This window comes from Labrus mixtus, chromosome 6 (assembly GCF_963584025.1).
Source record: "Labrus mixtus chromosome 6, fLabMix1.1, whole genome shotgun sequence".
Classification (NCBI taxonomy): Eukaryota; Metazoa; Chordata; class Actinopteri; order Labriformes; family Labridae; genus Labrus; species Labrus mixtus.
Genome location: NC_083617.1, coordinates 24,522,568 through 24,763,908, shown reverse-complemented (window position 1 = coordinate 24,763,908; position 241,341 = coordinate 24,522,568). Strand labels below are relative to the sequence as shown.

At 44.6% G+C, this 241,341-nt stretch overlaps 5 protein-coding genes and 2 long non-coding RNA genes across 17 annotated transcripts; 4 read left to right on the top strand and 3 right to left on the bottom strand.

Annotated features, from left to right (window-relative positions):
• Nucleotides 1-48,286: 48,286 nt before the first annotated feature.
• Nucleotides 48,287-163,383, bottom strand: LOC132975829 (signal-induced proliferation-associated 1-like protein 2). 5 transcript variants are annotated; one of them, XM_061040653.1, is made up of 22 exons: nucleotides 163,242-163,383; nucleotides 121,578-123,359; nucleotides 113,685-113,818; nucleotides 111,034-111,222; nucleotides 102,827-103,001; nucleotides 102,111-102,214; nucleotides 100,395-100,552; nucleotides 99,263-99,839; nucleotides 91,258-91,532; nucleotides 81,829-82,083; nucleotides 74,230-74,376; nucleotides 72,063-72,166; nucleotides 71,204-71,292; nucleotides 69,634-70,001; nucleotides 67,191-67,493; nucleotides 64,784-64,837; nucleotides 63,295-63,430; nucleotides 59,064-59,283; nucleotides 56,404-56,535; nucleotides 52,833-52,950; nucleotides 51,399-51,477; nucleotides 48,287-50,105 (listed from the first exon to the last, which is right to left on the bottom strand). In XM_061040653.1, the coding sequence occupies exons 2-22, from the start codon at nucleotides 123,082-123,084 to the stop codon at nucleotides 49,959-49,961; spliced, it is 5,271 nt and encodes a 1,756-aa protein (XP_060896636.1). In that variant the 5' UTR covers nucleotides 123,085-123,359; nucleotides 163,242-163,383; the 3' UTR covers nucleotides 48,287-49,958. The 5 variants fall into 5 exon arrangements, with proteins under 5 accessions (XP_060896636.1, XP_060896637.1, XP_060896640.1 ...); XM_061040654.1 differs by lacking the exon at nucleotides 163,242-163,383 and adding an exon at nucleotides 138,902-139,346; XM_061040657.1 differs by lacking the exon at nucleotides 56,404-56,535 and having other exon boundaries at nucleotides 163,242-163,382.
• Nucleotides 163,384-164,798: 1,415 nt separating this feature from the next.
• On the top strand, nucleotides 164,799-167,628 carry map10 (microtubule associated protein 10). Its single transcript, XM_061040648.1, has one exon. It carries the CDS (start codon nucleotides 164,820-164,822, stop codon nucleotides 167,277-167,279), a length of 2,460 nt encoding a protein of 819 aa, XP_060896631.1. The 5' UTR covers nucleotides 164,799-164,819; the 3' UTR covers nucleotides 167,280-167,628.
• A 2,293-nt stretch (nucleotides 167,629-169,921) lies between these two features.
• Nucleotides 169,922-175,448, top strand: ntpcr (nucleoside-triphosphatase, cancer-related). 2 transcript variants are annotated; one of them, XM_061040647.1, is made up of 5 exons: nucleotides 169,922-170,027; nucleotides 171,301-171,463; nucleotides 171,550-171,652; nucleotides 173,097-173,309; nucleotides 174,712-175,448. In XM_061040647.1, exons 1-5 carry the CDS (start codon nucleotides 169,994-169,996, stop codon nucleotides 174,787-174,789), a joined length of 591 nt encoding a protein of 196 aa, XP_060896630.1. In that variant the 5' UTR covers nucleotides 169,922-169,993; the 3' UTR covers nucleotides 174,790-175,448. The 2 variants fall into 2 exon arrangements, with proteins under 2 accessions (XP_060896630.1, XP_060896628.1); XM_061040645.1 differs by having other exon boundaries at nucleotides 173,097-173,315.
• Nucleotides 175,449-182,261: 6,813 nt separating this feature from the next.
• LOC132975828 (uncharacterized) lies at nucleotides 182,262-220,326 on the bottom strand. Of its 3 annotated transcripts, none has more exons than XM_061040650.1 (34): nucleotides 219,686-220,326; nucleotides 218,832-218,921; nucleotides 217,542-217,685; nucleotides 213,219-213,365; nucleotides 212,495-212,686; nucleotides 210,872-210,955; nucleotides 210,544-210,662; nucleotides 210,335-210,449; nucleotides 210,166-210,243; nucleotides 209,918-210,033; nucleotides 208,230-208,392; nucleotides 202,568-202,713; nucleotides 202,268-202,364; nucleotides 201,069-201,218; nucleotides 200,669-200,818; nucleotides 199,936-200,192; nucleotides 198,744-198,879; nucleotides 198,170-198,364; nucleotides 197,590-197,742; nucleotides 195,867-196,084; nucleotides 194,611-194,794; nucleotides 194,364-194,519; nucleotides 193,764-194,144; nucleotides 193,456-193,575; nucleotides 188,570-190,519; nucleotides 187,972-188,106; nucleotides 187,807-187,881; nucleotides 187,638-187,724; nucleotides 187,456-187,547; nucleotides 187,238-187,323; nucleotides 185,796-185,859; nucleotides 185,495-185,700; nucleotides 183,976-184,131; nucleotides 182,262-183,875 (listed from the first exon to the last, which is right to left on the bottom strand). In XM_061040650.1, the coding sequence occupies exons 1-34, from the start codon at nucleotides 220,184-220,186 to the stop codon at nucleotides 183,607-183,609; spliced, it is 7,212 nt and encodes a 2,403-aa protein (XP_060896633.1). In that variant the 5' UTR covers nucleotides 220,187-220,326; the 3' UTR covers nucleotides 182,262-183,606. The 3 variants fall into 3 exon arrangements, with proteins under 3 accessions (XP_060896633.1, XP_060896634.1, XP_060896635.1); XM_061040651.1 differs by having other exon boundaries at nucleotides 202,268-202,361; XM_061040652.1 differs by lacking the exon at nucleotides 193,456-193,575.
• LOC132975841 (uncharacterized) lies at nucleotides 185,065-193,864 on the top strand. 4 transcript variants are annotated; one of them, XR_009673317.1, is made up of 5 exons: nucleotides 185,065-185,179; nucleotides 186,922-187,105; nucleotides 187,278-188,134; nucleotides 190,295-190,507; nucleotides 191,952-193,462. It is a non-coding gene; the product is annotated as an uncharacterized LOC132975841 (long non-coding RNA). The 4 variants fall into 4 exon arrangements; XR_009673316.1 differs by lacking the exon at nucleotides 185,065-185,179 and adding an exon at nucleotides 193,745-193,864 and having other exon boundaries at nucleotides 186,841-187,105; nucleotides 191,952-192,032; XR_009673315.1 differs by lacking the exon at nucleotides 185,065-185,179 and having other exon boundaries at nucleotides 186,841-187,105.
• LOC132975843 (uncharacterized) lies at nucleotides 194,413-196,664 on the top strand. Its single transcript, XR_009673323.1, has 3 exons — nucleotides 194,413-194,538; nucleotides 194,701-194,766; nucleotides 195,874-196,664. It is a non-coding gene; the product is annotated as an uncharacterized LOC132975843 (long non-coding RNA).
• Nucleotides 220,326-221,144, bottom strand: LOC132975839 (protein myomixer-like). Its single transcript, XM_061040676.1, has one exon. The coding sequence runs from the start codon at nucleotides 220,567-220,569 to the stop codon at nucleotides 220,342-220,344; it is 228 nt and encodes a 75-aa protein (XP_060896659.1). The 5' UTR covers nucleotides 220,570-221,144; the 3' UTR covers nucleotides 220,326-220,341.
• Between the last annotated feature and the right edge of the window lie 20,197 nt (nucleotides 221,145-241,341).

Genomic DNA, 241,341 nt, shown 5'->3' with positions numbered 1-241,341 from the left:
CTTAATGCCTTGTGTCCACAAATCTGTTCTTTGATCATGCTTGTTAAATTGTCCGTGTTACACAAAGACAACACACTTCAAAAAGACACATTTGTGATGAATCCGATTGGACAAATATTTCCACTTATTGTGTATTTAATTCCTAATAAGAAGAATAACCAGAGCTCATGTCAGACTGCTCAAAAATGTTTCCTCCCTGCAATCGCTTTAAAAGCTTAAGCTCACTTCTCTGCCCAAAAAGCCTCGGAGTAACGAGATCAAAGTAAAGAGAGAGGGAGTGTGACACGCCATCAAACCTCTTTAAGGAGATTTACAGCATCCACGCTCCTCTGTGAGACTTCTCTGCCAAACCTTAAAATACTGTCTTTAAGTTATTGTAAAGAGATGTTTGTGCTGCTGTCTGTGTGTGATATTAGGAGGAATGTCACCCCCCTCTTTGTTTTTCAGCATCCAATAAAACTGGAGGAAGCAGAGGATTGATTCTTTCTCCGATGTCCGGGCAGGAAAAACATATTGTTGATGATTCCTCCAGGGAGAGAAACTCCATTTAGATCGACGGAGGAGGAAAACTTTCCTCACCAAGCTGGACACGGGTTCACCTTGTAACGCTCCTCGGGGACGTGGCTGTCACTGAAGGCTGAAATATCATGCCAGCTCTGCCATCCCTCCCACTTAGTGTGAAAAACAGGCAGGTACCTCGGCGGGGGGAGACAGGATCGATACCTGTGATGGATGGAGCTGGCTGACTTTAGGAGAGGGGGAGACGGGTGACGGAGGGACGGGAGGTGAAGTAATGAGAGCTCCTGTGAGTGATGGGGGGGGGGTGGGTTTCCTGTCGGGGTGGGAGCGGTTCGGCCCTTCTAAGACTGAGTGGAGGGTCCGTCCTGGGGAGGGCGGAGGTGATGTGAGATGTTTCTCAGCAGCTGTCTGTCTGTAGAGCAGACTGCACCCACAGAGAACAACCAGCACCACATGTGACATACAGCACTGTGGGATATGTGGAGGTCACTCTCTGGGTGTGCGGCCCCGACGGTGAAGTCCAAAGTTTCTGATTGTTTTATCCTCTGGTGTCTTTGTTCTCCAGATAAGAACTTGTGTCTTATTTGAACTCAGTTGAGTTTAAAGTTAAGAAAACACTCAGAAAACAGTCCAAATTGAGAACACATGGCTAAAAACGGGATCGCAGGGTCTGCAGGAGAACGATGTCAAACTGACTTGCAGAGTGTGGCTAGCGTTAGCAGCGCTAGCAGCAAAAATACAATCTTTAATTTAATGTAAACAGGTGAGTTGTATAAAAATGTACCCCCGCCCCAGTTGGGAAAAGAGAAGATGACTATAAAGACCAACACAGACTGTAAACATGTTTATTTCTGCTGTAAAGATGGACATTTTAACATGGGGCTCTATGAGGACTGACTCACTGCAGGAGACAGACTCTAGTGGACACTGGAGGAACTGCACTTTTAAGCCGTTTTGCAGCTTGCTCTTCACCCTCAGGGGTTTCCTTTATTTCTGTGTCTTCAGAGGAACCGTCCAGAAGGCTTTCTTCCTCGTCACCTCGCTCTCAGTCTCTCTCCGTGACAGATTCAGTCGGTGGTGTTTTCCCCGCAGATGGCTCGGTGGCGCTGATCGTGCACTCTGGTTCACTGGAGACTGCACGGCGACGTACAGAGAGGAAGGTCTTACAAAGTGAGAGTGATAGTAACACTATCTGGACTGTGAAATGGCAGCATGCGATGTGAGGAATGAATGAGGCAGCGCCATGGCAACAAAAACAAAGAGGGAGGCAGCCGAGCTAAGACTCCCAAGGCGACTGTTCGTGCTCTTTTCCTGGATTCCCCTTATCGCCAATAACAAGATGTTCAATGAGGCTGACAGTTCATGAATGCTGCAGGGTTCAATTGATTTTTATGCAACAATTTTACATTTACTACGAGAATAAATGAGAAAAAACAACACTCAGGCTGTAATTTCACCATTTTCCCTCGCAGATAATTCCCAAATCAGATACATCTTCGTTTGGATGCAAAATTAATTAGATTCTGTTGGAATAATGAACCGTTTCTGTGAGTGTGTGTCTGTGTGTGTGTGTGTGTGTGTGTGTGCGCTCCCCTTAAATAGTTCTTACACTTTTTCAATTAAAAACTCCTCTTCACATTTTTGTAATAAATTGAGTCGTGAGGACGATAAGCATGCAAAAGAATCTAAAAATATTTTTGCAAAGAGAGCAGAGACTAGGGAGGAAAACTGGAAACTGGAAGTCCAGTTCTTTTAGGCAGAGGTAGAGTTGATTTGAAGCGTTCCCACCGTGTCCGGGACCTCGGGGTCGCCTGGAGACGGATTCCCCCGTGGGTCCACAGAGGGCTCCTCAAGTTCACTTCCTGTACTGCGGGAGGACGCTCTGCTTTTGGGAACCCTCCTGGGGAGACACAACAAAGTGACCCCGTGGCTCTGCAGAGGAGATGTCAGCTCCGTCTCTCTGCCAGCTCTGTTTTATTTATCTGCCAGCTGTATATTAATGAACCTCAAAGACTTCAACTTGCTGTGCCCGCTGCATGTTTGCAGTTTGCTTTCCTTTGCCCTTGAAACTACTGCGGCCTTAATTCATAACATTTCGTGATGTCCCCGACAAGGTCGGCGAGGTACACGAGGACAAAATGCAATTTGTATTTTTTCATGCTGCTGCAGATTTTTATTTTTATTTTTAAAGGGTCAAACTGAGGTTGTTTCAAGAGATTCTGTTTTCACCAGAGTTCCTCAAGGACTTTGTATTTGTTGTGAATAACCAAGACATTCACACCAGTTGTCATCTAACGACTGAAGAGAAACTTTCTCAGCTGATGAAAACTCTCCGTCTTTTTAAAGTTGTGCTGTTTGGTACATTCACAGCAAAGCAAGAACATCATACGCAGGCCTTCTTGCAGCTGCTCAAATGTTCTCACGCTTACTGAGAAACATTGTATTACTTCATGAAAAGTTTTTTTTAAAAATAAATTCCCACTTAAAAGGGGGACATATGATCCCCCTTCTCCACCTTTTCAAACAGTCCCCTGTGGTCTAAATGAAACATCTGTGCTTTGGTCAAAATATAAAATGAATCGAGCAACAGAGGAGGTTTGTGACCCTGTATAAACCAGCTCTCTCAGAATGCTCTGTTTTGGTGTGTGTGTCTCTTTAAATGCAATGATTTTTGCAGCAAACATGTCAATGTCTACAGCTGTGTTAACGCCTGAACACAGCAGAATGAAAACAACCCATAACGCCCGTGCTAACATGCTAATGCTAGGCAGGTTAAACAAGCTAACACTAGCTTATAAGCAACAGAGCTGCTGCTGCTGGTAATTTTCTTCTTCGGGAAACACCCGATAATAATCCTGGTTATCAAACCGTGTTCGAGGTTGTGAACCACACTGACCCGCATTTGACCTCAGAATCAATCCAGCTGTGCCTCCAGCTCAGCTAATAATTACAGTCAGGCACGCGAACCTGCAGGGCGGACGTACAGTTCACTCTGAATACTAAGCAGATTATTTATGTTTTAAGCTTTTTTCTCCGCCTCGTCTATTTGATCAAATATCTTATTTTGTTCTCTGCATGAGCATTGCACGGATTAAAAAAAGCATCCACACGTAATTAGTGGTGTGACAAAGGTCGTGGAGTAATGTGTTCTCCTCACATGCAATCACTTTATGAGTCAGTGTGTGACCCCGAGGTCAAACAGAGGTTAATACGGATTCACATGGTTTAGGACTGCGTTACTGTTATTGACAAGGATCCATTTACATGTATTGTGTTTAATCTGTAAATATTCAGCACCAATTTAATCTCTGGATGTGCTGTCTGTGTGTTTGTGACCCTCCTGTTGACGGAGGAGTCTTTCACCTGTCACAGTCCAACAGATCACTCTCACGCTCGCCGTTTCTGTGTGTCAGTGACCCTCGGCGGTTTGGACAGTTGTGAAAGTTATTGGAGCAAACTCTAATATATGAAGAGAAACCACTGCGGGACAAAGAAAACACTGTCAGGATGATTCAATCAGACGTGCCTTAATTAGGACGATAAACCTGTGAAGAAGTCCACTGTGTTGGTTCTATTTAAGCGCTCGCGTTGATTCTCTGAGACGCACAAACGGAGAAGTATGTGTCGTTGTTTTATCATCTGAAATCATGTTTCAGAGCGGGAGATTATAAAGTCAACGTCAGACTCGGGAGAAATCAGAGGCTGGTTTTAAAACATGATATTCAGTAAATAAACTCAAATCAGTTTAAAAAGCACACGTTTGGTTTTAACCTCTCCACGCTGTCATGACACAATATGTGGATTTGTATCCGAGATGAATATTGATGCTTTCATTTAAATTTAGCTCCCGTTGCTTCGAGTCTGCTTATCAGGGTTTACCGCTTCCATTTCATTCATTTCTGATTGTTGTCACGCGGCTGTGAATCCAAACATTTGCAGCTGTATCATAGGATTAATAAAACATTAGGACACACACGTTCCAGTGAAACAGCAAAACATCTCAGTCCGACTTTAAGTTGTCGGCAGTGAAACGCTTCACAGTCTAACGGGCGTCAGCCCCCTCTCCATCACTGCCTGTCCATAAGATCCTGTCTTGGCGTACATATTGCAGCCTGTGTGTGTGTAGCATGTCTCAATCACAGTGTAAAACTGAATTTCCCATCACAGGAATAATAAAGTTCATCTCCTTCTTTATCTGTACGTCTAAATTAGAGCGCAACTGATATGGAACTTTTGGGGCCAATACCGGCATCGATATTTGTGAGAGAGAAAAGCCAATACTACCGGCAGTGGACTAAAGTATAAGAGCCACAGCCACAGCCCTCTTTGTTGAATCCTCTTGGACTTAAAGGGGACATGTTATGAAAAATCCACTTCTACAGTTTTTTTGAACATATATCTGGGTAACTGAGTTTCTACTGACCCACACAATGTGAAATAAACCCATCCAGTCCTTTGTTTGTGGTCTGCATAAGTCTTACAACACAGAGAAAAATGCTCCGTTTCAAATGTGCTCTCCTTGTGATGTCACAGTGGGATTCTGGTAAAAGAAAAAAATCCCCTCCCCTCCCCTGGTATCTCCACCCATGGACTCCACCCCCAGCCTAGAGCAAAACTTTTGTGCATGTCCGCCATTTTTATTCTCTCTTCAGAGGAGTGATGTCTACGGGGAAAACTCAGGGGGGTCATTGCATTTAAAGAGACACACACACCAAAACAGAGCGTTCTCAGAGAGCTGGTTTATACAGGGTCACAAACCTCCTCTGGTGCTTGATTCATGTTATATTTTGACCAAAGCACAGTACAGATGTTTCATTTAGACCACAGGGGACTGTTTGAAAAGGTAGAGAAGGGGAATACTATTTCCTCTTTAAAACAAATAAGTTGTCAGTTGAAACATTGTTTTATGGCGTTGTGATGGAGATGCAAACCGCTGCTGCGCCGGGTTCAAGACAAACTCAGTCGATTCAATCGAGCACATGGCCCGTGTCAAAGCCTCGGACAGAGAGAGAGATGCTCCATGAAGCAACCACAATAACCTGATGATGCTGTTAACCGCAGACTTGAAGAGGAGAGAAACCCGTTTACCTGATTGCTTTGCCACAATGCACATATTCACTCCTGCCTTAAAACCGCCTTCCTTCTCTGGTCCAATCAAATCCAGACCATTCAGGACCAGAATCTAAAGTTAGAAGGAGGACATTCTGGCTGCTGCATTGTTGTCAGAGAAGCCAGCACTTCAACATAGCATGTTTCCTTAATGTCTGATCATATAGTAAGGTCACTTTATCATTTCACTCTCTACACATCTTAATGATTGGACCTTTAACTTTAAACCCAAACCTTAAAGTGCTTGGAATTAGAATGAACAGAATTCTCTCCAAGGACGTCTGGTACTGTTATGAAGATCATTTAATTCTCCAGTGTGGGATCAGTTTGACCCAGACGCTGACCCCTTTCAGCTGGATCGGCCTCATAAACCCAATCAGGTGTCAAATACGGGTCAGAGCCGTAATCGTTTTATGTAAAATACTTCACATTAATAACTTTCTGCCAGGTCACAGAGGTCAGGTTCATATCGTTATTACAAAATGTTTCACGCTGATGATATATTTGTCCAATGTTAACCCTTAAAAGTATCAAGTATTCTGCATTCCTGCTTTGATATAAAGGAAGGAGTGAACTTAATGCTTCGTTTTACGTGTCTGTAGATCTGTAGATATATGGACGATGCCGCCTGGTGTCCAACGCGAGGAAGTACATGTCTTTACGGATGGATGGTAACCTGAAAAAAGCTACATTAAGCCATGGGGGCGGGGCTAAAGACTGTATATTAAGTATATCTAAGCAGATTTACAAAGAGTTAAAACTGAATAAACAAGTTCTGTTTAATCGTACAAACTCGCTTTACAATCAACGTCAGCAACTGAATCTAAGGAAATAGCCTGTTAGCTTGTTACAAGTTACATTTTTAACGTATACTCAAGGCACATTACGGACCTAAAAATTAAGTCTGAGCTCAACTTTTTATAACCAGTCACATTAGAACATTATTTTATTTACATGTTAGCAACGATTAGCAGCTAACTGAGTCTGTGAGAATCAAACCTGGACTGTAAGCTCGTTCACTGTTTGTCATACACTGATATATTTGTGGAGGCCCGTGCATGGGGACGGGATCATTGTTGGTGTTTTGCAGAGGAAACAGCGGGCTGGCTCTTTGATTTTGGCTAGCTTCCTTTTTGGTTTATCTGCTAATAACAATCCATACTGAGATTTTGGCAAAAAGTCAGTTATGTTCAACAAGCTTTCTGAGGTCCTTTTTCTAAAAAAATAACAGCTCAGGTCAGCTACCACCTCAAGTAGAGTCTGAGTTTGTGGGAAACACAAATGTTAACGTTCACTTGTTTGCTAATGCATGACCCAGAGGCACTGACTGGTTAGCTTTGATAAGTCAGTGTATGCTACCTTCACTCCTCTCCAGCTCCACCCTGCTGTCCAAATACCTCAGACTCAAAATGCCAAACTGGAGGCTTTAAAAAGGCAGTGGACGAACCAAAAGGTGATGTCATGGTGGCTATGTTCATAATTGTAGTTGGCTTGTTCTCCCTCTCTCTCCTGGGTGCCCTCGTTTCACCCTCCTGCTGCTGCTGTGTGAAATGTTTTTGACTAAACAATCAGTGAGGCTATAAAAGCTGAGTGTGTGAACGCTGTGTCTGGGCAACAATACGACTCTGTGATCTCTGATGTTGTTGATGTGCATACAGTGGAAATGATAATAACAGGACATCTCTCCTCCTCTCTATTCATGCTTAAATACATTAACTGTTAACTGAGAACATTAGATTTGAGGTTTGGTGGCACCTGTTAGGAAAGACTTGATGAGAAAAATGGGTTTCAGTTAAAAAGGTGTCCTGTTACTGCCATCACAGCAGCAGCAGCATTTCCAGAAATAGTCTCGTCGTCTCCTTCTATCCATCAGCGATGTGGTTGACTGCCTCGCTATAAGCAATTACCGCTCCAATTGGGCTTAATGACACTGAGAGGAGGCAGAGCTGCAGCCTGGGAGCAGCTCGTGCTATTTATACATCTTTAGAAAAAGCACCTGACGCTGCTTCATCAGAGCTGCGGGGCTGCAGCCACCGCCACTGCATCCTGTTTGCAGCCAGTGATTGGCTCAGGTGTGTCTGAACAACACCATGACCTACTTCTGTAGCTGCTGGACATGATTGTGCATCGAGTCAACAGCTCTCAGTGTCATCACTTTAATCTGCAGCATCACTCTGAGAGTCACTCCTGTGTCATACTGAAGGAACACCTCAGAGATCGGCACTCACCAGCTGTTTCTCTGACTCTCAGAGGCTTTCCCCCAAAACAAGCTCGACTCCCATAAGTGTTTTTATACAACTCATTTATGACAAAAAAAAAAGATTCAGCATGAAACGTACTGCTACAGAATCTAAATCTCTAACATAACGAAGAAATACTTTTAAAACATGCATAAGAAAAGTCGCTAAAATGTCTTGATATCAGATATGCAGAAGTGAATAAAATCTGCAGTTCCTGAAGTGTCCACTTGAGGCAAGAAATCCCCATCAGGCCCCATATTAAAACGTTGATTTTTACAGCAAAAATAAACATGGTTACATCCTGGTTAAAATGTATTTGGTATCAATAGTTCATTCAGTCACTGGTTAAAAATACGGAGGGGGAGGCTATGCAGACATTTGCATAATCGCGGGCTTGCCCAAGCTGACCCACTGGTTGGCTCGCTCTACCTCTTTATCCAGGAGGCTTAAGGTAGCACTTGGATTGGGCCCAAAATATCCTCTCCGGTCTCCAACAGAGACTCTAACCTCGAACTTAGGCCCGCCTCACCTCCACCTCTCTGTCTGTTTCTGGATTGATTTTAAGTTAGTTTTGAGTCCAACATGACAACCGCCTTCGTAACACCTCTACAGGAACCAATGGGTGAAGTCACTGAGGCTACGTCCATGTTTTATACAGTCTAGAGTCGACATAGGATGTAACAGAAGGTTTACAGAGTAATTCACCAGTTTTGTTTGTTTACTGCCAAAAAAATGCAGTTTTGCAAACACTATCCCTCTGAGGTTATGATGAATACAGAACAAGTATTTTTACAAATCTGATGCAAAGTGGATCCAAGCTCGAAAGCGTTTGCATGAAAGAGTTCCACCATAGCCTTCTACTGGTCTTTCATTCTCTCTCATATACGTTGTTTATGTACTTGACCGGAGCAGGGTTTGTATTTAGGGAATAAGTTTAGTTACATGCTGACATAACTTCTAGGAGAGAGGGTAGCACCAAAGCATCTCACATTAACAAACTGTAAATCTGTCCAAACTTGAGTCCTGCTTGCGCTGCATTCAGCTAATTCTTCTCCTGTTAAAAATATTCCCCGTGTTGGTGTGTGTCATCCATCTTTGTCCTTCACAGCTGGCTGCAGCGTGGAGACACATGACAGCTTCAGCCTGAGTATCCACAGTCTGATTGATATCTCCATCGTCGCTCCCGCTCAGCCGTAATGGAAACGAATGACAGCACGAGCAGAGTCTCTGAGATTTGATGCTACATTAGTTTCTACCAGCAGAGGTTTAGCTCCACTTCCTGTCCACACAGGATTCATTTCAGCAGCTCCTCTGCCTCTAACATGACCACACTTGCTCCTGTGTTTTCATGAACACACTCTGTGGAGGGCATTTTTATCATTCATCCCGCTCGGGTCGACACAACAAGCTTATTATGCTGTGGGTTTGAGTCCTTGTCGTCGCACTCTCTGTCTTCTCTCATGGCATTGGACTGAACTCAGAGAGAAAGAACCTGTGGGAGTGAGAGCAGCTGAGTCATCTCTATTTATTAAAACCCCTTTGTGGTGATGGTTTGTCATATTTAATTAAGTACAAGGTGAAACTGAAAGGCGTCTCTCTCACAGTGACAGACCACAGAGGAGACATACAGACCTCTAAACTCCTCTTTAGGTATTTAGTATTTTCATGTCTTTCAGCCTGTTGTTCCCATTATGTGAGCGCTCTGTTTGAAACCTCAAGATCTCAAATTTGGTTGTTGCCATCTTGTTTTTGTGAAATAAGAAGTGACCATATTTGGATAAGTTGAATAGCCTGAGTAAAACCCATCTCCAGCCAGGTTGAAATGTCACTATTACCCTTTTCACTATAGCAGAAACTCCCAAAAACTGCTGGAGCTGATGTGAGAACGCAACAGGATATAATCAGGAGAATTCACCTCGGGCCAAAAGGTGGGGGGAGTGATGTTTGTATACTGTGACTACTTAACGGCTGGAAGCGATTGAATCATGGGTAGCCTCGGGTTCTGTCGAGATGTGCTGCCTTATTGAAATGAAAGCAGAGGCTAACCTTGTATCATATGCTTCTGAAAAAATGCTAACAGAACAAAACATTATATTAATTAACTTCTCACTCCATGAGCGTTATCAGAATACGAGGAGCACGTTTTGGTTCTTTATTATTTGAGATTTAAAGGGGGTATCTCCATAGACAATTATCTCTTATCAAATAATGCTTCCAGTCATGGTAGGAATCTTCACACCCGTCACTCGTCAAATACGGGTGTTTTTTCTTTGCAGTGGTGGGTGAATTTTACTCAACTTACTGCTCATGGTGGCGGGTAAATAAAAGTAACGTGACAGAGTGATTTCTGACAAAAAACAACTTATTCCAGGGCAGCTGTGGCTCAGTAAGTAGAGCCGGTTGTCTTACAACTGGAACCCCATGTTCGATCCCGCAGCTCCTAGAGCTTCATGTCCGATGTGTCCTTGGGCGAGACACTTAACCCCAAGTTGCTCCCACTGCTTCGTATGTGGCGTGTGAATGAGTATGAATGGGATTAATGACTTCTGATGGTCACATTTACCGTTCTGTTCTGACTTTATGAGCGGAGCCAGGCGGAGCCATTTCACTTTTCCTACTACTACTCCTTCACTGTGTCCAGCTATGATCTACAGTTTATAAGAAAACTAGATAATGATCTGTACAGGCTGTAAATCTCACAGTCATTTCCCACAGAGGTCTGCAGTGATTTATCTCTGTTGGTAGAAAAGGTGAAGCTGTCAGCGATCTGTGATCCTTTAAATATCTGTCGCTATGAAAAACAGCAGAAATAAGAGATAAGGAAAGGCCGGCATCCATCATCATATGGACATTATTAGAGAAACACGTACAGAGAAACTGATTTCATTTGAATTCTTTTATATGATTACATTATCGGGTAAATTCTGAGACTTTCCGCTCGATTAAAACCACAACAGACAACAGATTGCAGATTTCCCAATATGCTCAGAGGACTGTTGCTTGTCTTTCACACTTCCAGTTCACACACTCCGATTTTCTCTGCCAATTACATATTATACACCCCCACCCGACACACACACACACACACATACACACACACACGTTATCTGGAATCCACTGCCAACCGGTCACACTCTAATTTATAATCAGTCCAGAGAATTTCCTCTGAATCCGGTCTTTTGTAGGGTGGCAGGAGAGACACGATGTGGAGCACACGCTCTGTGAAATACCAGCGCGATGACACGCTGACATTTACCTGGAAAGATGCGTGCAGCTCTGGAAGCTTCTTGCTGTATACGTCTCTCTGGCTGCAGCCGTATCTGATTGGTGGTAAAGATGTCGAGTCGAGGAAATAGGAAGTAAAGAGACTGTTTACAAATGTCATGCTGGTCCTGCCACACTTGTAAAAGATAACATTGCAGGCGCTCAAAGAAGGGCCGACTCCCACAACTGGAAGATAATGGAAGTTGACTTTTACAAATGTGAAGAGGTGATCTTTATGTTGAGAATAACAGCAGAAACATATTAAGGAGCCAACAACTTCAAACATTTCACTTCAGGTCCTCACAGATCCTACAAATACATTCAAATATTTAAATCCCACAGCGATGGCTTTGGTGTTATTGTGATCTGCACCCTGGTCAATCGTCTTTCCAAACTGTCATCACAGCTTTGCAGCCGTATCCACTCTGTAACATCTGCATCGATACATGTGTTCACAAGGAGCGCATTACGATATATTGCTGTATTTATATTTTGATCACATCCCCTTGACTACATGCAGCTCATCTTGTGTCATTCCGAGGGGATCATTGGGGGGGGGGGGGGTATGGTTTTTTTAAAGTCTATTTTGTTAAATGAACAAACATTCATCTCATCTTCAGTTTCACCTTCAAGGAGCCTGGAGAAGTTCAGCTTTGTTAACACTGTCATAAAGTTAGGAGAGGAGCCACAGGCTGGACCTGAACCTGGGCCGCCCGCCTGGAGGACCACAGCCTCCATACATGGGACTCGGGCACTAACCACCGCGCCACCAAAAAAGCAGTTTTTGATAACTGAAAACAAAGATAATTAAACATTGGTTGCCTTGAACTTCTCTTCATGTAGTTCCCATGCAATCAAAATAGGTATTGAAATATTTTGATCATCATCATGACAACCCTCCTCTTTACTTTTACCTTTTCAAACACTCAAAATGTTTTGCATCATCGACTCTATAAATAAGTTGTTTGGGTAGATTCTTGTTCCCTTTGACCTGCTTGCTTTCCCCGGCTGCATTCTTTGCTTTCTCTGTGTGGCAGCATAACATCTACTAATGCACTGACCCTTCAACCCTTGTTCCTGCTCGCCATTGTGCGCGAGCGAAGGCTGATGCCCGCCGGATGGAAGGACGCTCCATGCAGCGCAGAGAGAAAAGAGCCCTTTCCTTTCAGCAGAGGAACATGACTACACATAAGAGTGCTCCGTTTTTTTTTTTTTAGTAGCTGAGTGAATCATTTTCCATTTCCTGTGGGAGCTGGTCGTTCTGGTGAGTGTGCAATCTGGAGTGCACTGAATCAGGATGAAATTATTATCAAATAAATGCCGAGTCTGTGCGATCTAGGGGGCTAACAACTGTGAAAAAGTTAAATTTGATTGACACAAATGCTCGGTATGTTCTTTTCTTCCTCCCCTTCGTCAGGTTGTTGTTGGATTAAACCTAAGGCACAAACTGTACTCTGTGACCTGTTCACACCACAGAAGGTCGATGCACCACCGGGGACAATGGTAACACTTATGTATTGTTGCTTAACGCTCTCCCCAGGGCAGGTAGGTGTGCATGGAAGCAGCCTGTATGATATATAGGCTATCTGGGTTCTGCTGACAACTGTGGGTGGTTGTCCCTTAATACAGTGAATTCTTTATCTCTGTGTTTGGATCCACAGGGCAGTGTGTCTCCTTTTTATCACTCTCTAGAGGGAACGGTACAGCGTGGATTTAAAGCTGCCACATAGAAAGTCATCTTTGTTAAGCAGACATATTATGAAAAATCCACTTCTACAGTGTTTTTGAACATATATTTGGTAACCTGAGTGTCTACTGACCCACAAAATGTGAAATAAATCCATCCAGTCCTTTGTTTGTGGTCTGCATAAGTCTTACAACACAGAGAAAAATGCTCCGTTTCAAATGTGCTCTCCTTGTGATGTCACAGTAGGATTATGGTAAAAAAAAACAAAAAAACTCCCCTCCCCTGGTATCTCCATCCATGGACTCCACCACCAGCCTCGAACAAAACTTTTGAGCAGTTCCACCACTTTTAGTTTCACTAGTGAAGGAGTGATGTCTACCGGGAAAACTCGGAGGGGGGTCATTGCATTTAACATTTAAAGAGACACACACACCAAAACGGAGCGTTCTGAGAGAGCTGGTTTATACAGGGTCACAAACCTCCTCTGGTGCTTGATTCATGTTATATTTTGATCAAAACACAGCACAGATGTTTCATTTAGACCACAGGGGACTGTTTGAAAAGGTGAAGAAGGGGGATAACATTTCCTCTTTAAAGACAACAGTTTTTGTAGCGCTAAGAAGCCATTTTCACATCTGCACTCCAGATAATATTTAGATAAATATGGGAGGACTGGTCCGGGAGAAGTCCAGGCGAAACATTTCGTCCTCATATACTGTTCCTCTGGGAAATATCCAGGAGTTTTTCAGGACATTCTTGCAAAAAAGCCCTCATACTAACCATGTCATCCACACTCACAACAACATTTCTGACAGTAAAAGTCGACGGTGAAGTGACAGACAGTTCAAATGAAGCAGCAAATGTCACGTCTCTGTCAGACAGGCAGAAGATTTCAGCAGATGGTCTCTTTGTGTTCAGCGTGTTCGTGTGTGCAGTCAACGTGACGTCCTTCTTTTTCTCTCTCCTCCGTCGTTCCATCAGAGTGAAAATGTGGCTGATTATAAAATCAAGAAACAAATGTGCAGCATTCAAGTCTAACTGTGACCATGATGGGTTGGAGTAAAGGTCAGCCCGCTGGCAATTTAGTCCAATCAAGAAGTCCATTTTCTTCACAATTCAAACACTGGAGGCTTTTTATGATAAAAAAAACAAAACATTTTGTTCTTTCTCTTTAAGCACAACATGAGAGTGTTCTGACTCTGTGTGGGCTTCGTTAGACAGATTTAATTGGATTAAATGAATGAGTGGAAAGTCATTTAACCTCAGCCCGGTTTAAAGACAACAACGTAATCACAGCATTTTATCCTTGAGTGTTATAGGTCGCTGGAAGGTCAAACAACCAAGAAAAACCCACAGACTGTGAATATTCATGGACGAAGTCTGAGTGAGGTCACCTGTCTGTTCCTGCAGGGGGCGCTGGAGTCCCATCGATGGGGGTCTCCATGCTGGAAATGCTGTCTCAGTCTAACTTTCAGTCAACCTAACAACAGGCTGAGAGCTGGAGCTGAGGAGGGTTTTAAACTTCCTGACAAACCGTTACACCGTGCCCACCTGTCAATCATGTCAGCTACACGCCTTATTGTGAATAACTCTTATCCTTCATCAAATCAAAACTGATGAGTCATCAAAACGTTCACCCCCCCGTACAGTGTGTGTCGATCGAGACATGAGCTAATCACACCTATTTGGTGTTTTGAACCAGGCTGTAAACATGTTAATCTCTGCTTTTTTGAATGGGTGTGTATGTGACTTCCTGTACTTCTGCAGCCGGCCTCTAGTGGACACTCAAGGAAATGTAGGATTTTACACTTCTGCAGTGGCTTCATTTATCAACACTGGAGGTTGCAGCGTGGAAAATCCTCACAGAAAGTTGCTTATTTTTCAGTAACTGGAGTAATGAGTAAAGAGCCCGATAAGCAGCAGGTGCAGGGGATGAAAAACAGAAGACAAAGTGGTCGAGTTCAGCTAAAAAGAAAAACAGCTGACGGAGATCATTTTTTTCGCTCTGTGTTGCTCTGTCAGGGTTTTTTATTCTTGCTACATTCTGTTCTCGGCCGTCAGAGTTTGGTGGCAGCCATGTTTCCAGCTGAAGAACCGAGGCGTAGTAAAGCAGATGGAGGATTATATTTGGCCTAATTGCCTCCGCCCTGCGAACACATCCCCATCTGCTGAGAGGGGATCCTTGAGGCTTTCTCCTCCTCAGCAGAAGCCGGTGCTCCTCCTCAGTGCTGCCATTGTCTGGATATGACTGATGTGCAGACTCTGACCTTCACCTCGTACACACCCAGCCCGTGTATCTTGATTCCAAACAATAGATCTGCTTGCCACAGCAGAATAATTCAACGTGATATCATAATGGAGCACGAGACATCCAGAGTCGATATAAATCTTTCAATATTTAATATAAATTCTGCAGGGATGCAATAAGGCACGTTATTAAAGGCAGACTGAGACACTGAAGTCTTTGCATGTTACACTTTGGAAAGAGTCTTCACTGGATGCCTGGGAACATTGAGAGTGATAGCAGATCCCCTCCGCTGTAAATGTCAGATTACAGATTCATTTATTATTCTACTGTTTAACCTGCAGAGGATTAACCATGAAGTCGCACCTTTGTTAAGATGATGCATATTTAATAATTAAAGAAAGTGAAGTACTTTCTTCCAAAGAGACTCACGCCAAGCCTGCTGTGCTGCTCTGAGTCGGTTATCCCTCAACCGGAAGGTTGATCCTGCAGCCGATGTGTCCTTGGGTAAGACATTTAACCCGGAGTTACTCACGCTGCTTATGAGCAAGCGTATGAATGTGTCTAAATGGAATCTGAAACACTTTTACAACAAAAAAAAAATGCAGACTGCGGTGACCTCCACGTCGGGGAATCAGAGTTATATGGGAAGCCACTTGGCAAGTATATCCGAGAAGCTGGAGGCTTTTGTTTTATAAACAGCAACTTGGAGGCTGTAGCCATAGAAACAAGCTGCAGCACAACTGTCAGCGAAGTGATGTTTCAGCAGATTTGGAGTAAAGAGTGAGCGGAGAAGTGATGACGAAGTACACGGTGCTTTGGATAGATGTCGCAGAAAGAGTGTTTGAAAGGCCTGACCTCACAAAGGTCAAAGGTCCCCTCCATTAAAAATGAGTTTTGGTTTCGAGGAGATGTTGCTGTGATCGTCTTAGGAGCAGGGTTTATGATTATGGCATTACAAACATGACAATGAAGCATGAGACAGCTTGTGTCTACAGTACAGGTTTAACCTTTTTTTATATTCACAGGTCCTTTGAGAAGGTGTGGAGGGAATATGCATTTTGTAATGAAACTTATTTTAACCTTCATGTCTGATGAGGACAAAAATGACTTGATGGAGAAGAAACACCGATGAGTGTTTAGAGCATCACTGAAGCATGACCCTGTGTGTGTGTGTGTGTGTGTGTGTGTGTGTGTGTGTGTGTGTGTGTGTGTGTGTGTGTGTGTGTGTGTGTATGTATGTGTGTGTGTGTGTGTGTGTGTGTGTGTGTGTGTGTGTGTGTGTGTGTGTAACTTTCATCAATAAAGCCTGTCTGCTGAACAAATCTGGGGCTTTCCTCCTCCCTGAGCCTTTTTGGTCTTCACTCTCTTTCTATGTATGTGCGTGCATGCATGTGTGTGTGTGTGTGTGTTTGCATGTGTGTGCTCATATCAGGGAAAACTATTATCAAAAAACCCTTTGAGAAACATATGGTGCTCCATTTTCCTTACAGATACAGATACCTCCCGCTCTAGTCCCGTATGGTGATTTTTGCCTCGGGGTGTATCAGTATTGTCCTGTGAATTTTGCCGAAGGCGTCTGATTTCGGGGTGATTAGCAGCGCCGAGGGAGAGGGGGACTGCATGCGTGTTCTACCCTGTGGACATACAGGTTTCATGGGGAAAAGTAGCCTCGAGGGGGGATTTACAGGCAACTGTGACCGACAGCAGATTCTGTAGCCCTCGAGCAACATGAGGAACAAACAAAAATCTAAACACAAAGCTGCTTTTAAATGATTTATTGAGCATTAAAAAGCCGCCGATCACTCGCATATTAACTGTACTCTTCTCGGGAGTGGACGGTAGATTTCCTGGGGGGGTTACAGGACTCATGAGCTCATAGAGCGATGCACAATGGGCCACTTCACTAAAGGCCAAAGCATTAAGAAGCACCCGGGTGTGGATGATGACAGACAGGGAGGAACGAGGGAGCTAAAAGCATCCCTCTGCAATCCACTGGTAGCCCTGGAGTCGTCCTGCTGCTGCATTTTCACACAAGACAACTACACAGAGACTGACCTACATACAGGAGTCATCAGTGTCTGAGTAAACACTGCTATTCTCAGAGACGATGGATTTGAATCAAGTCTTGTAACAAATGAGCTGTGGTCTCTGTCGCACTGATTGCATTAAGTGCTAGGAATGACAGAAACGGGGCCCAGTGGAAGAACATTTGCATAAAATGGCCGACATGTCCGTGTGAGCTCCACATGTGATACTAATGTGCTTGATTCTGAGCCCTGGAGCTGTCGACAATTTGTCCATCATCTACATACAGAGTGCCTCCACATGTGGGTCTCTAAGGGGGCCAAGGTGAGCAACGAGTGGGTCCATGAGAACAGTCATCTTACCCACTTACACCAGCACAGTCAGTGTAAGAACTAAATCTTCACCATTTAAAGGAGCAAGTGCTGGCTTCTCTGACAACAATGCAGCAGCCAGTATGTCCTCCTTCTAACTTTAGATTCTGGTCCTGAATGGTTCTGGATTTGTTTGGACCAGGTTTTAAGGCACCCCCCACACGGCCGTTTTGGATGCCCACAACAGGTGTTGCAGTGATGGAAGCAGGCAAGAGAAGTGGTTCAGATAGAAGTGATTGTACTCGACCTAAAAAGCTTCTGCATGTTTCTAATAAGCTCCATGAGCAGAAACGTGTTCAAACTAGGATCAATATTGGAGATGCTTTTGAAAAATGGAGAGAGGTTAGAACACAGAAAGGTTTACAGACAGATGCAGAGCTGGATAAACACTGAAGCTTCAGAGTCCACCACATGACAACCTGTGTGAGCATCCACTCTAGAGAGGAGGGGGCGGGGGGAGACAGCTCTCTATAATGTCTTAAATTTGGACTGCAGTACCCATTTTAAACACTCGGTGTCAGAGTTGCATGTTGCTTATTTAAACTACAGCAGTGGACTGTTTCATAGCCTCTGTCGTCCAGATGTGGTCACTTCTGGCGCCAAGAAAACTAGATGGTGACGGCCAAAATATGGAATCAAGGCTTCAAATCATTAACAAATCAGTGTACGACCTTGTTAGTGGCAGCTTCCACTTGATCTATAAACAGTAGTACAATACAATGCTTTATTGTCCCCCAGGGGGAAATTTGTTGTTACAGCTTTGCACAGTTGGTACATGATGACATGGCACATGAAGAAAACAGAGAACAAACAGGAAGAAACACACAACAAAGCTCTTTTTAAAGTGTGCCCTCTTCCAGGTCAGAGTCCTGTATCTCCGACCTGATGGCAGAAAATAAAAGAATTGAGTGGGTGGGAAGGGTCCTGGGCTGTGGTGAGTGCTCTGTGAGTCAGTGCTTTGTAGTTGAGGTGTGAGAGGTTTTGGGTAGGTAGGCCAGCTGAAACCATCTCTGCTCTGTAACTACCTCTCAAGACGGTACAGAGAGAGGATCACTTCGTCCCCTTTACACCTCTGCAACATTCAGATTGAAAGCAAAACGTCACTGGGGCATAAATATCGTGGCTTGAAACGGCTGTCTGAACAGGGCCAATGAAAAGTCTAAAGCAGACATGTATCAGAAAGGGAACTGTATCAGTTAACTTGATGAGCTGAACAGCCAATGGATCTCTATTTTAATCATGAAAAGGCAAAACAGGAAACAAAAAAGAAAGGATTTAATAGGTTGTCCTTTTCAGACTTTTTGGGGCTAGATATTTAATCCAAGGGGTTGCAGGGGGGTCATTTCAGGACAGACATAAGTGAGTTTATTGGTAGGTTTCTAAAAATGTTATAGGTTAAACATAAATTGCCACAGGCTACTTTGTCTTTTTTCCCCCTGTGATCCTCCCTCCTGACATTTGGCCAACAAAATAGGCCCCCTAGGTGGTCGAAATGTCAGGGGGTGTTTGTTGTCCACTGGCAGCTCGTATCTTACCGGTGTCAGACCCACAAAATATATTGGCTGAGAGACCACGGCTCCAAAAACGCTGCTGAATACCTGTAATATACTGTATATCCAGGGTATTCTATTTTTTCTTTCTGAATGCATTTTCTGTTGAAAATGTCCAACTTTACAGCTGCAGTTCCTCCAGTGTCCACTAGAGTCTGTCTCCTGCAGTGAGTCAGTCCTCATAGAGCTCCATGTTAAAATAAACATGTTTACATCCTGGTACAAAAACAGTTTGGGTCTCTAGAGCTCATTTCTCTCTTCAACTGTACAGGCTGAATGTTTATACAACTCACCTGTTTACATTATATTAAGGCTTAAAGGGATGTAGAATTAGGGGGCGTGGCCTCTTTGAGTCATAGGTGGGAGCTGCTAGCTGTCACCTCAGCTAATTCAGTCCCTGACCTTTAACCTCTGGGTCGTGTTTGTGCTGTTGGAGCCTTTTGGAGATTTGTTCCTGTAAATATCAGACTAATAATCTGTCTCTCTCTGTGAGCTTTATTGGACTAACAGACCGTCCAAGGTGTCTGCTCGCTCCACCCTCAAGTCACAATTCAGACACTTGGTTTAAAAAAGAAAAGAACAAAACATGGTAAAGTTATGTGGCAACTGGTGGCTTCAAATAGGCGGTCGACAAACTAATTTATGCAATCTATGCTACTAAACCTTATTCAGTCTCAGATGGCTGCGGTTCATAGAACACCGCTGACAGTAGTCATCATCAGAGAGCGGGCTCCTGGACTCAGATCAGTTTTGACACACTGACACCAGGCTGCTAATCTCCATGTGTCTGCAGCTTCAAAGCACTGTGTCCAAGGTTATTCTCACAGCTGAGCCTGACATGAGCTAAAGGCTACAGTCTATCCGAGGAGCTCTCCACCATGACATACTGCGTTATGAAACTGAGATGAAATGGATTTGTCAATGTGAAATGTCACTATTGTACCCTGAGGATTAATGCCACACAAGGCCTGGCTCAGTTAACAAAAGGAATTAAACCCCACACTCACAACAGACACACACAGACTTCTGATGTTAAGTAGTTGTAGTCAAAAGGTCAGTCCTCATTATGAAACGAAAAAGGAGAATCTGGAATGTAGAGCTGCAGAGTAAAGTTGTCAACACTTTCGAAGCTTCAATTAATTTTGAGAGGCTGTTGTTGGAATCCGATCTGATTGGTCCAGAGTTATTAGTTAGCCTGCAAGCTTCACCTCAGAGAATAACAACATCCTACAGGGTCCCTTAAGACTCAATTTTAATACCACTTCTTTTAGACCCATTACAACTGCCACTGAGTTTCTATCTATGCTGATGACATAGTATTGGAAACTAATTCACCACCATAGTCTTAATTCTGTCTTTGGGTTATCTGTACTTTATTCTAACACTGAGTATGAATTAGATAGATGAGGCACAGGTATTATTATCCCAAATATTTTGCATCCATTTGCAGAATCCAATCACAGTAAAAGTCAAAAGCTCTGTAGCAGACCGCTCTCTGCATTAACGTTGTCTGTGGGCCAAGTATTGACGGCCACATGTGTTAAGGGTCATCAGCTGTTTATTGGCTGCAGAAGTTAAGTGCTGGCTCTCGATGGTCTATTTATGGCTACAGGAGTTTTGGCTAGAGGATAGAGAATCTGCAGAGGGAGTTCAGCCTCTAAAACAGTTTTAATAATTATAATAATATGGCCATAGCATTAGCTACAGAGGTATCATTTAGCTTTTAATTCATAGCTTTAAGAGCTTTAAGGCCACTCTCAGCTTAATGTTGCATCATGCTAGCTCCTTAAGCTCTGTGTAACTCTCCATTAAGTGAACAGTGCAATGATTAGTTTTCAGCTAGCTTTGGCCTCCTCCTCTGATTCTACCTCAGATGATTTGAAAACATATGAAGCAGCACAGCGCTGATCGACCTATGCGGAGTCACCCCCAATTTCCACACACTCCGTACACGCCACGGTCCGTCAGCGCAACAATTTGCTCCGTTGGACGGTGCTTGTCCTGCTTCACCAGATCTTTATCTGGAACGTGAATGCAGCTTGACGCATGCCTGCAGCATACTCCGTCGGAAATAGACTTGCAGTGTATTTGAAACGGAGCAAAGCGTAGTTTCGCTGCTGGCACGCTCTGGAGACGTTCTGCGACTTTCGCTGTGAAAACACAATGATTGACTAGAGTGGCAGCGAACTACGGCTCAGTGCGTGACTTTGACGGACTGCAGCGCTCACAGAGTATGTGGAAATTGTGGGTCAGACAGATGTCGATCAAAACCACCAAGCCCGAAAAAATTTAGCTCTGTACATCACAACAAGTTGAGCTTTTTTCAAACTGGGTTTTCAAACACTAATCACACAGCTCTGTGTGGATACTTTATGATTCTAAAAGTTTAAATCATATCTGCAGTTTACAAGACACATTTCCAGAGCTTTAAGTCAATTAAGTTTTAAAAAAATCTCAATACTCTCAATGTAGCGACTAGGGTTGTCAAAATAACAGAATTTTAAATTTCAATTTGATGCTAGTGAAATCAAACGATATTGATACCTGTTTGGATACCACAGCAATAAAAGTAAAAGTCCTAGGCATCCCATAATGGGAAATTTCTTGTTTTCAATTATGAAAAGTTGAGTCGTCTGAAAAGTTTCAGAGTCTCAGCACAGTGGAGATCAACACAGAGAACATGACTGAAACTTTACTGACTTATTTTGAGTCGTTTTAGGGTCAGATACGGCTGTCTGACACTCCTGGATTAAATCGATTATATGTCATGTACATGTTGTGTACCTGTGCTTGGGCTTGTGAATGAGCATCTGTACAATACCATGCTGAAGCACACCTCTTCCAAACGTGCCAGGGCCGCGGGAGTGTATGGTGTTTGAATATATAGAGCTCTCACAGTAACAACAACTAACAAACTGGACTTTGGGGGTCAAACGAGCTTGGGCACGGTACAGATTGCCTAATGTGAGTGTGTCCCAAATATCTGTATTTTCATACTGTTATGGTTTTATCTTTTGAAATGGGAACTTTGATTTCAGTCTAACTGCAGCTGATAAACCCAAACATGTCCAGACTACAAACACTTTTCACATTTAGAAAGAATAAAGACCTAAATGTTCATGCCATTAATGAAGGAGTAGTGCAAAGGCTCCTTCCTATGAACTCTGTAAAAATGGAGATTTACTTGCGACACATAAAGTTTTAAATTGGGTTGTTGTTTTTATAAAGCCTGCAAAAACTGACACAGCATTACACACCAGTGAGTCAGACTGGGAGGACTGGGTCCACTGTCCTGAGAGCAGAGGAGACACCAGAAGGGGTCACTCTGCCACCATCACTGTGCTGGTTAAAGCCCTCTTTGTGACAAACAGACTCTCATGCAGGGGAAAGTCGTTGCGTCTCCATTTGAGTGTTTGTCTCCTTTTAAGGTTTTCTACCAATCTCTTCGGCTGCTGCACGTGAGTGAGTTTTGATCAAAATGACAGCTGAGGATTTATAAAATCAAACATCTGTCCCCATGCTTAACAGAGACATGAAGTACAGTACAGATCTTTACCACCACAGGTGTCTGAAAGAAACTGGAGCACCATGTGTTTTTCTGAGGCTTTGTGATGATACATTTTCATGCTGCTCGTCCTCTAATCTCTCTCTCTCTCGCACACACACACACACGCACACACACACACACACACACACACACACACACACACACACACACACACACACACACACACACTGTCTCTCAAGCACAACACTCACTGATATTCCAATCATTTCTCTTCCGATTGCACTCCACTTGGCTGCACCTGCTCCGTCGTCCTCTCTCCTGTTTCCTACCTTGGGGGAAGGTGAGCGACGAGGATCGGGCAGAGGAGAGGGCTCTGATTTGTATTCATTTGTGGGCGATCTCAGGGGAAAGAGCGAGCGAGTCGGAGCGAGTCAGAGAGAGAGAAAAAGAGAGAGAGAGAGGAACTGTGTGTCTGCTCACCCCCCCTCACCCCACTCCTCACCATGAAAACCTCTGCAGCTTTACAGAAACAGGAACCATCCAATCAATCGAGCTCTCCCCACAGGCTCGTCCAATCAGCCCGAGACCTGACACACAAATTAATCACTTCACCATCTCCAACAATTGATGGCACCATGTAGCTTTCAAAGGAAGAGCATGGGGAGAGGGGCACGCATGGGCGCAGAGGCCCTCTTCACCCCTCAGCCTCATCCACTCCCCCCCCCCCCCCCTCACTTTACACACACCAGCTTCACACTGGTTGTTCAACATTTCATTTCATCTCATCGTTATTTTCTGTTTATAACAACTCGACTAATATTTCTATTAGACCTCGATCAGACCTCTAGATCAGGCTTGTAGTACTCGCTCGGTACTCAATCGGTCTTGGTCTTGTCTTGGAATCTAAAGCATTTTTGCTCGGCCTTGTCTCAGTCTCAGACTGGACGGACTCCATATTTTAAAAGAAGAAATAACTTTAATTAATTCATAATTAGATTTTTATCCCCCATGTTTTAGCCACAACCTTCCCGGAGTTACCGTCTGACACGCCCGCTGCACATCCATGATGATTTTTCATTGATATTTATGGTCTTGGTCTTGACTTGGTCCTGATTTCTAAATTGTCTTGGTCTTGTCTCGGTCTCTGAGCTCTCTGGTCTTGGGGATTCAGTCAATCATTAAAATAATGGAGATGGTATCGTTTAAAAACACGTTATCAAAACATATTAGAGTATGGAAAATGAAGACAACCTTAGATGGTAAGCAGGTGTTTTATCATCTTTACTTAGCATGTTAGCATGTTAGCATGTTTAAATGGTACCAAACCCTAAGCACAGATATGAGGCTAATGGTTTTCTCCGTCTGACTGTAAATAAGATAAAATGCACAAATTTGTAATGAATAGACTCTCATCTTCATCGACTCGAGTTTACCTCCATGAACGCAGATCTTCAAAGAGACTTTGATCAAAGTGCAGTCTTTGAAACTGGGGGACAGGATAAAGGGTAGGGTTACAAACTCAACACACACACGCGCCACCAGTGACCGTTCCTTACATTATTGCAGTAACATGTGTTGCTGCATTAAGGAGCGGGGGTAATTGTGCCTGGGAACAGCTTAAAGGGTAATTGCGCGCGGTGTGCAGGGTGTCCGCAGACGGCCCCCGCGGGCTCCAGAGGGGGTTTAAGAGGTTTGGGGAGGGGATGACTGATCAGAGCTTTGAGGCTGCTTCAGATCTCCTCTTCATCACCTACGCACCCCGCTACCATCTGACAGTGTGTGAATCGAAGGCTGACCTGCTCTGGATCTTCCTCCCCCTCCTCCTCCTCCTCCCCCTCCTGTGAGATCTGAACTCATTAATCTCTCAGACGTCTTCCTCTCTGCAGCGGTAGCAGCGGTTCAGAGCCGCGGCCCAGCAGGTGTGAGGCTGTTTGCTCTTAACATAACTCGGTCAGAGAGGGCGGCGGACTCGATGACATCAGCGCTGGACTCAGATGAAAGCTTGATGAGACGCGGCGGCTAAATGTGTCCGCGAGAGGGATTAGCCTTCTGACAGGAGGACTCAGTTACACCTTCTCAGCATCAACATGGAGACGGTCCGGGTGGAGGTGTCTCGTTCCGTAATCCACCAGCATGCTGCCCTACACGCACATACGTTTAGAATCTGCATTCATGTAGCCTGAATGTGAAACGCTTCGTCCTGGTTCTCACTGACTGACAGTGTGATTATACCTGCGGCCTCTGCGTGGGAGGACAGCAGACAATTTGAGGAGAAAAAACGGCCTTTCAGTCTGTTTCTGCTCCCTCCAGCCTCGTGAAAAACCCTCTTGGCTTCAGGATGTGAGCGTTTCTTAACGTCTTTAAAGATAAATCAGACGAAGGTCTCACTGAGTCTTTGTCTTTGAAAGATGGAGATGAATGAGAAGCTTTTAAAGGGACATAAACCAGTCAGTGGTGACACAGAGAACCTAAACACTCGCTCTAAAAAGTCATATCAGAATATAAATGACAGCGTTACGTAGACAGATGGCTCTAAAAAGGAGATGTTGTGTTTCTCTGATGCCAAGGTGCTGAAACATTAAAGACATTAAATATATCTGGTGGTGTTTGTTCTCAGATCACACACATCGTGCTGTAAATGCTGCTAATGATTCTCATGTGCAGACTCAGTTCACTGATATGTGCCAACAGAGCGGCATTTAGACGACAACGATGTGATGAGAACAAAGGAACATCTAACATGTCGGCTGTCAGAAGGGTCCAGTATGGACAAAGAGGATAAACCTCAAACAGGTTCAACTGAGTGAGAAATTCAAGATTCAGCGATGTCATATTGAAACTTAAAGACTAGCCGTCATTCAACACCGAGCATAAAAAACTGAATGAATGGAAAGAGATACTAAAATTAGTTTTTCACTTTTGGTCAGAACAACTTCATTCAGTGTACGCCAGGCATCGTAACTAGTGCCCGACTGATTAATCAGCCAGCCAATAATTCCGGCCGATATAAGCTTATCAAGTGCAAATTTTATCTCAGATATTCACTGATATTACAAGATTTATTCACCAGTCAAACAGAATTTCTTTTGAGTTTCATTGTATTTCACAAACAGTTCTCTGTCACCAGCAGAGGGCGCTATATAGATTACAACAAGCATCATCACCCTCCAGAGTGTCAAGCGGTGATGTATGTACATGCTCAGTTACTTTCCAGTTGAGTGACCATCTTGTCTTCATTATAAATCTTTTCCACAAGTGTTTGATAACTACATCTGAGGGATCAACACAATAAATATCTATCTCTACAGATCGGTCTGAGAAAGATATCAGCTGATATATCGGTATCAGATTTTTTTCTCTACCTAATATCGATATCAGTCCCAAAAATGTCATATCGGTCGGGCCCTGGTCGTTACAAATTGGAAATGCCTCCTTCATGAATCAACAACTCACAACATGTAGAGGTTTTAATAAAAGGGTTGAGCTGCTGCTGACGTCAGGACACAACTCCTTTATTGTCTTCACATTTTCTTGGTGATATTTCTTTAAATCAAAGGAAATATGAATCACATGGAGCTATCTTAACTTACTTTCGTTTAGCAACAATAAGCGCTGATGAGAAGCGCTCTGAAAAGAAGTCTGTGGACGCCGTCTGTGCAAAAAAGTGCCGTCTGTGGACACGGGCTCTTATTGAGGATGTGAGTGTGGAAATGGACGAGTAGCACTGAAATATCATCTTACTCGATACTTGTAGTGGCTTGATCTTGCCTATCAGAAGTTTGAGCCACTGAGGGGCTGATAGCCTACCGTACTTAACTGACGCATTGTTTCCGTGTTCGTGGCAATAATTCAATCAACTGCGTGCTGTCACACTCAAACGGGTTTATCTGAATCGTTCATTTACAATACATATTCTGGTCGTCTACATACACTTATTCCATTATAATGTAAAACAAAAGCCAGGATAAATGTTCCATTCACGATACATTTCAAACAGCGGTCAAAAACTGTGTGCCTCTCACGGTAGGCTGCTCACCTGTCCGTGATTAACCCTTCCTCTACTTGTAACCTTACCAACACCAAAGTGAATATGCCACCTACTGTGACTACAAGGAACTACCACAGAGCACACATACATACTGAACACACAAATGGCTCTAACAATACTTAAAAGCGTTCACAATCACTTCAGACATTGAGAGATGGTGATGCCAAAAAAAACAAACCAAACTGGTCTTTTGTTCAATGAGACCAAAAACACCCTCTTCCACTTTTTGTTTTAGGTCAGTGAAGTAATGTTACACATTCCTCACCTGCTCAGGATGTTACTGTTTCAAAGCATCTTTCAATCAAACCAACACCTGGATCTCAACTGACCCGTAACTCCAAAAGTGACAGATTCCCTCGGATGAAACATCGAGACACTCAGACGCACGAGTCAGAGCTGACTGAAGCTTCTTTCAGAATAAAGACCTGTGGTATGTTCTTCACCTGTATGATAATTTCACCTCCAGATGATAGCTCCGCAGCAGAAGATTGAAAAAGAAATCTATAAAAATAACTTTAACATCGGCTGCTGAGAATTTCAGGTTTGTGCGTCTGTTCTTAGAAAAATGTTCTCCGTGAAAATGTTCCTGCCGCTTTGTGCCTTGAAGACAAAAGACTTCAAATGTGCAGCCGAAGAAAACATTGGCTTTAAGGCCGTTACATAACTTGCTGACTCACTGACCTTTACTCAACAGACAATGAAGGGAAGAGTGCTTTTTCCCATCATTACCGACCGAATCCACTCAGAAACTTTCTCTTTAAGGATGAGATCTGAACTAACAAAGTAAACAGTTACTGAACTTCTTATTTCTAATTTTTCTTTACACGTTAAGACAAATATTCACACTTTCTTCTAGAGATGCACTGATGTGATTTCTGATTTTTTTTTACCCTACCATTGCTGTGCTGGGAAACATAGCGACACAGACCAGGCTGGTTGCCCACCTTTTCTCCCTCATAAGGTCGTGACCATACATTTAAAGAAACAGTGGTATATTGTTCCGTAATTAAACCTTGTGGAGCGCACTTTTCAATGAAAGAGTCCTGTATTAAAGTTAACGGGTGACCTGCGGAGGTGGGCAGTACGACTCGCGGGATGTGGGTCTGTAGGCTACTTTAGGCTACCGCACTGTAGCTATAGGAGAGCAACCACCACAAAACACAAACAAACGGAACTAAAAGAGCAACCGAAACTAAACAGAAACTGCACATTTGAGACTTTCCTGAACACGATAGAAATCGTCACGCAGGAAGAAGATTTAAACCTTTTTCGCTCAACTTCTATTCTGATTTTACGGTACAGCAAAAACAAACGGTTTTTGGAACGTTTCTGTAATGGAAATGATTTTATGTTCATGTAAAAACCCTGGTTGTTCATTAACTGCACCAGGTTACCATCTCTCATCTCGCTCAAACTACACTCCACTGGAACGAAATCAGCTACGCTTGTGAGGAACGGCCGTCACCAGTAGCCGCCTAGCAGGCTGAAAACGGCAGATTCCGGTCACATGCTGATCTATCAATGCACCTTTACTTTTCTTCTACTCACATTTTTTTAATAAGGTTGGCTTAGAAGTTTTGACATGAACAGTCAAGCATTTCCAGCTTGGAGACCGCCATTCCCTGCAGGAAGAGATGGGTGATGTCACTCAGGCTTTGTCCAGTAATATTTACAGTCTATCAGGACGATGCAGCACTGACGGGACATAACAAAAACAGCCTTATAGAACACTTTTAAACTGTTTTCCTCTCTAAACTCAAAATGAGCTGCATGTATGTCCAGCGTCACACACTGAACTACACTACATGAACACAGAGAGAGAGAGAGAGAGAGAGAGAGGGAGAGAGAGGGGGAGAGAGAGGGGGAGAGAGAGAAAGAGAGAGAGAGAGAGAGAGAGAGGGAGGTCCATGTGTTCCTGTTTAGTGACCTGTTGTGTTGACACATCTGAACCATCCTGACCCAAATGTGAAGTGATGTAAAGGTGAGTGCATCGTATCTGTGGGCCTCCTCTGCCATTTGTGTACTCAAAAGCAGAACACAACAACAAATCAGCAACCATCAGATGTTTATTCTCTTCCTCATTCACCGGGTTCAAGTCTGAGGAGATGTGTGTATTTTTCTGAGACGTGCTGTGGAAGACACCTTTAAACTGGTGTTTAAAATTTAGTTACCTTTGGAAGACTCTGCAGATATGACTTTCTTTGACATATTTCCCTCCCTATCTCCCTACATTTTTCAGACAAGTGAGTAAAACCTGTGGAGAACCTTGTGCTGGTTGTGCCTGTTTCCAATTCAAAACCAACGTAGTTCAGCGTTTTCAGCGCTCAACGTCAGCTGTTCATCGCTGCTGCGCTAACAGCTCTCTCAGTTGAAAACACTTCAACTTTTGGAACAGTGCAGCGCTCATCAATGTCACTTCTCCCTCACCAACCAATCAAAATTAAGAAGGGGCGGGACTTCTGATATCATCTTTGCGGTGGAGGAGATGCTAGTGGGAGTAGTGGAGGGAATAGTTTCCAGGTGTCGAGCTGCTGCTGACGACTCCTTCACATCGTCTTCACGTTTACTTGCTGACATTTCTTTGAATTTAAGTTAATATTAAACACACAGAGCCGAAACACACAAGTTAACTTTCGCAACCTAGCAACAATGAGCGCCGATGAGAAGTGCTCTGAAACTGAGGATGTGGGCGCTGGCGGTGCCGTCTGTGGACACAGGACCTGCATCCTCTACTCCTTACATTTTACAAACGGCTCTTCCCTTTAGCTTTAATGCATTTAAGGTGATTCATTGGTGACGCTGTTTCCCAACCTCGAGACTGATTTCAACCTGAAAAGATGATTCCTTGGTGTCTCCACCAGGTCGTATAAAACAGGACAGACATAACCTGAAGACACCCGGGGTAAAAAAACATGTGAAGACAAAACAGACGTTGGGAGAAACTGGAGCGTGGAGAAGAGAGAGGTCTTGGGAGGTGATGTCTCTGGGCGACAGGGAGAACTCGGAGCCAACATGGCCGACTTATGTCAAGCAACAGATTCAGAGCAGAGACAGCTGACGGTATAAAAATGGACAGCACACCTTGGTCCTTTTCCGTAGTATCGAATTGAAGCTGGAACATCCCCTGTGACGGGCGCTGACATATTGCACCGGTGACAGCAAACAGAAACCAGGACACAAAGTTAAGGTGATTTCAGTTTAAAAGTCTCCAGATATGGAGGTTAGCTTGAGTTGCATTTGCACACAAACACCCGGTAACGTCCTTCAGAGACACTGTGAGTACATTTCAAAGCTGCCCCTGATCAACAATACAAGTTACTATTTTTACTCAAGTATCCGTCCTCCCAATCGAGTAAAGAGAGTGTGTGCAGTTTAGCCACCTCTGAGTGTTGGTAATTACTGTTTTATTCATCAGGAGCCAAAAGCAAAATGTCTGCCATCGAGGAACGTGCCTTCAATGGCCGAGCTCGATTGCTTTCTTCAGTTTGTTTGGCAATTCTTCAAGCAACTCGTCCTCCCCCTGCTCCCTCTGTTATTCTTTTCATGCAGTTTTGTCCTTCTCTGCCTGTTAAGGAACACATAAGACCCAGGGTCATTGTGTTTGTGCAGACATCAGCTGATTTCTGCTCCGCCTCAGGCAGAGAGAGAAAGAGGGAGAGAGAGAGAGAGAGAGACAAAGGGAGAAAGAAGCAGAGCGAGTTAGAGAAAGAGCAAAGTCATCCAACTCAAAGTGTAAACAGGCTCAGAGTTTGATGCTTCCTTCCATCCTGTGTCCTTGAGTGGATGTCTCCTCCTCCCTCCCTCCTCTGTGTCTGTCGGGCTCTTAGTGGGCTGCAGAGGAGAAGTGTGAGTGAAGCCGGATCACAACATGACACACTGGTGAACACGGACTCCTCTTCCTAACTGTCTCCATGAGTTTCTCTCTCCTCTCGTTCAGCGAGGTGCTGAGTGTGCTGCAGTTTAAAAATAGTTAGCGATGGGTGGACCCATTTATTGGCCTCCTGCCTGCTATTCCTGACCTCATTACATTACATTAGCTGCAATATTATGTAAACTCATTATGTCTTTATAGAGATCACAGTGAGAGAGAAACAGAAGAAGATTTAAACACAAAACCTGCAGAGTTGTGTTCAGTAAAGTGGAAAGTAAATTAAACAGAAATGTTTTTTTATTTATGTTTTCTTTTTTGCAGAGAGCTTGAGACACGGTTAGAACCACCAGTATGACTAAGGTACTTATCCAGTTAGCGTTCTTCTACTTTAGCAAAAAGACAAACAGAAAGCTGGCTCTGACTTTTTCTAAAGGTACAAAATCCACCTTCAACTATTCAGACTTCATTAAAGGCAGGGTTGGTAGTTTTCGTAGTAGAATGATTTTGAACGTAGCAGTGCTCCGTCTGTTTCTGTCTCTGTCTCCGTCTATTGTGGCTCGTAGAGATAGCCACAAACATCCGATTCGAGCACAAGACCTTCAAAATCCCCTTCATCCATATCAGTTTGAAGTTGAAACATCATTTTTCTGCCATTGTCGGTTCTTCTCATCTTTCTCCACAGAGCCTGTTAGCATAGCTTCCAAGCAAGATGGCGGACGTTGAGTTTAGATTCTGTCAGTGAGGTCCCACCCACTGATCTGTGATAGGCCTGTAGCTTCAGTGCCCCCCCCCATGGGCGGGTTGAGAATATGAGGAATGTAGCGATGTAGTGTCACCCCCTCCGATGACGCAAAATGACGATTTGTGCGTCATCGGAGGCTGCTTTTCAGAAAAGAATTACAGAGCTATCCCATCTCAGGGAAAAATGAGGGAGGGATGCACGACCACTCAAAGTCAGTCACCTGCACACCGTCTAAACTGCACAAATAAATCGGCAACGTTTGGGCGCCTAAGTTTACAACGTATTTGTGCAATGTAGAAAGTGTTCAGGTGATTGTTTGGAATTTCAGACCTATTGAGAAGAAAAAAAAATAGTGCCTAGGACTTCTATTTTTGGAGCTTGGTACCCAAACAGGTATCTATATCATTCGATTTTTACTAGAATCATATCAAAGTTTAAAAATCTGGGCACATTTATGAGCACATAAATTGTGAGCTTTGGTCATGTGTCGTAAAGTGTGAGCTGACATTCCAACACGACTCTAAAACGACGACAGTACAGTGAATGTCGGGCTTTAGAAGACACAATTAGATAACTATTGTCAAACTGCAAACTGAAGAGGTTCTCACCTTTCGACAGCCAGGCTAGCTGTTTCCCATTGTTCCCAAATGTTATGCTAAAGCAAGCTAACAAGCTCATGCTAATGTTCAGACATGAACGATGTATATATTTCCATCCCACTCTTTGCTAAAGGTAACCGCGCTTATTTTCCAAACTGAGTTTAGAGAAAGCGACAGAGCAGCCATGACATCATCCTCCTCGTTTCTTTTATTAAGTTACTGCAGAGCTCTGATGTTTTTCATCAAAACAAGCAGAAGCATCTTATTTTCTCTGTAACTATAATCTGCTTCAGATCATCATAAGTAAACTGTAGTGACAGCTTTAATACAGAAATGACCAAAACCACTCTCAGTCTGCTCCATTTGTCTTGATCTGAGAGTTTGAATGGCGAGAGAGAGAGAGAGTTAAAATCAGATCAGTTACATAGTAATGCCGACTAATACTCCTACCTTCATGCCTAAACGTAACAAAGCCCCCATGAGAAATCTGAAACAAGTAAATACAACATATATCGTTAATCAGCCGACCAGAATTAAAGCAGGATTATCCTGCCAAAGCCGCACAGCTTACACACTCATATTTTACACAAGCATCTGGAAATGTGCCCAAATATGAGCAATTACGTCGACACCCAGCACTCAGAAGTGACGTTAAGCCCGCAGAAGAATTCGCTAATAGGTCTGAGAGGAAGGGCTCGGGCTGAGTGAAAGGAGCTGGCAAAGAGCAAGAAGTCAACTCAAGTAACCATGACCACATTTAATCAGCAGCAGGCTCGCACACAAAGACAATAAGCAGTTCATTAGAGTCTGCTGAGGCGGCGGTTTGAAAAGGAAAACAGTCACACGCCCAGCAGAGAGTCAACAAAAGAGCCTTCTGTTTGTTCATACGCTGCCTAAACTTCCACAATAGACTCACTGTCAAAAAGATCGTTCATGACAAGTACAAGTACACAGAAATTCTTTAGATTCCCTCGTTTTATTTACTGTTCTTAACGCCGATAAGATGGTTTCATTACAATAGTTTACAGACAAAATATTTTACACAACAGGCTTTTACAGCTTCTGAATTCCTGCACCAAACTTTGAATCCCTGTAGCTTCATGACCCTTCACCTTCCCTTCTCCACTTTGGAAAATATTGTCAAAATGCCCGAGGAGCTCTGGAGGCTGCAGCTTTTATGATTTTTTTCTCTCTATATATGTCTGAGCCGGGCCGTATTGATCTGTATGCTGCTGCTAGCCAGACGCGCCTCCCCAAAAGGACAGAAGACAAAGAAACAAGACAGAATATCCGCTCTGTACTGTACAGCCTGGCTACCGGGCACATTCCCCGCCTCCGTCGCCGTGGAAACCCGGCATCAGCTGAGCCTGCAGGGTGACAACAAGCCTGATGGAGCAGGAGGAGAGTTGGTTTGTGCCCTGGCAGCAGGATTGGTAGACAGAAAAAGAGACCTTTCCATTCTGTTATCACAAAAAAGCTCTCTGTGCAGTAATTCAGCAGCTGACGGCGCCGTCACACGGCAGCAGAGTCCAACTAAAACAAGCATGAACAGTCTGGATCACAAGATTATTTGCCTCTCTCTCCGTGTTTGCTTTCAATGAGATGTGCCATTCACACCTTTCAATTGCTATTCATTTCTGCTATCACTCACATCTCCTGCACACAATGCAGCACCTTTGTGTGCAGAATTAGAGCCATTGTGTGTGCAAACCTTCAGCCGCTGTATCGTGATCTCTCATCACTCTGCCTCTGTGCACACAGAAATTCATTTCAGCTCTTTTATTACAGCACAAGCATGCTCTACCATTACCTGCCCTTTTTTTTATACAGCCAAAGGGAACAAATGAGTACTTAGCAGAACTATAAATATGTTCACACAATGCTGACACATGTGAGCTCCTGATTAGAAACACTCCTGTTAGCTGCTAACAAGCATCGCTGACGTTTCAGCTCCCACAGATAACTTGAGACTCATTCTGACATTATAACAATACTGCCTGTATCTCTTCGGCCGGTGCTGTGTGCCAACATTTAAAGCCTTACCCACATTCTCACTGTGAGTTGGTGTTCTGGTGGTGAAGCCTCGTGGGAACTTGTTTGTGTGAGTTGCAGGGCAGACGCCCAGGTCTGCTGGAGCGCCAGATGGTGCTTCATTAGATCTTGTGTTGTGTGTTTGGTGTGAAGCGTAGGAGGAGCAGGGCGGATGTTTGTTCCCATCACCAGCCAGACTTTAAGTCTGGTTTCATCCCTTTATAAAGCCTGCATGTCTCTGAGTGCCTGGCAGACAAAGTGATACTACAGTGAAGTGTGGAGGGAAGGCATCCTCTATTGTTTTGTACATGCTCACTTAAAGAGGAGAAACATTTATTCTTACACAGCAAATCCCTTAATGTGACGGCAGCATGTTAACCGTGCATCACCATTAGAATGTGCATCTTTAAAGACAATGGAAATTTGGTTTGAAATAGTAAAAATGCACAAATGACATCAGGGTTGTGATCAGTGTCACGATCAGATGGAGCAGCAGGAGCCTTGTGAAAATTATTAACTTTAACTGAGTTACAAAATGCTTTGCTTTGTTAGCATACACATGCTACGCTAGCTGAGCTACCTCCATTTGTCTGGAAGATGCTAAACGATGCCTCTGTGCAGTTAGCTAGTGCTGTAATAGAGCTCAACTGTGTGGTTCAAGAAGTCTCCATATCCGATTTGATTATTCACCATGATGTCATAACCATCACATGAGCTACCTGAGTGTGAAACAATAGTTAACACTCCTGTAGGAGACACAAGTTTGTCTGATATTAACCTCGTTCTAAGAGCAACATGGTTTATTCACAATAGCTGGGTAAAGAACTACAGTACCCACGATCATAGAGCACCACAACAACGTCTCTTATTGGTTGAGCTGGCTGTTACCTTGGCAATGTTACCCGCAAATGGATAGTAACGCTAGCAGGCTAGCTAGTTAGCTAGCTACCAGTAAATGTACTAATAACCTTGTTGTGCTGCAGCGAATGTTATTTATATATTCAACAACACAATCAACAAGATAGTACAACACTTTTATTTATGGTATAAACACGGTGACAACGACAAATCATTTAAGAAGAAGCGGGATCAATCGCAATGGATTGTGGGATGTGTAGTTCATTGACTCCGGATGAAAGTGATGTACACAGTCTTGTACCTTTGACTTTTTCTTCAGTTTTTTAACGCTGTTTTTGCTCCAAATCAAATGTACTATAGTCACGAGTATTGGGGTGGCTGGTTGTCATGGTTACAGGCTTCAATCTGTTGATATAAGGAGTTAATGAAATGTCAACGGAGGATCTGAACGGGGAAATTTACTTCCAGAACCAGAGCCGCCGAAAAAATGGGCGGTCACTGTTGAGCTCTTTATAGAACTCCCTCCAACAACCCCGCTGCTGAAATACAAAAATAAAAACAATGCATGGTTACATTTTAAGAATAAATGTCCACTTAACTAACCATGCCTAATTCAAACACAATATCAGAAAGTCCTCCAGGAACTAAAACGACAAACATTCAAATCTGGAGTGAAACTAACTAACTTGTTATTATTTATAAACTACATTGTTAGAAGGCTAATGTAGAGAAAAAGACTGAGCAGCCAAACCTAAACGTTATGTTTTGATCTACTGACTATGTTATTGAGAAGAACTTCAAGCATCGACTGTTTATAAGTTGATCACAGGATTACTGCACGTGTCTGTTAGAGGATCCATGACAACAGGAAGTGTTGTCAGTAGCAACAGTGGATGGCAGACAGTGGAGGACGGTTGAAGTTTTAAAGTCAAGAAAGGGTCACAGTTTTCAGTACAAACACAAGAGAAGAGTTGCTGCAGAGCGATGCATTCTGGTCTATCAAGGCTGCGTTTGTTTGATTTGACATCGTAGAAGTTCTTCAGCTCTTTTTGGGAAAACACCTCGAACGTAACTGAACCCAGAAATGCAAAGTAATGAACATCAACAACCGCACAATCTCAGAGATGAAGACGGAGAACATGATGCTTTTTACCAGCTGCAAAAGAAAATAATTAAAGTTCCACGTCATTTATCTTCACAGGAGACATAAAACGTGACATCTGACATAAATTACTAAAAATCACTTAAATTTTAACTGCTGTACATACTGTACCAACCCGTTCATTTGTGCTGGTGTGAAAGCTGTCAATCAAAGTGTGGACCAAACAACCACACAGAGACCGCTTGAGAAGGTGGGTCTCTGTCTGCTTTCATTCAGACTCTGCAGTTAGTTTGTAGTAAGAACATGAACTGACCTCGATCAGACCTAACTGCAGGAAGTAACCACCATGGGCTCTCTCTGTTCATCATCACTGAACATTAAAGACCACAGGCAGACCTGACGGAGCTTTAGACATAGTTTGGGGGGATGAACAGGTCCAGGGGGGTATTCCATCAACGTAGCTAAAGAAAGTCAAGCTCACTTGAAAAAGTCAGACTGAAATCTCCATCTCCCAATTAAGCCTCATGTCGTTCCATGAATGCAATCCAGCCTTAATTAATCAGGACTGACTCAAGCCAGACTTGCATAGTCTCGCTTTGTGCATGCACCCGAGGTTTACAAGAAGCCCAAATGAATGGATGAATGAAAAGACGATCAAAAGACTCATGTGGAGGGGAGAGCACCGATTTTTTCAACAGCTGAACCAACGCTGCTGATTGAGGTGTGCGAACAATGTACAGATTGTATAACAAAAAAAAAGGTAAAACTGCAGATAATAATAAGCCAGGGAGATGACATGGTAGAAAAATATGCAAATTATGCATGTTTCAGTTTCAGGTGCATTTGACTTAATACTAGATACTTAATTTAATTCTTTAAAAACGTAATTCATGCCGAGGGAAGTTGAAGTATCCAATAGCTGCTTATACAATCTAACTCCTGCAACAGTTCTTACACTCATGGTTTAATGATCATGAACTGATTTCACATTCTCTATCACAGTGGAACATTAAACATGAACAATTACCAATGATCCACATTACTGAATATTGACTTTAACGTTATTAACACACTTTTCTTAACTGGACACTAAACTTCCCATGAGCCTTTGCTCCACAAACTGTCCGGTCTCAGAGCGACTGTCCACTCGGGGTCTCTACAGTATAAAACCTTTACACAGATTAAAATGACACCTGTCCCATATCAGACCTCTGTTACAGCTGCACAGCAGTATTTATAAGGTACAGCAGTGTCTGAATGGAGGTGGTGCACATTGAGCCTGTGCATAGCCTACTTTAAGGTAATTGTTGTAATAGGCCAATATTATTATTAAGTATGCAACAAGAGACTGGACCTTTAAAACAGATGTGCAGCTGAAAATGATATGAGTCCTTACCTACATACGTTTTTTTTTTGGAAAATAAAATGTAAAATTCAACAGTGGTGTAGTTACAGTGAAATGTCAGTTTTATTGTCACAATATTTCTCAAAATAATAAATAAAAGGAGATGCCATTTACAGTATACATGGGGATGTGAATTATATATTAGGCTTTTTATAAAATCATGTTCTTTATAGGCCTTTTTAAAAAAAAAAATCTCAAGTGTAGTTGCAATAGACGTGTTGCTTTTGCGATATAATTAAGGTTTTTATTGATGATATATTTTGAATAAAGCTGAGAGTTTTATGGGCTTTATTATTATAATAACATGACATGAGTGACGTGAGCACGGAAACTCACCTGACTGAACGGTCTTTTAGGAGTCTTTTTCTACCCGTCGGATATGCTTTGACACACGACTAAACTAAGTTCGACTGTTAGCCTGGTCCGGAGCAGACTTGTTCACAGCATAAGTTACCATGGTAACTCAGCGAGGATTCATATAAGCTACGGTGATGGAACGAAACTCCCACTTAAATGAACCAGACTTATCGAAATAAGCGAGGATTGTTCTTTATCCTGCTTCATGGAATGACCCCCTGGTTCAGGAGGACTAACGTGGTCCTGGTTCAGGAGGACTAACGTGGTCCTGGTTCAGGAGGACTAACGTGGTCCTGGTTCAGGAGGACTAACGTGGTCCTGGTTCAGGAGGATTACAGTGCACCTTCTCCTCAACTGTCTTAATAAACGCCTTCAACATCTGCAGTACATGGGGCGCTGCATAGCCTAGCGGTTATGTGGGGCGCCCCATGTATGGAGGCTATTGTTGCAGTGGCCGTGGGTTCAAATCTGACCTTGACCCTTTGCTGCATGTCACCTCCAAACCTTTCCTGCCTCTCTTCAGCTGTCCTGTCCAATAAAAAAGGCCCAAAAAATAAGTACAAATAATCATGATAACAACTCCAGAACACCAACATACTATATTCAAACTGTCTCATTTGCCTCCAGTGATAAATGTAAACAATATAAAATCTGATGAGCAGAGCCGACATCACACCGTGTAGTCGTCTGTTCATTTAGAGACTGTTAAGAGTGTTTGGAGCAGCCACAGCCAATCAGGAGTCCAGTAGTCTTTCAGGGAGTTTTTGGAGCGACCAATCAGAGAGCATTTTCCTCGCGCATCACACATTTTGGTCCCTTTGTAAATGTAAAACGTAAGTGTGAACACAGAGCATATTGAGGTCCCTATGCAACAATGGAACAGACAGATCCATGATTCAGACCAAAGCAAACGATCTATATGTGTGAAAACTCCATTCATTTGTTTAAGGTATTTAAAATAGATGGAGCGACTGAGTATGCTCCCAACATGAAATGCTTCATGATAAACTGAGTAGACATTAATATTAATACACAATGTAAACTTAGTTATACTTGCATTGAATTAAAATAGTTATTGCAGCTGCACGAGAAAACTTCTTCTCATTCACTCTCTGAAAAAGGTAAACAAGTAAACCCCATAGGTGCATGTCTGGACTTTTTGTGTCGTCTGTTTGCAGAGGCAGAAAATTACAGCAGAGGAGACTGACAGGAGGACGGTTGGAGGCAAACAGTGTGATGATTTATGCACACACGCACACACACACACACACACACACACACACACACACACACACACACACACACACACACACACACACACACACACACACACACACACACTCACAGACATTTTTTCAGTCCTGGTGAATCATCTCAAACTCTCAGCTAAACATATCAGACATACAAACTCAGGGAAGAATGCAAAAACACACAGTGGAGTTTGTTCTAGCGTTGTGTAAACAGAAAATAGATAAATAAAGTATTAGTGACACATTTCAGCCTTTGGGCCTCAAACCTCTAACAACAAGCAGCTTTGCATTGTGGGTGGGGTGATAGAAACCTGACCTCGCTGCGTGCAGATGTCGTGGTCAGAGCTTCTACAGCTGCTCTGGCTTGCACTAACACTCAGAGTAACTCTTTCCTCTCCCCGGCCCATTTGCATCGTCACATGGTGTGCAGATAGAGGCTGATGATAAGAGACTGCATGAGAAAGGGCGCAATTACAGTAACCACAAGCTGGAGGAAAGCAGGTGCCAACTGAAAAAAAAAAAGTAATTCCCCCGCCCCATCAGAGCCTGTTTTTGTTCCCGGCTGGAGACCGTAAAAAATTCAGCTGCAGAATATTCAGGATTGATGCTTTTCTACAGAGGGATGTAGAGAGAGAGAGAGAGAGAGAGAGAGAGAGAGAGAGAGAGAGAGAGAGAGAGAGAGAGAGAGGAAGAGGCCGAATGGTACCTGGCTTTGTTGTTTTAATGAAAATGCTTCTGCCTCTATCTTTAAATAACCTCCACACTTTGAGTCAAGAAGCAAAGGAACGCAAAGCAAAGAAGAAAATGGTATTAAGGAAAACAGGAACTAGTATTTCTGTACGACACAGAGAGGCTGACCAGAGGAGGGGGTGGGTGGTTTGTTAAATGGAGGTGTAGTAAAGCTGTGTCTTCTGTTCCTCCAGGACCTGCAGACGGAGAGCTGACTGGCTCATCTTTGACGTATGGATCACCAGAGCTTTGCACTTATTACACACATCAATTACACAGGCCGAGCGCTGAGCACTTGTCAAAGGGTTATGTGGCACCGGGGAACAAAGACGAATACATCGTGTGAGTCGGTAAATAACACACAAACACACAATAGTACACTAAAGGATACGAGCAGCTATGTGTGTGTGTGTGTGTGTGTGTGTGTGTGTGTGTGTGTGTGTGTGTGTGTGTGTGTGTGTGTGTGCGTGTGTGTGTGTGTGTGTGTGTGCTCCTGAGATGGAAGGTCGTTCATCTTTAACAGCTGTTTTATGTAAATATATCATGAACCTAATTGTGTTGTACATTATCCATTAGTATATAATGGTGGGGGTCAGAGGTCAGCCTAAACATGAAGTGTGTGTTGGGATGAAGAATTCTTTACTCATGTCTTTATCTTGTTAACAGCTTCACATTGAAATCAGCCACTAATCTGTTGTAGTACTTTGAATCGGTCTCGGGATCAAAAGCATTTTTACTCTGTCTTGTTTCGGTGTCAGAATGGGCGGACTCCAAATTTAAATCAGGGCCGGTCAAGACCACCACTGATTGGTCTGAATTTCTAAAATAACAACTAACTTCAATTCATTCATAATTTGGTTTTCATCCCCCGGTTATGATCTCAACCTTCCTGGTGTTACGGTCTAAATGAGTGACGCCCCCTAAACACAAGATGATGATTTTTCACTGATATGGTCTTGGTCTCGACTCGGTCTCAACCCCTAAATGTCTTAGTGAGGTCTTGACTGCAACACTAGTATTAAGCTCTTATTGTGATTCTGTTGGACTACACGTAGAATTGATATAAAGAGAAATATTCTCATAATAGCGCCGTATAGAGGACTCTGTTACTTCGTCCACTACTTCCACGTCATTCTTTTTACATCACGTCTTACCTCAGGAGACCCTCCGCCCCCCTCCTGTCTGACAGGGATAGTCTCCTGCTGTGAGGAGCATGTGTGAACAGCCAGGTCAGGAGGATCTCCGGAGCAGTCCTCCTGAATTATCGTGATATTTTCAGGAGTGCAGATGTGAAAACAGCTAAACACACTAGTTATGTGATGCTGGAAGGGCTTGTTATTTTACTGTAATTTTATGGATTCATAAAGGCAAACATATCCTTTATCATAATGGGTTATAACGATGCAGCTCTGTCCCATATCATAAACACGGAGCTGTCGGTGGGAGGAGAAGATGTGCATTAATTTGTACTTATTGAACCGGTTAATGAACTATTCAGGAAAACACCAACATTCAGCGTTTGCTTCATTGCTCCTGGTGAACATCCAGTCCTGCTATTAAGCAGACTAATTAAAATCACAAATCAAAATCTTCTGCTTCTCCCGTTTTATTAGGCGTCATAGATTAACGTTTATGACTTTTGTTGACACTCTGAATAAGATATAAATGTCACCATCTGGCATGTGGAGCGGGAGACACTAATCCCTGATTCTCATCTCTGTTAGAGGATATGAGGAAGCAGAAACACACAGAAATCCCTGAGGTGGTGACAACAGGAATCAAGTTAGATATCAAAACAGATACGAGAACATTTCAGAGACTAAACAAATCCATCAATTAATCAATGTGTTTTTTTTCTAAGATGGCTCTGTGGAGAGAGAGGAAGGAGAGAACTTTTGGATATAAGCTGGTGAGGGAAAAGTACCAGGCCCTTTGTTACAACCACTAACGAGCTAACAAGCCAGATAGCTGCTAATTGTTGCTAACATGTAAATAAAATAAAGCTCTAATGTGACTGGTTGTTAAAAGTGGAGATCAGACTTGTTGGACGGTCTGTTAGTCCAATAAAGCTCACAGAGAGAGACAGATTATTAGTCTGATATTTACATGAACAAATCTCCAAAAAGAGCACAAACATGGCCCAGAGGTTAAAGGTCAGGGACTGAATTAGCTGAGGAGACACCTCGCAGACAGCTAGCAGCTCCCACCTGTCACTCAAAGAGGCCACACCCCCTAATTCTACATCCCTTTAAGCCTTAATATAATGTAAACAGGTGAGTTGTATAAACATTCAGCCTGTACAGTTGAAGAGAGAAATGAGATCTAGAGACCCAAACTGTTTTAGTAGCAGGATGTAAACATGTTTATTACTGCTGTAAAGTTGAATATTTAACACATGAACATCTTAAAACAGAATTCTAGGTTTACCAGTTGGAGCTAAATTAAACTCAGAGGACTGTCCAGACTCTTTTTCTTATTAGGTCACAAGATTATTTAATGTGTGGAAAAAGAGGTCACGGTCTTACTGTAAGGTAGCGACCTCCTGATGTGACATTCATTACATTTGACATCTGTTTAACAGTTTAGAATGGAGACATCTGCTCGTCTTACAACTCTGGAAAGAACGAGGCGCATTGAGGTGTGACGGACTGAAGTCAAGAGTAGACTTAAATCAAGTAGATCTGAAATCATTCTTTACTCTAAAACATGTTTTCACTAATGATTAGAATGAGAACACAGTAATGGGAAAGAAGAGGGCGCCGGTGGCCTGGTGGCTGGCCCATGTACAGAGGGCGTAGTCCTTCAGGCGGGCGGGATGGGTTCAACTCCATGAACTGTAATTAACAGTTTAATGTCAGGTTGAAGGTAAAGGCCGCTCTCCTTCCTGAGCTCTACGTGCAAACAAGAAAGGCTCAGAGCCACTTTTTCGTTTGACCTTCTGGTGTCTCCTCTCACACAGAAGATCGATTACTTCTCCAGTTAAGCTTTTATTGCTGATGATGGGTCAGTGGGGGTTGTTTGTTATTCGCTTCTATCCGCCCCCACTCTCACACCTACCATTCACCTTGCAGACATCAATATTCCCATGACCCTCTGAAACAACCCCTCCACTCAGACACAGGGGCCAGGCCAGACTAACCCAACTTTGCATAATCAATACCTTCAATAAAGAAAAGGGAAAAGTCAGCGTAGAGATCTTGGTTTGAACCCCTCCTTACCACCACCCGCTCGACCACCCGCCCCGCACCTTGAATGCCTCCTGTTTGCACTGGAAGCAGCCGATTGAGAATCGATTGCAGGACCCGCTCTCGCCCCGAGGCTGAAAAGGACAACAGACAAGGACATCTCAGCAAATAAAGATAATTCAGCAGGCGCTCTTATCTGTTTGTTCCTGTCTCTTTATCTAATTTGGCAGTGAAACAACACGCAGAGAATACAAGACATGAGCCTCCTTTTATCCCCTCACTCACAGCACAGGGGCTCTGCGGAGGTTTTTGTCTCAGCTGGATGTGAGAGTTCGAGTTTTTCTGCCTGAGCTGACCTTTCTGGAGATGGTATTTTTTTCTCTTTGCCTTTTCTGATTTCTACTGAGGCCAGGCAGGCAGGCAGGCAAGTGGCTTATGAAATGTCGCCCTTCACTAGGTTCAGCTGAGAGGGTGGTCACCTGTGACTTGACTGACAGATAGTGACTACCCGTGGGGAGCTGGGAGGCAGATGGGGAGAGAGATGACTCTCTGAAGGTTTTTCTTTCCTCCCCCTCCCCTCCCCTCTCTCCTCCTCTCTTCTTCTCTTTCTTTTGTTTGTGTGTGAGATGCAGCTCCCCAGTGAGTGAGAGGGAATTTCAAAGCGCCTGCAGAGGAGAGATGAGCTGCACAGATAAGCAGTTCAGGTGAGCGAGCTAATCCTGCCGTTACACCTCACAGAACCACAACACTATTGAGATTTCAACGACCAAAGGCAAGCCTGTTGACTTTTTGTACATCTGCAGAGTCTTTTATGCCTCATACCAGACTAGTGCTCAATTATTTATACATGCTCATTTCTGTAGGAAATGTAAAATGTGTTAAAGCAAAAGAAAACCCAAAACCCACTGAGGACCCAGATTAAAATGTTACTAGCTAACTTTAACCACATTGGATTTAAAGTCCACTTGGTTAAGGTTGGACATTAATTATGTTAATGTTGAAATTAATTCTGCGTAACAATCATAGCAATGGTCACATAGAACGGCCTTAAAGGAGCAATATGTAACTCTGACCCCGAGTAGTAGAGAGCTGTCTCCCCCCCCCCCCCCCTCTCTAGAGTCGATGCTCACACAGGTCACCATGTGGTGGACACTGAAGCTTCAGTGTTTAGCCAGCTCTGCATCGGTCTGTAAACCTTTCTGTGTTCTAACCTCTCTCCATTTTTCAAAAGCATCTCCAATATTGATCCTAGTTTGAGCACGTTTCTGCTCGTGGAGCTTATTAGAAACATGCAGAGGCTTTTTAGGTCGAGTACAATCACTTCTATCTGAACCACTTCTCTTGATGATCGAACCCGAGGAGTACACACAACAACCATTCTGAACACTGCACTGCACAGACAACATTTCATATCGTTCCAGGTAATTCCCTGCCAAGCCAATTGCTAGATCCATAAAACAGAAACACATAATCTCCTCTATTGTTTCAAGAAAGTGATACTGATATTTGATATTTTGCCAGCAGTTACTACAGACTGACCTTCACATACAGTCGATATCTCCCCCCTCCCTCTGAGCTGTGCCAGCTGTGCTTTGGGCACACTGAACACTAATTCTGGGTAATGTGATCCTTACTGGGGTGGCACTCACAGCAGGGGAGCATCTGCTGTGGGACTGTGGAAGCATGACAACTGTGTCCCAGTCACATGCTATTACATTTGATGAGCACAGACTGGATGACCGTCACTCCTGAGCCGTGGAGAGACTCCAGCGTTTATTCCGTCAACTGCTGACACGGCCCAAATATTAGAAATCAATACAGGGTGCGTGATTGTAAGCTCTTCCATCTGGTTAGAAGAGATTTCAAATGAATTGGATGGGGTCTAACTTCACTGCCTGTCAGCATATTTTGAAGGCTAATAAAACTCTACATGTCATTGTAGTATTGGATTACATTTTCTCCCTCCTCACTCTCTGCTGCTGACCCGACCTCTGTCCATGATACTCCGCCAGGTTTCGCTGATGCTGAAACCATTTGGCTCCTCTCTTTAGCGCTCAAACTCCTGATCGCATCCTCCACAACAAACCCTGGAATCCTCCTCCATCTGAAACAGGCCACACTTTCGCCTTGTGCCAGCATGAGCTCCCATCTGCTGTCCTGGCAGCGTGCATGCACATGTAGATTAACTATCTCATCTCACTGCACACCGGCCAAACCCAGAGCTCGTCCACACACTAATGCACAAACACTCCACACGTCCACACACACAGGGATTTGTAGTGTGGAGTTGCAGAGGTCAAAGTAAGCCTTGTAACATAACCTTCTTCTTCCATCATGAAGTGGTCGACTTTATTTAAACAAGTTCAGAAAACAACTTCTGGATTTAAGGTCCCGCACAAACAAATACGTGCAACTACTGACTACATAACTTAAAGCAACAACAACTTGTCCACATTAAATGGTAGTTTCAAAGTTGATTTAGTAGAACAGCAACTTTAAACAGGCGGAATTGCATATCTCTCATGTCCACAGAGCGCCTCAATCTAAGTTTGGCAGCGGGCCGCAGTTGTCTCTCAAGAAGTGTACAGATTTACGTTACTAGCCAGTTAGCCCGTCTCTGTACTGTTTGATACAACGGCTGAGGCTAAGAGGAAGAGGAGGGAGACGGATGAAGCTAAGAAGAGAAAGAGAGAGAGAGAGAGAGAGAGTGAGCGAGAAGCAGAGTGTCCATCCCTGCAGATATAATTCAGAACAGACTGAGACGTTCTTCGGTGGCCGCACAAGCGCACCTAGTCAAATTCCTACAATGTTGCTTGAAACATTTTTCTTGTATTTTGTGTGTTAGAAAGTGACCCAAGGAGAAAAATACTATTGCCTAAGCAGAAATGTTGTTTTCATTTAACCATCAAAAGGTGATAATATGATTATATTTCAATATATTTTGTTTCTTAATGCTCTGATATTAAACTGTGTAAAGCACTGGGGGTTACTAGCCCATGTATGAATGGTGCTCTAAATCTATATTTACCTGGCATAGCCTTGATCTTCATCTCAATTTAACCTCAGACACAAACCTTGCAGATGCAGAAGGCATTGAAAACAACAAGCTAGTAGTGGCTAGCTTCAACACCCTTCAAAACAACAACAACAAATATGATTAGGCTACTAAAAAACAAGATGTAAAGATGAATGAATGTTTGTAAACATTGAATGCAATCTGAACCAAACTTTAACAAAGTAACATCAACCAAAATACTAATCCAAGTCCCCACAAAAAGCATCTGCAGAGTTTTACTGTATCTATGAGTCCGCCAAGGTAACCATGGAAACCACAATGAGCAGTCACTGCTAAGCTAGCTCTTGCCAGTTAGCTTCAGCTAGTGTCGCTTGTTCTGACCGTCTCGGTCTCCATCCCCGTCATCATCATTATTCGCCATGTATGGCACACAACCACGGCGTCCTCCATTACGTTAGCAATTAGCATCCTCATTTCAAGAGTTAGCAGTTCGTTAAGCCTCCACTCTCCCTCCATAATCAGACAGTTAGCTCTAAAACACTAGAACACACAAACTCACTGTCATTCATTTAGTTTATTGCACATTTACCGTAAATCCCAGGATCTAACATCGTAGAGTAATTGTTTGTTTGTCTTGTTGTATTTGTACATGTTAAGCTAGCAGACTGGAATGACACAAAGCATCAATCAAAAATTGAATAAACTACGGAAACTGATGCTTTTGCTTTTGTGATTAATTACTAAATCTAAACTTTAAGATAATTTTGATTGTTTACCTTATTTTGATCCATTTGATTAAAATGTCTGTATTTGTGGATGCAGTGCATTGTTACTTACTGCTGTTAAAAACCTGTTGTGTAACATTTTGTGTATGACGTTTATTTTTTTTTAAAAGAGCAACAATTAACGGAAATGTCTCCAGTGTCCCCAGAGAAAAATAATATTATATTTTAGTCATTTTAGTAATTACATTAAGTAGATCTGATCATAGTAAGCCACGGAAGTCCCAAAATTTATGAACAAATAAAAACAAAGAGGAATTTTCCGTCTACAGGAAACAAAAAAAGAGGAAGAGGCGTTAGCGTTGGGACACTAGCAGACTTAATGATGATGACGGTTGGAGGGCCACCCTACTTATTTTTGCCTAGGACCCCAACAGAACAGAATCTCCACTGTGAAGATCCTAGATTGGAGCACTGTAGCAGCTGAGCAGAAACTTAATGCTGGGAGTTGCAAACAATCCCCAAACAAAGGCTTCTGATTAATTATTCAGTGAGTCCTCTGTCGTCCCTGTGGTGAAATCCACATCTGTCATTTATTTAAAAAAAACAGCAACTCCCAGAGAATCAAGTCACAAACACATTATAGCTTCCTGTTTCCAGTCTAAAGTCTTAGCACACCTGCTGTTTACAAAATAGAGGATGAAAAGATTCACAGAAAAGGTTGTTATCTTCCTGCGGGAGCTCAACAAATGTTCTTTCTTAAATTAGCATGTGTGTGTGTACGCCTGGAGAGCAGGGATGAACTGGCTGACAAGAAGTCCATCTTTTATTCCACCTGCAGAGCTGTCCTCTGAAACCTTTAACTAGATTTTTATATCCTATTTTGATGTCTTTTTCCGACATCTTTAGTCCCTCTGATGTCGCTCTATTGCAGTTGTGACCAAAATAATAGAAGTTATCAAAGTGATTTAAAGGGTAGATTTGTAAATAAGTTGTATGTATAGACCCTGTACACATAAAGGTTAGTTTAGGGACATTTAGGTGAACTTCAGGGGGCGCATGTCCTTGAAAGAGCTGCCGGGGTGGACATGTCCTAAAACCCACCTCAGCTCCAGCTCTCAGTCTGTCGTTAGGTTGACTGAAAGTTAGGCTGAGACAGCATTTCCAGCATGGAGACCGCCATGCATCCCCTGCAGGAACAGACGTCACTCAGGCTTCGTCCATTTATATTTTCAGTCTATGGGCAGAACGCTGCAGGGTTACTAGAGGAGGGCTGCTCTCCAGTGCGGGGAGAAGAGAGCCTATATGGAAAAGATTTCAACGGCTTACGTAGAGGCTTGAAGCTTATGAATTGTGAAATTCTTGGTTTAATTTTGGGGAACTATCGAGTGATTTGCAGAACAAGCCATTTAAGGCCCTCTGCAGACTTATCCTGGGATTACACCAACATACCTCATGAAGGTAAATGGACTTGAGCTTGTATATTTCTTTTCTATTCTTCTGACGACTCAAAGCGCTTTAACACCGCAAGTCACACCTACACATTCACACACTGATGGTAGAGGCTGCTGAGTAAAGAGTCCATCAGAAGTAACTCATCCATTCATACATATTCATATGCCACCAACAAAGCAGTGGGAGCAACTTGGGGTTAAGTGTCTTGCCCAAGGACACATCGGACATGGAGCTGCAGGAGCTGGAGATTGAACCCCCAACCTTCCGGTTAATAGACCACTGACTCTATCAACTGAGTCACAGCCACCCCATGATCTGAAACTTTGCCCACATTTAGTTTAAAATGGAGATCAGCAGAAAAGGTCAACTTTAAAGAAGGCAAGGAGAAACATCACTTATTTTTCCAACTACATTTATTTAAAAAAAAACATGAACAAAAAGTAGAACAAAAACAAGTAAAGCAACCAGTGTCCCACCCGGGAGGAGACCGTTTACAGAGAGAGACATTTTTAAAAGCATACAAACCAGCAAACTGTAATCTAGCAGCATCCAAATGTTGGAATCTCCAAAAATCATCATTTATATATTTAAATATATAGTTTTGTTGCCCTGGCAAGCTACACACTTTACAACATACACAGAGCTGTATCTCTCCTTAGTGCAGAACCAAACAAATACCCTTAATAAAATAAACAACTTTAGGTTAAATAAGCTTAAATTAAAGTGTTAAATACAAGACACTTCTGTGGCAGATATGTACACAAATAAACACATTTGGCATTGTAAGTGTGGTTCACTGGCGCCTGCTCTAATGCTCTAGAAACCACTGCATAAGAACACGTTTAGCTGTGATAACCTACGCACACTCACGCACGCACACACACATTCACACACACACACGACTTTATATCAGTGAGCCACAGACAAGGCATGTGTTTATAAAAGAGAAATAAAAGCAAAAAGAAACAATCCATTTACAACCGAGAGTTTTAGGCACAGTCTGTTTCCTGTTTTATAAATACACGTCAAGTACGACTGCTTCTCCACAGGAACTCTACACGCTTGTGCTAACTTCGTTTTTTCTTTTTCTTCTTCTTTTTTTTTTGAACACAGTTTCAAACTACCACTTTGTTATTGCTAGGACATTGTGACAGTGAATGGAAACTACTGACAAACGTGTGTAGGGAAAAGCACCTTTAAAAAACACCAAAGAATTACTGCTGTGTGACCCTACATTACAACACTGAGGAAAAAAAGGAAAGAAGTGGAATCAACCAATCAATGACGACGTGGCCCAGAGCTTCAGAAACGTGAATCACTTGTGACTTTGGGAATCCAGAAAGAAAAGGGTCTCAGTTGAGCTACATTCATTTTTTACCTCCCGCTGTACGTTTCAAGACCGCCACATGTGGATTCCTCTTGGTGCAAGCAGACAGTAAGTACCACTTCATTTAGTCCAGTACATTCCTCCCCTCCTCGCCCCTCCCCCCCCTCCCCCTCTCTGCACAGAAACAGCTGTGTGACAGTGTGCGCAGTATGATACAGTACAGCTGAGAATACAGTACAGTAGACTGACGGGACATACGTAGGTAGATTAAATGTTGACTACAGTAAATGAGCTTTACATTCCACTACTGTAAGAAGATCCCAGGGACTCCAGCGGGGGCCCCTGGGGGCTGCCGTGCTCGATTCCTCTCCCTGGCGCTGGAGATGAGGAGGTTTCCCAAGAGTCTCGTTTGCTGGGATGGAGAAACCGTTAACGTCAGAAACAGCCCTGCAGTTCAGACTGGAGAGGATCCCAAAAACAGAGGTACAGATCAGGGTTTCAGTTCCACCACACAGGGCTGCACTAGAGTCTCCTGAGCCGGGGCTTTTTTTAAAGAGTCTGGGGGCCGGTAAGGGTTCCTTTTAAAGTTCGGATCGTCTGGGAGTCTTAAGTAGAATTTGAGTGGGAGCCCAGGAGGAGTGAAGGCCATCTCTGTTTCTCTCTCTCGCTGCAGCTTTCTCTCTCTCTTTCCATCTTTCATTCAGCGGCTCTCTCTCTTGCTCTCTCTCTCTCTCTCTCTCTCAGGGTTTCTTGTCAATAGAGTGAAAGAACCACTCTGTGAACTTCCTGAGCTGAGCCGCCGCCGTCTGGCTCTCCGTCTGGAGCCGCATGTTGTCCTGTCTCAGGTGCTGCACCTCCTCCTGCAGCATCGCCTTGTCCTCCTTCTCCTGCAGAGACACAGAGAGAGGAGCTTTAGTGTCATTGCATATAAGAGTACAACCAATCTTAGCAATCCTGTTCAGCAGTAAAACTGGTCAGGAATAAGTGTTTATATACCTCTAGCTATATGCAAATGTAAATCCAGGTGACCTGGACTTAAATGGAGAAGGGTTGTCAGCGTTAACACAACAACCATAATGAGATTATGGTCAAGAAATGAAAGCAAAAATTGCATTCATTTCCACATCACCGCACCGTAGTTAAGTCTTCCTGCAGAGATGGAAAATAACAACACCTGTACGCCTTTAACAAACTCTCAGACAGCTCAGCTGATGAGTCCAAAGTAATATCCACCTTATGACATCACACATTGACCTTTGTTACCGTCCCTTTGAGCTGTTTGGGATCCCTAACCACTTCCTGTTTCTGAGCTTCATGTCCTAACCTACACTCTACAGGAAGGGATTTAAAAAAAAAAAGTAATAGACCAACATGGTACCCCGTGCACAGCCAACCTACGTTCTTAGGGGTCGTCGGTTGCAGGAACAGACTATGAAACAATAAATCAATAAAGCGTGGTACTTTACTGTCACTTTATCGTGAGAGAACAAAGCGTCTCGCCTGTAGCTTCCTTGGGTTCACCCAGGACATTTTTCAGGAAATAAAGTACCTTTGCTCGAGACAGTAAAAAATCCAAAATAAAGCGTGACAGACAGTTTTTAAACGCTGAATAATGGAATTTCAAACATATCATTAGAGGTGAATGAACAGTTACTGAGTTTTATCAGTCAGCCGCAGGAAAATCAATATGGCACTTCTGTACTTGTCTTGTTATGGAGGGAGGTCAGGGATGCACACGCACACGCGCACACACACGCACACGCACACGCACACGCACACACACACACACACTCAACAACAGGACATGAGGAAAAAATAAAAGAACACAGAGGAGGTTGATAAAAGGACCGCTATTACGAGAACATCCGCCTCTCGTCAGCGTTGTGTAAAAGGGAGGCATTAACATGGCAAAGCAGCCTTTTCTCTGCTCTGATAAAAGTGCATTTCCTCCCTCTTTTAAGCACATTAGTGGGGGAGGGAGGGGAGGGGGGGGTGTTGGGCTGGGAAACAATAAGGAAAGGAAGCAGGATATTGAATTAAGTGGATGAGTTTGTATTACACAGACCTCGGGGTGCACATTACTCAATGCTTATTCTCTGGAGCTGGGACACACATCTGGGTTCGCTGACAAAAAATAAGTATAAAGGTGACAAAGACGTAATAAAAAAATAGTTCCGCACCTTTCTGAGGTCGTGCTGCAGCTGTCTGAGGATCACCTCCAGCTGGTTCACTTTGCCGGTCAGCGTGGAGGGAGAGCTTCTGTCAGGGAACAGAAAAGAGGATTTGTTAAGAACTCTACTGTAATAGAATAAAAACACAAAGTCTTCCTCCAAACAGAACCTGGAAGTGAACATTTAGGTAAACCCCTAACCTCTTCAGTTACTGTGGCCTGTCTGTTTGTGCAGGGAACACGACATCCTAAGTGTCAGAAACTTTTAAGAGGCATTAACACGTCAAGCAGCGTTTCCATTTCTAGCAGGAGAAGCTGGATTTTGTTCTCTGAGAGGAGGATTGTTGGCAGCTGATTAGAATCACCTCTGCTTCGCTACCAGAAGTCAATACTTGCACTAAATGCTGGCAGACTTAATTTTTCAAGCTGATTTTGTTTAGAAACAAGAAGCATATGATCAAATATGATATAAAAGTTAAAGGGGACATGCAAATCCAGTTGCAGCCTTGAAGGCAAGACGTGTTTTTAATATAATATGAAAATAAAAAGGTAGTTCCAATGTTCCTTCTTTGAGATCAACCTTTGATGGTTAAGATACTAAAGAATATTTCAGAAGCTCTTTTTCAGACTGCTTTATTCGCAACGTGCCGTAACTGAGCCCCGCCTTCATCACGTCTTTGAACATCCATGTTAATTCCACAACGGCGTCATATCTGTGTCCCAGTCTGTGAGTTTACATGCTGGCTCCACTGAAAACATATCTCCTCTCTGTAGACGGTACAGAGGTGAGATCACATCGTCCCCCCATTACGCCTTTTTAACATTCATACTAAAGGTGAAACATCACAGACGTAAAAAACGCGGTTTGAAGCGGCAGTCTAGACAGGACGGATGAATTGCTGAAAAGAATATCAACAGTCAAATATGGACGAACTAAATTTGTGATTTTTCAAGCCAAAAGATGAAAGACGTTCTTGTTTGGGTCTCAAATCTGAAGTTTACTCCATTTAAAAAAAAAAAAAAACAAATAAACATTTTAAAAATACAAATCTATCATCGTGAACTGTTTAACTGCTCTCATATCTGGCAAACCGAGGGGCGTCCAAAACGGCCGTGTGGGGTGCCTTAAAACCGCCTACCTTCTCTGGTCCAAACAAAGTTAGAAGGAGGACATACTGTCTGCTGCATTGTTGTCAGAGAAGCCAGCACTTCAACATAACATGTTTCCTTAATGTCTGATCATATAGTAAGGTCACTTTATCATTTCACTCACTACACATCTCACTGATTGGAACTTTAAACTTTTCACGACCATGCAGGGAGCGGGACAGAGCTGCGACTTTATTGTAAACTCTTTTGCTCCCTCTAGGATGAAGTATGAAGCTCTCTGTTCCTCACTGCTGATTCTTGTGTGTTTGTGTTTGTGTTTGTGTGTAACACCTACTCTGCTTCCAGCGCTGCTCCCTCCGCCTCCACCACTCGTCTGGTCAGCTCTCTGGAGATGTGCAGAGCCTCGGCCCGCTGCATGTCCGTCATGGTGCAGAAGGATGCCACGCGCTGGTCTACAGACAGAACGGGAGACGTCACATGGTCATAATCTGCTCGCCTTCAGCATCAAAACAAGGACGAGTGTTCAGCAACGCATTTCATGGTGACAACATGCAGCTAAAAGGAGCAGAACAACACACGGCATGCTTCACAGACAGGATGAGGTGCTTCATTCATGCTTCTTATGAATCAGTGCTTCAGTTTAAAGACAATCGTCTCACACAGAGAGATCTATACGCAGAACAAAAGGAACAAGGTGGTACACAGAACATTTCTCGACAGATAAAGTCGCTCCCTCGGGTGTAGCTCCGGTGCCCCGCCCCCCCTGAGCTTCCTCTGACAGCTGTTTGGCTCATAATGGTCTGGATCCCACAGAGCTGAGAGGCAGCAGTCATGCTTGTTTTACCATATCAGGCCCTTAAGCTCGCTCAAAGCCCCATGGAAAACCCCAAAGTTGGCATGTTTCACTTGGGGACTGCTCAGTTTGAAGGCGTAATGCTCTTTTCCTTTACTCTCTGCAGCCCTCGGTCTGAGACAGAAGATAGAAGAATCTGCATATTCATGGAAAAGATTAAGGAAACCCGTCCATTCATTTAGCCCCCAAATGAAAGCTAATCCACCCCAAGACAAAAGCTGAAGGAGCCTTCAAGTTTCTTGTTCAGACGCGGCGGGGGACGGAGCTTTAATTTACATATGAATGAGAGATTTCTTTCTCATATTCGATGGCTGCATCGGAAAGATTAAAGACTTGGAGGAGAGCAGGGGATGCAGCTCGTCGTTTGTGCGTGGCCTGATGTCCAGATTTAGAGCACGAACAAATAAAAACAAACAAACAAAAAGATGACATGACGATCAATTTCAGTAAACGCTCTCTCTTGTCTGCGGAGAATATCAACACATGCAGCAGTTGACAGAAAGAGATTTTAGTGATTGAACTAAAATCTTTTCACTGCTTTAATTCATCAAAGCATATTTTGATAACTCCGTCTGATTCTACTCTCTAAACCTCGGGATGGCAGAGTGTTTAATGTAGATCCAAACCGTCTTCTTGCCTCCTGAACACAAACGGTCTCTCAGGACGCACATGAACAAGGTTATGGAGCTATAAAAGCTTTACGTCTGTGGCAACCTCTCTCTCTCTCTCTCTCTCTCTCTCTATCCCCCTCGGCTCCAAACAGAGCGGGTTAAACACACACACACACACACACACACACACACACACACACACACACGTCATAATGTCAGCCTGGAGCCACTTTCTGCTCGGCAACAGGGCTCCAGTTTACACAGCGCTTTTTCTGGGCCAGCCTGCGTGACAACTGCCTTCTTGCTGCCAGTCAGACTCTGCATCATCTCCACTGATTCCACTTCTTTTTAAATGATTTGCTGCCGGCGATGCAGCAGCAAACGTATCAAAGAGGGAAGCGCACAGCGAATTCATTAATTATGACAAATGAACGGTCACATGCTACGCTGCTTGCTCACTGGTCTCGGGGTCAGAGGCAGTTCAAGTGGAAAGAAAAAGAATCTCGTGGCATTGTGAGCGTTTCCGTGATGTATGGGAAACACGATGGCATGAGAAGAACTTCAACCGGGAGATAGATGAACACAAATGATGATGCTGACCATGAAGTGGTTATGACATGTCCATGCTAATTAGCGTAGCATAAAGACGGCGGCTTCATTTGTAATCTGAAAGGATCCAGCTTCTTCATCGACCTACATTCAGAGTGTCAACAAGAGGTCAAAGGAGGAAAAACATGACCCCTGATTATCAACCCTGAGAGCTCAATGGTGAAGAGGCATCACTGCTAAGGCGAGTTCAGACCCGAGATTCACAACGAGACCGATCAAAAGTACAACTCCTGCACGTTCCTGCAACTTCAAACCAATGCAACAAGAAGAGATGGTATGAGCTCTGCGTCTGAGCCACTGTTCTTCAGATCCTGTTTATCTGTTTCACTGAGCGCGGGGAGGAGCGGGGTCATCCATCGAGCTGTGCAGAGGTGTGAATGGGTTTATCTGTGCTGAAGAGCTGAACTGCTTTCAAACAATAATAAAGTAAGTATTATATTCCTCTGCATCATTCAGTCCCGGGCTAACACGACTGTCACTGCTCTCTAATCAGTCGATGAACCGGTGAGGAGACGCTGATTTGAAAAAGGAGCAGCTGACAAAACCGGCTTTTTTAAAAATCCTGTTGAAGGTTTGTGTGAAAAACACCTCCAACAAACTGAAGTGTTGTTCTCCAACATTCTGTCATTTCCACCAGCTGATCGTTTGAATCTGTCTGTACAGCCTCACTTTGGTAAGAGCTGATTGGTCGTTCAAACCAATCAAAGACTTGATTAGCTCACCAGCTGCAACATTTTCCTTCAAAGGCTAATCGTCTGATGGTTATATATTTTAGTTGGGAGAGATGGTCATCTTTTTGAGGCTTGTAGCCAGAAGTTAGTTATAAAATACTCCTGCCTAGGATAGTCACAAGACCAGAATTTTAAACTTTGATTCTAAAAAACCAATCCATATGAACACCTGCTTTGATACCACGGCAACAGAAACACAAGTCCTAGGCCGCCATAATAGTGTCATTTGCAGACAAACTCCTGCACACTGTCTAAATTACACAAATATATTTGCAAAGTGTGAAACCTTGCTAACTTATTTGTGTAATTCAGACAGTGTGCTCTCTCCCGATGCTCGTTGGAAGTTTTTCTTTAAGCTTCGTCATTTAAATAACGGAGATCATGTCGAAAGTAAAGAACATTTTGATTTTGATAACCTTAGTGTTGGCCAAGATTTCCTTTTCCGCACGTTGCCATCGTTTACAGTCTGACAGCAACATGCAAAGCGAGATAGTTGTAGTAGCTGAAAGACAACGTCTCAGAGTGGACTGTTAGCTGTGCTCGCATGCAGATATCTGATAAGAGACGTTTCTTAAAGCTAACTCGTTGTTAGTGGACTGCCGATGTGTAGTGGGTTTCTGCTGCAGAATGCGACACTTTTGCTCTCCACTCCTTTGAGCAGCAAATCCTCTCTGACCCGCTGCTGGACGACTTTACTCGGACTACACACACAATCAGAACTAAATCAGGCCCAAACCTCTGATGCAGAATCTGTAAATAAAGTTCTTCAACAGTTTTATTTCATCAGAAATCTTTGGTCTGATCTGGGCTTCAGAACTCTCCCAGAGTGACATCTTGCAAACGTTAAGAGTTAGGGTGCTGAATGGGATCACAAAGGGGCTCGGAGCACAACAAAGAAGGATTCCTACAAGTTCTACTGCAGCACTTAGGAGACACTAGAGGAACCACACACACAAAGAGCACACAAATCTACAAGCTAAGCAAGCTAGCACTAGCAGATTATTGACGTACAGACACACACAGACGCTTAGCAGCTATAGGAGGAGGGGGGGGGGGGGGGAGGTTACACGAGGCGTCAGCAGCTTCAGCCAGGCTGGTTACCTTCAAAGGCTCGTGCTGCGTCAACCAGGTGAGACCAGTCCAGGCCTGAGGCAGCGTCTGGGAGGGGCATGAGGCCCGGGTCGCTGAACTTGGACCTGTCCGCCAAGGAGCCGTCAGAGAACCAAAACTCACCTGCAGAGACAGGCGGGCACTCCAATCAATGTCTGAGTCTGGCCGTGAGTTCAGGGCTAATCTCTGAGTCACCCATCAGAGCAGAAAGGAGGGGGCGGGGGAGGAACTGAGAGGCGTAGAGGGGGAGGGCAGGGAGGTTTCTTCATACTGATCATTGTTACCTTAAAGGAGGATATTAACCAAACGCCCTGAAAGTTTGAGTCTCCACTAATTAAAGTACCTCCCATCAAATCATACCTGGACTCAAATCCAGCTCTGCAGGGATGCAGGGAAAACAACAGATCCGGCTACAGCTGACAAACTATTTAACTTTATGGTCTGTATATGTGACAGCAAACAACCATCTCTGCATAGCACTCGCCTGGCGCTGCTGTCTGAGGGGTGATAAACGACTTGTCTAAGTGAATGTCTTCATGTTTCAATCAATATCTTCTTTCCCTCCTCTCCGTCTCCCCCGCCTCCCCTCCCTGTCAGCCCTGAAAGACAGCGAGTGCAATAAACAAGCTCCCCGTTCTGCAGAGAGGCGTTTAGAAAAAGCACGAGTGGAGGAGTGGAGAGGAGACAGAGAGAGCTTGAGGTGATGCTGACACTCTCTGTTCAATTTACGCAGCGTCTCAGAGCCCGAGTGATTCACTGTTTACCAAATTGGACTGTTTCAGTCAGAAAAAAAGAGAGCGCCTGTGTTCTCGACTACCCTTCAAAACAATCGGGAATCCATCAGGCTGACAGCCAGAAGAGGCTAAAGGGAGAAACATCTTTTCCAAAAGCCATTTTCTATCTAACAAACGGCAGCCGGAGACGGATGAGGAGCGGTATGGAAATGAGACAGGCGGGACAGAGAGAGGGGGAGACAGGCAGGGACGTATGAGTGAATGAAACATAATGTGTGACAGACGTGGTGACTCTCCTGATGGAAAAATAGGCATGTTCATGTCACAGATGTTACAGAGCTGCAGCGGTGCAGGCAGGACACATCACAGCGCTCATCACAGATACATATTCAGAGGAGAGGCAGCAGCCAGCGGTGACAGGTGTCTGCTTAATGCAGACGCACCGACAGGGCCCAGAGCAAGCTGCTCTCTCCGCCTCGCCCAGGTCCAATTAGCTGGCTGCATTGAGGAGTGTTTCTGGAGTGAGTACCAGTTGTGCTAATGATATTGGTAGGACACGAGAGGCTCTTCAGACGAGTGTCTACATCCTGGCTCTTATCTGGTGCCACGGGGGACGGATGATAATCCAGGAGCTTCACGTTGAGACGGTCCGCCTCCCCGTCTCTGAGAGATCTTTTAATAAGAGTTCTGATTGCTTTTCTTGAAACGAGCTTCTCTGCAGAATCCTTTAAGAGAAGTCAAGTCTGCGCTGTTTACACCTGGTGTTAACATGTGATCTGATCTGAAGTGGACAGGTGTGTATTATTATTGATTGTATTATTAAACAGGTGTGCACTAAGACAGTGCGGTTTACTTTTGCATGTTTACGACTCAATCAGACCCAAACTGGACTAGGTGTTCTGAGCATGCTCCACAGTCGCCATGCTGCACTTCGACCCCGAGGTGAAAACCTTTAAATGTGTGGAAAAACCCAGCATGGCGAGTGCTGGAGCGAGGACCACATATTTTTTTGGACAGACGAGGAGACGCAGTTTACGCTGTGTCAGCCAGAATGTGCAGAGCTGTAGAGCTGAACATGTTTACAACGTTCCACATACGACCAGTGTGCTGCTCGCCTACTTGTTTTGTCGATTTGGTCAACAGGAAGACGATTTATTTTGTCACACCCGTGCATTTAGTTTGGACATGTCTACTTCTGTCTTCTTTCTTTTGCACAAATTAAAACACTGAACTGATGTAATGACTGGAGAGGTCAGAGCTCACTGTCGCAGGTCTGAGGTCTGTGGTTTTTGACACTTTGCATGAACAGTGATCGACACTTTCTACTATCACATGTTAGCTGATATTCAGCGTCAGAAGCTTTGGGGGAAACCCTGAAGTTATGAACACTAATATGAGAACTGTTTGACCCTCACTGCTGCAGTTACTATACTCAGCTGTAGTCGGTCACAGTCATTGACTTCAGAGGAGAAGAGTGTTTATAACATCTGTCAGTCCGGTTTACAGAGACTCACATCTGCAGGGGGGTTCTATAAACTTCTCTTTCAAACAACATGATAATAAGGGAACATAAAGCTTGACGATTTAAGACACATCCAAACGTTCTGAAGTATTTATCCGCTCTCTCTGTCTTTCCTGAACAAGCTCGCTTTTGGCTGTGAGTCTGCATCACCTTTTTTCATCTCATTAGGTTAATTTATCAGCCAATGAAGGTGACATGTTACCTGTTTCTGAGCATGTAGAGCGTTAACACGACCACTTAAAGACACATCTGGAGACACGCTCTTGTGCCAGGTGGAAACAGCTGTACGTAGATCTGTCCACTTATTTTAAGATCAGCCAGGCTGCGTGTTGACACCGGGTGTAAACAGGCTCAAAGTGTTTCTCAGCCGAGGGAGAGTTAGCGTCTGTACTTACTGCGCAGGTTTGACGCCCCCTGGTTGTGGACCATACGTGGAGGCAGCGTGCTGTGGTAAGGGGGGGTGGTGCTGAAGAGGATGTCGTTGGGCATGGCCTGGTCCAGCATGGAGCTGTGGGAGCTGGCGTAGGACGAGCCCTTACGGTTACTGCACACGCTCTCGTCTGACAGCGTCCGGTACAGAGAGCGCCTCGGGGACAGACTGTCCATCGCTGACACCTGAGAGGAAGACAGGAAGAACAATCTGTCAGGAGTGAGAGATGATGGAGCTGAATGACCTCCAAACAACCAGCATTGACCCCGTCGTCTGCTGCTTCCTCTCCTCGACACAGCAGGTCTACAGACGGGAACATCGGGGAGCGTTGTCAGGAATCAATTACAGACTCTGCTCTGAGGAAAATGCAGATGGATCGAGCACAGCTGGAGAGTCTGGCAAAGCGGGAGAGACGGGGGAGAGACAGGGGAGAGACGGGGGACAGGGTGTGTGGAGGTGGTGACAGAGGTCACTGGACCGAGAACAGCTGAGAGTCATCGAGCTGAGTGTGAGAAAAGACAGCGAGACGAGAGGACTCAGCGAAACTCAAGGTTGTTGAGATATAAGAATTGTAAACTTTGATACGACTCAAGTAAAATTCTAACGATATGGAGACCTATTCAGATATCACAGAAACAAAAACAAGATTCAAACTCACCGACCTCCTACACACTGTCTACATTTCACAAACACGCTGCCAACATTTTGGAAAAAGCTTCGGCCCTTTTGGCACTGCCAGCCTGATCTGCGTCGCTGTGTATCCTCACATCGTGCAAGCAACAATGAACAGAGGTGAGTTTTCAAACATTTCAGGTCACTTCAGGCTTAGCCTTAGTTTTTGTTTTATATTTTAAATATCTCAGGGATCACAGTCACTAGCACCTTATTCACAGTCTGTTATGGACATTTTACACGGAGAACAATGGGATGTAGGTGTGTGTGTGTGTGTATTTGCTTGCACGACTGTTGTATGTACAACTACATGACAATAAAGCTTTGAATTTAATTGAATTGAATTATGTGCAGTGAGCGATGGCGGTGGCTTCACTCTGGGTAATGACGGCGTGTTTGTCAGTATTTTAGACCCGTATATTGGTCGCACTTCTTAGAGGACTAAAAGGTACCGAGAGTGCGTCCTATACACCAGATATGATGGTATTTTATCTGATCATAAAACAGACCCAGTGGAGCGTTTAGTTTGATGTTTTTATAATGATCTCATACAAAGATCGTTTCTGCTTCGTGTACACTCTTCAGAGAGGGTTCATATAGAGGTCAGGGTAAGGAGATGCAGAGGTCAAAGGGCAACACGAGGTCGCAATCACAAAAGCTGCTGAGTGTTTGAAAGCAGCGTCCTCCTGGAGGGGAAGTCGTCTGTGAACCATCGCACAGAATAACGCTGCAGAGATTCTCCACTTCATGAGACGTTGGTCAGATTTTTGACAGAAGATCTCTTGTTCAAACACACAAACCCACAAAGACCGATGCGATCCATCACTGTCCTCGTCAGCTTGCATAAATATTGCACTAGTGACATCAAAAACACCACTAATGATATACGGGGGCAGATGGCCAGATGAGTTAATGTCTACCTACGGCTTCCAGCTGTAACCCAAACTACACTGCTGTCCCCACGAGCCAACACCCAGCCGTCTCACTTTCAAAGACGGATCCCCCCACAAACCCCAGCGTGCAAACTTAACAAACATCTAAACGCCGTCTTTAAAAGACACACGCGCAGGAATCCAAAGCTGCACACATCCACACTGAACATCTCGGAGAACTTAACAAGCACGTCTCTTATTGCACTTTTACAAGATTAGACCTCATGAGGTTCTCGCCCATCAAAACAACTTGAAACGGGATTTGCTGCTCTCTCATGTCGAGCAGAAATAGCTCTGATTTAGAGCTCCAATAAAGGGAGTCACGGCAAATGAAACCGGTTAATATTTTTTTCAGGAGCTGTGCTATTTATTTCATCAGCAGCATCAAACCCTCTCTCTCTCTATCTCTCTCTCTCTCTCTCTCTCTCGGCACTCTTTAAGGGAGCCATGCTGAGCACATTAAAGTGAAAATATTTGATGTATCAAACCTGCGAGATTTACGACTATTTCTGTCTGAATCCACCTCAGCTGGCAGCGACTCTCAGCGTGAATCTGGCTCTAATGTGTCTGAATTCTTTAGTACAACAGAAACGCTCTTATCAGTCCAAGCAGCACTGACAAACGCTCAGAGATTTTTTTCCCTGATTTCCCTGACTTTTTCCCCCTCGCCGCCCGCTCTGAACAAAGACAACAACCAGCGCTGAAGAACCTTTGACGGGCCACTGGGGAGGATGTGTCGGACAACCACCTATTCAGCCGCTCTCTTCTCTCCCACAGGAGGATCAAAAAGAGGAACGTTGTGGGAGAATACGCTGTGAACTGCCTTTCCTTTTACGTCAGACACACAATAGTCCGCCTGTCTGTGGAAGGACGTCTCAGCAGACACGGTGGCTGGCGAGGAAAATCTCCCTGCACCTGCTCGCCCACACAAAGGCATCGGATGACCGCCGGAAGTGACACACGCATTAACCTTTAGCGTAGTAGAGTCTGTTTAATCACTTAGGAGATGAAACCAGCCAGACTGCATTAAATGAGGAACACATCTCGGATGTTTCCAACATTGTCATTACTGTAATTTGATTCCTGTCCTTGCCAGCCGATGATTGAAAACATGCAGTCTCCGAGCAGAGCAGTATGCTTTCATTGGGATCAGATGTGTGCACTGTGCGGTGTAATGTTTGGAGCTGTGCCCTCTCTCATGCATCTCTCTCTCTCTCTCAGATTGCTTTTCCACACACACTGTATCATCAGACATGAGAGCACGATTACAACAAAGACATCGAGCAGCACTCTGCACCTTTGTTCTGGTTACTGCGCTCTGCTTCTCTGTGGGAAACAAACCTGCGCCCAATGAAGGGAAATGACAGCGGGCCTGATAGACCGGCTTTTATTTAGATGCACTGGTGCTGGCTCTATTGTAAGCGCAACATTTTCTATACAGTAAGATCAGTGCTCAAGCAGGACAGCCTGATAGTAGCTTCATGTTGGGGACGATGCCCGCCCATGCCAGAGGACATGCCCGGCTGCAGCAGGGATAAAGTGCATTTATATCAGAGTTGAGCAGCATCCAAAAATAGACGGTTTGTACGTCCCCAGGGTCGCTTCTTGGTGGATAATGGATCAGGGGATTGGAGGGGAGGGAGGAGGGTTGGCGTGTGCAGGACTGAAGATGCAATTAATAGAGTCTGCAGGACCCAGTACATCAAACATCGATGCACTCCCTGCCTTTAATCCTTGACATCCCGACTGAGCAAACCCAGCCCTGCTCCAAATTAAATTAGCCAAACACTCGGTGCCAGTCAATGGGGACTGAAAGGGTTTTGTGTTGGAGGAGATCAGCTGATAGGCAGCAGATGTTTGCCTGACACGACTTGTTTCCCAGCAAGAGGTTATCTGCTGCCAGTCTGGACTTGTATATTCTTGACCTGTTAGTCGGCAGGATGAAAGAGCCTTAAGGGATAGTTTGGAGGGAAGTCGGCTTTCTTATCAATACACACATTTTATTACCTACAGTAAATGGCAGTCAGCAGAGCAGCTGGCTGGAGAACAGACTCAGTGCATGCTGTATTTAGAATAAGTGACCATCCCCCCTTGTGTTCAGAAAGCCCTCTCTTTAGGCACTTTGTTATAAACGTTCATTATTCTCCTCAGAAGAATGATCACTACAGCCTCGATGTTGTCTCAGCGTTGATGTTTACACTCAGTGCAGCTAGCCACAGCTGAGTGACATCACTCAGCAGAACACTCATACGGGAGAAAAAGCCTCTTTTATAGCAGATATTAGTAAATGTGAAGCCAGTATGTCCTCCTTCTAACTTTAGAGACACAGCTCTCTACAATGTTTAGAATTTAGACTGCAGTACCCATTTTAAACACTAGGTGACACAGTTACATACTGCTCCTTTAAATATTCTAAATTGGACTTAAAGTGGCAAAAGCATGTTTTTAAAGCCTCAGCTTTACTTAGCTTAGTTTTTTCCCTCTGTACTCCAGTCTTCTTCTCCGAAAGCAGCCATGCTTAATATCACGACTGTTGATAAGAACCTTATGCTATTTAAAGGTCAAACGGTAAAACAGTTACAGTGACCTCACCTTCCGACTCCCGTCTTCTCCTGGAGGACTCCCCGGCAGCATCATTTTCACATACTCTTCCTTTGAGAGTCTCTGCAGTGAATTTCCGTCCCGCTCTGCAGCTTGACTCCTGCAGGCCTCCTGCACGTACAGCTGCCTGCAGACGACACAGAGGGCACAGAAAAGCACAACTCATCAGAGACGTATTGAAAGACACAATCTGCGAGGGCCTTCCAACTCTGGTCCAGCTATTTAGAGAAGAATGTCAGTATCACACAGAGGGTTCAGGGGGATCCGTCTTAGCATGCCGACAGCAGGTGCCTCCCTGCGCCATGCTGCTCAGGTGAACCAAGGACAACAGGGTTAGGAGAGAGAATCTATTTCAAATCCCAGCGTGTCACAAATCACTCGGCTAAGCTAAAGATGAAAGAGTGTGAGGAGAAGCCAAGCACTGTGAGAGGAAAAGAGAGGAAGGAAGGAAGGAAGGTAGGAAGGAAAAAAGGGGTTAAGACAGAAATAGCATCCAGACAAAAAGTGTACACCAAGGATTTGAGGAAGTGTTCAAACAACAACAACAACAACAGAGGAGTCATGAGAGCTGTTACACAAGGCCGGAGAGGAGCCACACCAGGAGACATGTTTGTTTTCGGTGTTGGAGGCTGTCTGACGAGTTTCTTCTTGGGAGCATTTACATGATTTTGAAGGTGCTGGGTTGTGAATGAGACTGACCCGGCTGTTAGACCTCTGCTTTAAGCGAGCAGCCTGAATGCTGCTGGTGTTAGACGCCTGCAGGGGGAACAGGATGGCTTGACGTTTGGACAGCAGGTCTGTGAGATGGTGACCTCAGAGACACTACGGTTACCAGTTCTTTTGCAATATGGCAGTCAAGTCCGAAATATATGTGTGGTAACGGCACCAGAGATACCAGAAAGTTAAGAGAAAGGGAAGAGAGGAGGGATGCATGGAGCAATGAACCCAGACTGGGTTGCTTTCTGCATGAAACCCCGTCTTTGTAACTATCACAGCTGAATCACCAGCGTGAGCAGAAAACACAAATTCATTTATTTTCAGTGGGAAGCGGGATGAAATCTTGGCATATGTTAGTGATATGATGACGTGATTCTGTTTGATGCATTCCCAGAGACATGCTCCGATTTTATTTACAGAAATTTTAGAAATTCACATAAAAAGGATGAAATTCACCATGGAAACATAACTACAGGGATCAGAGGGTATGTGGGTTTGAGGGTCTAACAGGAGGACGTATCGTGGCTGGGGCACAGCGGTGGGATTCTGCAGGAGATACAGCAGATATGTCAAGAGCACTGATGCACAGCTAGCCGTCCTCCACTCTCAGCATGTGCCACATGGCAGGACTCACACTTCAGACGGGTGGGGCAGTGGTCTGAGACAGAGGGATAAAGAAGGGGTGGGGGGGTGGGTTTGTGTGGGGGAGCAGGCTGGGTTAGATCAGGGCCACCACGGGGGTTGACTTTGACTGACTGTGTACCTTGAACGCTCAGACAGCATTGTGAGGAGAAACGCTAACAAGCTCTCGGCTCCTCTGGAACCAGAAGCGGAAGCAAAGAGAGAGAGACAGCGAGGGGTTAGGAGCATGGTTACACATCCTGCATCACACACTCAGCGTCAGAACGAAGCAGAAAACTTTCAGGAAGGAGGAGGAGAAACTTCATTATGTGAGAACAATATCTGTGAGTAATATTAGGCCATTCATCATGAGGTGCGGGTTATGTAAGATGAAATAAAACTGCGGGAATATCAAAACAAACTGAGGGGAGGGTAACTGAATTACGGAGCTTTTTCATAAGTCTGCAGGAGACGACTTCGGTGTGTGCGATCAATCACGGAGCACTTTAGTGGAACATTTCACAGCATAAATAAAATTACTGAGGAGCTAACTGAGGGGTTTCTCTCAGGGTAAAGCTCACATTCTCCCCTCCAAGATCTGCCTTGAGCCTGCACACACACACACACACACAGACACACACCTAGACTCACACTATCAAAGCTGTGTTTCTCTTCCAGCATCAGCAGCTCTCTGTTCTCGACAGCAGACATTTAATCATCAGACAGATACAGTCACATAAAGTCTGAGGAGAGAGTATACATTATCCCTGGCTGAGCGACTTACACCTTCCTCCTCCCCTGTGAAATATCTGCAGGCTCTTTGCTGTGCTGTTTGTCCTTGGGCTGCGTGTGTGTGTCATCGCTGTGTTGTTGTGCTGTTGTGTGTGGATGCTTTCTTGGCTCCCAGCAGAGATGCTGATCTGGAGGAGGCTCAGCCCAGCGGTCCACGGGGACCTTGCTTCACGGGAGCGATCAATAACCACAAGTGACATGTGCCAAGTGTATTATGTCCGCGGCTTCATTGAGCTTATTTATTTGGTGGCTGTCGACTTCAATCAGGGCCAGTTTATGCACACTGGGTGGGCTGATGGGGAGGCACTTGTATCGGAATGGATCTAGCTCGAGTGCAACAACAATAAAGCTGCGTTTCCACCTAAAGAACCAGGAACTTTTAGACCGCTGAAGGCACTAAAAGGTTCCCCCAGCACATTGTTGTCTGCATTTTGAACCGAGGTCTAAAGACTGAAGATGTTCAGAGAGCATTTCTGATATCTAGACTCGAGTATCAGCCGATTCAGAGAACCCCTCAGACACTGTTATTGTTAAATAAACATGCAAAGCAGTGTTGTAAAAACTCTGATCTATGACATTTTTCTCCAATCAATAAGAATCCCCTCAGCTGCAGAATTCTCTGACAGCGTATTAACACACATCACCTGAAATCCAGTGTGATTATTATTGTTTACCTCGTGCACTCTCTCCTGTTATAAAACCCTGTGCTTACTGGTGTGTAATGGTGAAAGTGACAGGCACGTCCTCTTCAGAGTGTTATAAATATTAATGCATGGTATGCCAACGCATCCAGAACGTTGAACTACTTCTGAATGCTGCGTGACCAATCAGAAAGGTTCAGCCCGACCTGGAAGTCCCTCAAATCTCTCAGAAAGAAATGTTTAATCTGGTCTATACGTCTCAGTCTGTTTTGTCTCCCAGAGGGGAAATGGTTTAAATGTCTTCCTATGTGATGATTGTGCAGTTAGTGTGCAGCTCTTTCAGTCCCATCTGTTTTCACCATGAGGAGTTTTAACTAACTACCTGCATGCTAGTTACGCTCTCAGCCTGTAACGTTGATAGATGAAGTACGGACTCACAGTAGACATGGTCACCTCCTCTGCTCACTGCTCAGAGTCTTTACAATCTAACCAGCGCTCTGCGAGTTTGACTTACTGAACTGTACTCCACTGTTTAAATGAAATGCAGGATCATGAAAAGCTGCCTGAAGGTGGCACCCCCGCTGATATATATCACAAGAAACAGCATGCAGCTGCTCTCAATACAGATTGAATGGGGGCAAATGTTGGATGTTGTCAGGTCTCGTGCAGAGGGTGATGGTGGCGGCTGCACTTGTGGTCATGATGGAACAGGCCTCAGCATTTTAAACTGGTATATTAGTTGTACTGGTGTATAGGATGCAGCTGACTTTTCAGCTTGAAAAAAGGTACTAAAAGTACGCTCATACACGGAGGTTTAAGGTACAACAAGGACCAAAATAAAGTCCCTGGGAATCAATCTAGACCCTGGTTCCTGCAGTGGAAACACACTTAGGACTTCCCAAAGTCCTTAGTCTTTGGAGAAAGATTGTGAAGTAGAAATGCAGCTTTAAGCCTGAGAGGAAGTGGCTCTAGAGTAGGAGAAGCAGCGCCGAAGAGGCCTGTTAGTCCAATTAAAAGTGTCAGTTAGCTTAGCATGTTAGTTTAAGTTAGAGTTGTTGTTTTGGAGTATCAGAGCATGTTCTTCTCGTGCTCTCTCTCTCTCTCGCACACACTCACCCACACTCTGAAATGTTTGGAGGTCCCTCAGTGCTGTGGGATTCTTCTTCTTCATCATCAGCAGCCGTCTTCATGTCCCCGGGGAGATTCCCCCCCTGCTGTGAACGTGTCTGTCCACAGGCCTCTGAGCTGAGCACTGGACCCTGACCCAGCTCTGCTTCTGCCTCTGCCTCTGGATCTTGATCTGGGTCTGGATCAGGCCCTGAGCTGCTGGTCTGGGGGATGGTGTACACCTTGGAGGAGTCAGCGGACAAACAGTACCTGGCACCGCGGGCCAGAGGACTGCCCGAGTGGTGCGAGCCACTGAGCAGACAGCAAAGAAACGAAAGAATAAGGTAACTCAAAAGTGATCAAAACGGATGAAAGTTCAAAACTAGGGTTGTCATGAAAGCAGAAATGCAAATTTTGATATGATTCAAGTAAAAATCAAATGATATCGATACTTGTTTCGATACCACGGCACAAAAATTTGAAGTCCTAGACCTTCAATGTTGGGACCTTTCTTGTTTTCACGTTTCAAAACCTGCAAAATTCTGAGATGTGTTCCTCTTTGATGCAGCTGTCTTATTTAATAGATTCAGTTTTTGATACAATATTCATTCAGATAAAGAGGATTGAGTCGAATGAAAGCTCGTGGTATCGAAAGGTATCAAAAACTTGGACAACCTTAGTAAAAACAGAGAAAACATAAAACATGAAATTGTGAGAAAACCCTCCACAACGAGAAATAAAATCAGACGTTCAGCATGAAAACTAGATCAGAGACGATGGTTCAACATGGAGGAGTACTGAGAGCTCTTGACTTTGACATCATTTCCTCCATGTGGAGTAAAGTCAAGCTCGCCGACCTTTGACCCACATTCTGATGATGACTCACATCCAGCCCGACACGCGCACACTCCTGCTGAACTTTGTCCTTTCAATAGTAAGTCAAATATCAACTGTCAAAATGGATTAAGGGGGTCAGCGCTTTCGAAACACAACGCAGCGTGATTCTTACTCACTCCCAGTGGCACAGAGGCAGATTTACTTATAGACATTTGGAAATATATACATGTAGAAGCTCTCAAAGCATGAAACACATACTTAGAAAATGATATACAGCAACCCCAAGGCTAGATTCCAGGCATCAAAGATGTATCATAAGTGGCTTGACTAATCATTTGACTTTTGTTGTAATGGTCAGAAATGCTTCAATGGCAGACAAAAATGGATGTGTATTAATCTTAGAAATGTGATATTCCAGGTACAACTCCAGGGTGCTAGTCACTTGTATCCACACATCTTAAGATCCCTCAGAGATGCCGAGGAGAATCAGCGGATTAATGGATAATGAAATCACTCGTTAGCTGCAGCCGACGTGTCTTTGTCTTCTGGAAAACTTTCAGCCTTCACCGCGCTCTCTGTAAGCACCCTGAGACGACCGAGGTGGCTTTAGCTGCAGGCGCGACACACTCTGTTTCCATATTCATGACCATCTGGGCCACACCCTGCACCGTGTGCTCCTGCTGCTTCACTGTTTGCTCAGATGACACTCGGGTGTCAGAGACCATTACATAAAAAGGCGCGAAGCAGCGGAGTAGTCAAGGTGATGGCATGGTGCTCTCTCCTCCTCTCTGAATGACATCCTGGAGTGGACAGCTCCGACGCCTCCCAAACGGGTCAATGATCTGAACAGATTGCGCTAACATAATCCTGCATGGCACAAACAAATAGATACCCGTTCTTTACCGCAGAGGCAGACTGTGAGTGGCTGCGGGGCCAACCCCTCTGTCACACCTCCCCTCTCCCCCAGATGGGCCCCGGTCTGCTGAAGAGGACTCGGACGACGGTGCCATGAAAACCCCCCGTGATGCTTTGGCCTCACAGCAGCCCCACCCACCGGGTCCCGCACAGCTGGAAAAGTCAGACTGAGGGGTCAGCAGAGAGGAGCCCGGCTGGGTGAGAAGGTCAGCTAACAGCTAGCCACCATCCTTTTGTTCTTTGTTTGTTCAGCAGTGGTGCTTTATGGGTAAATGTGTGTCCACAGGTCTGATTTCTCTTAAACCAACGAACCACCTCACTGACTTTAAGCAACAGCAGAATAATGTGTTCACCATAAAAGACGGAAGAACTTCAGAGTTAGCGTTTGGTGGGGAAAAAAACAAACATCATAAATGATCATGGTGAGTGTTCAGCCTGCAGAGCGGCTTCAATGCTGCTTTGGATCCAGACGGGGTTGAGGTTCTGGTTTTATTATGATCTTGTGACTTAGCACGCCACAGTTAGCTTTAGCGTGTTAGCTTAGCTCGAGGAAATCTGAATGTTTCTCTACACAGTCGTTCATGTTTTTCACTTTAGGTTGAAGCTGAATCTCTTTCAGAAGACGTCGTTATCGACCTTTAAGGGGGACTGTGAAGGGAGAAAAACCTATTAAAACACACGTCCTGTCTCTGCACTCTACCTTGAATGTGATGAGATCTCGCTCAGGTCTCCGATGCTTCCCTCTGTCACATGACTCGACATGATGGCGGAGGCGTAGCCCTGCGGCAGGTACAGCTTCCCATGATCCTCCTCCGACATCCCGTCCTCCTGGTGCTCCCAGGGGTGGCCCTGCTCACCGACCCGGCCCTGCAGCAGCACCCGGGCCCCGGGCGCCACGCAGGGATTAGTGTCGATGCCGCTGTCCGTGGACGCCCCTTTGATGTAGGTGAGGCCCAGAATCTCCGGGTCCATCAGGTCCCCGGAGCCAAAGTGCTTATCGTCGCTGTTACTGGAGGCGTTGCTGGAGAGAGTGTTGCTACTTGAGTGGCTGGAGTTTTTATCGCCCGTCTGCGGGAGAGAGAGAGAGAGAGAGAGAGAGAGAGAGAGAGAGAGAGAGAGAGAGAGAGAGAGAGAGAGAGAGAGAGAGAGAGAGAGAGAGGGAGAGAGAAACAGAAATACAGTGAATCAGACGAGGGCAAACTGCAGGTTTAGTTTCTTACTACGGTTGTTTTAACATCCTGGAGGGGAGGGAGTTGCCTCATCAGGATACGATACATGTTTGTAAGACTCTTTTGTCTCGAGGGCCATGAATCTGTCACGCTGGTTACCACTCAGTACCTTCATATGCACAGGTAAGGCTGAAGCTCGATCAGGCCATTTATCCACACAAAAGTTCCTTGCTGAATGTCACAAGATTTTGTTTCAGGGAAAATCAAACTTTAGATCTGCCTAACATATCTGTAGACCCGACAGACACGCCCGACTGACAGGGGTGAAAGCATAACTTCATTAGAGAAACCTGGGGATTATGACCTGACATGTTCTCTTTAGTTAGCTGTGCTTAACAACTCCCAAATCATTGGAGCTTCTGAGAATATCCCATCGCAAACAGCTCCTCTGATTTTAAAAACAAGCTCTGTGCATCAGGGAGGAGAATACCAAAAGGATGGTTTACATTTTTTATCCTCTGCCTCCAGCTCAAAGCTCTGAAAGTTGTTCGCTGCAGCGCTGCAGCCTCCAGCACCAAAGGAGAAATGAAAGACGTAGGGAGAGGTGGTGAGTTTGCAAAAAAAGAAAAAAGAAAAAAGAAAGACACACAAGAGGTGGATAAAGAGAAAGCAGGGGATGAGAGCTCGACACTTAATATATTCAACCTTCTAGGAAAATGTGTCCTAGAAAAAAGTGAGAGACAACGAGAAGCGGTGATGAGACGAGACGCCCATTAGCATGCTGATGGAGGCAAAGTGAGGAGAGCAAAGAGCGTCTGCAGGCGACGACACGAGGATGAACACTCCAATTGAACTGCTGGTTGAGGCAAAGCCAATAAACAAGGACAATCTGACCTGCCTGTGATTCAAACACTGATGAGGGTAAACCAGGTCTGTGTGCATTTCTACTCCCAACACGACAGACACACTGCACAGGCTGCGTTCAGCTCTTTAAAGAGCTCCAGTGCCCTTCAAACAAGCTGACAATGGATTTGAAAACACCTTTAAATGTCATGAGGAGGCTGTTTTTCAGACGGGGATTAGAGGAGGTCAGATCTTTACCCTGGACAGCTTGTTGGGAGAGTCTTTTCCTCCCTCTCTCTGCTTCAGAGGGTTCAGGATCTTGGTGGAGGGGATGTGCCATTTGGCCTCTGTGGAGCGCGAAGAAGAAGAGTGTTAGTTATGATTAGACGACATTTTTATTTATTCATTTATCCACTCAGGAGTCCCTCGGGTTAAAACTGCAGAAACAGTGCTTGTTCCTGAGGTCGACTCACATAATATGTCAGATATCGAGGGAGCACCAAATAATCCATAAACATCAACAACACAAAAAGACGAGATAAAAGTGATAGTGAAGTCAAACCAAACAGCATTAAAGATCAAACGATCAGAAGGAAACCATGTCAGTTAACTTTGCTTAGTTATGTAGGTCGAGCAGTATTTCAAAATAAAAGCGCCCGGGGCAGAGACGGGCTTTTTAGCTTAGTATTCATAGAGCTCTCAAAAGTATAGGGGGCGCTATGCTCCTGCTCGGGTTGTCTGACGTCCATCTTACCGTATAAGAGCGAAGTTTGGATGTCACCGGAACTGAATTGACTGATATTAAAGGGTTTTTCAAATCGTTTGTCAAACAACCGTCCATGTTAAAATTAATAGAATGAAAATTAAAAACGGATTATTAATGATAAACGTGTTAATGGACGTGTGCCCAGCTCTGGATCCTTGCTAATTTCTGCAGATAAGAACATACATCAGAGTATCATCGGCGTACATAGATATTCTAGCCTTTTCCAATACTCAGATCATGTATAAGTATTGATGAAGGAGAGCTGCTTTGGGAAATCTGCATTGTAGAAATGTTATATTGGAGGTTACAATTAGACAGTAAACACTGATTTGCATTGAACATCAGACTCACCTGCAGACCGGGTCCTCTCTAAGGTGGGCTCTCTCTCCCTGTGCATCTCGCCATCTCCCCCCTGGATGTCCCCCGCCCGCTCATGGAGAATCGGAGAGGGACACCTGGAAGATAAAAAAGGGCTGTAAGTTATTCTCTGTCAGTATTCCTGTCGTGGAGAGGCTTTGATAGATTTACCACACATGTACAACAATTAGCTCAAGATCGTTTAAGGTCGAATCACTTGAGCTTTTAATAGAATAAAGAACGACGCAGACGAGAGACCTCCTTTCATTCGACTTAGCATGCCGGGCACTCTCCTGCTCCTGACAAAAGACAAAAGAGCTGCAAATCTTCTAACGTGTGTCTTAATTAAACCATAAAGACTCATTAAAGGTTACAGCAGCAGAGCAGAGGCCACAGCGTCTCTGACTGGAGATCAATCCAACAGTCGACGTGTGTGTGTTGTTCTGCATGGAGGCAGCTCTGACGGCGCACAGCGATCCCTGAGAGTTCACTGCACTTGTGAGGCCTCTGACAGGAAGCCAGTGGCGTGGAGCTAAGCCTCTTGTCATGGTCTGTAACCGCTTACAGACAGACAACGGTCTCTGATGGATTCTGCTCAAGTACAAGACTTAACCTGTCAGATATAAAGACTCAGCTGCCCTGTAAAGCATCCGACAGCGCAGTAGCCCCATCCCTGATGTTTATTTTGTTATTTGGCCTTTTACTAATTTTAAACATTGATTTCATAGATTTTATTTTCTTGTTGTAATGTCTCGCATCTTTACTATGGTCTTGATTTTTCTCTCTCACTTAAACATCTGTTTGTTTCTATGTAGAGCGAACAGAGTTGTATGGTTATTTAAAGGGTTCTGTGTAAAAAATAAAGTTTAAAGGAGCAGTATGTAACTCTGAAACCTAGTGTTTAAAACAGTTACTGCAGTCTAAATTCTAAACATTATAGAGAGCTGTCTCTCTCCCCCCCTCCTCTCATGAGTCGATGCTCACACAGGTCACCATGTGGTGGACACTGAAGCTTCAGTGTTTATCCAGCTCTGCATCGGTCTGTAAACCTTTCTGTGTTCTAACCTCTCTCCATTTTTCAAAAGCATCTCCAATATTGATCCTAGTTTTTTTCTAGGCTTTTTAGGTCGGGTACAATCACTTCTATCTGAACCACTTCTCTTGCCCGCTTCCATCACTGCAACACCTGTTCACCTGATAACTGCTCTCATATCTGGCAAACCGAGGGGCGTCCAAAACGGCCATGTGGGGGGTGCTTTAAAAGCGCCTACCTTCTCTGGTCCAAACAAATCCAGAGCATTCAGGACCAGAATCTAAAGTTAGAAGGAGGACATACTGGCTGCTGCATTGTTGTCAGAGAAGCCAGCACTTCAACAACAGCATGTTTCATTAATGTCCGATCATATAGTAAGCTCACTTCTTACTGATTGGTCCTTTAAAGGGGATTCTGAATTCTGAAGAGAGAACTATACTGACGTGAGCTTTAACGGATACAAAACTGTGAAAGTTTCATGACAGAAAGAAGTTGTTTTCGCTGAAACTACTTTGACAGAAGATGTAAGGTCTCTGTTTACTGAGACCTTTTCCTGCTGCAGATTTTTTAAACTTCTTTGCCAAAAAACTTTAATTGCTTTCTCCAAAATGACAGAGCGGTTTGCCAAAGTGGCCCTTCAGTCGCAGCAGCATTTATGAAAGGACAAGACAGAGTTCTTTATAATCTCTTCGTCTTATCCTGAAGTGCTCAATCAAAGTATAATGACCAACATTACGTTTGTTTCTTCTTTAACAGCTTTCAGACTGAATGACTACATCCACAAAGAGCTACTTTCACTCTGAATTCTGATGAATGACTGGAAACTTAAATAATGCACATAAAAGAAATCTCATTCAGGAAACTCATCATCATCCATCATGTGGCTGTTCTGGGCTCTGGATGTGGTATCAGACCGTAGAAAGATTACTTTCTGCAAAAAATAGGCGGAAAGGGCCAAAAAGCACGCTGATGATTTGGTCATTTCAGGAAAAATTGGTGTCATTTTGCAAAATTGCATGTCCTCAGAAATAGAGCAGGGCCTGATTGTAGCTGCATTCATCAGTGAAAAAATCAGCCTATTCCTGGAGGGGATCTTTGTAAAGAAGTAACACCGCTGTGGTCTCGTACCCGTCGTATCCCGGCTGCTGGGACCAGGTGCCGCTGCCGCAGGGTCCCGGATCACTGGAGGACGACTGGTTACTGGGGGAGCTGCGGTAGTGCTGGTCTCCTTTGTTGCACGAGGTGACCTGAGGGTTCTCCATGTCCTGCATCATCCTGCACAAACACACCAACAAAAGATACACAGCTGTCAGAAATGTTTTTTCCCAAATGATCGAGACTTTGGCTGGAGCAGGCAGCTGAATGGATTAGAAGACATCCAAATATTTTTAAAAAGAGGACAAAAAAAGTTACACAATCCCCACGCTGACATTTTCTAATTCTTTGTTTTGTCCAGCAAACAGTCCAATCACTGTGGCTCCTTTCCCACTTTTCTCTTTCTGATTTCTGACTCTGTCCTGTCTCTAAATAAAGGCATAAAAACCCCAACGTGTGCTGCTCAAGATGGGCAGCAGCAGTTAAAAGTTTCAGAAAAAAACAATGAGCAGCTTTACATAAAAGTCTAATACCTTCCATCTACCAGAAGGTCTTTACCTTATTTCAAAATAAAAGCAGGGTTCAATTCAAACAGCAACGCATAATAATGCAATTTTAAATGTGCAATTAATCATGGTAGACTATTGAAATTGACTGATTAATCGTGATTAAAATGTAATCGTTTGACAGCCCTCGTTTTTGTGTTTAGGTTTGTGCCTTGTTAAAAGAGAATTTCTGTCCATAGTGGGAAGGACAATAAAGTTGTTTTATTTATTCTGTTTGTCAGCTTTCTATTGCTGAAAATCTGGAGCGGCAGGAGCTCGGTCTGTAGGGACTTGTGTCGGGAACTGGAGGGTCACTGGTTCAAGTCCTGGTGTGGACCAAGTCTGGAAATTGGTATGGTAGCTGGGGAGGAGCACTACAGAGTTGCTCTTGAGCAAGGCACTGACCCCCCCTAATCAGCTCAGGAGCGCTCGTTCTGTGCAGCCCCCCCCCCCCCCACTCTGACAGCTCTCCATCAGTGCATGTGTGTGTAAGTGTGTGTGTGTGTGTGTGTGTCGGCCTGTGTGTGTGCAGCATGTTCAACAGCAGAGTGTAAAATTGAATTTCCCCTCTCAGGATTAATAAAGTAAATCTTCTTCTTCTTCTTACTTTAAAGTTGATAGAGACTTTGAGTTCTGACAGTTTCCTCTCTACTCTTTCTTCAGTTATTTACTTAAACAAATGTGAACTCGCCGGACTCTCCTCAAGCTGAAATTTCCGACCAGAAAAGAGAGAAAACGTTCCCTCTCTGTCCGCCGCTAATGAGCGCGTGATTGGCTGACAGTCCCGTGAATGGCCCCTCGCTCCGTGGATAATCTCTGAGAAAACGTTGGAACTGTCGGAGAGGGAGATGGTGTCTCTTTCTCCAAAGACAAACAGAAACAGAGATTAGTTCTGCTAATAAGTCCGAGGATGTGATCCAGATGGTTAAGTCCCCCGTGTGAGGACAGAAGCCGCTCCTGAGTGTCGGAGGATGTTTCAGTTTCAGATTTATGGTCTTGGATTTTATTTGAACACGTTTACATTTAAAGGAGCTTTTGACACTTTTCAATGTTAACTTTGTAGTGAAGTAAGTTAGTAGTGTGACATCATAACAGTGTGACATCATAACAATGTGACACAGTGTAGCCCGCCAATAAATTCAACTAGATTTTGAATAACTGATTAACAGTTTTGGAGAACAATGTGAAATACTCCCTGGGTCCGACCTCTTGGACGTAAGATTTTCCTGCTTTTTCTGAACGTCTGAGGTGCTGGTTTGACAAAAGAAGTGATGTCAAAGACGTCAGTTTGGACTCAAAATGTGTCGACAATTTAGCGCCAACTTTCTTTCAGCTCATGAATAAAGAAGCTGTTTTATCATAAAAGATAATCAGTAGATTCATTGATTTAAAAGAAGTGCTGCTGCCATCGTGTAAGTAATGGTGCGTTCAATTTGATCTCAGAAGTCAGAAAATCTGAGTTGCCAGTCTGATACGTCATCAGGAACGCCTCCCTGAAGTCGGAATTCAGATTTGGAAACTCAGAGAACCTTCAGTAGCATGAGCTAAAATCCAATATGGCTGCTCCGTGCAGCAACAGTAATGTTTAAGCTGAAACTATTCTATATATCAAAGCAGCTTAGGCCTCTTTTAGTGTAATTAGATCAATCACAGCGAAAGTATCGTTCTATCTGTGGACATGTTGTTGTGTTATGTCAGCGTGCAAACTATTACATGTTGTGTTGTTATGTCCAGGTATAAGCTCACAAAACAAAGGTTCTCCTAGAGGCGTCCATGTTGACTTGTTGCTAACTCTCAACTGCCTCGACTGATCCTGAGACGAGACATTCCTCCGCTTACTGTTACTCGGTCAAAAGGGAAAAAAGTTTGCGGGATTGGGTCTCGAGAGGAAAATAAAGACTGGATTCAGGTTCTGTCTGCTGCCCGGAGGCCTTCCTTTTCTAACCGACACAGAAGAAGGTCGTATGACGGGATGGGAGTACGAGCGGATGGATTTAACATTCAGTCTCTGAAGCCGAGCCGAGCTGCTAACTTAAATACTTTGCATTCTTGTGGTTTTCTTCTGGATGTCTGATTCTCTTAAACGATCTGAAGATTGGGTGTGAGTGATCTCCCCTCTTCTTTTAAACCTCTGAATCCAAACAACAGCTCAGAATCAGAGGCCTAACGGAGCGTTCAAAGATCAGAAATGTGCAGACAAGGTTCATAAAAAATGATCCAGGAGAAACGTTTAAAACAAGAAGCCCGAGATGAAAAGGTGACAGATCCCTCGCGTCGAGCCTTCCAGCTTGGTCATCAGGTTTCTTTGTCTGGACCTCCATGGGAAACTCACTAAACTGTCAGTAAGTCGGCCTCAGACACATCATCCAACACTCCGGCCTGATCTCGACATTTCCTCCTCGGCTGGAGTTTAAGTCCCTCCAGCCGAGTCCGGGCACTTAAATGTGAAACTGCAGCAGCTGCTTTTTGTTCTCCTTCCTTTTCTTCTTGACATAATGTGAAGTTCTGAAGGGAGGGTGTGTGTGTGTGTGTGTGTGTGTGTGTGTGTGTGTGTGTGTGTGTGTGTGTGTGTGTGTGTGTGTGTGTGTGTGTGTGTGTGTGTGTGTGTGTGTGTGTGTGTGTGAGAGAGGGGAGTGCAGGTTATTGAATATAATTTCTCTGTCTGCGTTGCAATAACACTGCAGGCTGCAGAGCTTAGCGGCCCGTCTCAGCTAGCTGCAGAGAAGGTGTCAGATTTTATGATGCCAGGTCTGGATTCAGGACGGGATGAGGTTTTGTCAGATGGCCCCCCAGCAGCCTCTGATATGAACTCCAACGACACCTGTCACCATCCAACATGTCTGACCTGAACTCGGTTTGATTCAACGGTATTATGAATCATGAGGAAATTGTTATCCATCGGCAGCCATCTTTTAATCAACTTTAAAGGCAACATATTATGATAAATCCACTTCTACAGTGTTTTTTACAATTTATCTGGGTAACCTGAGTGTCTACTGACCCACAAAATGTGAAATAAACCCATCCAGTCCTTTGTTTGTGGTCTGCATAAGTCTTACAACATAGAGGAAAATGCTCAGTTTCTAATGTGCTCTCCTTGTGATGTCACAGTGGGATTCTGGTTAAAAAAATACTCTCCCCTCCCCTGGTATCTCCACGCATGGACTCCACCCCCAGCCTAGAACAAAACCTTTGCACAGGTCTGCCATTTTTATTCTCGCTACAGAGGAGTGATGTCTATCTGGAAAACTCAGCATTTAAAGAGACACACACACCAAAACGGAGCGTTCTGAGAGAGCTGGTTTATACAGAGTCACAAACCTCCTCTGGTGCTTGATTCATGTTATATTTTGACCAAAGCACAGCACAGATGTTTCATTTAGACCACAGGGGGACTGTTTGAAAAAGTGGAAAAGGGAGATAATACATCCTCTTTAACCTTTGATCTTTGTGTCATTCACTGTTTTAACTCCTCATCCGTTTTTAAAAGGTTGATTTTCGGACGTTTCATGCCCCTATGCTACAGACAGGAGAGTGGACAGCGCCAGAAATCAAGGAGAGAGAGAGTGCAGGAAAGGAGCCACAGGTTGGACCCAAACCTGGGCCGCCCGCCTGGAGGACTACAGCCTGTTTTTTTAAGGCTTTTATTCTGATATGCTGTCCTGTCTTAAGCTGAGAGTACTTTACTTCCTGTGTGCTTTTATTTTTTGAATAAAGTAAGGCCCTTCCTGTAGAGTGAATGTTAGGACAGGAAGTTAAGCACAGAAACAGGAAGTGGTTAGGGGCCAATGTGTGATGTCATAAGGTGGATTACTTTGGACTCGTCAGCTGAGCTGTCTGAGAGTTTGTTAAAGTGAAATGAGACATTCAAAGATGCAGCAGTGTCCTTCTTTTACATCACTGAGACTACAGGGAGACACTGAGGACCACTATCTACGGTGAGCCTGAAGGGACAAAATAGAATGAGATTAATCACCATTCTTCCTCACACTGAATCTCAACAAACTAGAGGCTCCTTCAAATCGCCAAAGTGCCTCCTTCTGCTTCTAAAAGTTGAATAATCTCCAGATCAAGTGTATTTAAAGGTTTTAAAGGTCATCCGTCGTCGTTTTGATCCCATCGCTGCGATGTGTGTTTCACATTAACAGAGACGCTGTGTGTATTTATTCATGAGGCGCCGCAGTGTGGCTTCATTTAATATTTAAATCTTCAGACACGCTGACGGGATCAATCAGGATCGAGTGTTAATTAAAGATCTGTGCGCTTCAACTTCAAAGAAAGGGAGCCTGTAAATATTGATTTGGTTATTTTTGCTGCTGCTTCAGATTTGCCTTTTTTCTGCACTGAAGAAGTGATGATGATGATGATATCTATATTTCCAGAGTATTTGTTGCATAACTTGTTATGTTGGATGCATGTATATAAATTACTCTCTTTGTAGCAGGTAAAAGAGAGAGAACTTTGGTAACTCAGGATGCGTCATGTTAGAGTCCTTTAGTCCGAGCAGGAATCCAGCAAATCTCCCTGAGGTGAAGGAGGCAAAGGAGGCAAGGGAAGTACAGGAGGCAAAGGAGGCAAAGGACGGAAAGGAAGCAAAAGAAGGCAAAGAAGGCAGAGAAGCAAAGGAGGCAAAAGGAGTAAAATTAGGGAAAGGCGGCACAGGAGGCATAAGAGGGAAGTGAGGAGGTTGTGATGAGTGTTTTGCCGATGCAGCGCTTAACCTCAGTGTAGAAGGGGAATGAGAAGGTTTTTTCTAAACCGCCTCCCACGTGGCACAGCAGCTACAGTACGCAGGACGCACTGCCATGTTGACCGGCGCCCCTCCTTTACCTCTGAGGGTCCTTCATGCTCAGCGTGTCGTATTTTAAAGCTCAGCGTATGTTGTGGACTCCCTGATCCATGTTCAATATCTGAACTCTGATGAAGGGTATTGTGCAGTCTTGAACAATATGTTGTCGTTGTGGGCTGTAATGTGCTCGTACCAGTCCTTGCTGTCGTGTGTGTGTGTGTGTGTCTTTGTCCTTTATAAATAAACCTGCCTATGATGTCACATTTTACTCTCTGCACAATGCTCCCTTCAAAAAGCAGGAACACAAAGCCTCACTGACTTAAAGCTCAGCTGTCTGTTAATTAAAGCAGCAGTCACTTTCTTCTCTCTAAAGATAGAAACACACCAACGCCGTGGCTGCGCACGTCTCGTATCGAGACGAGCTCACCAAAAGGATGCACAGATGTGTGTTAATCGGTTTGCTCCTTACACAACATGGATGAAAGGCGTGAAAATAACTCTGTCTGTCTGAAACGAGCTCCAGCAGCTGCACTGTGCTTTGTTCCAGGTGAAAGATTGGGCCCGTCGTTTTTCTGACAGTGTTTGGAACAAATTCAATCATGATTTCAAAATGTTCCAACAAGTAGAGCTTCTCCGTCGTCTTTCCGCGTTCGGCCTTGCAGCTGCAGAAGCATAGCTGCAAATGCTTTTGTTGTGCATGTCCACACAACATGAAATACAAATAATAAGCAGCTCCTTCTCGGCTACAGTATGACATTGTGCTTTATTCTCCTCCTGTCCTCTATGACTCCCGCCCTCCCTCCCTCTCCTCCCGCTCCCTCAGGAGTGCTTCATATCGCAGTCCAGGAGAAGAGCTCTCTCTTTGTTTCTGCAGTAATTGGACGAGATGAGCCGAGCTGTGTCGGTGTCCCCATCACCTCCCCAGCAGGGGGGGGGGGGGGGGGTGGGGGGGGGGGGGCAGAGAGGAGGAGAGGAACGCTCCCACAGCCAGAGACTCTGATTAGGCAGAGAAGGCGGCCATTATCCCGGTACAGTCAGAACAGGAGACACCGGGCGGGTCGGTGTGACACTCGGGAAAGGTTATCACGACTGCTTGAGGGTTTCATTAGAAAGAACAAATCGCTGCTTCAGGTGGCCGGATGGAGACGTCCAAACGAGACGCCGAGCAGGACGGGAACAAAGTCTGACGGCGGCCTTATCGTCTGAAGGGAGATGAAAGCGGAGCCGTGAATTCACCGGACTAAAATGCTCCATTTGTATGGATGCAAATAAAGGAAGACAATAAGCCCCTCTCGGGGTGACGCTGCAGCTCGCTCCTGGATGAGAAGGACGAGAGTTCAAAGATTTCTCCTCAAAGGATCTGAGCTTTCGAAAACTGTCTCGTAATCATCAAAATCTTTCTTTTTTACTCCATTTTGTGTCCGTTTTATATTTCATACAGCTGTCAATAAATGTGCATGTATAACAAATAAGTCCAATAAAAGAGGAACATTTTCTGGCTGCTTTTGAGTGTCAAACATTAAACTCTTAGTGCACAAATTGAGTGTTCAAACATCCTGCTGAGTAAAATGTGGCTGCTGAAAGCTGCAGTGGGAAGCTTTGTCAAAGTGTTAACACCAAAGCAGAGAAGTAGTTTGTTTGATGACTTTTAGCGTCCAAGTTAGATTTTATTACCGCTCTGTGCATGACACGATGTGATCTCCATTTCTCTGGGTCTGAAACTCTGATGACAGGTAAACAAGTGAGGGAGGAGACGAGTGCGTCTCTCGTTCCCTGGTTTGACTCTGACTCCCAGCCGTTTGCTTCTTCTTGGGGTTCAGCGTCTTTCCCAAGGACACATCGGACATGTGGCTGCAGGAGCTGGGGATCGAACCCTCGACCTACCACTGAGCCACCGTTGATTTAAAGAAGCTGCAGGGATGTAGTATTTTCTTTTACATGCATGTAAAGCACGTCTTGTTTGAGCTCTGTGATAATTATTGTCTATGTTACAGTTTTGATGTAGTTTACTGTCATACTATCACTCTGTGCAGGACAAGGCATCGTCGTTATCATGCTACCTACTAAGCTACACTTTTTAGGGGTGGGTTCCAACCATTCTGGGAATAAATAGGAGACATTTCATTTCTTTTTTAATGTGAAACCCTGATGACAGGTAAACAAGTGAGGATGGGGACGTCGGCTCTGCTCAGTTTATAGAGAGTGCGTCTCCTGTTCTTGGACTCTCTTCAGCTGTTTTGTGAAAAGAATCTATGCAAAAAGAAATAAGGAGTGGTAGAGGCAGGGACGGTTGCTTACCTGGACCCGTCTGGTAGTTTTCTGTCGAACGAGGTGCTGCGTGGGATGGCCGCCTGGTGCTGCTGGAGGATCTGCTGGCACTGCAGGCGGTCGGGTCCCTGCGTGGGCGAGCCTCGGGAGAGAGGTGCTCCGGCAGCCGTGGGCACCCGATGCCAGGTGGTGTTTCTCCTGAAGGGCGTCTTGTACTCGCAGGGTGTTCCCTCGCTGTCGACCTTGTACTCCACCATGGGGATGCGGTAGAGCTCGGAGCAGCCCCTGAGAGGGAAGAGAGGGAGGGGGGGGGGGAAGTGTCAGAAGAGGTGACGTGATGAAAAGAGTTTTAGAGAATGTGTCAAATCATTCTGCTGATTTAGAAATGATTGTGGTTTTTCTTCATCTTTACAACTGTCAGACCAAGCCTTGGCTTCCATAGCAGTCAGATCATGAAACGACCTCCCTGACCCTCATGATATACTTTTATTTTTAAGGTTAATTTTTATGCCTCTTTTAGAGACAGGAGAGAGAGAGAGAGAGAGAGAGAGAGCTCGGACCTGAACCCGGGTCGCCTTCCCGGAGGACCACAGCCTCTATACATGGGACGCGCAACAACCACCACACCACCCCCCAAACATGAAACACACTGAAATGAATCTATCTATCTATCTATCTATCTATCTATCTATCTATCTGTCACCCAGCTCTTTAGACCTTTTCTCTTTTCAGGCCACAGTGTCAACATACTTTAAATATATTACAACAAACATGCTGGTGTTAAATAAAAAAAGACTTCTTCCTGCTCGTCTGATCAGACGTGGACAACAGGTCGAATCAGAGCTGCGTCTCCAGCAATGGTCTGTTCTCTATTTCTTGATCAATCAATCTCTATTTGTATAGCACAAATGTTATCTCGCTACACTTTACAAAGAGCAGGTATAAGACCTTACTTTGTTATATTATTCATAAAGACCCAAAATGAACCTATCATGAGCACTGAGCATGAATTTGAATTAAAGGAATACGTATTTAATAACCAAAAAAATCTGCTTAATTAAAGCCTTTGTCATCATTGCATCATCATGATCACAGTAACTCATAAATAACGCATTGATTTTGCATGCTTATAATCAACTAACTACATTTAGACTCTATGGGATCTTGCTTTAAACAGGCAGGTGATTATTAAACATGGCCGAACCTGATGACCTCTGTATAAACTGGAGGATAGAGACTGTGCAGCCTTTGTGTTACTGTGAATGAACACCAATGCAGTTGAGAGAGGTATATGGGCATGTGTGTACCTGCATGTGCTGACATGTGCAGGGAGGGGTGTTATGGTGCAAACAGTAGGAAACACTTCAGCCATTTGAACCAGGCTGAAAATCTCAGCTCCGTCCTCGTCAGCTGTGAGTCTTATCCTGAGTGCCTCCACTTTTCCTCCCTCCATCTCCGTCCCCATTAGAGCGAACAACGATCTCAGGATGGACACGGCCTGTGATGTCATTTCATGCAACATTAATCTGTGAGGGGGGGATTTGTGTGTGGGGGTCTTACAGGGTGTTGGGTCTGAGTGAGGATGCTCCCCTAGATCTTCAAAAGTATCTCAAGCGTGACCCAAAGATTAGAGCGCCCTCCACCTCCAAAGTCTATTTTCCAGGGTTAGGGTTAGCAGTGCATGCTTTGATGTGGTCGTATGTGTACACACAGCTGATTGCAGAGGCCGTGGTGGAAGGGGGGGGGAGTATTCCTGTTCTCAGAGACCTTCTCATCAAACTGGGCCACGGGCGGCTGGCCTGTTTACAGCCCGCCTCCCACCAGAGCCGCTGGTGTTAGAAGATCTAAGCACAAGATCGTCTGTCGCTTCCTCCTCCTCCACCGTGTCGCCCGTCTCTCACATCTGGTCATCCACAAATTGATCTCATCCATGATGAAAGACCATCAATGGTACACTCTACATACTCTTCAGGTTTCATGATTCATTTACTGAACATATGTAGCATGCATCACTGGTTTGATATGTGGGACAGTGAGAATATTGAGAGGCATGACAGCATCAGAGGATCAGAGACGTAAAATATAAAACCATGGACGTGAACGGTTTCTTGTGTGCCTTGAAGGAGAGATTTGGCATTTTGGCTTTCACCCTGTCGGTTTTCTGTCACCAGACGTGAACATATTTGGACAAGAGGTCGGAGCCGGAGAGAAGGAATGGGTTTGCAAACACCAGTTTGTACTTGTAGCTGAATTAGCTGAGGTGACACCTAGCAGACAGCTAGCTGCCCCATCTGTCACTCACAGAGGCCACGCCCCCTAATTCTACATCCCTTTGAGCCTTCATATAATGTAAACAGGTGAGTTGTATAAACATTCAGCCCGTACAGTTGAAGAAAGAAATGAGATCTAGAGACCCAAACTGTTTTAGTACCAGACTGTAAACATGTTTATTTTAACATGGAGCTCTATGAGGACTGACTCACTGCAGGAGACAGACTCTAGTGGACACTGGAGGAACTGCAGTTCATGGTCATTTGCATTGGCTTCATGTCCTGAATAAAATCGGACTGTGGAACCTGAGCTCTTAAAATCCCTCATAAGAAAAATACGCTTACAAGAGTGTTAAATCCTCCACCAATGCTGGTCAATTGTTTTTCTAAGAGAGCTGCTGACCCACTCATTACCTTGATTAACTGTGTGTGTGTGTGTGTGTGTTAAACCTCGCTCACAGCTTGTCAACAGGAAAAGGTCTCTGCTGTTCCTTTCTCTTTGCATCAGAATTTAAGATCTGACGATGATCTTAATTTTCCTCCTCAGAGGAGAATATTTAAGGCTCAGCTAGGAATCCTTTTGGTCTGCCGACTGTGGAGACGGCTTCTTGTTTGTCGTGTGTAGGAGCATTTAGACTGGCTGTGTATAAATCATGGAGTGCGAGCCTGAAACGAGTGTTTGGTCGACAGTTAAACTCGAGCTGGAGTCTGCGAGAATCCTCCATCAGGGTAGCAGTGAGAAATAAAAGAGTCTGCTCTCTTGCTGCTGAACTCTATAAATGAAACCATGGTGGTCAGAATAAGCTTATAGAGACTTAAAACCAACATACGCTCAACTAAAACACATCTACGTCTGACTTACTGGGGAATAATTTAGGAACACAACCTCCACCACTGGTTGGGTTTTGCAGTATTTATAAATGACAGCTCCTTCAAACCTCTGCTGCTGGATTCTTAACATGCAAGAGTGAACAGATGAGCCGAGCTTCAGCTAACCATCAGCGGCTCCCAGAGTCTTCTGGGACTGCTTTTAAACTTCTCTGATGAAGTTTAAAGTTTTGATTTTATTATTATGTCATACATATATATATGTAAGCCCCGCCCTCATGGACTTACACAACACCATGAACTTAAATCCAGGATCAGTGGAGGGTGTTTTTCATAGGTAGTAGTAGGTACTCTCCCACAGCACAAGAGGGACTTAAGTGACATAAGTGTGCAGTGATTGGTCCACCAGAAGAGCCCCGCCAGTGCCGCCAACCTCCATTTTTAAATCCCACTGTAAACGTTAGCTAATAACAATCGATAAAAACCCCTAAAATCATAATACATGGAAAGAAACACGGGATAATGGAGCGACAACGAAGTCCAGGCATGTTTGCTTATGTCACTTTAAGGTTCATATCAGCCGTCACCATGGTGACGCAAAAGCAGACAAAAAAAATAGTTTGATAACTCAACCCTCTCGCCTCATTGGCTGATTTTTTAAACTTGTTATAAGGAACTCAGGCCTAATTGTTTGCTTTTCATATCGTGATATGTTAATCTGGATTGGTGAGATAAATGGCTTTTATTAAAAGCTATTTTCATAATCATTTAAAATCTTAAATAAAGAGCTGGTGGCAGTTTGTGGCGTGTTGGACGAGAACAATCAGCTCCTTCAGCCGACGTTTCTTAAAGAATCACAATAGATCAGAGTGACGGCGGGACCTTAGACCTCGGCCGGAGAGCTGTCGCTGTGATGACAGGCCAGAGACTGAGCCACATGCTAATCCATTCCCATCGTCAGCGCCAGTGTGGCAGCAAAGAGCCACAGAGGGGCTGACCTCCTGCCGCCCCGTTCAGACCGCAGAGACCAGGTTCATTTAAAAAAAGAAAAAAAAGAGAAGGTGAGCTGAGGAGTTTAAAGACTGTAGAGGAGAGGGAGGTTGAAAAGAAAAGCTTTTCACTGATTTCTTTGGAAACTGATCCAAAGGAGCGAGAAGAGGAGGTGAGCACGGGGGAGTGACAAGGAGAGAGTGCAAGGGGGGAGAGAAAAGAGGAGAGCTTGCGGGGGGATTAATCTGAACTATTTGTGGTGCAAGTTCTGTGAGTTTTTGGGGGCGAGCTCGGCTCTTTTTCACAGGGTGTCGGCATGAGAAGTGAGAAATCCGGCTTAGCTTCAGTCCAGATAAAAATCCATGATGACAAGTCTGATGACACTTCAAAGTAAAGGTCACAAGTGGACATCTGACGTCCACGGGGGACACTCATTATCAGCGGGGGGGGGGGGGTTACACACACACACTCAAACAGAATCTTTGTCATTATCAGCTTAAAGGTGCATGAACATAAAAAATAAAAAGGATCCATTTCTAATTTCACAGACTCTCATTTGTTTCAGTTTCTGGTTGAATGTTTTCTCATAAACATCCAAACTGTGTTTACTCCTCCGTCTCTGACGACCTAAAATATACGATCCCTGCATGCTCTGCACCGTCCCGTTTCACAGAGCTAATCTTTTTCATCTTCTCCTCGTTAGCTGGATACCCAGGCTAACATGTTGAACTTGTTTAAAGCCTTTTTAGAGCGATGACTGAAAAGCCTCTTCTATTGCTCTCTGCTCCAACCACATCCTTCCTGCAGTGTAAACAAATACAGCAGCAGGTTAGACTAATATTAGAGGCATATCTCCGCTGGCTTAAGGCTGAGCGGGCTAAAACCATTTAGGGCGTAAACAGCTTTAACAGAGTGTCTGCAAACAGTGCTAACAGGGCTCTTCAGGCTTCTCCTGGTTGTATATATTCCCATTCTTAGTTTTGATATTTTTAGTCCTTATTTACTTTGTATTTAATATTATATTATGTTTAGAGTTGCTAATATTGTGTTTTTTGCTCATATTGTGTGTTTGGACAACCTGCTGCTGTAACGCCACAATTTCCCAGTTTGGGATCAATAAAGTAATTCTATTCTATTCTATTCTATTCTCCTCTTCTTGCAAACATCATTTAAAAAAACAGTCGACCCCTTCAATCCTCGCTGAAAAATCAAACGGCAATCTGACGTTTTAAAACCAGTAAAGAGGACCCTCTCTGCCTGCAGCCCCAGCATGAGCTTATGAAAACATTTTTCCTTGTCACAGTAGCAGTGTGGAGCCGGGCCACATTGTCTGGAGGTCATGAGACTCTTGTCCATTGTTGTTAGACTAACCCCCTTCTCTGTGGCCACAGGGGACTGACTGGGGGCGTCCGGGCCCCCGCTGAATTCCTTTCCTTTGAGATAATAGCGGAGAAACTGGAGCACTTTATTGTTGACTGCAACACTTTAGAAAGCTCAAAGACGCAGCGGCCAAAAAGAGTCGAGGGTCCTCGAGATTCTTCACCTAACCTCTCACCTCTCGGTTTGTTGGAGCCTTGGGAGAAAATTCACAGGACCCCGAGACGGAGAGGGAGTCTTTTGGTTCTCATGGCCTGACAAAAGAGAAAGCGGGTTTTTCAGAGACTCCCGAATTTGGCTTTAAAAAAGTGAAAATGCAAAGATGAAAAAGAACGTGAGAGGTTCTATAGTCTGAATATAGACATTTCATCTCTTCACGGTTATGTAAATAAGACCCCACACAGCAGAGAGAGAGAGAGAGGGTCACTGTGGACTTTGGTGGCTTTAAGTAAGAAGGTGAAATCTCCCAGTGGAGATCAGCAGCTCGGACCAGTATAGACTTCTGCTGTAATACCTGCTAATCTGCCAAATGCATGTGCTAGCGACACCATATATGGGTCAAGCTTAATGCATAATGCATCAAAGAACCCATTAAGGACATACAGCATGATATGATGAATCCTTATGTGCACAGTGTAATGCAGCATGAGCATCTATGAGGCCGTCTTTAAGCGCCTTCTGATGCATCCTCACAGTGCTGCAACTGAAGCCGAGCCAGATGTCTTCAAACTGGCACACACACACGCCGTCAGAGAATCCCCCCCCCCCCCCCTGAAATCACTCCTCCAGGGAGCCGGCCGTGCCATCATCGACACACAGAACCGGTTCTTGGAAGATGTCCGTGTTGTCTGCTTTCTGCCTCCCTGAGCAGCGATTATGATTTGTATCATCGTGTATCATCGCAGATCGAGGTAAGAGGATTAGACGCCTGTTCTGCCAGAGAGGCTGCTGTGTTGGATTCACAGACGAGCAGCGTTAGCTCACCATCTGGGGGAGCAAATATGTTCGTCCCCCCGGCTGCCAGGCCTCGATTCAAAGTTTGAACACAGTTCGACACGCACATACTACACCAGCTTTGATATACAGACACAGGAATACACAAAACGCCCGGAAATTTGGCTTAAAAGGGTAAAAACAACAACAAACATATCACAGATGAAAGTCTCCATCCACAAACATCAGAGTATGAAGAAGCATTCTTTTAAATATCTAACTCAACTGATTTATCTTTCTGGATTTTTTTAAAAGCGGCTCACACTCGATTATTGACAGCTTCAATGTTTACTTCAAGAAAACATACATAACGTACATAACGTCGTAATACAACACATGCACACTTTGTTATTATGAAGCGTGCTCAGTTTACAAACAGGCGGACGAGAGAGAGAGAGAAAAAGAGACGCGCAGTCGAGTCCACGTCTGCACATCAGAGAAAAAAACAGAGAGCATGACAGCTACTTTACTGACTTTGCAGCTTATTTTAAGCCATTTTAATCAGACACAGCCAAAAATAAATAAAAAAATAAAATATACGTGCGGACGCCCGCACATCGGAGAACAACACAGAGAACATGACAGCTACTTTGTGTCTTATATTGAGTCATGTTAATCAGATACAGCCATGAAACTCTGGATTTCTCCATAATGAAGGCTGTCAGCGTTGTGTACTCGCGTGCTTGTGCTCATGCATGAAGTGTACCGTGCTGAAGCACACCTCTCCGAAGTGTGCCAAAGCCAAGGCAGTGTACCGTGCCTGAGCAGCGGTCACACTGGTCAAACGAACTGGACTTTAGTGTTGAAGCGTGCTTGGGCACGGTACGGCTGGCCAGTGAGACCGCGCCCTAAGAAGCCACACATAATATTAAAGGTCACATATTCTCCTCCTCTTCATCCAGTTTAAATAAGTCTCAGAGTTCCCCAAAGCATGTCTGTGAAGTTTCTTGATCAAATACAGGATCAGAGTGGATTTAGAACATGCCTATAAACCCCTCTATTTCAGCCCTGCTCAGAACAGACTGTTTCTTTGTCTGTACCTTTAAATATGTAAATGAGCTGTGTCTGATCACGCCCCCTCTCTGGAAGGGCTTGGGTGTACTTGGTCTTTCTCGCTCCATGTCCTATTGTTTATGGTGAGAACGCAGACTCAGAGGGCAGAACAAACACCTAGCTGTGGGAGTGTCACCCACCTGGGGGAGGGGTCACTGCCCTTTGTGATGTCATGAAGGGAAAATCTCCAAACGCCCCGTTTGAGCACATTTTCTGAAAAGTGGAGCAGGCCAAAGACGGAGAGGATGGACTTTTCTCATCATTTGGGGGTTTGTAGACAGACTAGGCTTAACTTTATAACCGCACATTCATCCAAAGGTGAAGAGAGATTATAATCGAGTTAATGAGTCAACAACAGGAGGATCACATTGAAATGAGAAAGAGAAGGAAGTCGAGATATTCTCTCTGCAGACTGTCGAGTCATTCTGCTGAGGTTTTCTGACACAAAGTGAGAGGAGCGTTAGCTCGGACACAAATCTGTCAGCCTGAAGCAAAACCAAAACAAAGCTGTCGACAATGTGAGCGTGACAGAGTGATGGATGTGAGCGCTCCGTCTCTCACAGACACAACGAGCAGCTGTGTTTCAGAACCAGAGATTCACACACAACTTCAACTCTTCCTCACTGAAGAGCTCGTCTACAACATCTTTGTATAAAATACAGCGTGATGTGATTCAATATGACGGAGCCTCTCCACGGGGGTGTGTCTCTAGAAAGCCCAACACTCCCCCACTAATGGCTGAAGAGATGATCTGGCGAGGTTAGAAAAAAAAAAAAAGCAATCTGGAAATGAGAGCTGTCGGACAAAGAGAGCGAGAGATGAGCCATTAATCAAAAGCACTCCTCTCATTATCATTAGTGAGAAACGCTGACTGCCCGTGTCTGTGTGACTCCACAGGCCTGCTGGAAGTTTCTCCTGCAACAACACCACGTCAACACAAAGAGAGAGAGAGAGAGCTAAAGAGACATAAAGAGAGGGAAAGAGAGAGAGAGAGAGATAAAGAGAGGGAGAGAGAGACAGAGAGAGATAAAGACAGGGAGAGAGAGAGCGATAAAGAGAGGGAAAGAGAGATAAAGAGAGGGAGAGAGAGCGAGAGGGAGAGAGGGAGAGAGGGAGAGAGAGATAAAGAGAGGGAGAGAGAGATAAAGAGAGGGAGAGAGGGAGAGAGGGAGAGAGGGAGAGAGGGAGAGAGAGCGAGAGAGAGAGAGCGAGAGGGAGAAAGAGGGAGAGAGAGAGAGAGAGCATCCTCTCTGGAGGGAGAAAAACAGAAACCTCGGTGCTTCTACAAAAACAGAAAGTAAGCATTTCTTTATGCTAATCGTCTCAGACAGGAGAGCAAATGTCAAACTCATTCATCACATAAAAAAAAGTCTTCTATTAGGAGTTCATACAGTTTGGAAAGAACAAAAATCTCTGTTTCTGCAGAGAGTTCAGGAACACGTTCTTTACTTTTTGCATTTATTTTGACGGTTTCTTTTACGTCTTAACTCAAATGTCTCCACATTTTCAAAACAAGCCGAGCTTCAATGCATTTCTTTTTTCTGCAAACTGCACGTCCCCGACTTCACAAAAAAACAGAAGACACAGCACAAAAAGAAGACCTTTTCTTGGTGTTTTCACGAAGGCACATCATGAAAGACGAGCAATAAGAGGAAGACAACGTCTGGATGCTTCAAGAAGTGAAGAAAACTCCTTCAATTTTCATACTGTGAAGACTTTTCAGAGCCTGGATGGAAAACTTTTAGTGCAAGAAACCAGTTACAGACCAACTCTAACTTCACCAGAGTCTATTTTAAAACACCTTTCTGTAGTTCTGCATGAACAGATCTAAAGTTTGTCTTCACCTCCTGTGAACTAACCGCAGCTTAAGGAACGCCTCTCATCGTCTGTAGATTTTCATTCAGGTGTCAGATTTCAGATGAAAATCAGTAAACAAACGTGTGTTTACCTCCTTGGTGTGCCGTCCTCATGCGGCTGGATGATGACCACTTTGACGCTGACGGACGTGCGCAGCAGGTCGATCATTTGCTCGTGTGTCAGAGTGGCGACGGCCACCTTGCAGATCTCCACCAGCCGGCTGCCCTGCCTCAGCCCGGCCTTCCAGGCGAAGCCGAAGGGCTCCACGTCGGCCACGATGCCTTCAAAGTTCACGTGGAAACCGAGCTGCCCGAGGCTGTTCCGACGCAGGGTCATCTCTGACGTCTCACAACCTCTGGTGGTGATCTGGAAGAGAAAGAAAAACGTTTTATTAGAGACAAAAGAGGACGATTATTCGGGGCGCTGGTGGGGCAGTGATTAGAGTGCACGCCCCATCGGCCCAGGTTCAAATCCGACCTGTGGCTTCTTTCCCACATGTCATTCCCTACTCTCTTACTCCCTGATTTCAGACTCTATCCACTGTCCTATCTCTCATCTTCTGTACAAACAAGAAAAGTAAAGAGGGAAGAACTGGTAAAGGAGAGAGGACGGTTATAAGATTCTCTGATGTCGTGTTTTGTAAAACAGTCATGTTTTCTGATAGATCTGAGCAGCTTTTCTAACAGAAACACACACGAGGAAAAAGATGAAAGCAGGAGCGTGTTTGTTTGGCTAATTCAGAGAAGCGTTCCAAATGGAAGTTAATGAGAGGGCACATCACAGAGCTAACTGAATTAGCCTCAGCGCTGCACACAGACAGCTCGACACACATGTCCGTGCACACATGAATACACACCTGTCTATAAGGAAACACTAACTTTAGCAGCTCTGTGGGGGTTGTGAGGGGGGATTAGGATCAAATTGAACGCCGAGATACCGATTTGTCCACAGGACTAAATCTATTAACCCGGGTTCACTCATAAAAAGACTCAACGTTTATACGCCTACGTTTAATCTGCATCAACATGCAGCTGATGAAAACACTCGTTCACATCCTAAATCTTTTCATCCTCTCGTTGCCGCTCTGGACTCCGCAGCCACAGACTTGAGACTTCACCCATTGGGTTCTTGGAGGACGGCCACGCTCGTCCAATTGCGTGCTTGGATGAAACTAAAAAGTTGGTTCTGGTCCAATCATGTCCCTGCATGCAAATTAAGTCGCTCACTTTGCTCAGCGGTGGCTAAGCCGCTGCTTTAATGCATTTCAGGTTCAGCTAAAGTTCAGGCAACCCCTCTCGCTTCAGCTGCAACATTTCAGTGAATCACGCAACCAGCAGACAGAGGTAAAAAGAGCAGAAGCAGCTCATCCAGAGTTCACCCTGATGACATGAAGTGAGTGAGTTTATGTAAGGCTGTGGGTACACTGCAGCACCGGTCGTTTTTCCTCTTCGCTTTCATGTGACACCGATGAGAAATCTCACACTGCATCCAATCAGCTTTTAATCAACCGTCTGATTAGTCCCGCTTTAGTTGTGGGTGAGTGCCTCGGCTCGCCTCGGAGTGGCAGCTGGTTTCAGGGACACATTAACTCAGACTGCAGCCTGTCAACACTCGGCCAGATTCTCACACAGGCAGAAATCCAACCCGCTGTGAGAGAGAGAGAGAGGAGGCCGAGACAACCGTGATGGAGCCCGCAGTGAGACACCTCCCTCAAACTTCATTAACTGAGGACAGGAGACGGGCGCTGGTTCTGGTGTGAGAGAACAGGAGAGGAGTGAGAGAGTCTACCTCAAATTTCACTTTTAACAACGACTCAAACTATGACGCAAAGCAAACCACAACTATGATCGTAATAACTATAAACACTGCACAATGTTCTCTTTGCCTATCAATATGTTGGTTCCTGTTTCCTGTAACCTGCATGGGAGCACAGCTAGCATTCCTGCTAATCCCGTCATGTTTACAGCTTTACAGACTGTTTCATGGACTCTCACATTCATAGTCTGTGGTACATGTGTCCGGCTGACTAACATGTTTCCTCACACGTCTAAACGATTGTTGTTAGTTAAACTAGAGCGCTGCCCCGAGGAAAACGAACGCCGTCTGATGTGTTGTCATGTGGAGTTGTTGGTGTTGACCTTCAGTCGGAGTCTGACAGTCAGAAGACGATCTGACAACGACGACACGCTGTCATTAACGTCTGAGTCGAGCGAGTTAACGAGGAGAGAGGAGATGACGGTGAACTCACAGATGACACAGCGATCCTTAAAGATGCTGATTAAAGAGCGTACAGTGATTGGACTTTGACATTTCCAGACTGAGCGTCATGTGTGAACACAAACAGATGAATGTTTCTCTCTTCACCTGGAGTTTCTCCTCCAGCCTCCTCGTATTTATTCTGCAGAAAGTCAGAGTGAGCTGATGTGAGAACACAGCAGGATATAATCAGGAGAATTCACCTGGAGCGAGTGGGAGGGGGTGGTGATGTTTATTCCCTGTGATCACTGCACGACCATAGACTGTCTGCACGCCACCTCTACCATCTCCGTGCTCTAATGAACCTGCTGAATTATGTTTCCTGTTCTCCAGTATGTTCTTCTCCACTCTTTAGTTCACATTGAGATTCTGTTCAACTACACGTAGCATTGATATGAAGACACATATTGTCATTATAGCGTCATATAGAGGGCTCTGCTGCTTCTTACCTCAGGAGACGTGCATGAGACAAGGCTTCTTGACTTTCATGTCAACCTCTTTTTTGCATCATGTTTTGCCTCCTGAAAGTCTTGAATTTTTCAGGAGTGCATGTGTGAAAACAGCTGAAGAGACTCAGATTTCTTTATGAAAGGAACTAAAAAGGAGAATAAAAAGCACCAAGCCAAGACGCCTTGTCTCATAAAGGCTGAACACCCGGCCGCCCGGCTCAGCGACACCCTGGAGAGCTCGACGTTATCACAAAGCTTTTAGTCGAGCTCTCACATGAGGCTCCTCTGTGTGCGTTTCTGTGGGCAAACTGTTCCCTCTGGTTCACATGACATCACAGTTCCGGCAGCCTGTAAATCCTCCTAATGAAACACGACTCGAGTCGACGTTGCGGACACCTTTGGGACAAAGTTTGCACCGTCAGCTCGAACCCGACTGCGCCGACTGCTGCAGCTTCACCGTCTCATTGTGAGCTTTAACTGTAACAAAACTCTCTCAAATCCCCGGGGGTGAGAGGACTGAACATGTGAGGGGATATTAGCATAGTGAATGAGGAGCCGATGTCCTTTGGCTAATCAGAAATGCTAATGTATCCTGCTCTGTCCTTTCTCATGATGAGCCGAGACGCTGAATGACATCCGTGTCCTTTAAAGATGAATTATGGTAAATTCTTCAGAGGTGACTACTTTCTGGGCTCTTTGGGGGGGAAATCATCTTTAAGCGTGCAAGAATCTCAGTCTAAACTCCTCAAAATGATGCAGTTTGCTGGTGTTTTGATCACAGAATGGATGCTAACACAGATCATATCCCGGCTTGTTTCTCTTTGGGAGAACTAAAGACTGTTAGAAGTAAACCATGGAAGCAGAAATAAGGCCATGCACAGCTCAGGCTTGGATTTCAGGAATCAAACTCTCTCTGTTTGATGGAAACAAAGAGCTGCCTGATTAGAGGTTCAGTAAACAAACCGTGGAAACTCAAGAGAGGAACAGCAAGCTTATACAGGAACACAAGCAGCGGAAAGAAAAGGCACGGGATGCCAGTTCCCGGGCGGTGGAGGAACCAGGTGTTTTCATCTATTTTCTCAGAGCCACCTGACCCACAATGCATCTGAAGCCAAAGGAGTCGTACAGATGGAAAAAGCAGGAGTAGAAAACGGGGATAAGAGGAGAACATGGGCTGAGTGGCTGAGCTCTGTGTCCTCTATTCTTAGTCTGTCTGCCCCCAAAAAAGTCTCTGTTTCCTCTCCTCGCCTTTAAAACTGGGTTACTGTCCTGTTTAAGAGGCCTCCTCCCCCTCCTCCTCCCCCTCCTACCTGCACCCAGATATCTGAAACATTAAGAACACTTCAGATCACATTATCGTTAATCTACGAGTCCCATTTCCACCAAAAGTCCCAGAAGCGTATTTTTAGGACCTAAAGGTTCTTCAAGCCTCAAATGAGATGTGAAGACCTTTAAAGCAGACGGGGGGTGGGGGGGCGCTCTTAAACAGGACAGCAACCCAGTTTTAAAGGCGAGGAGAGGAAACAGAGACTTTTTTGGGGGCAGACCTAGGTAAAACCTAGATTACATCCCTTTAATCCTTTAGTGTTTCAGATTGATAAAAACTGTCAGAGCTGCATAACTCTCTTAAAACATGTAAACCGAACACACCTGCAATCCTGCATTGAGGTCCACTGCAGTTGTTCTCAAGATGTTGTTGTCTGAATGTGGAACGACTGACATGACAACCCCGTTTTCAGAGCATCGTTCCAATCTTTTATGGACTAAAAAAAAAGAATAGGCCATCGCTAACTGAGACTGTGATTTTGTGAAACGACAGCTGATCAATGTGTTCAATGATTGGCCAGACTGAGATTACTACTTTCTCCAAAAGATACAGAGGATCATCAATCAACTGAGTAACCAGATTTAGGTTTTTACGGCTGGCTTGCAGCCTGATGTCCTCAAGGGAAAAACTTGCCGCCTCCTTCTCTCTCCAGGTAGATGATTTACCTCCTTACAGGCAATGCAGGCTTCATTCTGTGCTTGTCATATGTTGAAATAAGATGTCGATCTGAACGAGTCAGAGGAATGTGGCTTACATTACATGTACTGAGATCATTTCAACTACAAACATAGAAATACACTCGCTGAGACTTGAAGTTATTCTGTGTACTTTCTGCTCCGCCAATCTTCCAAAAACTACAAATGCTTGACTAATCAGAAATGTTTGTCGTCCAAGGGCCACAGTCAAAGTCCCTGCACTTTCAAAAACATCCATTTCCCCGATGCACAAATCTTTTGGGGGTTAAATAAAGCCTGTTAGACTTCATTCTGAGCCTGGCCCCCGCATTGGAAACCCCTCAAGTTCCTCCAAAAGCCCCTGGTCTCAGGGGAAGGTTCCTGCAGGGGAAACACAGCTTTTCCCTGCGTTAAACAAAGCGTCAGCTGCAGGAGGAGGCTTTGTTATTTTTGAATGAAAACACTACGATGTTTGATAATAGTTTACCCCAAGCTGAAAAACATCTGTACTCATGTGACTCAGACGTTTGGCCGTAAAGCTTGTCTGATTCTGAGTGATGATCCAAAGAAAGCAGGAGGTCTGTAATCCTCTCTGGACTCTGTGGACTTCACAGTTTCACATTGAAGTGACGCTCCTGTCCCTGAAACATTCTGCAAGGAGCAAAAGAAAATAAAACTGTGGAGTTGTGAGTCGAGTTGCGACACATCAAACTTGACAGGATGGATATAAGTTAGGAAAGCATCAGTTCTGCTGACATAATGGTGAAATCAAATAACACGGCTTGTGGTCAGAAGTAAAGCTGCGATGGTAAAGGCAATATTTTCAGAATGCATTGTTCCACCGCAGAGAGACCACAAATATCCCAAAGTCAAATACCTCCCTGCTCCATTTAAAGTCAAAGCCGCCATTTTCTTCCCATGGTGTGCAGCTGCGTGTGAAAACAGTCAGAAGAGATTTACTGAGTGATTCTGAGGATAGATCACACACCATGTTTTACTGGTGTTACTTAGAGTTCAGTTTGTCGGCTGGATTTAGTAAAGAACAACAAAACTCAAGCCGCTATAAGATAAGAAAAAGGTGTTTAAGCTGGAGGAAATGTGACAAAGAAATATGACACAGGGGGCTCTATGGTGGCCCAGCAGGACTAAAGGCATGAACCAGGATCCACCCAACGTTTCTCCCAACTATGTCTGTTGGACAGAGAAGAGACGAGCTCATCGAGCTAACCACTGTGACGTCCCTGATATGTACGACAAAGAGAGGAGTGTCGTTTAAAAGAGCAACCAAAGCTAAAAGAGTGACCAATGCTAAAAGAGTGACCAATGCTAAAAGAGCGACCAATGCTTAAAAAGTGTCCAATGCTTAAAGAGCGACCAATGCTTAAAGAGCGACCAATGCTTAAAGAGCGACCAATGCTTAAAAAGTGTCCAATGCTTAAAGAGCGACCAATGCTTAAAGAACGTCCAATGCTTAAAAAGTGTCCAATGCTTAAAGAGTGTCCAATGCTTAAAGAGCGACCAATGCTTAAAGAGCGTCCAATGCTTAAAGAGTGTCCAATGCTAAAAGAGTGTCCAATGCTAAAAGAGTGTCCAATGCTAAAAGAGCGACCAATGCTTAAAGAGCGACCAATGCTTAAAGAGCGACCAATGCTTAAAGAGCGTCCAATGCTGAAAGAGCGTCCAAAGCTAAAAGAGCGTCCAAGGCTGAAAGAGCGTCCAAAGCTGAAAGAGCGTCCAAAACTGAAAGAGCGTCCAAAGCTGAAAGAGCGTCCAAAGCTAAAAGAGTGACAAAGGCTAAAAGAGTCACCACATCTGGAAGAGTGACCAAGGCGAAATGAGCGACCGAGGCTGAAAGAGGTGGAAATGGTGAAGATGAACGGACCATGCATAAGAGAAACAGTCTGGATTTTCTTATACACACCAACGTGCAGAAGATATAGTCCTTGTCACAGCAGCCGTGGGTTTGAATCTGACCCCGGCCCTTTGCTGCACGTCATCTCCCCACCCCACCCTCTCCTCCCACTCTCTCTCTTCAGTTGTCCTTCTAATAAAGGCAAAACTGGCCCAAAAACTATCTTTTGTGGGATAGCCAAACGAAGCACTTGAGCTCTGAACATCTGCAATAAAAACTTAATCTGGTGTCTGGAATAAAAATATAGAGACATGATCAACATGTTTGAATAAACACTGTTTCTGTCCTGGATACAACAAGGACAGAGAAGGAAGCTGCAAGCTTTTGTAACGAGGACAAATGGCTGCAAGCTCGCCGTAAAAACCTAATTATGACGAGCGGCCTGAAGCTGTTACCACCTGTGTTTTCATGTGTTTTATGAAGCAGACTCATTAATGAGGATGCAATTTGTTAATCTATTATAAGTTTTAAGATTCAGATCATAATTAAACAAAGTAACTGTCTTAAAATGTTGTTTTCGCGGCTCTGAATCATTGAACACACTAGTCAGCTATTGTTTCTTTTAGCTTTAGCATTTAATGATTTCTGGCCGAGACTTCCTTCTCCAGTCGTCGGCTTCGTTTCAGTCTGAAGAGCAACTTGAGAAAGTGAGAACGGAGTTAGAGTAGAGAGATGACGTCTGAATGTTAACTCAACTTTGTCTGCTCACAGAGCTACAAAGGTTTACGATAATAACCAATGAGATCCAGAATGACTGTGGATTACATTCTGCCCGTTTTGTTCTCCACACAAACAGCGTGCAGACAAACTCTGGACAACAACTACAAACGGAAACCAGATCATGTCCAACACTTAACACCATGTACCATACAGATTCTGTGATTATCTGCAGAAACTGTAACTAAAGATGTGTGTGTGTGTTGTACAGAAAAGGTGTGTCAGTATCTAAACGTGCTGTGCTCTGTGGGGTGGATGCAGAGGCGCTGCTTGTCAACAGGCAAGGCAGGCAACTGCTCGGGGCCCCAGGCCAGTAAGGGGGGCCTCGAGGGCCAACAAACTTTGCACCACAGCAGCGGCTTAAAATGTGAAAAATGTTCCAATGACAGTAGGAACCTCCCTAAGGGGGCCCCTTCTGACAGCACATATTCTTGTTGCCCTGCAAAGGAGCAAAGAAAGAAACAAAAAGGAAGAGGAGTAAGAATTGGAACACTGGTGGTGATAAACGCTGTTTGGAGGCCCCCTAATGAATTTTTGCCTCGGGCCCCATTGGACTGTAGAATCGCCACTGGGTGGATGAAATGTTTTAAAAGCTGATCATCATCATTGTTCTCTGAAATCTTCTTGCAGAATGATTTAGTTCTTATACTGACGACCTGACCTATAGGGGATCATCTGGACCTCTGTGCGGTCTCATCCGGCTCTCATTAAGACATGTGAGATGACAGAGATTATTACAGCTCAGACTTTAATGATCTTACCTCCAGTCTCTGCACCATCTCCCGGATGTCCTCCCCACAGTTGTCGTGAGCACACAGCATGACACACTCCCCGCGCTCGTAGAAGATCTTAATGCTCATAATCCCCGAGGTCCAGCCGATGACGTCCCGACAGGAGCAGTTGAACACCACGTTTTTAGACTCCTCCTCGATCAGCACGATGAACTCGTTAGATATGCCGAGCAGACAGTCCACGTCCGCCGACTGGCCGAAGTCCCGCGCCCGCACGCTCCAGGTGACGGCTCCCACGCTGAGCAGATGTGCGTCCTTCCTCGGCTTCACCTTCTCCTTCTTCTTGGCGCCCAGCGTGATGAAGCTGAACTTGACGGCGTTGTCTATCGTCGTCGTGCTCACAAAGTTCTCGGCCAGGTCCTTCAGGTACTCCTGCCGCGTTCGAGTCGCCATCGCCCGGAACTTCTCCGACTTGTGCGCTGCGTTTTCGCCGTTGATGACCTTGGCGAGCAGGAAGTCCCTGAAAACGGCCGACTTTGGGAAGGTTACAGACTTGGGAATGGGAGGGCCGAACGGAGGCACGTCTTTAGACCTGGACACGGACACGCTGGAGACACAGGAAGGAAATATTAATAACATGAAGTGGGAGCCGCTCAGAGAGACATAAGAATATGAAAGTGTGACTTTAATGAGAAACTATTTCAGTGTTCATTTGTGTTAGCAGCAGCTCAGACTAATCTCTCTCTCTGTTCAACACATGCTCTGTTATTAAAACGAGCCGTCTTGACTTCACTATCCGTCGCAGAGAGAGTCGTAAGTTATAATTTCAAGGTGTCTCTGAAGATAATAACTGTATCATCACCTAGCAGATCAAACGAACCACAGGCAGCTCTCAGCAGCCTATTATTATTATTCTTTTAAATGAAGTGCCCTTAAAAGTTCATGGAGAGCCATTTGGCAAGAAAAGATTTATGCAGAGCACATCCATAGATAAGCACGTTCCCATAAATCGTCTGGAGGGATATTATTCTGCATCAAGTCCAGAGGTAAGGAGTGAAATATCTGAGAGAGAGAGAGAGAGAGAGAGAGAGAGAGAGAGAGAGATAGAGAGAGAGAGAGAAAGAGAGAGAGAGCGCTCTGCAGCCTGCAGTAATCTCCTTACCTGTAGCAGACGTTATCAGTGCACGGGTTGTGGACTTTGACGATGACAAACACATGTTGGAAATGAGAGCGGATGTGTTTGGGAGTGAAGGGAAGGGCCCCGGGCTCCTGGAACACGATGGTGACGATATCATTCCCGATGTGCCGCTTCCTTAGTAACTGCAAAAGAAGGGAGAAAGAAAAAGAGTCAAAGACAAGAAGAGGAGGGTCGTGTAGAGGAGGTGAATGGTATGTGTTAGGTCGAGAGTGCAAAGATTCAAAACCCTGCATTCTTTCTTTCAGATAAGATCAGCTCACTTCTGCCATGGAAATATTAAAGGTTATAAAGACGGTTTAAAAGATATATCACTGTGTGTTAGCAGATGACTGCTCCATCTACGCAGCAGCTGATGGCATCATGGTGTGTAAAGGTATGCCTATAAACTCCTCTATTTCAGCCCTGCTCAGAACAGGCTGTTTCTGTGTCTGTACCTTTAAATATGTAAATGAGCTGTGTCTGACCACGCCCCCTCTCTGGAAGGGCTTGGCTGTCTCTGTCTTTCTCGCTCCATGCCCTATTGTTCACAGTAAGAAGGCAGACTCAGAGGGCAGAACAAACACCTAGCTGTGGGAGTGTCACCCACCTGGGGGAGGGGTTACTGCCCTTTGTGATGTCATGAAGGGAAAATCTCCAAACGGCCTGTTAGAGCACACATTTTCTGAAAAGTGGAGCAGGCAAAAGACGGAGAGGATGGACTTTTCTCATCATTGGGGGGTTTGTAGACAGACTAGAGACACATATTAGAGTCAGAGAAACACGGTGAAGTGGATTTTAAATAATATGGGCCCTTAAATTTTCAGGATGTCAAACTGTAAAATGTGGAAATGTCGAAAATCAGATGTTTAAATTTAGATAAATGTCTTTTTGAATGATGGAGGAGACACAGTTTTTTTGCTGGAGCAGACATTTTCCCTCCAAACCTAATTCATCCTGCCTGCATTGTTGCGTCGAGCAGGCGGTTAACCTCGATCTTTGGCCTGTATGAAGTCGTCAGCGAGGGTCAGAAAGAGCCCGAAACAACCGGGATTAGAGGGGACAGAGGTGAATTGAAAAGGATGAAAGGATGAGAGCTGGAAGATTAGCAGCGGGGATTAAATTAAACTATTCCACTCCATGAAATCCAAAAGGAGGAGGAGGGAAGAAAAGAGGAAGAAAAACATTCACATCCCGCCAATGAGACGTTTGACATGCTGACGGATCACATGTCTCCGCACTCTCCATCCGTACCACATCACTTGGTATCTTCACCATTAAATTCTCTGCAGAGTCAAACCCGCAGGTTTTTATTATGGGCTCTAAAAATACGCCCATACATTCAGCCATCGCAGCTTTATGGGGGCCGCCGCTCCACAGCTACATCCACTTAATTCCACTTGTTAGCGCAGACAGACACAGAGGCCCCGTCTCAAACCGCGACAGGTTCCAGCCCCTGGGGATGCATTGATTAAAAAACCCTACTATGGGGTACAGTTACCATGGCAACACTCATGCTTTCAACTGATAGGTCATTACCGTGGCAAAATGAGCCTCAGAGGGAGACGGGAAAGAGAGTGAGATTGAGGGATTGAAGATATCCTTAAAGGGAAGCTGCTCGGGGACCGCCATCACCACACACACAGAAAAACAAACATGGAGGTCTGTCGGAGGAGAGAGGGGGGAAACGATGTGTTCACTGACCTGCTGTCTGTTGTTGGGCGTGTGGGGGAGCATGGTGGACACGTGAAACATCAGCTCGTAGTCCTTGTAGGTGGTGTAGAGGGAGTGAGTGCCCGTGGAGTCGGCTGTAACACAGGACAGAAAGGTTACGATCTCAGAACTCAGATTTATTTATTCTGCAGGCCGGGCATGTTAGCAACAGGTTCACATGTTTTAACATCTTCTGTGTATTTAAGTCGTTTCTTATTGTGTTTACATGGAAATTTGAGACGCCTCATCTTAACGTGCACAACATTCCTACGTCCAAAACGGCCGTGTGGGGGGGTGCCTTAAAACCGCCTACCTTCTCTGGTCCAAACAAATCCAGAGCATTCAGGAGCAGAATCTAAAGTTAGAAGGAGGACATACTGACTGCTGCATTGTTGTCAGAGAAGCCAGCACTTCAACATAGCATGTTTCTTTAATGTCTGATCATATAGTAAGGTCATTTTATCACTCACTACACATCTTACTGATTGGACCTTTAAAACACAAAGAAAGGAGAGATAGAGGCGGAAGATCAAATAAAAAGGGAATAGATAAAGCTTCAGTGCAGACTAGCAGTATGTTGGTGATGTAACTGAATAAACAGGATATAGACTTTATAAAAAAACAACATGAAGAACAGGAGAACATCTGCACTCAGCAGCGTTGGGAGTGTGTGGGCTGCGCTCTGTTGAAAGTGTGTTTTATCTTACTCTTGTTATCCAGCTGAGCTCTGTACTTTGTGAAGCCTTTGAGCCGCACCCTCTGGCCGAGCAGATCCAAGAACTCCTCCAGAGCCGGACCAGCGCTCTCGTTGTTGTACATCTCCTCCTCCGTGCTCTGCCCCGCCTTGCAGTAAAGCACCCCCACCTTGTGCTGGAAGCTCAGCTGGATTGGAAACACAAACACACACACACACACACACACACACACACACACACACACACACACACACACACACACACACACACACACACACACACACACACACACACACACACACACACACACACACACACACACACACACACACACACACACACACACACACACACACACACACACACACACACACACACACACACACACACACACACACACACATTGAGTATCACGTCCTCTCACAGCACTCTTACATCGTGTACATTATTCACTCAGAGAATGTGAGAGAGCCCGCTTTCCATCATGTCACAGCTAATGTGAAGACTTTCAGAACCCTTGGAGTAAAGAGCTGAAATCCCCTTCACTGAAGCCGGGCTGTGAACTCTGAGAGGAGCATAAATCAAAGCGAGCTAATAGCCGCTACTTAAGAGCGGCTGGGGAGCGACCAGGGAGTGAATTACAAACTTACTGAGAGATAGTTTGGATTAAGGCGGAAAACTATAAGCTTCCAGCAAAAGCATTTTAATCCTGTTTAAAAAAAAAAAAAACATCCATAAGCAATATTTTGTTTGGATAAGTCTTCCCTCGAGAGGAGAAAGAGGCACTGAAAGGAAACAACGCTGATCCCCCCCGACAGCCCTCTAATAACTCTCTGAATGCACTCATTACTCCACAAACAACGTTTATTTATGGAGCTCAAAGTGAGCAATAATATCACATCATGACTTACTCACACACACATGTACAAAAAACCTCTTCTATGCATTAGAGCTCAACAGAGACCGCACACTTTATTGGCGGCTCTGGTTCTGGAAATACATTTCCGCGGTTCAAATCCTCTGTTGACATTTCACAAAATATATAGGAATTATATGAAGAGATTGAAGCATGTAACCATGACAACCAGCTAACCCAATACCCGTGATGATATGATTTGATTCTGGATTAAAACAGCGCTGAAGACACTGAGAAAAAGTCAAAGGTACAGGACAGTGTGCATTATTTTTGGGGGTTGATATCAGATGAACTTGTGTCTCCTACAGGAGCGTTAATCATCGCTTCACACTCAGGTAGCTCGTGGTCAGTCTACTTGTGATGGTTATGACATCATGGCGAATAATCCAATCGGCTATGGAGAAAATTAACAGTGGTTTTTACTTGTGGAACCTCAGTGTTGAGCTCTATCATACATGTGCAAAAAATGTCTTATATGCAACAATAGATGTTTTAAAGATGTGCATGTGCAATGATAGATTTCTCAGGACAATATTTAATTTTTTATCATTTAATAGAGTGTCTCCTTTTTATTTCCTGAAAGTGTGTATTTTGTTTTTCCCTGCTTACCTCCAACTTTCATTAACCAACGAGTGATGTCTCGCTGTGAGTAGGAGGGTATTTAACCTGTACTGTTTGACTCTGAGGAAGGCACAGTGCGTTGAAATGTTGATTCTTTGCACATGAATTAATTTGCCTTAAGGGATTCTTGTGCTCCAGTTCTTTCTTTGGACTCTGTCTGAGAGACGTAGTCCACTGAATTTTATTCTGAACGTATAAGATCTTTCTCTGACAGCATCGACCTCTGTTTGTGAAGCGGCCGAGAGTTTTATTCTTCATAGTGTTCTGCTGTAAATATTTTTACATCATCGTCCCTTAAATACAAAAACATTTGATCATAAACAAAACAAGGTTAGTTAGAAGTTAATATATTAATAATAATAATAATAATTATAATATTAAGAAGTTAAATATCTTCTCCTCAAATAGCTAAATCTCAGAGAGTTCAATCGCACCACAAAAATGTATTATTATTATTTCTCTGACCCAGAATGGACAGGTGTGATATGAACTCGTCTCACGGAGAGACAGGAAGGAATCAAACATCCAGAGTGATTCTTCTTCCACGCCGACACTGAGTGGCCTCTCCTCTAACATGAATCATTTATGGCTTTCAGCTCACGGAAACGGGCAGAGGAAAAAGAGTCAAAGCGGAAAAAATTGGAGGAAAAAAAAATGGCCTCCTGAGTTTGGCACCTGTTACCCAGGATTCACAGCTGAGGGCAGCAGGGTCTTAACCCGGGATGAATGTGTCAATACGCCGAGACAAAAAGGTTTCCATGAATGTGACGCTATCAAATTATCCACAGCCTGAAAGTGTGAGATTGTCTTTTTCCTCAATCACAGGTTATCAGTCTCCAACTGTTGCCATGATGACCTCCTCCGTTAGGCGCTGTGCTCTGCGCTAAAGCTCCTGCAGAGACAGGAAGCGATTATATGTTAAAGCCCAGTGGAGATGGCCTGATGTGCAATGATTCAGTTTTTTTTTTTTTTTTTCCTATCTTGTGTTATACGAGCTCACTTAACCTCATGCTCCGCTTAACTGACTACCCGACGGCAAGGACAATCGTGCTGCCCTTTGGTGCGAATTTGTCTGCGTGAGAAGTGCGCACACACCGGGACACATGACACACATACAGAGATGAGTAATACTCCAGAGGTAAAGCCTGTTGTGTAACTGCCTTTGATGTATTTTTGTGGCATCAGCATCTGTGAAGGTAAAGCAGCCAGAAGGAAAGCTTATCCAATTTAACGCAGGTTATTAGCTTAAATAACTTGCTTGCTTAAAATCTGAGCACTAATTGCTAAAATGCAGTTTAATTTTTCTCTCCCTCCCGTCGTGCGCTATGCTGCAGGGTGCTGAACACTTCCCGTCCTTTACCTCTTTTTAAGAAAAGAAAATTCTTAAAAGTGCAAAGATGGAAATAATTTTAATGAGGGGAAAGAGAAATGAGGACAGTGTTCCCCTTGGAGAGCTTAGAGACGCACCTGAGGGATACAGCAATGTCCTAACACAACACATATGCACACACACACACACAGTGACATCTGTCTGCACTGCAGCAAAAACCTCCTAGAACCTGACGCCAGTCATCAGGGACAGTTATGCAAACATCCACAGCATTTTTTGGATTCCACTGAGGCAATAACAAAATTTGATGCAAATAACAAGATGATGCACATTAAATAGAAACATAATAAAGTGTGCAAATCTTCAAAACGTACATCCCCTGTGTTTGCATGCACCCCTGTTTGTAACACAGCCTCGTTACTGAACTCAAAATTAGGGCAAACATCAGAAGTGTTTTTCCTCACAACAAGGTCAAAGTCATCAGATTTGGCCCCGCCTCCTCTCCGTCCTCCACCATTGTGCTCGCTAACCTTGCAGTCTCCATCAAACTGACATCATCATATAATCTGATTTTAGTTGACGGCTGGCTCTGGCTTCATCTGATTACTAAAATGGTGCTGGATTATGTTTTGTGACCTTTAACAGATCGGGGGGGGGGGGGGGGGGGGGGGGGGGGGGGGGTCTGTGCAGTGGATCCTATCAGATAGTTTTGGGCTTTCTGTGACTTTGATGGAAAGCTCACAAAAATATTGGATTAAATGTTCTGCTTCTTGCAGTCAGACCTTCCTCAGAGTCTAACTCTTAAACTTCTAACTAATAACAAGTTAATAAAAAAGTCTATAATTTGGGTTTTAAGCCGACTTAAAATCTCCTGCTCTCCTGCTCACTTGTGGTTGATTGAAACAACTTTTACTCCAATTAGCATTAATCCAACTTATACACAATAATTGGCGAGCCAGCCAGGAGCTGTAACGTGTGGGTTCAATTGTATTTTCAGTAATAACAGCGCTTGTGGTAAAAGATTTAAGAAACATATGTTGAGTTGGATGTTCTGTTCTGACCTTTTTTATTTGTCACTGATTTAAAGGTCACATATTACACAAAATCCCCTTCTCAAGGTTTCTCTGACACTAATATGTGTCCCTCGTCTTTCTACACGATGAGAAAAGTCCATCCTCTCCGTCTTTTGCCTGCTCCACTTTTCAGAAAATGTGCTCAAACAGGCCGTTTGGAGATTTTCCCTTCATGACATCACAAAGGGCAGTAACCCCTCCCCCAGGTGGGTGACACTCCCACAGCTAGGTGTTTGTTCTGCCCTCTGAGTCTGCCTTCTCACCGTAAACAATAGGACATGGAGCGAGAAAGCCAGAGCCACCCAGGCCCTTCCAGAGAGGGGGCGTGGTCAAACACAGCTAATTTACATATTTAAAGGTACAGACACAGAAACAGCCTGTTCTGAGCAGGGCTGAAATAGAGGGGTTTATAAACATGATCAAATACAGGATGAGAGCAGATTAAGAACTAGAAACTTCACAGACATGCTTTGGGGAACTCTGAGACTTATTTACACTAGTTGAAGAGGAGGAGAATATGTCACCTTTAAGCCCTTTTTTTGCAAACTGTTTGTTGCACCTTTTCATATCACGTTGACAAGAGAATGCAGTTCATTTTGCAGCCATGTTTCCTCAGCAATGATAACAATAAAAGGGAACATTAAAACGGAGATGTGAAGGACAATGGAGGGTCAAAAATTCTGGGTACAATTTTACAAAATTTAATTTCATGTCTGATTTACATATGTGAGAGGTGCTTTGTGCCTCAGCAGGTGGTAGATTACTCTATTGAATCTGTGCACAGAACCTTCCTGTAGCCTGAATTACACCTTGAGGTTGGGCTGTTGAAGTGGGTATCAGCACTGATTTATGTTCCTGCTAAGGTTTCACCCGCTTACTTTCGGGGACCGCTGCAAAACTCAATGGCATTGTAGAAATTAGGGAGTGGCCTGCATTTATTCTTTGTTCACATTGTGATACAGAGAAACAGCAGAGAAACAATTTATGGGTTAGGAAGAAGGAAATGTTTTCAGCTTCTTTTAGGGGTGATGATTAGTCGTCTTCCTCTGACCTTTGAAATATTGTCTTTCCTATCATCAGACTTCACAAAGTGTAAATGCAGTCGTGCCTTCATCTCGCTCAGATCACAGATTTAATCATCATATTGTATTAAAGATCAAACGTCTTTAATGCTAAAACATAAGCTTCTGATAAACTCTTCTGATTAAACTGTGATGCTCAGATTTTCTTCTTTAGATAGAAACAACAGAAAGACATCTGCTTTCTTAGAGAAACCATCGATGTCGTACAATCTGTGATGTTTTTATCCGACATCACATCTCAGAAATCTGACTAGCTGCCTAATGCTTTCCCCAGTCTCTGTGTGCACAGGGTCTAAACTACATTCACATGTGTTCTGATCTCTCAGGAACATTACAGCACAGTCCAAACTGCTTTCTGTCTCCAGAACTGAACCTGAAGATGTTACCAGGGCCGTCTTCCTCCATAATACTCTCTCTAACCAGGCGTGCAAAAGGAAGGATAAACACACTCTTGCATGTCAACAGAGGACTTAACATCTTCTCATCAGTGTGTATATGCACCAAAGAGTCCTTAAACAAAGCTCCCTGCAGGCAGGAGAAGAAAACGCAGCTCTTACAGTAACTGGAAGAGGTCTGGCAGAGCCTTTGTTATTATGTTTTACTGTCCAATAATATCCTTCCTCACATAAACACATTAGAGGGGTGGTGAAACTCCAGCTCGGTTGAAAAGATTACGGGGTGCTTGACCCATTAAACATGTGCGCAGCAAGCATAACATTAATGATTAAAACAGGAGGGCACCAAAATACTGAGGTCCAAATATAAACGTGGCCGATTGGTTTGAGGTTTGAGGAGGAGGAGAGCCAATTGGAGGAGTTGTAGACCCACTTAGCTGCAGCCCGCCTGCTCTCAAAGCACTTTCTTGGATTATATTGTTGCTTTTTTTACCCCCTTGTGTCATTTTTGGTCTTAAAACAAAGCCTGTATCCGCAGACGCTCGCTCATACCAAAGGCATGGGGAGTGATCTGGCAGGTGGACAAACTCTCGTTGAGATCTGGCAGAAAAGCTTCCTTTAGCGCCGACATAGAAAGTTACTTTGAGCTAATTTCACAGCCAAACGTCTGCCATCATCCTAAGTGCATTAACTCTCTTTCAAGAGGACGCTGCACTGCTCCTGCTTGTGTTCGCAACTCAGTCTTATCCTACAAGAGGGACATGGTTGACACTTTCTATTATAAGAGCCTTTCTCCTGTCAGAGCGAGGGATGGGCTCTCACTAATGAATGTAATTACACTAATAATAAGCCGCCAATTCTCTGATAGCACGATAAGAAGAGCGGCTAATCCTCCCACGCCGCTCTCCATCTCACAGTTTTATTAGAAGAGAAAATAAAGGCCTTAAAGATCACACAATGAGTGTGTCTCTGACACCTGTGATACAGAGCTCACATATCTAATAACCATTGGATTCAAACGGAGGTAATGTGAGATGACACCCGGCGTCGTGCAGGAAGAATACTAAACCACCTGCTCTCACACGAGTGAGTCGTCAGAGGGCGAGTTACTTTCTCTTCTGAGCCGCAGTTGATGGCGGCTGCAGAGAGCGTGGGATTCATATTGATTTCATTTCAGTGTCATATCGGCGGTCTTCTGTTTCCACCGGGGGGATCTGTGTTCATCTACAAGAAGATCATTTAAATGGAACAAAGCTTCCTGCTATTCTAACTGGATTACCGCCTCTCCGTTTCCTCCTAGAGCTGATGTAAACGTCGGAAACGGAGATGGTTCAATTCATCTTTTTCTAATTTTAAAACATTATTCATAATCCCTTTAACAGCACGTGTGTGCAGTAGCTTTGCGGTCTTCAAAGAACAGTTTGAGATTTAGGGAAATATGCTGCAGAGAGAGAGAGACCAAAGACAACAGTCACGTCGGCTTTTTGATGATGCTTCAGCCAGCAGTCAGGTGGTTACACGGCTGTATGGTCACATGAATTTGGATATTTGATACCCATCGAAATAGAGGGGTAAAGATTATATTTTTTCTAAAGATTTATTTTTGGCCTTTATCTGAGAGATAGGACAGTGGATAGAGTCCCAAATCAGGGAGACAGAGAGTAGGGAAGGACTACAGCCTCCATACATGGGGCATGGGCACTAACCACTGCGCCACCAGCACCCCAAGATTATATTTATATCATCTTTTTATGCCTTTATTTTAGAGATAGGACAGTAGGTAGAGTCAGAAATCAGGGAGAGAGAGAGAGAGAGAGGAGAATGACATGCAGGAAAGGAGCCACGGGTCAGATTCAAACCGCCCGCTTGGAGGACTATAGCCTCTGTACGTGGGGTGCACACACTAACCACTAGGCTACCTGCACCCCAGGTTTAGATCATTTAAGGGAAACTGATTTTGAAAATCACACTAGCAGATGCATCAAATCTGAGTAGAAAAAAGTGAACTTGTTTTAATCACAGTCCTTGAAACATTCAACATCATGGCGCTAGTTTTAAAGATTTCATATTGGGCTTTTTGCCTCTTTATTTAGGACGGTGGATTGAGTAGGAAACCAGGAGAGAGAGTGGGGAATGAACTGCGGGAAAAGGGACACAGGTCGGACTTGAACCTGGTCTGCCCGAGGACCATTGCCTCCGTATATGTGAAGCAACTTAACTGCTAGGCCAGCAGCGCCCCATGGCGCTAGTTTTATGTGCAATCAGAGTAAATGGAATTCATGTTTCCCACCATCTGTAAAATCTTTGCATTAAGGGTCTAAATTTAAAATGATACGGTATTGTCAATATTTGATTATTTTCTTAATCCCTTTAATTTTAGCTTAGCTTAGCATAGTTGAGCTTAGCCTAGTTTAGCGAATGGAAACGGGGGAACAGGTAGCGAGGATGAGCCAAAAGGTTACACAATCTACCCCCCAGCACTTCTTATATTCATGCTGTCTCTACAAAGAAAACAAAGAGTAAAGACTTCAATATTTGAGTTGTTAAAGGGCTTATAATGCATCGTTTGTGGAAAAAGAGCAGCAGCATATTCTGCAGTCTCTGCTGGTTTCCTGCTAACCTCACAGGAACAACAAACCTCACAGAAAAATATGTGCAGAAGCTTCTGTGCAAAAACAAACTAGCAGGACCTTTCATATAGAAAACCCTGTTAACACATGAACATAATTGAGGCCTTTAACATCACATTAGTCCATTTCTGCTTAATCAATTAAAACATGGTGGACGTCTGGCTGTACTCACCCCCTGCTCGTCCAGCTTCAGGAGCTGCTCTGGGACTTTGGGGGAGTTGAGGGCGAGTCTCAGACACTGGATGTTCAGCTCAGGGATCACGTACTCCAGCACTTCTTTCAGCGGCAGGCCGCGCGCCGTCCCGTGTCGCGCTGTCGATGGAATGGCGTCCTCAAGGATGGCTCCACGCAGCGTGGTCAGCTGAAATAGAGACGATGAATGTTAAGTCCAGTGTAGCTTAGTTAGTGTTTGTCTTGTGGATACCGCCTTTATGTATGTGTATGAATTCTCTGCAGGTTTATTTGATGAACCTTTTTAAAACATACTTTTCCTGATTTGACTTTAATTTATATTTTAATTTTCTCTTTAAAATATTTGAAATCTTTATAAATGTCGCCATTCTAAGTTTTGCATAAACTGCTTTGATTTACATCCTTATAAAATTGTATGTTTTGGAGTCATTTCTGTAATGATCTGCATCTTTTTGGAGCACTTTGTAACTCTACCTAAGATCTGATTGTCTGCTCTCTGCTTGAGCCCTCTAAGCAGACGGCCAAGGTTCACATCCGACCTACATGTCAGTACCCTCTCTCTCTCTCTCTTCCTGATTTCTGACTCTATCCACTGCCCTATCTCTAAAATAAAGGCATAAAAAGTCTAAAAATAAACCTTTTAAAATATATATATATGCTGAAGATTAAGTTCAGGATTTAATCTCATCCTGGTACGACTCCCTCACCACCGGACGCAGGTCATCCCAACCAAACCTCTCTGAACTGTACACTGCTCTATGACAGAGCTACCCTGATCCCCTCTCACTCCCTAATAACAGAAAACCCGTCTAACCTCCTCCACCCTGACCATGGAGGACCCCTCCATCATCCATCCATCCATCCATCCATTCATCCTTTCATGCATCCATCCTAGCTGCTGTGAGCTCCAGTGTAAACACCTCTTCACGTTGTTCTGTATTATTAGGCGTTGGCTCCATTAGTTCCATTGGAAGGCATCAGCAGTTCACTCCTTAAATAATTAAGACTGGCTAACTGAGCACTACACGTTAAGTGGTGTTTTACTATTAAGATTATTAATGTGTCAGTAAAAATCGACCCAAACAGCTTCCTCACAGCCACTCTGTAACCCTGAGTTGTTGTTGTTGAAACATCAGAGACACTTTCACGCAGATTACTAAACAGAGGAAGAGAGAGGGCGAGGGCGAGCGGGGCAGAGAGTCAGAGGCTAAATGATGAGAGTGCATGCAAACAGTCGCTCCAGTGGTCGGGGAGTTAAAACACTTTCTGCGTGCTACTTGCAGGCCTGTCATGACCCAGATACATTGTTTTATCGTGGGAGTGCTGCTTAAAACCAAGAATGGCGCTGGATATCAGTGACATCCTCCTGCCTGACACATCTGTTGCACCTGAATTATTCAGAGGATGAGACCACCCAGCATCAATCAGGGAGCCGGTTCGTACCACCGGGGACTAAGAGGCTGCAGCTCAGTGTGTGTGTGTGTGTGTGTGTATGTGTGTGTGTGTGTGTGTGTGTGTGTGTGTGTGTGTGTGTGTGTGTGTGTGTGTGTGTGTGTGTGTGTGTGTGTGTGTGTGTGTGTGTGTGTGTGTGTGTGTGTGTGTGTGTAGGTGTTTAGGTGAGAGTTTGTGACAACATGGCCAATCACACCGACTCTGATGGACTGAATGACTGTCTGCTGGCTCTGACTCGTGGTCACATCAGGCGGCTCGGAGCTGATTTAGGGACAGGAGCCGAGACGCTTCCTCTCGTTTTCAGGGGAACAGAAAGAATCCCTGCACTGCTATACGGATCGATTGGGCTCTGAGCTCAGGGACTTTAAATTGTCTGCTGAATGTAACGGTGAAAAATACGACAAACAATCTTTTAAAAGCATGTCTGACTTTGGTCAATACTTCACGTCTACTGTCTGAAAACAGACCTCCTGCTGGGAGCTGCTTTTACAGGATCCTGTTTCAATCAATCTCAGATAAAAGACCTCCTTTTTTTTGCAGCTGAAAGCTAAAGATTTAGACTTTTAGTGTCATCAGGTTTTACATTTATTGATGACATCATTACAGTGTGTTATATGAGGTGAAATGCATGGTGGGAACAACTGGGGGAGAGGCAGATGTGATCTCGCTGAATAAAATCATTATTTAGAATAATCCTGTTTAAAATGTTTAAAAAGATAAAATTCATAAAAGCAACACCATAACTTACATGATATGCTGTAAAGTTAAATAAGTTTATATAACCTCTGGGCTTGATTGTAGAAGTATAAACTTAGGCCCGAACGATATGTGACATTTTGGGCCGATATACAGCAGATACAATAATTAACAGACCTTTACGATCTCTTCTTAAAAACAAGAACATCTCAAAAGACAATAAATGTGCAGAGTTCAAAATAAGAAGTATTCTGTTGACGTTTCAATATTTCTTATGCAAAATCTGATGAATAAATAAAGGTAAAGATTTTTGTAATCTTTGATCAATTATTATAGTCTATTATCCTTTGTGACTCTGGACTCGGGTTGTGCAGATTCTGGGAATACAATGCATTCAAAGATACTCAAATGATACCACACAGAGACCATTTCTATAGCAGAGTAAAGAGTGAGGACAAACAGCAGGAGACGTTTTTTTTTTACCTGGCTGGTTCTGAAGGTGACTCGATAGTTGAACTGCATCCCTTCTTTCTCCTTCCCGTCATCCAGACGCTCCCTGCGGACGCTGACCGCCACCGGTCCCAGATTGTCGTCGAACCCGAAATAGTTCTGATGCTCTGATGGAGGTACGGCAAGAGAGAAAGATCAGATTTAAAACACGTTAAGCATCAAATGAAGGCCCTCAGTTTGAATAAACGTCAGTGAAGTGTCAGGAAATCTGTCAAAGCTGAACTGAAGAACAATAAAAAACATTTTTCACAACTTTATCCAATCACTGCTCTGGCTGAACCAGAATCTGAATGTGTATTTAAAGGTCCGCTTCCTGTATTTATGTGTTCATGAAGGAGTTCTGTGTGCTTTGGACCGGGTGAGTCCTTACAATGATTTTATAAAAGCAGCTGGTGACCCGTACAGATTTGAAATTGATTCACTTCGGATTATAACCCGCTCTGTAGAGACAGCACGAGGATTTAAAAAGTAAATCAATCAAAAAACAGCCCTCAAAGTTTTGACCCCGACCGACCCGACAACACTGTCCCAGACACTCGCACGACATCATCCTTTGTCACGAAACAAACACGAGTAAATAAAGTATTATTTTGGAAATGAACACATGCTGTTGTGCAGTATTAGAGATAAATAACATTTTAGATTATTTTATTTTGAAGGGATTCATTTATAATACCACAACAAGCATAAGTACATGTGTTATGCAAACACTGATTCTTCCTTTTCTGCTTTCATGTGATAACTTAGTGTGCAGGGTAGAGAATGGAAAGAGTCCTTGATATATTTAAAGGTCACATGTTCTCCTCCTCTTCAACAGTTTAAATAATTCTCAGAGCTCCTCAAAACATGTCTGTGAAGTTTCTTGTTCTAAAGCCACTCTGATCCTGTATTTGATCATGTCTATAAACCCCTCTATTTCAGCCCTGCTCAGAACAGGCTGTTTCTGTGTCTGTACCTTTAAATATGTAAATGAGCTGTGTTTGACCACGCCCCCTCTCTGGAAGGGCTTGGGTGTCTCGGGCTTTCTCGCTCCATGTCCTATTGTTTACGGTGAGAAGGCAGACTCAGAGGGCAGAACAAACACCTAGCTGTGGGAGTGTCACCCACCTGGGGGAGGGGCTACTGCCCTTTGTGATGTCATGAAGGGAAACTCTCCAAACGGCCTGTTTGAGCACATTTTCTGAAAAGTGGAGCAGGCAGAAGACAGAGAGGATGGACTTTTCTCATCATTGGGGGGTTTGTAGACAGACTAGAGACTCATATTAGAGTTAGAGGAACATGGGGAGACGAAGTGGTTTCATGGTCTGAGTCTTAAAACACCAGGATGAGCCCACTGAACGAGCTCGGATTGTTGGTGTCTTTGAATGGAACAGAAGAAAAACACTTTGAACATGTTTGTTTAAGACAAATAACACTAACCTACCTTCTCTGGTCCAAACAAATCCAGAGTTAGAAGGAGGACATACTGGCTGCTGCATTGTTGTCAGAGAAGCCAGCACTTCAACATAGCATGTTTCCTTAATGTCTGATCATATAGTAAGCTCACTTTATCATTTCACTCACTACACATCTCACTGATTGATCCTGTTGTAGTGTTATTAGAACCAGCAATCGTTTCTTGCTGACATAAAGAGTATGTCATCATAACTTCCTTAATACTCTGTTAAAACACTGTCTGGATTATGATCTGGAAACAAAGACTGAGTTTGTCTTTTAAAGGTTGAGGTTGGAGTGTGTTGTGTGTTTTTGTGTGTCATGAGCAGAGGCAGAGCTTTGCACACAAAAAGCGTTGCCTTGAGCAAACACTCCTTAATCCAGTCTAAAGCCGTGGAGAAGGACCGGGATTTACCAGACGACAAAGAAAACGCTCAGCAGGGAATCAAAGCACTGACACTGCAAAGAGATTCCTGCACAAGTTTAGACATTACATCTATGCCATGCCGAGTTCTTGTCACAGTGGCATTAACATCGGGGCAAAGCTCACATATGCATGAATAATAAATTAACTGTATGGAGGCGATGCAGGGTTAACCATCTGAGGAATGCTCGGCTTGTCAGAGAGCGAGGACTGAGGGGGATGCTCCCTGAGGCAGAAGGTCAAATGGTAGCAGGAGGGCTGGAACGAGGCCGCTGTGCATCTGAACGCTGAAAGCACAGACAGTGTCGAGTATGGAGGGACGCTTTGGGGCAACCTGTTCCTAAATCTTGTCACTGGGGCTCATCGTTTGTTGTTTTGCCAAAAGGTTTCCTAAATGGATTAGTGTGACTGTCACATCAAACGGCGCCTCGTCTCTGTCCTCCTGTCACTCCACACTGCAGATCTGCCGTCAAAGGCCCGCTCGGTTTGTCCCTAATTCTTTACATTTTAGCCTCTCAGACTTTTTATTTCAGGGCAAAAAATCTCCATCTGTGACCCAGACCAGTCTGTGCAGTGCTCCCTTCTGGGCTGCAAAGATGTGATATGACAAGGTTTTTTTTATTTATTTTGGTACAATACCAGTAAAAATGTCATGAAATTAAAACAACCCCATATATATATCATCTCCTGGATTACTGACTACCTGACAGACAGACCACAGTTTGTCCGACTTGGCAGTGTTCAGTCTGGAATGGTGGAGAGCAGTACAGGAGCTCCACAGGGGACTGTGCTGTCTCCTTTCCTTTTCACCTTGTACACTTCTGACTTTCAGTACAACTCCAGGTCATGCCACTTGCAGAAGTTTTCTGATGACTCTGCGGTGGTGGGGTGTATAAGGGATGGGCAAGAGGGGGAGTACAGAGAGCTGGTGAATAACTTTGTGGAGTGGACAGGAAGAAATCACCTGATTCTGAACTTGGATAAGACCAGGGAGATGGTGATCGACTTCAGAAGGAAGAGGACAGAGCCACCTCCGCTGTGCATCCTGGGAGAGGATGTGTCTGTGGTGGAGGAGTACAAGTACCTGGGTGTCAACATAGACAACAAACTGAACTGGAAGGCCAACACTCAGGCTGTGTACAAGAAGGGGATGAGCCGACTCTACTTTCTGAGGAAGCTGAGATCCTTCAACGTGTGCAGCAAGATGTTGGAGATCTTCTATCAGTCTGTTGTGGCCAGTGCACTGTTCTCTGCTGTGGTCTGCTGGGGGAGCAGCATTGGAGCTGGTGAAACTGATTAAGAAGGCCTGCTCTGTGATAGGCTGCTAGCTGGACTCATTTGTAGTGGTGACAGAGAGGAGGACTCTGAACAAACTGTTATCCATTATGGATAATCCTGATCACCCTCTGCACTCCCTACTGGACAAACAGCGGAGCAGCTTCTCCAACAGACTGATCCAACTCCGCTGTCACAAGGACAGATACAAGAAATCTTTCTTACTGAAGGCCATAACTTTGTACAACAGCTCACCTCATGCAAGCAGAGAACTGTCATCATGATAATATCTGTCTCTCCATACTGTAATCTGTTCTGCACATGTTAAATTTACAAATTATCCCTGCACTCATGTTCACTTCATTTGTCTGTCTACTCGCCGTTATATTGTATAGTTTCTGCCTATAATATGTCTACACTCATGCACTTTAACTTATGTCAATACTGTCCATTTACTACTCTGTTTTTGCACATTTACATTCAATCTTTCGTATTTAATTTATAACCATTTACGACTCTGTTTTTGCACATTTACATTTAATCTTCCATATGTAATCTTCCTATTTAAGACTAGTAATGCTTCGTGAAATCCTGGTTATATATATTCACATTCTTATTTTTGCTAAGATTTGCTAACATTGTGTTTTTTTACTCATATCGTGTGTTGGATAACCTGCTGCTGTAACGCCACAATTTCCCAGTTTGGGATCAATGAAGTAATTCTATTCTATTCTATATAAAGTGCTCTTTTGGGATGCAAAGTAAACACAAAAGCAAAGCTGTGGTGACAAGGGGGCTTTGTTATGGAGATGGAGTAGAAACGTAAAAGTTCAAACGTTCTTAAAGGCACACAGCGACCTCAAAAAGAAGGTGGAGGTTCTTTAGATCCAGCGCCCTTTAGAGATTGTGAATCCTCCAAAAAGCGGAATAAAGCTCCACCGCCATGAACGACTTTATTCTTACACATTTCATCTGCACCGGCGTAATATTTGTGTCTCAGTGTGTGGTTTTACATTGCTAAGGGGAAACAGGGGCATAAATACCCCGCCTTCAACTGGCGATCTGGTGCCAAAAGATGCCGCACTTTCCACATACTGACCTGTTCTTTCTACTCATTGGGAACAACAAGATATAAGACCTAAACATTTCTCAGACACAGGTTCTTAATATTTTATTCTGACTTGTAAGCTTGGCTGAATGAATAAGTCCGTCCTCATTTTAAATTCACATGGATGTGTGAGCTTCACTGTGCACAATCATCTGTAAGCAGAGTTTATCAAGACGTCAAACATGAACTTTTATTTGTCACTTCTACAAAAACGTCTGTCTCTAAAGGTCAGGGAGTCACATGTTGGGCAGCTTTATGGTCCTCACATCATAAAAAGGGTCCCCTGATCCAAAGCACCCTTTATGGTATATCTCAGTACAGTATGTAACCCTGACCTGTGTGTAACAGGTTCAGCTGGTGGGTGTGGGCCAAACATGGTGTCCATTAAAGCAGCCTGGGGAGAAGCACTCCTGTTGCTGAGGGTAAAAAAAGCTTGGGGCGATCAATAGGATCGATGCTCAGCTCAGGTTGATAAAAGCTTGCTGTAAAGTGGTGACACGCGGTCAAGTTTGTGAGTGTGGGTTTGCCTGTATTTATGTACGTGTGTGTTTGCGGTCGAGGCGGAGGTGATGACAGATTTGTCTCCCTGATGAAACACTTCAGAAAAAAGGGGAAAGGGACACTTCCACACGCTGTGAAAATGAGATCTCCTGTAGAAGCTGTAACAACAAAACTATAGTGACAGCAGCACGGGACGTTTCAATTATACATCGGCCTGCTTCGGCACAGAATGAGGTTAAATTTATAATACAACTAGCCCAGATTTTGGAATGAGGAGTGAGTGAGGCGACGCTTCACTGTAAATAATTCGCAGATTAAGTTCAATGGTACAGTTAGACAGTGGAAGTAGAGCACATCTGTATGAGTCCCTACTTTGTTTTGGACAGACTTCTCTCTGAACTTGTACTGTTGGACAAAGGCACAACAGCCCATCACATCCTATTACAGAGGCAGTGAGCTGGATTTATACTTCTGTGTTGAATCTAGGCCGTAGCTTCGTTTGTAGCAAACGCAAAATAAATCCCTCATCCTCTACCTCGTTCAGCGGCCAACACAGCCAACTAGCACTTGTAGGCAGAGTATTGAAGAGCTACGCAGACGCACCAGAAGTATGTAGTGCTCAAGACGACATAGGCCACTACGGTGCAGATCCAACCCAGAGGCTGGTGTGAATCTTATTTGTTAGATCGATCTGAGTTTGTACTCTTAATGATGAGTCCCCTCTGCACACCAAAGTTAGTCATGGAGTTCCACAAGGTTCTGTGCTTGGACCAAATCTTTTCATCTAATGAATGCTTCCGTTTGATCGCATTATGAGGAAACACTCTGTACAGTTTTATTGCTATTGCTTTTCAATGAAGCCAGAGAAACTGACTAGCTAACTAAAATCATAGCTTTGCTTTAGCTAAGTAAAATCTTTGAAGAGCAGAGATACTTGAAGCTTGACTCAGGTAAGCACAAGTTATTGTGCTCTGCCCAAAACACCTCAGAGACTTCTCATGATGTATGCACATCCTGTCTAAAAGCGATTGTATGTTTTTTTATTGCTTGTTGTAAGGACCACCTCTGTTACGTTTTTATGTTTGAGTCGCTGAAGAAACTTCTCAGCTAAGTTCTTAAAAACTTTATTGTCATTAAGATCCTCTTTTATTGAAGATAAAATCCCAACTTTTGCTTTATGGCCAAACCTTCTGCCTCCTCGTCTTTTTATAACAGAATCTTCAATGAGGTCCATTTTGTTCTGCACTAGAACTGCAGGAATATCTCTGATTTATGAATTGAATTTATTTATTTAATAGGGACAATGCAATTTAACATACTTTCAATACAAAGCATGAAACTGATGCTGGTGCTGCATAAAGAGTATATAGCTATTGCTAATTTCCAACTCGTGTCCCCAGTTGGGCCTTTGTGTAAACAACAGATTAAAATGTCCAACATTCAGTTACATTTTAATCACCTAAATTCACCTTCTTCCTGTAGCTGTTAATGGCATGAAATGAATCCCTGTCTGTGGTGGAGAACGCTTGAACACATGCCTGGTCGCCAAAATCGTTGGCTTTGATGAGGCGTCGAACTTCTCCTGCTCAGTGGAGTCCCACAGCATTAGTTGTACCTTTTCGTCTTTTACAGTTCTGTCTTTTCAAGATAAACTAGTCCATGATGTCGTTACTTTTGGATTGGATTATTGCATTTTTTAAATGTAAAATCTGCTCTGATAAGACTCTGTGATTGGTCCAAAATGCTGCAGAATGTGAACCCACAAGAAAAGAGATAATCTAGTCTAGCATTTAAAATCCTTCTCCTAGCCTCCAGAGCTCTAATCCTGACTGGAGACACTGAAACTGGGTTAAGGAATATAATAATACAGAGAATCTTTTTGGAGAAGGTCAGGATTCTCTCTGTGTTAAAGGTGAAGCAGCTGTTTGCCGCGGAGGCTCAAGAATGGGAAACTTAATCTGCTGAGAGCAGCAAACACAGACGCTCAGACAGTGAGGAGAACAGATATGTGTAACGCTCTGATGGTCCAGGGTCGGCTTGTAATTCCAGCATCACTAAGGTGTTTTAATGAGGGGACGCTGGACCTCGGCATAGTTCTGCTGACCTCAACGTTTCATAGGAGGGGTCCTCACACCCAGCGGCCCCCACAGGGAACAGCTGCAGCACACCCTCTCGCTCACCTCTCTCTTCTCACATGACTAATCACAGACTCTCCACAGGGTTCAGAGCAATATCACAGGGAGGACATGACCGCTCCTCTCCCGAGGAAGTCAAACGTACACCCTCACACCCAACACAGGCCTGCTATTGTTCTGGCCCCCATTTCATCTGCTCCTATAAAAATAACTGGGCTGCAAGCTGCAAGATATCTGAGCCAATGAAGGGAGGCTGTTCCATTTGGAAACTTCTTCTCACGCAGCATTGTGTGAAGTGTTGTTTCAAGGAAATGCATTTCGCCTGGAAAGTCCTCAGCGTTGAATCATTCTCCGGAATCATCCAGAGCGGCCATGATTAATCGAATGAAAAGATATTAAACGGAAACTTCCGTTATTTGTGGAAGCAGGGATGTCAAATATTTGCTGCTTCAGGCTTCTGAATTTTTCAAGACTAGCTGCTTCTTCTTATTTCAATCAAATTTCCATTTTCACAATTTTTATTTTGATAAGATAAACTATATTGCTACCTGTTTGATACCACGGCAACTGGGCCGTATTGGGTTGTCAAAAAATTGCAAGCAATCACCTGCACACAAATACATTGTTTACGTTTCAGTACTGAATCGTTGCCAACATATTTGTGCACTTTAGACCGTTTGAACTGATTGCCTGGCATCTGTGATGGATCATTTCCTCTCCTAAGCACCTGTCCTATGAAATAGATGCAGTTTTTTAAATCTTTCTGATTCCATCGATCATGAAAATAAAGGACACCGTATTGTTTAAAAACACCTGGTGTCAAAAAGTATGGACGATTTCATCAACCTTTATTTAAAGATGTGACTTTCGGTGTTTGTTTTTTGACACTTAATGAAAACAGACACAAGTTACTCCATGTGTTGCGTCACAGCCCTCATCATCCCTCTTCAGTCTCTCTAAATAAAAAAAAAGAGTTCTTTGTTCCTTACCTCTTCCATAGAAGAACTTGTGGTAGTAGTATGCTCCCAGGTCGATGTGCTCGATGATGTAGCGTTTGACCTTCTCCCTGTGGATGGGCTGGTTTTCTCTCGGTACCTCCAGCACAGATACTCCTGCGTTGGTGCAGTGGGAACTTAAAGAGGATTCAAAAGAGCAGCTCTCTGATAGGCCGCTGTAGTTTGAACTGTTGGCTCTGGAGAGCGAGATCCTCCTCTCGCCCTCGCCGCCGATCTCGTTGCGAAAGTGAGGACAGCTCAGCACCAGAGAGCTGCTCTTCCCGTCGCCTTCGTCAGCGTCCAGGTTCTCTTTGGGGTTCAAGTCCTCCCTGCTGCCCAGAGGGGACTCGAACATGGGGACATTCCCACTGCTACATCCTGCTGCTCCAGGGTCTGTTCCTGCTGCCGGTCCAGGCCCGACTCCAACTCCGGGAAGTCCTCCAGCTCCGGGTCCGGCCGAGGCCGCCGACGCCCCCGTCGTGGTGTTCTTCCTCTGGCTCAGGGTGGCTCTGCTGGCGACGGCCTCACTGATGTTAAAGAGGACGCTCTGGACGTCGTAATGCGCAAAGCACTTCTGAAAGCTGAGTGGTCGTCTGTCCTCCTCTATGGAGAGCCGCAGGGCGTCGCTCTCGCTCTTTATGGTCCGAAGCTTCCTGAACAAAGACGTCTCCGAGGATTCTGATTTCAGACGTCTCATGAAGGACTTCTCCCGCTCCCGGCTGTACAGGAGCGAGCTGTCTATGTAGTCGTATCCCGGAATGTGGACTATCTCACCCCGGGCGATCTGCGCTGCCGTTTGCAGGCTCGGGGAGAGCGAGGCGTCGCAGCGCAACAGCTCGGGGAAACCTAAAGGGGGTATGCTGCGGTGGTCCAGGGTGTCCACTCTGTAGCCCCTGAGCATGGTAAAGAAGCCGTCTCCACTCAGACCCTGCCGGTCGATGGACGACGTGCTGCCGTATTCCCGGTGCAGCGAGGCCCCCGTGTTCGGATTGACGGCGTGCTGGTCCATTATGTCCTCAGAGTCGATGTCGCTGATGGTCACATCGCTGTTGCTGCGCTGACGGATGGGGTGGAGACCCTTCAGCGGGGAGTGGCTGAGCAGGTCACTCAGTGAGTATTTGTCAGAGTACTCCAGCTCCACACACACTTGTTCCTGCTCCAGGATTTCCACAGTGTGATCCTGCTGTCCGTTCTGAAACACGGGTATCACACTCTGATAGTTCGGTGAAGGCCGTCCGTCCCATCCGTCTTTCCTTGGCGGCCATTCTGTCACCCGCGCTCTGACGCCCATCTTAGGCATGGCTGGATTACCGTTTGTTTTGCCTGTGACGTCGGGCTTTCCCTGCATGTTGGAGACTGGCGGTCCCATGTTGCCGTTCAGGGCTTTGAGTTTCCTGCTGAACAGCTCCTCTGACTGCATGACTCTGGAGAATTCTTCTGGGCCTCCCACAATTCCCACAAGGTTTGATTTGCTATCCGTCACAGGGCTCAAAATACTCATATCCTGCCGGCGGACTCTTTGAAGAGCAGACTTCCAGGACCCTTCTTCATCACATCATGTGATTGTTTTTCTCAGTGCTGAGCGGAGGAGGAGCCTCGTTCCTGAGTCGCAGAAGCAGCCGTCGTCATAACTCACAGAAGGCGGCCGGCTCGACGATCGACGCGCAGCATTTGGATGTCAAGGACGAGTGTCTGAGGAGCGCAGAGGCACGGCCCAGTGCAGCCTTTTCCTCACAGCGTGCCGCCAACACTGAATGACAGCTGGGAGCGTCGAATCTGTGGCACAGAAACAAAAACACAAGAGACATATTAGCACACAGCAACATCTGAGACACTTTAATGTTAAACACAGGATCAAGCACATTGAAAACTCAGAAGAGCCGTAAAGATGATCGTTCTGCTGACCTACTTCAACGTGTTAACTGTTATCTGGTAACAAACGACCACTGAGCAGAGCGGAGGGCTGTTTTAGTATCAGAAATATGTAGAGCATATCATCGAATTCCGCTAATGGTTGTACTTGAGAGGGGCTGGTGCCATTGTGGGTTTATAACTAGATAGACGTTCGTCTTTGTTGGTGCTTCCAGGCGATGCCTAACAGATGGCGAGCAGCAAATTAGAGCAACAAGAGGCAGATGTTCAGCTAAACGTTCACATGTACCCGATATCTGATCCTACTGCTCCCAGCATCATCACCCCGCAGATGATGCACGATGGATCGTTCTGCATACTGACGCCACCTTGACCTTTTATCTGATGTATGTTAGGAGAATGATCAACAACAACACACCTAGAATAACAGTCGAAATGTATTGAAGCATGAGGTCAGAGTTCAACCAGTCGCATTAACTTTAGAGGACAAAGGTGGCAACTTTCCCTTTGTTTAGTTTTCTTTCACCAGGAGAATAATTAACAGAGAAACGGATGTTTTATTCATCCAGAGTAAAGAGAATGATGGGTTTCCTCTTTCAGACGTCAGGTGCTCACACGCTGCTAACTCACATCATGGTTTACACTTTAATCTGTGAGCAACGTCCCTACAAATCTTAAAGTGTACGCTTGATAACTGGGGACCAGTTTGGTTCTAGTGGTGGGAAAAACCAGAGGACCAACAGAGATACCCGGGGGCAATAAACAGGGAATAGGGAGAACATGTTTTTGCAATTATAACCTTTTTACAAATGCAAACTCTGTCTCCAAACTCCCAGAGAACTTTGCAGACCTCTGTTTCATCTGGTTATATCAAAGTCTAAATCTGTAAACGTCAGTCCAAAATATTTGTATCTGTAATGAGAACCTGTCGTGAAACGCTGCTCAGCCCAACTCAGCTGATGACACACTACTGATCTGTTTCAGGAGTTTTGTGCACAAACATTTTTCAAGTTTAAAAAAAAGTACAGACAGAAAAATGTGGTGTTGAAGACTGACGTGCTTGTAAGAGATGTAACAGAGAAGTCTTTTTAGAAATGAAACTTTTGCAGGTGAAATAGTGTTAAATTAAGATTTAAATATGATGATTCTTTTTTTTTAACAAACTTCTGAACTCTGCTGACATCACCAGAGAAATTTGTGGGGAGGGGGTTTATGCCTTTATAAGAGAGACAGGACAGTGGATAGAGCAGGAAATCAAGGAGGGAGAGAGAGAGAGAGAGAGAGAGAGAGCGAGAGAGAGAGAGAGAGAAATGACATGTAGATCGGATGTGAACCCGGTCTGCTTAGAGGACTTAAGCCTCCATAAATGGGCCGTGTTCGATTTTCCGCATATTTGAGAAAGAGAGAGAGGGGGGAATGGCAAGCGAGACTGGAGCCACATGTCAGACAAGAACCCGGGTCCGCAGCCTCCGCACACGGGGCGCACAAACTCCCTGTGCCACCAGCGCCCCTATCACCAGGGCAACATGTCACCGTAGAGCACATAACAGGCAGTTATTTGTATTCTCTTTGTAGCAGAAACTATATTTATTTTGATTTCTCCATGGTAATTATGTATGAAAAGATCAACAGTTATGTCTAGGTGTTGATACAGATTCTTCCCACAGCTCTATCTGATCCATGAGTCCTGCTCAGACGTGGAAAACGGTTTGATGAGGACAAAGACAAGAAGATGCTAAAAAACAAAAACTGTTCTGTTCTGCAGAGTGACGCAGGAAGTGAACCATCAGGTTCCTCTCTCTCGTCCATCTCATCCAGAGCTTCATCCTCTGGGATTAAAGGAGTAGAGGTGTTACTCTGGAATCATCTCTTCTGCATGGACTCACACCACACACGTCACACATGCTGCAGACTGTGAGTGCCCACTTTGACCTAAATGCTTTTTTCTTGTTCTTTAGTGCTGGTGGTATGACTCGTTTCTGCTACTACTGTAACCATGGGAAACCCCCCCCGTGACTTAACAAGGAAAACACCACATCACCGAGAACAGGACCAGACTCTACCCTCTTCTACTTTAGCATTTCATATTATTCTTTTAAAAAGAAACCTCACTGAGAGAAAAGGCCTGGTCCAGATAACCGAGTCAAAACAGCAAGAAGCACAAAGATCGACATGAAGCTCAAAACATTCTAAAGGCAGAAAAGAAAAAATAGAAAGGAGCAGAGCAGAAGTGGAGACTGTTGGTCAGATTCTCAAATACAATGTTTAGTTAGAAAGTCAAAGGTTTTGTCTCGAGCTTTTGTAAAAGTACAACAAAATCCCTGAAGGGAATGAGGCTCTGGAAGTTTCAGTTTCTTTTATGTCATGTTTGTTAGTATATGGACAAGTGAGGAGCCAGTAAAGCGTTGCCACACACTACAGCATCTATAGCATGAGCTCATTTGCAATGCTCGTCCAACAACATGTTTTAAAATGTTGAAATCTATATTTTAATAATCGAAGGGACTCAATAAGTACACATCCTTTGGTCATGTTAGTAACCAGAAGCTGCAGCGAGCAGGGGCGTGTCCAGACATTTGACGACCTGAAGTTTGTGTGCACACATGAATGAAGAGCATAAACATCTTTTAAGCTTCATTCTTCAAAGACTCAAAACAAAATGTAGCCTATGTCCAAAGTCACAGTTTAAAGTATTTCACAAATTGCCTGTTGCTGCAACACAGCATGAAAAGGCTGTTAAGGATTTTTGTGTGGCCAATAAGATTCTGGGGGGGGGGGTGGGGGGCACCACTCTGGAAACACCCCTAGCAGTGAGGGAGAGAGTGCTGTCTGAATAACACAAATACAACATTTCAGTAACATTGCAAACCTACTGTTTCAGGAGTTTGTCTGCAATGTTTGGCAAACAAAAACTAGACATATCCATACTGAGTGCCTTGGATTCTATTTTTGTTGCCATGGTAACAAAACAGGTATCAATATGGTTTGATTAGCACTCTCATTATCCTTGAACATATTAGTCTTTGCTTATTTGGTTATTTTTGTGTTTATTGTTGATATTTAATATATACCTTTGTACAAAGAGAGCACAGATTGCCAAAGTAAAATCCCTTGTGTGTTTAAGCATACCTGGCCAATAAAGCTGATTCTGATTCTGTCAAAGTCCCTTCAAAGATATTCTTTTGTTAAGATTTCTCCGTGAACATGATCGAGTCCAGTCGGGTTTTCCCCGCTCCGCTGCAGCTCTTTCCACATGGCCTTTGATATGATCGCCTCTGTTCCCAGACAACTGTTTACATTTCTCATTTAATGCTTCGGAGGAGGGTGGACTATTTTGGGACGGAAATGTGGGCCACATGAAGATTAGCTACCAGCCAGACTCGACCAAATGCACTGGGGATGAAACTCTGTAATATTAAATCATGCTGCTGCCTGGGCCACATGCAGGTTAATGCATGCATGACCCAAATGTGCAGGAGAAGATTGATAATGACACCTTCTCGGTTACACTTGTGTCAAACCAACACAGAGCCGCTCTCCTGCTGCAGACGGGTTCTGAAGAGTCCCCGTGTTTAACTCTGAGAGGACAGCCAGTGTTGTGTCATGTGAATTCATAATGAAGCACCAAGAAGACTGTAGAAGTGTTCGGGGAAATATGTTTGTCTGCTACAGCTGGGGAATGATGAATAATGAAGTATGTGCCAGGCTGCAGAGTGGAGAACAATGCAGAAGCCACTCAGCTTTAATACGGACGCCTTTTAGTGCTTCCAAGAAAACTCCAGAAAAACTCCAAGGTGAGCATCATGTGTGAACACAAACAGCTGAATGTTTGAGTTTCTCCTCCAGCCTCCTCGTATTTATTCTGCAGAAAGTCAGAGTGATCTGATGTGAGAACGCAGCAGGATATAATCAGGAGAATTCACCTGGAGCGAGTGGGAGGGGGTGGTGACGTTTATTCCCTGTGATCGCTGCACGACCATAGACTGTCTGCACGCCACCTCTACCATCTCTGTGCTCTAATGAACCTGCTGCATTATGTTTCCTGTTCTCCAGTATGTTCTTCAGTTCACATTGACATTGCTTTTTTTTTTGTCATGTCTTACCTCAGGAGTGCACAGATAATAAACCAACGTCAATCTGAATCTGACCCCAAATCACGTCTGATTTATCGCACAGCCGGATGTTAACTTTGGAAATCCATGAAGACAGCAACATGTCCTTTTTATTTCTGCTTCTCTCTTCAAACTAAATGAAGCTCAGGTGCTTTCTCCCGCTTTAAAACACGGCAGTCTGCTCCTGCCAGACGCCCAAATGTCACACTTTGACTGAACAATGTCTGTTCACACTCACAATCAGACGCAGCGACAGCAGAATGTTGCCACCTGTGCAAACGGCTTCATCAATGGTGACATTCACACGGAGGCTTTCACGGGTGACTGACGGCAAGAGGAACAAAGAAAGTGACAAACTGGAACCTCGGTGCGCGACAGCAAAGCAGCGTGAGCGACTTTTTCACTGTCGTCTGTGTCAGGCGGCGGGAAAAGACGGAGAGAGGTGAGATGCTGTCACTCGGACTTTCTGCAGAATGAAGAAGAGGAGGCTGGAGGACAAATATTCAGCTGTTTGTGTTCACACATGACGCTGAGCCTGGAACTATCAAAGGATAAACACACCTCAATCAAAGCTCTAATCCGGGACGTCTAGAGGAGTGGTGGGCGGTTTTGATTTCTTTTCAACGCCGACACGATCGCTAACAGAACCGTTAGTGACAGTTTGGGGCTGTTGTGGGTTTGCAGGAGCTTTAAAGGCTTTATATGTGATTTTTTGATCTAGTAGATGTCACCCTTGAGCACCAGCATGAAACCAAAACAACTCGCGCTGCATTGTTGTGTTAGCAGGTGTCACATCCATTGTAGACAGTCATGACTCACAGAGTTATTTTCAGAGGAGATACTTGATTTGTGTGAAAAATCACATATAAAGTCTTTAAATGTTTTCCATCCCAGGCTGAGTTCACTTCTGTCCTGGTAGTTACTCCAGAACACAAACAGGAGCAGGAGACTCGTGTGTTTATGTTCCTTCATGGCGTCCTCTCCGCGCGGGGTCAGAGGAGGGTGAGCGGGGCTTAATTTCACATCGAGGACAGAGGAGGATAAACCAGAGAACATGGTGGTCTCTGTTTCCCTTTCCCCCTTCTATTAGCTACTTTCTCCGCGACAGTGATTAATGAGCTCAGTTGTAGCCCGTCTCGTCCCCCTCTGCACCCCCCGACCAGCAGAGCGCCCTGAGGCGGCGTGGTCAGCAGAATGTGTGTGACCTGCAGGAGGCTGCTTTCTGTCCTCTCTTTGTGTCTCAAGTGTTTAAAGGAGGCAGCAGATGGAGGGAGGGCGGTCCGCTTTACCAACAGCCCATTATTAGCGGGGTAATGCATCGCCATTACGGCTGTTTAAGACACAAGGCGGACACGGAGGACAGGGCGAGGGAGAGGGGGGGAGAGAAAGTGAGGCCTAATTACAGTAATGAACTCATTTTCTGTCTCAGATGTTGGATGCTCTGTCTTTCATCTCGCTTCATCCAGAGACGAGAAGCTCTGGCAGCTCTTAAAATACTCCTGACATGGCGGGCTGATTAAAGGGCCGGCGGATATTAATGCGCTGTCAGAGAAGTGAAGACGTTCTGTCCACCATTCTGGGATTAATGCTTTATCGCTGAGAGGCTATTTTCACCAGAGCACGCCACGACGTCAGCCAACTCTGACACGCTCGGTAGGCCGACTGAGTTCAAAAAGTCGTAAAGAGCGTCACACTGGAATCACAGACGCAGCGTCCTCATAACGAGCGAGCGCAGGAAACACGAGAGAACAAACAACATGTTTCTATATCTAATCCATCAGGAAGACGGCTGCTGGTTCCGCTCGGATTTTTCGCTCGCCCTGGTGTTTGTCGGGTTATGGCTGCCGCTCTCCTGCAGGGATGTGGCTAAACACTGAAGCTTCAGCGTCCACCACATGGCAACCTGTGTGAACACCACATCTGTACACAACTGGAATGATCAAACCAGGTCAAACATCACTTTGACATAAACAGCTCCTGAGGTAAAAATGAAAGACATTTATGCAAACTCATAAAGCGAAGACGTTCTAAAAAAGCGCTCTGCGTTTATCGACACTGGCGCTCTGTTTGCTGCACAACATGATGAAGACGACTCCACTCAGAGTCGACAGCTCTTCAGATAATTAGAGAGTGCCGCACTCTGGGAAAGAAGGAACATGTCATAAACCATTAAAAAGGCTCTTGATGGGAAACCTCTGCGTGCTGATTGACGAGCAGATCTGAGCGTACCTCTCTAAATATCTCCTGCAGTCTGATGGAGAGGAGTTGGTGTTGAAAGGTTTGGTAAATTGTGTTTTTAATGTAACATAGAAGTGAACGTAATGGGAGCAGGATATCAGAATTTGCATGAGCATGACCATCAGAGGCCGCAATGTGGCTGAATGTTTCTGCAGGCTTTGCATGATTACAGCACACTGACACGGCATCGTATGATGGAGGTGTCTAATGCACCACAGAAGCCAAAGTAAGACCATCCTGTAGGTAAAGGAATCAACATGACTCAATGAGATGACTCTATTGCAGCCTTTTCAAATATGGCGTCCTCCGCAGCGTCCAGCCTGCTGCCCCTCAGGTCAGAGTCAAACATGTTTATTTAGCCCCAACAGAGCTGCCGGTCCTCTCTGAGCTTCAGGGGGCCGACACAGACCTGTGATTATCTTCAATTATCTTTAATAAACCTGGCTGTAATTGAGCCGTGTTAATGCTCCTCTGTTCTCAGCAACAGGAAGTGGTGGTAGCTGGCCTCGTCCCCCCAAGACGCCGCAACCTCCCGAGCCGAGGCGGAGCTGTGATGCACTCACCCTCCTCGCCTCCTGCAGCTAAATTAAGGCGCTATGTAGGTTAGAGGCCAAGATGATTACTGCAATTTTCCACCTCATGGACTTCATCATCCAGTGAGTCATTCTGCATTACCACAAGAAGCAGAGCCTTTCTTATGTGGATTCATAGCTCGACAAAGGATGTCAAAATGTTTTAAAAACGATACCACAAGTTTGAAAACAATACAATCTGTTATCTTAAACGTCCAATCAGTAAGATGTGTAGTGAGTGAAATGATAAAGTGACCTTACTATATGATCAGACATTAAGGAGTGAAGTGCTGGCTTCTCTGACAACAATGCAGCAGCCAGTATGTCCTCCTTCTAACTTTACATTCTGCTCCTGAATGCTCTGGATTTGTTTGGACCAGAGAAGGTAGGCGGTTTTAAGGCACCCCCACACAGCCGTTTAGGACACCCCTCGGTTTGACAGATATGAGAGCAGTTATCAGGTCAAACCAACAGGTGTTGCAGTGATGGAAGCGGGCAAGAGAAGTGGTTCAGATAGAAGTGATTGTACCCGACCTAAAAAGCCTCTGCATGTTTCTAATAAGCTCCACGAGCAGAAACGTGTTCAAACTAGGATCAATATTGGAGATGCTTTTGAAAAATGGAGAGAGGTTAGAACACAGAAAGGTTTACAGACCGATGCAGAGCTGGATAAACACTGAAGCTTCAGTGTCCACCACATGGTAACCTGTGTGAGCATCGACTCTAGAGAGGAGGGGGCGGGGGGAGACAGCTCTCTGCAATGTTTAGAATTTAGACTGCAGTACCCATTTTAAACACTAGGAGTCAGAGTAACAGATTGCTCCTCTGATGATTAATAGAAACACAGAAGTTTTACAAAAACTACAACTCTTCAGTCATATTTTAAACCAAAATGAATGCGAGAGAAAGAAATAGCTGCAGTGGTTCACTCAAACTCAAATTCCAAAAAATGAATTTCAAGTTCTTTTGCAGTCTTAAAAAAATGCAAATGTTACATTTATGCTCTGTGTGCACGTTGCTTATAAAAAAACAAAGTGGGAAAATACTTTGCATATCTGTTTCATAATGATGTAGAAGAGGAATGTGTCCATCAAAAGTTGCAAGTAAACTCCTGCAAACTGTCTTAATTGCAAAATAAACATTTGTGCAATTGAATCAGTGTGTAGGAGATACATTATAATTCTTGGATATGATATCTCGGCGCCTTTGGGGACTTCTACTTTGTTGCCATGGTATCAAACAGGTATAGATATCATTTGATTCTTACTAGTATCGTATCAACTTTAAAAATCTGTATTCATAGCAACCCTACAACTTTACTTTATTTCACATGTTGGCCTCCCGTCTGCAGCACTGAGACGTTTGGACGTGTAACACTATATTCATCATTAACACAGGAGGAAGGAGGCGGAAAAAATCCAAGCGGAAAGCAAATAAACCTGGAGGCACGTTCCTTCTGCTTCACTGACCGCCATTTGATCCCTCAATAAACTCCCAATCAAAACAATGAATCACATTCCCCGTCACATCACACTCGAGCACCATCAGATTCATGGCGAACGCCGTGTGAGCGTTTCTGCCTCTGAGGGGTTGATTTAAAACAAGGTGGGAGCTCCGCTTTCAACCCTCCACAGTGAGACGATGTTCTGACCCTGCGGAGGGAACGGGAAGGTGTGTGTGTGTGTGACGGTTTGAAGCAGGATAGATATTAAATTCATCAGGCGTCACGATACCAGAATAAACACTTTGATATGATTCTAGTAAAAATAAAACATCTATACCTGTTTGGGTACCATGGCAACAAAACCAGAAGACATTTTTAGTTTTTAAATATCAAAGACCGCAGGTGAACTCCTTGTGGTCTGAAACGCACAAAACAATAGCAACATTCCTCTCCTGAGCACGTCTCTTAAAGGTACTATCAGTCATTTAAATAATGGAGATAGTATCAGTTTAAAACACGCAGTATAGAAACAGTCTCCGAGTATTAAACATGTTGGCTACCTTACAGAGCAGAAGAGAGGTGGAGGGAGTAAGACTGTAACGAGACTCGGGCTTCTCCGCTCTGTTTCTGCTCCACTGGAGCGACTCTTTACCTTAAGTGAGTTAAAGCGACGGAGAATGTGAGGTTAAGGAGAAAAGAAAGGAGCGGGGAGTTCTGCCAAAAGCTCGCTCGAAGATATTCATGCCATTAAACCACAGAACCAATTAATGGGGTGATGTTATCCTTGAGAGTTCATTACGGGGGCCTGGGAAAACAAGCTCACCATCTTCCCAAAGTGCCGCCATAACCAGAGAGAACGCTGCAAGAGAGTGTGTGTGTGTGTGTGTGTGTGTGTGTGTGGACTGAAGAAAACCAAAAGCACCATTCATCTCCTCCCTCTTTCATCTCCTCCCACATTCAACCTCACACCGGGGAGGACTCTCCCACCAACTGACACTCAAATTAGCCCCGATGCTAAAGCTCCCCCAGTAATGACTGAACCCTCCCCTTCATGTACGCGGTGATAACGCCGTACATCTGAGGCCGCCATGAACCCAATCATCCAACTCCACCCGCTCTCTCATTGTGCTCGCACCACCAGCCAAACGCCCGGTGTGCCGTGATCGCCTGCAGGGAGGAACGCAGAGATTTGAATGGAGGGTCACACCCTCAGTGGGAGGTAAAGAAACCGGTGAAAATGAGTTCCAGCCAGCTGCCTGATGTGACCTGATACACAGAGACAAACAGCAAACCACATCCAGCCTGAGTTTCCTTTTAAAATATTCACATGGACGAGAGTTTAAACACCTTAAGATGTATCGAGGTTAAGTGGGGCGACATAAGTCATCAACTGCAGAATTCATAATACTTCAGTTATCCATTAAAGAGGATGGAAAAGAGGAGATCTGCACAGTGTGCCCCTCTCCCTGCACGATCTTTATTAGTCGTGCCAAATCCATTAAACGCTGACTTCTAGAACACCTGACTGTAGATTCAGAGAAGAAGTCACTCCGACTCCATCGTCAAACACAAGAGGAGATGTCGGCATTAACACCAAAGAGGTCATGAAACAAACGTCAGAATCGGCCCTGATATTCCCAGTCAGTGCATCTCTAGTAACCACGGTAACAGTTATTTTTGAGAAAATAAACTTTTCACTTTCAGTGTCAGATAAACGACGGCTGCTTGAGTGGATCTTTGAGTGTTTATGAAACATGTTCAAAGTTGCTCAGAAATTATTCATCTGTTTTTTTTTGTGTGGTGACTTTTCTGACGTTTGCATCATCTTCAGTTCCTCCACGTTCACACCTTTTCTGTAAACTCATCTCGCTCAGAAGTTTATGTCTTAAATCTGTGACCGCCTAACACCTGATGTTCTCACCATAAAAACATGTCCACATGTTCTGAGAGCGACGCTGCTCATGGGCAGAGAGGATGGTTTTGTGGTTGTGTGGTGAGAAACTTCACAGAATAAGAAGTAGGATGTATCAGTTTAAATGTGGACTGTACCTTTAAGACACACTGTGTTGCTAAGTTACTAGAGGAGCGACGTCACTTGTTCTTATCCTTGAAGTTTAGTTTGAGCGGCGCTTGTACCTCTCGACTCAACGTGTGGACGCCATGGCGCTCTCGTCAGATAAAATAGTAGCCGTACATCAGGCTCTGTAAGGTCGATGTGCAGTTTGTAATAAAAAGCGAGCTTTGTGGAAACCCCAGACACGTGCGGTTTTGCACTTTTGGCTAACTTATCGTCGACGCACAGGTATGTGGAGCTCATGAGGGCGTTGACCAATACAGTGTGGATTCATTGCAGGAGAATGAACCAGGCCGAGGGGGGGCGAGCAACATGACATGATCTAATTGACCTGGCACAATCTCACACACACGGTGAGCTCAGAGAGAGAGAGAGAGTGAGAGAGACAGAGACAGAGAGAGTAAGAGAGAAAGAGTGAGACAGAGAGAGCGAGAGAGAGCAGAGAAGGAGAGAGAGAGACAGACAGAGTGAGAGAGAGTGAGAGATAGAGAGAGACAGAGAGAGAGAGAGACACAGAGAGAGTGAGAGATAGAGAGAGAGACTGAGAGAGAGAGAGAGAGATAGAGAGACACAGAGAGAGAGAGTGAGATACAGAGAGACAGAGAGAGAGAGATAGTGAGAGATAGACAGAGAGAGAGAGAGAGCGAGATAGTGAGAGATAGACAGAGAGAGAGAGAGCGAGATAGAGAGAGTGAGAGAGAGTGAGAGATAGAGAGAGTGAGAGAGAGTGAGAGAGAGTGAGAGATAGAGAGAGACAGAGAGAGAGAGAGAGATACAGAGAGACAGAGAGAGAGACAGAGAGAGAGAGAGAGATACAGAGAGACAGAGAGAGAGAGAGAGAGAGAGAGAGAGAGACAGAGAGCGAGAGAGATACAGAGAGACAGAGAGAGAGACAGAGAGAGAGAGAGAGAGATACAGAGAGACAGAGAGAGAGAGAGGGAGAGAGAGAGAGACAGAGAGAGAGTGGGTCTGAGTAGGGGAAGTTTGTGCAGCATCAAGGGACGATTAGAGACTTTGTGTTTTCATCTCAGCGCACACAGGACCCCGGCTGACCCCGCAGCAGAAGAACAATCAGCAGATGAGATAAAGAAAGGAGGTCAGACAGCACAGAGTAAACAGATACTCTCACCGTCTCGTCGCTCTGCGGGCAGCAGGCCTCACAATGCACTCTGGGAAATGCCCACGTCCACTGATGCCCAGTCAGAGCCCCAGGTGTACGCACTTATCAAAACAAGTGACGCAGTGTTTCAGGGAGTTTAACCTTCAGCATGAGCGTCACTTCAAAAGAGGCTCTTCATACTCCGTCTGCATTTTGATATAAAGCTCAGACGGCGAGACAGAGATCTGTGCAGAGAGGAAGCTGCTTCATACCAGAATAAGACTCCCGTAGCTCCAGAACAACAGAGGAGCAGCTTTCCTCAGATAGATGACAGACTACAGCTGGAATAAAGGAGGACACACAGCTCCGTCTCATATCTGCTCGTGTGGTTACACAGCTAACTGGAGGTCACTGCCCTCCAACTGTCGTCTCACCGCACCTCGTCTGTCACCAGCCGTGCTCTCACACGTGAAAACTAAACAAAAGAAAGCTGTTTGCTCTGCCCTGGACTCGCCTGTGCTTCAGACAGGGGGGTTATTTCTGTCTTATCTCGGAGGCCTGTGTGGAAGAGGAGTGAGTTCTCCTGCAGCGGTTCCCTCCCCGGCCTGCTCTGCTGCGTGCTAACAGTAGCTCCATCTGGACTGTGTGAAAGCACAGAGGTCGCTCGTGCTCGTGACTCCATTACATTTGGTTCGGGGAACAGTAAGTGTTTACCCAACAGAAACTGCAAACGGTAAATTCTTTTCATTTCCTGCAAACATTCAGATCGGGTAATATCAACCATATGCTCGGTTAGAGACAAAGAGAAGGAACGTGCCAGGAGAGAGCGGTTAGAAACTTCACGAGGAAAGCAGCGGACGAGAAAAAGGGAGAGTACTGTGTGTGTGTGTGTGTGTGTGTGTGTGTGTGTGTGTGTGTGTGTGTGTGTGTGTGTGTGTGTGTGTGTGTGTGTGTGTGTGTGTGTGTGTGTGTGTGTGTGTGTGTGTGTGTGTGTGTGTGTGTGTGTGTGTGTGTGTGTGCATATCTGTCCTTTCTGCCTCTCTGGAAACAACTGAAGACTTTCAGAGTAATTGATTAAATTGTGGAGACAAACAGCACGTCTTGAACATACACTAAACAAACGATGTAACTTTATCCATCGATGCAGCAACAAACTTTTTGAAGCTCAGAGTTTGGCATGTTTGTCATGACGGTGCACAGAGGTTAGACATGACAAGAGGGCGGAGCTGGAGAGGAGGGAGGTGCTAACTAATGCTAAGGAACTGCAGCTGTAAAGATGGACATTTTAACATGTGGCTCTATGAGGACTGACTCACTGCAGGAGACAGACTCCAGTGGACACTGGAGGAACTGCAGTTTTTGGCACACATTGGCACACAACAGATGTTCTCAAAGTGTTTTAACGCCTATTGAGAACGTGAAAACCTTAAATACACCTCGTGCGTAGCTCTGGAATGGCGACCTGCACATGCCAACATTAACATAATCACTAACAGCAATCCATCAAGCGGGAGCTGAACCCACGCCACGGCGCTGATGGACCCTCCACATAATCACGCTGACCATGTGCAGCACAGCAAAGTTTTAGAAAAGAGTCCCTGTTCCTGAGTTAGACCCAGCCTCATATAAAAACAGCAGGACAGTGAAGGTGCAGACTTTAGGAGGTGCAGGAGAGAGGCACGCCTCCTCCTGGCTCCAATAAACATGGGAGTCTCCCTCCATGCTGCCCTGCCAGCTGGCTGCCTGCCCAGCGCCTGCCAGGCAGCACACTGCCATTGTCCTTTAGTTGTTTCAGGGTGATCTGAGAATTTAAATAGACAGGACAACAGATTTTAAAGATTTACACACGAGAATAAAAAACACGCACAGCGGGACCGAGAGAGCCGAGCTAAAAGATGTAATCAGTGTTGGTAAACCGTCTTTAGATACCGCGGAGAGTTTCTACTCTGATACAATATTAATGTTTACTTTCTAATATGACTAATGGATACCGTGTTATTAAGAGATGTGAGTAGCAGAGCTATCACGAAGCACTTAGTTTCATGCCAGTTAACATTATGTAACAGCTAGCGTTAGCTTCAGGCCGCACATACTCAAGCTTAGTTTTAGAAGTCAGTCCCAGAGCTGACCTAGGATTGAAGCTCGTGAACGTCCCCAACAGAAGGAGAGTGTGTTTGTTCCTGGCTGCTCCAGCAGAGCCCCGTGAACACAGAGCGCTGAGCCGTGGCGCTCCTCCAAAAGGGACCATCTGTCCCCCTAAACTTGGCCTGGCCGCGGCGGCCCTCTCTGCTTTGGTGAGACGGAGAGGGACGTGCAGGGTTGATGTGACCGAGCAGGCCTCCAGAATAAAACCGCCACCTATTTCCATCAGCTCACACCCCCCCCCCAACCGCCGCTCTGCCTCAGCAGCCTGCTGCTCACCTCCATACCAACGACGGCACGCCGCAGAGTGAAGCCTCTCAGGGGAGGGAGAGAGGCAAAACAGGAGGAGAGCGACGGTGAGGAGAGTGCTCTCATCTCACAGAGGGAAGCTCTAAGAACATCCATCCCTCCGCTCCTCTGCTGAGGTCCGTCAGAGTCTGTGTTGTCACTTTATCACCGAGAGGCAGAGGAGGGTGAGCTGTGTGACGGAGTACTGACACACTGACGCACACTCACATCATTTATACACACTGATGTGCAGAGCGGGGCCGAGCCACGGAGCATCTCTCCCCCTCCTCTTTCTTCAGCGGGTCTCATTTTCCGTTCAGAGTTTGTGGTTCACACTCATCCTGGTGATACTGACGAGCTGGACTCTCGGGCAGCAGCTGGAAGCTCCACAGCTGACACAGATTTGAAGTCAACCAGGAGGATGTATGTGAGCAGACACTGACCCACAGATGACTCACTGGTTTATTCACCTCCCTGGAACTCTCTGTTCTGCATCTCACACACATCTCCCTCTCCTGACCCACACCACAAGTTACACTGCTCAAGCTAACACATTTTAAAAGAAATACTTGCTTTGAAGAGTTCAGATTTCTGCAGATAAATGCTCACAGTTGTGAAGTCTGCCTCCTCTTGTTTGCCATCATCCCACGCTGCCCTCAAAACATCAGCAATGATTTCCACCTGAATGGATGAGACAATAATACTCGAGAGAGATGTTTCCTCCGTTACTCCTTTCACATGGAGAAGACAAAACTACATCTATTTCTTAACGAAGATGTGTAGGAGAGGAGTGAATCCGTCAGACTCCCAAAAACATTGTTTTGGCTTGGCTTCAATTTTTGACAGTGAACACATGAAATCACCAAATGTTGCCTGGATTTCTATTATCGTTGCCGTGGTATCGAAACAGGTGTTGATATTGTTTGATTTTGACTAGTATCATATACTCTACAGAGCGTCACAAACACAGAAGATGAATCAAGACGGACTTAAGCGAGGAGAAGTTAAGGGATGACTTAGAGCCACATGGATGAAAGTGAAGCAGCCAACATGGTCGACGTACGACGAGACATGTGAGCAAAGTGAATGTTGATTATTTTCACTCTGTTGTTGATTTGAAGTCTGAATAGTTTCAGTTTCTCTAAATATGAGCTAAAGCTTTAGTTAGCTTTGCACAAAACATCCGCCAGAAACGTCCTTCAGAGACACTTTTTTACTCTGACACTGTGAGGAACTTTTACTGCAGGAGAGAATGTTTTCTACTTGAGCAAAGGACGTGTTAACTCTGCCAGAGTCACACACTGAAGAATCCTCTGGATCACAACAGGGTGAACCACACACACCACCCTCTAAAACCTTTACTCGTTCCATCTGCAGATTCTGCTCATCCATGTTAGTTAAACTGAGGTCTGCGAGCTTTATCTGGGACGCTGTGACAAAAGAACAAACGTCAGGAATCAACAGTTGTCACGCTCACCTGATTAAGAGAGTCCCTTCTCATCAGAGCCATAAATCCTTAGAGCGGCGGACACAAAGCCCCGTGAGCCCCCCGGGCTAATGAGCTCAGTGTGGAAATGCTATCCAAGTGCATTAAATCCATCAGCCACTTGTTGAGAGAAAGCCGCCACACTTTACAGCCGAAAGCCTCCAAATTCAACATCAGCGCCTCGTCCTCCTGCTCCTTTATCCGACCACGAGTTAGGAGGGAAAATGCAGAACGATAGAAGAAGAAGAAAAAAGAAGAGAGAGCGAAATAAGGTCGAGTCTGGCAGCCATCCGGGAGTCAATTTAGTGAGATGCATACAGCTGCTGCTTAATGCTCCGAGCCTCTCCCTCCCCCGGTGACAAAGCCACCAACAGCATGAATGGAGCTGCAGCATTAGCATGTGTAAGGGAGAGTAGGTGGCTGCAGGGTGGGGGGAGGAGGGCTGCAGGGTGTTGGAGTTGGTGGTTGGTGGTTGGGGGGAGGGGGTGGACCGTGACATTCAGGACTTCTGTCGCTGACAGGAAGGATGAGGTAAAAGAGCTTTTCTTCCTGCTGAAAAATGCCCAGGTCACACCGGTGACCTTCCAGGTTTCTGATGACGGCTGACATTTGGAGCGGCGGGAGACGGAGGAAACTCACTTATCTGCACACCGCACGGTGAACAACAACACGGTACAAAGGTCTGTGTGGCAAACAGAGCCAGCAGCAACAACTTCCACCTTCAACACACTCAGATAAGAGGAGAAAAACACAACCAGAGACGAGTTATGTCTTTCTTTTCAAACTGATAATCCCCTCAGCCTCATGCCGTGTGCTGAGCCGGCATTCTTTTACCTCCTTCAGAGCTGCAGGAGCGAGGGAGGGAGGAAGCGAGCGAGCGAGGGACAAGGGAGGGAGGTAGGAGGTAGGGAGGGAGTGAGGGAGCAAGGGAGGGAGGCAGGGAGGTGAAGGAGGGAGCGAGCGAGGGAGGGAGGTGCAGGAGGGAGGTGAAGGAGGAATGGAAGAGACTGTGAGGCTCAAAAACAGCAAAGAAAGAAAAGTGTCTTCCTCTCTGCAGGGTGCGTCTCTGCAGACAGCTGTTAGTTTGACGTCCTTCACATAACCAGTAAAATAACAGCAAAGAGTGACAGCAGTGTGTTCAAGTGTGGCCTTAACAGAAGATTAGAAGCCATGCATCATTAAAAACAGATGCAAACAAGCTGACAGGTAAGAATAATGTAGGGTTTGTTTGTGCCTGCATCATGGTAGGAAACAATAACAGGCCACTTTAAAAGTGGACGTGCAGACGTTTGCTTTGCTCTTTGTAGAAAATAAAAACAGACCTTCACCAGAACGATCAGGAGAATGAATCCATCAGAAACTACAAGCCGACTGACAAACAAACCTGAATTCATATAATCACTTAAAACTAAAGATCTTCTCTGGATGATTTGAGGAGCATAATCACCTGAACATTCACTTTCTTTTACAGAAGGCGTCAACCTAAAAAGGTACATGAACCCTGCACACTCTTCCAAGTCTGCAGCATTCACAGTATTCTCCTTCTGACATGCTCTAATGGAAACCAGAAGTTGTAAAAGTTTGTATTATCTTGACTCTGGAAAACAAAGAAGTAAATGATACGCCCAAGACTCAAAATAAACTGAAATAAGATCTGCAGATCACATCGGTCCATCAGATCCACATAGTCTGTCTCTTGGATGGATTCTGTCTTGCTTCTAGGTCAACAGTTGTAAGTACACTGTTAATATGACTCAGTGTACAAAGAGATGACTGTAGATGAAAAAACAAGAGTACATCAAAAGTAAAATCATGATTTTTGACATTCAGCTGAAGGGAAATAGTCAAAAACATCAATAAAGTCCAAACTTCACTTTGCAAATACCACTTCAGGACAGAAACCCAGCGCTGCTACTCTACAGTAAGTCTCCTTTTGTTTGTTTTATAAGTTTGACTTGATGGGCGCCGGTGGCCTAGCATTTATTTTCCACGCTCCTGTGTTCTACATGAAGCTAGAGTCCTTAAAGAGGACAACCCGGGTTCAAATCCCCACTCTCTCTATCTCTCTTCCTGATTTCAGACTCTAACCCTTCCACCGTCCTGTCTCTCCAATAAAGGCACAAAACTACAACTAGAAGACTTGTGGGCCTTTAGTTCTTTGTCATGGCAGTGCAGGTCAGCTGTCAACAAGCTATTTTGTTTTTGAGGTTCAGATTCGTCTTTAAACAGAAGACGTCCTCCGTCGTTTGATCGGCTGCTGTTTGTTGACGCGGCTCGTTTGAGATCAGCTTAGCGTGTCATCGCTCCGACGTGGAGTTAGTGAGCAAACTTCAGGTGATCTGGAGTTATGAAACCTTCTCATCAAACACTGAGGGACGTCTGAGAGAGAGACCCTGACCTGCAGACGAGCTGCTCCACCACTTCTATACATGGATATGAAGCGTGTGAGGAGGTTTCTGTTTCAGAGGACGTCGTCGCTCATAAAGTTTAAATCGAGAACAGCCGAGTGAGATAATTGACTTTTGATGATACGTTTCTCCTCTTCAGAGCAGCATGCCAGACTTTGTTGGAGTTTAATTGGACAAACAGAGAAACGGTGTCATTGAAAGCGCTTCCTGGTTCCCGCTCCGCTCTGCGCTGCGTCGTTCTGCTGGAGGTGGGACGTGTTAATAGCAGGAAATGGCAGACTTGAATCAAGTGCATGAATGGCAGCGAGTACAGGACTTTGTGCCCGATGCAGCTTTGATGTCGGCAGGTTCTCAGCTTTGATTCGAGTCGAGGGGAAGGAACAGAGTTTTATTTGAAGAGTGGGACGCCCCAGGAGGTAACACTTAAGACTTCTTGTCACTGCATCCAGCAAACAGAGCGACTATTCATCAGCCTACACATGTGTGCAGCAGGGCCTGTGGAGGAACACACCAGCCCACAAAGACCGCTCGTTTGCACATGGACAGCCGGGCCTGATGGGTAATTTACATACCGAGGGTAGTCATTACACAAACGGATACACATGCAGAACGACCTACATTCACACACACTGAGGAACGACACCCGAATACACAGAAGTAGAATAAACATGTCTCATGGATCAGTACGATATTTAATGTGATGCTGAAGTCTGAAATTCAAACAACATTAAAATGTGTATCCCGTCATAAAGTGCTAATAGTAAGCCTGTCTATTCGTAAAAGACTTTGCAAACTTTCTTTGAGGCATTTTGGGAAACGTCTCCTTTGGGTGACTTTGAAAGTTTTTGCTTCCTACTTGAGTTGAGAAGTTTAAATCAGCTGTCAGTAATTCACTGCATGCTGAAAGGAATACGACTCGACTAGTGAATACAAAAAAGTTAAAAAGGTTTTAAAAGTTGAAGTTGCATCATACCTCTTTTTAAATATGTTCTTATCTTCAGGGAATTTAAAAATCAACTCCAAGTTTCCAAGTGTAAATGAGCTTTACAGTTACTGTAGCTTCAAGGTGACATATCCTCCCCTTCATCGAAAATAAGTCTCAGAGCTTGTGTGAGAAGTTTCTTGTTCTAAATCTACTCAGAACAGGCTGTTTCTGTGTCTGTACCTTTAAATATGTAAATGAGATGTGTCTGACCACGCCCCCTGTCTGGAAGGGCTTGGGTGTCTCTGTCTTTCTCTCTCCATGTCCTATTGTTTACGGTGAGAAGGCAGACTCAGAGGGCAGAACAAACACCTAGCTGTGGGAGTGTCACCCACCTGGGGGAGGAGTTACTGCCCTTTGTGATGTCATGAAGGGAAAATCTCCAAACGGCCTGTTTGAGCACACATTTTCTGAAAAGTGGAGCAGGCAGAAGACGGAGAAGATGGACTTTTCTCATCATTGGGGGGTTTGTAGACAGACTAGAGACACATGTTAGAATTAGAGGAACATGGGGAAGTGTAATATTGGACCCTTAAATCGCACGCTCTCTGTATCGCAGTCCGTTCTTTCTGTTAAACAACGTCTCTTGTTGTTCAGCGGTCAGTCTGACTCGGCATGGCGGTGTGGAAGCCATTGAGGCTGGCTTCATGATCACAGTAACTGAACAAGTTAAAACGGCATAATGTGGAGAGGAACAAGGGCCTTTTCTCTGATTGCTTCCATCAGGGGACGTTTAATAATCCACCGAGAACGAGAGGCACCTGTATCCGCTCAGATCGAGCCCTCTGAGGGAGAATGGCCAGGCATGTGATCCATTTGCTGTCCAGTATTTTTAGTCCTGCTGATAACGGCATGCTGGGTAAGTTTTTCCTCAGCTATGCAGAGTAGGAGAGGGGCTGTTTGGGGAAACAGGCTGTTCCTCCTGCAGAGAGGAAGAGAGGCAGAGCAGCTGGCAGGCAACAGGCCGACACAGCATCTCTGAATGTCACTTCTCCTCTATCCTCCCCCCTTCTATTCTCTCTCTCTCGCTCTCTTTCTCCTCTCAGTTTGTTCTGGATTCATCAGAGAGCAGGAGGCTTTGCTGCCGTCTTCGACAGAGGAGGAGAGCGAGGGAGGGGGACGGGGGGGTAGAGAGGTGAGGGGAAGCAGAGTAAACAGCCGCTCTGCATCCCTCTCTGCTGTTGCTAGGTTACTTTTTCTGCAGAGGACAGCCTTGAGTGACAGCAGACCTCCCTTCAGGACAAAGACACAAAGTTGAAGGAGAAATAGGAGCAGAGAGCAGCACGGAGAAGCGCTGCGATGTGCTGAATGAGTCTCAAGCAATACGAAGCAACATAACACCAAATTTGGGCAAATTGAGGGTCGCACAGTGGAGAGGTAGTTCGCTCTGCCGTCTCACAGACAGAAGGTTTCTAATTTGTCTCCCCAGCCCTGTGATTCAGCAGGTAGTCCAGGATGTCTCCCCACCTCTCACCCAATGGCAGTTGGAATCATGTCAAGCCCCGTGCAACCACAAACAATACAAGCAGAAAGACATCTGGGAGATCTCAGGCGACTCAAGCGAAGCTAATTTTGATTGTAAATCTCGAATAACAAATCAAAATTTTACTTCAGAAAGCTTTTTGATGTGTCGAGACTCTCCAAATGCACTGATGATACACCAAAGAAAAAACTCCCACAGATAACCCTTCAAAAGAAAAACTAATGGAAGAAACTTCAGGAAATTCCTCATCACGGGGTCAGGACCCGCCAAGAGGTCGCTGTGGTCGGGAGATAAATCACAGCCGTCACCAGATAATCAGGATAATAAGACAGCTGGATGTTTGTGCCTCTAATGTAGCCTGTTTTCTTTTAAATCACTGGATCAGTTCACATATTGTGCCACTGAGAGGGGATTGTTTGATTTGAAGCCGGTCTCAAAAGTAGAGAATCACAGTTAGAAAACAAAGTGAATCACTGGAAACATCTTTGTCTCCGGTGGTTGCAGATAAAGCCAACTTCATTTCTGTTGCTGTAATCTCTCTGCAGAGCAAAGCAGTGGATTAATGTTCGAACGGTACAACATGGCCACCGGCACACTGAGGAATCTGTCTTCAGTAATTAAGTTCTAACTCAAGTGTTGTTTTTGACTCTGCAGTTTGCTCTCTCATTACCTGTGAACACATGATTAAGATCTGTATGAAAAGCCTGGAGGTAGAGAAACATCCCAACCACTAAATACAAACTACACTTTGGCAGAAGGTGACACACACTAATATTTCCTGCTTGGAACGTTTAGTGAGCTGCAGGGATGACGTGCTTCATCCGTAGGAAACATAATGAGTGTTTTTGACGAGTGCAGGGGCTAAAATTAGCACGTTGGATGATTAGCACCGGCCGGAGAGCTGCTTCTCATTGGAAGTTTGGCAGAGAGAGAGAGAGAGAGAGAGAGAGAGAGAGAGAGAGAGATGGATGTTAGATCACAGGCAAAGCACTGAGGGTGTGTGCAGACGCAGCAGGAAGCAAAGTTGATACTGCAAACCAAACTGTTAACAGCAGAGAGGGCAAAGTAGTTTTTAAAAGTGCGAGAAGGATGCAAGATGTCTGCAACACTGCACGCTAGAAAAGTGAAAGACAAAAAAACAGCTAATGATGGTTGTAGTCATAGCTGCTCTTTAAAAGCCTCAAACATGTTTGAATCAGTTCAAGGACGTGTCGACTACTTTCTGAAACGAACGACTACCTGTCCAGAAATCAACCTGTTGACATACGACGTCTTTGGCCAGCGAGAGTGTGAAAGACAACGCACTCGAGAGTCAGAGGAAGACTGTATTGAGAACACTCTACTCGATCTAGATACCAAAATAACAACAACAACAACAACATGTGCCGTCTGTGGCCATCTGGAGCAAACGTGAGCAGCTCCTTCCTCCTGTAATTAATGAACTATCTAAAGGGAACAGTCTGATTAAGTGAGAACTCTTCTTACTCTCCACAGGCCGCCTTTCTAGAGCACACACACACACACACACACACACACACACACACACACACACACAAATATATCAGACAGAATTCCTGAGTACTCGGCGGCCTCGGTTTTGTCGTGCAGCTGGCGTCTCTTTTATGGAGTCACTTTCAAAGCTTCTCCTCTACAAGTGGCATCAGAAACATCTGCTCCCGGGACAGACGGCCACATGAGAGTCAGCCCCACGGCCTGGCAGGATGGATGGCCTGCAAATGTAGGCGACGACCGGCATGCTAATGTACATGTTCAAACCCCAGACAGCCACACTGTGACAGTTAAGTCAACAGTAGGAGTCACGAAGAGAGGGGAGGAGGGGAGGGGAAAGACAAGAACAAGCTGCGTCACCATAAAAAGTAGCTCAGGAGAGGTACAGAGACCTGAAAGGTTCACACGTTAAGGTGTGAAAAGGTCACACCTCTTCTCCACCAATCACAAAACATTCAAAGCAGTAAAGCCCACCCTAAAGGCCCGCTGCTTTTGTTAGAGATTATCCAAAGAGCGAGGACCATTTGAGGGTTAAAATAACGTCCCTTACAAAATCCTCCACTCCCGGGGGGGGGGGGGGAGGTTCACAGATGGAAACGGAGCTTTAAATCGTGAAAAGATAGAAAAGGGAGAAATAAAAAAAAAAAACGTTTCAGACAGGTTTTTTAGTGTGCAAAAGTGTAACTAAGCTCAGCAGTCATCACGTCTCACATTGTACAGAGAGGGGGGTCACTTCGTCCCCACATTTGGCCCCCGCTACATTCAGATTGAAGGTGAAACGTCACAGGGGCGGAAATATGGCGCCTTGAATCAGCAGTGGTAACATCTGTGCAGATTTTTTAACTTTGGTATGATATTAGCAACAATCAAACAAACTCAACACCTGATGGATACCATGGCAACAGTATAAAAGTCGGTGTCTTAAGTAAAGTCCTGCAAACTCCTGCACGCTGCATGAAAAACATTATCAACGTGTGTGCAGTATTTATGAGTTTTCCTGCAGTTTTGGATGGATTCTTTCCCATCTTAACAGATACTGAATCAATTAAATTAAACATGGCATCGAGAAGTATCCATGTATCAAAAAATGGGACACCCCTACTACAGAAAAGTAAAAAAGAAGGATGATGAAAACTAAGAAAAACTAAGCGATGATAGGTCAGGAGGTGGAGCAGTGAAATGATCACTCTGAGTCAACGTCGTGCGGCCATATTGAAAGATGTGCAGCAGTTCTTAAAGATAAATGTGACCTCCATCCTGTTAGCAGAGAGGCTGGCTCATTTCTCACAGAGAAGCGGCAACACAGCTATATAAAGGCTGCCGTGTCCAGAGTGTATGAGATGCCTTAAATGTGCACTCCAGTGCTCGGAAAGCGCTGTAAAACACGGAGCATCATTAAGGGATGTGTGCTTAAGTACTGTCCGCGGCGCTCTAAAAGAGACAGAGAGTGGAGGCAGAGTGGATGGGAAATGGTCCGAGTTATTTCCATTCCCTCAGCCCGTTTATGGAAACATTATTGGGAGCGAGGTTCAGTTCTCACGGAGGAGGAAGAGCTTCAGGAGAGAGTGAAGGAAGGAGGAGGAGGAGTGAGGAGGAGGAGTGAGGAAATGCTGCTTTTAGCTGTTTGCTCTGGAAAAGACCTCGCTCCGTGTGTGTCCTTCTTTGTGTGTTTCTCCCTCTGCCAAAGGCCACAAAAGCCTCCATTTATCTCTCCTGAGCATCTCGCCTTATTGAGAAAAGGCCCTGAAAGGCGGGCGGCCATCACATGTGCCGGGGCGACACGGCTTTTCCCTTGTTAACACTTCAGTCTTGCACCCAGAGAGCACCCAGCACAATCTCCACCAGAGTGAGGGATTACTGCAGCGACAAATGGCTAAAAAAGAAAAAGTACATCTGTTCTGAATATTTGCATTTCTTTGGCTGAACCACAATGCACCACTTGACTCGATGGAAAGCGAACATTCTCGGTCAGGCGTGAGAAACCCTCCCCGTCAATGAGGCCATTTTCCACCCTCTGGTTTCTTTAACCGGGGTAACAGCACATCAGGAGCAGCTCGCACAAAACACAATCTGTCAACTGGGAGGCAGACGGGGGGGGGGCCGGTTTATTCATGATCCTCCTCATCAGTTTCTATTTACTCAGTGTTCTTAGAGGGAGAACGGGGACCAAGTGCAATTTTTAGGACATTGCAATGTGCGCTATTCAGCGATCTGCAGCTCTAATTGCAGAGTGAGAAGAATTTTCTCCGTCTGTAGCATTGAGGCCCGACAGCTGCAGCTGGCATGGCATGTGGTGGGTGTGTTAAAGGGAGGTGTGGTGGCTAAAAGGGTGTCAAAGACTAAACTCCCACTGAGAGCCACCCACACACACGCACCTACGCATAAACACGCACAAATGCTCACAGTTTTACGTGCACGAGTTCACCATCTAACAGACTGCGTTTGTCTCCAGATGAATAACGCTGACGACACACCAGAGCATGATGGGAAATGCTTCTCTCTCTCTCTCTCTCTCTCTCTCTCTCTCTCTCTCTCTCTCTCTCTCTCTCTCTCTCTCTCTCTCTCTCTCTCTCTCTCTCTCTCTCTCTCTCTCTCTCTCTCTCTCTCTCTCTCTCTCTCTCTCTCTCTCTCTCTCTCTCTCTCTCTCTCTCTCTCTCTCTCTCTCTCTCTCTCTCTCTCTCTCTCTCTCTCTCTCTCTCTCTCTCTCTCTCTCTCTCTCTCTCTCTCTCTCTCTCTCTCTCTCTCTCTCTCTCTCTCTCTCTCTCTCTGTGATCCTTGATCTCACTGTACTAGTACAAATCACAGTCCTCCGATCCAGCCTGTGGTCCTGGTCACCTCTGTGTGACTTGTAGAGGGTCGGACTCATGACGAGTTTAAAGACTTCTCTAGATTAAAGTCATTTACTCCTCAACCTGCGTCTCGAGCACAGATTCTGTTGTCTGTAAGATAAAGGTGAATTGGGAAATACTTCAGCACATGTGTCTGCAGCCTGAGATTTTCAAGAGTTTGGTGCATGTGTGAACACAAAAAGTTGACTTTTTTTACCCCGACTTTATCCGGTTGCACATGCCCCTTCGCAAATTTTCAGTACAAGAGATAGAAGCTTCTCTGGACGCTAAAACATGCACTCATGAACGCATTACACACCACCACCCGTAGGGAGGCAGCAGAGGGATAAATCCTATGAACGGAGACATAAAGAGCGTGTCATGCAGCTTCACTGGATCAGAGCAGAAGACCAGACTTGCATGAGTCAGCAGTTTTTTAAAGATTGTCTCCACAGAATTTAGGAAACAAAAGTCTAAGTACGAGGGCATCTGGTGTTGATCGCAATTTATGTGAAGCAAGAATTAGGATTATAGCGATGCTAATTCAGTTAGTCAGTTAATGGCATTTTCCAGTATGCGTTAGCATCAAGCTAACAAACTGAGATATACATCTGGCCTCTTGTGCATCCCTGTTGATCAATGCACTGGTCTTTACGATCTTCAGTTTGGAAACGGCTGCTCTGAGTGAAGATACACAACGTACAAAACATTCATCTATAACTGTGTAAGATTAATGTCGACACAACCAAGAACACAGAAAACATGAATTCTGATATGTCAATTCAATCCCTCAGAAAAGTGTCTGCTTGTAAAACTCTTTCCAGATGATGCTGAGCTCATTAAAAACATGTCACTACTACTTTGTATGCACTTACATTAACAATTAAAAAGTGTGTTAAGGAGGATGAATGTATATAAATGCTTTTTTTGCTCCTCTCCCGCCAACCTCTCCAAGCCCCCCCCCCCCTTCCCCCCTCCTGAATGCTTAATGCAGAAAAGTGCCGGGGGAGACGAGCGCCGATGAACTCCTTCCTCCACCAGAAGCCGGGTGCAGTGATCCAACCCGGCATGAGGGCCCCTTGTGATCCAGTGAGCTTTGACCTCCAGACCTGATCGAGGCCAACGATCTGATGAGCATGTAGAGGGGGGAGGGAGTGTGTGAAGGTTGGGGGACGGATGAGCAATAACCGACCTGACAGTTATGAGCAGTATGGATGTACTTCATTCTGCAGCGTCTCCTCAGAGACTTCACATGTGATGCACGAGTCCATCGGCATTAATATTTATGCAATTTTAAATGACATCAAAGAGCCGGAGTTGGATCTTTAAATATGTATCCGCCTCACTCAAACTGAGATTTGGACACATTTTTTAAAAAATGTTCCCAGGAAGGTGTGCGTCCTCAATCACGGAGCTGGCCAGAGTTTAGAGCAGAATCCTTAATAAGCACAGGTTTCCTTATTCCTCACTTCCTTATCTCCGCTCTGCAGCCGGCTCTGAAGAATGTCACCAACATGGCAGCGTCTGCAGAAAGCACCGGGAGCTGGCAGCTGTTCAACATGCATTCAGGGTCACTAGCCCGGCAGAATCAAGAGGGAAGTCTCGCTTTAATGTAGGTAGATTGCAAAAACAGAGTGACATCCGGGCGGCTCTGATAAAATGAACGGCTCCCACAGGCTGCTCTATTAATAACATGTTTGTTAACCTTGTTCGTTAAGAGGACTTCTTTAGAGACTGGTGGTAAACGTGTGCAACTGACCTCCAGATACCAACTCAGAAAGATTCTCACCATCAGTTTTATTGTGTCACTTTGATTCTCCTGCACAAAGAGAGACATTTCATCCCAAACTGGATCAATAACGCAGCACTCCTCCAGAAGCAGACTCCCTGGGGTCAGATCCTAAAAGGCAGAAGCTCAGAGCTCACCGGTTGTTTTTTCAGCTTTCTGGAGGAAACAATGTTTGCAACACAACATTTCCCACATTGTTAACCCAGCCAGAGGCATGTTGTTGTTGTTCCTGCAGAGAAACAACAACAACACTGATGTGACAAAGACATGCAGCAGCAGCAGCAGCAGCAAACAGAGTCAACAAACAGAGCAGCATCTCTTCAGACCCAGACTCAGACTAGGACCCCCTTTCAGAGTAAGTCCAACCTAATGACAGGAAACAATTACCGGTGACCTTAACTCATTTGTCTGTTTTCACCCCAAGGAAAAGTCAAAAGTCACCGCCTGAGAGAAAGTCATCGTCTTGTGCGGCCTGATGAGAATCTGTGTGTTTACGTGCACTCCACCTGATTATTGTCGGATGTCAGGTTAAACCGGATCTGTTAGTGAGAAGCAGGTTCCTTAATTAGAAGAAAAGAAAAGACCGAGAGGAATCAAATTCACTGAAACAGAACAAAGTGTCAGTCGTCAGGAGGGATATTTAAGAACTAAACACACAAAATAAATCTCCAGGTTGACTACGTTTTAGAACTGAGAGGATGTGCTGATGGATATTTAAAACTCTAAATAAAAAAAGTGTATCAAAAAACAAATCAGTGAGATTTAGTTATGAGACATTTCCGTACTCTTGTAGTCTGATATATTGTGTTTGTAGGAAGAGAGACCGGAAATGTGTGGAGGAGAGCGGGGGTCAACATTCAGCAAGGTCTGAGGACGGACGTGCACCCAATGCCGCCGCGACCGCCAGGCCATCCGGCGCCCCACGACCTTCACTTTCAGTGCTGTGATGCCAGAAAAGGTTTCAGGAGGGTTTCACTTTTACTTGACTTGTATCCAAGTTTAAAATCTTATTTTGAACTCTCAGAACGTACATTAAGGTTAATAGATGTCCCATCAGCAGGTGGGAAGCTCAGTTTGACCCCTGACCTTTGGTGTTTGTGTGCTCCTCCTAAACAAAACTAATCGAGAGACAGATTCTAGAAGAGTTTAATTATACAGCTGCTCCTGTGGTCAGATATGCTGCACCTGGCTCTCTCTGTGTGTGTGTGTGTGTGTGTGTGTGTGTGTGTTCATTGTGTTTGGTCTCAGCTGAACTGTATGTGGCCCTGCAGTCATGTTTACATTTCAGAGAGGCTCCCCGGGCTTCCAGTAAACATGGCCCGGGGAAGGTAAGCAGTGAGCGAGCGCCGTGTAGCTGTAAGGCATCGGAAGAATCACGCTCGAGCAGGGATCCTCACATCGTGTCTGGGACATTGCTCGCCTGCCTGCGTTATGTAATCTCCTTTTGCTGTGCTCCTTCTTCTTTTAAGGCAGTAAGAAAGGCGAGCAGTCAGTGTCAAATGTGCTGCTGCCCCCTCCAGCTCTGGATCCCGCAGCGTCCCCCCCCCCCCCCCCCGCAGTTAACCTCCAAACGTCCACAGAAGCTTTGCAGTGGGGGGGAGGAGGAGGGGAGGGGGGGCGGCTGATCTCCTCCACATTGACAGACAGACAGTGTGATTACAGAAGCAAGAGAATAGAAGAAAATCAGGCCACTGTCACTGCACATCATTATCCTCCGTCAGCAGCCGTCACAAAGTGCATGAAAGGAAGGCTAGCCGAAATGAAAAGAGGGGGAAAAAACACAAAACAAGCGCGATGGAATATACTACTCCAGCATGAATTAGCTCTGCTCGGCTGGACGGCTCCTTAAACGCATCATACCGCCGCTGCAGCCCGAGTGCACGGAGAGGCCAGGCCAACTGGCAGCTCTGCACAGTTCAGCTCCTCTCAGCTCCCACTTTGAGTAAAAGGCTCACACACACACACACACACACACACACACACACACACACACACACACACACACACACACACACACACACACACACACACACACACACACACACACACACACACACACACACACACACACACACACACACACACACACACACACACACACACACACACACACACACACACACACACACACACACACACACACACACACACACACACACACACACACACACACACACACACACACACACACACACACACACACACACACACACACACACACACACACACACACACACACACACACACACACACACACACACACACACACACACACACACACACACACACACACACACACACACACACACACACACACACACACACACACACACACACACACACACACACACACACACACACACACACACACACACACACACCAGTAACTCCAGTATCTCAGGCTTGTCTAAAATACTCAAAGGCTACTCTGTCTTTCCTAACAGCAAGTAACAAGACGAGGCCAAAGGCGACGTCGTGTTCGGGCATTTTTGTGCTTCAGTAATAGGACACAGAGGCTGCACAGAGATGTCCCGGGTTAATGGTGTGCATGATTCACAAGTGAAGCTGAACTGAGCTGGAAGAAGGAAGATATTCAGATTTAAAGGGAGATTCATGTTTATACTGAGAGAATGAAGCTTCAGAAAGTGAAGAATCATGATTGGATGTTGTGATTTCTTCTTGCCAACACTTCAAAGGTTTGAAAGCGCTCCTGATGTTTTTATATTTATTATAAGACATACAGAGAAAACTCCTCGGATGTGTAAACCTCCGCAGTGATGACTCTGCTGCAGTGAAAGACAAACACAATCAGAATCACACATCGCTTCTTCCTTCCAGAAAGACAAACTTACAAATGAGCAAAGTGTCCCGACAGCTCTGAGACTCCCAGCAGGAACCACAAACTAAACTCATTATGGTCCGATAAATGGATCAGCAGAAACACAAACAAGAAAAAAACATCCTGCAGACGATTTGTTTGGTCAGCGTTTTTTAAAGAAACACAATGAGAAAGTTTACGACGCAGCTACACTCTGTGATCCGTCAACATGAAAGGAGCCGACGGAGAACAGACTTTATCTCACATTGATAAAGATGCTGATTGGGAGAAAGCTACTTCCTGTAAGAAGGCGGATACAGAAAACGTCTCCCGCCTGTACCGTGAACACAACAACACAGACACACAAACACTCTGTTGTTCTTATATTTTTATATCTTTGGAACATACTGCATCATGAATCCTTTTTGCCTTCATTAGAAGCTGAAGAGAGACAGGAAGCGTTTGGAGGAGAGAGAGCGGGATGACATGCAGCAAATGGCCGAGGTCGGATTCGAACCCACGGCCACTGCAACGAGGACTGTAGCCTCACAATGTGACCACTAGGCCATCGCCGCCCCGACCATCGTTTTATTTCCATCCAGTTCCTCAGAATCTCATGACTCAGAGTTGATCAGTTCCTTTTCAAGGACGCCGACATATTTTTCCAAAAAGTTTGTGTGTTGCAAAATAACGACCAGAAACTCGTGTGGTCACATGGCGGGAAACCCGAAACAGCGAGGAGTCACTGCAGAGAGAAGGAAGTGAAGAAGACTGAAACAAAGATGAACTCTTCTGATGCAACCAGCTCCACCGGCCAATCAGCTCCACCTACCACCCTCTGCAGGGCGGCTCGTTCCATCAGGAGCGAGTGTTAAGATGAAGAATAGCACGGAGGAAACACTCGATGAGGTCGTTGAAATAAACATACAGAGTGATATCTGTAGAAGCTCTCCTGCTAATAAAGGGTTAATAGAAGTTCAACCAAACTGAAAGGCAGTGTGACGGCTCGGCAGTCACTGGTGAGGTTAACTGAAGGATACTAACACACACACTTTATGGCACATCTGTCACGGCTCCGCTCCGTTTGACTCGTTAATTACGATCAACCTCCCTCAGAAAGACGTGGGCACACTTGAACTCTTCAAAAAAGAACTCATCCGGACGATATCCGCTCCTCGGATCACGCGGTCGATGTCAAGGTCGAAGGTGTTCGCTCGGCGGGGTTATCCTGCAGCACTGGCCTACATTTACCGACGCCAGGTCCAGGTTACCATGACGATAGCAGGACTCCAAAATGGCCGACATTAGAAAGAAACACCCTATAAATGACATTTATCCATCTCATTGTATCAAACTGCTTTTTTTTTAATAGACGGGTGTTTGTAAAAATATAAGGACACTGAAACCTGATTTAACACGATGCCACAAAAACAGAAGTCCTGAATACCTGATAGAAGGGAGTCTGTTGTTTTCATTCCTCTCCTACACACCCGTCATGTGAAAAACATGTTGTTTTTTAAAGCTGTGGTCCGTCTCAACAAACTTACAGAGATTGTGTTTGGCTCTGTTGGCAGAGTGCGCAACCCACACACACACACACTTCCTGTCACTCTACAGCTCTCCTTTCTAAACAAAGACAAAAGTCTCCCCAGAAAGTATTAAACACTTTCAGAAAGCATAAAATATGAGGCGCTGGTGGTACAGTGGTTAGTGTGCGCACCTCATGTACAGAGGCTGTAGTCCTCCAAGCGGGCGGTCCGAGTTCAAATCCCGCCCGTGGCTCCTTTCCCAGATGTCAATCCCCGCTCTCTCTCTCCCTGATTTGCAGCTCTATCCACTCCCCTATCTCTCCATTAAAGGCACAAAAAGCCCGAAAATAAATCTAAAAAAAAAAAAAAGAAAGCATAAAAAATGTTGCTCCATTTTTTCTGTCCCTGCTGGAATAGAGAGCTGTCCCTAAGGATCAGAGGAAGGATGAAAAGTGAAATACATTTGTTAGTTCTTACCTGACACAAAGGGAGCGTGTACAGAGGTTGTAAAGGCATGCAGTCCGGACTCTGCTGTATAACTCCGCCCCCTCCTGTCTGCCCTTTCAGACAGGCCCTTTCTCTTTTCGCTACAGTAGGACGGAGGTATGCGCAGCAGCACTAAAACCAAATCCCCTCTTATCTCCCGTTGGACTCTGGCTGCCTGTGAGCACAGGGGTCAGCTGTCCCGATTGTCTGGGCCCGCTGAGGGGGACACAGAGCGAGTTAACCCCGCGGGTCACCACTGGTCCTTGGACTCAGTGACAATCGGGTTAATGACTGGCCAGCTCTCGGCCTCTCCATTGTGGCCCCGCTGACAGACACGCAGACAAAACATATGAGGCGGGTCAGCAACTTTGAGCGGCCTTTTCCCCTACATTCCTGATATGGACACTAATGAGCCCCCCAGGGACCGCTAGCCGCACACATAATTCATCTTGGCAAGACACATTTTCCTATATGCTCCTCTCCTGCAGATCCATAATGCATGAACACCATGTTTTTCAGAGTGACATTATTTCATGATTGGCTTTGTGAAACAAAGAGTGACCCCTCCCCCAACCGCAGCTCTCAGCTCGGACCACCGGTATTCTCACTGCTTTACTGGGCGGACTTGATCTGTACAGGATTAAAGGATGAATGAATAAAACTCATAACAAGACGCACTCAGGGATTCATAACATTTTACTCTAAAGGAATTTCCACCAGCTTCTATTTGGATATCTAATCAGTACGAGTCAACCTAAGAAATGAATTCCTCGGTCATTGAAAAGTTCAAAAACAAAGCTGAGCTGCCGTCTGCAGAGCGCTGCTGGCAGAGCCGACATGCATCAGGTTCTCAACATTCCAGTTCCTTCGATACCAAAGGCGCCTCAGAGAGGTAAAATTACACGCATACGTTGCCAACGTATTGGTACAATCAGACCATGTGCAGGAGTTTGCCTGCGAAAGTTTGATGATTCACATTAAGACAGATCCAAATATTCAGACAGCAGGACTTCTAATTTTGTTGCAGTGGTGTCGATACTGTTTGATTTTTACTGGTATCACACTGAAGTCAAAAAGTACCAGGATGTGTTGTTGTTAAGCAGCCACAGCCTCCCTCTGCTGCTTCTGTTCATTATAAACTCCATCTGAAATAAATACGACCCAAATCCATCATGAAGTCATATTCTGAAATGTTTGTTGGGATGTTTTGTCACTTGCATTAAGAGCTTCGACAGTGACCAGCGATGTCAGCTCAGTTCTTTTTCTGGGACATCAAATAAAAACACTGAGGACGGAGGAACAGAGTGTGATGCTTAATGTCGCTGAACAACAGAAGAACAGAGAACATCACAAATTGCTCGCTCTTTCACCGCTGGTTCCTAACTCAGACAGATAGTATCACTCCTCAAATCACCGTTATTTTAATCCTGTATGGAAAACAATTTGGACAAAGAAAGGATGTTGATATTAAAAACTTTGACGGTCACGAGATGACCCACATTTCACTATTTTCTCTGAAGAAGATTACAGATTATCTGGAGGATTAATGACTTTCTTACACATAAAAAAACATTTTCACAGTCACATCTGTGAGTAGCTGAGGGACAGCGAGGATCCCACATGTATGAATCATAAGTCTCCGTCTGTCAGTATGTGTCGGAGGGAGCTTAGGCCATCATATCATGCGCGGGTCTGCAAAGGTCATCGTTACACAGGACGGTCCGGGCTGCTGTAAGCTGGTCATGTGGTTTGTTTTCATGACCAGCGACACAGAAATCTAATGCAAGGATAGAACACAATATGTCCACATATCAGCACGATGCAAAGCAGATGTTTTACGATTTAGGGGAAGCACTCCGAGATATGTGATGTCTAATCTTTTCCATTAACTGTCCAGCTTCCTGTGAGCCAGCATGAAGTCAGAGTCTGTCATCAGAGGGGTTAAACCTCTCCGCCCCAGTGACACCTCCTCTTCTCTCCTCTTCTCCTCTTCTCTTCCTCCTCTTCTCTCCTCTCCTCTTCCTCTTCTCTCCTCCTCCTCTTCCTCTTCTCTCCTCCTCTTCTCTCCTCCTCCTCCTCCTCTTCTCTTCTCTCCTCTTCTCTTCTCTCCTCTCCTCTCCCTCTTCTCTCCTTCAGCAGCTCGGCCTTGGATGCGTTCGTTTTGACAGAAATCTCACCAGCAACAGCGCGATCGGCGTTTGACTTCTGCTGCTGCGCCATCTGCTCCATGCAGCAGCTTCCCCCTGCAGCCACAGCGATGCTCCTTCACCCAAACCATCCTGACACGACAGCGAGTCACCGGATGAGCGGCGAGAGGGTGGGAAACCAACGAGCAGAAAAATGTAGGACACGAGGAGCTCCCCCAGTGTGGAAGATATTAGCCACATAAAAGCATTTCTTAACAGCAACTTGTGAAACACGTCAGGGAGAAAACGTTTGTCCAGATGTGCTTCTTTGTTACACTGAAGCAGACGGACGGTAAATGTTGGAGGCAGTGGGGATTTCAGGAAGTCGACCACGGGCACGCTTTCAGGCAGCGTCAAGTGTACAGTTGTCACAATGGCAGAATCTTTAACCTCCATATGATTCATGAAAAAGAACCGATATCACTTCCTGTTTGAATACCACAGAAAGAAAAGGGTGATTTCTTGTTTTTAATGGACCAAAACTCGATCAAGCAATGCAGACAAACTCCTGCAAACCGTCCAAACTGCACAAAAACAAGGAAACATGGACATGCCAACAGATTAAGCAGAGTTAGAATCTGATCAAAAAACTCTAAATTAAAGTTAGAGTTAATAGTTCATATATTGGATGCAACTATCTGCTCAGACACAAACCAGGACTAGAAAACTGGTTGGATATATTTTCATCATGGCGGGAAAAGTGGTGTCTTTCTTCTTCTTTTGTGCACAATAATAGAAGATTAGTTTGTCCAAACAGCAGAATCTTAAACTAAGATATGAGACTGTGAAGGTCAAACGCTGTCACTACCTCAGAGGCAACAGTAGAAGTCCTATAGGAGCTCATTGTCGGGTCATTTCTTGTTTTTATAATCTAACCATGCAGACAAACTCCTGCACACATGACTGAAGATCCAAAGGGTTCTTAAAGCTTCTGAACTTTATGATACTCTTCATAACCTTAGCGCTGTGATGAGTCTCATAAAGCAGACTTTGCATGAACCTGTCCCTGACAGGTCCTGCTTTATCTTTAGAGAATACAGATTGTCAGGTCATGGATACTCATACAATCATGTTCGAGTTCTGCTGACAGTAAGCGTTGGTCACTTCCTGAAGCCCGACACCACGGGAGTGGATCGACATGGTGAACGATATTTATGATGTAGAGATTCTGTTTGCGTCTCTGGAGAGATGTGTTTGTTAAACTGTGAAGTCATCGTGCATGACCTGCGGGATCCAGACTGATTTCTTAAAAAGAACAAACTAAGGCTAACCAACAAGCTAACCCGCTAACGACCCCGCCATGCCGTCGTCACCTGGTTCATGTTGTTCTTCATCACTACCTTGTGCACGGTTTTCTCTCTGAGGATGTTTTTTTTAGTTCTAAAGTCTTAAAGTCCTGCAGACTGCAGAGGACATGAAGCTCTTTAGATCAAAATGTTTTGCAGTAAAACCTCCTTTAACATGAAGTATTCAGAACAAGGCAAAAGGAAACAATGCAGAAAGTCCCTTGCTACAGCGCCTTTAAATGGCCGGCTTCACATGTGAGCAGCAGAGACAGCGTCCATCTGGATCTAATCTACCGGACGCCGAGGCTTAACCACATCAGCGCCGTCAGATTAACATACATCTCTCACACACACAAACAAATAAACAAGCAGAGCGCCCAGCGAGGGCAAACGTCCACACACGTCCTGAAGACGCACGTCACAGGTCAGAGCGTCTCATTGGGTGGAAATGTTACGCTGCCGGCGCCGTCCTGGAATGCACACACTGACGAACGCCAAACACGCTGTCTTTACACCATTAAAGTGATTACACGTGAGAGACGTCACTGTGAGGAGAAAACATGATGAACGACCCAGAGAGAACGCCACACGCTGAGGTCGTGGAAAAGCAGCGCTAACGGTAGCAGCAGATCACCTCCACGCCCGACTGTGTCAAGAAGTAGCACAACCCCATGAAAGCCCCGCTCAGCGCTTTAGTTCACTGTTACCTTTAACCTGAGACGACGTGTTTGTGGCGATGATGAGGTAGACGTTTACGCAGCTCTAAAGTGATCACAAGCGTTTTGAACGGAGCCGATATCCTGAATCTATGAAGACTTATTTCCAGGCTTTGTCTGAACTGAACACCTCAGAAACATGAGTCAGTAAACCTCCCACATCCTGCACCAACAGGCCGCTGGTGGAACAGCCCTCAACCGTCTGACGGCGTCTGTGCTTTCCCCGCTGACAGTGATGAGTGGGCTTAAATCCTCCAAAAATCCAGACTGCAATCAAAACAAAGAGCTGACAAAAAGACGGAGAGAGAGAGGGAGAGAGAGAGTCTGGCTCTCACAACAGGAGCAGCAGCATGTGATCCGCTGTCTGCTGGTTGGTTGGGTTTGAAGCAACAGGATTTGGTCGGAGAGGCCTTTTGTGACTCCAGCCAGCCGGTCAGCCGCCACAGAGAGACCAGACCTGATCCTCATCACATGCATGGAGGAGAAGAGGGGGGGTACCACATGCTCCTCTGTACAATTAACCAATCTCCCTCTTTTACCGTTCTCTAATTATGACTGGTCAGCACAGCAGCCGCAGCAGCAGCAGCAAAGCATTATGGGAAGAGAGGTGATCAAGGGGAAAACCAGGAGGCGGCGAGCGGGATTGGGGAAGTTCTGAAAAAAAGAGCAATAGACCCGTTTTAAGGTGAAGCTACATGAAGTAGAGCTTTCACTTCCTCCTCACTGGAACAATGTGACCAACCACAAAGACTCAGGAGGAGAAATCTGGTGTGATGAAGTAAACAGACTGAACGGTCTGTGTCCAGTGACGGCAGAGCTCATGACCTCCGTTTCAGAGCGCTTTTCACCGCCGTTCATTTTTGCTATGTTAGGAAAGTTAAGTTCTGCTTCCCTCTGTAGTGACGGTTAGGTGTGTTTTAGCTGCGTGTGTTAAATATTTGCTTTAATTTAAGGAAATATCACAAAGACAAAATGAAGACGACGTGAATGAATCATGTCGACATCAGCAGCAGCTCTACACCTGGAACTGGCTCGGAAAGACGAGTGAGTCAGCTTAGCGTCTCCCTGATATTGTTGTTGACAAAGCTTTTGCCAGATGTCCCGCCCCTTCTTAGTTTTGATTGGTCGGTGAGGGAGAGGTGACAATGACAGGAGTTCCCAAAGTTGAACTATTTTCAACTGAGAGCGCAGCAATCAGAAACTAACGTACGCTGTAGAAAACTTTATTAACTATCGACTTCCTCAAAAGGCTCAAAGATGTTTAAAGCTTCACGAGTAGCTGAACTACCGACAAGATCACTTTTTACTGATACATAATATATGAACCTGTAACCATTGAGGGTAACAGATTGTAACTGTAGACGGGCGTCTCCAGCTCTCAGACATGCAAACCAGCTCTGAAATGTAAACAGCTGGATGGAGCCTGCGGGCATGTCTCAGGAAGACGTTCCTGTGCCAAATTCTGACAGGTGCCTTATTGTTCAGCTGAGCTCACATTGTGATCATAACTTTAGTTTGAAAGACACATCTCTCCGCCTCAATCACCCATTGTCTGGTTAGCCATGCAGAAGGCGACGGGTGGAAAAGGGAAGAGGACGTATTTCTGCTGCAGGGCCTCGTCTGCAGCGCCTTAAATAGAGATCTGTCAGAGTGAGAGTGAAGTGTCATTATCATGGCTGCTGAGTAGGTCTGTCTCATGGGGTGAGCTGATCGAGGGAGGTGAGATGTGCTACCTTAGCATTCTCTTTTTCATCTATATATTCAACACAATCTGTCATCATCAGCCTGTGTCTGCGTCTGTGACGTAAAAGAAGCATCGAAGAAATCTAAACAGAACGTTCACCAGAGTCAGAATCAAATGAAAAAGCTCCGTATTAAAGATCCTAGAGGTTACAAATCAGATGCAGCGAGCAGCTTATAAACAAAGGAATGGAGATGACTCAAAGACATTTTCATCATCGCTGGAAAAAACTGATATTTGATGGGGTTGTTTTCAACTTCTGTGCACAATAATAGCACATGAAGCTGTTATGATACCAGAGTTTTAAACTTAAATATTAATATTCAAATGATATGGATACCACAGCAACAAAAATAGAAGACCTAGGAAGTCAACCTTAGGAAATATCTTGTTTTGAATTACCAAAACTTACAGGTTAACTCCTGCACACTGTCTACAGTTCACAAATACCAAAAAAAAGGCTGCCAACGTATTTGTGCAGTGTTCACAGTTCCTCTCTGCTTTGGTCTAAAAGATCTGTATTGTTTTTTTAATCTACAGAAGGTTTTGAATAACTTGAGTTTTTATGGTTTCTTAACACGTGGTATCAAGAAGCATCAGAGTGTTCAAAATGATGTCAAACTTAAAGGTGGAGTCTGTATCATTCTTTGTTGCAGTTGGTAAAGACAACATTCAAACTAAGCCCCTCCTCCTGAGTTCATCACTCACTGCAGGTCGTAGTGTGTACGTTTACTTCAAGCTAACGCACGCTACCACAAGCTAACCGCCGGTGTTTGTCACCTGCCTGTCCAACAGGAAGCAGACCAACTCCACGTCCACGGGTAAAAGACAACACAAGGTTCACCCTCGTTTTAGAACCAGCTTTGCTTTGCCACTACGTCCACGTCCATCATATTCACCAGTTTGAATGGCGTCCAATCACTCAATTGTACCCTCTCCTAAACTCACCTGCTGCGCTGTCATTGGCTGGAGGAAACACACCAGCTCCGCCCAGAAATGTCCAGAGTCAACCAGAACAAAGCAGAACAGTAAAATCCAGTCAGAGGACAGAGTCTCTGCAGACACAGTCACACATGTACGGAGGCCCAGAAGGGACAATGGAGCGACGCTTCACTAAAGACACGATTGAGCGCGCGCAGGAGATGGTCCGTTGAAAAACAGCCTCCCTGATGTGCAGAGTAATGACAGCTGCAGTAAAGACAAACATATTGGATCTTAAATGGTACAGCAGGTCATCGTGAGCACTCTGGAGGAGTCTACAAACACTCCAGAGCTCACTCAGTTCAGCACAGAAAAACTAATCGTTCCCAGACATTAAATCGTGTGAAAAAATAATGGTGTCTTATTGATTTGACCGCTCGGGGAGCAGAGAAGTCTTTATGCCTGATTTGTTTAAATGGGAGCTGTGAAGGCAGGAGGATATAAATCCAGAGCAGTGGACATTAAACAATGAGAACTTATCATTCACACTGAAAAGCACCTTGTTGTTGTGTCTGCAGCCGGAGGAAAAGGCCTATTTGTTCCCCCTTTAATGGGAAGCTGTGGAGGACAAACTTCCTGCAGAAACACAGCAAAGAGCTCTGGAAGACAAACAACATTTCACTTGTTTACTGGATCAGGGGAGGATACATGGCAGGGTATGTTGTGTAGGCCAATGGAGCAGCTCAAATAAAGCACAACAGTACAAGCTGTGGACAAGCCGAGAGCCACATTTGATTTATGGAGAATCCAAACAACTCTGATGCGAGAGGAAGCTGCTCTTTGTCTGGAGACACACAGGCTCCTGCAGCCGTGAGAAGTCGAGATAACCATTCAGCTGCGTGGAGCGACTTCCCCTCACCAGAACTTAAGAGATATTGCTTGAAAAAAAGAAGATATTTCACACCAGACTGGAGCTGCTGTCTGTCCGTGTATTCTGGATCAGTTCGACAAAGCTGCTTTTATCGCCCCCTATCGTTTCTCAGAAGAACTGCACTCAATTCATATTCATTCAAAAAAACCTTCGTGCAAATGCTGCCAAATGACCTGCATCACACACACACACACACACACACGGGCACACACACACGCACACGCACCATCACGAGCACCAAGACCCAAAAACATGACGTCAGTGAGTGATATCATCCGCAATAAAAAATGAGCAGCACAAACTACTTAGATATAATGTAGAGCACCTGGTGGATGGGCTATGTTGTGTTAAATGGTCTGTTTTCTGTATGGGGTTTGGTCTACAGCTCGTGCTTCTTCATTAGTAAACACACTGGAGTCACACATAGAGCAGCAGCAGCACAGCTCACGCACTTTATGATAAGACATAAATATCGGCTATAGATAGACCACAGCTGAAACCTCATCTCCTCCACTTTAGTTCTGTTTTTCTCACTTGTCTCTTCTGCTCCGGCGCCTCAGGAGAACTTTACCCTCCGTTATCACCGGGCTTCCAAAACACTTTTCAGCCTTTACGCTTCTCTCAACTGTGTGTGTACCGCTCCTCACTTTCAGTCACAGCCCTACTTTTTACTCTGCTGGTGTGTGCGGAAGGAGAAAAAAGCACATTAGGCTCTTACCGTGCAGTGTGAGCGGGGTCCGGTGAAGGTAACGAGCCCGTTAACGTCGTCAGATATCCGCAAAGAGTAAAAAACCAGAAGAAGCGGCGGTGGTCGGTCTCACACCTCTGCGTGCCAGTCTGCAGACTGAAGCTGCTCACAGCGCACACACTCACACAGCGCCTACCTCTGTGACGTCAGCACGCAGAGAGAGAGGCCCCGCCCACACGACGCCTTTACTAACTGTAAACTTTGACTTTTTTCTTTCTATCAGGAGAGTGTTTGTTGATATTTATGAGGAAATAACGGAATGGTGACTACATGCCAAATACGGATAATCCGCCTGCTGTGTAAACTCACTCCTGGTTTCCCTTAAACCAAACACTGCTGTGGTCTCTGTAGCTCAGTCAGCCCTGCAGTGGCCCCATCTGGTGAGCTGCAGTAAAGATGTGGACCTGAAATATATCATCTGCATGACACGACTGTAGTTCCCTGTCAGATATCATTCTGTAGCTGCAGCTTCATTAGATCACAGTTAAATTACTTACATAGGCTTACACCTGAAATTGATTCTGGATTGTCTTTAAACTACCTCTGCAGCTGTAAATGTCACTTTAACTGCTTATTTGCCACTTTAACTGTTTTAATCCACCATCTTCTCACTGAATTTAATCTCATGCTTCTACCTCTTAATTCTCAAATGTCTCTCATGTAGCCTCAGGGTCCTGGAGGAACATGATTTCATCTCACATTGAAATTAGAGCTGCTCCTTTATGACAAAAATCATAATCAAGATTATTTTGAGTGTGTCATGTCCCGGCTCTTGAGGCCTGATAAAAAAACAAGGGAAACATAGGTTTGACTAAACGGTGCAAAAGTTCATTAAAAAGATACCAAACATAACAGCTGTTTACAAAGAGAGAGACAGTTTGTCTGTGAATCAGTGTGGTGTGGGCATCATGTGTTATGGTGTGAACTAAACTAACAAAGTAAACTACAACACAAACATGGTGGAGCCAGGATGAGAGAGAGAGAGAGAGAGAAAGAGAGAGAGGGGGAGCGCACTGGTTGACTTCCTGATCTTCAGTACATAAGAATTACAAAATTTAAGCACAGGAAAATAGAATATATGCTATAAATCTAACATTAAAATACAGAAATATATAGCCTACAACAAAGCAACATAACTCGAGGTGTTGATGTGTAAATACATATTTTGGGGTGTTAATGAAAGTACCCCATAAAATGCAAAGTTGAAGCATTAAAATTCATTGATTTATTTTGTCTTCTTGTCTTTAGCTGACACTAATTCAGAAACAAACCTCCAAATTTACCTGCACGAAGAAGCGCGATTGTTTCACCATTTATGAATTTAAAAAACGAGACAGAAATGTCTTTATTTATGTAATTTAATGGCTTTTTAAACAAGGATATTTGTAAGCGGCACTCCGAACTACATATCCCAGCTATCCGCGCGTGTTCTATGACGTCAAAGATCCGCGACTCATGTTTGTTTCCATGGAGCCGAGAGAAGCCAGACGTTCGAATGTGAGGATTAGCTAACAGCTGTAGTTTTTTTTACGCTTTGAAAGACTTTTCATGATGTCAGGACTACAAAACATCGATCATTCAGAGACTCTGTTTTCATTTGAGCTTCTGGTGGAAAATATCCGACTCGACAAAGTGAGTGAAGTGTCCGACGAGCTGGCTGTTGGAGTGAGACTGCTGGATTTCCCGACGCTGCTTATTTATCAGCCTGAACAGATGAGAGGAGGGAAACCTCGACAGCAAGAAGGAGCTCATCGCTTCAACAGAGGGAAGTGTTGTTTCTTCAAAATGAACCTGAGCTCTCTGCACACACACCTGGCCAGCACTCCTCTCTACGCCATGGTGCTGGACGTGAAGGAGGAGATCCCCAAACTAGTCGGGACCTCTCTCATCCCCCTGAATAAAGTGATGAGGAGGGTCAGACAGGACGTGACCCAACACGGGGTCTCTGCTCCCTCGTCTCATGGCGAGCGGGGGCTCGTTGGTGTTTGCAACCTCAGAGGGGAGAAGATTGGATCCGTTTCTCTGAGTTACAAACTGCAAAGTCTTGGTGGTAGTTTGCTGCCGAATGCAGCTCAGAGGAGGGGGGTTAAAAGCAACATTGCACGCCGAGGAGAAGAAGAGCAACACAGCAACGCGGAGAATAAACCTGCAGAGTCGCTGCCTCTCGACTCTGAGCGTGCCTCATCACCTAAAGAGGACGAGGACGATTTGAGCAGAAACAACGAAGCATCAGATAAGGACAAACTCTTGCAAAATGAGTATAATAAACAGGACAAAAGTGTGTGTGACAAGCATACTGGAGAAAATGCAGGAAGCCAAACTCCCCGGACAGTTAAAGAAAACAGTTTTGAAGAAGACTTAACCTTGTTTTGTCCACCGCATCTCTTCTACTGCAATACTGCCGAGGAAAGAAGCAAAAAGGTAGGAGGCGATTGCACCTTTCTGGATCCAAACTCACAGAGTTTTACATGTGAAGACTCCGAGGACGAAAATAAGAGCGAAGGTGAAAGTTCTCCTACGGTGGCCCAGAGAGGAAAACAAGATGCAAAGACGTCAGAGAACAAAGGGACCGGTGGCGTGACTCCTAACGTCCTCGGGGAAGCGATACAGCAGTTGCCTCTGTTGAACGCTCTTCTAGTCGAGCTGTCGCAGCTGAACGGACCGAGTCCTCAGCAGCCCCTCTCTATTCACCCTAATCTGTCCTGGATTTACAGACCTGCGTCTACAGAGCCTTCGCACAGGAACACACAACCATTTCAGGAAACCAGGCAGGGGATCAGTCCAAATTCAAAGCTTCTACATTCCCCCAGAAACTGCTCGACACCTTTAGACGGACGAGCATCTCTAAGAGGGAAAGACAAGCGAGAGGAGAGTAAAAGTTACAGCACGTCTCCGAGGAAGAAGCTTGTGTTCGGTACGACTAAAACGTTTAATCTGCGGCTGAAGCAGATATCTCCTTCGAGGGTGAAAACCCGGGAATGTGTGGGATTAATACAGAATAAAACACAGTCACCTACGGCTAAGGAAAAGAGAAAGACAAAGTCGAGCGCAAGGAAATCTGAGTCAAAGCCGAGCACCGGTCTGAATGAAAATATAGAGACAATGATTCAGAACCTCCCGGAGGATTCTTCACGACAACAGACCATCACAATGAAAGAGAAAGGCCGGCATGAGAGGGTGCAGAGGAAACGAGACGCACACTCTCCAAGAAATGCAGAAAAAGCTTCCCTTCCTGAAAAGGACTCCAGGTTAGTTCACATCCCCGGTGTGGAGGGTGACATTTCCCCCCCAAAGGAAGACGAGAGCGAGCATCACAGTGAATCACATCAGTCACACTCTGACACACTCAGAGGGAACTCTGCATCTTCAGGAAGCCGCCGACACAGCAGCTCTAAATCTTCATTTTCAGACTCTGCAGGGGAAGGAAACGACGACGAGTACGCTGACGACTTTAACAGCCTCGAGCCGAGCGATGCTTTCTCTCCTGACCCCCTGAGCAGCCCCGAGCCCTCCAGATCCAGAACGCCAAAGTCCCCCGTCCGCCCCATTTCTGACTCCGGCTCTGAGGGTCTCTACAGGAGAGCGGCCCTCCCCGTACCTGTCAAAGCCCCCAGCTCTCCTCCACAGCGCGCTCTGAGGGGGACGCACATCATCCGACCCCGAACCCACGCCTCGGCCATCAGCTTCTCCTCTGATGATGATGATGACGCTGACGGAGACACGTCGGCGTCCTTACAGACGATCCTCTCCAGAAAACAGATGACGGACAGCAGCGGAGGGGGGAGGAGCTCCGGCGCTGACAGTTTAATATCATGGAGAGGTCAAAGGAGCGAGTCGACCAGGAGCAGCAGAGCAGCTCGAGGAGGATTTTCGGCAGAATCAGTTTCCTCCTGTGACCCGCAAGAGGCTGAGGAGGTGGAGGATGAGCTCGGGACCCTGGACTTCAGGAAGGAGTATCAGCACATCTCTGAGCTGGTGGCCAACAAACTCCCCGGTTACACCATGTGAGGGAAAAACTGTTTCACATTTAGGTTGTCAGAAATGTTGATACTCCACATGTTTCAGAACGATTCATCCTCCATTGTTCTTATAAATGATGGTATCAAAAAGTACTGAAGCTTTCAAAACAAACAATCATCTATTTAATCAGACCGGTGCATTGGAGGGGAACGAATCCATCAAAAAAAAAGCACAAAACCTCCTGCACACTGTCCTAATTGTTCAAATATGTTGGCAACATTTCAGTATCTAAATATTGCCGATGTATTTGTGAAATTTAGACAGAGTGCAGGAGGTTGCCTGCAAGTCCAGGGTGCACGAGATCACCACCGCCTGGACCCTGAACAGGAAGGAGGTGTATGTACAGTATGTCACCCCTGTGTGTGTGAGAAGCATGTCTCTTTATAACGAGTGTGAACCAGAATTTCCACTCAGGGATTAATAACAAGAAATTACCCAACATTGAGTGTCTTTTATTTTTGTTGTCTGGTAGCTGAAGAGGAGCCAGTTCACTGACAGACACCGAACCCCCAAAATCAAGGACACTCTTTCATGTACAGCCCCCACCCACCCCCCTCCCTCTCTGCATGTCCTGAGGATCCTGTTTGTGTATGTGTGTTGCTTTCTGATGTATTTCAGCCTATGTGTGTGTAGCATCTTCAACAACAGAGTGTAAAAGTCATGGGATCAATACAGGATATCTTCTTCTAAATCGATCAACCGGTTGAAATAATGAGCTTTTTGTAGAGGTAAATCTTTTTCTTACTCACTCAGTTAAAGAGACAACAGCGAGTGCAGTGATTGCATCACCGGGAGTCTTTTAGGAACACTTACAGTAAGAGGATGAATCAGAATCTGCTTTAAGGCCAAGTTGATGAACTCTTCACAGCGTACGAGGAATTTGTCCTGACGTTTTTGTTTAGAGCAAGAAATCCTTGGGAATAAAAAATAAGCTTTTTGTCCAAACAGATTCACCTCTTAGTCAGTCATTTAACACCACGCTGCTGGAAGTTCACCATGAGTGCACATTATTCATTCAAATCACTGAATCAGTAAAAAGCTTCAGTCTCCAGTTTCCATGAGCTAAAGGTCTCCTCAGAGTGTTTCCTTTAAACTCGACCTGCTGCTTTGCATTTTAACGTTGATAGTTTTATAAGCAAATCAGAGTGTGGGACATGTTGCATGACACTGTTGTGGGGATTAGTTTAGCAGTTAATGTGGGTTTAAGAGGGACAACAATCCAAACTGTGTATAAATAACAAGCTTCACCTTTTTATATGTTTCTGTAAAATGATTCTCCACTACATATCAGAGGACATTATTTAACTGCATGACAGCTTCAAGACAAAGTGGAAGATGTTATACTGTAAGCTTTATGCACAATGTTGAAATATACAAAAGGCAAAATGCAGCTTCCTCCTCCCGCTGTGGTTTTTAAAGGTCACATCCACTTCCCCATGTTCCACTAACTCTAATATGTGTCACTAGTCTGTCTACAAACCCCCAATGATGAGAAAAGTACATCCTCTCCGTCTTCTGCCTGCTCCACTTTTCAGAAAATGTGTGCTCAAACAGGCCATTTGGAGATTTTCCCTTCATGACATCACAAAGGGCAGAAGCCCCTACCCCAGGTGGATGACACTCCCACAGCTAGGTGTTTGTTCTGCCCTCTGAGTCCGCCTTCTCACCGTAAACAATAGGACATGGAGCAAGAAAGCCCGAGACACCCAAGCCCTTCCAGAGAGGGGGCGTGGTCAGACACAACTCATTTACATATTTAAAGGTACAGACACAGAAACAGCCTGTTCTGAGCAGGGCTGAAATAGAGGGGTTTATAGACATGATCAAATACAGGATCAGAGTGGATTTACAACAAGAAACTTCACACACATGTTTTGAGGAGCTCTGAGACTTATTTACACTTGTTGAAGAGGAGGAGAATATCAGACCTTTAAAACTACTCGTACACTCTGAGCACAAGTTATGCATTAACCTCAGTCAATCAATCTTTATTTGTATAGCGCCAATTCATAACAAATGTTATCTCAAGACACTTAACAAAATAGCAGGTGAAAGACCTTACTCATTGTTATATTATTTACAAAGACCAAACATTGATCCATCATGAGCACTGAGCAACATTTAGCAAAGAGCTAAGAGGAAAAACTTAGGAGGAAAAAAAGAGGCAGAAATCTCGAGCAGATCCAGACTCATGATGAACAGACATCTGCTGAAACTGTGCCGGGCTCTGAGAAGCAGGAAGGAGACAAACAGAGCAACAACAACAATGAATAAGCTACAGTGTCAGTGATGATGGTTAAAGTGTAACAGCTAAGTATGATAATAACAGCAGCTCTAAGATTCACTTCAATATATATTAATGATTATAGAGGTAAGGCTGATATTATAAATATTGCATGATGTGAACATAAACTCTTGATACGTACGACTTTGAATCATTTCTTCACGCTTGTGTTATTCCTTTTAACGTTAAAGTTTACTATCTTTATATTTCAAGTTAATAATTGTAAAAAATATTTATTATAGTGTTTAACGAATTTCTGATAATTAATTAAATGCTTAATTAAACTTAAATCTCGATAAATAAGATAAAAAATGTAGTTTGTTTTTTGTAAAGTTCTGAAGTGTTGTGACTACCGCGCATGCGCAGTCTCAGTGTGTACGGAAGCGCTGCCGCAGCATGAACGGAGGTGAACACTGAGATGTCCAAACACGTTTTTCTCACAGGACCTCCAGGTAACTTTTCACACACACCGTGTTCAGAGGTGTTTGAGATGAAAGTGTCTTTGAATCCGAAGCTGTCAGTCAGCTGTTTAACCCTCAGTCACACACAGGTCGTTTTATATCACAGTATTTAGGAATCAGGTGAAGATTCATCTTTTACTCCCTGCATGGGGAAACGTCACCTTCATATAATCCGTAATGTTTGAAGTATTGTGTTACATACAGCTCATGGAAATAAATAAGAGACCCACAGAAAAATATGTTCTCAGGTTCTGCTATTTGTCCTTTTTTATTTATTTATTGTAAACAACATTTCTCCAAACCTTTTACAAAGATGTTGAGATATAAAAAAAGAGATCAAATAAAACAACAAAGACAGGATGATTCTCAAAAAACAATCACACACCGTGGTAAAGTGCTTTGAGATAATTATAATCTTAATTTGTCCAAGAGAAACAAGAGTCCATCTTAAGAGTGTGTTGTTTCACATTTTTGGAGTGAAAAAGCTGAATGCAGATTTCCAGGTTCAGAGAAAACCTGCAGGACGGTCGGTAGAGCGAGTGTGGTCAGGTCCTGTGCTCCAGTTGAGCAGAGATCTTATATACGATGGTGTACAATGATGAGGGTTTCTCTGGTTATGAATCTAAGAGCAGAGTGATACACTGAGTCTAATGTTTTAAGAGTGGAAGCAGAGGCATGGCGACAGATTATATCGTCATAATCGAGGGCTGACATAAAGACTGCTTAACAATACGTAACCTACACTTATGAAGAGGGAAGTTAGATCTGTTTCTGTGCAGTGAGCTTTCCACGTGATGCTTAAATGTAAATGTTTCAACCAGCCAAACGCTGAGATATTTCTATACTGCTGCTATTGAGTGTGGATAACTGTAGACTGTTGAAATCAATATGTCTTCATTTTAATTAAATTAAACAAAGGAAGAGATGAGAAAAACAAACATGGAGTCAAATAAAACAGAAACATGTTCATTTTATTGAAACACAGTCTTGTAAATAAAGCAGAGACTAACACATTTTAGCAGATGTGTCTTTATTTTTCCATTATTTCTCTTAGTTCAGCTCTAAATGAATGAAGCTTTCGTTTGCACCGTGCAGAGGATGAAAAATGGAATCATGAAAACGGGCTTAATGTTTTATACATTCAGTAGACTGAGGTCATAGTTTCAGGGATGCACAGCTCACTAATGTACGGATGAACCTGTCCTCACATGCTGCAGCCTTGATAATAAAGCGTGTTTTGTATCGTCTCTTGTTCTGCGTTCAGGTGTGGGGAAAACCACGCTGGTCCAGAAAGCCTGTGAAGCTCTGGCGTCCTCCGGAGTGGGAGTTGAAGGTTTTTACACGGAGGAGGTCAGAGAGGGGGGCCGCAGAGTCGGCTTTGATGTGGTCACAGTGAGAGGAGAGAGGGGCCGGCTGTCCAGAATCAGGTTAGCAGACACGTCGTCCTCTCCAAACACAGATACCCGGCTCCCTTTGAATCCTGCACGAACACTCTTCTTCTTTTAACTTGCAGAGACGTTTCCGCTCCATCTCATGGCAGACGGGAATACACGGTCGGACAGTACGTGGTCGACTTGTCTTCATTTGAAAACATGGCTCTCCCCCTCTTCAGAAATGTAAGAAGCATCACGCTCCCTTTTTTAAACTCACCTTCATCAATAGATCAGAGCCAGCACGCACGCTCCCCCGTTTGTCTCCACTTAACAAACCATCGCACCTTTGATTTTCTTTGAATTGATGGAATAATTGGAGACTTGAACACACATAAATACCAGGGCGACATTTTTAGTGTCGGTGGTGCCGTCTGGCTGTCACTGACCGTGATTAATCCGGCATGTAAAGTGAGCCTGGAGTGACGCCTACCCACACGCACACACGCTGTAAGCCAAGGTGTGTGTGTGTGTGTGTGTGTGTGTGTGTGTGTGTGTGTGTGTGTGTGTGTGTGTGTGTGTGTGTGTGTGTGTGTGTGTGTGTGTGTGTGTGTGTGTGTGTGTGTGTGTGTGTGTGTGTGTGTGTGTGTGTGTGTGTGTGTGTGTGTGTGTGTGTGTGTGTGTGTGTGTGTTGGAGTCCACTTTGATCTCAGCTGAAGGGTCTCTGTAATCACTGCACATCAGCACACGTGTGCAAAATGCAAACAGGCAGTCAGTTGATAAACACGAGACGATATCATGAGGAACTGTTCCCACCTGTTGGATGATCCCCATCTCCACCAATGAAACCTGTTTTTATCTTCATCAGTTACTGTTTGGACTTTTTATTTCTAAATTAAACCTCAAAGTCCGAGGCCTCTCAGCTGGAAAACGGTGGATTGCCTCCTCCGGGTGGGGAGCGAGTTAAAGACTTTAAGTATCTGAGGTCTATGTTCTCAGTCAGGGTGAGATGGAGGGTGAGACTGACAGATGGATTGGTTCAGTGTCCGCAGTAATGCTGACCTCACCTGTGGTCATGACCTTTAAGTAGTGACCGAAAGAATGAGATTTTTCCTCTTGATGCCTTGTGTCTGTTCATGACGTCAGAGAAACCCTGATTTTAAACGTGGAACTACTTTAGAGATTTTTTTTTTTTTTTTACTGTTTTTATTGTCTCAAGTACAAGTTTTTATCCCTAATTCTTAAAGCTCCTGTGAAAAACTTTTTGGCTTGTGTTGGTTTTGGAGCCCCCTGTGGACAAAGTGGTTCGTCTCATCTCTTTGCTGATTTTGTCCTGAACGTGCAGCAGTTTGTGTTTTCTCCTGCTTTCCTTTAACAGTCACACTCATTGACGTGAATCACTGTAAAAAAAAAAAGGCTTTCTGCTGTGAATCTCTTCGTCTGCGTTGCGGTGGTTACAGACATGCAAAATAAGGAAATAGAAACAATCGATGATGCATCCTGATGGTTTGTTTGCTTTTTCTAAGTTAAATCAGGGGATCAGGATTCATTTCAGACCGTTTCATAACCAGATAAAAACTCCTCAGAGGAGCTTTGGGTTTGCTAGCTTCCACTATCACCCAGATTCTCCTCTTTCACTTCTCAGCCCGGCTCTGCTTGTGTCCTAGCTGCTTATATCTGTCTTCTGCAGGTGGGTTCAGCAGCAGATGGGGGCAGCAGGAAGGTGTTTGTCATCGATGAGATCGGCAAAATGGAGCTCTTCAGTCAGTCGTTCATCAGAGCGGTGAGGCAGACTTTAGACAGCTCCTCCTGCACCATCCTGGGAACCATCCCCGTCCCGAAGGGGAAACCTCTGGGCCTGGTGGAGGAGGTGCGGGGCAGGAGGGACGTGAAGGTCTTCACTGTGAGTGTAAATAAACACAGTCTCTCTCTGTAATGGGAGGGGGTGGGGGGTGGGGGGTAAAATGGGGGTATTTAGGTCAGTTTAAGTCCAACAATGACTGTAGGACAGTGTTTACTGTAACCTCTGGGTCTTATGAGGGCTGTCAGTGTGCAGAGAGGCCGTGGCCTGCATTATCCCTCTGCTCGAGCAGGATTAACTCTAAATCATGCGTGACTGATTCAACAACAAAGGCTGCGCTCACATGTCAAAATAATTTCTCACGGAAGACTCAGTTATGGAGATTGTCATGCAAAACACTCTCTCACTGGGCTGGTTATCATGATAAACAAAGTCACAGAGAATGGACATCAAACTTTCCCTCGTCAGACGCTCGGTCAGAGATGAGGCGTTTACACGGCGCGGGTTGATAATCTGAGAGAGGACACTGTGAGGCTTACATCCTGCAGGTCAGGATGTTCTTATGTTAGTGATCTCAGGCAGTACGGGTAATTTAAAACATGCTGCAGGCTGTCTACACTGGGGTCGTCACAATACCAGATACCGATGACTGTTTGGTTACCATGGCAACAAAAATAGAATCTTTTTGTCAGATTCTTTGCTTTCTTTTGTGCGGCTGCTCCGAGTGCTTTGAGTTGAAAATCTTTCAACTTTTCAGAATGGCGCTGTTGACGTCACCAAAGCTCTTTTCCAAATGTATTCAACATAGTGCTGAGGGAACATAGGACTGAGGGAACATAGTGCTGAGGGAACATAGGACTGAGGGAACATAGTGCTGAGGGAACATAGTGCTGAGGGAACATAGGGCAAAGGGAACATAGGGCAAAGGGAACATAGTGCTGAGGGAACATAGGGCAAAGGGAACATAAGGCTGAGGGAACATAGTGCTGAGGATACATAGGGTTGAGGGAACATAGTGCTGAGGGAACATAGGGTTGAGGGAACATAGGGCAGAGGGAACATAGTGCTGAGGGAACATAGTGCTGAGGGAACATAGTGCTGAGGGAACACTGTGCTGAGGGAACATAGGGCTGAGGGAACATAGGGCAAAGGGAACATAGGGCTGAGGGAACATAGGGTTGAGGGAACATAGGGCAAAGGGAACATAGGGCTGAGGGAACATAGGGCTGAGGGAACATAGGGCAAAGGGAACATAGGGCTGAGGGAACATAGGGCTGAGGGAACATAGGGTTGAGGGAACATAGGGCAGAGGGAACATAGGGCAAAGGGAACATAGTGCTGAGGGAACATAGGGCAAAGGGAACATAGTGCTGAGGGAACATAGTGCTGAGGGAACATAGGGCAAAGGGAACATAGGGCAAAGGGAACATAGTGCTGAGGGAACATAGGGTCTTATTCTAAACACTATTTTGAATGTTTTTGTTCCGTCTCTTTTTCCTCTCAGGTGTCAAAGGAAAACAGGAACTCTCTCCTACAAGACGTCATCGCCGCGCTGGAGCTCTGTCTCAAACAAACAAGCTAACTGAGGATTCAGAGCCACTTAGAGGACAGACTCTGCAGCCTGTGAGGGTTTTTTTTTTTTTATGCTGACGAGAAGTTTTATTTGTGTCAGTGAGTATTCGGGTGCAGCGTTGAGTGGAGTCACACACGCTTCAAAGCCGGGTTGTGACCTAACCTGAGGGGCACGCAGAGCTGCGGGGGGGTGGGGTGGGGTGGGGGTGGGGGGGTTTGTGTGTCACATGCATGTATTAATGTACGATATTCATTTCTTTCTTTCTCATACAGCCTCAAAATGGATTACATGCTGAATAATTGATTGTGAGATGGAAGGCAGCGAGGGAATAGTTCAGTTAGTGTGTAAATAACCTGCGCTTGCACGCTCCAACACGGTGGCTCGCATGCAAAGCAGATCAGATTTATTTTTATTTCCTGTTTTCACAGCAGATATTTCTCTTTTATCCGGTTATACTGTTCGTTCTGCACAGGAACACGTCGTGCTCTCTCTCTCTCGGCCTTCCAGTTTTCTGCGCTCTTGTGTTCGTCCACTCGACCTGGTGATGAGCTCGTGGAGATCGATCAATATTTAACCGTGCAGCGATGTCCAATCCATTCATGGTTAATTCATATCTAGTGTGAACAAGAAAATGGAAAAAATAAACAGTTATTGTCCCTGAGCGGTGAGATGGTTCTTCCCGTGTTTTCATTTTAATGCATTTAAAGAAGGAGCGGGTTCTTCTGTTCAGTGGCTTTTTAAATGTTTTCATAGCGACTGTCAAAGTGTGCAAAAACCACGAGGGGATTTCTGTCCATGTGCAGTCGCTTTACATTAAAGGGTAAATAGAATCACTGAATATAGGATTACATTTGAGGACGACAGAGTGCAGCTATGAGGCTCAAAAGAGTTCAGTGTGTTTAAGCGCTTTAGGAAGAGACAGAAACTGCAGATTAAATCTGATATGTCTGTGCTCTTCTGCCTAATGTGATGTCATGTTTTATTAAACAACTTTATATTCTTAGTACATTTATGTTTAATCAGTCTGAAATCTCTTTAAAGTCTCTTTTAGATCCTACATTTCTAAAATCCTGATCTGGGTGTTCGTGTAGTAGTCCTGGAAATCGGTCTTGAGACCACTTTTTGAAGGCCTTGGAGCCAAAAGCATTTTTACTCAGTCTTCTCTCTGTAGACAGACACACCAATACGATACCAAGATGATGTTCTCAGGTCAGCATAGGCCACTGTGGGGTAGATTCAACATATGAATAAATCAGTATAAATCCCTCTTTTTTCAGCGGTCTTTACCTGTTTTCACTCCTGACAATTTGTAGAAAGTTGAGACCGGAGAGGGAGGCTCAGAAGGCGGGACTTGAGGTACAGTCCTGTCCTACTTTAGGATGCTGTCACACATGCACTCCTGACAATTTAAACAGACTGCCCCTAAAATCTTCCAGAGTTGCTCATTCACACATGAACCTCACAGGAGGACGTCATGAGGCAAGACGTGACCTAAGAGGACGACGCAGAAATGTCGGTATGAAGTAACAGAGTTTGGCGCTGTAACAGAACGTTTTTGTGCTACATGTAGTTTGCCACATTCACCATATCAACAGAAGAGTAGAGAGGATTAAACTGGTGAAAACATCATGAAACATTCTCATTACCTACACAGAGTCAGGCAGACAGTACGCTGCGATATCGATATTTTGTCCCGACCCTTCTTTGTGATGCTCTCTATAAATAAACAGGAAAAGTTTGAGTCTGTTTTTAGACTGAAAAAGTTCGGGATCATTGAAGGTTCATGAGTTTGCGTACAGTTTGGTTTAAACTCTGCGTGAGTCTGGCAGCGGCGTCAGTAAAGTTTTTAATAGAAGCTCTCTCTGACTCTGGGTTTTTTGTTTCAGCACCAGCGCTTCTTCTTCAGGTCACTTCAAAGTGAAAGTACAGGGAAGTGTTTTCTTGGCGTGCGATTGGCTCATGTATCCGATGTAAGCTGTCAGTTTGGCTGCAGAGCGAGCTGCCAGCTGTGACCTGCGTCAGACGTGCTGCTGAGACAGCATCTGTTTCTGTGGCCGCGCTGACGGACCTCTGCATCACGCCGCAACTGCAGGCCCTGAAGCAGCCTCTGAATCGACTCTGGGTTGGTTTTTATTTTTACACTAACATGGAAATATGAGTGTGCGTTGTTGTTGCAGACTCCAGGGTAGTTCAGTGTGATGGTTGGACGAGCCGCGCGGTGCTGCGCTCTGTGTGGACGGTGAGCCTGGGCGCCCTGCAGCAGGAGAACAGATGGGTTATGTAACAGTGACACACAGACCTGCCAGGTTTACCACATAGAAGGTGTGTGAGGATGCATCTCATGTGTGATGATGTAATTAGCAGCCATATTGTGACATTCAGTCGCAGCAACGATGTGAGCCGGGGTTGTAGGGTAGCTGTGAAGAACGGAGAACTCTAGGAATCAATCATTGTTTTCTTTTCTTTAATATCGTTTTATATGAAAATGTACGTCTATAATGAGACGACCAGAGGATGCAGATCAATCAATCAGTCTTTCAATCAATCAATCACTTTACAAAAAGAAGGTAAAGACCTCACTCATTGTTATGCTACAAAAGAAAAATGAGATAATCTGCATGAAGGATTTCTCCTTTGTATTCCTCTCGTTCCTGTTCTCCACACTTCCTCGCTGCGGCGGTGGAGGTCGGAGCAGGCCGTGCATGAATGAGGATGGCGGTGGTTATGGGGATGACACAGTCCGGTGGCGGTTCCTGGGGGTGACTCATCAGTTTTGATTTGATGAAGGATAAGAGTTATTCACAATAAGGCGTGTAGCTGACCTGATTGACAGGTGGGCGTGGTGTAACGGTTTGTCAGGAGGTTTAAAACCTGCCTCAGCTCCAGCTCTCAGTCTGTTGTTAGGTTGACTGAAAGTTAGGCTGAGACAGCATTTCCAGCATGGAGACCGCCATCAATGGGACTCCAGCGCCCCCTGCAGGAACAGACAGGTGACATCACTCAGGCTTCAAACATTCATATTTACAGTCTGTGGTCTGCCCACAGCGAGCTGGTGAGGGTTCAATGCCTTGCTCCAGGGCACCTCTCCAGCTACCAGACCGATTTCAAGACTTGGTCCGCACCGGGACAGACTGTGTGTGTGTGTGTGTGTGTGTGTGTGTGTGTGTGTGTGTGTGTGTGTGTGTGTGTGTGTGTGTGTGTGTGTGTGTGTGTGTGTGTGTGTGTGTGTGTGTGTGTGTGTGTGTGTGTGTGTGTGTGTGTGTGTGTGTGTGTGTGTGTGTGTGTGGAGAACATCACCGGCATGCAGAATCATCATCTCTTCGTTTATACAGCAGTAAAGATTCCATACAGAGGATTATTTCTCCAGATATCATTAACATGACATTATAATATTCTATGGCATCGTCCAGACATGACCACTCTTTAAAATGTAAACACTCTGGGTCTGTTCATACATAAACATTGTGTAACTGTAGCAATTAGACACACTGTCGGGGGGGGGTTGATGTATTGATGAGGGAGGGGGTGGGTTGCGTGACGGCTCGTACAGAAGAGGCTGAATGCATATGAAGTGAATTAATATCCATATCACAGAGACGCATTGGGCTCATATCTGCAGGACAGATGTCTCAGAGGCTCCCCGCTCCCTTTATCCCTCCTCTCATGGAGACGCAGAAATGCAAGGAGCTTACCAGCAATCCAGGACAAAAGAGGGAGAGCCCACAGGAGGGAGGAGCGGGGGGTGGGGGAGGTCGAGGTATGTGGGGGAGCTGGTGTTTCAGATGAGGACATTTCTCTCCAGTTATTGCACTTTGTGGTTGCAGCCCAGGAGGCTCGACGACAGCGGTATGATGATATATTGTCCGCGCGGCCTCCGGCCAAAACGCCAAACACAGCTGATGAAAACGTGACATGTTGTTGTTCAAAGAGCTTCTGGGAGATCGAGCTCCGGGCGGCCCTTCAGATGCTGTTTATTTCCCAAGATGGCCGCTCGGGTTTGTTGACACAAGTGGAGCTAAAGCTTCTTAGCGTCGTGATGTCACGTTTACAGATGGACGGATAAATTGAGAGGGGAAACAAAAGAGCGATGACAATCAGGACATTTGATCTGTCCTCCTAACCACTGCTGCCCACCACCACGGATGATTCCTAAAACCAGTCCTCCCATTACATCACCTTCATGATCGCCCTGTGGCTCCTGGAGGCCGCAGTGTTTGGTTTCAATGCAGATAATGCCCCCCCCCCCTCTGCAGGCCCACCTTTCAGCCTGAGGTCAAAGTTCAGAAAATTAAAAAAAAGTGAAGCTTTCACATGATTTCATTAGTTCATTTAAATACTTCTAATAAAAAACGGCTCTGATTCCTGAAGTCAATTTCTCCGCTCAAATCCTCCGCTGACCTTTCAGGGAATCCTGATACCAAGATTTCTAATCCTGGAAACAAACCAGCAGCTCCGTCTCCTCCTCGGCATGATGAGAAACTGGATTGTCACTCGAGTCACCACGTAGCCGGCCAGAATGCTTCAGAGTTCTGTATCCTAAAAGTCCATCGTGTTATCTGTGAAGCACGCCGTATCTGTTCATCTGATCCCTGAGATCACACAGACCTTTATTTTATAAAGTGATTGAGCGGATGTAGCTGTGTTTGCTTAATTTCCTTTGTTGAATTTTTTTACTTTTACTTGGATGTGTTTGTTAGCGTGACAGATCATGGCATCATCTACGTCTGGTCTTAAAAACTGTGAACGGAGAAGAAGAGATGGACGGGACAGTTCAAAGAACGTTGGCAAGGTGCAGACGATGATCCTGAGGCGACTTGCAAGATTGCAATAATCTTTGAAACTTTTGGAATACGGGGATCAAAGCTCACATGAAAGTCCAACATGACATCCAAGACTCTACACGGTGCAAACATGGTTTTCATTTTTCTTTGGATGTAAAAAGGTGCTGGTTAGCATGCAACAAGCACAGCATACTGTATACTCCCTGTAAGAATGTGTGATGGATGAGGAGTCATGCATCCTCCCAGAGGGACAGAGACCATTTTCCCTCCACAGCAGGGGGGGATGGAGGGGGAGGGGGGAGGCGGCCTGAGGACATCCCTCTCCTGTTACACCTCCTCCTCCTCCTCTGTGCTTCTCTGTGATCTCCGGATCTCTCTGATCGACTGTGGTAACTCCTGTGAGTCACTCTGTGAAACAAAAGCTGGACTTCTCCTCACCTGTGGGAGGAAATGTCATGTGGGCTGTGATTAGCGGTCAGACCGGAGGAAATGCAACTACCGGCGAGCGGAGAGGAGCGTGGGCGCTGTGTTTAGTGGTGCAAGAATCGTATAATCCCACAAACAGAGAGGAAGCTTTTAGAGTGTGGAGACACACAAGAAGAGAGGGAGTGTTTCTCTGTCACCTATCTCACTCCAGTCCCCCCCACCCCCTGTGACGGAGACTTCAGCAGATCATATGGAGGTCAGAGGACACAAAGATGGAGGTCAGGGTGATCAGTCGATCGGCTGGTTGTGCGTCCCTCGGGGCTCCAGAGGATGTAGCTGTCAGTTCAAACTTGACGGAGAGAAAAACACAAAAATGTCTCGACTCTGGAGCGAAGAAGAAATACTAGAAATGACCCACGTGTGCAACTTTATGATTTTACCAATTACATGTAATAAGAAGCTGTGGATTATTAACATGAAGATCAATGCAGCTGCAGACGACCATGACCTTTGTGTGTCTGTTCTGTATTAACTGAACATATGAAGTGTGTTTTACAGTAAGATGGTTGAGTCATATTGAGCTCTGTAATGATTCACAGATTTCCGACCGGCATGATGAATGCCTCTGCTCGATGCTTTTGACAAATTTTCACCACAAACACAAAACTTTCCCGAGCTGTTTCTGCTCCACACACCACTGGAGCTGCTGGATTCGTGTTTATGTGCCTGCAAAGAGCACGCTGTGACATTCAGCACGGCTTTATAGACTGATGGTGGAGCAGAGGTTGTGCCAAAACTCAACACTTCTAATGCGTTTGCTGTATGTCCTGTCTCATGTACAGGATTTCTTTGAAACGTTTTGAGGAAATATCTTTAAATTTAGGACAAACATTCTAAACTGGACTGATCAGAGTTGGTCAAGAAAACGCTCAGGGCGCACTCACACTAGGCCCCGTTGTCCCGCATCGTGCTAATCCTCCATCCGCCCTCCGGTTTCCCCCGCTGACCTGCACTCACACTGCTCCAGGACTAGCCAGGCCTCACCTCTTTAACATAACGTCAAAAGACAGAGTGGATGGATATTGGTGTTAAAGAAACATGGTAAAGTGTATTTCACATAATTTGAGACCTTTAATTTAAATTGTCCGTGGGTCATTTGGTTTGCCAAGTGTGGCTAACGTTAGCATTGCTAGCACCTCACTGGCCGTTAGTCCTCCCTGCTGGTTAACCTACCTTTGTTAAATGTGGTTACACGCTGCTCAGGTCGATACTCTGGTTCAAGCTCACACAGCCGACATACAGTACAACCTCATCTCCTTTTTATAGATCTAAACACTGACAAACGGCTCGGCTGATCACTGATCTGTTCACGGTGCTGGTTTACATCCGGGTAGTAGATCAGGAGAGCAGACCCATTGACCGGAGTTACAGCTCCGACTAGTGGCAGACGGCTGCGCTGCAGTTTAAGCACATCTAGTGTTGTAGTTCTCAAAATAGGTCTTGCTCTCAAGGCGGCTTTTTGAAGTTCTCGATCTTGTCTCGGTCTCAGACTTGGTGGATTTTAAATCAAGACCGTTCAAGACCACCACTGACGGACTATTGTTCCAGGTCATCACTGAGATTAGAAGGAGAACGCCTCTTTCTAAAAGAACAAATCACTTCAATTCATTCATAATTAGAATTTTATCCCTCGGTTACGACCCCCTTGCCTCGGAGCACTCTGGTCTCGGCTGTGGTCTTGACTTTAACACTAAGCACATTTGACCGGCATTGAAGGCCAACATATTAATAATTTATTCAACCGACTGTACTTCTGCTGCTGACTAGTGAGTGTTTGCAGTATTCAGAGTAGACAAGCTCACTTTGAGTCTTCCTCTGAGAATTTAGTTTTTTTTGTTCATGTTTACCAAAATCTTCCAAGCTCTAAATTTGCAGCGTTTTCTTCCCCGCTGTTTGTGATGTGAGCCTCGGAGGTCTTGTCGAGAATCACTGAATATTTTGTAATGCTAAACAGCAGAACAGACTAAATGTGATTTATTATGCAGACATAATAAATGTCTGCCTCTCCTGCATTAATGTAATGTTGATTATGGATTTGTTGGAGTCCGGTCTTTGAATCGGGACGTTTTTTAAATATGTAAAAACGAGGCTAATGATGTGAAGATGTTCTGGCCTTTAATCTCTCTCCATTCATCCGATCTCTTTTTTCTCTTCAAAGCATCTGAGGAACAGTTTGAACCAAGACTAAAAATAAATATATAGACAAAGCTCATGGTTCTTTAAACAGGTTTTAATATGAAGATCTTGGTGACATACTTAACAAGCCCCAGCAGTATCAAACTGCAGAATGAACAACGTTCAGCGGTGAAGCAGACACACTGACGGTCCTGATTCAAGGATGCTGTAAAGACTTGGTCACGACTGAATTAAGACGACGCGGTTGGAAGTTTCCTTTTCATTAAGCAGGAAGAAAAACTTTATACAGAAACACGAAATCAAAGGAAAATAAAATCAAAGAAATAAGGGAATAAGACTGGAAGGAAAACGTCTCATTCAGCGATTCAAATCTACAACTACACGGTGCACGCACACACACACACACACACACACACACACACACACACACACACACACACACACACACACACACACACACACACACACACACACACACACACACACACACACACACACACACACACACACACACACACACACACACACACACACACACACACACACACACACACACACACACAGAAACATACTCTCTCACACACACCCACACACTCACATGCACGCACGCACACACACGCACGCACAGAAACATACTCTCTCACTCACACACACACACACTTGCCAAAAGAAGAGACACACTGTGATTGTTTAATGGACGATGAAGTGATATTAAAACACACGTCACACATGGAGCACGCGGCAGCTCTTCGGATCATAAATACGGTCAGTAGTAGTGATTCTTTTTTTTTTTTATGCATTTCAACAAACAGGTGCACTGCACATTAGAAAATATTTGTTTAACCCACAGACTGTACAAAAAGATGGACGACATAACGGCTCCTTAAAAGTGAAGCCAAAACTTTTAGAGCTCCCCCTGCTGGCTGTGTAGTATATGTCATAAGCTCCGCTTCCTCTGTGTTAACACGAGTCAAACCATAAAATAAAAACACGTCTGATTAATGTTTCTCTAACACTATTCATTTCTGAGTTATAATTATTTGATGATATAAAAGGGGAATAACGTCATGATTGACAGCTCCATTGACCAATGACGCTCCTGCGTTTCTGTGCTGTGATTAGAGGAGGAACGAACACGAAAGTCACTAAACTTTTAATAACCCTGTTTGTCTGCTTCAAACCGACACCATGATCTGTTTTGCTTTGGACTGAACCCACCTGAGTGACCTTTGACCTTTTAACAGGAAGTTAACTGTGTTTTGATAAGAGGAAGAGGCGGGACGTCTAAACTTCAGCTCCACCTCTCTCTCTCTGCACAGACTCTGATATTTTGGCCTCATGTTTGTACAACGACAGGAGGTGGAGACACGTCGTCCATCTTTATAACCCGTCAATGGTTAAAACCTTTTTTTTTTTAAAAACCTCAGACGTCCCTCTTTCCGAAGAACTTTTTAAAGACGGACTTGTTGCGTGGACGCGGCAGGCTGGTGAAGCTCCTCAGAGCCTGAGAGTCCTGACAGGCGTCCTGCTGCCATCCGGCTGAGGCCAGCAGGGGGCGCTCTGAGTTCCTGCTCACAGATGAACCGTCTGCGGATTTGTCTCCTACTACCAGAGTCACACAGTAGTTTGAGCCGCTCTCCAGGCCTCGGCCTGCCGGAGCGTGCCACATCGGTTTGATCCTCTGAAAAGTCGCTGAGAGGAAACAAAGACGGAACATCAAGAGTTAAAATAAATCTGCTGTTTACGATCCTCAGACTCATGACATCATTGAGGTTAATAAGTGTGAGCTCACCTGATGTGAAGGAGTGGGAGCGGCGCTTGTTGCTGAGCCAGTCCTGATCGCTGCAGACCGGGGAACGAGGAGAGACGGAGGTGTTTTCTCTGGATGATCCAGACAGACGGTGAGTCATCGTCTGCTTTAAACTGCCTTCATCATCATCATCGTCATCTACAGAGAGACAGGCGGTTATTATGGACATTTACAAACACTGCAGGACTTCAGTAACAGGTTTCATTTTTTATCAAACTGACGATTGGATGAAGTGTTTTGAAAATGTTTTGTCAATAGATGAAGACCTTTAACTGCTCGGGGTTTGAATTGATGATTTTAAAGAATATTACCTACTAATAATGTGCTGCTTCATTTCTTTTATACTTCCACATCATGTTTAGATTCTACATTAAAGTAACTCTGACTCCTAGTGTTTAAAATGGGTACTGCAGTCTAAATTCTAAACATTGTAGAGAGCTGTCTCCCCCCGCCCCCTCCTCTCTAGAGTGGATGCTCACACAGGTTCCCATGTGGTGGACACTGAAGCTTCAGTGTTTATCCAGCTCTGCATCGGTCTGTAAACCTTTCTGTGTTCTAACCTCTCTCCATTTTTCAAAAGCATCTCCAATATTGATCCTAGTTTGAGCACGTTTCTGCTCGTGGAGCTTATTAGAAACATGCAGAGGCTTTTTAGGTCGGGTACAATCACTTCTATCTGAACCACTTCTCTTGCCCGCTTCCATCGCTGCAACACCTGTTGGTTTGACCTGATAACTGCTCTCATATCTGGCAAACCGAGGGGCGTCCATTGTTGTCAGAGAAGCCAGCACTTCAACATAGCATGTTTCCTTAATGTCTGATCATATAGTAAGATCACTTTATCATTTCACTCACTACACATCTTACTGGTTGCTCCTTTTACGAGTTACCATTTCAAAACTCTCCTTACCGCTTATTTATTGTATCCTTCATTGAATTAATTAAAGATGTATTATTTATTTTTAATACAATAATCATTGAAAAATGTTAAATACACATTAAAAGAGCAGACTGTAAATGTCTTTAGACTCTAAATGATTTTTTGCTCTGCAGAAAATCATTTAGTCAGCTCTGCAGTCCTCTGATACTGTTAATGTGGATCAACAACACCACAGCTCCCCCTAGTGGTTCAAAGTTCCCCTGCAGCGGCAGCTCATGTTCTCCTCTGTGGTTGGAGCACTTACATGTCAGGTTGAAACACTACAACGCTAAATAAAATCCTGAATTCAATTTGTAACCCTACAGCTCCCTCGGGGGGGGGGGGACTGGAGCTGAACCGGCTCGGCTGATGAAGTCATTGTGGAGATGAAATGAATAAAACTCCTGTTGGATCAATAACTACCACGGAGGAGAGGGTCCTCTAACCACCACGGCCTCAGAGGGGATATACAGTAGCTAACAGAAGAGGGCGGAGCTTGTATAGCGTCCCCTGAGCACATTAACACTCAGTAACCTCTCTGAAGGTAAACATGCTTTTTGTGCACTCAGCAGAAAGTCTCACCACAGCAGCCTCCCTGAGAGGACGCCTCCTCCACACTCCTGACTCCTCTCTGCTGCCGGTGACTGAACTCCCGGGTGAGGACAACGATCTCTTTGGTTTGGGCGGCGCCCGGTGGTTTGCGAATGGGGAACGTGGAGGTGACATCATGCTGGGAGGGGCAGTAGCATTTGGCGAGACGGTGACAGGCGGAGCAGGGGGAGGGCTTTCTGGAAGAACAGAGGAAACTGTTTTTAATATCACTGAACTTTGATCAACGTCAGGATGGGAAGCACGTTGAGACAGTCGAACCGTCAGATCTTACAAGGACATGGAGAAGTCTGGAGCAGCAGGGGCGCTGGATAACAACGACGCAGTCTCATTCAGACCTTTGAAGAAAATAAAAACACGTCATGATTCAAATCATTTTCATATTTAAACTTCAGTAGCAGCATGAGCTTTGAATTAAACTGTCTACACAATAGTTTAGTACAAGAATTACATCAGGGACAAACACTGAACAAACTATAAACAACACTTCTGTTTTTGATCCAAGTTGAAATCAAAGATCTGAGACTTTCTTTCTTAGAACACAAAACATCTTTTCCTCTCAGTCTTTGTTCACACTTCTGTGTGAGCACTTCCTTCTTTATCGAGATAACCCGTCCACCTGACAGGTGTGGCATCAAGATGCAGATGAGATCGCACGCTGAGGTGTTAGATCAATAACTACAAGTGGGCGTTACATTAACGCTTCATTCGTTACATGCACTCTGTGAGTAGGTCACATACACTGTAAGATTTTTTCTCATAGTCCACTGCACAGCTCCTACGTTGCACCTTTTGTGTTTTTTATTTTTTATATTTTATATTTTATATTTTAAAATTTTAAATGCTATTTTATATATTGTAATAGCTTCTTATACTGTATTATTTAAGTTGTTGCTAGTTCTGCTTTATTTCCTTGTTAATTGTTTAGCACCAGTACACCAAGTCAAATTCCTTGTATGTGTAAATGTACTTGGCAATAAACCCCGATTCTGATTCTGATTCTGATTCTGATTCTGATTCTGATTCTGACAATGGAGACTGTGCATGATACATACTATTACTAGATCACTTGTTCAACAGATAGTACCGCCGTAACAACAACTGTCACCACACTAGTGCACCTCCTTTTCCCCATCACCAGAAGAGGACATCACTAAACACTAAACAGAGGTGTGGCTCAGGCTGCTCAGGATAAAAGGCCGCTCTAAAATGTGCACTTTGAATTTGAAGAGAGTTTGTTCTGTCTATTGCAAAGTGTTTGTAGAGTGTATATTATTCATATTTATATGTATTTATATGCATCCTTGCATATATTTTCCAAACTGTGCTAATATTCTGTTTTAATACGGTTTAATTATTATTTTTTGTTGGGGTCACTTTTGCTTTAATTAGAAGGACAGCTGAAAAGAGAGAGACAGAAATTTGTTGGGAGGAGAAAGGGTCGAGGTCGGACTCGAACCCAGGCTGCGACCACAAGGACTACAGTCTCCAAACATGGGGTCATAACTGCTCGGCTCTCCGGCGCCGTCTTAAATGAACCGGTGCTAAGTCACAGTAAAGTGCTCCACAGCGTCCTCGGAGAAGGTGAGAGGAGTGAAGAGTGCATCAAGTTTCAGTCATCATGTTTTTTTGTCTCTCTTTTACTCCCTACTCCAGAGATGCTGTCACAGGTGGATTTCCATCACTTGGTTTTGTAAAGTGTATTTTTGATCTCACCTGTGTTTGCTTGTATTTTCATCATCCATTTCTTCATCAGGAATCGAGAGGAGGCATTGAGCAGATACTCAGACCCGTCACGGAGCCTGAGGAAAGGCGAGAGAAGATGACAGTTACAACCTCCAAACACACGGGCGTTTATACATCGATCATCACTTTTACATCTGCTTCAGTCTTCAGACAGCATCAGAGTGATTCAGAGGGGGTTTCCGTCTTACTGGAGTCGCAGACAGTTGGCTTTTTTGGTGTACTCAGGTGCGGGCGTGCACTCAGCTCCCAGCAGGTTCAGCGGCAGACCGCATGCAGAGCTCTGCAGCAGAAAGGAATCATAACTAACTTCATGAAATCCATTTCAATGATTCATCATTTCTGATTCTTTGAGTTGTATATTTCTGCTCACCCTCAGTGTGTCCTTTCTGTCCTGGTAGAAGCACAAGGTGTGTCTGTAGAGGACAGCGTGGTACGAGTTCCAGCCTCTGGAGGTCGCCTGTGAAAATAAGATATGAGTTTGTGCTGCCGCCTGCGAGCTTTCCATCTGCTGCCTGAAACTCTGAACGAGTCTTTCTTACTTTCTTTCCTCCAAACTGCAGCTTGTGTTTCCGCTCCAGTGTACCCTCCATCGACTGCAGCTCAGACTTTCCACTCTGAGAGAAATAAACGCGGCAACATTTACACAAAATGAAACAAACACCTCCCTCTGAGCCGTATTTCTAACAGATTGAATTCACTCTCACCAGGGTGATACAGCGCCCTCTGGTGGACATCGGTTCTTCCTGCGTCTCCTTGACGTCCAGGCTGCGAGAGGCTTTTCTCTGCTGACAGACGCCGTCCACATTCATATGAACTGACAGCAGACTCATCGACTGGTCCTGATCAGAGAGACAGAGACGACAGAAGGTTAGCTGCTCATGTAAGTATCGAACATTTCATCTCAACAACAAAAGCTTCTGATCTCACCTAAACATTTGTTTGTATTCACTTCATACAAATAAGGCAAACTGGTTCTTACTTCATTAATTAGGACTCTCATGTATGAAACAGGGAGGGTTAAACTTTCAGTCCACCCAAATTACATGGAACAAAACTTCTAACACTACAATAATGAGAGGCTGATTTGACGTGTCTATGATGCTTCCTGAGAGATAAATCACATTCACACTCAAACTCTGGGTAGTATTTAAACTGTACCCAAGAAGTGCTAACGCAGGAGTCCCAAAAACTGCAGTTCCCCCAGTGTCCACTAGAGGCTGTCTCCTTGTAAGTAATTTGGGTGAACTGATTCTGTCTCACAGGATCTTTTGATATCACAGATTTTTCATACGCTGACCTCACCTTCACACAGCCCGTGTGCTCATCCACCTCCTCCCCCACCTTCGCCTCCTCCCCCTCCTCCTCGTCCTCTCTGTACTGATAAATATATCTCTGGTTGTCACTGACTTCCGGGAGCTTCACTGGGTCGGACGCCGTCTCGTTCACCGTCACTGAGCTCTTGCTGGCTGGTTCTCTGTTAGGAAACGCTGCCCAGGACCTCCTGTCTCCAGCGGCCAGCAGGGGGAGCTGACCTTTAGATTCCTTGTTGTAACCAAGCAGACTCTGAATGTGGGAGGGCAGTCTGAACTCAGCCACCAGGAGGTTTGGTGCTGAGGCTGTGGCCAGGTTCCTGTAGAGTACTGCAGGGGTTTGAGGGGATGGGGAGGGTGAGGGGGGCTGTGTGGGTTGGTGTGAGGGTTCAGTCTCATCCTGGTTGGGCTGGTACATGATGTCTGAGCAGATACTCTGTCTATAGTTACTTTTCTGGTTCCAGATGTCCTCCAGCTCCTCCTCTTCCTCCTCAAACTGCTGGTGGTCGAGGTGCACCGGCTCTGTTTCTGGCTCGGCTGAGTTTGTCGTTGGACCTGGAGGACTCAGAGTGTCCTCCCTTCTTTTAGTGCAGTCTACCCCTTCCACCTCTAAGGACAGGAGCCTCCCCACCACTCCTCTGGGATGCTCCTGACATGGAGCATCGGTGCAGAGCCTGATGCTGCTGGAGGTGGAGATCCCAGAGTCCACAGAGTCCTGACGGACACTCACGCTCACCGTGGACTTCAGATTGACGACCAAGTGAGACGCCTGGCTCTGACCCTGAAGACCAGGACTGTCTTCATGCAAACTGTGGGGTCTGGAACATTTATGGTACATGTGTCCACTTAGGTCTTTAATGAGCGTGTGCACACTCAGGCAGCCATGTTTATGTTCAGTGTGGGGTTGGTTAACATAAATAGGGAGCTGTGTGGACAGGCTGGTGTCATCTTTATCAGCTGGACTGGTTTTAACCTCTGAGGACATTTTGTCCAACTCCTGCTCTGCGTCCTCCTGCAGACTGTACTCAGTTTCCAACAGGTCGTTACGCGGTACAGTGTGGTCCTCGCCCTCCTCTCGAGACACAGGAGGAGGTGGTGTTTGGAGACTTGTGTCCACATCAAGAAGACCTTTCACTACAGCAGTTGAAGACGGGGCTTCAGAAGAGCTCAAATCTGCTGATGTGTGCGCGACGGCAGCAGGAGCAGCTCGAGTCTGTTTGAAGGAGCTCAGATCTGAGTGTCTCTGCGAGAGGGGGTCTGGATCAGTCCCGGCTCCTGTTTTAGACTCCGGCGGGGCGATAGTGATGATGTCCTGGATGCTGGGGATGAGCGCCATGTCTTTAGGGAGCTCGAAGCTTAGCACGGAGCCCAGAGAGAGGAATCTGCAGTGAGTCCTCACAGGGTTCGAGTCGAGCAGATCGTTCGTCCCCTCTGAAACAGCGTACGGAATGATGCTGTATTCCCCTGAACACTCTGTGTCTATGTCCTTCAGCAGGGGGTTCTTCATGTAGGCCGTGGCTTCTACTCCATCCCTGCTCTTTGGGGAACTCTTCTTCCTCCTGGCTTCCTTCAGAGGCCATGTGTGTGTGTCGTATGTGAACGTCTCATAGTCATACTGAAGCCTCCCCTCTGCTCGCTCCTCCACTCCCATGATTTTCTGAATGGTGTGTCTGCGAGCGTCCCGCTTCCTCTTCCTCTTCTTGCCCATCCTCTTCAGGCTGCTGAAGATGGAGCTGCTGCCACCCGCGGTCATAGGGTGGAAGGTCACGTTGGCTGTCTGAGGTGCAGGCGCTGAGGATGACGGAGAAGAGGAGGAGGACGACGGCGAGAAAGTAGGGGAGGCTGAGGCTGCAGAGCGGCTCTTTTGGCGGGGCAGGGTGATACTCTCGTACACTGGCGCTGCAGACGAGTTGTTATCCTTCACATGCAGGTAGGTACTTACCTGTAAAACGAGAGAGGATGTTAGGTTTTTGTTTGCACATCACTCCGACTATACATGCTTTATCATTTAAAAAAAACACCAGGAAGACTCATGCGAGCTGCAGCCTGGAGTCTAGGGTTGTCACTGTACCAGAATCTTAATTTAATTTAAGACATTTTTCAGAAGGCGTTTTGTTTCAAAAGCGCCGTAACTAAACTCAGTCGTCATCACGTCTTTGTAGGTTCATATTAATTCTGCGACAGCGTAATATTGGTGTCCCAGTCTGTGAGTTCACATTGCCGCTAAGGAAGCACGGCACAGCGGGGGCTCCACACACACACAGGCATGTGTGTGTGTGTGTCAGATTGAAGGCGAAATGCCACTGCGTCTTAAAACAGCAGCCTGATTAGGACTTTTGATTTGGTACTATTAAAAGTCAAAGATACTGATACCGGTTTTGATACCCCATGGGGAAAAAAACAGAAGTCCTGGAAACCCAATAATGCTTCTTTTTTTCCACTGCTCTGTGTCTGTTTGTAGGAGACTTTATATTTATATTTGTCCACCTGTGAATTTGAAATGACCACTGCTGCTGTCTCTCTGCTTCTCCTGCAGCAGCTTTTGGTTAAAACTATGAGTAAAGATCTGATGTTTTTCAAAGCTTTGTTACTTTTGGATTCTGTTGAATGTAAAAATAACAAGGATTATACTGTTTTAAAACACGTGGCATCGAGGAGTACTGAAAGTGATGACAACCTCACTGGAGCCCTGCGGCTTTTTGCAAGAACAAGACGTATTTAATAAGTTACACATGACGACAGACAAACTGTTTAAGACAATCAGCTACTATTCAAACATCCAACATCGAGTAAACAATGGATTCAGAAATATACAAACCTCACACAGCAATGCAGATGTAAAACAACAACACAAACATGAGATGAGAGGAACAAGAGAACATGGACAGAGATGCATTTCCACGCCTGCAGATGGTAATCAGAATCACATGTGTCTGTACATGCCGTCATGTGCAGCTGTAATGGTTTGACCTTCCAACTCTGTGACTAATCTCTTGTTTCTGTGGAAGCCCCAGACTATAAATCACCGTGTGCAGTCTGGGGGCCTTTCTACTGAGTTCAGCACCAGTTCTCTCTCTAATGACTGCGCCTGTGTTGGCGTTACGGACACCCTCCTGCTGGGAGCCATTTTGGAGCACAAGTTTCATAGGAAGTGAAGATGAGGTCACTTATTTTACACCGTCGTGGCAGCGCCTCACAGAGACGGACAAGAGCAGGCTCACCTCAGGATGGGGGGTGAAATGACAGAGGGGGGAGAGAGAGAGAGAGAGAGAGAGAGAGAGAGAGAGAGAGAGAGAGTCTGTCAACATTCACAGCAGGAGGGCGAGTGAGAGTGCGTTTCTTACTCATCACCGTCTTTCTGTCTCTGTCATCAGAGCTTCCAGGCAGAAATCCAGACTCATGAACGAGTCCAGGTCCAAAGAAAAGTTTCATCAGAGGAAAGTTGGACTGTAAGCGTACTGATTAATTGTCTGAGCGTCTGCAGGGGATTTATTCATTCATCTGAGTTTACACAAGACGAGCTGAAGGGAAAAAGACTACTGACAGATGATTGTACTCAGAGGTCGTCGTCGTCTTTAGTCAAAGGTCCGCCTTTGTTTTCACTGCGTCTAGCTTACTTAACAATCCGTGTTAAACGGGTTACAAGACTCCCTTAACTCTCCAAACTGCAGAGATAACTCAGAGTTTATTTCACACCAAGCACTCGACAACAGTTTGTAACCCTACTTCACTATGAATCCAAATCGTTTAACTGGATATGAAAAGATTTCTGAGTTGTAATAATACTTATGTTGGGTATAAAAACATTGAATGTTTATGCGTCATGTTAATACGTCATGATTACTTGGAACAAGGCAACACAACACAGCACATAGAAAATATGTTGTCACGATGTAGAAGAGACGCTTCACTGCATTTCAGTCATATTGTTTAAGTCCGACACAGAACCTCTTGTCTTTTGCATAAAAATTGAATGACACATCCGTTACTCAACACTACCGACATTTACTAATGTTGAAACTGATTACAGCTGATCTGGGATCCGTTCAGATCACCCCCCCACGGCTCGGGCCTCTTGTGATCTACTTAACAAACAGGAAGTCAATTCAGTCTTTTAAAGAACTTAAATGAGTTCTTTGCAGACTTTCAAACAGAGACGCGGTGTCGTTAAGTGTTAATATTTCATTGTGTACGCTTTCTTTGTTTCTCACACTGTCTGTGCTTATCATGCAGGTATCTGCTGGTTGCTACGGGTGACCACAATCAGAAACGTATCGTTAACATCACAGCGTGCTGTCGTCTGTGGTGGTAAACTCGACCAAACAAACTCAGTACAGAGCGCTGTGATTGGTACAAAATATAAAGTCCCTAAATGCATTACCATGCACTCTTTATACATGTATATGCTAGATCTGTATTTTAATCAAACTGTCTTTACTCTTAAAGCACTTCATCTTTTTGTTATGACGCTCATTTTGTCTACTTTCATGTCAAACACTTGATTCATTTATTTCCTGATTGTGAAGCCTTCAAGTCTCTGATTGTTTAAGTTTCTGCAGTTCAGTTTGAAATGATGCATTTAACAGTGAAGTGTTTTTTTTTATTTTCTCTCATTAACTATACTTTAATCCAGCTGCGTTGACTTTGTCGATGGTGTATGAGCACATATGACAACACTTTAGGATGACTTGTTTTGGTTTTGTACTTTTACACCCGGTGTGCAGACAGGGCACCAGCAGCTCCGCTGCAGCCTGACTGAACCTCGTAACAGGAGTTAGTAGAGCATGCTGCCTGCAGAAACAACAACCTCACACAGCATGCAGTCCCAGCACACTTTGAGACGCAGCATGCAGCGCCAATTCACAATGCGCAATTTACCTCGTTTGCACTCTGCCGATAAATCTTTTTCTTTCGCTTTAAACTACCCAAAGTATTTTCCAAAAGGCCCTGGCAGCGCCTCCAAAAGTTTTTACAGGCAGAAGGCTGAGGCACAGTGAGCTGAGGGAGAAAAATGGGGGAAAAGGAGGATGTGAAGGTGAAGAGAGGGAGGAACGAACAGCAGCAGGAGGTCCCATGCAGTGTCTCTACAGAGAATGAATGCTGCTGCTGTATTTCAGGAACAAATAGAAAAGTCCTAAAATAATGTTTTATTATCTTCTACACTGAGTGGAGAATGTTTTTCTCACCCTGTGCACGGGCTCAAAGGACTCATCCACTTCCTCAGAGGTCCCAGCAGGTGGGTCCAGCACCTGAACCTGGCTGTCCCCTGTGTTAGCAAAGCTGAGGATGAGGTTCACCGTGCCCCCTAAAGCAGCGCTGGGGTCTTTGAGGACCACGATAGACGGTTTGGGAGACTCTGAGGAGGGAGTGGAGGTCTCTCCGCCTGGTGGTCCGATGCATTTCATGACCTCATACCCGTCCTCGAACTGCTTCTCCTCTGAAGGCTCGGGATGTCGGAGCTGCAGGGAAGAAGGCCGGCTGTCACCTGATGAATTCTGTCTGTCTTCATCAGAGGTGACGGCGGGGGGCTGATGGGAGACGTAGTCCTCTATCTCAGGAGGTGGACTCTTTGTAAGAAGCAATGGAGACAAAAATGATTGAATATTTACAACGGTAAATGAGAACTTTATCTGTACCAATTATGTTTGATGCATCTTAAAAGCAGGACACGTTTAAGATTAGTTTAAAGCTAAAGCAAACTCCTGACATAGAGAAAAGGTACATTTGATCACTTTTAAGGGATTTATTTATTCAAAAGATTCATTCAGGCTTCTCGGTTCATCTACCTCTGTTCTCGGAGAGCACATTGTGGCCTCTGAATAAATGTTATCCTGTGGAAGCTCCTGTTTGCACTTTTTGTGAAGCCACTGTTGTTTCTGAGCCCTCCAGTGCACCAAGATCCAGCCAAGCATGCTCCTCAGCTCCTCCATGCGCTCTTTGACCTGCAACACATGACTCAGGGTTTGTACAGGCAGGACAAAATAAAACCAACAGTACAATTGAATATTTAAGAGGGTGTGTAATCCTACTCACCATCTGTCTGAGATGGTGTTCTTTGTCCAAAATGTTCCTCCCCGTGGCCACCAGCTCGTCAAACTCATCAAACTTCTGCTCGATCTGCAGGTCCAGCTCTGCAGCGAGCGGCTTCCGGCCATCTTTCCCAATATGCAAGGCAGCGTCAGAGAAAATGTAGGACCTGGTGTCTTCTGTCCATGAGCTGCTCAGATGAGTGGGGGGAGGGGGAAGTAGGTGGTGGAGGAGACAAGGAACAGGACTGTGAGGAAAGCCATACATCCCAAAAGAAAGAAAGAAAGAAACTGAGAATAAGCAGACGCTCCCTAATAGCGCAGACATTCATCGCCTTGTCACACTCGGCCCAGGAAACTCCAGCTGACCTCCTGAGCACATCTTAAATTATACATTTCACCAGGGACCTGTGCTTAACAACGAGAACATCCTGTTCTCTCCTTTAGAAGATATTGTAATGGGCAGATGTTCTCATTGAGGATTACGAAAGAAAATCTGGTCATGGAAAGGGTCACAACATCCCCACGCCGCCCTGCTTACAAGGGGAGGGGATAAAAAAAACACTACAGCATAGTATCCCCATATTACATGGATACAAATTCAAAGTATAAATCTTTTATTATGCAATTATTAAGATGATATGTAAATAAAAAATTTAACTTTTTGTTACCAGAAATCTATAACTGATTCTCATTTCCATGACAACATGCTGAGTATTTCTCTGGTGGCCAAAAAAAGGTCAGAAGGTTAGAATTTAATATCGATTTAAAAGTAATGGCTTTTTGGGGGTGAAGATATCCTAAGGATAATGTTGCATGCCCCATGTACAGAGGCTCGTCGAATCCTCGTCGCAGCGGCCATGGGTTCGAATCCGACCTCTGCCCTTTGCTGCATGTCACCCCCCCGTCCTCCCAACATTTCCTGTCTTTCTTCACCTGTCATATCTCTTAAAGGCAAAAGGCCCAAAAAGTATTTTCTATGATCAAACAACGTTAATAGTACAGAAGCCTAATGTGTTGATAAAGGTTAAGTTTGTAGATCAATGCAACCTTTCTCTAAAAAAATAAATAAAAAAAAAATAAGGTTAGATGACCAGACTGAAAACTTTATAAAATCAGAAGTTGACAATGCTTTCATTTGGAGATCATTTGCAGCTAGAGGTTATAAATTGTAATGCATGTTATCGTATAACTCAGATACTCAGAGTATGGTGCATCAACTTTGCATCATATATGTCCAATGACTCCCTCTTCTCTGCTTACATCATAGCGAGGTAGCTCCTGAAGAAGTCCTGGAGATGCACAAACTCCTGCACCCGTGATTTGTTCTCCGTCACACTCCTCCCCAGCTCCGTCCAGCCCTGCAGCATCGCCCCGATCTTCGCCCCGAGCACGTGCACCTTCTCTGGGCACAGCTCCTCCAGCCGAGAGGCCTGCTCCTGCACCTCCTTCACCTCCTCCCTGATGACTTCATAGGCGACCTGTGGAGAGTCACACTACATATCCATCATCTCCCATCATGCACTGTATCGCTCAGGCAGCCTGTAGCAATAGTATCTCTGTATGACCTCATCAATGCTTTTTGCATATCATTCAGCTGGAGAGCCATATGGTCTACATATGGGCTGCCACGCCAAAGCAAGCTCCCACTGTTTTTTCTCCCTTTGACGAGCCGTAATTAATAGTGTTGACTGCTCTCTGGGAAGTATACTCCATAATGTTTCTCAGCTACAGTAAGCCTGAACACAGAGCTGTGGATGCCTGTCTGCTGACGACACGCTTATTTCAGTTTGGGAGATTAGCTCATTTCTGCTCTTCAGTCGTATCAAGTCCAGACAGCTGTGTGTGTGTGTGTGATACACACCACACTGCCAAAAAATGACTCACACACAACTTTACCATCAACCAAGATCACACCTTCAACCAATGACCCCCAGGAGGCAAAACACACCGCACCTGATATTCTCACAAACACACACACACACCCATGTCACACACTCTTACATTGTGAACAATAATGACTCACACACGCATAAATAAACATCCTGTGTGAATAACAAACTTTTCAACGCTCTGTGTGTGTGTATCTGTGGGATTGTTTACGGTGCAGTTTATACTATAAATCAAAGCAGGGTGGGCTGGCCCTTTTTTAGATGTGAGAAAATCTGGCACAACAGGAAACAGGCGGTGGAACAATGTGTTAGAGGAAAGTGAGGGGGGGGGGGGGCTTTCTCTTCTAAACGATACTAAGCTGCTAAAATCAAGGTCCAGAATCCAGAATCAATGGTATAAACAAGTCATGATCTCCGAAGACAAATTAAGCCAACACAAAAGGGCTATAACTGTAGTTCCTGTAGAGTCCTCTAGAGTCTGTCTCCTGCAGTGAGTCAGTCCTCATAGAGCCCCATGTTAAAATAAACATGTTTACATCCTGGTACAAAAACAGTTTGGGTCTCTAGATCTCATTTCTCTCTTCAACTATACGAGCTGAATGTTTATACAACTCATCTGTTTACATTATATTAAGGCTTAAAGGGATGTAGAATTAGGGGGTGTGGCCTCTTTGAGTGACAGGTGGGAGCTGCTAGCTGTCTGCTAGTTGTCACCTCAGCTAATTCAGTCCCTGACCTTTAACCTCTGGGCCGTGTTTGTGCTGTTGGAGTCTTTTGGAGATTTGTTCATGTAAATATCAGACTAATAATCTGTCTCTCTCTCTGTGAGCTTTATTGGACTAACAGACCGTCCAACAAGTCTGATCTCCACTTTTAAAAACCAGTCACATAAGAACTTTATTTTATTTACATGTTAGCAACAATTAGCAGCTAACTGAGACTGTGAGACCCATACCTTGACTGTCATTTTGTTCAGTGTTTGTTATAAGTTGATTTTGTTGTTGTGGCGGACATGCATGGGAGTCAAGATTGTTGCTGGATTGGATTTTCACGGAAAAAGAAAACAGCAGACCATAATAATGAGAAGAAATCACCTCCAGTCTGTTCTGTTTCGCCTGCAGACTCTCGATGCCGCAGCGCTCGAGGTCACACTGCACGGCCATGTCCGTCTCCCTCTCCAGGATGTCCAGACTGAGCTCTTTGCTGCAGGACAGACTCTCCTCCACTCGAACGACCAGGCTGGCATGCTGGAGAGGCACAAAGTCATCATGAGCACACGCAGGCTGTCATTAAGTCATTATGCTTCACTGTGTATTATTTGTTTTCCAATGAGAGCCACATTGCAAATTAGTGTTTCAAATGGTGTCATGGAGTCCTCCGCGGGCGTGTGTGCATGTGCTATTTTGACATGTGTGCAAGAATAAAACGAATTAGCGCAAAAACACTCATGCGAGGAGGAGCGTGGGTCGTTTGGGGCCTATTAAAGTACATAACCACAGACAAAAGCAAACCAGATGTGGCTCTATTGGTTTGTGCAGCTGTTTGTGCCAAAAGCAGAGACTTAAACACCATTCAGCATCGTCTACTATGGTTATAAACAAACATTTTAAACATGAACTACAACAAGAGCTCTCATTATCTTTAGAGAGTTTCAGCTGACTCTCCTCTCCTGACCTTTCTCAGCAGCTCCTGCACGGCCTGATCGTGGCTCTGAGATCGGCCTCTTTCTCTCACGGTGTCGTTCAGCATCTCTACAGCCTCTCTGAGTTCCTCCACAGGGTCTCCCATGCTTTCTATCAGGGGCTCTCCACCACTGCTGCTTTGGAGTCCCAGCAATGTCGGAGCTGAGGAGATCTCGCTGTGAAGAGGCTGTTAGGCGCAGAGAGAGAGAGAGAGAGAGAGAGAGAGAGAGAGAGAGAGAGTAATCAGACGGGTCCTGGTTCATTTGAAAGAATGAGTGCCCCGGTGGTATCTACCGTACAGAGTGTTTGGTTTAGTTGGTTTATGTTTTAAGATATTTATCTTCAACATTTCTGCTTCTACCACATGACAAGAGTGTGGAGGTTGGTGTTTAAAGAGAAAGGAAACTCCGCTTATGCAAGACAAGATGCTGCTAAATTTAAAGAATGTATTCAAGCATCACCTTACCTTCACAGGGTGAGTGTCTGAAACCTCGCAGAATATCTCAAAACCAAACCGACCAATATAAATAACAAACAATTGAAATAAAAAACAACCTTTTTCTCACCTGGCCGAGGCTGTACTGACTCCCGCTGAGCTCCTGACTCTCTTCCAGCTCAACGCGCTCCAGGAACTCTGTCAGCATCCGTGTGTCCTGCAGCTCTGAGCTCTGCTGGGTTAAGGCACTTTGGACACGATGATACCTGGGAAACACACACACACACACACACACACACACACACACACACACACACACACACACACACACACACACACACAGACACACACACACACACACACAGAGCAGCAGGACTGTTTCAGTGACCAGCTACACCTTAACTATAATTCACATCCGTATATACACGCCTGCATCCTTCAGAAAAACCACATTACAGAGACCACATGCAGCATGTCCCTGTGCTGGAGTGCTGTTAATGTAATCATATATCATGTGTCATATAAACACATCCTGTACTCCAGGGCATGAAGGTGCTCAGTCCGTGCAGAGTTTATATTTGAGACGGAAAAGAGAGACATTTCAAAGAGTATTTTCTCCAGAAGAAATGAGCCCTAAGCGGCTTATATGTTGTGTTAAATAATGACCTCAGCACAAGTGTCTTCCAGCTGCTGAGTGGGATCCTCTACCTGCCTCCTCTAATACCCCCACTCTGGAAACAGTCAAACTGAAGCCTTTCCATTTCGTTATTTTAGTTGATGATCTTTGCAGAGTCTGTTTTTAGACACAGGTACGTCCAGTGAACCAGCCAGCATCATCAGGTCACACTGAAAGTTCATGGCAACAACAAGTCTGTGGAGAGCCATCTGAAGAAAGGTGAGCCATATTGCAAACACTGAACTGGTGAGTCTGACACAAACTGACAAGCTGTGAGTAAAGTGCATGTCAGGACTGAGGGGGAGACGTAGCTAAACTCCAGTTCTGCACCGAATGAGCACATGGAGAGATTTTTTGCCAACTTGGAGAAAAAAAAAACACATCTTATGGATGTATATTTTTGTCGTTTATGGGGTGAAATTGTTTGTGTTAAATCCAATCTGGGGACTTCATGAATAAACTCTTCCATGTTGGATGGCAGAAACGCTGAGCCCAACCCTGTGACCTGTTGGAAACACTGACATGTTTTATTTCCTGACCACAGTGATGAGTGAAACCTCCAGAGTCTAAATGTTCAGATCATAACATGAGCTCCCCTGATGATTGACATCCTGGGAATACCCCTGACCTCCTCTAACAAACTCACTTTCTCTCCACCTCCTCCATGCGAGCTGGCAGGCCTCGGGTGTGGGGGTGACTGTGCCCTTGGAGACGGTCCACTTCCTGCCTCAGGGTGCCGAGCTCCAGACTGCGTGCTGCCACCTCCTCCTCCAGCAGACAGCTCTCCCTCTCCGCCACGCTCATCGTTTCGGGGTCGCCGGCCAGAGCGGACTCCTTCAGGGAGAGCTCCACAGACTCCAGCCAGGCCTCCAGGCTGCCCAGAGCCTGCAGCACTTTTACAACCTTCACAGCAGAGGGAGTAATCATGTAGAGGGTTTGCAAGTGATTCAGTGAACTGCAAAAACAAACAGAGTTGATGCTCTATACAAAAGAAACAGCAAAGGGTTTACCTAATGGAAGTGGACCATGCTGTGACTTACATCTTCTGTAATAAAAGACTCATGCTTTCCAACTGAGTCATCAATCTGGGTGGATTTTCAGCCTCTTTCCATCCCATAATTGAATTATATGGCAGCACAATTTATATGCCTTGGATTAGCTTCATAAATTATGGATATATACCACTCTGCCTGCCAATTAAGGTGGTAAAGATGAAAGTAAAGAGCTTCTAACCCTGAGTGCATGAGCCTCTCACAATGAGAGAACTGATCCAGAATCATCCGTCATAACCATAAATTTCCCCGATAACTCCGGAGGTTACTCCCTTCCCTCAGTATGACTCAGGAGCGCCTGCTGTGAGGCGTTTTATGAAATCTTACCCTGAAGCCCAGCTCCTCTGAGGCCCTCAGAAACACTCCATTCCTCTGGTGCCTCCTCCTCAGCTCCTCCCACAGGACCTCCAGCTGGCCCAGGAACTCCTCGATCCTGGCGCCGCCCGGGTGCTGGGCTCGGACCAGCTCGCGGCCCTCCTGAGGAAGCAGCGTTAAACCGATCAGAGCATGTGATGACTGAGGACTGGGGATCATGCTGAGAAAAGTCGACCTAATCTGAAGTTTGTGGCAAGTTAAGCCGTCTCAGATGAAATGTCAGCTCATTATTCGATTAATACACGAGCCAGGCCTGGTCTGCAACATGTGGGGGATATTTTCATTCAGGGCATCCATCCAGTGCTTATGTTTCTCTGACAAACCCTGAATTTGACAGTGTGCTTTGGCTCACCGTTTTGACCACCTCGATCCTGGCCCTGTTGCTGAGGATTTCTTGTTCCAGAGCGTGCTGACACCTCCGGGCCGCCTCCAGACCCTCGAAGCTGGCTATAGAACACACCTGTGTGGCCATGGACACGTTGTCCTTCAGCCAGGACAGAGTCTGAGAGAAAACACAGAGAGGAAACGGGTCAATGGTAACACAAGGCAAAAGTATTTCATATAGCATGTCTTAAACTGAAGCACTGAAATGACTTTACACAGCACAGAAAAAAAAAACTCAGACACTCCAAAGAATAAGTTCTGCAATAAAACACTTTAAAACAATGAGAGATAAAACCAGAATATTATCAATAAAGAATGTTATCATTATAAGTCATGTTAAAATAGAATAAAAGGAAATAAAATACACAAAATAGAGCTACTATGCGGAAGTAACTTGTAAGATGTCCCAGGTCAAATGGTGAAAAAAAAGTGCATTAGCAGAGAACAGCTGCCTGTCCATTATCTATAAAGCTTCTTCTTTTGGGGAGGCTTGAGCCGATCCCAGCTGTCATTGGGCAAGAGGTGGGGTACACCCTGGACTGTTCACCAGCCAATCACAGGGCTGACATATAGAGACAGACAACCAGACACACTCACATTCACACCTACGGGCAATTTAGAGTCACCAGTTAATCTAATGAGCATGTCTTTGGACTGTGGGAGGAAGCCGGAGTACCTGAAGAGAACCCACACATGCACGAGGAGAACATGCAGACTCCACACAGAGAGGCTCCTGTCAGACGGGGATTCAAACCAGGAACCTCCTCACAGAGAGGCAACAGTGCTAACCACTGTGCAGCCCAGTGTTGAAGAAGAGAGACAACATTTAGAAGAAAGAACCCAGAGGCACTGGATGAATGTTTACATGTCTTTAAAACGTACCAAACATTTATTTAAAATCAAGAAATTTAAACGAGTAGAAATAAAAACCACAAAGCTCATTTCAAAATGTGACATAATGTCTGTGGCGGCTTACAACAGACGGTGTGATAGTTGTTGAGTGAAGCTGTGATGCCGACTGGACGATTCTTAGTTGTGAGGCTTTTGTTCATAATAAGGTTAAATCTTTTTGTTTCAACATTTGTTCTGTTGAGTGAAGAATCATAATTAGATAGTGATTTCTGATGTAAAGGTAAAAGTAGGCGTGGCAAGCGGCGGTCAGGTCACCTTGTCAGCAGACACGGTGAACTTCTGGAGCTGAGTGTGGAGCTGTGTGTGGCCTTGTGGGGCGGTGCCAGGACTCGGCTCTGCTCTCGGCTTCCTGCTGCAAAGAAAACACAGACATGTGACTCCAATTATGACTTACATAAAGACCTCTCATTATGTAAGTCACAGAGAGAGAGAGAGAGAGAGAGAGAGGAAGAGAGAGAGAGAGAGAAAGAAAGAGGAAGAGAGAGAGAGAGAGAGAGAGGGAGAGAGAGAGAGAGAGGGAGAGAGAGGGAGGAAGAGAGGGGGCTGAAATGTCACCTTTCCCCCTCCAATAAATGTCTGACTATGACATCATCAGCGGAGGCTGGGTCGTCTCCCGTGGGTGACGAGGTGTGGCTCACTGATTGCTGCTCAGAGACTTGGCTGCTGGGAGATCTCGTACCGATCCCACATTCAGCAGAGCTCTGTGGACAGAAGAGAGAAAACGTCTTCAGGAAATAATCCAAAAACAATGTGCTTGTAGATCTGTGACAAGACGGTTAGGATGTTTTTAGTTTGAATGTGAGGAAGGTTCCTTTTAGAATCACAGACACATTAAAGGAAGAATGTGTGACATGTTCCACATAAATATATGATAAATCCAGTCTATCCTGTAAATGTGTCTCTGAGTCATGACTGTCTACAATGAGTGAGAAGCTCGAGTCCTGCCGGCTGTGTTGTTGTCAGAGCCGTGTTTACATGGACGGGACGGCCGGCTCCTCCCCTTGTGTATAAAAACTGTTTTAGTGAAGGACTAGAGAGAAGAAGAAGAACATACTCACTGATTATTTGGATGTTAGTAAGAGTTTTTAGATCACCGTGTTAATTTACATGCTGTGTGTATTTTTGATCTCATCAGTTAAAGTTTTTGTTTCATTTTAATCTTGTTTTTGCACAAAGACAGAATTAAGTCACTGAAGCAGATCAACACCAGGACGTGAGAAAAGTTTCGTCGGTCTGTCGACCATCCACAGCATTCATGGTGACAGGATGCATAAACTGCTCAGATGGAGGATTTTATTCACAGAGCCGTCAGACAGCGAGGGCGTTACTGCAGCTCGCTGCTAACGTGAATTTTACAAAGAGACGGGGGAGAAGTCTCCTGTAAACGACACAAAGCGGACTTTCTAACACAGGTCGACTATTCTGTGTGAAATAAACCAGAGCAGACAGAAGGCAGAAAAGGTTTGTAATAAAAACACTAAAGATGAACTTTATGAATGAACACATTAAGTCCCAACGTGAGCTTCACCTCCTTAATGACAACAAAGAGACATCACAGATGGAAACAGGACTCTCTGAAATCCCCTTTCTCCGACCCTCGTTAAATATCAGACATGTTGTTCAGCCTTGGACTGTGATTTCCAGGCCCAGCACTCAGACTCTGGTTGGAAGTGTGCAGTGGAGTTTTAAACGAGGTCAAAGCCAAAGCTGCAGACCTTGTGTTTGTGCAGAAATATATCAAAGACGTCAACAGCCACTAAGCCTTTTTAACAACCATCGCAGTGCTTTAAAGGTTGGCCAAAGGACTGTGCAGCGGGGTTTCCACAGCGAGCTCCACGTGTCTGGACGGGGACACAGAACACAGTGGGATTTCCTGATCGCAGGTCCTGTTACTGACTCTGCTTCACCTTCTGAATCATCGGACATCAAAAAAACATGGAAAAAAAGTGACTTTCTTTACAGGACTTTCTCCAGTGAGGTCGTATTCTTTTTCTACATCATGAATCGTGTATATTTATACATGATATCATTTATTATTCTCTACATTTTAGCTCTTTTTGTAACTTTTTTCTCTGTTTTATATGGTTTAAACGGTTTATTTTAAAAGGTAGATAGGACAGTTGATAGAGTCGGAAATCAGGGTAAGAGACAGAGAGAGAGAGAGAGAGAGAGAGAAGGAGGAAAGGAGACAAAGGTCGGATTCTAACCTGGGTCACCTGCTTGGAGGACTACAGCCTCCGTACATTGGGCGCGCGCACTAACCATTAAGCTACCGGCGCCCCCACTTTATATTCTTGGTCCATTTATTTATTAAAAGTTTACTTTAGGGATGCACCGATGCGTCTCCTTTAAGGACCCCCTTTGAAAACAAGATGGTACATCTTAAGGGGCTTATCCGAATAACATGAAATAAATGAAATCTGTAAAACTTGGGTATCGGCTATAACATTCTTTAATCCTGACATTTTTCAGTCCAACTGTATGAATCGTGTCGACCACGAGTTGTGTTAATTGTTCTGTTTAAAATAACGTCTTTAACATCTGCCAGTAGAAACAGAGCTGACACACGAACGGTGCTCTGCAACAATCAGCGAGGCAAATATGCATCCATCACAGGCAGAGAAATTATAAACGCTGAATTTCCACGACGGCCAAAAAGCACAAAACAGCCATTAATAAAAGAGTTTTATGGAGAAGCTTGAATTTAACCACGTTATTTACTGAGAGCGCTTAAAGAAGAAATGAGTCACCGAGCTGGAGGAACGTGTCGCCTCTAGAACGATGCCAGAGATGCAGTAAAATGAAGCGTTCGGACATCATTCACTAACATGCCAGTCAGTTCATAGACCGGTTTCACAGAGAGACATTATCAGCCCAACGAACCACTCAGATCCATCGAACAGATCACTGACGTCTCCTCTGCACATATGTGCCTCTGTCCTTCATCTTCCACTAAAAACAACTCCTGTGGTGCACTCAACTTCCAGTTCACCCATACGAGAAGAAAATCATGTCGGCCGCAGCAAAAAATAGCCGCTTAATGATTCGTTATGTCATATTCAATGGTATTTTGTGTTTTTAAACTCGATCCAGTCGTCTCCTGTTCCAGCATACTTCTCCCTGTCTGGTGATTTTGATCTGTTTCTGTCTCCTGATCCCCTCTTCACCGTGTGTCTCTCTGCATCGTGCTGCAAGGTGATGTCAGCCAAGAACTATCACTTAGCACCAAGCTCATCTGGTCGGCAGCCCCCGGCATCTGGCTGCCATTAGCCAGAGAAACAGACGGTCTGCATGTTTACCTCCAGAAACAAGAGGCTGCACTACTGTTAACACCGAAAAAGGACATATAGGTTATGATGTACGGAAACATCTATACAGACACTACAACCTTTATATTTGTCTTCAATCACAGCACAGAGGGTTCAGACTTTAGGGGAGTGTGAGCAGCCTGCAGACCAGTGGAGCTGCGTCTCTCCCTCTTATAAATACTCCAATTAAAGAAATAAAGCACAAACAGGAGCTCCAGAGAAAGCATGTGAAAATCACTACTGTTCAAACGCTGGTGGTGCCTGGTGTTGAGTTTGGCCTTTGGGCTGCAGGGATTTTGTTTTGAGTGTCTTATTAATCCCTCCATAAAGAGTAACGACTGAGGCTCTAACAGACAAAGCACCCAGGTAACTAACAGCTACCAGCGCAATAAAGGCAACAACCGCAGAGAAAGGAGGCAGGGCAGCTGTGTGCCAACAAGCCCAGAGCTTACTGAGACTAACAATGAGGCTGCTCTCTGCCCTGTTGAACTCCAGTCACAGGTGCTAAGGCTACGCTGCCAACGAGAGGATAAAGACACAAAAGGCAGGATTTAAAGACAAAACTTTTCTCTCGTCTGCAACTTCTTCTCAATTTTTGAGATGCAGCATGTGCTCTGAAAAGTGATATGACTCTGCACAGGAATCTAAAGTGAAGCACATATGAAGTTTTTTTGTACTGAAATGGTTTTGGCAAATCTGGCCCATCAGCGCCCCCTACAAAATGTCCAACATAGAACCCCTGTAGCACATGGACATGGACACATCAGTGAGGTGCAAGGATATTAACAAGAAGGGAAGACAAAGAAGACTAGCCTGAACATCTACTAAAAAAAGAATCACAGTGTTTGAAAAATTTGGACTATGTTAGGTGTCGGCCATCATGCATCGAACATGCATGTCCGTGGGTGTTTTTTTAGCTCAGGGTCAAGAAAAGGTAAGAAGCATTGCATTTTGGGACACTGGATAGCCTAGCGGTCATGTCAAGGGCGCCATGTACAGAGGCTATAGTCCTCGTCACAGCGGCTGAGGGGTTCGAATCCGCCCTCTGCCTTTTGCTTCATGTCATCCCTCACTCTCTCCTCCAAACATTTCCTGTCTCTCTTTAGCTATCCTATCTGATAAAGGCAAAAAGGCCCCAAAAGATAACTTTAAAAAGCATTGCATTTTGGGATACCTCGGGGCTGAGCCCTAACTGCCACTGTGTATTCACCTGCAGGTTGTAAACACATTTAATATACTAACTTAAAAGACTAAATATAAACTTAATTACTGGTTTTTAACATACCACACTCCTCTACTTCAAAACGACGCTAACAGTATCTCCTTTGAGCGTAATGTGCAGGGAGGTCACTGCAGCAGCACCGACATGTTCAGTTAAGAGCTGGTTGGTGTCAGGGATGAGGAATATGGTGCGTGAGGAATCCACATGTTCTGCAGATTATCCTCTCACCCCGCTCTGACCCACACATCACTCAGTAATTGACTTTTAATCCAAAGACTGTGAAGCTTTGTTAAAAGCCAAGATGTCATTAAAGCATAAAGTGAAATTCTTGGATTTATTTGGTCTGGCCCTCAGTTCCACCATGTTGTGCAGTCACGGCTTGACATTTTTCATGGAACTGTCTGGAGTTCTTGTGCCAGGTTAAATAACACCTCTGAAGACTTCCTGTGACTCCACAGGTCAAAACTCAGAACATTTGCAGACTCAAGTTCTTGTCAGGAGATGAAAACCGGCAGGAAAACCAAGAGCAAAGTCAAGAGCTCATCTCGAAACGGGGATTGGACTCAAAAACAGGATTTCAGGATTTTGTTTGTTAACAAGCTTTCTTTAAAATCTTGAAGAGAAACATTTTCTAAAGATAGGTATCTATCAACATTTCATTGATTTTCTGATTACAATAATAACGTCTAACAGACTGAACTGTGACGGATATTAATATTTTCACTAATGGTGCATAAAGACTGTGAAAATGAAAAGCTTGACAACAAAAAAGACACCCTGACTCTATCTAGATAACACAGCAAAGATGAACAACCTTTAAAATGTATTAAAGGTCACATATTCTCCTCCTCTTCAACCAGTTTAAATAAGTCTCAGAGTTCCTCAAAACATGTGTGTGAAGTTTCTTGTTCTAAATCCACTCTGATCCTGTATTTGATCATGTCTATAAACCCCTCTATTTCAGCCCTGCTCAGAACAGACTGTTTCTGTGTCTGTACCTTTAAATATGTAAATGAGCTGTGTCTGACCACACCCCCTCTCTGGAAGGGCTTGGGTGGCTCAGGCTTTCTCTCTCCATGTTCTATTGTTTATGGTGAGAAGGCAGACTCAGAGGGCAGAACAAACACCTAGCTGTGGGAGTGTCACCCACCTGGGGGAGGGGCTACTGCCCTTTGTGATGTCATGAAGGGAAAATCTCCAAACGGCCTGTTTGAGCACACATTTTCTGAAAAGTGGAGCAGGCAAAAGACGGAGAGGATGTACTTTTCTCATCATTGGGGGGTTTGTAGACAGACTAGAGACACATATTAGAGTTAGAGGAACATGGTGATAGTGGATTTTACAGAATACGTGACTTTTAAAGACGGTGTTATTAAGTGAAACTAACTAGCTGGTAGGATGGAAAACCAGCAGTATTTTAAGTGCCAGGCCCGGATGCCAGCGCTCTGTGGCACATGTGACTGCCTTTAAAAATACCCTTATTTAGGAAAAACCTCCTTAAGCTGTAAATCAGGCATTTTCCAACCCAAAGAACAAAGTGCGTCACTTTGTGCGGCCACAGGAGACGTAGGACTGAAAGAGGCTGAGCTCATCTTCTGTCAGCGCTGATGCTGTTGTTTTCTCTCAGTGCAGAGCCACACTGTGGTTTCTCCACTAGAAGAAATGAAGAATGACCAAAGCTACTCACCACGCAGCCTTTCAGACGATTCTGCTCCTCCTTCACCTCCTTTCCCATGATCCTTTGTGTCTCTGTTCCCACGATGCACTGGGCTTCTCGGGCTGGGGTCAGGGGGTCGGCATCTTCCCTGGTGAAAGTGGAGGCGGTGGGAGAGAGGGAGGTCCTGTCACTCCTGCAGAGCGAGCAGAGCAGGAGGTTACAGCGGTGCTGACAGCAGAGAACATGGACTCCAAGTATGGCTCTGAACTTTTCCCCCGCTGTTTGTGTTATTAGGTTTAAATAGTATGAAATGCAGCAGATAAGACAGGCAGGATGATGTCATACTTGGATCTAAAGATAGCCCGTCCACATGACAGGCTCAGAGAAATATTTGGAAAGAAGGAGATGCTGGAGATGGAAGTCAGAACAGTGGACTTGAGTTACTCCTGTCTCTATTTATCATCATGGAAAGGGAAAATACCAATCTTCTTTCCCCAGTTAGACATAAAAGATTGCAGAATTATCCTGTGGCTGGTCCAACACTTTGAACCAAAGTGAGATAACGTAAGAACTACTAGCCAGAGTGAACTTTAAAAAGGACAAATATTCATGACCCCTGAGAGATGCATTCCAATCATAATCTTAAAATATATATATGTACAGGAAAAGTTTGATGACCACGGCAACCTCAGAGTTCAAACTACTATAAAACATAGAGAATGTTCACTGTATGCTTTTGTGCTCTACGTCTATAATTCACCATGGATCGCATTTCACAAAAAGCACAAACAAGGCCCGCTGGCACTGGGGAGTGCCAGCTTTTTTGTGCGGCTGCTCCGAGCGCTCTAGTTTCTCTAGCTCTAGCTCAACTTTTCAGAGAGGCGCTGTTTACGTGACCGGCACTCTTTTCCAAATGTAAGATGTTTCTTGTATTTTAGCCGCCATGTCTTGTACCCACATCGTCTTTGCTCCGCGTCTGATCGGGTAAAAACGATCTCAAACATACAGCAACCGGGCAGCGTCCATCATAAAGGAGCCGTCGTCATAGAGACAGGACGCAGGTGCAGCGCTTTTCTTCAAAGCACACAATCGCTTCATGCTAATTTTCCCGAGCACACAGCTAGTGCTTTTCTGCCTTGAAAAACCGCTAGGTGGACACGGGGGCTTAAAGTTTGGTTCCTTTTATGAAACAGCAGGCTATACTTGTAAAACAGATCATAATAATGGGATGATGTCAAAGTCTGTGTTCGTGTTGGAAACCATTAAAACCACAATAAATGTGTCATAAAAATAAGAAAATATTCTTGTAAACATGTTTTATATTCGATGCAGCAGAATTTTTCCTCGGGCGGTGAAGAGACCAAAGCTTGTTGCCAGCTTGATTAGGATAACCAAAACATAACTCCTCCAGTACAGTAATCAAACGTAATCAAACACACGCTCTTCTTCCAAAGCAGAACAGAAGAGTTTATTCTACAAACCAAAAAGTGGTCGTTGAGTGATGCTCTGTGATTTGGTAAATTGAACTCATAATTTGACTCTGATTCAAACCCAACTTAAACAAAGCTAATCAAGAGGGAGTCAATCTTCATACAAAGCTCATTTTCATTCTTCTTTTAGGTTTTTGCCTCCGCAGAAATATACAGAAATGAACCAGAAGAGCGAACAGAGAAGAACAGTTTCTGCTTGGGTGGTATCCTCGCTGCGTGTTGACTTACCTGAGAACCTTCTGCAGGAGCGCCCAGCAGTCCTTCACCTCGCTCTGTTTCTGTGTGACGCTGTCAGCCAGCGCAGGATGCAGATTAGACAGCTGGGACACGCTCACATCCAGCATCTAGCATACACACACACACACACACACACACACACACACGCACACGCCTGCATGTTAGGAGGAGAAGGTTTCTGCAACACACCCACAGGATCCGTCCAATCAGTGCTGCTTTAAGAGGAAGATGTTTCCTACCATGATCTGACTGGCGATGTCTCGTATTTCTCTGTCCCCGAAGCTGTCCAGCTCTTTGGATGCTGATATGCTTTTATTCTGAAAGGGAAGACATGTTCCAGTTAATGTGAGTAAAATGTGACACTCACTTCTAAGTAGGAATGAAGAAAAATAATCCAGAGAGTTGTACCATGTTGTTAATGGCAAACAGCGTATTATCAGCCTGTTGGTAGAACGAGGACACCTCCAGGGCCAGCTGCAGGTTTTCATGGTAGTTTTTGAGATGAGACTGAACCTTCAGCCACCTGCACACAGCACATCAAAGTACAGGAAATGTTTTTAATTCATGTGCACATTTAAAGCTTCATGTAGAGGGTCAACTTAAGGAACGCGGTGTACATTTTGTTGATGTGCTTCCTCTTGCTGGAGATGTTTTTGCCATCTGTCTTCCCTTGTTTCTCCAGTCTCAGGGCCAAGTGGTTGATCTCCTCGTGGAGGTTTCTGTAGAGCTGCTCGTCCTGCAGAGAAACACAGGAACACAATCCAAGTATGACTTCAGCTGTCTTTACCATACGCCCTGGGAGATAAATTACACGCAGCCATAAATAAAAGACTGGACTAACTCGACAAAGTTGTAACCATTAACATATGTCGCTGTGTCTTTCCATGCCCCGTGTTTAGCATGTGTAATGTTAATCATTAATAGTTGTTCCTTTGCAGCGCTCACCTGTTTCAGATCTAAAATCCTCCTGGTCAGCTGCATTTTGTCAACATTCTCCCCGAGGACATTCACCAGAGACTGCTCCTCTTCCTGCCGGCACACACACACAGTCACTGTTTAAAGTCTCCGTTTGTGAGGAACCCATCCATCATGTATTTCCAGAGGCACCATCATTAAACCGCTGTATTCTGCTAACAAGCTAGATGCTAAAAGGAAGAGCCTCAAGTGTCGGTAGAGAAACCTCCAACAAATACACAGAGGAAAACATGAGTACAGCTCTCCTGTAAGGATGGATGTTTTGTCGACTTCATAACCAGCATCCTCCATTACAGCTCCATCCTCAATCATCAGCTCCTTTGTGCAGACACGGACACGAAGCGAGAGATAAACACAGGCCTGAAACGCTCTTGATTGCTTTTTGATAATGACAGGCAGATGTTTTACAGCCGTAAAAATATACAAACAAGAGATGTCTTCAGGACACGCAGCTAATTTCCTCCATTAACAAGTCCTGTTTTTATGCCAATTAGTTTGACAACTGCTGATTAGAGCAGTCTGTCAAGTCAAATGCACCTCTGGGCAAAGTGATGTTGGTGTTAACTGGAACAGCTGGAGAGCTGGATGTCTTCTCTGTTTGGATAAAAATGGAAAAGAAGGAGAGGAGCTTTTGGGAGATTAGAAACAGGAGGATCCTTCTCCTCTAAACAGTCAAAGTGGAAAGAGTTTTTAACTTTAAATTACAAGAAACCACTTCACAGAAGACCTCACATGGACCATCAACTCCACCGTTCTGGTTAAACGGGCTCGACAGAAGCTTTCCGTTCTGAGGACACTACAGCTGCTCATGTCTCTTCACCACTGCACTATCGATCTATCTGTATAAAAGCATGTCATGTTTACTGTTCAGCAGGAGAAAAAAAGATCTCCACAGAGTCATGAACACAAACCTCACCTCACCACAACTCCCTGAATCCAACATCATTAAAATGATCATCACTCCAGGAACTATGATCAGGAAACCTCTTTAAACATAAACTTTTGAAATCAAATCTTCAACTGTGCAACAATATTTACATCCTGTGACAATGTTTGCTACATGCGCTACAGCCACGTTTAAATATGCATCTTTTGACCCCTTTCCTGTCTTCTCTTCTCATTATAATAAAGTACATCTGGGTGAGGGGTTGAGTCTGAGTGGGTGTGTGTGACATCATTTTGGTCCTTTTTTTTTCACAGCAGCTTTGCACACGGGGCAAAGATAATAAAGATGTTCATCTATTCTAAAGGGATGCTGCAGCAGAGTTGGATATGGAAAAAGTTCAAATGTAAAGTTTGAACGAGAATGCATGAAAATAACTCAACAATTTTAAAGCTCCTGCGAAGAATATTCGATTTGTGTTGATTTTGGCGCCCCCTGTGGACAAGCCGTACATCTTCTGCCTGTGCTGATTTAGCCCTGTTCGTGTGTAAGATGTTTTCTGACAGCACACACGTCTTTTAATGATCAAACGTATCATACACTGTGAGTCTTTGCTGTAGAAAATGTTACCAGAGTCTGTTTCTTTCATAACTAGATCAAAACTCCTTACTCTTTGTGTTGCGTCAGAAAAGAGGGGGATGTTGTCTCACCTTCTCTTTAATCCACGCCTCCAACTTGTCCACTTTTCTGTTGAACTCCTGCAGGTTTTTGGCTCCGCCCAGCGCTCTCGTCTGATTGGCAGCCGTCTGTTTCAGGGCCTGCCATTGGTCCCTGAGCTGACCGAGCTGCTTCTTCACCAGGTCAGAGGACGGGTTCAGCTTGCAGATCAGCTGCTCACCCATCTTTGAAACACAGAGGAACAGTAGAGTCGTTGTTTACTTTGGATGCAGCGCAGATTGAGCAGCCACATCAGCAGACAGCAACAGTGGCTGAGCTGATCCGACACCTCGAGAGGACTCACTGCTCCAGGCTTCACAGACGGTGAAAAGCTGACACTGATTTCTTGGATAAAAGTGTGAAAACTCTGCTGGTTCCTGAGCCGTCTGAGTGTCACAGGAGGTTAATTATCAGCATGTACCATTTCCAAAACATTTTCTCCAGAGGGAGAAAGTATAAACTGTGCTGTCAGAGCCGTCTGGAACACTGAGGGTCTGCTTTTCTCTCCGGTCGACTGGAAAATAGCAACAAGACCGCTGTGTTTACGTGATCTGACAGACTCTTTTAGTACCACAGACAGATTAATGCTTACATTCAGATCTCCATTACCTGTGAAAAAGGTTCAAATAAACATTACATATGAGATGGGGGTCTCTGTGATGTGCTTGCTTTGGTACCTGGGTAATAGTTTACCCTTGTGTTGGATCTTATGGTCACCTGGTTGAGTTGAATCAAGGTGTTCTCAAAGTCTTTGAGGTCTCTCTGGAGCGTCTGCGAGGCCTCCTCCCAGTCCTGCAGGGGGCAGCGCTGAATATTACAGCCATCCTTCAAGTCCTGCAGCTTTCCTTTGATCCAGGCCTCTGCCTACAGAAAAAGAAGTGTTGAAAATCTGCTCTAGTTGTTCCCATCTTGACTACTTTACCAGAATTTAAATAAAGTGAAGCTTCAAGGGGCATGACATCTACATTTCTAATACTCCACATGTAAAGCTGGAGAGATTTTAGATGTATCAGTGCAGCTTTTCATCTTAAAAGAGAAGAATCATGTTGATTCAAATTACATCATGGTGCATTCAATGTCCTAGTTATTCCTTTTAAACTGTCTGTATGACAATAAAATATAAATTATGCATTTGTGTGCTAAATGACAAACATAACTACTTTACTATCTCACTTTAAGCTCATCCATTGAAGCTAGTCAAACACGTACAACAGAACAAGCTGACGCCTGCAACAGCGTGAGAGGTAACGCGTCGAACAAACTTTTAATCATACTTATATTTTTCTATAAATGATTGACGTTTTATTTATAACGTTTTATTTAAAAGGCCGGAAGCGTAGTGGTTGGTGTGCGAGCTCCATGTACAGAGGCTGTAGTCCTGCAACAGGCGGCCCAGGTTTGAATCCGACCTGTGGCTCCTTTCCTGTATTCTCTCTCTCTCTCTCTCTGATTTCTGACTCTGTCCACTGCCCTGTCTCTACAAGAAAGGCATTGAAAAGCCCAAAAATTCATCTTTAAAAAAGAAATAAAAAAGGTTCAGCCTATAGGACTCCAGTTTATTATTTATTATTTACCCTTCATGTTTGTTTATCGACCTCATTCAGCTGTTTGGGGATTAAAGTGCAATCTGAGAAGGACTGAGCTTTAGAGATCTGATCTGACAAAACATTAACATAAACATGAAGTCGTTATTTATTTGCCTCCTTTACAGAAAACAGATATTTTGACGTGGCTCAACGTTACACCCAGAAATCTAACACAAGGACTCTTTTACATGACGTGTGTGTCTTCGGCTCACGTACAGCAGGAGAACAGGTTGTGAGAAGTTTGCAGCGTGACTGAACCACCAACAGAAGTGTGGGACACGCTCTCACTCTGCCGATCAGGAGAGCAAACAGGCTGCTCTTTCACGTCTGACTCTGAGTGATTCTGACCCTCAGCTCTTTGTTCTCTGATGTCATGTTATGTGGAGCACACGGAGCACACATTTCTCTTGGCATGTGTCTGGACGCCGTTGCATAAGTCTCTGTGTTGCAGAGAGTATGAAGTGAGCAGGACTGCGACCCAGGTGGTCAGAGTCAGACAGAAACGATCCCGCGTGGAAGTCAGACTCACAATAAACGAATGGATTAATAATCAGCTGAGGTTCCTTCGTTTCCCACACCAGACTGAGTGAGTCAGACTTTGATAAATAACAGAACTTTTGTGCTTCTTTGCTTTCTGCAGAACTTCAAATAACAGTTACGCACGCATGAAGTCATTATACTCTGACATCAAAGCATTATCTCCAGTTGAGCAGGACTGACAATAAATGACAGACCTTACAGTAACCGCTGCTTTGAATGATTAAAACATCAAGTCGGCACATGTCACAGCCTCTAAACAACTCTTTGAGATTCAAATATGATGTCACTTTCCCTCTGAGAGGCAGGTCATTAACTTAACAACCCCCCCGGAGCAGCGGAGGTATTTCTGGTTCCAACAGAAGGAAAAGAGCTTGACGAAACAGGCCTGCCCCCTATCTCCTCACACTGGCTCCATGGCATTATAATGACCTCATACAGGAAGTCTATGGTTCCCTTGTTTCTTCCTGTCTGTACCCCACAACAATTGTCTGTTTATCAAAATGTACAGTAAGGCTTCAGTGAAGGAACAAAGAACAGGCCGCTGATGAATGCGGCTCAGATCGTATCACTGCTTCTTATTCCTGTGACAAATCTGCAGCGACACAGGAACACAGCCCCGCAGTCAAAACAGAACACGCTTTAAAATAAACTCCATGTTTCATGCTTAGAATCTGACAGCAGAAAACAATCCTTTAAACTAAATTATATCGACGAGCTTCAAAAGAACCCATTTTAACAGAAAAACAAAGACAGAGTGCGCACATGTTGACACTTGATGAAAATATTTACCAAAAAGCCAAATTTCTATCCTCTCTCGTAGCACAGTTTGGCCCTGAAAGTGTGGACGTTTCTCTATCATGGAAACGAGATGGTGAAAGGAGAGATGTTTTGCAGAGCAGCCTCGCAGACAGATGGCCGTCGATGCAGCCGAGCTTCTCCATGTGGTGACCTGCTTTGCTCTCCGAGCCTCAAACATCAGGGGCCTTTAAAAGTCTCTCCCTGGAACGCTCACTTCCACTTCCACAGCGGTGTATTACTGAACTAACACATTTTCATCAGCGATAGCAGTCAACCCAGTCCCTGTAAAACAAGCAGGTCCCCAGGTACTCAAAGCTCCGGCTATTTCAAGTCAAACTCAAGCACTGAAAGCTGTTTCCTCCAAAAGCAACAGATACGCAAGCTCCACTTAAGAGAAAAGGGGGCTGCTAAGCTTGTTAACATTAACGACGTGCCACAGGCCTGTTTTCAACACATACATACTTCAGCTGACACGCTCAAAATGAATGTCTTATAACTGGAAGCAAACAGTTTATCATTAAGAGCCAACTGTGGGACAAAATGTCCCTCAGCCGAACTCGCTGAAAAGCGTCCTGGTGCATCGAGGGGGGGGGGGGGGGGGGGGGGGGGCAGCGATGAGATAACACAGCCAGTTGTGCTGCTTGGCTGAGCCTCTCCGGGCCATAGGCGTGAAGAGATGGAGCCAAACAATGATCTCATCCCTAAATAATTGCTTCACTTGTGGCGGTTTCCCCTCCCTCCTCCCTCAGCAGAACACAGCTCACACAGTTCTCGGGACAAAATAAGAACCAGTTCATATTTTGTTCTCCTCGGCGGGTCATGCAACATGCAGCTTCCTCTCTGATCTCATCTCTTCAGATAAACTCGCTCCAGCTTCTTGTCGTTTGGCGTTATTTGCATGAGAGGAGATGAGAGGTTCTGATAGGTTACTTACTGGGGATTAATCTTACAATGATTTCAAACATCTCCTGAATGTTCTGGCAGAGTGGGTTGAACAGAGTTCATGAGTTTCCAGTTATATGAGGAAATAGAAAGAGGGGGAAGAAGTGAAGGTCTTCATGAGAACAGTTCAAGCCTTCTCAGGGTTAAACCTCCTGACTCACAGAGACAATGAATGACTGCTCTATTGTTGAGCAATATATTTCAGGAAGTACATACATTATATTACTGTATTACACCTGAGAAGTGTTTGAAGGTATCTGCACTATACTTTAGTATTTATTTAATGGAGAACACTTTTACCCGCTACATTTTATTTAACGTAAATCAAACTTCTCCTTTAATTAAAACAGGCGTCTTACTTTTGATGGAAATATCGACTATTTCTATTTTTGCTTTATTGTGCAAAATATTTGGAACAATAATGCCTAGAAAATAATAATGCTCGCTGACTGAGCCACAGTGGGGCAGCTGTGGATCAGTGGTAGAGTCAGGTTTCTCTCAACCCGAAGGTCGGGGTTCGATCCCCAGCTCCTTCAGCCGAATTTCCGATGTGTTCTTGGGCAAGACCCTTAACCCAAAGTTGCTCCCACTACTGTTTGTGAATGTGTATGAATGGATGAGTTAATACTAATGGTCTCTTTACTCAGCAGCCTCTACCATCAGTGTGTGAATGTGTAGGTGTGACCTGCGGTGTAAAAGTCAGAAGACTAAAAGTTCATTAAAATAACGAGGTGATGTCTGTGAGCGACAGACTGAACTCAAGATGAAAGCGAAGCAGCCAAAATGGCCGACGAACAACGAGCAGCAGATCCACAGCAGAGAGACTGATTTACACATCGGAGCAAAGTGAACGTTCATTATTTTCACTTTGATGTTCTTTGATTTGAAGTCAGACTCAGAATGTTTTCAGTTTCTCTAAATATGAGCTCAGCTTCAGCTTGAACACAAACTAGAAACTAGAACTAGAAACGTCCTGTGAGACACTGTGAGCACATTTCAGATCCGTGACTGAGGAGCTTTAACTGAAGGAGACAACGGACAGCACTTCACAGTCTTTACATCCACAAATATCTGTTCTTCTGCTTTGGCCGACTGTGGTTGTTTTAAAGTGTTTAACAAATAAAGTTGGATTGGATTGCGTTTACAAGGCCATTTCATTTGCTGTCTCTCTTACCTGCAGCACTTCCTTGTTGAAGAGCGAGTTGCGCTGAGAGAAGAAGTCACTCTGGGACGTAACAGCTGCTGAGGCGTCGCTCTGTGTGTGCAGAAGGCCTTCTCTCCTCTGAGGCTCTTTCTTCTGGGATTCAGGACCTGAAATCTGAGTGAGCACACGACACACACAACAAAGTCTTCAATCATGAGGGTCATTTTACAACATGAGCCTTTCTTGTAAGAGAAACCACAACACCAGCTGATGCGTGCCTCTAATGAAACCATTAAGCACACAATCATCAGCTCACAATGAGGGGATGTTTCTGTGTCACTTTCTGTTAACAACACCTTTTTTTTTTTTTTTCATACGGTCGTTAAAACGTATGTCGGACTGGCCCAAAAACAATGACTCCATGAGATGAGATGAACAGGACTGGCTAACTTCACTAATGGACGAGCATTCCTGCTGCTCTGCACTCAGGAAACATCTGGGCTCATGAAGGAAGCAGGAGCGGACAGATCCTCGGATGTCTGACGTTTTTCACTGTCAGCCCTCACATGTAAACACAACACCTTTAGAGGATCGTGTTCACTCTTTCATACCCGAACAGGTGAAGGCTTCAACGGAATGAATTAAATATGAGAGGAGAAAGAGCAAAGTATTGTTGTGGTTGGGGAATCAGAGCTGATGCAGAAGAGGAGTGTAGTTTATTGTTCTTAAAGGGGAAATGAGGCCGCTGCTGTGTCAGTGTTGTTACTGTGAAAAGCCTTTTCTTTTCTTAACATCTTCCCTGACCTCATGTTTTCCAGAGAGCCCCGCCGCTCGAACACAGCACTTCATCCACAACACACACTCCTGACTTCAAGCAGGAACAGGCCAAATCCAACAGCCCGTCCACTTTAAACAGTATCACACAGCACACTCGCACTGTTCCTCATCTGGAGACTGTTTCTCTTTGCTAAATCAGTGCAGAGCAAGGAGGGAAACAACAGGCTGTTTGTGAGGCGTTCAAAGACACGCTGCTCCCATAAATGGTTTTCCACCTCTGCGTTACTTTGCTCCAAATGTATAATATAATAAACTGTTCAAGTTTGGCGAACACACAACATGACTTCACTTCCTCAACTCAAAGAGATTCATGACTCCATACCTGGCTGAGGAGAGCCGCGGCTTACCAACACAACAAATGCTTCTCACATTTGTCTGAGAAAAAAAAGAACTGAACTTGTAGGCTTTTTGAAATGAACTTAAATTACTGTAATTTAAAAGAAAGGAGTTAAACTTTGAATGGAGCATTAAGAAACCTCCTACCTGTTGGAGTGCTCTCTCTCCGTTCAGTGTCACTCTGCTCGGTCCCTGCGCACGTTGAACCTCATCACTGTTTTCTTTTCTGAGTAAAACCTTCAAAAAGACAAAGAACAACAACGTGGGTTTGATTTTATTTAAGTTGGTCGGGATGTTAAAAAATTTGGAAAGCAAAGAAAGTCAATCTGAGACCACATTTAAAAAATAAAAAAAATAAAAAAAACTTTATTGTCGATGACATAGTGACAGGAAATGACCTTTGGTTAAAAGGTCAAACAACATAAAACCTTCAAGCCTTGAAAAGGTAAAAGCACGTTGAAAAGGAGTGTTTGTCGAGGCTTGATTTAAATACTTACTGCAGAGGGAATAAAAGAGTTTCTTTTTAGCTGACGGTCTCAACATTCAGACTTCTCAAATCAAATACTTCAATCACTTTCTGAGAACTAAAACATTTGACTGTTAATGGGAAACTTTCTCCAACAGTCTGTCAGAAAAATAGTGATATAATATTTATTATCATACAGAGAGAAAAACAAACTTTAGGTAAGTAGTCCTTATGAATAATTTAACTTCAGTCTTTACAGTCGAACAAAGTCTTCATATAAAAACGGACTTTGAGGATAAGACTTGTGTTTTAAACACAGGCTGCGGTCTACGGTTGACAAAGAATTTACTAAACTTGATGTACTCATAAATATAAGATATCTTTGGAAATATGAATCCGTCTTTATTGAGTAAAGATCTTGGTGTTTAAGTCCAATAAGTGAATTAAAATGATACCACATCATTAAGACAAGAGGCTCTACTGTCTCCTCCGTTCATAGATTTACAGATTTATGTGATTTAAATGTGTTCTGTACCTTGAACTGAGAGCTGGGCTTGTTTTCACAGCTCACACCCACGATCCTGGGCAGATGTGGATCCGAGGAGCTGCTGACGTTGTTGTTGTTATTGTTGTTTTCAGATGTTGACCCCACAATAAAACGCTGTGCCGGTCTCACTGGCGCCTTGGTCTCTGATCTGTCTTTACTCCCAGAGATGGTGATCTTCTTGATGGACCTTGAGACTGCAGAGGGAGACGACACGTTCTGGTTTAGGTGGTCCTCCTCCGCCATGTCCTCCTGGTTCTGTTTGACCGGGGAAACCTGCTTAACGATGGGTGAGACGAGACATGGGCCATGTGCACAGACCTGGGATCGGCTGAGGTAGAGCGAGTTCAGGTTGTGCTGTAGCGTGCAGTTATCCAGACTCTGGCTCTGTAGGTAACTCTGTGTAAAGTCCTGACATTTTGGCACAGCGGGGACTGACAGCCGTGTCCCGATGGTGAAGGGCTGGACCTTCCTCATGATGCTCTCAGACATTTCCAGTGTCCAGCTCAGGAAAAAAAACTCAAACTTAAGTCCAAATAGGCGTAAAGAAATCTCTCACATCCCTCAGTACGTCGTCTCCTCACTCACAAGTGTCCAGTCTGTGTTCAGCAGGGAGTGGAGGGTTAAGGAGCGAGTGGAGGCAGAGCTCAGTTCTCCACCTTCTTGTGCATGTTGAGAATGCACAGCACGCAGCCCAGGACGGCTTCCTTGGACTCCTGGGATCGAATGCGGTCCCAGATGTGGCGCAGTGCCGTGCCAAGGTGGGCAGCTCCCGTAGAGAGGATTCTCCTGAGGAACTGTGCCGCTGAGCCTGCCAGTTTGCTACTGAAGAGCCTGATAAGCAGGGACCGCAGCACGAGGAAGACTACTGGCATGCTGCCTGACTTAGCAGCACAAAAAAAAAGTTGAAAAAAAAAGAGCTCAGAAAAGGAGGGGGAGAGAAGAGGGTTGGTTAGGAGAAGGGATGAAGTCACCACCTCTCAACTTTCTCTCTCTCTCTCTGTCTCTCTCTCTCTTGCTGTAAAGCCTGGCTGTCAAAACTTCCCGAACAGAAAACCTGCCCAGATAAGAAGACAGGAGTAATGGAGTCAGAGGGAGAGACCTCTGTCAGACCTCTTGAATCACAGCTTATCCTCTATGAGGTAATATCCTCAGCTGAAACAGACTCTCACACACACACACCCACACTGCCTTTTCTTTACCTCCACCCTGAAGTACAGAGGAACTGAATCAGCCCTGAGGTGTTCTACTCCCTCCAAGAATAACAAGACAAATTAAAAGTCTTAAACCGGCAGAAAAATCTTGTGAGATCTGAGCGCTTCTGAGGCATGTGTGCACGCTGTGTGTGCAGGAGTGAGAGTGAAGTCCTCAGCTCTGATCCTCCTCTTTCCCCATCAGAGAGGAACAGTTGTCGCATTGGTTTCAACTCAATGAAGAGCTGTCGCTGTGCTCCTAAAACCCCAGAACTGCTGCCATGACATGTGCGGGAGGTAAATAACAGTCAAACAGATGATGACCCCACCACTCCTTGATGGTGGCTGGGGTTCAGCAGAGCACATGTCGGGCTGACTGATTGGAATGGCAGGGGTGGCGTGCGGATGTCGGGGGAGCAGGGATTACTGAGGAGGGCAGACAGCAGAGAAAATATTTGCAGGGCGCTGAGAGAAGAATCTGCTTCCACCAGTGAAAGCTTTTCCCAAAAAAGGAACTCTCACTCTTCACTCTGCTGCCCTCTGACTCGACCCAGCACCTGGTCCCACGGCTCCCACAGACCGGCCTCTGACAACAAAACCCTGTCAGAGTGAAGGAAATTAAGTTATTGCATGATTCATTTTACAACATACCTTTAAAATGTGTAGAAATCGACCCTTGAAGAAAAATGACAAAACATTCAGATTTACATTAATCAGCCTTTTATATTTTCTACAATCTCTTCTTGTAGCCTTTTTGTCTTCTTATTTCTTCTAGTTTCATTACTTTTTATTAGCCCTATTTATTTACTTGTGTTAGAGTGGTCTCCCGCTGATACAACAACAAAAAATATAAATAGGCACCAAATATTGCATAATTTTTTGTCTTAAATGAACAAAAATGCAGACAAACTCCTTCACACCGTCTAAATCGCACAAATACTAAAACGTTTCCAGAGTTTCTGTGCAATGTAGAAACACGTTGGCTACGTTTTGTGCAACTTAGACAAACCTCAATCTGCGTTCTGTCTTTTCTGCTCCCATCATCTTTTAGTTCAAACCATGACTGAAGATCTGAAGCATCGAAAAAGTTCTTCATTTATCAAAGTATATTTTCTGTTTTATATTTGTTTCTTCTGTTACCTCTCCTATGTGCTCTCACTTTTTTGTCTTCTGTCTTATACTTCATATAGATGGCTCCCTCACTTTGTCTTCCTGTACCTGGCTGCATTGTCGTGAGTTTATTTTGTCATTTTAATCTGAGGATTACATTTTTCTCCATTTTTCAAAGCCCTTTATAAACTCTAGTTTTTAAATGTGAAATTAAAAATCCAGTTATTAACAATTAGAGACAGAAACATAGAGGAAGTGTTCCAGTGTGTTGTTCCCGTGTTGTTTGAGGACAGCCACGACAGACAGCCTCTCAGCAGGGCCCCGTGTGACAGGAGAGGCCCCGGAGTCGACACGGTTAATGACGCTTTTAAAAGAGCTCTGGTTTCATGATGAAGTCATCCAAGGAAGAGTTTTAATGTGTTGCAGCTTGAAATCACAGATAAGTTCAGTGCAGTCTGGGTGGTGTTCACAGGCCAGAGGATGGGTGGAGCTCGAGGGGTTTTGAAATGTCATTTCCTCACAGAGCTGGTGAGTGGTTTTAAAAGTGAGTGATTTATGAGTGCAGCGGGAACACTGTGACAGCATCAGATGCCCAAATGTTGAGTGTAAAAGATTTTAAAGAGTGCTTTTGTTCATTTAGGACCATTGTATTTCAGAAAAAAAACCCTTGCATTTAATGAAGGTAAACCAGCACAGTAAGATGCAGTCAAAACAGATCCTGAAATACATCTTGAACCCTGTTTCAGAATCCCTGACATACTTAATTCAATAAACTGACTTTTTAAACACAGCTTCATTACAGCTCAATTAAAAAAAGTAAAATAAACAAACGTACAGAATTTACTAAAACATAAAATCAAGCATTAGGTCTGCACTCAAACACAATCACTGGAGTCATTGCTTTGATATTTTGGAGAGTAATTAAATTACTTAACATGTTCAGTCCGTAGACACTCTGCACCACTCAGAGATGCATGAAGCCAACATACAAAGCATCTAACGTTGGAGGATTGCTTTCCTATTTTCAAACATCGTGTTGTTAAAGACGCTAGAAATCCTTAACAGAGTTGTAAACCAAAAGAAGATAATATTTTAGTGGGTTTGAAACACATTTCAACACTAAAATATCCCATCAACTAGGGAAGCAATAACAAAATTAGCAAAAAACACAACTCAAAGTCAGAATTTATCACATCATAAGTATGTTACTCTGAAGCCTAGCATTTTAAGTAAGTACTGCAGTCCAGATTCAAAACATTAGAGAGCGCTTTATATTAATTTTCAACACAGCCTTCACATAAACTGTACGGAAATCCTAAAAATTAGACAAATCAGCTATGGATGATTGATTTGTTTGCATCTGATGATGTTAATGATGTTGAAGCCAACTAACAATGTCACGTAATATCAACACAAAGACACTAGACTCAGTTATCTGAGGAGTGAAACTTCTAGTTACTGTAGGCACACCTAATTAGAAACTTAATGAAGTAACAAAAACCTCAAACAATCATGTTTCTAATTAAAATAGCTACCAAAAACCTCTGAATGTGCTAGCATAGCATGAGGCTGAGTAGTCCTCTGTTACCATGGAAACTACAATACTCCGCTAGCAACTGCCTGTTGACTAAAAGCTAACTTTAGCCCGATGATACACACATACAATACAGCTCGTTCATACTGTCTTCTTCATCGTCCTCATTACCCTCCATGTTCATCAAGACGATCATCTTTCTCCGACACGTTAGCATTAGCATTAGCATCCTAACTGCTGGCATTTAGCCGTTTGTGAATCTTCTCTGCGGGGATGACTCTCTTAAACTCATTCATAACGGAAGTCAAACATAATCCATAATCAGCTTGATTAGATTGAATACTTTGTGAAACATATTTGTGAAACTAGCCTGTAGAAGTAGTGAGAGAAAATAATAATATTTGTAATCATTAGGAGTTGCGACAACAAGAACCAACCAATCACATCGCAGGAGCAGTAAAGTTCAACGGTCAATGCTCACGTCACAGAACGTCATTACGTACAAGAATAAGATAATCGCCATAACATCAAGAACATTTATCTCTGTAGTTAAATCAACACTTCATGGTATAATTGACTTAATGAAAGGTTATAAAAAGGAAGTTCAGATTCCTAGGCATTCTTTATATAAATGGCATTGATATAACAAGTAACTACGGAGGCCCTGAAGTCCCAAAAAGTTTTTAAAAAATTATTTACAGAATAAAAAAAATGTTAATTTCAATTCATCCAGAACTTTTTTGTAAATGAGTCTGTCAATTAAATCATTATCATATTGACTTTTGACAGTTTTCCTTTAATGTCCTCCTGTAAACTGGCTGACTGTTTGTACGTATTTCAATAAAGTTACTTTACTAACTGCCGGTTTACTAATTACATTAAGGCTTTTCATAATACATTTATCTGAAAAATGTCAAGTGATGAGATAAGTTTAGTGGGATCGGGCCAAAGCAAGTCTGATATTGACGCTTGTTTTATTCCTCTCTTTGTCTGAAGTTTTTTTTTAATCAAGAGAACGCAGTTTCTTAGATGTATGACAATCCGGTGGGCCTTCAGTCGGACGCTTTGGACTGGAGTCGGCCATTTTGGATCTTCCTCCTCTTCTTCTGCGGTTGGATTGTTTTGGGCCGGAGGCAGCCTGGGATCTATATGTAAGGGGAGGGGGAGTGCCGTCCCGTCCATTTACACACAGATCTGAAAACAACACATCCAGAGGGACTTGCTCTTCTCTCTCAGTGTAGAACGTCCTCAGTCAGATTTATTTACATAGGATCTACTTGATTTATACTGTACGTATGTGTAAAATGTTTCACAGTCTTCCTTTAACCTCCTGATTGTGAGTCAAAGGGAATAAACTTTATAAAAATGTGAGAAAATTCAATATGTAATCTTTGAACTAAAAGCTCAGTGTGGTTGTAGCCGCTGTTTCCCATTTAGCCTGTAAACATTTATAAAGTGGAGAGTATTTTGCTCTCAGAGTCACTGTCAGGTTAGATTTGAACCAGGTGTCCCACCTCTGCCCACCGAGTCCGATTAGGCTACTGTAACACCTTCCTTATGTTGTTTACCCTGGAAGTCCTCCCTCTCTCCCCCCTCACAGCTCCCATTCACATCCAGAGTGTATCTTCAAACCGTGCGGACCACATCCTCTGCAAACACCTCCAACCTCAACCCGAGTGTTTGTGCCTTCTTTCTCTGTGTGAATCTTTGATGGCTGATAAAGACGATGGCTGATATCACCGCCTCCCAGGATGATAATAAAGTCCTGACGCTGCCTAACCGCAGGCCCCCGGGTTGTGATCAGCCTTGTTAGATATCTTCTGTTTTATTAGAGTCATTAAAAGACTTGGAGGTTGAGTTTGAGGGGTGATGTCACCGGGGCTGCCCGCATGAAAGGAGAGTGATAGCTGCGGCGGAGGAGAGAATATGCATGGGAGCTGGAGGGGGTCTGTACTTTTCCACTGGGTGTATGTCATCACAAAGGCATGATCGGCCTGCTGGTCAAGTTTCAGGGCTGATAAGATTTAGTTTTCACTCTGGATCGTGTTCAAAACAGAGAAGATTTGTAGATTTTAAAAATGGTGGATATGAAAGGAATGGGAAAAATGAAAATAATCACTGCAAACGTGTTGTTTCAGACGCGTTTGACCTGAATACTTAACATCTTCAAGGCTTCAAAATAACAGACAAAGCCGCCTGATCACTTGGTTGCTCAAAAGGTTTCATGTGGCTGAGAATAATAATGATAGATTTAATTTATATAGTGCCTTTAAGGGATGCTTTACATGGTGGAGGGACCAAACTGCAGACCGATGGAGATTCAGAGTTACTGGAGGTTTAAGGTTGTCGAGAAAACCAATCTTGAGTAACTTCTTGTTTTAGATTAACATAAATTGCAGGGGAACTGTGTTTTGGCCCAGTTGGTAGGGTCAGTCATCTCTCAACCGGAAGGTCAGGGATTCAATCCTCAACTCCTGCAGCCACATGTCCGATGTGTCCCGGGCAAGACACTAAACCCCAGTAGCTAGTTGTGGCTCTTTTCTGTCTTTCCCCACTTTCTCTCTCTGATTTCTGACTCCACTGTCCGATGTCTAGAATAAAGACATTAAAAGTCTAAAAAATAAACCTTTTATAAGACCACCAATTCAACGTTTGCTAACATCAAGTTCATGTAATCCAGCCTCAATCCAGCCTTCTACTGGGATCAGAATAACCCTGGCATTTGGGTCTAAATTATCATAATCACAAAGGCAAAGTTTGACAGCAACACGAGCACATTTCTACGTGATCAGCTGCTCTCTTTACTTTGTTTTATATCGACACACAGACTTCAGAGAGAGTTAGAGCTGTGGATGACAAAGAAACACAAACAATAAGACGGAGCGGGAACCAGAGCCAATGAAACACAATGAGGTCATTAAATGTGTATCGATATCTATCTGTTGATCTGAATTCTTTGGCGCTTAGCTCACAGGTCTGCACTCACATCTTGACAGTGACCGAGCGTCTCTCTCTCTCTCTCTCTGACGGCTCGCCTGTGGGCGAACAAGCAGCGTTAACAATGAAATGATTCATGTTTGAATAGAACAACACGACAGCTGAAGTTTATGGACAAATAGAAAAACAAACACTTTATGAAAAACACTTTATGAAAAACACTTTATGAAAAACACATTTTTATAGCATTTACTCAACGATGTCCACATGGGCTTAAGTGAAGACTCATGGGTCGTGTATAGAGCGGGCTGAAGCACTGTGTGAGTACCGTCAAAGGTAAGACTGCTTTACCTTTAACGTAGGGTACTAAAATGTGCCATGGTGGTTTTGTACCTCAAAGCAGGGGTTCTCAACTGGTGGGGTGGGACAAAGCAGCGACCTCCTGTGTTAAAAAACGAAGAGTAAAATCATGCAGTTCCTCAAGTGTCCACTAAAGGCAGGCTGCAGAAGCACAGGAAGTCACATACACACCCATTCAATCAAAGCCTGTTTTTACAGCAGTCTCCAAATATGAGGTGAGCTTCAGTCAGCTCTGCACACAAACAGCCGTTAGACACGTCCTTCAGAGCGACACCTTTTACTTTTTACACTGAGCCGCGACCTCTACAGTCTTTTTTTTTCTAGGCTAAGAATGTGTTTACGTTTACAAGCTTTGTTCATGACTTAATCTGTGAAATAACTTCAATCAAATCCTTTGAGAAACATAAAAACGTCAGCGTTAAACCTGTCAAATAAAGCACTGAACCCTCTCATCATTGTTTTAATAGTGAGATAATTGTGACTCCTCGTTTCGACGCTCACCTGAGGCGACATTTGACCTCATGAGGCGGCATGCTTATCGGCTGACGTCCACACACACCTGTGTTTCTCCATCCCGGGGAGTCCTGTTTCACACATTTCTCCTCGACATGTCCTCTCTTATCTCATCCGTAAAGAGCCAGAGCAGGCTCCAGTGTCGGATGACATCACTCGCAATAAAATTCCTTCTCAGTCAGTCATTGTTTGGAGAGACGCAGTGCCAAGTCTGTCAAAGCAACAGAGGCAAGCAGAGACAATGAAAGTCAACCTTCAGCCGTGACGCATGTATTTTTAATCTCTCATACTATGGAGGCTTTGTTTCAAAAAAAAAAAAACAACACCTCTACGTCTCATATTTCCCTCCTAAAGGTAACTCCTGCACAGACATCAGTAATAAACCGTGACCTCTGGCCTCAGCTGCAGCATTCCTCCACGCAAACATGAAATATTTGCTCTATTCAGCCGCCAGCTTCGGCAGCAGGTTGAAATCATGAGCAGAAACAGAGTGTCGGTTATTATGAAGAAATATTCGTCAGGAGACCGACCTGGCTGTGAGACGATTGGGATTTTGTTTCCACTTACAATCCTGTCTCTTGTCCTGCCATAACGATCGACCGTGACATTAGAAAAACACATCAGGCTGTGGGGTTTGGAAGAGGTGGTTTTGGAGAATATTACAGATCAAAGAGGGCTTTAGAGGCTGATCATTCAAAGTCAACATGCAGGCCCGTGAAGCAGGTCACTGAACAGGTCAGGAAGGAAATATCTGCATCATTAAATGGATCCACTTCACAGTTTTTGTTTCTACCTCTGGAGGGGGATGACAGCCGATGACATTATGAGGGATCATTTGTTCTTAACAGGTCTTAAGGTCCAATCAGTGATATGTGTAGTGAGTGAAATGATAAAGTGACCTTACTATATGATCAGACATTAAGGAAACATGCTATGTTGAAGTGCTGGCTTCTCTGACAACAATGCAGCAGCCAGTATGTCCTCCTTCTAACTTTAGATTCTGCTCCTGAATGCTCTGGATTTGTTTGGACCAGAATTTTGACTACAGTTCAATATGGTCCAGACAGAAATGACTCATATTCTTTGATTGATGAGCTTCATGGTCCCCAGTAGATGAATGCTCCTGATTCTGATGATCAGCCGGCTTTCCTTCGAGCATCAACACAAGGTCGTTATTTTTTTTTGAATTATCAACATTTCTTAAAAGAAGTGCTCAGAAATCTGGTCTCGAGAAAATTGGTGTCCCAACGTGGAAAAGTTTACAGAAAGTTTAAAGCTCCAAACTGAACTGTTTCTATACTCCAGTAGACTTTGTTCAATTATTCATCGTCCAAAGTTAATGAATCTGTCTCAGTTCAGTGCTCCTCTAAATGTTCCTCCACCTTCAGCATGAGGTTGACATTGATGTATGGATGTGATGGACTGCCAATAAATCTGGTACAGATATTCAAAGCTGTGTTTATTATCCCTGTGAGAGTGCAGTCTGTTTTAGCAGTCAGCAATAAAACATCCATCCACCAGGCCACCAGTGAATACAACAAATAAGACAGTAGAAGAAGGGGCGCTGATGGCGCAGTGGTTAGTGCACGCGCCCCATGTATGGAGGCTGTGGTCCTCCAGGGTGGCCCAGGCTCCTTTCCCGCATGTCATTCCCTACACTCTCTCTCTCCCTCCCTGATTTCTGACTCTGTCCACTGTCCTATCTCGCCATTAAAGGCACATAAAGCCCAAAAATAAATCTTTAAAAAATAAAAAATGAATAAAAAGGCAGTAGAAGAAGTAAAAATATACCGTGCAATCGATACAAATTGGACAAATCTGTCTTGCAACAAAATCAGTTAAAAAAGTAAACTCTCAAATACTCTGACTGTGTCTGAAACTACTTTCTTGCTATTCATACTGAATGTGACGTCACATTGAGCGTGTATATGTTCTGAAATCATGGTATGCAGTTTTGTGTTTGTGAGAGATCCCAGGATGTTTACTAGATCGGCCTGATGAATTAATGATGAAGCAGGAGCACACTGCTCATGCTCAGGAGGCCTTGTCCCTGAAGCAGAAGCCAGGCTCTCTAGTACACACCGCGCCCCCACCCTACAGCAAGGTGATCGGACGCTACTAACACCCGATGCCCCTGACGCCCACTTGTCCCCACAACCACCGCCGTCCTCATTCATGCACGGCCTGCTCCGACCTCCACCTCAGCAGCAAGGAAGTATTGACACTCGCTTTAACAAAAATTACAGCCCCTGTACGTCTGCCTTTGAGTGTATCAACTCTCCCATCATTGCACGACCTCTCTAAAGAATGAAGTTAACCAACCGGTTACACATGTTATATGTTTTCATGAAGCTGTAGGAGTAAATAGAAATAGATATTTAGCTAGCTAGTTACAGGAGATGAACATTTAGCTAAAAGCCCAAAAATATTCAAATATAGTGCCTCGAAAGAGTCAAATGAAACACTGCTGTACAGAAACCTGACCTGCAGGTGTTTGTTCCACAGAGGAGCTCAGCAGGGACACACTGGGTCATTCAGACCTTTATTACACTTTTCTCTGGATGCATTCTGAACAGACCTTCAGGTGGCAGTCACGCTGAATGGCATGATGAGGTCACTCCACACATGACATCATTGGTTCACATAGCAACAGCACTCAGCAGCAGGAAGCAATTTCCTCATATCAAAAGGTTGAATAACAGAAAAAAGCTGTCGCTTATTTTGCCCTTTGCAGAAGTATCAATCACCGTGAGAGGGAGTTAACCTCTGACCTCTGATGTCATTGCAGCAACAGGTTGGGTGCCTTGGAGCTTTTATTTGGACGCCGTGTTGACCCGGCGGTGTGATTTATTAATCACATACAGGAACTTTAATCACGACATGTCGGCCTGGAGTGAGCTGCATGTAAGAGCTCAGGTGTCGCTGAGAGGAGAGGCCGGTTAAACACTTTGAAGAAAGAGGTCACTTTACATTTCTTTAAACTTTGAAATAACGGGACGTTTGAAGGATCGGCTCTGTAACCACAACGTTCTCAAACCTCACAAGAGAAACAGCAGAAGACCTTTCATCTTGAAGTTTGAGGCAAAGATTACAGATTTATACGGGTTAGTTAAATGATTCGCTTGAGGTCGATACTTTGTCATTTTTCAAATCGAAGGTAAACAAGAAGTACACAGACAAGTCTGAAAAACTTTCACAGATGTTCTTTAACGATTGTGAAACACATTTGGGTCATTTTATCCCAGAGAGAGGACATCATCATCATCATCATCATCGTCAGTGTTCTTCACCTCTCAGAGTCTGGATTCAGTACTCGACACGAGGAGTCATTTTTTCCTGCTTTGACACACAAGGTGGTCTCAAGGACTTTACATAACAGACCGGACCTACCTGAGAGTTCTGGCCTTATTGTTTGCCTCGCTCATGTCGCCTGCTGTTATTGGAGAGGATGAGATCATAGCTGACTCCACAATGAGCTGTGGACGCTGAAACACACTAACAAACATGCCTTCAGTAGTGGTTCAAAATATACAAACAGAATTAAGTTAAAAAAACAACATTTGTGTCTTTAGCAGAAGGACAGATTGAAACACTTAAATACTGATATACACTTTTAAACGGGGACTAAAAGGACAGGCGACGGAGCCAGAAATCGGGGTGAGAGAGAGAGAGAGAGAGTGAGGAACGACATGCAGGAAAGGAGCCACAGGTCGGACACAAAACCTGCGACTACAGCCTCCGTACATGGGCGCGCGCACCAATCACCAGGCCACCGGCGCCCCCATAACAGATTCACTCTCTGAGTGACCCACGTTCAACCCACGTTTCTCATCACGCTAAAGCAGAAACAGATTATTGACTTCACAGAACCTGCTTTCTAAACCTTTCACAATAAAAATAAACAAAGTACTTTAAAACACAGAACTAAGGCACCGGATGGCCTGGTGGTATGTCGTTCACCCCATGTACAGAGGCGGTAGTCCTCGTCGACTTGGGTTTGAATCCGGCCTTGGCCCTTCACTTCATGTCTTCCCCCACTATCTCCTCCCAGCATTTCCTGTCTCTCTTCAGCTGTCCTGTCCGGTAGGAGCAAAAGGCCCAGAATATATTTTCTAAAAAAACAGCAATTGGAAAAAGGAAAAAAAAAAGGACCATTGTATCCCCAAAAACATTTGAAGTGTTGTTGTCCCGCAGTAAACCGTGGTAAAGAATTAAACCTGACAAATATTACTTTACAGGAAATCACAAACTGAAAAACTAGGAGAAAAAAAACTCAAGGATAGTCCTTTAAGCTCCAGTTGCAGTTTAAGTTGATTTTGGCGCCCCCTGTGGACAAAGCAGTACGTCTGATCTCTTGCTTGTCCTGAACAAGTTTAAATCCCGGTGTACGCTTTCCAATAGAAAAGGCGTGATGGAATGTCAGCTTTCACTGAATCATTTATGACACATGACCAAAGTTCATGATTTATGTTCTCATACCGTACGACGTGATTGTCGAGCACGACCTGAGAGCTGTAAGAATGAAAATTGTGACAGAGTTTAAGTCCGATCTTTATTTAGTGTCTACACACGACCACTACGATCTCCGTGCACATAATTAAACGGCTGCATTATGTTTTCTGTTCATCAGTATGTTGTTCTCCTCTCTTTTGTGGATGTTGTCATTCCATTGGATTACGCATAGCATTGATATAAAAGCAAATATTCTCATTATAGCGTCGTGTAGCGGACTCTGTTGCTACGGCAACTTGGAAAATTTGCACATTTTAAGCCGCTGCTGTGGTGCAAAGTTTGTCAGCCCTCGAGGCCCCCCTACTGGCCTGGGGTCCGAGCGAGGGTTGCCTGCCATGCCTGTTGACAATCAGCACCTCTGCCAGTGAGCCAGAGGTCTGCAGATATTTCCTGCCAACGTTTCTTTTGTTCATATCTTTAGTGAGGAGAGGGAAGATCAAACAGGCTGCATGTTGTCATGTTGCTCTCAGGCGTTGTCTGCATTTTCTACAGGCTCAATCAGAAAAAAAAAGCCCTGACGTCGGAGAATCTCACCGTGCGAGTGTGCACTGACGTACGATCAAAATTTCAAACATGACATGAATCTGGAGCAGCTGATTGAGCCAGGGTCTCTCATTATGGATCTGTTTGTGGCTTCAGAAAGTTCTGTGGACATTTTTCTTCACCTCTGTCACAAAGTAGAATATGTTCACATTGCTGGGTGTTGTTGCCCAAAAAGTCCTTTTAACTTGTACAAAAACCCAGAGGGCTGATGTTTTAGGCCTTAAACTCAGCCATGCTTTATACAATCCGTGTTGAAGATGTTTATGTGGATGACAAGGAAGAAGATAGAGCATGAAACATTATGAGGAGATAATTGAAGCAGGTGCAAGCGTCTTCGGAAAGGGTGTGGGATAACAATTGGGTTTAAAACAGGTGCTGTGAGAGCTTCGAAACAACTGTGCCAACTGTGAGGAGGGGGAGGAGGGGGAGGTCCGGCTCTCTGGGGGCAAAAATAGAAAGTGAGCCACATAATTAAAGTGGTCGGGATGAAAATAATTCTTGCAGCTGGTCGTGTTCTGTCGCAGTCAATCTGAAAGGCCCTGTGGTATTTTAATTATTTTATCCCCCCGAACGTGATGGTATCCCAAACAACAAGGAGCTGCAAAAGAAGCTGGAATGAGTTCATAACAAATAAAAACAAAGTTGTTCAGTTCATGAGGGAGCAGAGTGTAAAGATTCAGATTGCAAACATGCAGGGAGAAAGTGTTTGCAGCCTCTGTTTAAGATTACAGAGGCTTAAGTGCTCTTCACACCTCCCTCTATTTGGTGCAGTTGAGTGGAACCAGGAGCATTTCCTGTCCTTAATTTGGTTTTATTTGAGGAGGTGAGAGAGCCACAAACAAACAAACACACACGATCACAACAAAAACAGTTTCCACAACAGGAGGACAGGCCGCAGGACTGCAGTTTAAACAGAGTTTAGAGAACAATCAGCTCTGAGTCAGGTTAGTATTTACAGACGCCTTAAGAGGACGTGCATCAGTTCATTTTATTTTACTCCATTTTCCTGTCATAACGAGTACATTCTGGATCTTTTATTAACTTTTTTATCTTGCTTATTTGGGATAACAACCCAGCAGCAATCAGTAAGATGTGTAGTGAGTGAAATGATAAAGTGACCTTACTATATCAGTGTTTCCCCTAGGTTTACAGCGTTGGGGGGGTGGGGACAAGCCGACATGCCGACACGGCGACACGACGACACGACGACACGACGACACAAACACTTGAAGGAATCTTGGTGTTCATGCGTTACTTTTAATGACAGCTGTACTTTTCTATCAGAAGGGTGTCCTTAAATGACTTCTTTCCCGGACTTCCGACTCTATCCACTATCATATCCCTACAATAAAGGCATAAAAAGCCCAAAAATAAAAAATAATATTTTTTTTTTTTTTACTTGACCTTCAGGGGGGGCGGGTAGGTAGGCGGTTTTAAGGCACCCCCACACGGCCGTTTTGGACGCCCCTCAGTTTACCAGATATGAAACCAGTTATCAGGTCAACAGGTGTTGCAGCGATGGAAGCGGGCAAGAGAAGTGGTTCAGATAGAAGTGATTGTACTCGACCTAAAAAGCCTCTGCATGTTTCTAATAAGCTCCACGAGCAGAAACGTGCTCAAACTAGGATCAATATTGGAGATGCTTTTGAAAAATGGAGAGAGGTTAGAACACAGAAAGGTTTACAGACCGATGCAGAGCTGGATAAACACTGAAGCTTCAGTGTCCACCACATGGCAACCTGAGAGAGCATCTACTCTAGAGAGGGGGGGGGGGGGAGACAGCTATCAGATTATCAGATAGAACTGATTCTACCCGACTGCGCGGTGTAATTCTAAAATCAACATTTTTGTCTCGAGATAAAGACATCAACAAGTAGAGATCCCAAGAAAACATCTGGGAATTACTCGTCTTGGGCTCCTGTAAGGACTCTTTGGCTCGGGGATCAAGAAATACATTGCATGCACACTCAAACACTCACGGAAAATCAGATTACAAAACCATTACGAAATCCAAAGAGAAATCTGTGACATATTTCCCAAACAGATCAGATGTTAGCCGCAGAGTCAGCCGAGTGTTTTTGTGTTTTTACGACCTGAGTGGAAATGATAATTCTCTCCTAAATCACTCATCTGTTTAAGATTGTGAGCTTCATCCAATAACCAGACTCTCTGCTCATAAAGGATGGCTGTTGTTGGTTAATTGGTAATTGGAAACATCGCCTTACCAATAAAAGTGGCTACAAAGCACTAATTTAACTCCTCATTCAGTGCAACTCAAATGATACATAAGTGAGAAAATTACCCGAGGCGAATACCAATCGTCTTCTCTCGAAACTCACAGAGAGCAGCTCTGTGAGTTTAATAACCCCCAAATTAAGGGAAAATGTATGATTCAGTCATCTGGCCGCAGAGTTAGATCATGCTCTATGACATCATTCTGGATGGCTGAATGCTGTTAACCTAATCCTGCAACAGCGGAAGTCAAATCAGCGCGTTGAACATCCGGGGAATATCTCTGCACGATGCTGAAGGCACTGACATCAGCTGGTGATGCACTTTGTCAGAGCGGAGAAATCATCTCAGTGAAGACGGTAAGACAGAGAGTTTTGTTATTTGTGAGGAGAAGGCCACAACAACACTTTCCAATTCTGCAGAGTTAATGTTGCATAACCGTTCTACTTGTCTTTCGCGTCCACATTTCTCTCCCTTCCCTTCCCCCTTTATTGGTTTATTTTGAATGCAGTTGGTTTTTTACTGTTCATTATAAGAGCACACTTTGGATTTTATGAGCCATGGTAAAGAAAAAAGGTTAACCAAATGAGCCATTTCTAAGTAGAGCCTGTGTTTTTCTCTGCCACAAAGCATTGCAAAGCTGTGCCATCATACGAGCGGCCCAGAAATACCCAACAACAGTTGCTCTCTGCAGTTGTTGTTGACTCGCCGAGTTATGCTGCAGTTGCTCGACTCCTGTTCTCTCTGTGAAGGCTTTACAACAGGCAGACATCACATGTGTGGGCAATAAAGCTTTAAAAAAAACACACAACTAAGCAAATGTGTCAAAGAGGCTCAGCGGGATCACATGGGTGACGCAATGTGTGCAAACGCTGACAGGTGGGACGGCAGGCCTGAACACACTCTCACTGGGCTGGGCTCTGTTTTTGTTTGATGAGAGAGTCAGTCTCTGCGACTACACGCCTCACACATATCACCTTTGTGATGAGACGCTGCATAAAAGGAAATGTCTGAATGTTTTTATGATTATTATAAGCTACTGGAAATAACCAAATGAAGGCAAATGTTGGTGCGATTTTCTGGAATAAACACACTTTTCTCTTTGTCTTCACAAAGTTTCCAAACCTTAAAATGACTTCATTAGTACGACACATTTCATGCTCAGGGTTTAGATCGTGGTGCTTTCCAATGAAGTGTAGAAACTGGAGCAAATAATGAAACTGGCAGATTAAAAAAAGAGCAAACACTGCACAAAAAAACAACCTTTAGAAACAAAACAGGCACCAAAAAGCAGGAAGAGGAATCTGCAAAGAAGTATGAAATACGTTAAAGATGTTCAAACACACACAGGAATGTAAGAACAATAAACATGTAAACAGAAAACAAAATATTGACAAAGTTTGTTTCTCTCAAGTATGGAAGCCCGAAGTGGACATACACCTGTATATTTCATTGTACTCAGTTTCCCCTTAAGATGTGAATTTCAGTTTTCTTGAGATCTTTTACATCTTGTTATATCAAGATAAAAAGGGGGCAGCAACACAGGGAGAACGTTGGGTTTTGGGGCCTTGCTCAAGGGCACATCGACAGTCCTAGTGAAGTGACTATATTTCTATACTTTAGTACGTTCCAGGACTTGAACCAGCGACCCCTCCCTCTGTGTTGCCCGAGTTTATAAAAAGACAAGAGACACTGCAGAGCTCAAAAAGCTCTGAGCAGCTGGATTTCCTATTTGTGAGACAGTTTGTGTAGAAAACCTGCTACAGATGATCTCAGAGGCTGTGAGGGAATATTGAAGATGAAGACCTATAGTGACAGGCCAGTCCACAGTCTGGGGCGGCTGTGGTTCAGTGGTAGAGTCAGTCGTCTCCAAACGGGAAGGTCGGGGGTTCAATCCCCAGCTCCTGCAGCCACATGTCCGATGCGTCCTTGGGCAAGACACTCAACCCCAAGCTGCTCCCGCTGCTCTGTTGGCGGTGTATGAATGGAAGAGTTAAAACTGATGGACACTTTAAACAGCAGCCTCTACCATCAGTGTGTGAATGTGTAGGTGTGACCTGAGGTGTAAAAGCGCCTTGAGGAGTCAGAAGAATAGAAAATAAATATACAAGTTCAAACACAATGTTTGCAGTATTTAAGGATTCAGAGGTCACTCAGAAAATCTAAAAGTAGAAAGTTGTGTGCAAGCAGATTATATTTACGTGAATATTCATTATGAAAGATATCAAAACAAAACACTTACCCCGGATAACGTCTCCAAGACATGTGATCATTTAAACAAACTGATCCAAACCATTCCCAGAAATTCTCTGGTCCAGGTCCAGAGAAAAACCTCATCTGAGAGCACATTGAGTAACAGAGAAGATGAAGGGCAGCTGAGCGGGCGGCTTTCAGCAGCTTTAAGATGGATTCATGAGTGAGACAAAGAACAGGAGAGGGGTAAAAACTGGATGTTAATTCAACTAACAACTTTACATGTACAGAGAGTATACCAGAGAAACAGAGTGTGTATTTATAGCTTATGTGACGCCAGACATTTTAGGAACCGCCCACGTGGCGGGTGACACAACCCGTCAACTTACTTGACGTTTCTTTTTGGTCATTTATTTTAGTATTTTGTCATTTCCTGTTTTGCTTTGTACTCACCATAGACTGTAAATATGAATGTTTGAAGCCTCAGTGACGTCACCTGTCTGTTCCTGCAGGGGGCGCTGGAGTCCCATCGATGGCGGTCTCCATGCTGGAAATGCTGTCTCAGTCTAACTTTCAGTCAACCTAACGACAGGCTGAGAACTGGAGCTGAGGAGGGTTTTAAGACTCCTGACAAACCGTTACACCGTGCCCACCTGTCAATCAGGTCAGCTACACGTCTTGTTGTGAATAACTCTTATCCTTCATCAAATCAAAACTGATGAGTCATCAAAACATTCACCCCCCGTACAGTGTGTGTCGATCGAGACATGAGCTAATCAGACCTATTTGTTTTTTTGAACCAGGCTGTAAACATTCTACAATTCATTGATCAGACGCTTTCGTATAAAGCGACGAACATCAGAGAGTAAGTACAACACAAGCGAGGATCTAGAGAGGAGGAAACAAAATGTCAGAAAGTGACCAGATGTGCTGACAGGAAGTGACCAGATGTGCTGACAGGAAGTGACCAGATGTGCTGACAGGAAGTGACCAGATGTGCTGACAGGAAGTGACCAGATGCAGAGCACAACATCAACAGCTGTTATGGAGAGATTTAATCAGCCTCAAAATCATCCTAAATATCCTCATCATGAATATCATTAAGGTCAGAGGAGTTCATGAGTTGGGTCTGTAGCTGCAGAGGACAGATTGAAATAGTGTTCTGTGTTTGTCAGGTGATGTAAACATGCATCGACTTGAAGAGAAGGTAAGTTCAAAAGCTGCCCTGTAGCTCCTTCTTTCCTGAGCTCTTTTTGACCTACAGGCCTCCACGCCGGTCACGTGACTGAAAGCTATGAAATCTGTGGTCTGTAATCACCTATCAGAGCTCTGCAGGGCAGCCACGGACAGCTGTCGTTTGGGCAGCGCAGGCACAATCTGTCCATTGTGCCCGACGAGCAGCTGGCCTGGTGTTGGTATGCCGACACACGGGGAATCAATCACAGCCCCTCCTGAGTGGACCAGACCTGAGCAGAGAAATGAGCAGATCCATGACAGCTGATGCACAGCTCCTCAACATAATCCTTCTACAAGGATCTACTTTCACTTCAGCTGAGCTGACATGATCACATAAAAAACAACTCCTGTGAGTGATACATTAACAGTGTGGAGATGTGAAACTGTCCCCCTTAATCCAAGCCTGTATAAATAATGGATGTGGTCATGCACTACTTTTTGTTGTCTGCCTTTCTCAAGTTTCATGTTTGATTTTTTTGACCTTATTTTGTAGTCAGGAGGTACAGGAGAGAAGCTTTTACAAAAGTTATCAAACCTCAACAGGATAAAAATCTGGCACTGATCTCACATCATGTTTCCTAGCAAGAATCTATTTGTGTTGGTAGCTGCCTGGATTTTTTATTAATTAGACTTAAGAAGCTCAGAGAGCTCGTGGAACGTAGTGGACGTACTGTTCACTCAGGTGAATTACATGAACCAGGTAACTTAAACAAGCAGGACTCTCATCACTACAGCCCGTCGTCTTCTCTGCAGGGAAACACAAACAAACATCCTGACTCCCCTGCACAGGCCACCACAGATAAATCCAATGAGCTAACTAGCCAGGTACAGTATAGTTCTCACAGACTCAGATTAGCTGCTAATTGTTGCTAACAAATAATCAGAGAGTTTTGCTAGCAAATAAAATAAAGTTCTAATGTGACTGGTTGTAAAAAGTGGAGATCAGACTTGTTGGACGGTCTGTTAGTCCAATAAAACTCACAGAGAGAGAGACAGATTATTAGTCTGATATTTACATGAACAAATCTCCAAAAGACTCCAACAGCACAAACACGACCCAGAGGTTAAAGGTCAGGGACTGAATCAGCTGAGGGGACACCTAGCAGACAGCTAGCAGCTCCCACCTGTCACTCAAAGAGGCCACACCCCCTAATTCTACATCCCTTTAAGCCTTAATATAATGTAAACAGGTGAGTTGTATAAACATTCAGCTCGTACAGTTGAAGAGAGAAATGAACTCTAGAGACCCAAACTGTTTTAGTACCAGGATGTAAACATGTTTATTTTAACATGGAGCTCTATGGGGACTGACTCACTGCGGGAGACAGACTCTAGTGGACACTGGAGGAACTGCAGTTATTTTTCACTTTTGCGTTTGCTTCGTTTCTCTGTCTCTTGGTTGCCTCTTGATTTAAACACATTACATGGGATTCCTCATGAGTTGTTCACATTCATCGACGGCGCCATCACAGTAGGATCTGAGCATCGTGCCCATATGAACCCTGGATGACGACTGTTTTGTTCTCAGAGCCCGGCGAGCTGCCCACAAACACATTCTTATGTAATGACAGACATATTGCAAAGATGAAGGCCTTTATTTATCTAAAAAAAACACAATTCATAACCAGGAACTCCACAATGTGACCACAACCTCCCTCTGGAGTTGAATGGGGGTTTGTTTAGTGGTCTTCCAGCAGACCCGCTTGGTCAGTCTGTGTCAGTATGTGTATTCAACCCTGAAGACATTTTAAACAACTCGGTAATAAAACACTCAGATCACCAGGAGAAGCTGCTCAGGATCTCGCCATCGTCTGTGGGTCCTTTTGGATGACTGCCATGTACACAGCGAACACACAGAGAATCAGAGTCAAATGTAAAACCAGAGTGAGGATCATGCAGGACTGTGTGTGTCTTTGTGTGTGCAGCCTGCTGACCTCATGAGCAATTCAAAACATGCATGACAGCGCCCTCTACTGCTATGAATATGTAATTGTGTATAACAGAAATGGTCAAGTTGGTTAATACAGTAGGCTACAGCTGTAAAGAATAAAAAGGTGTTCTCATTAGATACAAAAATCAAAAGCCTTAACCCAACACAAGGATATAAACACCGGACACCATGAGGGGAAGTTCAGTTTAACTCTGTGGTTGAACATGCTGCACACACAGAGGCTGAAATACACACAATACTCCAAAGATGCCTTGCGTGAAACAGGTAAATCCTGTTCGCGGGCTTATAAACAGGAAGGTCACTTTTTTAAAAGGAATTTAAAAAATCCCCTATGAAAACGTCTGAACCTGGTTTCTAACCTGACAGTTTGAATAGTAAATATTACATTTTAGTTTAATTAAGGTAACTCAGTTTTCTTCAATAAACTTTATTTAAAATGTAGAAATTTACACCTTTGGTAAATAAACAGTGTAAGGATACAAGTTAAAGATAGAAGTACAAACATGTTTCTCAGACATAAATACAAAATAAAATAGGAATATATAGATAGTTACATTAAGAAAATAGTTTAAATACAAACTTTAATTTAAGAGCTCAGATTCACAGTTTGATTAACTTTTATGTTTTTGTCAGAAGTTATCATTTGATTTTTTTTAAATGTAAGAACGTGGGCTTTTATTTTGGTAAATTTACATTTATGAATGTCAAACTTTGCTAGAAATATAAAAAGATTTAAAATAAAATATTAATTTTAACTTCACATTGATACTGAAATGGATTAGAGCCAGGCATGAGAATTTAATAATGAGAGGAGAGATATTTTTTTTACATTACACACTTCCAGAAAAAAGTCAGAATGACGGGCAAGAAAGTAGAATTAAAAGTTCAAAGATCGAGTCGAAATTTCACAAATTGGTATCTCAACTTAATTATTAACATTTTGACTTTTTTTGCCTCTAAATTTGAACTTTTTTCTCAACATGTCAGATATATTATCAACATTTTATTTAAACTTTATTCTTGTCATTTGACATATTTTCTATAGGCTATCTCGTATTTCAACTGTAATCTCAACAGTTCGACTTTTTCGACAACTTGACTTTTTTTTGTATTTCGACTTTTATTCTTTAAATTTGTATTTTAACTTTATTCTCGATATTTCAAATTGACATTTTGACTTTATTTACGAAATTTAGTTTTAACTTTAATTCCAACATGTCATATTTATTCTCGCAATGGTTTTCAAAAAATAGTGTTTTAACTTTAATCTCCACTTCTCTACTTTTTTTTTCCAATATTTGGACTTTTTTCTCGAAGTGCTAAATGGAAACAA

Bases quoted from the DNA above. Each gene is read 5' to 3' on its own strand.
- ntpcr (XM_061040645.1), top strand. From the start codon at position 169,994: ATGTCCAAACACGTTTTTCTCACAGGACCTCCAG. The intron at 170,028-171,300 runs GTAACTTTTCAC...TTCTGCGTTCAG, and splicing joins TTTTCTCACAGGACCTCCAG to GTGTGGGGAAAACCACGCTG. The intron at 173,316-174,711 runs GTAAATAAACAC...TTTTCCTCTCAG, and splicing joins TGAAGGTCTTCACTGTGAGT to GTGTCAAAGGAAAACAGGAA.
- map10 (XM_061040648.1), top strand. From the start codon at position 164,820: ATGATGTCAGGACTACAAAACATCGATCATTCAGAGACTCTGTTTTCA.
- LOC132975839 (XM_061040676.1), bottom strand. From the start codon at position 220,569: ATGCCAGTAGTCTTCCTCGTGCTGCGGTCCCTGCTTATCAGGCTCTTC.
- LOC132975829 (XM_061040653.1), bottom strand. From the start codon at position 123,084: ATGAGTATTTTGAGCCCTGTGACGGATAGCAAATCAAACCTTGTGGGA. The intron at 67,494-69,633 runs GTAGAGTGCAGA...CTGTCTGCTCAG, and splicing joins GAGATCTCATCACATTCAAG to TGGCTCGCACCACTCGGGCA. The intron at 63,431-64,783 runs GTACACAGTCAG...TGTCGTCTGCAG, and splicing joins ATGCTGTCTGAGCGTTCAAG to GCAGCTGTACGTGCAGGAGG.
- LOC132975828 (XM_061040650.1), bottom strand. From the start codon at position 220,186: ATGTCTGAGAGCATCATGAGGAAGGTCCAGCCCTTCACCATCGGGACA. The intron at 198,880-199,935 runs GTGAGTTTGTTA...TGTGTTTCCCAG, and splicing joins ATGGAGGAGGTGGAGAGAAA to GTATCATCGTGTCCAAAGTG. The intron at 187,324-187,455 runs GTAAGACGGAAA...GCCTTTCCTCAG, and splicing joins GCCAACTGTCTGCGACTCCA to GCTCCGTGACGGGTCTGAGT.